The sequence below is a fragment of the Rousettus aegyptiacus genome, unplaced genomic scaffold (genome assembly GCF_014176215.1).
Source record: "Rousettus aegyptiacus isolate mRouAeg1 unplaced genomic scaffold, mRouAeg1.p scaffold_m13_p_2, whole genome shotgun sequence".
Lineage (NCBI taxonomy): Eukaryota > Metazoa > Chordata > Mammalia > Chiroptera > Pteropodidae > Rousettus > Rousettus aegyptiacus.
This window is the reverse complement of record NW_023416295.1, coordinates 148,248,950-148,537,307: the sequence shown is the minus strand read 5'-3', so window position 1 is coordinate 148,537,307 and position 288,358 is coordinate 148,248,950. Positions and strand designations below refer to the sequence as shown.

General features: G+C 34.5%; 1 protein-coding gene, 1 non-coding gene and 1 pseudogene across 13 annotated transcripts; 2 read left to right on the top strand and 1 right to left on the bottom strand.

Annotated features, from left to right (window-relative positions):
• Positions 1-75,601: 75,601 nt before the first annotated feature.
• Positions 75,602-75,720, bottom strand: LOC118614554. Its single transcript, XR_004956122.1, has one exon. It is a non-coding gene; the product is annotated as a 5S ribosomal RNA (ribosomal RNA).
• Positions 75,721-81,811: 6,091 nt separating this feature from the next.
• On the top strand, positions 81,812-272,935 carry PLEKHA5 (pleckstrin homology domain containing A5). Of its 12 annotated transcripts, XM_016140437.2 has the most exons (32): positions 81,812-82,019; positions 82,166-82,245; positions 84,587-84,644; positions 195,541-195,624; positions 196,380-196,500; positions 199,221-199,325; positions 201,656-201,728; positions 207,422-207,522; positions 210,479-210,594; positions 210,835-210,852; positions 214,186-214,653; positions 220,769-221,234; positions 223,809-223,892; positions 226,439-226,558; positions 227,382-227,435; positions 241,309-241,389; positions 245,946-245,981; positions 246,493-246,555; positions 248,187-248,267; positions 248,402-248,551; positions 256,251-256,352; positions 259,202-259,313; positions 260,160-260,206; positions 260,997-261,185; positions 261,987-262,104; positions 262,489-262,607; positions 264,216-264,425; positions 265,391-265,531; positions 265,974-266,098; positions 267,850-267,995; positions 269,361-269,463; positions 271,422-272,935. In XM_016140437.2, the coding sequence occupies exons 1-31, from the start codon at positions 81,928-81,930 to the stop codon at positions 269,453-269,455; spliced, it is 3,855 nt and encodes a 1,284-aa protein (XP_015995923.2). In that variant the 5' UTR covers positions 81,812-81,927; the 3' UTR covers positions 269,456-269,463; positions 271,422-272,935. The 12 variants fall into 12 exon arrangements, with proteins under 12 accessions (XP_015995923.2, XP_015995924.2, XP_036092810.1 ...); XM_016140438.2 differs by lacking the exon at positions 210,835-210,852 and having other exon boundaries at positions 81,813-82,019; XM_036236917.1 differs by lacking the exons at positions 210,835-210,852; positions 245,946-245,981 and having other exon boundaries at positions 81,813-82,019.
• LOC118614036 lies at positions 255,227-255,345 on the top strand (annotated as a pseudogene).
• Positions 272,936-288,358: the final 15,423 nt, after the last annotated feature.

Sequence of the window (288,358 nt, the reverse complement as noted above, 5' to 3'; positions counted from 1 at the left end):
AATGTTTGGTTGCGTAATGATTAAAGCTCAATTTGGTGAAAACTCAAAGATTAAGAGTTATTCTTAGAAAAACAAGTAATCCGCTGCCACGGCTTTAAAACTTCTAATGATTTATACTAAAAGAAAACCTAAGGAAGCACACAGTATGACTTCCAGATCTGAATTTCAAACCATACATACCTGAAATAAGAACCCATGTGCGTTCATCCACAAACGTTATTTCGGCACCGTGACACGTCTTAGGGACTCCTTTCCCGTCAGAGTCAAATCTGTAACTACACTTGACCCTTGAACAAAACGGGTTCCAACTGAAGCGTCTACTTATACGGGGTTTTTTGTTGTTGCTGTTGTTTTGGTTTTGGGGGGTTTTTTTCCTGCAGTAAATACAGACGGCCTTTCCCACCCTCCGGTTTCGTATTCTCAGGTTTCACATCAGAGGATTCGACCATAAAGTGAAAACAGTATTTTCACTTTCCTAACAGCAGATTCCCAACTGCGGATCAACTACCGTTTTCAGTCTGCAGTTAGTTGAATTCATGGATGTGAAGGGCAGCCTACAGAGTCAAAATAAATACGCGGATATTCGACTGCTCAGGGGTGGACACCTGCCTTGTTCAATAGTCCACTGCAATCCCAATCACTACTTGATGCATAGTTCATCAAAATGCAGCCCGCCAAGATAGGGAATATATTCTGGCTACTTAAACATCTTTGTGGAATTTTTCTCAACAAGGAGGAGCAATGCAATTCTACTGCTCCTATGTGCAGGAAATAGATAATAGGAGGATTATTTTAACAAAATATCACTGGGTAATTTTAATATCCAGTAGCCCAGTATGACACAGTTTGGAACAACCAAAGTTCCAACTCATCCTATCTTTTGCAGTCCCAGAATTACTTTTTTAAAAGAAATTTTCTATCTAAAATCAGAAAACTGAGACCTAAAGTAATTAAACCCAGAAATGGCAATTTTGATACAGAGGAAAGAGCAAAATCGTTAGAGACAGCATATAGCATGTTGCCTAAAAAGATGAGATGTGGGAATGCGACCAAGCTAGGGAGAGCAACACAGCGTGATGAAGCATCTGAAAGCGGAGATGTAATGGGAGAATTCCAAAGAAAGTTTTTTCTAATAATTAAAATGGCATCCACCTTTTATGAGTATACGCCAAAAGCCAGGCACTATAATTTTCTCTCTAATTCTTGCAATAATTCTCTAAGGCAGGCCTTAAATACTCTTATTTTTTGATAAGGAAACAAATCTTCGTGAGGTTATATACTATGCTTAAGGTTCCTCAGCTAGTAACTGGCAGAAGTAGGATTTGATATCACATCTGTTTATCTCTAAAAACCAGGGTTGTTCAACCAGCACAACCATGTACAATGCCCATTCTAAAGCCCATCTCTTTACACAAAAATGCGTTTTCCAAAGTCTGGTTAAGTTTTAAACAGCGAAGCTTAGAAACTCTAAGTTCTATACTGAATGTTAACGTTAATTTGAGAAGTTCCAAGCATTTTGCACAGAAAAAAAGACCATATTAACACATTTTCAGAAATATGGCAGAGTAGTTCAGGGAAACTGACAGGAAGACCAAGGTAGCATGTGACAGCTAGATTCAAAATAACCTATTTTGAGCAAAAGTATCAATCTGAGAGAAGAGAGTGTAGAACTACAAATAGTGTCTTCTTTTATAAAGAGTGTGGAGGATATTGGTAATTGTCCTCTAATATTCATTACGCCTTCTTCCTTTTAGTAACAGAACCTCTGAGTTTTAGCTGGTTTTAGCTATTCAGCTAGATACTGTACTTCCCAGTTTCCCTTTGCAGCTAGATTCCAACTTCTGGTTCATATCTGTCAGATTGAAAACAAATCTGGACTTTACTTGAAAGGATTATTGCAAAGGGAAGGGGAGATACTATTGCAATGGGGGAAGAACTATTGTAATAGGGAGAATACTCTGACTGTAAGATCTGCAAGTGTTAGGTAAAAGGGTTTCCTTCCGTACAGAGGAGTAAACAAGGCTAGAAATAAACAAGTGTTGGGAAGTGGAATAAAAAGGCAGCAAGGTTGGACAGTATATTAAAGAATATTTTACCCTGAATCCAGTTTATTTTCTAGGAGCGGCCCTTAAGGAGGGCTGCGTGCTGGCTCAGACTGAAGGCGGGCCAAAGTTCAGGGGCCTAGAAGAGGGTGAAAATCTTAACCAAAGCTTGGTTAATAAGCACTTTGTCCCATCACAAAACAATTTAACTAATCATTTAGGAGGCAAAGAATGAGAATGGGGAGGGATTGTGTCTGGCCTTATACATAAACAAAAGGTGCATCTTAGAGTCTTACCTAAACCATAAGAGTGATTCTTTGCAGTAAGCTATTTCCCAGAACACAAAGGGTGAGGGTGAAGGATTGGGAATTCTTTAACCTCTGCTCTTTTCAGGTAACATAGGGCTCAGATAAAGTCCAACATTGTCAAAATCTTAAATGGGATCTGCTTGCCCTGGTTCTTCTTTCACCTGCTAGTGGTTGGAGCATAGATGTGGCGGTGATGAGGTGCCCTAAGGTCTAACCTAAGTATGGGTCCCTGGATGAGTTTCTGGAATCTAGCCATCTACTTTCCCTGGCCAGTAGGACTAGGAGAAAGAGACATAACCTTTGATCTAGTTTATTTTGAAGTCTGTAAGGGCCACTTAGTATGCTAATGAATACAAATACTAGTCCCTGAAAACAGGAAAGTTTATGTGTGTTTTTGGCATCATAGTCAACCTGTCAAGCATCATCTTCAAATATGAGAGATAATATTAAATGCAGAACTCACTTATAGTGGCAAGTACGCACATCCTTAGAAATCTATTAATGCCTGAAGCATTGAAAGCTCAATTTTGTTCCTATTTTCTGTGTTACACAGGAAATGAATTCTGTTTCAGCTCCTGAAATAAATTTAAAACTTTCCATTCACCTAGCATTGGAATAAAAATTAAAAAAAAAAAAAAAAAGAATACGGTGACCGCACATCCTTATTTCTGAAGAATAATATATGCTAATGTATGTATTTGTGGTATTACTGGGGCATTTAAAAAGCCGCTAAAATAACATAATGGTCCACCATTTGATTCAAATGGCCTTTAAGTCAGTAATGGCCTTTATTGTTGGAAATGTGGACATTGAAAGATATGGAACTTTAACCAGGAGTGTTTAAAAGAACTAATAAACACAAAACTTTAATTGCTTTATGTGAGACATTGTAATACACTTACCAAAGGTCTTTCCTGAAAGTAGCCCCGATGTGGCATACTTTTCTAAAGGAACAGCCACATGCATGGCTATTGTTAGTGGCACAGTTCTTCGAATTCCAAAGATCTTTCCTTTGATATTTAAATTTCTCAAGCAATCTTAATAACTTAAGAGGTGTTGATTAGTCAACGTTCTCTAATGAAAAATAGTTCAATATCAAAACTGCCTAGGAAGGCTGTTCGTTCAATTTAATCTAAACAAAGAATTGGTTAAAAAGTAATCACTGCAGCCTCTTTGATTCACTGGATCATTGAATTAACTATCTCAATTGAGTTCTTAATGATTTTCAAATATGTTTTGGAGAAGTTAACTAACTATCCTAACAAAAAAATGAACCTTTATGGTTTTAATTCTCTGTATTTCATGTTTTTTTATGTGTGATTTTAATATGTTGTGCAATTATTACAAGTCTTTAAGACCCAAAAAAAGACGAGACATACAACCAAATATATGATATCATTTCTTTTGCCTGTTAACCATTTAAAGTTTCAAAAGTCTTTTTTCTCTCTCTCAAACTCCCCCTCTTCCCAGTGGCTTCTGAAATGTTACACTTAGATGGATGAGCTTTCTACTGGGGACATTATCAATTAAGAACTCTCTGCTCCAGTCCTTGCTCTCTGAAATAGTTCAAAAATCTTTTACATACTATAAACAATCTCACTTCCCAAAAGATTTGGTGTTTCTTGCTGGTGCAAAAACATTACTAGAAAAGGTCAACTTTTTTGTATAGCGGTAACAACAAAGGAGAAGGACACTAACAAAGCTGTAAGAAATTCATTAAATTTTTTTCTTCTCCATTTAAGCTTAAAATTTTATGATAACAAACCAAAACAAAAATTTAACTATCATTAGAATGAATTTGCTAATAAATACTTACCTGCTTTTGAAAATCCTTTACAAAGAAGATGAACACAAGCGGTTCCCTATCAGGGTGATTAACATACAGGCTTTTAATTTTTATAAAAGACCAATTTTCACATTCTTACTCTGATGGGCCAATACCAAATGCCACCAGACGAAATCCTATGGAAATGTGAACATAATCTGAGTTAGACATATCCAAGATCTTTCTTAGACATATGATTTTTACACATTCCGGGTTTGGAATGTAATATGAAATGCAATTGGGTAGAAGACAATTTGAAGATCTTTTATGTATGTTGTTCAAAAAGTAAGTTCGCAAAGTCAAATGTCAGTGTAGTGTGCATAATACAATAATTTTGTACATCTATATAACAAAACTGTAGAATTGATCTGCTGTTGTTAACTGCTGTTGTAGGGGAGAAAATTTTTCTCTACTGTTCTAGTTTCTTTTGGCTGGTCTAATAAATTAACATAAGACAGATTAACAGGACAAAAACAAATTTAATATTGTACTTACAGGAGCCTCAAATAAACATGAGAGGCTCTTAGATAATCAGGCACTTGACGCTTATATACCATCCTAACCTAAAAAGAAGGTAAGGACCTGGGGCTTCAAAAAGAAGAAAGACAATTCACAGAAATATGGGAAGATCAAATGTTTGGTAAACAAATGTTTGCCATGCCATGCAGAGACAATGGGACACAGAGAGCACTTTGAACAAACAAGCCCTGCTGAGCTCCCCCTAACCCACCATACCTAACCATACTCTGTCATTGTTTCTGGTGATAGTTCTCTTCCTGAACCAGGCTCTCTATTTAAATTCTTTGAGGCAGTTAAGGAAGAGGTAAAAAGCTCTTCCTGAGTCTTTTGGGCCTTGTCTTCAAGCTCGAAATAATACGTATGCCAAAGAGGCACATTTTGGGACAGCCTATTCTCCTCCCTTTTACTATATCCTCAGCATCTGTTTTAGCAGAGTATGGCATAATAGATACTAAATAAACAATGATTAAATTGAATGAATGGGTTGCCTGTAACAAAAATCACATGTATGGTATCCCTTACTTTAAAATACCTGCTCTTCATAACAACTGGTTCTCAAATGAAGTAAATACAGATTTATTGCTAAATTGTTGAATACATATAAAAGAATGTTTCGACCAAAAGGATATGACTACTCAAATACATCCCACAGGACAAGTTTCCTAATCTCACAGAGATAATTTTCTCCCTGAAAAATGCAACTAATAATGATGAAGATTAAAATTAGATAATGCACATATTGTGCCTAGCATTGTACCAGACATAGTAAATATCCATTAGATGGTAATAATTTTATTTTACTTGAGTGAGAAAGAAAGTTTATTCTATTCAGTGACACTGGTCTGATTCTGAGGGAAAGTAACAAATTTTTATAATATGTGTGACCTTTTCACCTTATGCATAAACTTTTCTTTCTCTCTCTTCATTTTGAGAAGAATGAGATAGAGGAGATCCAGATATCTGGCCAGAAAACATCTGTGTCCTTACACTTGACCTTCCAGAACAGCCCCTCCCTCATCACTACCTCCTACATCACTCTGTGTGTTATTTCTGCACCTTGATCTCCATCTGGTTTGGCCTCTGCATGGAGATATCTGTAGAGCTTCTTTTTCTACCTATTGAGTCTTCTTTCAAGCAAGAAAAAGAAATCACAGTTCTGACCAAAACATTTTTTTCTCAGTATCTAGCGTACATAACAATAAAAGGGACCTGAAACTACCAACTTGACTTACATCCAATAAAATCACCATTTACAAGGTGTTGCATTAAGTTGATTGCTTTTCTTTCTCTAAATACGGACTTAAATTTCTGCTCACAGGAAAAACTGATATTCAGAGAAGCAGCTCATGAAATGATACCAGCAGTGCCTGACTGGGAATGTTAGAGGCAGAGTGGAGAAGAAAACAAAACTTAAAACCAGATTTTTAAGGCATTTTTTATTTTAAAGTAATAATTAATCAAAAACATACTAAATGTCAAGTTTCCTTTGATTATTATTCTCCCAGCTATGAGGCCGCTTTTCATTGTTTCTTGGGATGATCCTGAATAGAGATATTGTACACTCAAGTTAAGGAGAGAAACTGGTTGCTATCAACTCTGACCACAACAGATGTAAAATAGCAGATTCCAATATGCTTTCTGAAGCTTTGACTTTGTTTTTCTGGAAACTATAAAAAGAAATCTTTTTTTGTTGCTGCTATTTTGCTGTGCTTCCATTCGGCCTTGTTTTAAGAGAAAAGCTTTATCCCACAGACCTATTAGCCAAAAAAAAAAAAAAAAAAAAAGGCCTCAGAATCCCAAGACAAAACAATTATTCTGTGGAGGTGCCCTGCCATAGGTTAACATTTGTTCCCTGTTCCTCAAGGAAGTTTTTGAAGAAATTAAGAGGAAGATAATTGGATTAAAAAAGAATCTTAAAGCTCACAGGATCCAATAACCCGAGAAGAACTTTAAAAGAAAAGAAAAAATCAAGCGTTATAAGAAATGGAGTGGTTCTCTTAAAATAAACAAAGGAGGATCTGCCTTAATAAAGATGTGGACGGCTGCCCCTTCTTTTTTAAGCTCAGCTACCAGCAACAAAGAACAGGCCTCGTTTGCACAGCTGTTGCCCTAAGAACTGAATAACAAAAGGCTGAAACTTTAACTTGAATTTGAAAAAAAAAAATTCAACTGACAAAAAAAAAATCACAAACATCAGGGAAGTCAACGAAGAACCAAGGAAGTTTGTGAGATCCGAAAGAAGAATATTCTAAAGAGTAAACTTCCAGTGAGCTTAAAGGAAGCTCACCTTTCTGCTGGATCTCGGAGACTGATAAAAGGGGCGGAGGAAGAGCTCCGGAAGCTCCCATCCTGCACAGCCACCAGAGTGATGATGGCGACAGCTGGGAGAAATCCATTGCCTGGGGCTGTGAGACAAAAAAGGCATCAATTTCCAATGAGTTCTGAAGCTGCAAAGCAATTTGGTTCTCACTATGAAAAGCTGATGCCAATTGAGGGAGAACTTCAAGAAAGCCTTGCCTGATATTTCTTCTAATTTCTGGCTTCTGCTTTAGAATGTGTGGCCTCATGAGGAGAGGGAGGATGGGGGTGAGGAAGAGGAGGTAGTAATTCATTTACATCCCCTTTATTTTAAATATTTTCTTGTCCTTTCTTTTTTAAACAAAAAAGTCTCGGGAAGATAAGCAATATGCTAGTTGGCTTAGGTTATTTATTTATTAACTATCAAGTTCCAAAAAAAGGTTGAGCCATCCACACAATAGAAACTGTGAAAACACAAAAACAATTAGATTATTAAATCAGGAGTCAAAGAACAAAATGTCAGGCCCTAATGCGGGGAAAGAAGGGTCAGGGAGAGAGAAAAATTGTACCAGAAACTATAACAACAGTCTTATGCTTTTGCCATGACAGCTGTGAGATGTAGAACTGAAATTAAAGTTCAATCGCATTGAATTCACTTTATTTTTTTATTCACTTTCCAGCTGCAATAAGAAATACTGAAGGAGTTTCAGATACAATTCTAATAACATGTATTAAAGGAACATTCATGGCAATACCTCCTATGCACTAGGTTCCCTTGAAGAGTCTTAGAGTTTAATGCAAAAGAGAAACATAAATAATCCTAATACAATATGATTGATTTGGTTGCATTTCTTTCCATGTATACTGTGGTAGAGGCTTTGTGAGGCTAGAAAAAGAAGCTCTTAATTTGGTTGGGAAAGAGAGGAAAAGAGTAATACTTCATAGGAGTGACATAAGGGCTGGGACTTAAAAGAAGACCAGTTTTTCAGATGGAAAAGAGAGAGGGGGACATTCCCAAAGGAAACCAGGCATGCAGAAAGACAGAGGAAGAAAGACCACGGTGTATTTAGGAAAATTTCACCATCAAGGGGTGAGTGATGAAGTAGGAAAGGTAGTTTGGAACCTTGAAAAACTATAGGGAAGACATTAAAGATCTTTTAAACAGGGAGGTTAAACTATCCTATTTGAATTTTAAAAGACAACTGTGTGTTGCAATTTGGAGAACAGTCAAGAGTATGGGTAAAATTAAAATAAGGAGAAGACCTGATTAGTCAGGGTTTTCCAGAGAGACAGAGCCAATAGGATATGTGTGGATATATAGAAAGAGATGTAGTATAAGGGATTATGGAGGATGGAAAGTCTAAAATCTGCAGGAAAGACTGGCAGGCTAGAGAACCAGGAGTGATAGTGCTACAGTTCTAGCCTGAAGGGTATCAGGCATGGTGAAGGCTTTTAATATGAAAGTAGAGGCCAAAACAGGAAAAATGAAAAATCAGTGGCATACAAAACAAGAAGCGAAAGAAAATGTCATAAACAAAACTACAATATCCTCAAGTAGAGAAGAGAAACTATTATATCCATGAAATAAGAACAAGATGCTTTTTTAAAAGTAATACTTAGAGAAGAAGCACTGTGAATTACAAGAGTATAGAAATAAAAATGTTAATAAAAGTGTTGGAATTCAAAGTTGAAATTGTCCGAAAAAAAATAAAACTACTGATAAGTGAAAAACACAAAAAGAAGTTGAGGAAAAGAAAATCAGCAAGGAAGTTCAAGATTCAAGGGACAGAAGTTCCAGAATGAGAGAACAGAGAAAATAGATAAGAGGACATTTTCAAAGAGAAAACACCAAGAACTGAAAGAGGTAAATTTTTAGGTTGTAGGCGCCTAGGAGCTCAGTGCAATAAAACACACATTCACATACCAAGGCATATTATAGAAACACTTCAGAATACTGGGGATAAAAACGTCCTAAAAGCTTCCAGAGAGAAAAGGCAAATCACATACAAAGTGATCAGGAACAAAAATGATATTGGCTATTCAATGATTCTGGAATCACAAGGCAGTCAAAAATAAGAAATAAAATGATTTTCAACTTAGAATTCTAATCCATTCAAATTATCAATCAGGTATAATAGTAGAATAAAGACATTTTGGGATGAGCCAAGTCTTAGAGGTTTTCTCTTTTAAATGCTTTCTCAGGAAGCTACCAGAGCAAGTAGTTCCCAAAGCAATATCAGCATCACTCAGATACTTGTTTAGAAATGAAAATCGTGGAACCTTAGCCCAGACTTGCTGAAGCAGAAATCACAAAAAGCAAAATCCCAGAAAGGGAAACCAAAGATAAAAGAGACTACTGTATTGATTATTTTGAGCACTTGAAACACAGCAAATGCAAGGAGAGGCTAAACAAGTTAAAATGGGTCTTTCCTTTAGAAAAGGGATGGAGGTTAAAGAGGTAAGAGAGGAGACTTTTGTTTTTGTTATAAGCCCTATAATATTTGACCTTTTAAATTATTCCTGCATTAGTTTGGTAAGAGAAAATCGAGTTAAAAAAATAAATTGACTTCAATATAGGAGTCAAAAATTATTAAATGTTTCTAAATTTTTCTTGACAGGCAATTTCTACCTTACTCTGTTTTCTGACACTCAAAGAAAGACTCTTGTTCAAAGGGACAAACAAGAGGAAGGACTCATGTTCAAAGGGACAAACAAGAGGAAGTCACTGGAGATGCTTTATCCTCATTCTCCCATTAGATTTTAGTGACATGTTTTTCCTATGAGTATTTCTACAGAAACATCTTTTCTCAATTATTTAGAAGTTTCTAGTATGTATAAGGTCACCATGCCTTTGCTTGTGTTTTAATATCCACAAACATGAGCTTTTTTGGTATCATACTTGCATTTATTCAATCATTCATTCATTCAGAAGCAAATATTAGTGAGGCTTTACTATGTGCCAGATACTCAGTATTGAGTTTCTTACAACTATTTTTCCTCTATGCTTGGTTTCCACGCTTAAATGTTAAGATGTTTTAGGATTCTTTATAATCACTGCCTTTTTATGTATTAATTAGAAAGGCAACCCTCAGAGATATAATAATTAATTAAAAGCAGGATAAACTAGATTAAGAAAAGAAAAACTTTAAGATTTACTTTCTAAATTTAGATTAGGTCAGCTTAAATTTTTCTCTTACCTAACTTGTCAGTGGTCTCTTGTCACAAAGAAAAATGTCAACATATCTAAAATGGTTATCTACCTCCTACTAATGGTTTATAAGAAAACAGATTTGTGCATTTCCTCTAAAAAAAAGTACACTTACAGGGTAGAATAGTATTTAGAAGTACTCATCTAATATCTTCATTCCATTTCATCCCACCCCTCACCTCAAGTCCAGGCACTTTAACATAAAGCCACCATTGTCCAAAGGGGTAGTTATTGTGGCAGAACTCGGGTACAAATTTTAAATCTTTCGGCATAACCAGTGTAATATTATATACTTGTTAATTTAAGTTATAACTCAAGTTTCAGATAGTTGCCAGTTTTAACTGAATGCACTAATGCAGGTGGGGCCTCTGGGAGGTAATTATCAAGAGTGGATCCTCCACAATGGAATTAGTGTCCTCATAAGGAGAGGAAAAAAAAGCCAGGCCCTTCTCTGTTCTCCATCATGTGACGTCTGTCTACAAGCCAGGAAGAGGGTACTCGCCAGACACCAAATCTTGCTGATGCCTTGATCTTGGACTTGCCAGAACTGTGAGAAATAAATATTTGTTGTTTACCATCCAGTCTATGGTATTTTTGTTACAGCAGCCCAAACTGACCAAAAGATTACTCGAATCAGGAATTGACAACCCAGGAATGGTCAGCTGGCATGCAATTCAGGGAACTCACACTCCAGATACAGGTAATATGAATATATGACTTCTGTTAGCCTCATTTCCATCAATACTAGAAGCTATTCTAATTAATACAGTTGACTTGAATCACATGGATTTGATCTATGTGGGTCTACATATATGTGAATTTTTTTTCTCAGTAAACATATTGGACAACTTTTTGGAGATTTGCAATAATTTGGAAAAAAGTCACTGATAAACCTTAAGATTTTCTTAATAACATTTTCTTTTCTCTAGCTTACTTTATTTAAAGAATATAGTATATTATACATATAACATATGAAATATGTATTAATTGACTTTATGGTATTGATAAGGCTCTAGTCAACAGTAGGCTATTAGTCGTTAAGTTTCGGGGAGTCAAAATTATATGCAGATTTTTTTTTACTGTGTTGGGGTCAGTACCTCTAAACCCTGTGTTGTGCAAGGATCAACTATATAATAAATGTTGGAAATAGGGTCTCATTGTGAAAATGAGTGGAATTCAGGATATGTTGTTTAATTAATAGAATATGAAAATCCATCCAAGCTTATAATCTGTACTTTTAAATATGATGCCTGACGCTTGACCCACAATTGAACCTATGTCCAATCAGTGAGTCAGAGGACTTCTGCTTGCCTGATGCCAACTCTAAGGGCACAAGATTCTGCCTCTGGATATTGTTTCATTTGCTTCAAGTAAACATTTCATGTGAAGAGGCAGTTGGAGCACTCCAAAAGAACAGAGACCAGGGATTTCATCAATCTTAAGTAAGAGTTTGCATAAATATTTTTTGAGCCTGCTTGCTAACAAATGTTTTTTTAAATAAGGTCTGTGTTTGTGGCACAATTTATGGAGAGCAAGTCAATTCTGTATTGGTTGCTATTATTTACTAAAATAATCTAAGATTGTACAAGACAAACTGGCTTAGGTTTACAACAACCCCCAAAAAGGTACAGAGTTAGCTGACACTGTGATGACCCTTGAAGAAGTTCTGTAGTTAGGACAAGAGATGGGTGCAGCATGAGGAAGCTTGGATCACATAGTGAGAGATGAGTAGGAACATAAGCATCTCAATGGGAGATACTATAGACTAGTGACTACATCTGGAAACCATAGATGATGACCTCGGCAAATGACAAGAACAACTACTGCCCAAGGCTCAGATATTTTGTCCTACTTTGGAGCCACGAGGCTACTTTAAATGCAATCAGAGAATTGCCTGTGTTAAAAGTTGAAGTGACTGAGTTTGCTAGGAATTGACTAAAATGGTTACTGCCATCAGGAAGAATAGGGTCTTTAAATAGATAATAAATTGGAATTTAGAAAATAATCTAAAATTTTGCCTTTCTTCCACATTAAAGTTCCAGATTTTGAGAAATCTGCTCTCTATATTGTCACATAAAAAAGAACAATTCTGGATCTCTCAATTTCTCTCTCTAAGACATTTTATTTTAAGGCTTGACACCTCTGTTACACTTTCTCCTCCGGTAGCTCTTCAGGAGTAACCCATTGTCCCCTTAGACTCTTCTTAGTGATCCAAAAATCTGCTCCAAACTCTAAGAAAGGGCTATTCATGTCTTGCTAAAACGTCTACTCAAATTAAGGACAAAAGAAAGGCAGTATTTTATGTATGTATGTATGTATGTATGTATGTATGTATGTATGTGTCTTAGTTAGCTTGACTTCTGTAACAAATACCACAGAAACAAACACTTATTTTCCACAGTTCTAGAAGCTGGAGTGTCCAAAATCAAGTGCCAGCAGATTCAGTGTCTGGCCAGAGGCTGCTTCCTTCTCACTCTCCTCACATGGCAAAGAGAGGGAGATCACCTCTCTTACGTCTCTTTCATAAGGGCACTAATCTGATTTATCAGGGCTTCACCCTTGTGACCTAATTACTCCCAAAGCCCCACTTCCAAATACCATCACACTGAGGATTAGTACTTTAACATCCAAACTGTGGGATGGGGTGGGGGACACAAACATTCAATCTATGTTACTAAAGGAAGGGAAGCGGTGGTGAGGAAAAATTATGTTGAATTCACCCCCAGGAATTTTACTTCCTAAAAGAAGCAGATAGAATCATCTCGCATTCAGCAAACACCTGATTATAAGCCAGGTATTGTGTTAGAAAAGCACTGGTTTCATCAAAATGAATAAAATATTTTCTGACATCTAGTAAGGACACAGACAATACAATGTGCTAAATGCTGTGATGGGGTTAAGTACAGAGCCAATATTGGGGAATGGAGGGAGCCCAGCTCTCATTGGGGGAGTCTGATAAGCCTTCCTGCAGAGATGACATTCAAACTGGGTCTTAAATTTCACCAGTTGAGAATGGCCTTTCTACTTAACAAAAATGAATGACAAAGAATGGAGTGCTGAAGAATGGTGACAAGTCTAGGGGCTAGAGAGTATATGGATGGACTATCAAGGTGCTAGAAAAGTAAAGTGTGGTCAGATCGTGAAGTCTCATGATTGCTTTTCTAAAGAGATTGGCTTTTATGAGGTTGACCAGGCCATCTAGGGGGTCTACAGGTTCTAAAGTGGTGTCCTGATAGGAGGACAGGATGGGTCAAAAGGCCAAATCTCTAGACCCTTCCACCCTCCCCCCCCCCCCACTTTATATCTTCCATGTCTGTTTTATATTTTTAATTTAAAAGTAGGACCCAGCTGTTATTTTTAAGTTTTAAAATTACTCATATAAGCAATTGAAAGTCATAAAAGATCTTTAATTGGGGAAGTTAAGTGATCATATTTACATTTCAGAAAGTTAATTCTGGCTGCAGGATGGGAAGAAAGATTAGAGGAGGTATAAAAGGCAGAAAAGTAATTAGGCTGCGAAAATAGCTCAAACAAGGAATGACAAGGGGTCCAAAGGAAGGTAGTGATAGTAGGAGTATGAACAGAAGTAGGAAGAGGGAACAGATTCTAAAGACATTTTAGAAAGTGAAGGAACAGCCGTTTTCAACTCTTACTACACAGCTAGTAGGTTTTGACAGTGTTTGGGCACAGCAGGCAGGAAACCCTGTATACACTTTACCCTTCCATTGGTAGATTGGTATCATATTAGTTGCTTCACTTTACTGTATTGTCACAGGGAGGTGAGATAAAGGGCCCCTTACAAAATTCCAACATTCTAAGCTGTTGAGGGTAATAAGGTTCGTTGATAGATGTGATTTTGGGAAAAATTTCACTAAACCTAGAAGGTTCCAGATGAACATAGAAAAAGTCGCAAATATACGATGTTCATTTGACTTATCAATTCCAGAAGACCGTATGGTATTTCGTTGTCTTTCTTCTCTCTTTCATTTTCTACAGGTAACATTTTTTTTCCAACTCTAAAATAGAAAATTTTTAAAAATGCATTTAGTAGTGAATGAAGTAAGCCATAGATATGGTTCATTTTGTTGTTTTTGTTATGCCGTGCTGTTTGTCACAGTGTTATGTGATATGATGCTTCGCCAAGACCTATCCTTACCTTGGACTGGCCATATAAGGAGGCACAGTATTGTGATTTAAGACATGACGATGAGATGCTTAATCCTTATTTCCAATTATAGTTATTTAGTATACATCTACTTTGCAAAAGGTAGGTACCATAGAATGCAACATGGATGTGGTTTTAGTCCAGTAAAGCTTTCAGTCAGCAGGGAAAACATTAAACAACTAACTGCACACAGTTATTTGACCACTATCATAGTAACAATATTGAAGATGAAAAAAATTGCTGCATGAGAGTCTAGAACAGGGGACCTCACCTAGCCTTCACTTCCACAAGGAAGTGACTTTTGACTGGCAAGTTGAAGGACAAGCTGCCTTTTCTGCTAACAAATGAGGAAGAGAAATTCAGGAAGGGTAGACAGTGGAAAGCAGGAGGATGGGCACTGAACAGCAGGAAATGCTTTTAACTGTTGCTGGAGGGCAGAAATCAACAGGGAAAATGGCTAGATGAATTAGGGAAGTGCGTGCACATACAGATTTGTAGGCATTTTTTTTTTTTTTTTTTGTTCAGGTTTGGTTTTTACCTAGAGGCCAAAGGGAAAACCTTGTATAGAATTTAAAGAGAGTAAAATTATCAGACATATTTTTAAAGACTACCTGGACTTATTGGTGAAAAATAGATTGGAATGGGACCAAAGTGGATTTAGGGAGACCATGTAAGTAGTTCTTATCAAAACATTTATCAAATATCTCAGTTGCAGACTCTGACGCCAACAACTTGAGTTTCAGGGATAATTCTAATCAGAGTAGATTGCATATAGAACTAGCCTTCGACACTAAACAACAGAGTGTAAAATGTATCTTGCTGTTAAGTTTAATGCCCTTCGTCTTGCATGGCCCTTGCTACTAGGCCACAGGCTCCCAGACTGCGCTGAACTAAGCGGGGCCATGTGCCAGATGCTGTTTCTGGGCTGTTGGATTTTTTCCCTCCATCCTTTGCTACACAGGAGCCTTTTCCTAGAACCTTCTCTGACCCCTGCCTAGCTTCACTAGTAGCTAAATTCTGCAGATCACCACGAACTGGACTGGCCTCTTAGGGATAGCGCTGTCTTCTCAAGTAGAGCTTTTCTCTACTAGCTGCTCTACCCCAGCTGTTGATTCCCTCACTGGTTTCAGCTTTGTCCTAGGTTAGGGTCCTCGCCTGCTCCCTCTCCTTCCCTCTCCCAAAATGCCTCTGTGGTAAGGCTACCAGAATTATAAAAATAAGCTACAATAAATAACTTACAGTGGTGAGATATCTACCTAGAAGATCTTCCCTTTAGCAAAAGAGAGCTTTCATATTTCTTATTCTTATGAGATAGCAAGGTTAAAATTTATTTTTTCTAACAATTCCATTAAAAGTTTCAGTGTGGTTGAGGCACTGATGCACATGATTAGGAAAAGAATGAGGATCATGTTTTATGGTAATAAATAACATAAACTTTGCAAGCTCAATTTTTTTTCTCGAAAGTGTTTAATTGTTTAGGTTTGTTTGCTTTTAACTGACCTGCACCCCTAACTCCCATATTTGTCTTGACTTCCTGCAGTAAAAATGATACATCTCAGTAAAGAGAGATAGCAGGGTGTGAAAAGAAGTGTTACGAGTCAAGGAGCTACTGGCATTTAATCTGTAGCAGGTGTGCTGTTAAATTTAATAAGTATTTCTGAATATTCAGTGATTTTTTTTCCTTCCTTTATGAAGAGGCCTCTGAGCACATGAGCAATATTTAAATCAATAAACAAAATATAATCCTGTCAGGATACAGCAAATAATTCTCTACTTTTATACTTTCTGTACCCCTGAAAAAAATAACTTAGAGGAACAATTTTTCCCTAAGCTTTCTGGAATACATTTCTTTCTCTTGTTTTCTTTTTTCATTTTTCAGTCCAGGCAAAATAAGATTTTCCATAAAAATTAACTAGTATCTCATTTCCTGAGGCTGAAATCTGAAGAACATTGATAAGTTTCAAGATAACATCTTTTTAAAATCTGCATTTGTGGTTCTTCTTTAAACACCTGTTTCTAAAAATAGAATTCTCAGTGTGACCAGAACAAATGAGGCCAGGGTGAAAAATGTTTCTGCCAAGTTGTGAGACTGATGTGAATTAAAATAGCTGAAACGTAAGTCCATGTTATTGTAATCTGAAGTGTTAAAGCGTGCCCTTCATCTAAGAAATGCAAAATATTTTCAAAACAAGCATCATGTGACACTCAGCAGATTGGGTTATATTATTTCAGCTCTCTGGTGGAGGTAATCTGTTCTGCGGAGACTCTGGGATATTTTGCTAAAATACTGATCCTTTATTTCTTAATGCAGCTCAGAATTCTCAATTTCTTAATGTACTAGTTTTACATTTTATTATTAATCTGTTTGCTGTCAAAATTTGTAAAGAATCTTGCTATCTTTTAAGATAGAAAGGATAGGAAAAAGACAAAGAATGAATAAGTTTCAGGTATTATAATTTAATAGCTTTTTATGTTGTTTTGGTATTTCTAATCATGAGATTAACTTGTCTACTTCGGTAGTTAGTATCCTGTCCTCAAATTTGGAAACTTTTTTTATCTTTTCTCCCATATATTCTTGTAGCACATATTTCATAATCTTTAGATTAGTGTAATTTTTCTGCCATGATGAAAACATCAAAGAGCTTCAGACATTTGAGCTGCCCGTTGGAAATTGCAACTCCCAGCTCCACCTAAGCAGAAATAAATAAGCCCGAAAAAGAAAGGTAAGTATAAGCTTCAAAGAGATCCAATAGCAAAGCCTCTGTGGGAATTATGGAAGAACAATGTTATTTCTGCTCACTAGATATGTGAGCACAGTGGAAGGAGGACCAAAATCTGAGGCGAGACAAAAACAGTTCAGAGGCTTTGACTTATATCAAAATTGGTCAGGAGGGAACTGAATGTTCCTTTCAAATAATTTCCAAGAGAGCTTCTTACCTAACAATACACCCTCCATTCAGTTCATCTTTTGTCTTCTACTCCTTTTATTTCCTTTGGGGTGTTTTGTTTTGTTTTGTTTTGTTTTGTTTTGTTTTGTTTTGTTTTGTTTACATAGATGCTTAGCTTTTGCCTCTCATAATTTCTCAAACTCCAACTCAGTGACTTTTTTTATTCTTTGTATTTAATAGGTTATTCCTAGCCACCTGATGTCTTCTAGCTATATTTTCAATACCAATACCAGTAGTAGGATTCTAGGTATGGTCACTTCTTTTTAATTTAGTCTTCCATCCATCACCATCTCCCTCTGTTATTCTAAATGGCTCAGACCTCTGACTCACCCTCCACTGAATACTGCTTACCTTCACCAAGAAAAAAGACAACCCATCTCTGAAAGAGGGAGGGATCGAAAGTTCTCCGTTGGCTCAATTTCTGTGAATTCATAATCCAAAAATAAATGACAAATGAAAGTTGAATGTTTATCTCATAAATACTGTAGAACAAAGATGAGAAAAGGCAATATGCATGTCTGTTTTGAGAGAGAAATATGTGTATATGTGTTTAATTATCTTTATGATTAAAAGAAAAACACCTATCTTGCATTGGACAGAAATATCTTTAATTTATTTAACCAAAAGAAGATAATGTTTTTGTGAGGCTTGAAAATTTTCAACTTAAAGGGGCACTTTTAAAGAAAAAGAACACGAAATTACAAATATAAGATTAGGAACAAAAGTGAATGTATGTTTGGGAAGAGAAAATAAATCATAACAAAATGCAATTTAAGAATAGATAAATACATTAAGCATCATATAATACAGAAGAATATATTTTATTAATTAATTATTTTATAAACCTATCCAAGGCCAGATTAATATTTTATATTAACTAGTTGGACAAATGATTAAATACATAGGAATTTGTGAACAAAACTAATATAACTGTGAATCAGCCAAAATGGCTACAAATAAGAAGGCATTTCATTTTGATACTACATACTAGCTTAAGTTTTTTTAAATTGCAAAGTTATTAATTTAACAAATATTTAGAACTTGTAGCATGGTAAGACAGAGAGCCATAATTCAAATAATAAAACAAATAGATATTTATTGCATCAATAAACTGTGATTAGTGTTATAAAGGAAATGTTAGGGGAATATAATAATAGGAAGATCCAACCTTGTTCTGAGGGGGTGTGGGGTGGGGAGAGAGAAGAATTCCCTGACGAAATGACATTTGACTTGGGCCTGAAGTTTGAAGAATTATAAACAAGGTTAAGAGGTGGAAACTAACATTGCATGGCGGGCATGGTATATGAGAAGATCTTCAGAAAACTAGGAGCATAATCCCTCAAAGGATAAAAAAAAGTTTATGTGGGTGGAGCATAGTAACAGTAAGCAAGGTGTTGAGTATCACAGGATGAAGCTAAAAATTCAGCAGAGGCCAGATTATGCAGAGCCTTCCAGGATATTAGGCAATAAATCACAAAAGGGTTTTAAGGAAGAAAGAGTCAGATTTAATCTTTTAAAAAAATAATTACGAGCTAGGAAGGAGACAGGAAAAGTTGGAAGAAGTAATACTTCTATAAGTACATCATTTTTATACTTTGACTTTTGAACCATATTAATGTTGTAATATTCATAAAATTCTAATGAATATATTTTATTCGTGAAAGGGAATACAAACTAAAGCAAATGAACCTTATTGTATTCCCAAAGTGTAACATAAATGCACTTGAGGTAAGGGAGTCAGGGTGAATGTCAAGAAGGGCTATTCAAATAACTTTTGAACAAAGAGTTTAATACTCTACTTTCATTCTTAAGAAAAAAAAATGTGTAAGCAAATATCGAATGTATAATTGTAATAGGTTTATTATAAAAACAAAGAGAGAGGTTAAAAAAGATAAGTGATCTATGTGAGTATATGTATGTACATACCTGTGTGTATACATACATATTTCTCAGCGTGGTCTGCTGAGAAAGCCTAGAAGTAGTCACGCCCCTGCAATAGTAATGAAGAGAATTAATGCCTAAATTTTGGTTTCTAAACATATTTTCTACTAAAAGGAATCGAAGCACCTTGGAGAAATGGTTGATTCCAGCCCGGGGCAGATAAAGTATAAGAGCCTTAAACATCTTGTGCCACCATAAGAAAAAAATTCAAAACTGGTGGGAATGTCAAAAACAAACAAACAAACAAACAGTAGCAACAACAACAACAAGAGGTTCTTATCTGACCACATCTGGGATAATTTCAGGAAAAAATAATTATGTTAATAGATTAAATCCTATGAAAAGAAATAAGAATCCATAAATTCACACTAACATATAAAGAAAATGATTTTCAATTAAAAGAAAAAAATAGAAAAGTTAAAGTGGAGAAGCCTTTAACCAAGTGATCAAAGTTAACATCATCAGTATGAAGACAAATCAAAATGATGTGCCTCATGATACAATGCACTGAGAAGCAAATGACACCATTTTGTGGAAGTCCTGCCAAAAATGTATAACTTCAAACTAATCATGAGGAAACATCAGACAAACCCAGAAAGAGAAACACATTACTAAAATAACTGGTCTGTATTCTTCAAATGTCAGATATGAAAAACAAAAGCAGACCGAAGACCTTTTCCAGATTAAATGAGACAGAAGAGATGTGACAACTAAGAGCAACATGTGATCCCGGATTGAATACTGGACCCCAATTTTTTCTATTCTTTCTTTCCTTAATATTTTCATTTAAAATTAAGAACTTCAGCTCCTCAAAAGATATTGTTAAGAGAATAAAAGAACGAGCAACACATTGGAAGAAAATATTTGCAAGTCACATATGTCATAAAGAACTTGCATCCAGATTGTGTAAAAAAAACTCCCAAAACTCATCAATAAGAAAACAATCCAGCTGACTTTTTAAAGAGGGTAAATGATTTGAACTCGCACTTCATGAAAGAATAAATATGGATGGCAGATAAACACATGAAAAGACATTCATCACTAGTTATTAGAGAAATGCCAATTAAAACCATAATGAGATATCAGCAGATATCTATTAGAATGGCTAAAATTGAAGAGTATAAAAAGTGTTAGGACAGATGTGGAGCAACTGGAGGTCTCATACACTACTATTGGAAATAAAGTGGACCAACGACTTTGGAAGACTGTTTGGCAGTTTCTTAAAATGTTAAATGTGCACTTGCCATGTGACCCAGCCATTCCTCTCCGTGGTATTTCCCTAAGAGAAATATAAGCATATGTTTCAAAGATTTGTACTTGAATGTTCATGAACGTTTCATTCGTAACAGCCAACCATTTCCAAGAAAATATAGTCCAAGTCACATAATTTCTAGCTTTAATTATTATAATATCCCCCAGAAATCTACTAAATATTTATCCTACCCCCCTCCAGTTCATATGTTGAAATCTTAACCCCCAATGTGATAGTACTTGGAGGTAGGGCCTTTAGGGGTTAACTGGGTCATGAGACTGGAGTCCTCTTGAATGGGATTAGAAGTGTCATAAAAGGGACCCCAGAGAGCTCTCTCTCCCTCTCTCTGACATTTGAGAACAAAGAGAGACAGACGGTCAACACCCTGCAACCTGGAAGAGAGCCCACCAGAACCAGACCACGCTGGGACCCTCAGGCTTCCAATCTCCCATACTGTGAGAAATACATTTCTGCTGTTTATAAGCCAGTCTAAGAAACTTTGTTATTGCATCCCAAACTGGCTAAGACACCCCTTAGCTGGTTTCCCTACTTCTTCTCACTCCCTAGCTCCAACAGTGAATTCCCAAAATAGCAGCCAGATGATGTTTTAAGCTCTACATATTTAAATTATGTGACCTGTCTGCCCCACCCACCTACCTGTCTATCTGACTTCCTCTCCTACCACTCACTTTCGTATTATTCAGGTCCAGCGGCACGATCTCCTTGCTTTTCTTCACACTCATTCCTCAGATTTTACAATTACTGTTTTCTCTTCCCGGACACTCATTGCCCAAATATTCACACAAACAGCTCCTTGACTTCTTTCAAGTCTCTGCTCAGATGCCATCTTCTCACTGAGGATTCTCTTGGATAATTCTATATAAACAGCTGGCTCCTAACCGCCACCACCACCATTCCTCTCACTCTTCCCAATTTATGTTTCCTTGTAGTATTCCTCACCATCCGAAATATTGTATGTGGTACCTCTTTAGTTATTGTGTCTATGTTCTTACCACCACTAGAATATAAGCTCCATAAGAACAAGGACTTCGCTTCATTCACTGCTATATATTCCAGCAAATAGAACAGTTCCCAGTAGGTAGACATTCAATATATTCTTATTGATTGGATGTATTAATATTGTAATTGCATTATCTTTGATGTTTGTTTGACATCTATAGATTGGTGAAGATTTCCTGACATGTTAGAGATAATTTTAAACAAACGACTTTACATTAAATTTACTTTGTTTCATATTTTTATGTGCTTTGCTTTAAAGTGGCTTCTCATTGTCCATTCTTTCCCTCCCTCATCACTACCCCTATCGTTTCATTTAACTTTAAATGTGACAATACTCTGCAGATAATATCTAAAGTGTTATGCTATTTTCTTTACTTCATTTCTCAACATTTTTACTACCTTGGGAAGGGAAGAAGGATAAGATCTGGTGTTAAAAATGTATAGTAGGCATTTTCCTAGTGGTTTGAGAAGGAAAAACCAAATTTTAAAGATAGTGGAAAGAAAGAAAGATAAGAAAAATGGCTCTTCCCGGCAGCACTATTTTTTAACCCTGATTCTTTGGTTACTCAAATAGTACAGTGCATTCTATAACTGCTAATCTTACAGCATCCTTCTATGTTATCATGATGTTTGAGAGGCATAATTTGATCACCTGCAGTTTATCGTTAGGAATGCATAGCAATTATCACAATGTATAATTGAATTAATAGAGCAGGCATTTGTCCAAAGTTGTTTAGTCTCCAGTCTCTGATTGTATACTACTAGTCATTCATGGTACTTAACTAGCACAATATAAGCTTCCTGCTGTGATGCCATTTTTCACCCTATCCTGCTGAGATGACTTAGTTGTTTACAGAAAGAAAACTGCCTCAGGACTGGCAGAGATTCTCTGCCGATTAAAAAAAAAAATCATAATATGACCAACGTGAAAGATGCGAGATAACCTAAAAAGAACCAAAGAATCAAACATACGAATAAATTTTGAGAAAATATTTAACGAGCTTTTAGGAGCATAAAAGAGGCAAATCTAAGAAATTACAAAGGGAGGACTATTTGGTCCTCCAATAGGAAGTGGACAAAGAGGAAAGGAAATGAGGAATGCTAAATGTCAAAAAGACTCACAGTTGGATAATTATTTCCTTAACTTGGAATAGACAAGGTTGATATTAAATAGATACTGCTGACAGAAATGATTAAACTGATAGATATCTTTTATATCAAGCCTTACTGTAGGTGGGGATGTTTCTCCAGCTCATTTTCAGTCTTCTCTGCCTTTGATTAACCTCACCTAATTGCCATATACCTCTATGCTGTATTTCATCCCTAAATACCTAAAAATGAAAGTCTGTTTTACTCGTTATTGCTTCCCGAAGTGGGTCATAACTCTGAATATTCCAAGACTACAAAATGGAGTGTCAGGCCCCAACAAATGTTTGCCACAGGTGTTTTTAATCCTAAAAATATTATCATTTCACACAAAACACAGTATACTACTCTTGTACTCATAGATTATCCTGCAAGATATACGACCCTAATCCAGAGTACCAGAAGGAAAGCTCGCTCCTTCTTCCCTCTGATGTTCTTCTCTCTTCCTACACAGACTTAATGAAGACATCTGCCTGACAACACTCGGCTTGTCAAATTAGAAAAAAAAAAAAAAAAAAAGCCCAATTTTCCTTGTCATCTGCAAAAAGAAGAAACCAAAAAAGAATGTCAGAAATATATGCTTTATCTTGCCCTCAGCGCATTCCTTGGTAATTATAAGAACGATGAATGCTTAATGGTTTTACAGTTCTCTTCATTTTGATGCTCCCTCTTGAAAAATGAATCTTTACTACTATGAGCGGCATGCATAAAAACTACTATGAGAGAAACTGCTGAAGAGAAAAGAGGATAGTAAAAATATCTGGCTTCTTTAGCTATTCAAATGCTTGATTCACTGGGCAGAAAACTCTACCTGTTAGACGGGAGGAAGGAAGTTAAATAGAAAAATAGGAAATAGTTTTTCTAAAGGGCCTAAAATCAATTCCAAGTTTCTACAGATAACTAGACCTGCAGATTACATGTGTCGAATACATATGTAATGACACACTCATAGCCATTCTACATGTAGCCTCTCTTGTCTTTATCCCATTCAAATTTATCATCTATCTATTCTTCTTTTTCACATTTCAAGAGCAGCCCTACCTATAATGTAAAAAACAGAAACCATCTCTTATGCCCACTTGGGAATTGCTTATTTGTGTATATTATTGTAAATTCTTATTGGGCAGACATATTTAGATACATGTTATTTAAAATTATTTCCTGTGATAACTAAGTATGTAATGAATATTATTTGATTGATTCATAAAGTTGCCTTTAGACTCTGCTTCCTTGTGAAATTTCAACTGATCAGAAACAGTCTAAAATACTTGTTTCTACCTGGACAATGTTCCTTATTGGCTTCTCAATCCATTTACCTTCCCCTGATTTACTTTTAGGGAACTACTCTCCTTCATTGTATGTGGCCATGGTGAAAGGGCAATTGTCTATCGTCAGAGGCCAAGGTACCTAGGTCCTTTTTCTGGTAGAAGTGTGACAAATTCAGCCAACCAGGTTTTCTCTCCTGGGACTGTGAATCTTGAGTGAATGATGCAAGAATGAAGAAAATATTGTAGAGATTATTTTATTTCAGTGTCAGCAAAAGAGAAGAGATGTATTTATGAGATGCCTTTTGCCATGGGATAGTGGCTGCCCTTACTGATTCTTGGTTCTCTAAAGCTCTCTTTGCTCCTCTTTGTTCCCAAGCATGGCCTCCTAGCCTGTTATCCCTACGTACACAGCACCACATCCATCCCTGTGCCTGCTGCCAGAGTCTTAAATTCCCTTTTGTTTAAGGTAACAACAATCAGTTAGTATTAATCATAATTGAGATAATTGATAGAATACCCTAGAGATAAAAGTGAGTCTTCACAAGATAATTTGCAAACTATTTCTGATTTCAATGGAGTTACATGTGAAAGGAAAATTCGATGGGCTATTTCTCTGCTACATGAAGAAATAGACCACACGGCTAGTAAAGAAACGTATTTTTAAACTATTTTACCTTTTAAATGCTTTCAAGATGCTCTGGGAAAATGGGAGCCAATTTTTAAGAGAAAAGGGGATAGTTATTGATGTGAGAGACTATTCCTCCACTTTAGTACAGTTAGTGAGAAGGATGCTAACAGGTAAAATCAGAGGTTTAAAACTTGACATATTGTGAAACCTAATATGTCAGGAAAGCACTCTGGAGTCAGACAACCTCAGGTTCCAGTTTGAGCTCAGCTCAGCGATTTTCTAGATGTGTGACCTCAGAGAATTATCTAATCCCTTAAAACATCAGTACAGTAGTTCACTCCTACTCACAGTTTCTCTTTCTGAGGTTTTAGTTACCCACAGTCAATCCAGGTCCAAAAATATTAAATGGAAAATTCCAGAAATAAACAATTCATAAGTTCTAAACTGTGGGCAGTTCTGAGTAGGGTGGTGAAATCTCACACCGTCCCACTGCATCCCTCCCAGAGCGTGACTCATCCACTTGTTCAGCATCTTCATGCTGTATGTGCTCCCCACCAGCTAGTCACTTAGTAAGGAGGATGTATGATTCTATTATCTTCAGATTACAGGTACAGAAAAGAAAGCAGAGACAGGTAAAGCATTTATCTATGACATCACTACACGTAAAGGAATAGGATCAGTCATAAAATAGATATCTCTCCTGTCAGATAAGAACACTAGCATCCCATCCCAGCTGGAACCTGCCTTTTTATGAATCCTTAGTACCAACTGATAAAAGGCTGGAAAGACAGGGTCCCATTAAGAAAAATAAAAATGTTTATGACCAGCTTTGAATTTAGGTAAGAAAAACTGGATTCAAAATTCTGCAAATGGCTTAAATACAAACACCTTCTTCTGACGCTTAAAATAAATCAAAATAAAATCCCCGTCTATTTTTTTTAGAGCAGTTTTTGATTCACGGAAATATTAAAGGAAGGGTACTGAGATTTCCCACATACCAGTGCATATGCATAGCCTCCCTCAATATCAACGTTCTCACCAAAGTGGTACACTTGGCACAACTGATTAACCTACATTGACACATCATAAACACCCGAAGTCCATAATTTACATTAGTGTTCTCTCATGGTGTTTATACATTCTATGGGTTTAGACAATGTATATTGACATGTATCTTTCATTGTAGTATCACAGAGTATTTCCACTGCCCTAAATATTCTGTGTACTCAGACTTTTTATTCCACACCATGCCCCAAACCCCTGGCAAACCCCTGATCGTTTTACTGTATCCATAGTTTTGCCTTTTACAGGATGTTGTATAGTTGGAATTACACAAGAGGTAATCTTTTTAAATTGGCTTCTTTCACTTAAAATATGTATTTAAGTTTCCTCCCTGTCTTTTCATGGCTTGATAGCTGCTGTCTTTTTAGTGCTGAATACTATTCCATTGTCTGGATGGACCATAGTTCATTTACCCATTCACTTACTGAAGTTTTGGCGATTATGAATACGGCTGCTATAAATATCCACGTATAGGTTTTGTATGGACATATCTTTCCCACTCTTTTAAGTAAACACCAAGGAGCAAAATTGCTAGGTTTTATGGTAAGAGTAGATTTAGTTTTGTAAGAAACCACCAAACTGTTTTCCAAAGTGGCTGTCCCATTTTGCATTCTCACCAGGAACGAATGAGAGTCCTTGTTGCTCCACATCCTCACCTGTATTTGGTGTTGTATGTGTTTTGGATTTTGGCCATTCTACTAGGTGTTTAGTGATATCTCATTGTTGCTTTAATTTGCTTTTCCCTAATGACATATGATATGGAGCATCTTGTCATATGCTTATTTGCCATCTGAATATCTTCTTCATGAGGTCTCTGTTTAGGTCTTTTGCCCATGTTTTAATCTGTTTATTTTCTTGTTGAATTTTAATAGTTCTTTGTATATTTTGAGTAACAGTCCTTTATTAGACGTATGTTTTGCAAGTATTTTCTCCCAGCCCATGGTCTATCTTTTCATTCTCTTAACAGTGTTCTTCACAGAACAGTAGTTTTTAATTTTGATGAAATCCAACTTACCAATTATTTCTGGTGTTGTATCTAAAAAGATATCACATACATAAGGTCATCTAGGTTTTCTCCTGTGTAGTCTTCTATGAGTTTACAATTTTTCATTTTACTTTTAGGTCTATGATCCATTTCAAGTTAATTCTTATAAAAAGTGTTAAGATCCGTGTCTAAATTAATTGCTGTTGTTCTTATTGTTGTTTTTGCAAGTGGATGTCCAGTTGTTCCAGCACCACTTGTTGAAAAGACTCTGTTCCATTGTATTGCCTTTGCTCCTTTATCAAAGATCAGCTGGCTATATTTATGTGGGTCTATTTCTGGGCTCTCTATTTGTTCTATCAATCTGTTTCTGTATTCTTTCACCAATACCATGCTGTTTGATCATTGTAACTATATAGTAAGTCTTAAAGTTGGATAATATCTTTCCTCTGACTTTGTTCTTCTCCTTCAATATTCTGTTGGCTAGTTTCATTCTTTTGTCTACATATAAACTTTAGAATCAGTTTACTGATATCCACAAAATAGCTTGCTGGGATATTGGTTGGGATTATATTGAATCTCTAGATCGAGTAGAGAGAAACTGACATCTTGGCAATATTGAGTTTTCCCACCCATGGACATGGAATACTTTTCCATTTCTTTAATTTTTTTTTATTTCATTCATCAGAGTTTTGTGATTTTTCTCACAGTTCTTGTACATATTTTGTTATTTTATACTTCTTTTGGGAGTGCTAATGTAAATGGTATTGTGTTTTTAATTTCAAATTCCACTATTTATTGCTGATATATAGAAAAGCAATCAACTTTTATATATTAATCTTTTATCCTGCAACACTGCTATAATCACATTAGATTCTTTTGCTAATTCTTTTGAATTTTCTATGTAAAGAATGTCATCTGTAAATTAAAACAGTTTTATTTTCTTCTTCCCAGTCTGTATATCTTTTATTTCCTTTTCTTGAATGGTTGCATTAAGAAAAACTTTCAGTACAATATTGATGAGAAGGAACATCATTGCCTTCTACCTGGTTTTACCAGGAAAGCTTCAGGTTTCTCGCTATTAAATATGGTATTATCTATAAGTTTTTTGTAGATATTCTAAAGTTGAAAACATTCCACTCTTCCTACTTTTCCAAGAGTTTTTATCATGAATAGATGTTGGATTTTGTCAAATGCTTTTCCTGCATCTAGTGATAAAATAATGTATTTTTTCTCTTTCAGTCTGTCGATATAATGAATTATATTAATTGAGTTTTCAAAGTTGAACTAGCATTGCATACCTGGGATAAATTATACTAAGTCATGGTATATAATCCTTTTGTAGTGTTGGACTCAATTTACTAGTATTTTGTTGAGGATATTTGCATCTATGTTCATGACAAATATTTGTCTGTAGTTTTCTTTATTTGTAATGTCTTTTATGATTTTGGTAAGTGGGTAATGGTGGCCTCATAAAATTAATTATGACATACTCTCTGCTTAAATATTCTGGAAGACATTATAGAGAATTGGTATAATTTCTTCCTCAAATATTTGGTAGAATTTACCAGTGAACCCATCTGAGACTGGTGCTTACTGTTTGGAAGGTTATTAATTTTTTAATTCCATTTCTTTAATAAATATTGGTTTATTCAAATTGCCTATTTCTTCTGTAAATTTTGGCAAATTGTTATTTTTACACAAATTGGTCCACTTCATCTAAGTCATCAAATTTGTGGGCAAAGAGATGTTCATTGTATTTCTTTATTATCTATGAAATGTTCATAAGATTCGTATTAATGTTCCCTCTTTCATTTTTAATATCAGTAATTTCTGTTCTCTTTTTTCCTAGATCGTTTGATTATAGTCTTATTGATTTTATTGATCCTTTCAAAGCGGCAGCTTTGGTTTCATTGATTTTCCCTTATTGATTTCCTGTTTTCAATTTCATTGAATTTATGCTCTAGTTACTTTTTTTCTTCTGCTTATTTTGTATTTAATTTGCTTATCTTTTTATGGTTATCTAACACAGAAGCTTCAATGATTGATTTTACAGCTTTCTTCTACCTAATATATGCATTTAATGCTATAAATTTCTTTCTAAACAGTGCTTTTCACTGCATCCCACAAATTTTGATAAGTTGTATTATCATTTTTATTTAGTTTAAAATACTTTTTAAATTTTCTTGAGATTTCTTCTGTGACTAATGTGTTCTTTAGAAGTGTGTTGTTTAATTTCCACATACTTTAGGATCTTCTAGTTATCTTTATGTTATTGATTTCTAGTTTAATTCCATTGTGGTCTGAGAGAAGAAATTGTATAATTTCTAATCTTTAAATTACTTAAGATTTATTTTATGGCCCAGAATGTGGTGTATCTTGATAATGGTTCATGGAAGCTTGTGAAAAATGTGTATTTTTTTACTAGATAAAGTAGTCAGCAGATGTTCATTTAATCCAGTTGATTGATGGTGTCTTCCATTTTTACAGCCTCCTTTTTCCTTTTTTCTCTAAATGGTCCACACAAAATAATTAAATAGTGTTATTTCCTCTCTTAAAAAAGGTTTTGTATTTTCTCCTATCTGTGCTTTGCTTGGTGCACCACTGTTTAGAAGGTATTTCTCCACCCCAATTAAAAGGTAAAAGATTCAATGCACCAGAAAGGTATAACAATTCTAAATACATGTATTTAACAAAACAGTATCAAAATATGTAGACCAAAACCATATTAGAACTACAAGATATATTCAAATCCACAATAAAACAGAAAGATTTTAATACAACTCTTACAAACTGATAGGATAAGGAAACAAGAAATCAATAAGAATACAGAAGTTTCCAAAAGCATGATAGCAAAACCAACCTTTTCTAATCTTATTGCAAAATAGAATATTTGCAAAAATTGACCTCAAAAAGATATCTGAGATAGGAAATTAAACCAAAAAATTAAAAATGAAGAAAATATTAAGGTAAGAGCAAGGTCTCCAGCAAATATTCTTGTGTGTGTGTGTGTGTGTGTGTGTTTGTGTGTGTGTGTGTGTTGTTGTTGTTGTTTTAATACCCCTTTATAAAAATTATTCATAGCTCACAGGTCCAAACAAAAACAATCCACAGACCAAATTCATTTGAGAGCTGTGTTTTCTTGACTCTGCATTGGCTCACACAGGCATTAAAATGATCTTAAGAGAATATTATGAAAAATTTCATGCCAATAATCTTAAAAATTTAGATGACATGAACAAAAACATGATTTACCACAACTAACACAAGAATAGAAAATCAAAATTGTTTTATTAAAGAAACTGAATTTTCAATTTAATTTCTGCCCACAGAGAAAACCAACAGGGCCAGATGGCTTTACTGGTGAGTTCTACCAAACATTTAAACAGACTTTTCTACAGAACAGTAAACGAGGGACTCTTTCTCATAAATTTTGAGGAATCTTCATAACCTTGATGTCAAAACATGACAAAAACATTATGAGAAAGAAAAATTCCAAGCCAATATCACCCATTAACACAGATTTAAAAATCCTAAATAAACTATTAACAAATCAAATTTACCAAAATATAAAAATTTGGGTTTATTTTAGGAATGCAAAACAGGTTAAACATACCAAAAAAATAAATAAATGTAAATTTATCACCTTAATAGAATAAAGAGAAAAATGATGAGGCCATCTTAATAATTGGGATATGGTTGAATAAAATTCATCATCTATTTATAATAAAAATTTTTAGCGAATCAAGAAGAAAAAGCAATTTATTTTTAACAAAATATCAACTGAAAATACATAACAAACTTTAAGCTTAGCGATGAAATGATGAAAGTTTTCCTACTGAGACTTGGAACAAGACAAGTATGTCTGCTGTCACCACTCCCATTCAAAATTGAATCGAAGGTCCCAGCCAGCACAGAAAGGAAACACAGCTAATACAGAGGAAGAAAAAAAGGAAAAGAAAAAAATAGAAGAGGAAAACATTAAAAAGAAAGAAATAAGAAATAAAACTTTGACTATTCACAAATCATATGTGTGTGTTCATAGAAATTCCAAAAGAGAAATATAAATTGGTACACCCAATGTGGGAAAAAATATGGGGGTTCCTCAGAAAAAAAAATTATAAATGGAACTACCATATGATTCAGTAAATCCACTTTCATTTCTGAAGGAAATGAAATCATTATCTCAAAGAGATGTTTGCACTTCAGGTTTACTGCAGAATTATTCACAATAGCTAAAATATGGAAACAACCGAAGTGTCTGTAAACTGATGAATGGATAAAGAAGATGAAAAATACATTTATATTATATTCATTATATTATACATGCATATATATAATTCAGCCATTAAAAAAGAAGGAAATCCTACCATTTCCAACAATATGCATGAAAGTTGAAGGCATTATTCTAAGCAAAATAAGTCAGATAGAAACAGAGAATAGACTGGTGATTGCCAGGGGCAGGAGAAAATAGGTAAAGGTGGTCAAAGGGTAGAAACTTCTAGTTATAAGATGAATAAGTTCTGGAGGTACATTGTATGGCATCACGACTATAGTTAACAATACTGTATTTATATTTAAAAGTTGCTAAGAGAGTAAATCTTACATGTTTTCAACATGCACAGACACACATAAATTAATTACACGAAACGATGGATGTGTTAACTAACCTTGTGGTAATCATTACATACACATATCAAGTTATCACATCATATACCTTAAATTCACAAAATGTTATGCTTCAATTATATATCAGTAAAGCTGGGGGGAAAAGAAATTTCGAAAGAATTACAGACAATTAGCTTTCACAGGAGAGTGCAGCAAGGTTGTTACATAAAAATACACAAAGCATTCCTTTTTCTCACCTAGGTCATAAAGACTATTCCTCTATTTTCTTCTAGAAGTTACAGATGCACTAAAGTTACAGATTCATTTCTTTATAACAGCAATTAATAGTTGGAGAATAAGAATTTTGAATGACCCCATTTATAACAAAACTGAAAATATTAAATTATCAAATCTAACAAAATATATACAGGACCTCTATGCTGAAAAAATATAAAACATTACTAAGAGACATTAAAGAAGACCAAATTAAATGGAGAGACAAACACTGTTAATGAGTTTGAAGACTCAATATAAAGATGTCAATTTTCTTCAAAATGTGCTATGAATTCGATGCTTCCAAGGTAAAATCCAAACCTATTTTTAAATGTTTTATGCATACGTTTACATATATTTTGTGTATGTGTATTGTTTTGTTGTTTTATGGCATTCAAAAAGCTGATTCTGGAAAATAAATTAAAATTTAATGAGCCAGCCTGATTCCAAAGTGGAAATATATGGAAATGCAATGGACTAAGAGTGGTGAGTGCACTCTTGAAGAAGTTCATAGTGAGATTACCTACTCTACAGGACATTGATACTTCCCTTAAAGTATAATTAAGACAATATGGTAATATTGAAAAGACAGACAAAATAATGGGGTAAAAACAAGATTCCAGGAAGAGATCTATGCATATACAGATTCCTGAATAACTAAGATGACCCTTGAAAGGGAAAAGCATAATTTTACAATAAATGTTACTGAGCATATTGGCTCTCCTGGGGAGGTAGGACTGACCTTGAACCTAGTTATACACCATTCAAAAGCACTAGCTCCAGGTGGTTTAAAAATTTAAATGTAAAAACAAAATGCCAAAACTTCTAGAAGATGAGGTAGGAGAATATCTTTATGACCTAAAGTAGGAAAGATTTTGTAAACAAGACAACAAAAGCATAATCATAAGAGAAAGATTTACACATTTTACTGTATTAAGTTTATCAAGACACCAATATGAGAATATAAAGTAAGTCACAGAGTGGGAGAGAATATTTTGACACATATGAACAATCCAGAAATAATAATAATAATAGTAATAATAAATGCTGATAACGATACAGGAAAATGGGCAAGAGATTGAATACAAGAACATATGAAAAGCACTCAATTCATGGGGTAGTATAAAGCTGGGGGAAATGTAAACTAATACTAAATGAGATAACAGTATTGTAACAAAAGAAATATCTATTTGGTCTCTGTCTCCAGTTCCCTGCACTGGAGTTCCTAAAATCCTTTTAATTTCTGAGTGATAGGACTGTCTTTTTGTATGCTAATGAGATGACTGGTGACTGGGGTACCTAGATGACTTCACGGAGGGGCTGATCCCCAGGAAAATCAAAGCACGATTAGAGAGTTAGAAATTTCAGCCCTTACCCTACAATCACCCCTCTCTCTGACCCCCCAGGGAGGGGAGACTGGAGATTGAGCTCATCACCAATTGTCCGATGATTTAATCAAGCAGGCTTATGTAATGAAGCCTTAAAAAAAAACAATTACAACTTTAAACAAGTCGGTTCAGATAGCTTCCAGTTTAGTGAACGCACGGAGGTGCTAAAAGGGTGACGCACCAGAGAGGGCATGGAAGCTCCACAACCCCTCCCCTTCCCTTGCGCTATGTACTAACTGTTCACTTGTATCCTTTAAAATAAACTGATGATACTAAATAGCTTCCCTGGGTTCTGTGATCCAATAGAGCAAATTATTAAACCTGAGCAGGGGGTTGTGAGAACTCTCAATTTTTAGCCACGTCAGACAGAAGTGTGGATCACCTGGGACCCACTGCTTGCAAGTGGCATCTAAAGTGGAGGCAGTCTTGTGGGACTGAGCCCTTAAACTATAGGGTCTACACTAACTCTAGGTAGTTAGTGTCAGGCTTTAATTAAATTGTATGACATCCAATTGGTGTCCACAGAGAATTAGAGAATTTCTTATTGTGGAAAAACAACACATTTTGTTTCAGAAATGCTGTGAGTAGAAAGAGTTTTCCTTTAATTATGAACTCATCAGTTTGGCTGAAATTTAAAAGACCGATAATACCAATCATTGAGACAAGTATAGAGCAGCAGGAACTCTCATTCGCTGCTGTTTGGCAAGCACATTAGTGCAACCCCCTTAGAAAAGAGATTGACACTACCTGTAGAGTTGAATACAAGGACACGCTGGGACCCAGAGAGCGCAGAAATGTGTGCACGCATGCGCAAACAAGCATGTAGAAGAGCATTCTTAACAGTATTATTCTTGCCTCAAACTGGAAGCACCTCAAAGCACATTAAGAATAAAATGAATAAATAAACTTTAGGTATCCTTATACAATGAAAGATTGTAAAAGAGTGAAAACCGATGCTACAATCAAAACCTAGATAAATTTCACAAATATGCTGAGCAAAAGAAGCCAGTCATGAAAACATTCATGGTGTATGATTCCATTTACAGTAAATTTAAGACAGACAAACTATAGTTTGGGGATTGGAAACTATAAAGCAAGCAAGGAAGTGATTTGTAATAGTCAGAAGAGAGAGAGGACATGAGAGGGGCTCTGGAATTACTGGCAAGATTCTATTTCTGGATCTGAGTGGCGTTACATGTGGGTTTACTTTGTAATAAATTCATTAGGCCACATATTTTTGTTTTATACATTCCGTATATGTTTTTTTTCAAATTGTATCTTTCGAAATTTAATTAATTTAGTAATAACTATTTTTAGTGGTTCTGTTTTAAAATTCAGATATAATTGACATATAACATTGTATCAGTTTTTGGAAACATAATAATTTGATATATATTGAGAGATGAATACTACGATAAGTTCAGTTAACATCCATTACGTCACATAGTTTTAATTTTTTTCTCATGATGAGAACTTTTAAGATCTCTTCTCTTAGTGAATTTCAACCAAACATGTAATACAGTATTATTAACTATAGTCACCATGTTATACATTACATCTCCAGGACTTATCTTATAACTGGAAGTTTGTACCTTTGACCCCTTTCACTCATTTTGCCCAAACCCCCCTCTAGCAACCAACAATCTGTTCGCTGTATCTATGACTCATGAAAGAGTTTTTTGTTTTGTTTTTGTTTTTGTTTTTTTAGGTTTTACATATAAGCGAGACCATACAGTATTTGTCTTTCTCTGACTGACTCATTCCACTTAGCATAATGTCTTTGAGATCCATCCACATTGTCACAAATGGCAAGATTGTTTGGTATGTGTTCTAAATCAAAAAATTTTAAAACTTGGTCCCTCTCAGTGCCTTTACTCTGTCTCTCTCTCACTGCCCCTCTCACTGTCCCTCTCACTCTGACTCTGAGAAGAGACCACACTCTGTGGAGTGTTACGCCTTTTCTGATAAAATTTCCTTTTGATTCTCAAAAAAAAAAATTTTTTTTTTTTAAATTTAAAGAAAACTTTCACAGGAATCTATTGGTGGTGTCCAATGGCCTGTTAAATTCAGCTCTGGCCTTTGTATTGTGCCTTCAGTAATCTATTAAGGCCCAACACAGCAATTCTTACTGATATTGTCATCTCACTGATTTAAATAAGGGACTTACAAGACTTCTTTCTGTGAAAAGTGGTATGCAAGAATAATCAGAAGAGAAAAAATAGCAACCATTCCAAGCTACATGTAGCTTTAAATGCTCCTAGTAGAAAAAAAAAATTCTCTTATGCTGCTCTATCTATGGACTTTCTAGGACCTCCATTAAAGTGTTCTGTTTTCCATAGAATAACTGTCAATATGCACACATATTTAAAACAAATGAGAGCCAGCAACAAAGATTTTCACCCCTTGGGCTGCCATCACAGGAGGGGTGAATTATCTGTTACCATGTAGTAGCCCTGTCCTCGCAGGCATTTAATATACTAACTTTGGCAAACTGCACCTCCCTTGTCATTTCAATTAAGTTATTAAAATTAAAATAGAAATGCTTGAAGCTAAGACATTTTGGTAGAAGTTCTTTAAGGGCTCAGAAATCTGTGCCCTGACTTATTCTCAAGATGCTTTCCCCATTTTTTTTAACTCAAAGAAAAATTCTAAAGGTTCACAACTGTATTATTGTAGCTTCATTTATTTCCACAATTTCAATTCCACCAGATTAAAATTTAATCTCTCAATATTAAAAAAAAATCTCTATTTGATATAAGAAAATAAAAATTTACAATTAAAAATCCTCTTTCCTGGACTTCACCCTCCCCCAAGCAAACCTCAACTTTTCCTTCACCAAAATCTCATCTATATGTATCTACAGACAAGAACACAAACTAGAGCAGAAGAAATCAAACCGGAATTCTCATGTGCTCAGTCTAATTAAGCTAAAAGCCACTTATTTTATAAAGTCAACCACCTTTCTCATGCTAGAGCATACTGGCTCCTTGAATAAAGGTCAGTGGTCAAGGCTGGAAGAAAAAACATATTTCTTACAGCAGATAAAACAACCAAAAAGTTACAGGTTAAATATTAGAGAAATCTCTTAGTGAAGGTATTTTTCAGGCTAGCACCAAGTCCCAAGGGAAATGACTTGAAGTGACATTGTTTGAGACATTTAAATTATAGTGGATAAAATTCTCAAACCCACCACAAAAAAACAGTCTTTGTAGAACTCATGAGAATATCACTGGTATTTATAATAGTCCTTTTCTAGGAGGAAGTAAGCCTAGAACACAGACCTGTTGAACAAATGTTATTTCAAGTGGAGTGTGCCTGTATTGTAATTTAGTTTCTTCTTTGGAGAAGAGCGTGGAGGTGTAGTTAACCAAAAATTAATATAGGTTTTTTTTCAAGCAGTGTATTTCTTTATAAACCTACCTAATTATGTGATTTTTTTCCCCTCAAGAACCATAAATTTCAATACTTGTTTTCTTTTAACTTTTTAAATGTTATCTACCCCCAAGACTTTAAACCCCTTTTCTCTAACACATCACCATGTAACAGAGAAGAAAAATTCTGAACTAACAGAGCTTTGAATTTTAAATGCTTAAATTTAATTCCACTTTTTCCAAGTAAATGGAACGTAATGTTGATCCTCCCTGGTAAGGCTTTCCCACTGCAGGGCTGACCCAGCACAGTCCTAATTAAGCATAAAGAGTTCCATGAGTATTATAAATCACTTGTTTGGAATCAGCCCTTACAAATTTAGAAACTCTCCCTTCTTGAGGGGCTTCATTTAAAAGTACAATTGCCATATTCTATAAGCCTATTGATTTTTCTTCATTGTTGAAACGAAGACTGTAAACAAAATTACATATTTACTTATTTCATTTTCTGATACCTTTGCTCCAAGAGCTTCACACTTCTGTCCCACGGGTCTGAGAGGCTACTATTTCCAGAGCTGGTCCATGGAGAGGACTGATAAATGACCAGACAAAATTTTGATTAATGCTTCATAATTAGGAGTTGCCTGTACTTCAAGAGCTTTTTATAAGTCCACAGTTCTGACCCCACAACCTTCTTTTCCCTTTGGTAATTGTCGAAGTTTGACAGCCACTGTGTATGCTGCCTATAACATATGGCTAATTGAATCTGAGTTGGGAAAAGAATGACCAGACTCCTAATTATGAACCTCTCCACAGATCTGAAGCCTGAATAAATAAGAAACAAGGAAAATGCTGCTGAGCCGGAAAACACATTATACAGTGATTGTAGCAGGATGTAAGTATTCCCAGAAATGCCTGAATATCACTTTTTGGTTTGCTCTTTCTGTCTTTTAATCACAGAAGACAGATATAGATTAAGCAGAGTTTTGCTTTTATCTGTGTGATTTTTGCAAGTCTGGACACTGAACACCTGATGTACAGTCTCCTGAAATTCACATAATCTTATATTTGGACTCTTTGCATTTCTAATAAGGCAGACGCTAGATTTTCATCTTGTAGATTCTTCTCCATCCTCACCACTTCAGTAATGAAGATACATGTACATATTTTAAAATGTGTGCTTCGATTCTAAATGAATTTTTTTACAGCAGCTAACTTAATGATAACATACTTCCTTTGAATAGCTTCCCTGGAGTAAGGGGTAGGGCAGTAAATGAAACACACCAAGAATATTCATTAATCAAATATGTTTGCTGAACACATAACTAACAGTGCAAGGCATAGTATTAGGTATCAATAGGATATACAGATGATAAGACACAGTTTTTCATTTTTTTTTCAGTACTTATAAGCACTGAAAGCAAGATTAGCAAGATGAATAATAGGCATATAATGTGAGATAGAGCGTGACATATATATATATATATACACACATATATAAACATATATATACACATATTTGTTAGTTGATTGATGTCCCATTCTAAACTATAAATGAATGAAACCTAGCACAATGACACATAGTAAGTGTTTAACAAATATTAATTGTGAATTAGCAAAGGAAAAAAAGACTATGATATACATTTATATTGGATATAGAGAGAAGTTACTTGTGATTGTGGGATTCTAGGAAAGCTTTTTAAATAAACTTAATTTTCATTTTAATTCTTTGATGGATAAGGTTAGAGTGATGGGGGTCACTCCACTGAGTTGGCTCAAGCATGGGCAAAAAAGTAAGATATAGGATTATATTTGGGTGGCACAATTGATCTAGTTTGAGAAAGTCATATATAATACTTGACATTTTGCAACATGTCATAAATTTTATAAAGATACATGAAAAATTGTTATGTGAGATAGACCTGGAAAGGTATATTGGGAACAGATCTCAGATAACCTTCATTATAGGCTAATGATTATGACAAAAAGCAGAAATCCATCAATGTCTGTGGGTTAATTCAATCTTAACTATTCATAACAGGAAATGTTCTCTTTTTTGAAATCTCTCAAGAACCTGTGTTCTGAAATTAACATATTACGGTGGAAAAGATAAAGTATTGTTCTCCCCTGATCTCATTTTCAGGATCAACCTGGAAGGTGGTAGACGTAGATAACTCCATTGAGAATAAACATATATGGTAGAAACTTAACTCCTTCTCCTGCTTTTTTTTTTCTTGGCGACTAGCCAGCTATAATTAAAAATAATTCAGAAATTTAATTTGAGGGATGATATCTACAGTGTCTTTATCTATTACTTGTATTTTAATAATATACTAAATATAATTAAATATCTCATTTAAAGGCTAGGTAGTGCTGAGAATGCAGTTTCTTTGCAATTTTGTGGCAAAGATTGCCAATTGCTTACATTAACAGCTGTTCTTTTCTAATTGTATATTAACATCATAAAACCCATTATTTTTCACATGAAACATGGCCACCTAGAGACTTCCAAGAATAAACTATAAATTTTTATCCTCCCTTGCTAGCATAATTATGTGAATAATTTCTAGCCAATGAGATGTAAGCAAAAGAATTGTATGCAACCTCTGGGAAGAGAGGAAATGTAACTTTTTTATTCTCTTCTTCATCTTGCTATCTGAAAGGTGGACTTAATGGCTGAAGCTCGATCAGCCATCTTGGGACAGGAAGTGGCCTAGAAATAGAAATAGAGCTAGGGAGAAGGCACTGGATTTCTGAAGATTATGGAGATACCACACCACTTTAGGTTGCTCTTCTACAAACTTCATTTATATGTACAAAAAAAATTCAATATGATTTAAGCTGCTATTATCCATGGTTTTTTAAATCACTTAAAATTGAATCTAAACTTGAGTAATTTAAAATTTAAGGAATAATAGAAAGTATTAAATAACGCATCTTATGGTAGATTAGATTGTTAGGAAATATTCACTCTTCCCCTTTCCATGGGAGATATACATTTCCATATCCCACTGATGGTCAATTTGGCCACGTGACTTGCTTTGACCCATAAGATGGCACCACATATGAGATGAGCAAAGACTTGAACTAGGCCTGTGTGATGGGGCTTGCCCTCTTGCACTTCTTTTCATTGCCATGAGAAAAATTTCCCTTGGATAAACACTACCTTTTTAACCCAGGCCCCAGAATGAATACTCATGAAAGGGGCCTAAGCCCAACCCTAAACCAGAGGTCAGAGCAGCTGAATTCCTGCTGACACACAGATGGGTACATACAAAATAAAAGCTTGTTGTTTTATGCTGCTGGATTTTATGATTGTTTGTCACCTAATATTAATTGACTAATGCATATTTTCTGCAGACTCTGTTCGAATTTGTCAGAATTTTATGCACAGAGATCTGTAATTTATGATTTTTAACCACCAAAAAAGTGATTATTACAGTTCATTATAGAATTAGACTGGCAGATCACCAACATTTTAGTACCAATAAAGTGACTTAAAGAGATGAATCTTTAATTCCTATTTATACTATAATATGCCCTATGTAATTAAGGTCAGAATTGAGTTATATGGAATGGTAAGTTCTTTCTATGCTCATTGATTTTTATCATGTGACAATTTCAAATAGAACTCATAAACCCAGTTTGTCTAGAAATGTGACAGTAGAATAACCAACTGCCTTTGCTGTGACCACCAGAGCATTTGAAGGTTTCCTCTTGTGTTTATAAACTAGGAAACAAGAATCTCCTCACACCATTTGTTCCTGATTTCCCTCATTTTTAGCAACTGACATGACAATCATTCTTGTTGAAGATATTAATAACTACTTTACTGCAGGTAATGACAATAAAAGAGTTGCAAATTATTGCAAGCTAGGCAAATCTTCTCTAGAGAGCATTCATAGTTTTATTACTCTGTAAAAATTTCCAGCCCCCAGAATTCAGTGTGGATTTTTTTTCTCCTTGAAAGCTATTTGCTCAGACATCTGAAGAGACTGTCCTATCCTGGTTTTCCTAAATAAAACTCTTCTTTATTCATTCAGCTCTCCTTTTAGTTCTCCCCAACCACTGCACATATATGAACAGATATTTTTCTCTACCGTCCAGCTTTATCAATAGTAGCTCTAGACACTTAGCTGTGGACCCACAGAGCTAAATTTTCCACATACCTCTCCCTGAGTTCATTCTTTGTTATCTATGTGTTTGACTTCTTGGGTTTTACTGTAGTCTTTGACTTGTCACAACAAATTGGTTGGATTCCTCCTTCCAAAACTTCACTTCACCAAGCTCCTTCCCTTAACTATAATAAATCCCTTGTTCCACTAATACTTATAACAGCTCTGATTTCCTGACTGAACTCATTTGTTTTTATGGCATTTGCTTTCCACTATGTTCTGTTCTCCTGCCAGAAACCCACTAATCACTGCTGCCAATCAAACAGGTAGGCCTTCAGAGCTCCAGTGCCTAGAAAGGCATATAATAGCAGAAAAAGAGGACCCCTTTTTGGATTTTGTGTTTCAGTAGCCTATTTGAGCTGTTAATGCTCAAAATACTACAATTAAGTTGTTTGAATCTATTTAATAAATGAAACTGCTATATTTTTGGTATTTTATTTGTTTGGTTGCTTGTTGTTTATTTGTTTATTTGTTTAGGTCTAAGGACGTCATGAAAAATTGACACACTAAGGACACTATGAACCGAGACAAGTGGGTAACCTGAGTAGACTAGTAAGGACTCATGACATAGGAACAACTTAGGAGAAAACATAAAAAGTAAGAGCCCCTCGCCTAGGCCTCTATCACAAGAATCCCTGGTGGAGGGAGGTGGGAGAATCGGAACCCAGTGCTCTTTTGCTAGAACCAAGCTCCTTTGAGACAGCAAAACTCTCAGATGAGTTTGTGGACTATTAGAGCGAAGGAGACTTAAGCCTTATATTTCTGAGCAGTACCCAAAAATTGACAAGGAAGCATCTTAACAGCTTCCACATAGCTTTATAAATCCCAGAATGATATGGGAGCAGCAATATGATGCTCAATAACTCTAAAATATGTGAATGTAGCTAAGAGCCCTGGTGGACCTGAAGGCTTCATTCATATAGAAATAAAAAATACATGCATGATGAGGTACATGGACAGGATGGGGCAATGGGTATCTCAGACATGCATGTGTGATCTAATGTCCTTTTTAGCCCTAAGGGCTTAGACCTAAGTGAGCCCTGCAGTCTTAAATGCAATTCATGGAAAAGTGAAATAGAGGTATAAGGAAACTGACCATATTAACCATACTTAAGTGCTGCAGGATTGAGTGTTCAAACAAAAATTAAATCGAGTTATTGAAAAATAACGTACATTCCTTACATGTAACTTTGATCTGTGGCCTGGGATTTAGAACACCTCTATGAACATATAAAATAGAAGTAATTTCGCAACTCTTAGGGCACTGTTATTTTAAGAAGCTCTGTTTTCTTTTTAAAGAAACATATCCTGTCTAAACATCGTGAAGAAAATTTTTGATACTCCTGACACAGAAGGACTGTGGCTCAAACCTAAATCCGCTTAAAATCCATCATGTCCACTGTGATACATTTTATAAATGTTGGAACTAGAAGTAGATACTAAGAATATTTGTGTAGTGGTTTTCAAACATTTTTAAGTTCAAAAACTATTTCCCAGATAGAATACTCTAAGTAGAATGTTATTAGAGACCTCCAGGGATAAAAATGGTATTATAGTAGCAAAATTTTATTCTTAACTCAAATTTATAATATACACTGATTATTAAAAAAAGAAAAAAAACAGTGAAAACAGTAAAGCTATTTTACAAGTGCAAAGATATTAAAAATTAAAGGTTACTGGTGTTAGTTGTAGCCTTAAATCAGGCACATGATCTTAAATCAGACATGATGCTCGGTTTTCTCCATTTCTGTTGCCCTATTCACAAGATAAATAGGTGGTGATGGTAATAATTCTCTAATAGTTTATCTTGTTATTTCAGATTATTCTTCAGTGCTCTATCTATTGCAATGTAAAATAAAAATACATAAATAAAAATAAATAAAAACAAAAATCCGGAACTAGTGGCTTAAAAAAATCAAAACAATTCCTTAAGACCAGAATTTAGGAAGAATTTGTATGGTTGAAACTTCTACTCCATGTGGCATTAATTGGAGTCATTTTTCAATGATACTTGGCTGACAGATGCTTGGTCTGGAATGACCAAAATGACTTCATCAGATACTTTGGCAGGCACAGCTGGTAGGTAGGCTCAGCTGGGCCCTTCTTCCTCTTTGTGTAGACTCAGGGCCTCTCCATGTGGTCATTGAAGCAGGGAAATCAAACTTTTTGCATGGTAGCTAAGGTCTCCAAGAGTGAACATTCCAAGAGGCCTTTTCAGAAGCTATAAGTCTTCTTGAGACTTATCTTCAGAAGTTCAGAATATTCTTTCCAACATATTCAATTGATTCTGCAAGCCATTAGGCCTTGCCCAATTTCAAGGGGAGTGAGGAATGGACTCTACTTTTCAATGGGGGAATGGCATGTACATGCATACAAGAAGTTGAAGGAATTGATGGTAGCCCTCTTAGAGACAAGCTACCATCCATATTCAGGGAAAACAATAAAGACTTTTGAAAGTAAAGTACCCTTTCAATATTTAATAAGTAACCATATCTACAAACATTTCTTAATTGGGAAATATTCAGTGTGAAGAAACTCAATGAACAGATTCTTTAGAATGTCATTGTTTGGTGGAAAAATAATTTTCAAACATATATAATTAAATTATGACATATTCAGTGGTAGCTTTTTTAAAATCCCAGAGACCTAAGGAAACATGTTGTTAGATATTTCCTTAAATTCTAAAAATAATTAGATTTCTATTGTTTTGTATGTTGAGTCTAAACTGTTTTTATTTCTTTACTAATGCTTTTGTCTATTGCTGTAATTCACTGAGATCTTGAATTGCTAAACAAACATTAACTTGTTCAGGTTCTAGAATTTACTACCCACATTATTATGAATAATCCTGAAAATCCTGCAATTGAAAATATAAGCTTTAGTAAAATTAAGATTTTTAAGTTATTATCTCTAACACTATATGCAAAAATGCTAGAATCTTCTTAATAGCTAATGTTCATCTTATACAACACATGATGACTAATTAAGTAAAATTTGGCAACATTTTTAATGCTTTTTTTTCTCTTACCACTGCTCTTACTCAGTCACTGAAAACATTCCTACATGAGTAATATTTGAAAACTGATTTTAACATCATTTCTTTCTGGCTTCTATGAGTGATGTGCTTAAGTAATAGATCTTTACATCTGCATGCCAGTACATACCATAAATTAAGCAAAAATGAGAGATCCATAGTATTTGCAATATTATCAGTTAAATGGTAAAGAATTAATAGAATCTCAGCTTCTTAACTAATACAAGCTCATATACATTCTTAAATATTCTCTAAAATATGTTATCAGATAATGTTACTGACTTGTTCCCATACTTGTTCTATGTTATATCAATTGTTTATTGCTGTATAACAAAATACTCCAAAGGTCAGTTGCTTTAAAAGATAACTTATTATTTTTTACAAGTCTACTAGTCTTGCCTGGTGTTACTGTAGTTGCATTGATCAGGTGACTTGCTGGGGGCCAGAAGCTCTAAAATGATCTTCTTGGGCCTTGGCGCTAGGTGTTAGCTAAGCCACTCTTCCTGAATGGTTTCTCCTCATTCAGCAGTGTAGCCTCTTTACATGGTAGTCAGAGCGTTTCAAAAGGGAGGTGCTCTGGCTCCAAGGCTTCAGAAGTCTAGTTTCTGAACAATATAATTTCAGGAATATTCTAGTAGTCAAAGCAAGTCAGGAGGCAAGCTCAGATTCAAGGAGTAGGATTTTATAATCCATTTCTTGATGGGAGGAGCTTACAATATTGATGAAAGAATCTAAAATTCATACATTTACATTCACAAACTGTTTCAAAATGATGTTGTAGCTTGTCATAGAACATAAAAATATTTTGTAAAATTTTAATGTGTATATCAAATTGAAGACTTGAGCATTCTTATTGCCATAAAATCAAATCCCAATGATAAATAATGGTAAAAAAAAATAGTACTTTTAAGTTTTTAAGTTATCCTTTCTTTACTGACACTTTAATCTGTAGCTGTAATTCACTGAGAGACCTTGAATTGCCAAACAAATATGAACTTACATCATAGAGACTTTAAAGATAATTTTTTGCATGTCACTTTCATTTGTATACTGCTGTGAGTTTGGTCGATAACATCTGATGATGCATTTAGTAGTTTATAGTATGACTTGTTTTATTCTGAGACTAATCAATACAGCCTGTCATTCCTAAAATGTGATCCCTATTGGTATTATTATTTCCATCTTCACATTTGCTTTTTAAATGTCCTGCTTTTAACCAGTAATCTATTTTTGGTTGCAGGGGTAATTATTCTACTTCACCTAAAATACGTACGTGTGTGTGTGTGTGTGTGTGTGTGTGTGTGTGTGTAATAAAATTAAGCACAAAACTTCCAAAATGTGTTAATAACTTTATCACAAATACCAGTTAATAAGCATTTAAACACGTTGCTGTATGCATTCTCGAGAAAAGAGGTAGAAAGTCACTTAGGACAATACCACTGATGATTGATTACATGGTGAGTGGAAGCAGGCCAGGAACACATGTATGTGTCTGGCTTGTCATTTCTTTGGTGGCAGACTCTGTATTCACTTGTATAGTTTCCCATGAGAGACTTGTGCCTGAATTTGCAGGAAATTTGCAGAATTTTTTAGAATCGTATTCTTAGCCAATGATATTTATAAGGCAGTCAAATACGAGCGCAGGAAGCTTTCTTTATTCCAGGGTTAACACACAAAAAAGAAGTTGATGTGATGGTGTGTGGGTGATCTCAAATATGCTAAAATTTAACACCCTTTGTACTGATTGAATTTTTTAATAGTCCAAAAAATGTCTTTTAAATGTGAAATTTGAATCAAATGTTCTTAGTATGCCTGTAGCAGTATGACAAATTAGTAATTTGGTCAAAATCTCTTTCAAAAGTAAACAAGATAGCCTAAAGGAGTTAAGAATCTTGCCTAAAAGGATGGGGCAAAAATCCAGGTCCTGAGGCTCCCAGTTATCATCTTACTAGACTATCATCCGTTAGCTCTCCAATTTTTGCCCAACATTGGTTCTTATGTCATTTGACCTCAAATGTCTAAAAAAAAGTTTGGAGAAAGAAGAGGAAAAATCTTTTTAGAAACAAACAATAACACCATAATGCACAGAGCTAAAAATGACATTGAAAAGTTATTCTTTTTTCTATCAAGTTTGTATATATGCATATAATGTAGCAGATCACAAAGATGAGGTACCACCATTAAAATTTCCCTTGAGCAAAGAAAAAGTCAACCTTCCTCTTAGTTTCCATTTGCTCTAAGTTCTTAAAGTAAATACAATAGGAGTAAATAAAATAAAGTAAATAAAATACCAAACTGTTTCTTGATTTAACTTCTTAGATACAATACCATGTAGATGTTATCAAGATCTAATTTGCCCAATTTTCAAAAAAGACAATCTTCTACTCCCTCAAAACTATAGAATTATTACTATCCAGGGCACGACTTGAAAACTTTATGCCAAAAACTAAAGGAAAAGCAATATTTAGTGTTGAGTAGATTTTAGGAAATTAGGTACTATAAATGTTTCAATATTTCTGTAGGGCAATTTGCCAATAAGTATTAAAAATTCTTTTTAAAATTTTGCAGTTTTTTGACTGAGCAGTTTTACTTCTGGCAATTTAACTTAAAGAAATAATTTTCTTATGTATATAAATCTCTCTATAAACATGGTAATCATAGTATGTTTTTTAAACATCATCAAATTAGCAATCACCTGAAATCATCTAAACGTCCAAGAAAATAAAATTGGTTAAATAAACTGTATTGTTTCCATACATGAGCCAATAGTCTATACTGACTAAATTCTTAGTATTTGGAGTGATACAAGCCTGGGTTCAAGTCACATACTACCTGTCAGAAAATGACAAGTTTATAAAAATTTTCTAAGCCTCAGCTTTCTCATGTTAAAATAAACTTGGTGAGTTATTGTCAGTATTAAATAAGTATTTAAAATATATCTAGCAGAGAAAAAGGAACCCTCATACATTGCTGGTGGGACTGCAAATTCGTACAGCCACTATGAAAAACAGTACGGAGGTTCCTCAAAAAACTAAGTATTGATTTACCATATAATCCAGCAATCCCTCTACTAGGTATTTACCCCAAAGACTTGAAAACCTATATCCAAAAAGACATTTGCACACCGATGTTCATGGCAGCGTTATTCACAGTGGCCAGGACATGGAAGCAACTGAAGTGTCCTACCATAGATGATTGGCTAAAGAAGCTGTGGTACATATATCCAATAGAATATTACTCAGCCATAAGAAGAGATACCATTTGCGACAACATGAATAGACAACATGCTAAGCGAAATAAGCCAGACAGAAAAAGTCGAAAATCACATGATATCACTTACATGTGGGATATAATCCTAAAAGCAACAAATGAGCAGGACAAACAGAGACTCGCAGACATAGACTACAGACTAGTGGTTACCAGAGGGTAGGGCGTGAGGGGGGAGGGAGGATGTAGAAAGGGTAAAGGGGGTCAAATAGAGTAGAGTAAGGGGAGGGTGAAGTGGGTAAAGGGGATCTATTGGTGGTAAACACACAATAGAATATAAGGATGTCAAATTATAATGTACACCTGAAAATTATATAATTGTATTAACCAATGTTACCCCAATAAACTTAATAAAAAATATACATCTAGCTTTAGTACATAGCAAGTGCTCAGTCGTTCTTAGCAAACTAACATTGTTGTTTTAATTGAATTGTTTGGGAGTTATTAAACATATTTTTACAAAAGAATTGAGTCTTATTGAGACTAAGAGTTATAAAATAGTATATATGATGATGTAAAATCTGTGTACACATTCATTATTGCAATGGAAAAAAACACTAGAGGATAATCATCAAAATATTAGAAAAAAATTACTACCTCTAAATGTTCAAATTCTGGGTGATTTTAATTTTTTCCCTTTATATATAATCCAAACTTTCTACAATAACTTACTATTAAAAAAAAAAAAACCTTTATATCAGCTTGCTACTAAAAAACAAACAAACAAAAAAACCCCACTATTAAAAAAGCCCTTAACCAGCTTGCTCACTGAGTTATCTCAGTTCTGTTTTTACATGAGGGGAAAGCAGACCTCAGGCTGAGAGAGTCTGTTGTTGAATGGGACTTCTCTCTATCACTCCTGGTGAAAGCTTCCAACCTTAGTGTAAAACAAGCTTCAGTTCTTTTTTACTTTTTATTACCCTTTAATTCAGTAGGCAAACAACTAGTTTCGATACACAGAAACCTGAAATTATAATACATTTTTTAAAAATGCAAATAGTCAACTAATCTCTAAGAGTATAAGCCCCTAGTTTTTTTTCTACTTTATTAAGAAACACATGTTGCTTGCCTGCTACTATGGTGAGAAGATGGGATGTTAGAGCTCAGAAAGAAATATTGTTCTTACCATGAAAAGGCCCATAATTTTAAAGAAATAATATTTGTATAGCAGTTTACAATTTACAAAGCACTTTGCATACCCGTGTTTAATTCTCATAACAACGTAGAAGGGGGTAGGATAGTATTATTATAGTATATTATTATAGCGATGATTGATTTATGATTTAAGAGGCATAAGTAATTTATTCAATTACTGGTAACAGATTCTAGACCTCTTTATATCAAGCCTGCTGTTCTTTCCACTAAACTGCCACTAAATATATTAGTTAGTAGGTATATAAGTATGTTACATGTATATAAGTCTCTGCTCTGTTTTGAACCTGCTCAAAGAGCCCCTTCTATCTGGTTCACATATCAGGACATATAAATTTACTACTGTGAGTTGTTAAAGACATTGTCTTCTAAATCCTTGTCTATTATATCGAATGCCATATAAGTTTTTGTGTTTTGTTGTGGTTGTTGTTGTTTTAGAATTTAGTACTAGAGAAAGCTTGACTTTCCTAGAGGAAATGGTGTATTTCCTCCTATCTCATAGTAAGATTTATGTAATTAATCATACCTGCCTTGTTGATTTGACTTCCCAAGAAACTCACAGCTGAATTTGAACTCAGTATGTGAGTAATAGTAGATATCCACTAAATATTTGGTGGATAAATGAAAGAATGAATTATTGGATGAATGAGTAAAGCATTGACCCTAATGATTTGCATGTTTGTATTATTTTTCCTCAGTCATTCTATTTCTGTTTATATGGTTTTATTATTTTATTATACATATTCTTATTGTAATCAGCCTCAAATCCTTTGCAGAATGAGCCAGGAAATAAATAAATCAATGGACAAATGTCTACTGTACATACTGAATATTTAGGTCTTTACTCAAGACTTCTAATGCAGGATTCAACACTTCTTAGAAATAGGACAGTCCCTGATTGTACCTAGAGATTCACTCATAATGCTCCCATGAGGCAGTAAATCAGGATATAATTTGATGAGAAGAAAGAGGTGCCCTTATCAGCGGATGCTAAAGACATTAAAAGCTTATACACATTTTCAAGGCCCATTTACTGTATCTCTCAGTCTCCCAAAGCAAAGATGCGGATTTGCCCTTCAACCCTTTACAACCATATGCCTCAAGATATCTTTGATGTCTTTCTTCCTTCTCTTTCTTTTCCTATATATAAACATTTTGACCTAATTTCACCTGTGTAAAAATTGTAATAAAAAGTGTTTGAGTGACAATGAAGAATTACTTGTTTAGGTCCCAGATCTTTCCAGACACCCACCCACCCCTTTTAGAATAACCATGCATATACACATCGGATTATGTGCAACATGGTTTTATGACATTGTCAATATCTACAAGAGTTCACAGTCTTGGCGTTTATAATACTAATGCGGGAGATGCAAAGGGAGATATTTCCATAGGGATAAGGTATTTAGGAGAAGTGATAGGAAGACTTCCTGGGGGAATAGCCATCTGAGCTTATTTTGAAAGATGGTAGAACTTAGCAAAGTTGAGTTGGGCAGGGCAAGCATAAAGGTGCACCTCAGAAAGAGTGTATTGTATGCAGCTGGTACCCACCAGATCAGACGTACAGATTTCTAAACTGTTAAAACCGCTAATCACCATTTCTTTAGCCCATGAGTCCTACTTGAAGACTGGTAGCCTGAGCTTCAAGGGATCTCCAGGTAGTGATTTAAGTCCCCAGTGGGCACAAAGCAGGAGACAACGTACTTGGACTTGTGTATTAGATAACTGGCTGTCAATGTAAGACTGTTGAAGAAAATGAAACTAGAAATAGGAATGATTGAAAGACTTTTTCAGAATTTTACATCAGAGTACTTGAAGACCTGAATCAAGTCAGTGGTGATAGACATAGAGAGGTGCAGATAAATTCAAGAAAGTTTAGAAATTAAAATCGATGGAACTTGCAAATGCAGAGAGCAAGAAAAAAGGAGTAGTCCCAAATGATTCCCAAGCCTCTGGCATGGGTTACTACAAGGCTGTTAGTGTCACCAACTGAGAGAAATCATAGGTGACAATATGGAGTTCGGTTTTAGACTGATGGCCATCAAGCTATACAACTCAGAGGTTTACAGAAGTAATGAACAGATATAGTAGCAGAAATTGCTGCTGATAGAACTATCCAGGGAGGAGGTGGAAGAATGAGAATAAGAAGACTACTGGGTTTTGTGAGGCTACCAATATTTATTGGTTGGGTAGAAAATAGGAGTCCATGATGGCAATGGAGATTGGTAAAGGAATATAAGGAAAACTGAGAGACAAAAAGCTTCAAGAAGAAAGGCTTCATTGTCATAGTGAAATGCAGCTAAAGATCCAGTGAGATAAAGACAGAAAAGCTTCCTCGATTTTTGCAGTTAAGAGGTCAGTGGTAGTCTAGAAAAATAGCTTCAGAAAATAGAATGTTGGTCGTCAAGGGCTGGAGGGAGGGGGAAATGAGAAGTTGCTGTTCGGTAGATATAGTTTCAGTCCTGCAAGATGAAAAGTTCTACCACCTGCTGCACAGCAATGTGCATATAGTTAACAATATTGTGCTATACACTTAAAATTTTATAGATTTCATTAGATTTTTTTTCACATAAAAAAGGAAAAAAATTACAATAAACTAGAATAAAACAATAATAAAATAGTGACATTTTTAAAAGAAAAGAAAAAAAAATAGTCTCACTTTCATTGTGATGATGGAAGCCAGATTGAAATGGACCAAAGCAAGGGAATTGAAGACGTGGACAGCAAATGGAAAGGACCTTTTGGAGAACAATGCATGAGAAGTGATGATACGAGACTGGGTGGCAAAGAGTGAGTGGAGGCTTGGCTGTCTCTGGACTAGATATTCCATATTTTCATGCAATCTAAACCCAACATATGCAAATTGGCTCTGCTAGTAACAATAGTTTCCTAATTGTCCCTAGTGATGATGCTGTGAAGCTTTTCAAATTGCTTTCAGCACATCCTTGATTGCTCCATTTACTGTCCTAGTCCACTCTGTTAACTCGATTACCATCTAACTCCTTTCATGCGCCCTACCCAAAGAGTTTATGCCTGATCATTGTGGCCTAGATTGTTAAGGAGTGGTACATTCCAGGGCCTTCTTCTGGAGATGAAGTTTTCTGATTTGTCAAGTGGTGCTAATGGCATTTCTGGGTAGTCATATTTATAATGATATACTGTTCTTTTAGGTATTTTATTAACACCAATATTTGTTAAAGATTTGAGGGCCCAAAGGTTTTTTTTTAACTTTGATAAAAAGTTGTAAAATGTATATTGATAGTTTGTGAATTACATTCTTTGAAATTCACAGGTAGTTCTTCAGAGTTAAAAGTGATGTAGGGTATGTCAATTACATCTCAATTTTAAAAATAAATTTTGTTTAAAAAGGTGATATAAAGATGAGAAGATTAATTCTAATGTGTGACTCATTTAATTCAGCAGCGCAAACAGAAATACAAAAATATTTCCTAAAATTTTTGGAATGAAAATTGCTTGTAGGATTTGTCTTATAAATTATTTATTTAATTAATTCAAATACTCATCCAAACATTTATTGAGTGCCTAATGCTGGCCATAGGTATGCACAATGTTGTAAGGAATTAGCTGCCTAACTTTGCTTAAGAATGTCTCAGAGGCATTGGAGATAGCTGTGCTTGATCTGAGATTTGAAGGGTGAGTGGAAGTTTATCTGGTAGACCACTGGTAAAGGGCATTCTTTAACGAGGAAAGAGCTCTGTGCAAGGTGAAGAGAATGGTTCAGGCAAAAGTGTAGAAAGAAGAATAAAATTAGAAGGCTATTGCAGTCACTAGTTTAGGGAGGATAGGACTACTTTGTAACAGGAGCTAGACAGATTAAAATAGTGTAGTCTCTGATCTTCCTTAAGAAGCTTGTGGTCTAGTAAAGAAAAAAAAAAGACATGTCAATGCTTCTGTAAGAGGCCATGCAAAAGAAAGGAAAAGGGGACAAGTAGGTATTGTGAGAGAAAACAGTCTTTTCCTTTGATGTGCGCTGTTATGAGCTGAATTATGTCCCCCTCAAAATTCATACATGAGAGTCCTGACTCCCAGGACCTCAGCATGTGAACTTATTTGGAAATAGGACCATTACAATGTTATTAGTTAAATTAAAATGAGTTTATACTGGAGTAGGGTAGGCTCCTAATCCAACATGACTTTACAAAAAGGGGAACTTTGGAGACAGACCCACATACAGGGAGAATTTCATGTGAAGATGAAGGCAGAGATTGAGGTGATGTTTCTAAAGCCAAGGAGCAACAAAGATTGACAGAAAACTACCAGAAACTACAGAAGAAGCATGAAACAGAGTCTTCCTCACAGACCTCAGAGGGAACCAACCCTATTAATACCTAGATCTTGAATTTCTACCCTCAAAAACTGAGTGGATAAATTTCTGTTGTTTAAGCTACCTAGTCTATACTACTTTGTTATAGCAGCTCTAGCAAACCAGTACACATGCCATAAATGGCTTTATTTTGTCAAGTCAACTCAAATCCATAAAAGGTGCTACAAATGCAGTTAGAAGTCCACGAAGGGACCTCTAGCCAGAATATTTTACCAAATACCCTAAAGTTTAAGAAAGAACAACGACCAATAACCAAATATTTTCTGTCTTAGAAAGTTAATGAGTTGTAAATCAATAGACTCATTTTTCTAATGCTTCAAAATCTTATTCTTCTATTTCCTATGGCCATTCACAAAATCTATAATTTGTGATAACTCACTTGGGTCCTTTCTGCTCTTCTTCTGATTATATAAACCATTTATTTTTCATCTGTAGATTCAGTCCCATACCAGGCTCTGAAATTAGAGATATTCCTAGTCAGAGAAAATTTAATAATAGTGGATTAATCATCTAATCATCTTGGACAATGATCAAGCATTGTTCTAATAAATAGGCTCTGCTTGTGTTCTTTATGCCCAACCCCAGTTTTGGGGCCTGTCCCCAAACATCAGGTCACATTGGGCCTCCTAGAAAACCATTAAGTCTCTCTGACTAAGACTGAATTTCATGACTTTCCCAGTGGCCCCTCCCCTGATAATCTGTGCCAACTTAGTGGGTCTAGCCTGTCTCTGGATTCTTGCTTTCTCTGCTCTGGCCTGTCTAGCCACTGATTAAGCTCTCACCTAGTTTTCTTTTTACTAAACAGTGGAGATTTTATTTTCTAGTATTAAAAGTATAACAAACTCTTGACCATTTGGCAAAGCTATCAGTATAAGTTAAGATATGCTATAATAGCAAACAACCCCAAATTTCAGCAGCTTAAACCAACCAAGATTTTTTCTTCTTGCCTTTGTTACATGTTCATTAAGAGTCATCTGGGGCATCTGCTCTTCAATCCTCTACTCCACTTTCTGTTCTCTTTATTCTGAGACCCAGACTGACAAATAGACACTATCTGGAATATCATCAAGAATTGTGGTCAAAAGAAAGAGAGCTTTGAGGAGTCTGTTTTTATATGTAAATGCTCATGCATAGAAGTGACTCACATTACTTCCACAAAACTCATTGACTAGAAAGTTCAATATTGACTATGCCATGAAGGAGAGGATATTGATAAGTAGCACCAACGACTACCACATTTGACATGAATTATTTAGCTTGCGTGTTATTTAGGTCTCTTTTTTCTTGTCCACAGACTTCTAAATAAAAATAACATAACAGACTGATTGGGGGGAAAATGACGTAGATGATAGAGGCTTTGTTCATTCCTCTTGTGACCACATCAAAGTTGTGACGAAAACATGAAGCAAACAGCAAGCAGAGTCACTTGGGGTATAGATAAACAGAAGCATTACAACTAGAGAGAGAAATAAGAAATCTCCCTGCAATGGTCAAAGGTAGGAGGGGGAGAAGAGTGAGGCTGCCCGGTCCCAAGCGGCTGAGTAGGACAGAGGCTGTGGCAGCTGCAGTGGGCAGCTGCAAATGCCTCTTAAGCGACCAGGTCTGCAAGTGGACTTCTGCGGTGACAGACCTGCTCACTCTGAGCACCACTACCAGGTGAGATGCTCAGGGGATGCCAGGGACTTACATGGGGACACTGAGTTGTTGGAGCAAAGGCCGGAGGCAATGCTTTCTTCCAGGCAGAAGTGCTAGTGATATCCTCCGTTGAGCCCTCCCCACCCCCAGTGTGTGGATGCAGCATCAGCATAGCTGAGATTTCATCAAACTAGATAATAGAGATCACTCCGCCCAGAGGTTTCCCTGAAACTCTGCCTCCCCCATCTGGCAGCCCCACCTAAGCCACATCTAGCTATACCCTCAGGGACTTTGGGGCTCCTAGCTGAGCCAACTCTAAGACTCACACTGGTGGCAGCTGGCCTCAGTATCTGGCATGGTCTTTTGAAGCAACTATATATATATACATGGCACATCGTCAGTGGATTGCTTGCTGAATCTTAACAGGTGGCCCTGGAGGGGCACAAGCTGAAGCTAATCTTGGCCTGCAGCTGAACTCCATTCAAGATTGTGCCACTGGACACCTACCTACTACACAAAGCCATGCTAGAAAGACCGGGATGGGGGTAGGGGGAAGAGGGGTAGTAGACAGGGTAAAGGGGGTTAAATATGTGGCGACAGAAAGAAATCTAACTATGGAAGGTGAATACGTGTGTGTGTGTACACACACACACACACACACACACACACACACACACACACACATATATGCCTTACTGTTAAAATGTACAGCTGAAACCATGTCACCATAATACATACATACATACATACATACATAAGACTGGGAGGCTTAGGAACTTGGCTTAGTACATAAAAAGAGACACAGAAAGGCAGTCAAAATGAAAAGACAAAAAACAGACAATATCTTAGAGAACAGAACAGAGATCTAGAAATAATGGAGTCAGCAATCTAACAGATGCAGAATTGAAAACACTGATTATAAAGATGCTTGATGAACTTAGGGGAAGTGAGAACTTTATCAAAGAGATTTAAAAAAAAAACATAAAAAAGGAAACCAGTCAGAAATGAAAAACACATTATCTGAGGTAAAGAAGAGGAGTGAACCACCAATATAGAGGATGGAGAAGCCCAGGACACCAATCAGAAGAGCAAGAAAAAAGAACCAAGACTACAATAATAATTTAAGTAGCCAATGGGACAAAATTAAATATAAAAATAAATAAATATGTCATTGTGTCATAGGGAACAAGAAGTTGAAGAGCTATTTGAAGAAATAATGATGGAAAACTGCCCTAGTCTGGTGAAGGAAATAGACATAAAACCCCAGGAAGCTCAGAGAATCCCAAAAAAGATGAATTCAAAGAGGCCCACACCAAGATGTATAATAACCGGAATGCCAGAGTTAAATACAAAGAGAGAATCTTAAAAGCAGCAAGAGAAAAGCAGTTAGTTACAAGGGCTTGGCACAAAATATTCAACATGATGAAAACCCAGGATCTACAACCAAGAATATTTATCCTGCAAAGCTATCTTTTAGAGTTGAAGGACAAATAAAGAACTTCCTAGACAAAAATAAGCTAAAGGAATTTATCAACACCAAGCCACTAGTACTGGAAATATCGAAAGGGCTTCTTTAAGAAGAAAAAACATGTATCAAAAACAGGAATAGAAAAATGATAACAACTACATTCCTATCAACAAGTACCTCAAATGGAAAAGAATTAAGTGCTCCAAGCAAAAGATAGAGTGGCTGAATGGATAAGAAAACAAGACCCCTACATATGCTGCCTACAAGAGACTCACTTCAGATTAAAAGACATAATTATACCTAATAATTATAAGATATGGTCTTGATGGACCTAGAGGGTATTGCATAATTATACCTAATAATTATAAGATATGGTCTTGATGGACCTAGAGGGTATTGCATTGAATAAAGTAAATCAGATAGAGAAAGATATATATCACATGATTTCACATACATGTGGAACCTAAAGAACAAAATAAACAACAACAACAAAAATGAAACAAACTCATAGATAGAATATTTTGAGGGATACTAGATGAAGGGAGGTTGGGGACGGTGAAAAAGGGCAAAGGGGTTAAGAAGTACAAATGCATAGTTACAAAACAGACAAGGAGACATAAAGTATAGCATAAGGAAAATAGATAACAATGTTGTAATAAATATGTAAGGAGGAAAAGGGGTACTAGATTTAGTGGGGTGATCACCTTGTGAGTTATATAGATTTCTAATCACTATGCTGTACAACTGAAACTAATATATGCCAACTATAACTAAAAAAACTCATTGAATTGTACAATGTAAATATGAGCAACTAATTGTCTATTATATTTGAATAAAGCCAGAAAAAAAGATTTTAAAAAATAATATAACAGCTACATACTGCGTGGATGGTGCTAAACTTGAAAGATATTCTGAGAATAAATATTCTGCTATCAAATAAAATTCATGGGGATATATGTTTATGTCTTGAATATTTACTTAATGTTATTTAACATATTTAAATCAGCAATATTTTAAAGAGAAAAATCTGTTTAATTTTACTAAATCTAGAGTTTTTCTAATTTAATTAACCTTTTTTATGCTTAGTTAAAACATTATCAATTTGAGGAAAACACTTAGAACATTGCCATATTATCTCTTTTAGTTGAATTGAAACCCTATAGAATGAGAAATAGGGTGCAATTGAGTTGTTTATTCATTAATTTTTTAAAAGATATATGGAAGATTAAAATTGTTAATTTTTATAATCTATGAACTCTGATTACACGTTACTTATTTCCTTAGATAATTCAGACTTCTTAGTGACTACGTTTTTGAAAAGCCAAAAATGTTTAATTGTATAATGAATGAATTCCTACAAATTTAAATATTAAATTGCTAATAATTTTTTGAAAGTTGTTCGTTATAAAAGTGTAATCAATGGAGATGAAAATTTTCAATGAGTTTCAACTTGAAAAATTTATTTCCTCCTTGCTTTTCCTTTATAACCCTATTTTAATTCTGGAATCAACTTTAAAGGATAGCTTTTTAGAAGAGCATATTATAGATTAACTGCATTTCGTTAAACCATATTATTAGGTATAATTATTAGGTATAATTTTGATTGTGAATTACTGTGACTTCACTTAAGATAAAGGCTACATTTGGATAGAAAAGTCTTCACTTAAAATAAAAATAATAATAATCTTTGAAACTATCATTTTTTTTTGCATATCAAAAAAAAAGTTGACTTTTTAAATTACAAAGTTATATAAAATCCCTTAGGCCATTCACTTGGGGGTGGGGAAGTAATTCAGTATTCATGTAAGACAAACACTGTTTTTATTGCCCTATTGTTCGTGGACTTTTTTTCTTAAATATAATAGCATACTTATAAATCTCTGCTCCTCCTTAGTTCTTTTTCTTTCTATTTGGAAAAGATTAGGTTACATTTTCTTAGCAAATTACAAATTTTCATTGTTAGACATCTGTTTTTCCACATCCATTCTTCTATTTCAGAGTATTATTTTCCTCCAATATTTGTATTCCTTTCTTATTTTCCCAGTAAACATTCATTCAGTGACTTTAATTCTGTTTCACGTTTGCTAAGAAAGGCACATTTCCATTACAGTACCTCTGTTCTCACTATTTTTTTTTTGAAAAACAAATATTTCCCATAAAAGTCTTCCTTCTGCACTGCCCTACACACACACACACACACACACACACACACACACACACACACACACACCCAGCAGCCACCAACAACAACTGCAACAAAAACAGCAACAAAAAAACCCGATCTTCTAGGCTGAACACATTCAGTTGCCTCCAGTATCTAAGCAGGTTGAGAGCAGAACATGGCCCATGTTTACTAGCAGTAGTTAAATTGATAGGCTGCTGATTTAAAACAGACCTAACCAGTGTTTCTGGAAAAATGAAACAATGCTTCTGTAATTAACTGAAGGAAGTTGTTACACCCTAAACTTCATAAGACAGGTAAAGGGTAGATAAAATCCATTGACTTATTTCTTATTCTAGACAAGGGGTGCTATTGAATTACTGCTGATTTCCAGTTTAGTGGACAAAATAAGTTTTCCTCGAATTATAAAACAATGCAACATGATAAGGCTAATGTGATACTTGAGAGGCAAGCTAATACTACAGCCTTCTCTTCACCTCTGTTAAATGTGGCAAATTAAAACACTCCTTGTGGGGGCCCAGCATTGCCGTGACTTTAATGTGGAATTCAATATGAAGAAGTCCATTTGGTTCTTGAATTAAAGCTTTATTGGTAAGAATGATGATGTTTAAACATTTCATCTATCCTATTCTTTTACTTTATTTCTCAATTTATTCAGCATCCAGAAAGAGAAGGGCATACTATTTGATGGACCTTCAAGAAGACTCCCAAATGTGGTTAAATGTCTGCTAATATTGAGAAATAAAGCAAAAAAAGTGGAATTAGAGTGGAGAAATATATATTTATACACACACACACACACACAAATGAGAGGGTTTTGATAAATACGGTCAAGACAGGTGGCTTAGGGCCTTAGACATGAGTGTATTGGTGGTACATATTGACCTCAGTGGTTTGTAGAGGCTTATATTAGCCACATTGATTTAACAGATGGGCATATGTCTATACCCACTACAGCCTGAGAGCAAAGTCTTGAGTTTTTGTTCACATAGAATGTTAACTACAGTTTATGGCAGCTTTGTCCAGAGATGACCAACTGTTTCTAATAGAGGCAGGGGTTTCGGGGGGCTCTACTTATGTGTAGCTTCCAGCAAACACCTCTTGGACCTCTTGGATCCAAGATGAAAGTAAAGGGACCACTGAGTCTTGCAAAAGTTGCAGGACTCACCAATGTTAGTCTTATAAACAAATGTGCCAGTCAGATGGGTTGTAGCAAGCAAGGATAATGGCAATCCCAGGATGCAGACTGCTACAATTTATTATATAGATGCAGCTTTCCTTCTGCAGCCCGAAAACAAAAACAAAAAAAACAAACAAACAAAAAATCATCCAACTAAGGAGAAAGAGCCTCAGTGCATAGATCTTTGAGATTTTAAAGGGAGCGAAAATTTTGCTGTTTTTACCTTGTTTCTCAGCCAGGCCTACTACATTAGACAGATGAGTACTTTGTGTGTGTTGAGCACCAAGAAGACTCTAATTTAATCTTTTGCTGCTAATTTAAGAAATCTGCTGCTCCAGAGTTCATTCAGCATTGGAGCTTGGGAGGGAGGGAAATGTAGAGTGCCTGATCTTGACTTCTTGTGGCTTGTTCATGATCTCATGATCTCAAGTTGACTCTGGATGCATTAACTACAGATGAGGGAGAGACTTCTCAGCAGATGAGTTTCTTTGCTCTAAGGAGCTCAGAGGTGAACTGGAAATATGTTGTTTTGAATATACGGTATGGGAAAAAAAGAAACCTCAAATAAGACCAGGTGGCCAAACTGCCATCATTGCAAATTTCTGAATTTTGCATAGTCTCACATGTCAATCGCAAATAAAAGTGGCAAAAGGCAAAGGCGGATTTTTAACCCTAGCCATGCTACTTGCATAAAGCCAAAGATAACTTCTTTCTGGGAGACTTCTCCCTGTACATATTTGAGAGTGAAGATTTCAGACAGTCGGAATTTTTTCAGGTAAGAGAATGTCTTATTGGCTATAATAGGAACCAAGAGTCAGGAGTCCTGCCTTTGTTTCTTGCAATATTTTTTTTAAATCCTTGATTTATAGTATCTATTTATAAGACTAAGAGTAGTAGTGTTATCGTCAAGAAAATTTGAACAATGGCAGGTAGAATATTTGTACAGTATCTAGAATTCTAATCTGAACTCTTCCAAGATGAGAACCATAATTTTTAAAAAGAATTTGGAGTATATTTTTTATATGCGCCCTTTTTATAAACAGGCCCTTTTTATATGGTATAGTTTATTTGTTTCTGATAGTATTATTTCCCCCTTTCTCTTTGCTTTTTCTTCTTGCACTTTAAATTCCATTTTAATATCAGCTCAGGGAAACACTGTGTACAGAAAAAACTGACTGTTGTTAGACAAAGCAAATGTAGTACAGAACGATTTTACTACCATAACACCTTTTCTTTTTAAAAGAAGGAAATGAATGTAATGTAAATGCCACATATTTAATAAAACATCACTTTTTTAAAAAAGGCAATTTAGGATCTCAAGGGAATTCATTTAGTTTTACAGAGTACTGCTGTTAGGAATATTATTACACCATTATGTTTCCTTAGAGCTTCTCAATTAACCAGACTACACAGTTTCACAGTTTATGTGTTATCCCAGTCAGCAAAGAAATATTTGTCAACTCTTCTTCAATAGTTGCTTTCTTCATTCCATGACACTGTCAAGTCTCCAGGTGGTAGGCTATAACAGAAAAACTATAGTGACTACAGAAACTCTTCTCATGGCGCTATTAGTCTAGAACCAGCATATTTAAAGCTAATCATCCTGGAGATTCCCTGAGTCCATCTGTACGCTAGATCTAGAATGTAACAGACAATCTCAATTTTAGGGAAAGGAATAGACCTTGAGATAATTCCATTGTTCCTGACCAAGATTAATTTTTACTTCCAAAATGAATCCAGGTAAGCAGAAACCAATTGCCATCCAGAATTGTCACATAAGACCTCATGTAAGCCCAGGTGGAAACACTCGGATAGTCTTAAAACACCATCTCTTTAGAGATTCACTTAAATTGATTCTTGTAATTGAAAATAAGGTGACCTCTTGAGAAAAAAAAAAGTGGATTGGTGAAATAACTTGCCTAAGTTAAAACTCAGGTAGTGTGGCTCTAGAGTCCCTGCTCTAGATGTCTGTGCTATGTAGCTCCCTTCTTATGGCACTGTTCTGTTTCTACCCCTGCAGAGGAGCAGCAGATGAGGCTCCCCTCTGCTGCTGAATTCTGACAAACCAGAGACCCCACTTGCATCCCACTGATATCTAGACTGTTCTTCTGTAGAACTATCACTGCTCTTTCCATTCCTTCATCCCAACTCTGGTCTGAGAGTTGTCACCACATTTACGCCTTCCAGTCATTGCCCAGGAAGGTGTATCTTGTTGGGGTACAAAATAATGGATTTCTACCCTTGCTCTTTTGGTCTCTCAGATGTGTCTATTTGTAATGCAAATTAGACTTCAAAATGGTAAACTTTTCAAGAGCAGGGTTATGTTTTCTTTTTTGCCTTTCCCACCATGACAAGTGAACAGCATGCTTTTTACAATTTTTTATTAGTGTGGATCTAAAATTATTCTCTTTGCATGTTTATGTATATGTCCTTTTTGTATACGTCCTTACACAAGCGTAAAGATGTTATATTTAGTGAAGAAGTAATAGACTTTTGTATTTAAAGCTTCCTCTCTTTACCTTTCAAGTTGCTTTGGAATTGGTCGATATGATTTTGTTACTTTATTGCCAGTTACTAGTACATCAGTGTCACATAGAATTTCGTTTCTTATATTCTTATGAAATGAATTAGATAACAACTTCTCTAGCCTTTCAACATCTTTTCTCTTAATAGGATAAATAGGAGGGATCAAAGCCTCCATCCAAGGGAATGCAGGGAATCCAACCCTGTGTTACGAAGATACTCAGACTTTATGAAGATACTCAGTGAGTTTTCATATGTTTCACAAATCCATCCTGGGTGTTTTGTGTCAATTCTTCTGGGATGCTGCTACATAGTTCTCCACTGATCACGCCTGGCTATAATTCTCCAGATTTCTTAGTATAGGCACAAATTCCTCTCCAGGTTCTCCAAGTATAGACACAAATTCCTCCCAAGAATATAAATGGATTCCCCCTACTTTAAGTTTGGGAAACATAGCTAATACGTTTTAGTATACTTTCCTGAGGCTTGAAGAAGCCGTAAGGGATCTTAATTTTAAAAAAGGAAAATAAGAACATTAACATGAGATGTTCATCTTAAAACTTAGAGTATATTGACATGCCTTTTCACAGGGTATCACCTAGTAGACTCTTTCCTGAGCCCCAGTCAGCTTAATCTCCTCTGGCTAAAAGTTCCCTTTTTGATTTCTTTTCTCTCTCAAGTACCATATCCCTGGCCCATGTCTCAGACTCAGCTATAGGTAGCTCAGTTCATATACATAATCAAAATCTCTTCGGAGAGGCATGTAGCACCCCCCATCCACCCACCCCAAAGATTTCAGCAGGCTTAGGGATCTATTTTTGGATGATGACTTTATCAATGGGTTTTGTAAGAGTAATAATAGATATGTAATTTACAGTTACTCAACTAAAACATATATAATTTATTTTGTTTACAAATACCTAACTCATGAAATATGATTCCTTCGGAAACAAAGGGAGATGATACCCTAAAACAAATTCACTTTCCAACATCAGCCAATGAGTTGCAGGTAGGAATGCTTGGTGGTTTAAAACACTTTATTTCCTCTTTAGCCACCAAACATTTAGAACTATTAGGATCTACAGTCCCAGATTACCTCCACAAACTCTGGTTGGTTTTGTTGGTAAGGGATTGGTTTATGAATCACTTAAGAAATGAACTTAGGAAAAGTACTAATTACACAAAAGGAGGGAATGGATTATGTGGCATTTTGTTGGCAAAAGAGTCACTTTGAAAAAAATCTGTGATCCACTGTCGAAAGGGTAATTTGTGTTTATTCACCCATTGAACTTTGCCCTCTTCAGATGGGTGTGGTAGGTTTAGTCAGAAAAAAAAAAAAAAAAGAAAAAGAAAGCTCCTAGAGGTTCTCCACCTAATTTGGATTTCTGGCTATTTCTACAATACAGAGGTAATATTCAATTACCTTCTCTACTTTCTTTGTGTATTATAAATACTCCAATATTAGGAACTTTAACACCATGTCTGTTAGAGTTGAAGAAGGAGCGGGTATAATAGAGAGAGAGCTAGGTAGACAGACATATGATAAATGATATGTCTGTCTTTGAAAGGTCACCAAATGAAAGCAGAAAGTTTAGATACTGTCTCTGCAAGTTAATCGTATTTTGAATTCTAATAGTTTTTGTGCAACCCATAAATGAACCAACAGTTGACATGAGAAAATTTCTGATAAAACTTGATCACCTAATGTATTTTAAATTTCAACACTAGTGACAAAAGAATAGATTTTTACTGGCAAAGTTAATTTCTTTCTTCTTCTTCTTTTTTTGGCTAAAGAATTAACACTTGGAAGTGTGATCTTTGGAAATACCTTTTGTTTTATACTCATGTACCTAACTCTAAAAGAAAACTATTATTCTATTTTTACCAAAAAGAATTATACAAATGCTATATATGTACACTACTAAGAACCTAAAATCTCAGTTGTGATTATCCCAGAACTTCAAATGAATACTCAGAGACAGCAAAGACATGTCTGAACAGGTAAATCAGCACATAATTAAATGACACCTGTGTCCCAAATAGTGCAATCTTGTAAAGCTCTAACTAGGACTACTTTCTATTGCACAATTTTTAGAGCAGTAATTTTTTTTTTTTAATGTTGCACAAACACGATAAGGACACGAAAGACATTTTTTTCCTCTGGCCACTGAACTTTGATGAGAATGTTATTAGAACCTCATTTCTTACCACACCAATCTCCCACCCTTGACTGTTGCCCAATAAAGACCAGATTTTCCAAATATTATGTTTTAGCTTGCAAAAATCACAAGTCAGCCATTAAAAATCCTGTGCATATGGCAAGGTTTATCTTAATAGTATTTTGAACTGGATATAAACAAGCATATTTAAAATCGTAATATCCAAAGAATCATACCTCAACGGTTTGGTTTTATTTACATGCTCCACATTGTCCATTTTAAGTAATTAACTTTTATTGTCCCCCAAATCCTTTTGGGGTGAACAAATCATTCTTTAAGAACAAAGTTTGTGGGAAAAAAGGGAAACTTTAATTACCCTCTATGGGATATTTTTTTTCTGCTTCAAATGGAACAAAAGTGGTTCTTAGATGTGATTTTACATAATCTCAGTGGCATGTTGAAGTATGGGAGGCAAAAGATATTTATGCTATTACTAAATCTATTGTATATGTGAGCAAACACAAAGATAGAGCTATTATGTTACTATACCATTATTCTAATGTTTTGTCTTTATTTTCGATACCCACAGAATCTCTGGAGAATTTCAAAATGTTCTCTTTATTATAATGTAAGATGAGTTGTTGCTGTTATTGTTTTAAGGTTGTATCTATTTCTCTGCTAAAGAAATATTGTTTTGATAAATGAATTATAATTGTAATCCAAAACTCAACTTAGTAAAAATTTACAGTAAAGTTTTTGGTGGCATCCAAAAGGAGAGATTTGACTGATATGTGAATGTGATTATTTATGAAGTAGAAGCAAAAAATGTATTACATTTATTTTAACTTAAGCAAGACAATTGAGATAAGGTATACAACCATTGCAATTGTCATTTAAGCATGGCAGATCTTTTGTTTTGATCTACCCGCTAGCATCTCCCATTTTCAGGTTAATCTCCAAACATTTTCCCAGAATGATTTCTCAAGGCCACATGTCTCCTGCTTTGAGACAGGATGCTTTGGCTCCCAAAATGTTAAGTCTATTCTCTGGGGTGGCCAGACCTCAGTTGAGGGCAAATCATTCTCAGAATCATTGCTCTGTTCCCATGACCTGGACCTGATTAACCAAATTACAGTGGCAAGCCTAGTATTCCTCCAACCAGTTAGGCAGAAACTTGGGACCTAAGCAAGAGACGAGTCACAAAGGGAAGCAACAAAGTGGAGATAGTTTTTTTTTTTTTTTTTTTTTCAGGCATAAGGACAGAAAACTAACACCAGAAATAAGGGGCAGAATTCTCTAAGCCTGGATGGTGATGGTAAACAACCAGATGAAACAAAAAAACATCATAAATGACAAGCAATTACAGACTCTGCAGTAAGTATATGAGCAAACCTGATATATTAACTAGTTGAAATGTTCCAACTACAGAATCTATGAATCTGACAAAAAAAATAGAATAATAACTAGTGCTTAAATTCCATATTAAAAACCGCCCCTCAGCACAACTCCATCCTGCCTATGCTTTGTTTTCATAACTCATTTTTTCTGTCCCTAGGTCAAATTGGCCACAGTCCATCTTGTTTTAAAAGTTCATCACCCCAGGTCAATCCCACTGGTTAAAATAAGCAATCTTTCCACAACTTGTAAACATAAAACTTGCCTAGAAAGAGCCTGCTTGTCTTTCCTTTGTAAATGTTAATCATTTCCAAGTTAACAGTAGACTGGAAACTCAATTCAGTTTGGTTAGACATGATTTCAACTGACTTTAAAATTTTAAATAATAAAAAAATAAAATCATTAATACCAAAGAGGATAAAGATATTGCCTTATCAATATTCAAAAGAGATATTTACAAGTGCTCCCCAATAAGGCAAGCCACATGTGTTTGATTTAATATTATCATTCTGTTCCATGACTATTTTGGGAACTGCACCCATAGACAATTTAAAGATCAAAGCTTTTGTAATATCATTTTTATATAGTTAAATGAATTAATTAACAAAAAGATATTTATTGCTTGTCTTGAGAATATAATTCTTCCTATCAACAATCAATCAGTTTATTCATTCAATGGTCATTTATTGGGTACTTCCAAGCCCCAGTTAGAGCCTGAAAATTATCATAGACAAGACTAATATGTTCCAACTCATTACAAGAAGAAGGGACCTTTCAGCAGCTGAGAAACCTTTGTTTTCCCACCGTTTTATGAGGATAAGCTGTTTTGAGAAATGGTGGGGCTTAAGATCATGGAGGAAAATGAGATAAGAGAGTACATACCAATGCTAAAGTCTCTACGTGGGGCGGGGGATACACTAGTCACTACTATGTCCTTCTTTCTCTTTGGAAATTTCAATGAAATGAGAATAACGGATGAGACAGTGGCATAGATGGAAATAAAGCAGGGGAAGCCTAGAAGATTCTTACTTTTAGCAATGTGGTAACCATGAGGGCTTTGTTACCCACGTGTGTGTGTGTGTGTGTGTGTGTGTGTGTGTGTGTGTTTATTGTTTGGTTATGGCTCATATTTCCTCCAAGAATAATGTGTTTTCTGTTCATCTTAGGTTATACATTAAAAAATAATAATAAACAGTAAGAATAGTTTGCCTTTAAAGATAGTGTACAAAGTAATATTCATTTCAGGAGGATTATTTTCCTTTGAATAATTCTATCTTTATAGCTTGTACCTCTAGCTCATAGTAAGTAACCATTAGTATAGCAAATGACATTTTTTCTTAGATTTAACATGATTTATAAGCACCTTTTATCAGACAACAATAAGAGGAATGTTTGTGAGATGTTTTATAGTTTACAATCACTTTCACAATCATTGTTTCCTTTAACAGTACTGGCAGGTGACCAGAGCAGGTATAGTTATCTCTGCTTTAAAGAAGCTGAGATGTAGAGACGTTATGAAACTAGTCTAAGGCTTCATCATAAATAGTAAAGAAAGCTAGGATTTAAACCCAAACCAGGTGTCTTTCAGCACAGGTCACACAATCCAGGTTCGATTTTTTCCCCTGCATGCTGTCTCCTACAACATTCTGATCCTGAGTGTATTAATGATGCCATGACTTTTAGTCACCAGCGCTACAGATGTTGATAATATAGGTATTTTATCCCATATTTAGTTAGCATCATACAAGTGATAGGTAATAAATAACAAGTCACTATTACAGTGCATAAAGTAACCTAAAACATAGGATTAAATCATCATGAAAAGAGTATTATAAATGACCAAAAGAGAGACAAGTACCAGATGCCAAACTCTGGAAAATACAAAGACCAATAAAAAACTCAAGAAAGTTGTAAGAGCAACTTCTAATTGTACAGCAAAATTTACTCATAGCCTACATTTATACTATTAATTAAGATTTGTGGCTGATTCATCAGCACTTACCCCTTTTCTGACAATGCGTTCCACCTATAGAGATGGGCCCTGTGACTGCCTTGCCCATGAGGGCTGGCCACTGGCTTAATCTGGACTAATTGGATTCTCCCTCCTGAATTTTGAATGAGGACACAGAAACTCCTGTAAATTAGCTCTGGTTATGGATCAGGTGGATACAGGAAATGAGGGCACTGGATTGGCTAGGCATCCTGTTAGTGTTACCAGACAAAATACAGGTATCCTGTATTTTCATTTACTCAAAGTGGCACTCCCTACATGATATGCCATGTAAAAGTAGAGAGTAGAAAGCTGCTTTGTAAAAAGGGAGTAGAAATATAGAGATAAAGACTATGGTGAATGTGCAGTGGGGGAGGAGATGAGATTGATGGAACGAAAAAATGTACCAAGAGTTGCCTTGGTCACTAAAGACACTTCAGTTATCAGTTCCAGTACCTTGGAAGATCTGACTGCATTTCTTGCCCTTGAGTTCTGTGAGATACCTTGATTCTTTATAAGAAATCTTCCTTTTTCTTAAATAGCTTAGAGGATTTCTGTTTTCTTATATCAAATATGTCCTAAGGCATGTATAATATTGTCACACTTTGAGGAAAAGTTTTTATTATTTCACAAACTTTAAAGAATTCATGGAGTCTATGAGATACATGAATAGAAAACTTGTTTTTTATTTATCAGGAGTATGAAAGCTTGCCTCCCTATAATAAATATTGTGAAAAGTCTGGATCAATGCTTATAAAAAATTCTGTGTTAGGAAACCTGGGATTTACAATAGATCTCCTTGAGTTCCTTAGAATTATCTATCAGTTAAAGAGTAAACTCATTTAATGCACTTCTTACAGACTGCATTCTAAAATGTTGTATCCAAAGTAAAATCCATAAGTGGCTAAATTATGAAGTCTTTAGGTATCACCAGTTTCAATTATGCTATTTTTCCTTTTCCTTTTGCCTCTTTCCTTCACCCTTTCCCTTTCCATATCCTCCCTCTCCTGTTTTTTAACCTCCCTGCCTAAGTTTCTTCTTAGGAAAAGGCCATCAAAAATTTTTTAAAAAATCACTAACATCTCAGTGTAAATTAGTCTAAAGTGCTATTCACACTTGGAGTATTTGCATTTAAAAAAAAAAAGACCTTAAGAGAGGAGCCAACAAAACATTTCTGAGCTTGCTATGAGTAGCAACCCTTCAAAATGTGGAATTTATATTATATAATATTAGTTAATAGATTGGGGACATATGATTATGCTGAATGTTCAAGAAAAACATCTTGGTTTGGTTCAGTCTTCCCAAGTTGGAACAAGGCTGAGGCAGGAGATAACTTTTTCTGGGGTGGCTCTGGGGAAAGGATTCTGTTGGGCTATAAGCCAGGGGCAGTTGTCAATTGAGCAATAGCTCAACTCCCCAAACAGAGCTGACCATGGGCCTAAAGAAAGGGTAAGAAATTATCTAGAATACGCACTTGGTAATATATTTCTAGGTCAGTTTCATGGAGAGGTCAAGTAAGAGCAAATTCTCCTATAAGATTCTTCAACCTAAACAGGACACAGGTAGATAGATCTTTTAATTTTACCCACAAGCTATCAAATTGTTCCTTTTATGCAAAAACTTCTGTCCCCTGCCTGAAACTCTACTAATTGTATGTTCTTTCTGTTAATAAGCAATCTCTTTTTTAGAGTTTCAGGCCAGGTTATCAGTCATTCATGCCTAAATGTGAACTATGAAAGAATCAATAAGTTTCTAGATATATTTTTTGAATGTGAAAATATTCTTGTGGTTAGGGAAGAGGAAAAATTAATTTTGGAATAAGGATCATTTCAAGGGCAGGCAGGCCCAGTTATGACAGGACAGCATTAACAATGCTTATTATCTGAAATACTGGAATTATGAGATAAGAACTGAAAGATAAGCACAAAAAAGAGGCTTTAAAGTCAAGTTTTTTAATTTAAATTTTAATCAACAGTCGATCTATCCACAAAACTGCTCCTAGAAACAGTCCTTTGTGAAAATTGCATCTTTTTCACCAGGTGGGTGTAGAGACAAGAAAAGAAAGAAACAGTGATGCCAAAAAGGGACTTTTAGTTATTGTTGTTTGTTTAGTTTTGTGCTTTGGCAGGTAGGCATGGAAAATTGAGGGGGAGGAAAACTAACATATAATTCTTAACTTGTAAACTTGATCTAACTGCATTGTTACAAAGTTGGTCAAGTAGATGATTATAACGAATGTTATAGAAATTGTGGGTTTCAAAGAATTCACAGAACAGTAGTGAACAAAAACTTTCAGAGTATTTTTTAGAAAAAGAAAGTATGTTCTAATTTTGTTAACCAATGCCACCATAAAATAAATAAATAATAAAAAGAAACTATATTCTGTCTATAGAACATAGGTTTTTTGTGATTATATTAGTGGTTGTCGTCTTTAAAGAGAAGTAATTTTATCACAATCTTTATCATCAAACACTAATAGATAAAAATGGCAGTTTCCAAACTATTTGTCTTGGAAATCTGGGGCATAGAGCAGGTATGGCAACTAGAAATCAAAGTGTGTGTGTGTGTGTGTGTGTGTGTGTGTGTGTGTGTGTGTACACACACACATACATGTGTATATTTTTTCTTCCAGTCAATAGACACTAAAAGTGTAACAATGACCAATGGCATCTTTTGAAAAGAAAAAAATATTTATATATATATATATATATATATAGAGAGAGAGAGAGAGAGAGAGAGAGAGAGAGAGAGAGACCCACTAAGGTATTTACATAGTATTTATACACAGGCAAAAAGACAAAAACAATAACATCTCTCCTAATGGAGGCAACAACTCAATCAAAAATAAAAAAAGATAGAAAATGTGATTTTAGAGTAAAAGAATGGCTAGGTCCAACGCAATAGCCTTTTTCAGGCAGCACACTTCTATGATTTATCCTTACTAGTAGTGATTGCATTCAGTATTGCTCTAAAGGAATTGTCCTTTTAGAAATCATTTTATTATTCTTAAATTTTATTATAAGCTTTTCCCCAGACATAATTATAATTAACATTTTCTTACAATCCTCTAGACCTTTTTCTCTGCATATTTTTTCCTCATAAAACTAAGATTTAAAAATGACACCAGAATCTTCATTTTATGTTTTTCAGCTTTTTGAAGTATCATTGACAAATAAAAAAAATTTTTTTTTGATGAGAACATCTAAGTTCTACTCCGAGCAAATTCCAATTATACAATAGAGTGTTATCAACTATAGTCACTATGTTATACATTAGATCCTTGGAACTTATCACCTTATAACTGAAAGTTTGTACCGTTTTACCAATCTCTCCCTATTTCTCCCACTCCCCAGCCCCGGGCAAGCACTTTCTTACTCTGTATCTATGAGTTCGACTTTTTTCAATATTATTTTTGTATATGTCTTTCCGGCTTCTTTAATTTCATGTTAATCCTTGAAAGCTGCCTTTTCACTTTACAAAATATAATGATTAAACAAACAATTTTTTACCTATATAGTTACAAATGTAAAATAAATCACTCAGTGAAGTTCTGAATGAACCCCTTGTCCTAGGCATTTTTAGGGATAAGGTCTGGTAGATCAACCCCTATGAGAATGCTCTCGATAAAGTGCTCCTAATTTTTCTATCTGGGCATTTTAAAACAGAGTCTCTGGTGAATGGTGACACTAAATATATACTAAATAACGAGTACAGTGGCCAAAAGTCAACGATTTAGTTTAAATGAATTTTTTCAAAGAGCATCCATTCAGTAACACGCCCACTCCTTTATCATGCACAATTACACCTAAATATCCATAGTGTAGTTACAGAATACTGGTGTTCTGAGTCCAAATTGGCTTCTCTTTGTTGTAATTTAGCTGAGATCCACTTTTTCATGAATAAAATAAATCTATCTCTAAATTTAGTAAGTTTACAGTGCTTATCAAGGCTATTAGAGTCAATTTCTACATTAGTTGAAGATTAGATCATATGACCTGTAAGATGTCTTTCAACTATAAAGGGGATATTTCAATTCATCCAAGTTTATGATGGATATTTAGTTTAGTTTATTATGTAGTTTTATATATGAAATTCAATTATTATTATTTTTCCTATGGTAAAACATAAGTTGCTACCCTTCTCTAGGTATTTAAGAAAGCATAGATTTTCATAGCTTAATATGGGTAGAACTTAACATTTTGTTTTATTATAAAACTATAATATGCTCAATAAGTAAATATTGGAAAACACAACTAAATACAAACAGAAAAACTAATTACAGAAGGCAGTTAATCACTGCTAACATTTGGGTGTATGTCCTTCTCTGTTTTCCTAGTTACAAACAGATATTTTCTAACAACAAAAAAATCACACTATTTTAAACCTTGCTTTTTTACTTATTACATATTATAAACATTTCCCATGATAAAAATCTTCTAAAACCACATTTTAATGGCCATTTCTTAACAACATAGATATACCAAAATGTGCCTAACAAAACCCAAACGTTTTGTCATTTATGAGAAAAAAATGATCACTGTGATGAACAGCTCTATGTGTATAACTTAGTCATTGTTGTCTTAAGATAAATTCTAAGAAGTGTTATTTCTGGGCCAAAGAGTACCGGAAGGAAGCAAGGAAGGAAGGAAGGAAGGAAGGAAGGAAGGAAGGAAGGAAGGAAGGAAGGAAAGGAGAGTGAGAGGGAAGGAGAGGAGGGAGGAGGGAGGGAGACACGTTTTGTCTTGCATGGCCAAGTTGCCCTCCAGAAAATTAACACTTGTTTGACCCTTACTAGGAGTATATGAGAGTTCTACCTTCCACACAACCTCTATAGAAAATAGATTTTTTTTTTTTTCCTGAAGGCTTTTTTCTGCACCCAGAGTTAAGTAGTACTTAAGGAAAGGGATTGTCTTATGTTTGTTCGCTCAGTTCTTCATGTAGTGTCTACCACATAGTCTGTGTTGAAGAAATATTTATTAACTTAAAGAATGGATGAATAAACATATGCTATTTTAAGCTAAACAGAAAGTGAATATAAAGAAATAATAGAATGCAGAGGGGGGAAAAAAAAAAAACTAAAGAAAGAATCAGGTTAGCTCTGTTCCTAACCAGTTTTATCACCATAGGCAAATAATTTAACCTGTCTGACCTCTTTTCAGGATTAACTCCATGGGCATGCAGCCTGTGAAGTCACATAGGGCCCAGCGATCAGAGGCATCCTATGATTGGTTTAATGCTCTACTGTCTCCATCTTAAATGTATAATAATTTTGAATAAGGTGCCCAACATTTTCATTTTGCTCTGGGCCCTGCAAATTATTTGTAGTCCTACCTCTACTACCTCATCTGCAAAACAAGATTTAAAAAAAGAAGGCCCATTGAAGCCATACCAATTCTGATTCAACAAGTTTTTCCTGAATGCTATACAAGAGACTACTATTTAGGTACATAAATACCTTGGAACAATTTCGAGGGCCATTCTAATTGCTTGATGAAGATTCTTCTTTCTGTGTATCTCTCAGTCCTTTTCTCTGACCCATCTCTATCAGTGGTCTCTTTCAGCCTCTCCCTTCTGATTCTGCTTCATAATTGCATTGGATTATATTTACTCTTGCAACACTGCAATCATTAACCTTTAAGTGTGATGGGATTAGAAAAAAGAAAGTTACTTCTGATGATAAATTCTTCTGGTTTGAAAAGAAAGACTTATCAAACATAGTTTTCTGTAATGAGGGCACTGAGCATAAAAAAAAGAAAGACTTTGAAAAATCAATTTGAGCTTCCTAAGCATTGACTCACAGATAAATAGAATCATGGTATAATATGGTTCTACCCTCCCTCCCTTCCTTTCTTCCTTTCTCCCTTTCTCTCTTTCTCTCTTTCTCTCTTTCCTTTAACTGTTTCTAAAAGCAGCTCATCTCCATTCCCAAATGAAGTATAATTCCATAGAGGGCAGTTCTCATACACAACTATTTCAGAAAGGAACAAATGTTGCTCCAGTTTTATTTTTGAGTAATCATTTTGAAAATAAGTGATGGACGACGGAGGAAAAAAATCACAGAAAGCTACCCAGAGATGGGAACAGTATGCAAATTACACTAATTTAAATTACCTTTCTTCTGTACTCTAGAAAAGTGCCATTTTTATTTTAAAACATTTATAACCATTTCAAGATGTTATTTGTTCAACACACGTAATGAAATGTGGTGGGTAGACATTCCGCCATTTTACAAAGTGATAGAAAGTAAAAATAACCTGCATCAAAGTTACACAGAGCTTACATCTCCAAGTCTAATACTTTTCCCTGTATCTTAAAATGTGTAATAAGAAAACACTACCAAGTAGTGAACTGGTATACTTTGAAAGGTTTTATCTTTTCTAAAATGTTTATTCTTTAGACTTTATTATATGTAGAACAAACTAGGTGATATAAACCTTGACAACTTCGTTTTGCCCCTAATAAGTAGGGCTTTTCAACAGAACATGTGTTTGGGAGAATTTTGATAACGTTGGCAGGGTTGATATTCTGAGCATCTCCCTGAGAGCTAGGTAGATAGAACATAATCACAACACAACATATGTCCATCAGTGCACAGTTGGCAAAAGTATCTATTTTGGTTCAAGTTTTCTGTCAGTTTTGCTTTTTGTTTGCAATTATGTGATAACATATTGGCAATGTGTAGTCTATGAAGACAAATAAGTAGTATGGATATTTGGAAGGTCAACTAACTTTTGACTATTATAGTTCAAATTAAGATGTCAAAGAAATTAATAGTCTAATTACCAGAGTGCGTTAAAGCAGCTTTTGTCAGGGCCTGCCTTACTCTCAGGAAATAACAAGGTAAGCAATGAGAACATCTGGTTTATCTAAAAAAATAATTACGAGTTATTGAAGCATGAGGAAAATTTTATGTATTTAATTTTGATGTGTATGCGAAGATTCATTTATTCATTCATTCAAAATTTTGGACACCTGACATGTACTAGGCATTGTGTTAGTGCTGGTTAGATAGACATGACATATCAGATAAGATCAGGTTTAGCTAAGAGTAGCAGAAGACCACCCCCTCCCCCAAAATAATAGCATTAGCTTAATCAAGATAGAATTTAATTTCTCCTTCACTTGTAAGTCTGAAAGAAGCAGTTCAGAGTTATTATGTTCGTGCCACTGCCTGAAGTCCTTAGGGACCCAGACTACATTCAAGTGTCTGCTCTGCCATCCCTAGGGTGTAGCCTTTGTCTTCTTCATCCAAAATGGAATACAGTCATCCGATCCATATTCCAAAAAGCAGGTTAAAGAAGAGAGAAAGAAGCAGAATTAAATGTTTGCCAACCATATTTTAAGAAGACTTCCCATAATCTGCCATACATTTCTCAGTTTACATCCAATTTATCAGCAGCCAATTTGAGGGCTTAAATCTAGGTAAAAGGGTGCCTAGGAAATATGTCTTTAGTTCAGTCATCCATGTATTTAACAAAAAGTCAGCAATAATCTAATAGAAGAGAAGAGATGTCAGGGATAAACAACTGATTTCTGCCACATATGACCTCTTATACCTAATACACCTAACAGAGCTGCAGGAGTGAGGAAGGAGAGCAGATTCAACTTCAGGTATAATTTACCAATTTCAAGAAATCTTTGTAGAGGTAATGTTAATTAACAACATAACTTAGGTACCACTTCAGGAAGTTTTTCCTAGCCACCTCTCCTCACAAGCACAAGATTGGATCCCCTTTTTATAAGCTTTTCTCTTCCATCTTGTGCAGTATCTATCATACCATTTATTACAGATCTAATACTTCCCTGCTTATCTCTTCCCCACTCCCTCCTACCCCAACTTAACTGAAATTTCTTGAGGGCCCAAACCTGAATTTGTTTTTCTTTGTATTCCTAGTATCCCCAGCCTAGTATATGATGCATATTAGATTTTTGAAAAGTGTCTACTATTTGAATTGGATGTACAAATAAACTGCAGATAAAGGATCTCTAATGAAATATAATAAAGGTAGTTGTGGTGGAGTAAGTTTAGAGAATTTCTACATCTTTCAAAAGGATTAGTAGCAATTTTTTTGCTTATGAACACGAGATTCTTTTATTTTTATCAACATTTAGAATATCATCTGATTTTTTAAGCATGTTAAATATTGCTGACAAACAGAATTGCATTTAGTCAGTGATGAATGTTAGGACAATTATAAAAATTTTTAAATCACCCTTTTACTAAAATTGCCCCCAAAAAACTTTCTTAAACTACTAGTAAAAATCATAAATAGCTAATTCTACTTCCTCTATACAAATTGTAACATTGGGCTCAGAATGACACAGTTGGAAATAGAATGACAGACATGACTATAAACTGTCGTTTCCTAGATTTATACCCTTACCCAATACCACTGAAGGGGTAGGCCTTCAGTGGACAAGGCTTTCACCGAAATGGGTTCTATAGCTCAGTCTCTTTCCTTCCCTCCATTAACCATACACAACCTTAAAAAGAAATTTAATCTTATATGATTTATTTTTTAGCCTTTAAAAAATTTTAAGCCTATGTATTTCCTATTGTAATTATTCATAACTTTTTAAAATTTTCTTTGGTCAAATGTGCATATTTTTCAGATGAGAAATTCAACTAATGAGACAATTCTAAATTTCCAACAGCTTGGTTTTATGAAAAATATGTTCAAAAAAGAAGTTAGTTAAAAAGCCTCCAGTTTTTTTTTTCTCTAGCACTGTATCCTGTTATTTAATTTAATTAATTCATTTATTTTAGGTGAGGCAACTCTTGGTTGACCTCACAGATTGCAAGGACCTTGTCAGCTTACAATCTCTTATTTTTTATTTATTGTTTTATGCCCACAGCACCTGGTCTTCTTAGGTGGTCTCCCATCCAAGTACTAACCAGGCCCAACCCTGCTTAGCTTCCGAGATCAGATGGGATCAGGCTTGTTCAGGGTGGCAAGGCCGTAGACTACATCCTGTTATTTTATGATTTATTCAATTACTAAACATTTGTTGACTAATAACTACATATAAGGCAGTGTCTATGATAATATAAAAATCTGCATTTGCATTACATTTTCATTAATTTAGGCCACATGATATTTACAATTAATATAATTCTATATGTAACTGAAACATAAACGATGAATTAGAAACATAAAATAATTGTTAAAAATAAAATATATACACATGTATGTATATAATGTTTCATAAAAAAAGACGAATTGTCAGATGAGAAAACTTTTCTTGCTTTAAGCAATTAGTAGCTCAAAATATTAAAGAAAAAAATGATCTGTTCAGAGAGTACTGGTGAAATGTGTAAAACACTAACGATGAATGGGAAAATGGTTTTTGTTTGAGTTTTCATTTTTCCCTTAGACTCAGTCATAAGATCTAATAGCCTTTATCACTCATAGCTATATATATCATTAATGATTATAAACTTATTTGCTTTTATTCCCCTAGTTCATCCAACTATAGTATTTGATTTTCTAAGTACTACATATTATTTTTATCAATATTTTTCTAAGGAGAATTTATATTTAAAAGAAGCTTCCATAGATCCCTTTAACGAATCGAATATAATATTGAATCCTTTCTGTCCTTCAATTTCTCACTCAATATAACTACAAATTTTAGTATTTTAAAAACCAGGTAGACACTCTGTAGAAAGCAGCTATTTCATACACTGTTATGCTGCTCTTGGGCCCACGCCATTTTTTTCTCCTCTATGTGGAATAGTCTATAAAAAGCTAAAGAGAATGTTAAATCTAAGAAAGGATAGAAACATGACTCACTGGCAAGTTGCAGCAATACAAACAGAAATAAGAATCAAATACGAGTGCTTTATAAAATATAGGGCACTATGTAAATCTAAGTACTATTATTCATTCATATAAATAACATTTATTGAATGCTAAGAGATAAAGATAAATAAAATGTTTTCATTTAGGGAGTTTAGGGAGGAGAAAGAGATGTAGACTATAATTACAATTTGGTAGAGATGATATGGGATTACAGTGGAAGGAAAAATAGATTGGCCTAGAGGAATCAGGGAATGTTTCTGAGCAGAAGTTACTTTTAAACTAAGAATTTAAACTTAGGTAGAGATTTGTTAAGTAACCAGGGAAGATGGTATTCTAGGCAGAAAGAGTAGCATGCACAGAGACTTGAAAGACCCTGATTTGTTCAGAGAACAGTAGGCCATTCCACACGACAAATACATGGGCGGACAGGGCTTAGATCAAGAAAGACCTTGAATGCCAAGTAATAGGCTTTGGATTTTAACCTCTAAGTTTTTTGAGCCATGAGAGGATTTTATGCAAGAAAGAAACATAATCAGATTTGTGTTTTTAAAAAGATCCGTTCCAGTAGCAGTGATAAATGTTCATATTAGGAGATGGGAAATAAGGAAGAGAAATAATTTTGGGACATATTTAAAGGATAATTAATAAAATTTATTAACCAACAAATTGTGTGGACACCACCCACCTTCCCCTTTCCACGAAGTCAAAACTCCACACATAATTTAAGTTGGCCTTGGCTCTCGCATATTAGGATTCCCAAGCACGGATCAAAAACACTGTTTTCAATCCATGATTAGCTGAATTTGCAGATGGGAAACCCAGGGAAACAAAGGCCAACCTAATATTTATTGAAAAAAAAATCCGCATATAAGTGAACCTACACAGTTCAAAGCCATGTTGTTCAAGGGTCAACTATATTATTACACGGAGCAGTATTAGCTTATATAATAATCACATGTTAGAGTATATAAAAATCACCAAACACGTAATAGCTATATTATATATCTTTGCACGGCCCATTTTCTTGTTTCGAATTTGTTAATAATGTCTGTTACAGAGCCCTTTGTACAAGTTAAGTATGATATTGCATGTGTAAGAATGTTGTAAATTGGTCTTTCAAACTTTTCTATTTACAAATCATCTATGTAGCGGAAAATCCCAAACAGTTCTATATAGCAGGCATTTTACTTGTGCCTGTCCACTGTGACAAAACATCCCTAACTTCAGCTATTGGAGTGCTCACCCCATAAAAGCAGAGGGCTTTAGAGGGGAAAAGAATCATATGTAATGTCTTAAATAAACCAGTGCTGTTACTTTAGAGATGAAGATCCAGAGGTTTGAATTGGGAACAGAGGTTAAATGATTTGTTCAAAGTCATACAGCTAATTAACGGCAAGGCCAGATATGACTGAATGTCACCCCACTCTATGAAGCCTTCTGCCCCTACATTATAACATACTTCTTTTTTTAATTCTCTACTCTTTGAACTTTAGTCTTTCTCTTTTACAGCAAAGAACAAAGTAGATGATTAAAGCTTTGCTGATCAGGGCAAAGGAAGAGGTATTTAATTTGAGCAAGTCTAGGTGTTCAGATCTAAAATCCTTGAAGACATTTTTGAACTATCTCCTTCCCTTTTATCCTCAAGCCACCAGGCAGATGCCAATTTAGTCTAGAACCCCAGCTATAGTAGAGGGATAAGCCGGCAGCAGGGTAACTAGTGCCACTACATATTTCTTTCAATGATCCCCATTCATAATTGAAGAGCTCTCCAAAACATCAATATTAGAAGACTGTAGTTTGAGACAGGCCTTGAGTGGTTCACATACAGGCTTGGAAAAACAACTGTTATGGAAGGCTTATTTCTATGACAAGAACAGAGATGCTACTACTTCCCACACTATACTTAAGTATTTATATCGCCATCTCCTTTTTCTAAGGTTCTCAGAGCAGGCCAAATCTTTCAGTCCCTATCACAGGGAAGAATGGCTGGCATGCAGTTGGTATCCTGTATATGGTTGTTGAATGAATGAGTGAAATAATCTATCCAGTACTCTCTTATTAGTTTACTCCTTAACAGAAAAAAAAATTCTCTAATAAATTGACTTCCATATATTTTTTGTCCCTATCTTAGACCCTCAATCTCCATTCTTCTGCCTAGACTTCCACTAAGCTAATTCCACTAAGCTAACTTTGCCTTTCCTTATAACTTTTCATGATATATAACACTCTATAGTTGACTCGTTAAAGGAACTGTTTACCATACTCTTTATTTTGTGAACTGATAACGTAACAAAATATATAATATAACACAAATATATTTGGGAAGAAAATCTAATCCAAATCAGAAAACTTTGTCGGTAGATTTTAACAAACATTAACATATATGCATAAGACACATTTCTTTATAGAAAAAGGAATATTTTTCTCTTAAGAGTCTCTTCTTCCATTTTCTAGAGCTCACGCTTTTTTCACTACCGTTAAAAGGGGGGAGGAACTGATTCGCTGATTAGATGTCAACGTGTTCTGTTTCTTTTTTCATATTTTAAGAAACTTTCTTTTGAGTTTTTCTTGTTACCATGTGCATTTTTGTTATATTTGAACTGGAAGCTCTTAAGAACAAGGATTGTCCTCTATATATGAATAGAGTGATATTTATTTTTAATGCTCTGTAGTTTTTTTAATCCTTTTCCTTTTTCCAGAGAAGCTACAATAATCATAGGCTAAAGCTCAAAAAGCAGATCATGATATAAGAAATCGAAGAATCTCATAGGATGAAAAAATTAAAAAATACAATAAAAAGCAGAGGTTAGATATGAGTTTAGGTCTGTCAGTTATTGAAGAAGTATAGGGTGATAAAAAAGGGATATGTTATTTGGAAATAACTCTGTTGGGAGGTCAAGGAATGGGAAGAAAATGAAATTCAATAACCATTCTAGTACTGACTCAAAGTTGGGGATGATTGGGTGATGGAGAACACAGGATTCCTGACCTTCCACAGTGAAGTGGACACACATGTCCACATAACTGGAAGGTAAAGCAGATCAGAATAAGGCAGTAAGGTTATAGAGAAAAGGCATTACAGAAAAATTTTAAGAAAAATACAATTTTCCTCATTAAAAGCGAAAATTTTCCAGAGTGCCTGACAATATAATGTATGAAGCTGTTTTTATCAGCTCCTGGAAACCACGAGGACTATTCTTTCTCTAAATCAGAAGCATGCCTCATTTTGCATACATGTTGCTAAATTTTTTACTTACTGCTTTTTCCAAATTTTGGGACATATTATAGAATTGTACTTAAGATTTTAGTTGACCCTTTAAGCACAGTGTATGCAATTTCTTAAGATACGTGTTTTTATTAAGTGAATCTCTATCACTTTTTGAAATATTCCTTATACTAATGAATCTTATAAAATCAGATTCACAGCTAAAAAGAATATACAAAAAAAAAATATGGCCAATGTAAAGACTTCTCAGCAATACAGTCAAAAAATTAAACATTATAGCTGGACTATGAGGTACTAGATTTCTAAGAGTATTATGATATTTAAAAGATTTGCTTTAGATTTTTAAAATTCATAACCGTCACATAATATACTTGATAGGTCTTGATTTTCTTGCTGTTATAGCCAGTGACCAGTGATGATAATGTGAAACATTTCCTGCTAGTTATTCATTGATTAAAAAAAAAAGTCATTTTTTTCAGAGACTGGGCAGGAGATAAGATGTCAAGAAGTAATAAGTAGTGAAATGAAAGAGGAGAATGCAAAAGAACCGAGGAGAGAAAACATTAAAGTGACGTTATTTTTTTCCCCTGTGTATGCAGATAGATAGGAAAATTATAGCAGTAATTGCAGACTCCTTTTCACCAAAGACAGAATGGCCTTGGAGAATTAGAGTAGGAGAGAAAAAGTCCATAAAACTGCATTCTCATCCAGACCCCACCTGACTTGCTGGCTATGGCTTTGGCCAAGGTCGTTTACCCTTTCTATGCCTTAGTTTCCTTAAATATTGAAAAAGGTTATTTGCCTCTTTGAGCTACTGTGAAGTTGAATGAGATAAATGCTTCAGAGGCACCCAAAATTGGAGAAAGGTGCTGTAAGAATACCACATACAGTAGTAATATTATTATTGAACTGTGTATCCTGTTGGAATGAGTCATGTTACTGCAAAGATGCATAAGCAATTCCAAGTGTGGCTGAGGACCAGACACAATGGCAAGAAGCAAGTACTCTTAAGTGGTGTTAAGGAAGATTTCAGCTGCAGTCAAATCTGACCTTCTCTTGTTCTAAGAACAAAAAAAAGGTGGAAAGGGTGGGGATCAGGGTAAACAAGACTTTTAAATTAAGCATAACTATATGGTTATACAAATAGACTTTTAAAATACTAGAGCCAGTTTGGATCCAGGATTTGCCACTTGCTACTAAAACCTCGGTTTTCCCATCTGGAAAATGGGGATTATAATCTGTAATTATAGCGTCTATAGGATTGTTGTGGGGATTTAAAACGTACACCATTTCGAGGACTTTATAAAGTTAGCTATTATGTAATTTAGGGAAGATAGGGGAAAGCAGAAATGCAGATTGACGATAAGTAAATCTTTTAAAAGATGTAAGAGAAAAGGCAAGATTTTATTTTATAAAACATCATACGATTTAAGGGGCCTAGGAAGAGGAAAATTTATTTTGTCAAGTCTGAATTCATTCATTTTTCACCGGTCCACGGTAACGAGTGAAACCTTTTGGTATCTGGCGCACAAAAACAAGCAGGAAAAGCCCTCCGTGTGTTTTAATAAAAACAGTTTTTATTTTAAAGATATATAAATATATATACACACACACATTTGAAAAAATCTCTCGGCTATCCAATGGATCTTATAAAACAAAGCTCAGATGCTGTGTTTTTGTTGTTTGAAAGAGCAAGCAGTCAGGGGTGCGGGGATTACGTGCCCCTTGAATCGCGCTCTGAGCTGGAAAGCCTTGGGGCAAAGCCCTAGGGTCAGAGCGTGTTTTTTATCGATCCCGGAACCTTCGCGGGAGCGCGGGGGGAGGTGGGGCGGGAGCGCCGGAGGGGCGCGAGGGAGGGGTCTGCTCGTAGGGCGCAGCGCCGCTCGCCCATCCCCCCAGCGCGCGGCTGGGCGGCCGGCCGGCGGCCGCGGAGGATTTAGAGGGGCGGCGACGCGGGCCGGACCCAGCCGGGGCGGCGGGGCAGGCGCCGCCCGAGGGGGTAGGGCGCGCGCGGGGGCGCGCCGGGCCGGGGAAGCGCGCTCCGGCCGCGCTCGCTCCGCGCTCCCTTAGCTCCCTTCGCTCGCTCGCTCCCTCCTCCCGCGGCGGCAGTAGGAGAAGGCGGCGGCGACGGCTGGGGATCAGACATGGCGGCGGATCTGAACCTGGAGTGGATCTGCTCCCTGCCCCGATCCTGGACTTACGGGATCACCAGGGGCGGCCGAGTCTTCTTCATCAAGTAAAGAGCCGGGGACGGCGCGGGGGCCCGAAGGTTGGGAGGCTGGCAAGAGGGGGAGAGCGAGCCGGTCTGTGCCGCTCAGCCCCCTCGGTTCCTCCGGCGCTCCCGCTCACGCTCGGTCTCTGCCCCTTCTCTCACCCCTGCAGCGAGGAGGCGAAGAGCACCACCTGGCTGCACCCCGTCACCGGCGAGGCCGTGGTCACCGGACACCGGCGGCACAGCACAGGTAACGCGGAGCCCGGCCGGGCCCGAGCGGAGTTGGGCTCCGTCGGGAGGAGGCGGCAGAACCCGGGCCGCCAGCCTTCCGGCAACCTGCCCCGAACCGCCGTCCCCGGGAGGCGGCGAGGTGGGGCGGAGGTCGGCGAGGGTGGCCGCAGGTATAAAGAACACGGGGTGCCCGCCGCCGGAGTTCTCTCGAGTCTCTGGACCTTTCTCTTGTCTGCAGCCTTTCATCACCACTTGGAGACGGCGCCCTCTTCCAGCGTCCGCTCCCCCATCTCAACCTGGACACCCCCCATGCGCCTGGGGTGGCCGAATCCCCTCTCCCAGGAAATCTGGAATTCTGAGTTTTTCTTCCTGCAACCACTCCCGAATCCTCCTCCTACCTCTCCTCCAAGCATCCTCTTCTTTCGCCCCCACCTCTTTTCAACCTTTAGGAGTCCTTTCCTACTCCCTCCCCTCCCTGCAGCCCGGGACCCTGCCAGTGGTCCGCCAGGATTCGGTATTCACGTCCTCTCCCTCCTCCCAGGAGAGCTGCCCCCTGCTGTGCAGCTTCCTCCTCCTCCTAGGTGGAATTTGTGGGTTGGAGGTTGATTGAGGAGGAGAAGAGTTTGGGGGCGAGGGGTGGGGGTGCTGCGATCCTCTCTGACCGTGAACAGCTCTGGAAATGCTGGGCGCTTTTCCTCCTGTTTCGGGAGGAGCAGCCGGAGCCGAAGCAGGCATTTGCAGCTGCAGTTACTGGCCAGCCGAATTCAGAGTCCCCGGCAGCAGTGCTGAGGTTGCACAGACCGCCAGGAGGCGGTGGGCATGCAAGGGGGTGTCCCATGTGTGGGCATTTGTGCACTAATAGTGGAGGTCGGCGGGGAAGCACATCTCTCCGGTGCCTTTGGTAGCTAGTTTAAATGCTAAATGTGAGTTGAGCTGGAGAATGGCTGGTTGTAGCTTCACTGCTGGTCTGGCTTTCTTTTGTCATTCTTTGTTTACATTCGTGAAAGTTGTTTGTCTTTGAAATGTAACATGTGTTCTCTTACTGGCCTGCCTCTATTTCTGGTGCTTGGAAAGGTTTGAGAACAGTCGAGGTCGAAGGTGAGGCCGGCTTCAGCAGTCCTTTAGAGCTGCCCTCTAAGATAGTACTTTAACTCAGATTCTGTAAGTCTCTTAAAGTTGCCGAGATATTGAATAAACTTGCCTTTTCTTTTCAATTGTGGAGTTCACTGAAATGAGTAATGTCTCCAAATTTGCAAAAAGGTGGAGGAGGAAAGAGAATGTTGCTGTAGCAAACATGAGGTTACGTTTTTAAGCCATTTCTGACTAATAACACTGTCATTTCTTAACTCCCCAGAGAAGTCTTGATTTCAATATACCTTTCAATATTTTACATATATATTTCAACTTTGCCGGCCTCTTTGCCTTATGGATAATAAATTTATTTCAGAAGACAGTATGGTATTTAAATTATTTAGCCTCATTGTCTTCTGGAATTGTTTCTTGCTTTGGCTATGTGTAAACTTATATCCCATTTACCCCCACAGACTTGATAACATTCACACTACAGAAAAATTTTATTCTCTTGTATGATTTCACATTAATTTTTTTTAAAAAAACATACTTATGATTTTTTTTGCTTTGGTTTACTTTGATTTGACTCTGGTTTTGTATACACATCAATGGTTTTTTTATTTCAGAGAAGTATTATGATTAACTCCAAGCCATTAGTCATTTGTAAGTAATACGGAGCACATAAAGTTACCTTGACTAACCTGAATTATTCCTAGGTTTATTACTTGACATTTCACATCTCTTAAAGTCAAGTCTATAGAAATACTTCAAGTATGTGATGTCAGATTTATTTTCCCCTGATTAAGTACTCAGAAAGTTCTTTTTCATCATTGACACTTTCTGGATGCATTCATTCATGTAGCAGAAAGGTATAGTCTTAAATAGATGCAGTATCCGTAAGAAGCAGCAGGTGTTGCCTTTTATGCAATTTTTTGTGTTTGTGTTTTTTTCGGTTTTTCGGTTTTTGGCCAACTGTTCATGAGAATTTTACCTAAGATTAGAAGGCTTCCCTTTGTATTTTGGATGCCAGAGTGTAGCTCCTTTCCACTCTAATTATCTAAATGTGTATAGTCATGTCACATCATCTCTAATATTGTGAGACTTTTCTGGAGGTTTTCAATTTGAATTGTTATTTTCCCAAAATGATATATCTACTATGAGTTTTATTTGGTTAGAAACCTACTTATAAATGAAAATAGCTGATCATGAAACATGAGTGATTAAAATGACTGGAATTTATTTTGTTATCCCACAGAAGTAACACTAATTGTGAAATATGTGTGTTTTAGATTTGCCTACTGGCTGGGAAGAAGCATATACTTTTGAAGGTGCAAGATACTATATAAAGTGAGTTTTTTCCTTATGTTCTTTTCCTTAGTAATTCTAATGTGATTAGTTTATGTCCAGATAAGATCATGATTTTTTAAGATTTATCATAAAATGTTAACTTTAATTTTTATATACAGTTGGAATTTTGAGAGTAAAGATGACACGTCATTTGCCTGGACATTCGTTGATTAGAAATTAGATCATTTATGGCCACAATTACATTTTTGGTCCTTCTGTATATATTCCTGGTGATAGAGCATTATAATAATTTGTCTTTGCCATCTTTTTTTCCTTCTAAGTGAATTTTGTTTGTTTTTTGACCAGAGCTGTTAGTTAATAAGTAGCAAAAGTGATGTAAAGCTAGTTACAGTTTGATAAATAATGACAGAGCTGAAAGTAAAAACAAATAAATACTGAATATTTCACAAACATGTTAGAGCATTATTTGTAATTTGCTTCAGTTTACTTAAAATATCTATCTATGTCTTAAAAATATATCCAAATGTTTTACTGACGTTTGTGATTGAATACAAAAGGCTTTCAGTGGAGCATGCAGAGGAGAGATGATCAGTCCTAACCTTTAAACTAATTCTATAAAATGTGGACCTAATTTCTAGTCACAGTTAATTTGGTAGTATTTGGAGACAAATACAATGCTTGAGGTGAACATTATGTAGGAAAAATTTTTTTATCTCTCAAGGGAAAATAAAGGTGGCTTTATCTTCCTTTTAAATTAGAAACTTGTTTACTTAAGAGCTTGTTTCTGTTTAAAAAATTTTTGCTTAATTTTAAGGAATGGAAGCTTGAAAGGGAATGCTTAAATACAAGATTTGGTTGAGATGTTAATAGTTTATTAATAACAACAGATCCATAACTAAAGGTACCTTATTCTATCAGGCCCGTAAGGTATTTTACTAAGCGGCATTTTTAAGATCATGTCATATTTCACTAAATTATAATTACTTGTGTGGCTTTAACTTTTTTTTTAGAATGACATTTACATAATATTTCAAGGTTTATAGGTATTAGGAATGCTTGCTTTTGGATGTTAGAGCAGAAGTAAGATATAGGAATGGAGTAATTTTATGATGTGGTCCTTTGGAAAATTTTCTTACATCTTTTATTTGGAGATTATACATTACTAGATGACCTAAAAAATAAAAGCACGAGTAATGTTCAGAGTCACCAAGTATTATTTCTGGTCATTATTTTCATCTTGAATTAAAGTAAATTTTTATGGCAATGAAAAGGGATGCTTCTTCTTTTGGATGTAGTATCGATATTTCTGAAGAAAGATGGGTTCATTTATTTTTATCCAATGTGTTTAACTACTGTACATTAAGCCTTGCTGTTCTTAACAAGAACAGGAGTAACACAACAATTCTCAGTAATATTTTAATTTCTGTGAATGTGTGTATTTTTAGATGAATGTTTATTTGACAGTATGAAATGTTATTCTGTGTGGGCTGAATATGTATGTTTTAATTTAGAACTAAGCTATTAGAGAGCTGAGTTTTTTGTTTTACTAGCCATTTTGATTAGATTTCTTTTATGTTGACTTAAACAAATTAGAATCTTATGAGTGTCATGCTTAAGTAAGTCTCAGAAAAATGTGGACAATATTAAGAAAGCCGTAATTTTACTTTACTCAAGACATTTTTAAACTAGTGGTTTTAATCATTTAGTGTTAATAAACAGCCAATAATTGTCTCAAAGTAACAATAAATAACTTAGATTATGAAATTGAGCATGGTATAGAAACATGTCACTCATTATACTTCTTTCATGTAAAATAACCATTAACAAATATATGACTTGTTGAATTGGTAGATGCTACTGCTTTTCCTTTCTGAGTTTTATAGCAAAAGACTAATTTCTTTTGAGATTAGTTAAATCCCTAATGTAAGTTGTAATTTCCTAGAAACTTTTTACTTAATTGTGTTGTTATGAGCAATTAGGAATGCCTCGTCATTCTAATAGGACAGTACTTTTAAACTTTATAGTTTGCCAAGTGCTTTCACATATATTACCCTGTCTGAATCTCATTTTAATCTCGAAAGTAGTCAGAAGAATTACTGATTCCATACACCACATAATAAAACAACAGAAACATGCCTTTGGAACTTATGGTCTGCAAAGACAGCAAGATGAGAAACAGCAGGAACATGAACTATATTTAGAACGTTTGGAGTAGAAAAAAGGATAGGAGTCTGAAGTAGGAAAGCGATTATTATTGGTGAATATTTTTCATTGGTGGTTTTTTTCTTAGGTGAAGAAAGGTTATTCATCAAATTATAAGAAAAGGAGGTAATACAGTAAGCAGAGTGGATTTTATTCACACGGGAAAAAGGAAGATAGGCTAGTAAAAGACACAACAACCTTTTGCTTATTCCTAAACCTGTGTTTCTTGGCAGCTTCGTTAGCAAGAAGGGAGACCTAAAGAACTTGAGTTGTTTCTACTTTAGTTCTCAAGTGAGGTACATTTAACTTTCAAATTATTTCTCTCCTGAATTAATGTTGGTTGTTGTTCAAATAACAGATTGCCAAAAAAGAATTATCTGTGGATAATATTTTGGTATTTGATTGGATCAGTGTGAGCGGTAAGGAAAAGAGCGACCAAGTGGAGAAAAGTCAGAAGAGCTGGACAGTGGTCTTAACCTCTTGAAAGCTCTGGAGCTCAGTCTTCACATCTTTGAATTGGGCTGGCTGGAAGAGCAACTTCTAAATTCCATCCCAGTTTTTAGTTTCTTTGAATTTTATGCTTTTCTGGGAATTTACAATATTCTAGGAAATAATGAACTCACCGTGCTAAGAAGAGATGATGTGGGAAACAGAGAAGGCTACCTAGCTTTCCTATCTTGCTTAACTATTTTAGTATTTCTCTTTCAACTTCGTACAGATCATAGATAAGTATGAAGTATGCCATGACAGAGTTGTGTGTGCTTGCTTCCCTTCCCTTTTTTTCTCCTTTCTTTCATGACATTTTGTACTTCTTCCCCACAGAGGTGCATGGAAACTGGTAATAGTGCTAATGTCAACAGAGGACCTGACTAGAGTAAGAGTTGTGCGCATATGAGTTGGATGATCAGTTTACTTTATACACTTTTTGAAATTATTTTTTTAATAAAAGTTTGTAGTTATAACAGGCTATATAATATAGAGAATGCATATTACTCCTGAGTCCATTTGGCCAAAAAATGTTAACATTTGAAACTAATATTTGAAAATTAATTACATGTCTTAAAAATTTAATACTTCATTTTTTCTGAGGAAAGTTTTTCTGTGTACCTTTAGCTAGCCTGCATCTAAATAATCTTATTATATGTGTGCAAATACAGGTACACAGAGTTTGAATTTGATTGAGTTTCCATATTGCTTTTAAAACTTAGTTTATGCTGTTTCTTTAGGAAGAATATGAAAATTATCAATGAATTTTATAATTTATAAAATGTAGCTTTAAATATTCAAATAACTTAGCCCATAAAGTACAGAAAATAATTTAACATGTTTGAAAGTTATAAAGCTTTCTGCTTACTCCTTTGAAATACCACTTAATGACTCTGTAATGACAGGTCATGGTAGCTTAGAATGGATGTGTCATTGACTATTCCTTTGTGATTCAAAGGTTTAAGATGGTTAACTTAAAGTGCCAAGTAAATCTTAAAACAATGCTCTCTGAATAGTGAGCAACTTTGTTCTGATTATTTAAAGGTCATTATTTTTTGGTGGGGTTTGGGATCAAAAATTCATTGCAGGATAATAAAATAATATGTAAATTTCAAGGTTATTTTCATAATGTTTTTTTCTTGACTTAAAATTTTAAGTTGTGAAAATTGAACTTTTTCTTAGATATGCAAATAGAACAATGTTTGATTTGACTAATGAAGTTTTATTTCAATACCTGCGATAGCTGGATCTAATGCGCTGAGAATTTCAAACTAACGCACAGTAGAATTCTTATATGAAGTAGCCATTTAAGGTTGCAAATGAGAAAAAAATTTGTTTCTTATAGAGTATCACAATCCAAAATATAAATAAAGATAGGGAATATAATCTAATTGCCACAAGAATGTTAGAGTATAATACTATATATTTAATATTTTAAATTGTTTGATATACTGTAATATTATAATTGGATTTTGATAACTAAAGCAATAACTGTATAATGCTTTAGAACAATTCATGGACATATTTCTTTTTCATATTCATAATAGTTTGGAGCGTAATATGTAACCCTTACCATTGTGAAGCACTTTATGCTAATTCAGTAAGCACAACACAACTGTGAACAACCTTCAAGGAGTTTGTAGTATAAAGACATGTATTAAAAGAAGGAGATGGTGTGGGAAACATGAACTGACTTAGTGCTAGGAATTTCAGCTTAGCATTAAACTAATTTCATAGTGGTTTTTTTTTTACCTTTCTGGATGATGAAACTGAAACTTAAAGAGGCTAAGGACCTATTTATTGTAGGTCATATACCTTCACTATTAGTCATTAGCATTCAAATTAAAGTGTCTGGACTAAAATCCTTCTATACCTAAAAATACAGGACAATATAAACAGGTCCCGCAGTAGCTTAGGACTAGAGGTAGTCTTTCATAGAAACAAGTGCAGTGGTTAGGTTAGTAGGTCAGTCTATAGATAAACATTTGTTTAACTTTATAAAAACCTGTGGACCAGTATTATAGTAACGGAGTCTTGGAATTTGGTCATTCCTTTAACATTCAATCTGGAGTGCGTTTGTAGTAAATGCCAGCCAGGCACTATTCTAGGAGCATAGAAATTCAAATTCAATGGGGACTACACAGCAGGAATCCTGCCTTCTGCGAGCCTACAGTCTAGTAGGATAAACAGACGTTAAAACAAAAAAATGGAAGAAACATGTAATTTTAAAATGGCATTTTCATAGAGGAAAAGAAGAGTGTTCTGTGGTTGATTAGGAAAGTTAACATGAATAACAGTGATTCAGTGATAAAATGCATTTAGAGTTTCAAGACTGGGATGCCAGGACATCCACCCACAGTGAATTTTATTGTGGATTCCCATTATCCTCCTTTTTCAGCCCCAAGACCACTGCTCAAGACCAGGCCTGCCCAGTGTCCTCCCCTTATAGTTCCTGTGTATAGCTTAATGCCTGGCATGCAGTCACCCTCTGAGTAAGCAGTGCCCATGATGATGATATGATGCTGGCTTCTAGTTTTGAAGGAGTAATTGGAATAGAACAAGAGTCTCCACAACTCAAGTGGTTGCATTTTGAGAACATTTTCTGGATTTCTCAAAAGATTTTCCCCCTAATCTGGATAGACCCCTATGTCCACTTTATTTTATTCTTAAAGCTGGTGTATGTTTAGGAACGAGGAAGAAATGAAGAGTAGAAAGAAACTGGTTGGAAGAGTCAGAATAGGAGGCCCTGGAGACTACCTGGGTATAGACATCCCTGTCTACCCACCTCTATCTGGCCTACGAAAGACAAAGAGTTTCTTAGCATTTATTGACAAATGCTGCTCTCCTGTAGCTTTTTCATTTTTCTATAACAGATATGTATTAGGGTTAATGGAAAAGTTACTTGTACATATGTGTTTGTATAAATTGGAATTAATAGTGTAAACAAATGATACTAGTTGTCAAATGGTGTCATGAGAAATCAGAGGAGAAAGTGGCAAATTAGGTTGTGCTGTCCTAGAAAGACTTGAAGGAAGAGGTAAGAATTGAGCTAGGCCTGGGGGTTATGGATGGAATTCAGATGGGTTGACATAAATGAATAGTAAGATAAATTCATAGAGGTGGGGATAACGTATTATATAATGTGTATGATGAATGGTGACAACTTCCGTGCTGTTAAGTGATATCAGAAAATGCTTGGATAGTGGAGGTAAAACTAGGAATGCTGTTCGGAGCTATATTGTCTAGTTTTTGAATGTCAGACTGTACTTTTTATTTTCTAGGCAAGCCATTGCAGTTGTCTTTTGGTGCAGCATTAATAGTGTCAAGTGAAAGTTTTAAAGGAAATTTTAATTTAGGCAGCATGTATTAGAAGGGGTCAAGCCTAGAATCAGGGCAACCAATTCTGGGTCTGTGGCTGTAACGTGGTAGGTAGATTGAACCAAGTTGTTAGCAGTAGGAATGGAAAAGAAAGCCTCCATTGATCAAAGATATTAAAGAGGAGATGACAGGCCTTAGAAATCTTGCTGAGCTAGGAGGCTGACAGAGAGAGGTCAAAAGCCACTCAGAGCTGTTCTGTCTGAGTGGCTACAAGAATGATTGGTACCCTTGACCAGAATAAGGGAGTAGGTCCTGGTGGAGGAGTTATTGATAGTTTGATTTTTGAGCTCCTTATTTTGAGAGGACATAGCATTTTAGGTGGCTAAAATCTGGCCTTTCCATAGGACTCACAACATTATCTTCTATTTCTCCCTATAAGCAGGAAACACAACCTCTTCCCCGCAAAAAGTCCTATTTCAGCTACCTAATTGACTATCCAACCTGGGAATGTCATATTCATCCATCCAATTATTCATTCAGCAGATACTTATTATTTATTGTGTACCAAGTGATTTAGGATTTGTGAGGGAAACAGGCATGGACCTTGTTCTTAAGGAGCTTATAGTTAAATTAGTAGGAGAGACAGTAATAAAACAATCACAACTATATCATTGTAGACTGTCATAAATACCGCGAAGTAATATACATCATGCTTATTGAGAGGGCTTGGTCCAATATGGAGATTACTGGGAGAAGTTTTCTCACAAACAAAAAATAAGCCTGCCTCTGAAAGTTTAGCTGTGAATCAGAGCAGAGCAGTGTGTAGTCAGTCTCCTGAAAGATGAATAACTAGCTTCTTGGGCTTGATATTGGACCATAAGCTGAGTGAGAGGGTTGCCATATCTAAAGAAAGATTTGGAATGGGATCAGTTTGATGTGTAAAAGAAAAACTGCAGCATAGTCTACTATCTAGTGAGTAATAGAGAGCATGGCTTAACCAACGGATTTTGATTATTATTTCAGTCCCAGTGGCGAGGTCATCCAATCAGTTGTTCACTGACGCATTTGTGTCTCAACTCTCTTCACCATATTTTGAACTCAAAATTGTGTCTTGGTGATTGGGATTCATCACTGAACAAAAATAGACTGAAAAACTCTACCCTTCTGGGGAGTGGGATTGTGGGGGAGAGAATGTCAGACAAACTAAACATAATAAGTAAACTTTATAGTATGTAAGAATATGTAAATACTATAAGAAAAAAATAGAGCAAGGTAGGATGATCAGGAAAAGAGTGATGAGGAATGAGTGTGGGAGAAAAAAGGAGTTAAAATCAGAGAAGTAATGGGTTGGACTGTGTGGCAGCCTCATTGGTTGATGTAAGTGGCTGTTACTCAGGGAGACCGGGAGCCATTGCAGGTCTGAGCAGAAGGAGGAGATGCGTGATCCTTTGAAAGGATCGTTGACTGGATTTCAACTAGATTTTTAAGACTAGATTTTGGAGAGCTAACAGAGCCCCTCAGAGGAAGTTTGGTTGCCCATCATATTCTCTCCTTCTCCTTCTCAACACTTAACAGGATTATGATTAGGTATTTAATTGTATATTTACCGTGTTTCTTTTAAGCTACCAGTAACTTCCAGTTACTGTTGATTTAATAACAGTTTTTCAGGGGGAAAAGAGAGAGGGATATTAAATAAACCCCTTGGTCTTTATTTCAGAAACAATATATTTTAAAAGTATTTGTTAGAATTAAGGCAACATTTTGTTTTCATATGTATTTTCCTGCACTCCATATGTTAGGTAAGTTCATGAAAAGTAGTCTTGTTCATTGTTGTATTTTTAGTCCCTCAACCTAAGCCTTTCTCAGTAGTTTCTCAGTAAACACTTCTTGATTGAATGAATTTTGATGACAGTCAACTTAATTTCATGCTGTTCGGAAACTTAATAATTTGACTCTTTATGAAATTTAAATATTCACCATGTGACATTCATCCAACCCAATATGAGTTAGTAAACCAGCTATTTATCAAGTCTGGTTTATGTGATTCTCCTCTGAGAGACAGATTAGCTCTGCTCAGAAACCTGATTAGAGCACCAGATCCGTGATAAAGCCGAGATAGTGCACAGACCTGTGAGACATTTGGAGACAGCTGAAACCCAGGCCTTGCGGTTGACCATGCTGTTTCCATTTAGAAACTTTCGCGGTTCAGACTGCTGTGGATTCCAGAGAACAAGGGAGATTTAAATTAGTATTGAAGCCTATACTATTGTGAATAGTATGGGTAAAGCAAATGTAGACCAAATCAGAAGATACTGAAAGCAATGGGTCCTATAGAAACCTGAACGAAATAGAAGGTAGTCCTCAAGTACAGATGATAGAAATTTCTTTCAGAGCCACTTGTGGAACTCCTTGGCCACTTAGGAGTAGCCTCTAAGCTATTTGGGAGTTATTCTCTCAAGCGGACAGTAACAGAAACAACCAAGAGAAGCCCCTCTGGACTATTGATATTGTCACTATTCTTCGGGGAATCTTTTTCCTTACCTTGCAGAAGGAATGGTTGAAGATATATGGAGGATGGTTTAGGCCTCAGAATGAGGAGAGACTGTTGAATTCCAAGGAAGAAGCAGTAGAAACCAATCCTATGCTGGCTTTCATGAGCAAGAGAGATCGAGGAAACCAAGGCTATAGAACTTCACTGTGATCAAAAACTTCACCCTTCTGTGGTTGGCCAGGGCTTCTCTCTGGTTCTTCTGAAATTACTGGCCACTTCAGAGAGTAATTCCCAAACAGTGTCAGTGCTTGAGTAGTGCTTCCAAAACTTGCTTGCTACATGCTTCTCATGCTTCTCTTCTCCTATCCCTTCCAAATAACTTAGATTTGTTACACATATTATTTCTTCCCATAGGCAGGGTCTTAAAAGAATTTGCCTCTGAGATGAAAAATAGTTTGTCTTCATATTGAATCAGTTCCAGCAGGTTTTGCTGACCTTGGTCAAAGGTGCATGTAATACCCATTTTATCAAATATTTATTATAAAACTGTTCAACCTAAGATTTAAAACTCAGTGAAATAGGACAGGATAGCGGAGTCTGGGAAAGAATAACCCCATGCACAGTGATTAAGGGAAAGCAACATGTTAAACTCGGTGTCAGTTTTTCCTCTGTTGAAAATTCACCCGTTGTACTACATTTATTTTGAAAAATTTGTTCCATCATAGAATATAGATGCATTCTAATAAAGATGGTATTTTTTAAAATTCGGTAAAGAAATATCAGAACTTCAAATCAAACGATAAATCTGTCAACTAAATAATACGTCTATATTTAGTATGCGTGCTTTTTTTCCCAACCTCTTCTATAATGTTAAATGTTTTTTTCTGATTATAAAATTAATGCATTTCTATTACAGAATATTTGGAAAATACTGAAGAGCGTAAAGAAGGAAAATATAAAAACCACCCATTCCTGTTATGTAGAGAGAATTTGTGTTCTAATAGTAATTTATATTACTGTTTCAGTATTGCATAATTATATGCATATTTTTTAAGATTTTGGTCTTATTGCTAATACTGTGTTGAATACTATTTCATTAAATTTATATTGCATGTCCTCACGTCACTATATATTCAGTAGGTTTTTTAATAACTGATGTTCTGTCTTATGAATATATAATAGTTTAATCATTCCTTTATTTTTGGATGGCTATGTCATTTCTAGCTTTCTGCTGTAAAAAAAAATTCTTATATCTGCATCTGTTTCTTAGACTTGGAATTATTGGGAAAGGATATGAGCTTTTAGAAAGGTTCATTATTTCACATTTTGCTAAATTCTGTACAGATTTATATTCTTTCCTGCAATATATGAGGGTATATGAAAGTACCACCTTTTCTCCATACCTGTAATAAATATTCTTGATTGGACTGGTGAAATTTAAAGGTAACTGACCGAGAATCTGTGTGGATTATAATTAATAATTCAGATGGTTGGGAACAGCGATTAGGTTTTTCAGTTTTCTGCTGCCACATAACCAACTTTCCCAAAACGTAATGGCTTTAAATAACAGTTTATGATTCCTCACCTTTCTTTTGGTGGGCTTAGCTAGGCTGTTCTGTTCCATGTGGTATAATTGAGGTTTCTCATGCAGGTATATTCAGCTGGAACTGGGCTGTGGCTGGGATAGCAAGTGTTTCTCTCCTTGTGTCCTCTTACCACCTAGTAGTCTCTTTAGAGTTTCTTTATAACATGGCAGCTGGGTTCTAAGAAGGAACATCCCAAGAGGACAAGCCCCAGTGTGCTAGAGCTTATAAAATCTCTGCTTGTATCCTGCTTGCTGATGTCCTGTTAGCCAAAGTAAGTCATGTGGCCAAGATGAAAATTAAAAGTCAGGGAAGACTATACAAGCCTGTGAATACCAGAAGATGGGGTTTATTGTAGAACTTTTATGTAATGGACCGCCAGAGATGATAAATAAAGTTCAGCTAGCACTCCAACTCTAATTAATTAGCAGTAGCACTTTGGAGCACTGTATTCAGAAGATTTGGAGACCAACTTCTGAATCAGTAAGAAAGCATATTGTGATAACTCAGTGATGTTTGCAATGGCTTAGGTAAGGATGTGGTTGTATTTAATACCCTTAATTTACTATCTACAAATTTAAATCATTAAGCCATAAACCTAAAAAACAGAAGCAATTCATGAGCTTGTATGTAAGCCCAAGTAGTTTAAAAACATTTGAATACTTGAGTAAATAGAATCTTAAGCTTTGTTCATCCTGGTTTCACACTGACAGTTATTACAGTTAGTAATATAAAGGTTTCGGCAATTGGTATCTTATGCTGTATTTGTTTGCAAAATACCATATTATACCATAACTGATCTTTTCCGTGGCTGAGTGAAGAATTTGTAGCAGAATTCATCGATGAGGATCAAGTGTCTGTACTAGTGATCAAGACACTATTGCCCAAGGTCATATGTGTGGATGGATGGTTGGATGGATGGATCACATCACCATGTATCTGTGTGTATGTTTGAGCGTGTGATTTTTTTTTAAGTGCTTAACTGAGTTCTCAATGTGACCTTTGGATGAATTTATGTGATTTAACCAGTAATTAATGACAATTTAAGTTAGATACTCTAGCCCTCTGCATTCTAAGGGAAAGTTATAGGAAAATGTTACTGTTGCTCCTGGTGTTCGTATATATACACATACACATATATATATAATTTTTACAAAAATGATCTTGTCCTATATGTACTATTCTTGGATTTCCTTTTACTTAATAAACATCTAAAGTCTTTTCATATTAGTAGACGTCAACACCATATCAATAGCTGCAAAATATGCTTTAATAATTTAATTTTACTCCTATTTTTGGACATTTTGTTGTTTTCATTTTTGCAATTTCTAAAAGTGTTGTAGTTGAATATACACATAAACTTTGTGGTCATGTGTAAATATTTTTATAAAATAGTCATTAGATATGGAATTGCGGAGTTAGGCTGTATGTGTATTTTAGCTTTAGAGTAATACAATAAAATTCTGCTAAACTATAAATGGAGTCCAAAAATATTGAAATAATTAAAATACATAATTATAAGATTAATTAAGTAGTATTTTTCAGTAAGTCCATGGAATCACAAAAAAATAGAAAAGCGATTGAAAGTGACATGTTGTGAAAAGCTGACTGCATAATGAATCAGGAAGTCCCAAATAATTACAGTGCATTCACTCCCTAAACTCCTTTGGGAGTTGGAGTTGGGCCAGCCATTTGACAGTCACAGTTAGATTAATTTGTGGTTTTGCTCTGTGGTTTATAGTTAGGCCAGCTGTTGGCCAAAAAATCTTTACCATTTTATCCTTGGATCACGGAGCAGATAAGATTATTTTCTTCTTTATCCTTTCCAGCACTTGGTATTACCAAGACTTAAGTGTTGGACAAAACTATCTAACAGACAAAATGGTATCTTATTTGACTTTATGTATTCCTGGTTTTGGCCATGGTTGACATCTTTTCCTTTATTCGTTGCCTGTTTAAATCTCTTTTGAGAATTGCCGCTTTCATGTATTTTCTCTATTTCTCTCTTGTTATTATTAATGATTTACGTTGTATATTTTATTTGTATTTTTGATGTCTGGGCCAATTAGCTTAGTAGGGATCTCCAAAATATTTTGGTTGTGTACCCCTATAAGTAAATCGTTTTTAATTATGCAGTCTTATTACGTGTATATTTATTAATTATATGCATTGACACAATCCATGTCGTATATTATTAGTAAAACTTTTTTCCCCTTATATTGTAATTTAAAAATAAGTGTGTATAGGGGTGCTAACCTAACCGCAGCCAATAGGAAGGTTTAGTGTACATCTACGTAGGAAACCAGGAGTTTTCAACAATATGAGTTAGACCCTTTATAGGCCAGTTAGATTTACCAAGAGGAACGTGCTGTCCGTTCTGCGATCACAGTGTGCATATTTGTAAGCCTGTGTGCACTGATTACTGTAGTGAAGTGGAAAGTAGCCATGGGTCAGACCTTGGCTCTGTTACCTGTGTTAACTTTGAGAAAATTGTTTAATTCCGTTATGTACTAGTTTTTACATATGTGAATGGAAAGGGTAATTCTTGACTATTTTATAGGCTAACGATGTTATGAGCTAATTTATGTCAACAAAGTTTGTAAAACATGGTATAGCTAGGAGATGCCTGGGTATTTGTTTTACAAGTTCATATATTGGGTATATAAGAGAATGTGTTTCAGTGTCATGCTGGAAAAGAGCTTAAAATTTATGGCCTACTGATGTTAAGTCATCTTTTGGATTTTCAACCTCTCAAACGTAGGAACTGTTACACATAATAAGCAGTAAGTATTGGTGATGATGTGTGCACTTAATAATATACATATTTGGTTTTTAAATGTTTTCTATTTACGGACGCCCTGTGACTTAGGAATTAGAAATCAGTTTGTGAAATGCCCAGTGGCACTAAGGAAGACTTTCTTTTAAAAAGTAAAGTTGTTACTGTCCAAGGCTGCAGATAAAAGGCAGGACCTAGTTTAAATATATTCTGTAGGGCAGTAAAGAATTCAAGGCATTGTAACATTAGGGACTCTTACATAGGCAGGTAAAACTGAATTATAAGGAAGGCATTATATGATATAGCGTACCCAGGAGTGACTGTGAAAAGGCAGTTTTGAATATGTGTTGCTGTTTTTTTAAAATATATTTTACAGTTTTTTAAATGAATGAACTTAACTGTAAATTATTATTGTCTGTAGAAGAGGTGGATGGAGGTACAAGTAAAAGAACTGAGCCCCTTATTAATAAAAAGAGAATAAGAAAATTGGGATTACAACTGTGTAAATATGTAGGTTTGAAATATCTAGAATCTGTTAATACTCAGGCTCTGCAAGGATGCTGGAAAACAGGTAATTCGAGGCATGCACTGCTGGCTGGTGCAGGCCAAACCCATGACCAGTAGTGGCTTGAGTAGGCTGGGACTAAGAACTGTGGGCGATGGGCCAAGCAAGGTCACATTCCTTCTGAACGCTTTCCTCTCCTTCCCTCTCATTGATTCTCAGAACATCCCTACAGGGGGTAGAAATTAGGATAGGCCTAGTCTGGTTCAAGTCACTAAACCTTTTATGCCTACCCAGATGAGTGGAAAGGGAAGGTAGCATGTATACTTATTATAACTACGTTCAAACACTTAAACTCTTGGAGGAGGTGGGAGACAGTGTGCAAAAAAATGAAATTCTTTTGAATTTGGAAAAATAGATGTTTCTCTGAAATAGTTCACACTGAGTAATTCTGTATTTCGGAAAAGAATGATGAAAGGACAAGGAAATCAACTAACTTTTTTCTTATACAAAGGAATCCCAGGTCCGTTTTGAACATTTATTTACCGAAAAATCCAAAATTTTATAATAGGTCAGCCCGCCATTGTTTTATATGAATGATTTTCAGTCCAGCTTCTGTTCTTTCTCAGCAGAGCTGCAGAAGAAACTCTAAATTGAAAATAAGCAGTATTATTGGTAGGAGAAATAATATCCTGGGATGGGATTCTAAATCTTTTCCGTATATAACAGTTCCTGCTTGGCCTGCTGTTAAAGCCTCATTGCAGAAGACTCTGAAATTAAGACATTTCACAATTTTGGGTTTTAATTCCTCAAAAACATTAAAGGAGAAATGTAATAGATTATCTGAGCTGAATAGATATGATTAGTTAATCTTACTGCTGCATAACAAACCATCCAAAGATGCAGTGGCTTAAAATAAGAACTGTTATTGCACACACATCTTTGGATTTGCTGGGCAATTCCTCTATAGTTTCTGTTAGGTTTACTCTTGTCTGAGGTCAGCTGTAGATCAGATAGGAGACTTTGCTCAGCTTGGCTGGTCTAGAATGGTATTATCTGGAATGGTTGGAATGACTCAGTCTCTTTTACATGATCTCAGTCTCCATTAGGCTTACCCAGGCTTGCTTTTGTGGTGAAGGCAGGTGTCCAAGCAAGTAAATAGAAGTGCTCTATGTCTCTTGAGGCCTGGGCTCAGACTTTGGACAACATTGCTTTCATTGCTTTCTGTTGACCAAAGAAAGTCATAAGGCCAGCTCAGATTCAAGGAGTAGATAAATAGACTGTATCTTTTAAGAAAGAGTTGGAAACTTGTAAAGACTGTGAATACATGGAGTGATGATGAAAGGTTTTTCTAAGTTGTTATAGCATACGTACTTCCCAAATTATAGATCCCTACTGAAGTTATGGTTCTTCTGTCTCAAATATGGGATTACACTTGATCACTGTCACATTACTATCTTATATTCTTTCACTTACATAGAAAGTTAAGTGGACGTGTGTGAGATTCTTTTCTTTATTAATAGTTCCTAAATTCTATAGAGTTATTTTTTTCCTTTTGGTGATGTATTTAATTGGCTTAGTATCTCATTGGGGCTTTGTCAGTTTAAAGTTCAGAATGGGCTCTGGCGTTTCTGCTATGGGAGATGAAGATACTGTAGGTTTGGTGTGTTCCTGAGAAGGCTTTCAAGTACAGGCATACCTCGTTTAATTGTGCTTTGCTTTATTATACTTAACAAGTGTTGGGTTTTTTTTTACAAATTTAAGGCAAGACCTTCCACCAGCAGAAAAGATTATGACTCACTTTATTGTGCTACTTGCTTTATTGCAGGGGTCTAGAAGCAGATCTGCAGTCCCTGTGTCTTGGCCACACCCAGAAACCATTGACTATCATGTTACCATGTTTTATTTTCCTCATAACACTTATACTGGCTCACATTCTTGTTCATTTACTTTTGTCATTTGTCTCATGCCCCTGGGACATAAACTTCACAAGAGTAGGTACATCCTTAGACCTGTTCATTTCTGAATTCTCAGAGCTTAGAATAGTGCCTTCATCTTAGGAGATGCTCAAGAGATAATTGTTGAATATTTGTAATAAAAATCTTGTGGTAAATAAGTCAGCAATATGTTAAAATACAGTATTACATGCTGTGTCTCTGGTACATTGTAAACCTTTGTTGAATATGGAATCTTTATGGAGGGTCATAGGTAGTGGGAGCTCAGAGAAAATGCATAATTGGAGCCACAAAGGGTTTTTCCAGATGAATACAATGAAAGACAGATGAGCCCAAGAGTTCAGGGTATGATAAGTTTGTTGAAATGTTAGACCGTTGGACTTCAGGCTGGGAAGGAGGGAAGTGGAGCTAGAAGAAATCTAATGGATCGTGACACATTCTCCCAAGGCCAGAGAGAATCCACAGAGAGAGAGTAGTTAAACATGCACGTTGTGAGGTTGAGGACTGTGTTGGTGCAGTGTGATCACTGAAGTAGTGATTTCAGATGTGCCCTGTTTATCTCTGTGACAGTGTCTTGGGATTAAGGGAATGAATTTCAGGTGGTTAAAGAGAATAAACAGCTGCTGTTTGAGAAAGTACAGCAGAACGTCTGTTGTCCTCAGGGAAAAGTCTGTAACAGCTGGGATATTGGGGTAATGCTTTGAGAAGAAGTCGAGGATGTAGGGGAGTTTGCTAATGATGGAGCATCACTTCCATCGGTACTTTCCTTTACGAGATAGAAGTGAAATAGAGGGCAGGTCAGGGATAGACAGAGCAAAGCCTCATGGGGCTCATGCTGGGTCAAGGGATGAATTGAGAAATGGAATAGACATAGTATGAACTTGGGCATTGATAGCCTTGATAAACTTAGGTTTAGTAGAATCTTAAGAGAAAAGTGACCCTGAGACCAACAGCCAAAGGTATAGTGGTCTACCTAGGAATTTCTGGCCTGTGTAAAGAGGGTTTAGGTAGATGTTGTGAATACTTGGGAGTTTACATACTGAACAGATAAATACCCATTTATTGCTTGGGTATTTTCACTGTAAGTTTTTCAAAATATTTTTAAGTATTTTTTTTTTAATTAGAAATGACATTTTCTAAATGTAAACAATTTCAAAATGTGAAACATTAATAATATATGCAAATGCTAAAGGACAGTGATTTAATTTATTTATGTAGTGCTATATATCAACTACTAAGTCAGATCTGAAATCCAAGGATCAGGATTTTCAGATAATTTTTTTATGTTTTGGTTAAAGTTTTTTACATTGGTATTAATAGATACTTTAAATGTAAATATTTATTGTCTTATGTCTTTTTGCTGTTCATCACTTTGAGTTTAAACTGTGTGATGAACCAGAGAAAAATTTCATAATCTTTAAACCACGAAGTCGCATATTAGACAACAAAGTAGGAATGGCAGCAAAGGAAGATTTTTACATATTCCTGGAACCACCTGGAAATAATTTGACTTTAAGCTCATAAATAGGGACTCTGTACCATGAAGAATAATTAATAGTAATTACTTTCTTGTCTTTAACCCTTTAGTCATACTTGTTCCAGTGAAAGGAGCGAGGCAGGTTAAAAGAATTTATGTAATTTAAACTGTGCAGTACAGATGAGTTTATTTTATGGAATTAATAATAGTCAAATCTCTGGAATTGAAATATTTCACTACTACTTACATCTGATCTAAGACTTTTTAAACCTTTTTTGAGTATGTTTATTTCGTTATGAAAAATTTAATACATGCCAAATGAATTTAACATTTGCCAGACATAAAGAAAAATAAGGTGAATAACCACTGCACACGATACTCAGCTTTAGATATAGAATGTGTATCAGACCTTTGAAACCCCCTCTTACCCCTCTTCGATCCCATTCTCTGCCTCTTCCCCTGACAGCCACCATCTTTTATTTTGTGTTTATAACATTCTTACGATTTTCTGGACGTTTTACCACATATGTCTGAGTTCTTATAAAATGCATGGTTTAATTTCCCCTACCTTTTTTAGCTTTACAAAGGTGAAGTCATTTCATATGTAATTTGCTTATTTTGTTAAACATAATTGTGAGGTTCATCCAAAATTGGTGTAGTTTATTTTTCTTAACTGTGGTATTTCAGTGTATGATTATAATACAATTTAACCATTTCCCATTGGTGGACATTTGTTTTCTATTTTATTTTATGGCTAGTATGTGAACATTGTATGTCTCCTCATGCACATTTGTAAGGGTTTCTCTAGAAAAATAACTAGACGTATAATTGAGGTTGTAAGGTATGCGAGTTTCAACTTTATTGAATAAAACTAAATTATTTCCCAAAGTGGTGGTACTATTACAATTCCTCCAGCAGGATATGAGTTCTTGTTGTTGGTCTGTGTCTTTGCCAGCACTTCATCTTGCCTAACTTTTACATTTTCCCAATATGGTGATTGTCAAATATTTTCTTATTTTGGCTTTTACTTTGAATTTCCCAGATTAATGAAACTAAGCATCTTTTATTAGGTTCATTGTATATTTAAATTTCTTCCTTTGTGAAATGTCTATTTATATCTTTTGTCCACTTTTCTTGGTGTCTTTTTTCTTATGATTTTTAGGAATTTTGGGGTGCTTATTATAGATAATCTTTTGCAAATTTACTCCAAGTTTGTAGCTTGCCTTCACTTTCTTTAAGGCATCTTTTGATGAATATAATTCTTTTTTTCTTTTTTTGATGAATACAATTTTTAATTTTAACATAATTATCTATTAATTTTCTTCTGTAAGTTATGACTTCTTTTTTTTCCTTTCCAGTCCTTTTATCTTTTCCTTGCATTTCTTTATGTGGCTGGCTAGTCTTTATCTGAAATGTCATTGTCGCCTACTGAGAAGACAAGTGCTATGTAAAATAACTTAGGTGTGATTTTACACTATCAGCTGTTTTACCTGGCAAGAATGAAATCCAACAGTTCTAAACCTGTTCTGATCATGAGATTAAATAAACGCAATTTTATTAGATGGTTCTGAATAATGAATCCAACTCTCTCTAGTAAGAGAGTCTCTGCCATGAATGAAGGAAAGCAGGATTCTTTCCAAAGTCCCCTAAACCTTGATTTTTCTTCAGGTTCCATTTGTGTGTTGTTAGTCTTTAGTCAGACATCTGCTTGATCTAGTGCAGTTTGGGGACCTGTCAATTTTTAAATAATCTTTAGAATCATTAGTATCAGGACTTTAAATGTGACCTACTTAGAATCAAATTGGAATCAAGTATGCAAAAGGTAATAATTTAAGGGTATGAATCATAGTCTTGGGCATGAAAAATTAAACTTTATCTAAAATTTGTTGTTGCTATATACTCGATTGCCAAGGCCTTCATTTAGGTGACAATTCTATCAGTTATAGAATTACTTTCTCATAATCAGACATACGGGAAGGATAATGATGCTTTTTGGCTTCTGTGGAACTTAGCATAGTAACACCTTACTGACCCAAATGCAGATGCTCCTAGACTTTCGATGGGGCAGCGTCTCGATAAACTCATCTTAAATCAAAAATATCATAAGTTGAAAATGGATTTAATACACTCGACATCAAACATCATAGTTTAGCCTAGCCTACCTTGAATGTTCTCAGAACACTTACATTTGCTTACAGTTGGGCCAAGTCATCTAACATAAAGCTTATTTTATAATAAAGTATTGAATGTCTCATGTAATTTATTATGTATATCACTTTTGCACCATTGTAATGTCAGAAAATCAGTTGGAAGTTGAACTGTTTTAAGTTGGGTACCATCTGTGTACTAATATCCTCTGAAATAACTCAACATGGCTCTCTGAAAATAACTCATCCCTGATTGAAAATATTGTTTATCTTCGGAGACATTCCCAAAAAGTATACATGGAACAAAAGGTTCTTTTCTCAGTATTAATTTATATAGGCAGAGCCACATGTACAGAGAAGTTAATTTTTTAATTCTACATATTAATTTTGATTGCTTTTTGAGGTAATTATATTAATAAATAGTCTCCATTTTATAATCTTGCTTTTTGAGGTTCTCTCTATCAGTTATTATCTTTCAAAGTTAGTATTGCAGTGACCTCCTTTGGAGCATGTTCTTTAATTGGCAGAGGATCAAAAAGTTTAGATAGGAGCATTTCCTTGCTTTGTATTTTGCCTTTAGGGCATGAACCAAGCCAGTTATTACATCTTCAGTGAAACAGAAGAGGAAATAATTAGAGATTTTTATAGAGCAGTTTGAAAAGTTGGCTTTTTACTTTAGAAAGTTGGTTATATGGAGCTTCTCAGGTAAAAACATGTATATTGGTGAAACTATATATGACACTGAATTTTTGTTTTAGTTTCGATAAGAAAGTACACAAAAATTCACTATGCCATTTAGAGTAAATGTTTATGGGATCCAAAATGATAACACTGCTGTTAGCCCCTTACTGTGATCTTCTTATTCTACTTGCCACTTCCAAGACTTTCTTTTTTCTACCTTTATTGAGATATACCAAGACTTTTTGTTACAACAGAGCCTCCCAGGAGTAATTTTTTCATTATACCTTCTCATATATGTTTGGTATGAACTCTGATTAGAAATTATGGTTTTGTTTTCCTCTTTCTACAGAACATGAAAAAAGAAATCATGCATTTATAAATATTTGAGCCTCTAATAAACAGTGACTCTGTATTAGGAGTACAGTGATAAACCAGACAGACTTGGCCCTTATACTGTGTGTGTTATAGTTCAAACATAAAACTCCTTACATTAATTTTAAAATTACAAGGAAAAGATTATAATTTTTCAAGTAAATTTATATTTTAATTGAATGAGAAAAGATGAAATTAACTAAATACTCTATGTTACATAATCTGTCAAGGTACCAGGATGCAAAGATGAAATAGGCAAACAAATTGCATGCTAGCAGTGGTTTTTTGTTTCTTCATAGTAAACTTTTGAATGTCTCCTTTTTGATTTCTTGTGGGTCTAGTTTTCCATTGACTTTAAAGTTCTCATTAAAAAAAAAAAAAAAGAACTAGTGTCTAAAGTAGCTATAATAAAGACATTCACTTGCTAAAGTATTGCTTCACCTCCATTTGAACATACCTCTGCCTCCCTGATTTCTTTGGCCATAGTAATAATCCTACATAGTTTTTGAAGGGTAGAGAATAGGTCTATTTGCAGTTATGATTCAGAAGCATAAACTGACCCCATACTCTATGGGCTTACTTTATTATTGACTTAATTATCTTACCACAGCAGAAAAGGTTATGATTTTGACTTGCCCATTCTTATATATTTTAAGTCACTGGTAAGTGATCAGGCATCTCTATCATCATCTATGCCTTTAAATGACATCAAATTAGAATTAACCCTGAGTAATTCAACTGATGTTGTACAACTTGGAGTACAGACCAGACAATACATTACTGAATCTACCATTTCAAGTATTTTCTACTGTGCCCCTTAACTTTCATTGGGCCCAAATGGAAATCCTCAGCCTCTCACTATCATAAAAAGGGTTTGTTATTATTTCATAATACAAATTAAAACACAGCTGGGAATGAAGTAGTCAGCCCAGTCTCAGACATTAGCTTCCCTCTGTTTATTTCCTCCTGTTTGGATTCCGAGAAGCAAACAGCTGTGCATTCTATTTTATTCTCTATTCCTTTACTTAAAATCTGGATCTCAAAAGAAAACAGGGCATTTAGACCTAGAAAAATACCTTAACTCTAATTAAAACAATTTTTTAGTTGAAACAGTGATAATATCCATAGCATTAAATTTTCATTTAGAAATAGCCACAATTTCATCACCCATTTTCATAGAATTGTAGCCATAATCTACATACCTTTTTTTCACTAGATGGTTGTCACACATTTTTTTAACACATCTACAGAGTGATAATTTTAACCTTTGGATAGTATTCCATTGTATTTCATTTAAAACTCTATAATTTAGTTAGTTCCAAAATAGCATTACTTTCAGTAATAATCAATTTTAAGCTTTTTTTTTCCTGGACATTGTACTGATTATTAGTATTCTCATAAAGCCATTTATACTGTGCAAGTTAGCATTGGTCAGAATGATCAGTTTAAAGAAATTCAGTTATGAGTAAAGGCAAACTTTCATTTGAACCGTTGAAATTACTACCCAAAGTATTTGGAATATTTCCTAATCTCAGATCTAGGCAAGGGATATGTCAAAGGCCTTAGTTCATTTTTTATGTATGTCTATGACTGCATGTTCATACATAGCAATTTACGTGTAATTGGCAATAGTAAGCTGTTTATTATAGCAAGATGATGTGGCTCCTTCAGATGACAGTCTGTCTAGTGAAATTGAAGTGATCTTAAGGTAGAGCATAGTTGACTTCTGTGATTTGTGTAGTGATAAACTCCTATATCTCTCTCATCTTAGTTAGCATATTGTTATGTATCTATCATTCATGGACTTATTTTTACTCTGTTAAATCTATTTTTATTATGTGTGAAGTAAATAACATTTTATAATGTAGTGGTTTCTTCTAAATTTATTGTAAGGCATCGAGATATATCAAATTCTAGTGTTCTTAATTTTTTAAAGTCCTTGTTATGGGACGCTGATAATCACTTCTTCCACATTTCTGTATCATCATCATCATTAACCTTATAGCATGATTTTATAGGCTTGGATTATAATTCTTTGAAACCAAAGAATTTTTAACTATAGTTTTTATATCACAGCAAAATAGGGCATAACAGTATATTAAGTGACAAAAACCTTTTTTTCTGAATATAAAAGAAATACATGCTCCTATTGGAAAATTGAGAAAATTACACCCAAAAAAATATACTCTGCCACTTCTTTGAATAAACTATTGACATATATTCTTTCAGTTTTCTTTACACACATAAGAAGATTGGGATCATAGTATATATACACTTTCATAACTTGATTCATTTAATTTATCTGGAATATTTTCTGTTAAGTAGCCATCTCCATCTTTCTAGCAGTTATTAAAATTGCCGATGATCAGTGCAGGCAGTATAAAGGAAAAGATAAAAGAGGCCTGAAAAAGTTCCTCAACAGTCCTCCTACCCTTTCTGTCGCCTTCTATTCCTAACCACTGGTGATGATTTCTTACTTTTTAATGACTACACTTATGTATGTATAGATATATCATAATATATTCCATAAATTTCCCATTTTCAATGGTTATTCTAATACTTTTTGTTATTAAAATCTATGAAAAAAATCCTTAAACATAAGTTTCTTAAGGCCTTTTTTCCTGAAGATAAGTTTTCACAGTTACAGAATTAATGGGTCAACACATGAATTTTAAACTTTTGATTCCTTATAGTGAGGTCTTTTAAAATTGAACTTTAATTGGGAGAGCACAAAAGCCTTATAATCTTAATGTCCTAAGACATATATTTTTTTGCTACTTGAAAGTTTTATGAATAAACACTAAAATAAAAATAAGAGAATCTTGCATTTATAAAAGAAAACAGTAAGGTTTTTATTTTCATTTGAATCAAAGGATTTATTACAGAAACCATTCTTTTAGTGAAATGTCTGGCACTCAGTTTTTCAGAAAAACCTATTTAAGCTCTTAAAAGTTCAAGTTCCTTATTAGAAGGGATATATTATTTTATAATAGAAATGTTCAAAACATTCCCTGAAGAGAGTAGGAAATCTTAAGTATTTTTGCGGAATTTTTTCTTTCAAGTTTCAACTTATTTTTTTAAGGGCAGAAAAAAGCAGCTTTGCTTAGTTGCTCATAGTTTGAGTCAATCGTTGGTTTTTCACTGGAAAAACACTTCAGCAAATGTCATAAAACTTCATCTGAAATGGCCAAAATATGTATCTGTCTTTCCTAAGACTAAAGTGTTGTTACCTCATTTGCAAGAAAATCCTTTATGTATTGAGTTAACAGATTTAATAGTTAGCTATCTCATATAACACACAGTCAACACCTCTCTCCAATTCTGTGATGCTAATGTGCACCCAAGGTTGAGAACTATTTTTAAACTCTCAGATTTAACAGATAGGATCTCTCTGAAAGAAAAAGTTGACTTTTATAAATTAAAATGGAACCTTTACTTTTTTAAAGAGTGTTGGCCACTCTTGCTTCTTTAGGATTAGCAGGTTTTGAGATATTGATATGTTGAGAATGTGCCAGTAAAACAATTTCTAGGAGCAAAAACTTTCTGGCATTGAAAGAAGAGAATTTACTATAACATATGTGCTTTTGGAAATTAACCAAGATTGAGTGTGTGGGTGCCAGCTTCAAAACAGAACCCAGAATGTTCTTTCCTTCAGGGCAAAGGGAAGAAATATAATCTTGATAATTTAAATTAGATATCCCTTTTTTAAAACGAAATGAGTATGTTTTTCTGAGGTCATAAGTAGTCTTTTTTTTGTTTGTTTGTTTCCATAGTATAGATTTACACCCACTCACTTAAGTAAATGTCCAGGAAAAAAACCCAACAAAACCATTAGTCATCTAATATAAATCAGAGATCTTTTAACTTCTGAAAAACAATTGAACTGTGATGCAATCATTTTTGGGAAAATGCAGGAAGTTCTCAATTAGGTTTTATTACTTTTTATTTATCTTGAAATACAAGTTTGTTTTAAGATAGAATGGAATTATTATATATTTACCTTAGTTTAGACAGTTTTTTCTTTATTATAGAACTTAAGTACTGAATGAGAGAAACACGTTGCTATTCAATTTTAATTTTATTCCCACTGGAAATTTTTCAACAGTAAATGCCTTTATTCAACAAATTACTCTCTGAGCTGTTACTATGTGCTAGGCAAGCTCTGAATCTTTTTTTTTCCCTGCTAGCTTCTTAGTTGGTGATTTTAAAATGACCACTAATTTATTGCGCTATCCTTTCATAAGAAGTATGTTTTTTCTACTTAATTTTGACTATTCTTCCATGTAAGTGTTATATAGAACATTTTGGGGGAAAATGTTTTGAGGCAAGTAGACAAAGAAAAGGGGTTATTGATGGGTAAAACCGATTTTTCTTGCATGTGAAATTGCTGGACATAATTCATCCCTTCAGTTCATTTTTATGAAGACTTTTTTTTGAGGAGGGGGATGCTTTAAGATGTAAAAGAAACAAAATTATAAGGAAGGCTTTCTAGATATACTTTTTAGTCCAGCCACTTAATTTAAGCATCTTAATATATTCCTTGTCAGATTGCTTTGTGAATTTAACTAAACAAAGTGCTTAAACATTTCATTTTGTAAGAATGTGGACCTTAGAAAAAAATTGGATAGAAATATCATTCCAAGTATTATATTAGCAAGGTAGTGATGAAATAATACTCAAAATTATGGGGGAAATGAAAACAAAACAGTGTAATTAGACAAGGGTCAACATTTATAATTAGTTTGGGAAAATGCAGTAGGCTTTTTTTCATTATCTTCTAGTGTTTCCCATTTTACTCTATCATTTCATCCCAGCATTTTTCAAGTAACAGTAAGTTGCTATTACATTAGCTTTTTAAAAATATTATTTGAACATTAATTATAAGAATAACAACATGTCTTTCCAAACTTAATTTTTACTCATAAGTCAGAAGAAAATAAGTTTAGTTTTCTATGTGAGTTATACCTATACAATTTTTGCTTTATCTTTTAAAAGAATAACATTATATAAATACTGTTCTTCATTTTTATTTTTCTGGTTGAGAATGTTCTATGTATGAAAAAGGAAAAGAAGGCATTTTGTTAAGAATCTTTTTATAGAGAAAATAGCCCATTTCTGTGTTTTAAAATTTACATTAAAGCATTGAATTTACATACTCAATTTAAGCTTGACTTTCGTGTATCCTAGTGCTTAATAACATAAAAGGGAATCAACTAAAAGTTGTCTAAAATATCAAAAGTAATTTCTTTAAAAAATATATATATATATATTTACCACTGTCTCAATTTTTTCATTTCTTAAACTTTTACTGTTATATATATGTGTGTGTGTATATGTGTGTGTGTGTGTGTGTGTGCGCGCGTGTGTGTGTATATATATAGTTACTACATCTGTCATTTCTTTGGTCCTTTGGAGGATAATTAATAAAAGCAGTTCACAGCCATGAGTCAATTCAGACTTTATATAAATCATTTGTTTAGAACTTGCAGTACATTTTCCCATAGAAACAGTGTCGTGTAGGTAAATCTGTTCTTAAACCAGCCAACTCATGTATAGTACTGACAGTATGGAAAACTTAAAATCATTTGCAGTATTTCTTTGGACAAATACATCCCTCCACTGTAATCTTGTAAGGAATCTCTTTTGCCTTCCCCTTTGCCTTCCTTTTTAGTGTGGCAGTCTTCTCTAGCCCTGAGCTTCTGCGGGTAGGTAGCTCTTGTGACGGTAGGTAGCTCTTGTGACGTAGTGAAGGGCCTCTAGTGGAAGTGTTGTTCTGGGTATGTAGAAGCTGGAGAGAAGAGCTATGTGAATATGAATAGACCTGGGTTTCCTATTTGGAAACTTCATAGTCTTAAAATAGGTAATTGGCTGACTCTTTTGCTTCCAAAAATCAGCCAGCATGTCTTCTTTTTTCACTGTTCCCTCAGTTCAACGAGTGTGTCTTTTCTTTCTAGCTCACTTCCAATAGGGACATAGTCTCACTTCTTTTGTCTGCCTTCCCATAAGCAGTGTCACAGCCCATGTGGTGGTTTCTTGGGTGTGAATGTGTGTGTATATGCTGTATTAATTCCTCTTTCTTTCTAATTGCTAGGAATATGAGAGATAAAAACGTTACAGTTCACCTCTTTTCCCTAGCCCAATCACCTCCCTCCATCCTAGCTGTTTCCTGTTTTATTTGTAGACCATGTTCTATCGATTGGATTTTAAAAAGCTGTAGTGCATCTTCTCTAGAGATATTATCACTGATATTGATGTTAGGGTTTAGGGAGCAAAGAGCAAAAGGACATTTCACAGTTGAGAGGAAATGGATTTAGAGGCTGCGTATGTAAATAATAATCATATTGCTCATGACGCACTATGGGGTGCAGAGTGGGCCATAGGTTTTACTCTTCACCTTCTCTCGCCTTTTGAATTCCTTGCATTCGAAGCCAGGCAGAATGGAAGAGGAGGTGGGTGAGGAGAACAGACTGGGGAAAGAGAAAGAGGAGGAAAGTAGAGCACCAAGAGAGAAATTTAATCTTAAAACAAATTTGCGATATAGTAATAACTGCTTCTTTTTTAATACATTAAATAAAGTTTAGAAGTGAGTCTAATAACTATGGTAATTTTGAAGTTGCGGTGAGTGTAAATATTTCAAGATAATCTGCAATGACTATAATATGGTATAAAATCTGAATTCTACTGGTGATAAAAATCAGAGGTACTGCTAATACAAGTGTGGCTTATCTGCATTCATAATTGGAGGAAATGTTAAATTTAGAGATCAATGAAAGTGAAGGATTTTTTTTCCCCATCTAACATAATGGATTTTCTGAATTCCGTCCCCAGATCCCTATATTCCTTCCGATTGTTCTGGGCAGAATTTGTATGTAGGGAGAAAGGAAAACAGAGGCTATCTTCATCTAAAATTTGTAGCCCCTTTGCAATGAAATAAATTATACCTGTAAATGCAGTAAAGATTGTCATATATATTAGATTATTAAGGAATTTTTAGGCTTGCATCAGAAGCTGTTTTGTATACCAGCAGACATCTCTGAGATACCTACTAAGCCAGGCACTGATCTCTAGGTACTTTTATATACTTTATCTGATTTTAGATATTTTCTCTGATTTATGGGTGACATTTTACTTGTGTGCCTTTTTAAAAAGGCATGTTAAATGTTTGGGAAATAAAGCGCAATTCAAAATAAAATACAGGAAAAAACCAGCAATAAGTTAGCTTTATTAAGAAAAAAACAAAAGGAGGCTGTTTTCTATACTGGGACAGGTCAATTTTCTTTTTTAAGGAACTTAAGCAACCTTACAGAAGAATCAGATGAATGTTAAATTGGCCTAGGACAAGTCATTTAATTTCCATGCCTCTCAATTTCCCCATACACAAATTGATGGCAGTTAACTATTCTGCCTTCTCAGAGGGTTGTTGTCAGGACTAATGAATAAGATAATGAAAGTAAGTGCTTTTTAAACTGCAAAGCACCTTACAAATATAAGATGGTATCGTTTTTAGTCCTGGTGTCGGTGGTGGAAAGTAACTCACAAAATTCAAAAGAGGTATGGCCAGCACAGCTAAATCTATGACAAATTTTACAGTGGCATGGGACTCTGGCCTGGTGTAGTGTCCTCATTTTATGCAGGAAAAAAAAAAAAAAACCTAATACTTATTTAATACCTGTTAAGTATTAGAAACATTGCTGGGTCTTTTTATATATTATCTCTTTCAATACTCAGTATAATTTTGTAAAGGTAGGTAGGTATCATAGGCTCCTACCCCCTTTTTCATGCCTAAGACATAAAAAAGTAGCTTGATCAACATCATAACTAGTTAACTAGGAACCAGAATTCATATCCATTTATAGTAGATCTTTCTGCCATACTGTCTCAGTGGAGGTTATGTATGTCTCCAAATGTTGTATCTGCCGTTTATTGCTAAAGAGTTTGTGTTCTCTGGAAAACCGTGGCTGACTTCTTGTTCAGGTTTTCTGTTCTCAGTTTTTCAGTGTGAGCTATTCGCCCACCTGCTCTTTTCTGCTGTCTTGGGAAAAATAAAATAACTGCCATTTGGGACTGTTAGAAATTTCTAATTTCTGACTGTGACCTGGGTCTTCAGTAATACTCAGTGGCCCTTTAAATGGTTCCTAATCACCTCTGTTTCTATCCCTTTTCTCTAGAGAAGAGTGAGGCTGCCTGATGAAAACTTTCTTCAACTTTTGTCTTCCACCTCCCAAACTGAAATACAGTTTTGTCCCATCTCTGTTTCTGTTCTCTCAGTTTTAAAGAAATGACCATTATTTGTTCTTCCAAGAGAAATCTTCCTCCACTTCTGCTGTTAATCCTGAATCCACCCCAGTCTTTTTAGGATGTTGCTTAAACAGTTGCCCTTTTTACCTTCTGTTTCATTTCTTCAAATCAGAAAACTTGCTCAAACCTCCCCCTTTCTGAAAAGGTTTTTCTTAATATGCTTTCATTCTTGATACTCCCCGCCCCGCCCCCTTCTCTCCAAATTATTTTTTAATAGTCATATTCGTTAGTTTCTTTTCAGTTTGGCAGTTGTGTTCTCCTTCCTTGACATCATTTCCCACTCTTTAAAACCCCCTTTTTTTGCCTGACTCAGCATTGTTCTCATTAGAGTCTCCTTATACTTCTGTGTGTATGAGCCAGTCTGCTGAGAAGGCTTATCTTCAGCCAGTATTGCTCATATCCTCCGTATGCCTTCTAGATACAGCCACTCTCCCATAGTGATCTTGTTCTCTCACTATAACATCCATAGTCACAGTTGATAGTTCCTAAAATTTTATGTCCAGCTGTCTCCTCTTCTCAGCTTCAAATCCATTTTTCTATTTCTGCCTGTTGGTGTTACAGACAGTGTAAATCAAAGGTTTGCAAAGTAAACACATTCTAAACCTTTTCCCATCTCAATGCTTTTTTCCCCTCTACTTTTCAAAAACAGCAACCAACCAGTTTTCCCTGCCCCTCTCCACCCCCCGCCAAACAAAAACAGCCTTGCTCTGTCCTCCAATGAAGACCCACTCAAATTGTGCAAGACATCTTAAAAGTTCCAGTTTTGGAGTTGCTGAAAATTCTTCTCTTGATGGGGTGAGATGATGTTCCCAATAATGAATGTGTTGCAGGTCTTCTGAAAAGTGTTGTGTAAGGTTTGGTTTTCTTATTTTACATTCCGTAAATGGCTTCATAGGGGACGTACACTGTATCACACTATTTAGGTTAAGCTTCCACACATAGACCATTATACTGGTTCATGCCTGATGCTCAGCAAATGTTTTTGTTTTAGTTAGAAACCTAAGATAAAAGCATCTCCCTCCTTTGTTTAACCCTAGTTTCCTTTCATTTCACATAGTACATTTAAGATCAAATGAATCTTGTTTCTGGATAGGAATTTTTTATGTTAGCATCTTAGACATCATTTTTACAGATCTTTGGACAATGTTTATAGTTCTCCCACATCCTCAATCAGTTTTAAATTGGCAGTGATAAAATCTTTGACATGCAGAGATGAGGTCTGAAATATGGAGTAAAGAAAAGAGTCTAAACTAGAAACCTGTAATACCTGTTAAGCCTGTGTTGTAACCGAGACTGGGCAGATTCTCTGTAGGATCCACTTTAGCAACTTTTTCTCTAAGTTGTTTATAATGTCTTATCCTTTAAAACTTCTATATGTTTTGGTCAAATTGTTCAAACAGAAACCACATTATGGTTAACTTACTGTTGTACTTATTAGTTATTATAAAGATTTTTCAGTTGGTCAATTTGATTTAGGAAGTAGTTATGAAATGTGAAACTACCAAATACTGCATATTTACCAAATGTCCTATAATACCTATTTTACTGTTTAAAAACCTAAGATCTAACTTTTTTGAAGCTCTACCTATATTTAAGCTAAATAGTTAAAACCAATGTACTTAGTAGATAACAAAGCTATTTTTAGAATAAAGATGCTTGTTTAAGATGCTTGATTAAATAGACTTTGGAATCAGAAAAAACCTAGGTTTAAATTTCTGCTTTAACTGTGTCAGGTGTGTCCTTCACCAAATCATTTAACCTCTCTAAATCACAGTTTCCTCACCTGTAACATGGGGATGATAACATCTAATCTATAGGATGGTTGTCAGGGCTAGGAAGCATAAAGCATAGTATATATAGTAAAGAGTAAGTATTAGTAAGCGATAGCTATTTTTCCATTCCTTTACATTGAATCAAAGTAAAAGATAGACACTTTCCTTTTAATAGAATTTATTGTGAAAGTATGAACAATTAGGTCTCTTAAAATATATATATACTTAAACTCTTTCATGTGTTTTATGACATGGTGGAATTTTTAGAAATCTGCTTAACCTAATTAAAAGAAGCAGAGAATGCAAATAGCATTTATTTAACAAGGCATACCATGTTCCAGGTCTTTGTACTTTTACAAATATTAATTCACTATTTCCTCATAGCAATGAAGTAGATATTATTATTTGTGACATTTTACAGAAGGACACTGAGGCAAAAAGAGTTCATTGGCTGCCCAAGGGCACATGGGTAAGTGGTGAACTTGGAATCTGGCTCCAGAGTCTTTGTTGTTTTGTACTGTGCAGCCTCTCCTAAGGTTCTGTTTTTCTATAAATTGTGTGTGGACTTTAGAAAAGTAGTAGCAGTTCTTTCCTAAAGCCAAACATAAAAAAAGTCCCAGATTAAAGTGGGGTTAAAGAAAGTTTAAACTAAATTTAACATGACTTAATTTTATCTAGCTTATTCTAGGTAACATAGGCCTCATTGAAATAGTGCAGTTACACAAAACACATCATGGTACTAAATGTCTTGTACCTAATGTTTTATTTGTCAGTGGTAAAAGTCAACAGTGTTACTTCATTACCTGTGCTTTTGCCTCTCTTTCGTTTGAGTGTCTGGCTATCTTTTCCTGGGTAGGATCTTTGTTTCTGTACTCAGCTTTCACACGTTATTGATTATCACCTCTAAATGGTCTGCCACATCCCAGATTTGCCCTTGTATACTTCAGCTGACTAGTGGCTGTGATCCAGGAACTTGTCTCCCTGGCAGCTACGCAAAGGCTGTCAGCCGTCCAGGATAAGTTCCAGATCAGGATTTCTCTAGTCTCTGCAGTTTACTAGTTAAGTATCAGGTTTTCATGTTGGCAGCTATTATATGTAGATCATGATAAACTGAACTTTAAAAAAAGAAGTTCCTTTTTTTTTTTTTTGAAAGTAGTAGTGATCATGGCAACAAATTTAGTTTTTCCTAATTATTTGGACCACCTGACCTTTGATTTGTCTGTCACTTCTTATTAATGTATAGTCCACTTTATATTTTGTTTAAATTGAATTAACGGATTTATCAAATAAGCCATTGGCTTTAAAACTTCTCTTCGATAATCTTTCCATGACCCAAAAATAAAGTGAAAGAAGTCGTTAGCATATATTTACCCAGACATGTAATACCTGCTGCCTGTGAATACACAGTGACTAATACACACCCAAATCCTAACTTTCCCACCTCATTGCTTACCCAATCTTTGTATCTGTTTAAGATTGTGCAGTCTATACTTTGCATGTAGATTAGTGATGAAAGCAATCTCCAGGGTAACCTTGGAGCAGTAATCTGATCTCAGATTCTTCTGGAAACCTAGAGCTAAAAAGAGTGTCTTTCAAAATGGAACTGAATGTAGCTTGCTTACTTATAAGATGGATAGTAGCAGCAAATGCTGTAACTTGATTTAGGAAGCTATACAGAAAGAAGTCTTGATTTTGGTGTTGGCATCCTGCTTATGTAAGACTCCAAGTCTCCTGAGGCCTTTTATTTTGCTTTGGAAACATGGCTATGAGCAGATTCAATCTTGATGCTGAGATATATGTATATATATGCGTGTGTATATATTTATATATATATATTTTTGGTAGTTCCTAGCTATGCTTATAGCTTTAGGTGTTAAAATACTATCTTTTCCTTGTTGGTTTGACCTCTTAGTTACTCCACAGTTTTTCGTTTCATTTTTTTCTATTCATTTTATACATTCAATCAACCAAAAGATATTTAGCCTCTACTTTGCACTAGGTGATGTGTTCTTTACTAGGGTCACTGTGGTGAGCAAATACAGATGCCCTCATGGAGTCTTCATTTTAGTGAGGGAGGTGGTCACTAAACCAGTTGTCACACAAATCAGTGTAAAATTACAACTATAATAGAGAAGGAGAGGCACACTGTGTCACAAAACCTAGTCTGTGGAGAGTTGACCGAATTGAGATGCAGATCCACAGGATAAATGGGAGGTACCTAGGCAAAGAAGGAAAGGCCACAGTCCTTATAGGCATAGGGAATAGTTTGCCTAAAAGCTGCCTGGAGGGAGGAAGCTTGGAGGGGTTGCAAAATTCAAGGAAGGCCTGTGTGCCTGGAGTGTGTAGACCAAGTCTGGGGCAGGCTGAGGTGGGAGAGGTAGGGTGGGGTCATACAGCAGGACTTTGAAGGCCATGTTAAAGATTTTCATGTTTATTCTCAGCAGAAGGGTGCCACGATCACATTTCTGTTCCTAAAATCTCATCCTGTGAAGAGATTAGAGAGGCCTGAATGGATGTGGGAAAATTAGTTAGGAGGCCATTGCAAATGTTATCTTAATGACTTAACATATGTAAAAATAGTGCCCTTATTTTACCATATATGTGCTTCATATATGGGATTTGCATGGTGGAAGCTTGTCTTATCATCTGCCTTGGAAAGGACCTTAGATTTCCTTGGAAGTAAGTGAAGGTGAAGGTTTCTTGAGACTCTCCAGCTATCTGACCACTTGGTCTAATGATCAGCTGTCAGTCTTAGAGAATAAGTTCAGGTGAATTGAGGTCCAATACTCTTTTGTATCTGATGATTTCATTGGCTTAATTTATTTTTCTGTTAAGTATGAGACTCATGATGGTAGCAGTGGTGGCATTGGCAGTGGTAATAGCAGCAGCAGCAGGAGTGATATAGTAGCAATGTAGCAAATGCGTGCTTATGTGTCTGACACTGTCCTGAGTGCTCTGCATACATACATCCATTTATTTCTTATACAGCCCCATAAGGTGTTGGAACTTTTATTTTCTCTACTTAAGAGATGAGGATGAGGCCCAGAGAGATTTATCAAGTTGCAGAGCAGAGGTTGACCTCAGGCAGTTTACTTCAGAAATCATAGTTCTTAACCATTCCTTCAAGTGGCAAAAGATCAGAAGTGGCAGGTTAGAGCCCAGCATCATACTCCAGAATATATCACAGAAGTAGGACTCCTGCCCAGGCACGCTGATGTCAAAGCTCGTGTGATATTTCCCAGTGAATTATAGGCATCAAGAGAATCATTTCCATGAGGTCCAAGAAGGTCAGGTTGCAAATGTCTACAACTAATTCGCTTTACAGAGTGACGATCCATTTTTTTTTTCTCATGTTTTTACACGTCATTTTACAACATTGAGAACACTATATATAGTTTTGGAATTAACACTGTTCCATTGTAGAGGTGCTCTGTAATTACCTAAGCTTCTTTTAATTTTAGAAAATAAAGTATTTTATGTTGAGAATAATTAAAAGTGTATGCTACTTACCAGAATAGTGACAATGGAAAATAAAATAGCAAGTGTCGTCAAGGAAGTAGAGCCGCTGGCACTCTAATATACTGCTAGTAGCATCTGCTGTAGCTGAGCATATGTATATCCTATGACTCGGTAATTCCTCTCTTAAGTAAGTACTCAACAGATATGGATATATATTCACCAGAAGACATACAAAATTGTCGGCATAGCTCTATAATAATAGCAAAAAACTTCCCAAAGGCCCATTAGTAGTAAGTAAATTGTGGCATAGTCACACAGTGACACACTGTACAGCAATGAGAATACAACAGCATGCAACAGTAGGGTTAATATAAAGATAAGTTTTGATGCATGTCTTTTCAGACTTAAAAATATTTATATGAATATATAGATTTATTTAAAAAGTAGAACTGCTGGTATTCTGCTATACTAGTTAGGGCAAGCCAAGCTACTGAATAGAAGCCCAAATGGAATGGCATAAACACAGCAGAAGCTCATTTTTCTCACACGCAGCAGCCCAGAGTACATGTTCCAGGTCGGGATTGGGATAGGGGACTATTTCCACTTCTTTTAGTCTTTCAGGAACTGGGGCCAACGTTGACACTGCCATCTTCAACATGTAGCTAGCTCTAAAGTTACCCCTCTGCTCACATTCTGTTACAGAGAACATAATCACAAGGCACACCAAACTGAGTGTGTCAGGAGGAAGGCTGGGGGTCGAAATGTAGTTTGTTTGTGTGCCCAGAAAGAATGTACTTTGATAGTAGTCTTGCTGTGCACATTATTTTTTGCTGTTTTGTAATCTTTTTTCCCTCCCCCTCCCCACACTAGTACATTGTGACAATCTTTTCATGTCAGTGAATATAGATCTCTTTCTGTTTTTTATTGGCAGTAGATTATTGCATTGAACAGGTGGGATGAATCATAATTTAATGTGATTGTGTTGGTGATTTTGTTTTGTTTTTGGTTTTGTTTGCTCTTCACATTGCTAGAGTGAATATTTTTAATAAGAAAATTGTTCTCATAGGGTTAGTTATTAGAAATAGAATTTGATGGGTCAAAAGGAATAAGCCCATTTTTAAGGTTTTGATACATATTCTTATATTGGTCTCCAGATTAATTGCCCACAGTGTCCATTTTTGTTCACTATGTTAGTCATTTTCTTATTGATATTAAATAAGTTTTTAATTTGAACTGTCATTTTTTATTGTCAGAGAAGTATCGTTCCGTTGTAGTGAAATCTATTAGTTTTTCCTTTTCCGATTTCTGTTCTTAGTGTCATACTTGGATTTACCCTTAAATTATAAAAATATCTGTATTTCCTCTAACATGTTTATCTTTTTATTCTTCATATTTACATTTTTAGTTCATCTGGAAATGATTTTGCATGTAAAATCTAATTTATTTGCCACATGGCTGGTTAGTTGTCCTAGTGGCATTAGTTACTGTTTTGTTTTGTTTTTTAATATCTAGGAATGTGTGGACATGTATAAAAATATTACAAAATATTTTTAAATACCCTTATAATTAATGATTAGAATGGAGTATGATGGAAAGTACCAGCTCTCTGGGCTGTTTGAAGTAGAGAACGACATAGCCATAACAGAAAGCAGCATCATTAAGCATTAAATACTATATCATGGCAAGGTGAAGTTCCATTTATTGGTAGACTTTTAGATTTGGAAAACCCTGTCCATACTACTAGCTGGTCCCCAGTTATATAGATTTACCATCTGATTTAGCTGAGGCTCTATTGGGTGCTATTTCCAGTGCTCTTTGTGTGCCATCTCACACCAAGTCATGGAGGCAGTGAATATACCTGATAGGCTGAATGCTGATTGAAGATAAAATAGATTCTTTTTAGTGGAAATTGAAAATATTATAACTTTAGAGACTTTTTCAAATAAGCACTTTATATCATTTTCATTTATTAAACATGTCTATTAAAGTTACTGTTAAAATTAACTTAAGTCCTTGAGCCTCACTAGATATTAACATAATTTTCTCCCTGTTTATATAACACGCTTTGAGCAAGTCTGTATATGTGCAGCAATTGTAAGGTCTCTGAAAAGAGAAATAGGAAACCTTGCTTGCTTGCTTGCTGTACTTTGCTTAATCAGCAGTCATGCTCATAACTTGTATTCACCAGAAAGAAAAACAAAACTTGGGTGTTGGACTGGTAACTCAAGGGTCCACTGGAACCACCTGACTTAGGCTCCCAGGCTCACAGTGTTTGTTAAGGCTCCATGGCTTACAAAGACAGAAACCAAGTCTAACTTCATTTGGTAAAATAAAGCAGTTATTTGGTAAAATTGATTATTGTCATTGTCATCATCCTTCTGTACAGCATCCGTGATAGTATGCCTTTCTGGTCATTGAAAATTCTGTATTTCACTGTAGGCAATGTTACCTTTCTAGTCTAAAAGTATAATACAATTAATTAGTAGAGAGACTACTACTTCATGATAGTTCATACTAGTTGAAAACTTCTATTTGGTGTTCCCATACCACCCAGCCCCTGGAGGAATTCTTGATTACTTTTTCCATTAAAGCCCTGTGTTTTGACTAGCAACAACCTTCAGATTGGCTTCAGGATGTAAACTTTTTCAGATAAACAGAAAAAAACATCTTCTGGCTGCCATTTTGCTTCATTACTTTTGAAGTATTGTCCTTGGCTGACTTAATGGTTTTTAAGATTTACTTTTCATTGAAATTATGTATTTGGATTCCAACAGTCGGGGGGAAAAATATTCTGTTTTATGTGTAAATAGGCTATTCTACTACAAAATAAACTTCAGAGTTTCTGCAGCTAAAGTGAGTTATGCCTTATTTATGCCATAGATGAAACAAATCACTTGTGGCAAGTTCATTTGTGAAAACCAGAAGACTTTGAATTGAAGGCAGTTTATTGCAGTGATTTACAAAGAAATAGCTATCCGGCAATCCTTTTGGGTGGGAGAAGTAAAAATTTGATACCAATATCTTTGTCTTTGTTTGAATATGTAGTAAATTTACTTAAAATTCTGCATCTTCCCATGCATTCCCCTTCCTCCATACACACACCTGCAAGCACACATATGTACACATTCTAATTTTCATAATGCTTTGTTACAACCACATCAATAAGAAAGAGCTCTTCAATTGGGGGAAAGTATAATAGAAGTGGGTAATACCAAATTTTGAGATTTTTAATAAGAATATGTTAATATTCAGAAACACAGTTAAAGGTGAATGATAGTCAACTTGTAAATCAGTGTAAAAACTTGTAAATCATCAAGGCAGCTTGATGAAGTGGAAAGAGTTGGCCTTTGAATCCCAGACCTGATTCTAGCCACATAACCTTTTTGAGTCTCTTGTTTCATTTTCTGTAAGGTAGATTAACAGCTGTCATATAAGATTAAAGTAATATATTTTAAATTCCTGGCACATAGTAGATATGTAAATAACAAGATACAAGTTATTATTTTAAAATAATTTATCAAAGATAAAAGAAATTGATGAATTAATTTATTTAGTAATGGGTTTAGAACTTGGTAATGTTATACAGCTAGTTTAGACCCAGGTGGCTAACTTAACATCACTTTTTAGTTTATTTTTGAATGTAAGTAAAGCTCTACTCATTGCTATTTAAAGATTATGAAGTTGAAAAAAAGATGGTTGTAAACCAGAGCCACCACAGATGAATGAAGTTAGTGTCACTTTTGCCTAGCTGGTGTCCAGTGCTGCTACGCTGAAGGGAATTGGAGCCCTCTCTCCCTGTCCAGCACTGGGAGGGCCTCCAGTATCCTCTGGCCGTCACCCATCCAGTTTACAGTGATTTGCTTGAGAGTTCTGAGTTGGCCACCTCTGTCTACCTGTGGTAGATTTAGGTTTCACATTGCCTTCTGAGGCACTTTGATTGCAAGATTCACCAGCGGTTTAATACTGGCTTTTCTAGGGACAGAACAAACAATTACATTGAATCTAAGACAAATCCAATTTCATAGACATTAAAAAGTGAAACAAAATGTTTAAATCCAGGCAGTGTATAATTTGAAGAACCCATTAGTAAATCTTTTCTGTAACCTTGTACAGTTAAGGTCTTCCCAAACCTTGTCTTCCATATCCTACAGAACCATGGCTCCCAGAAAAGGATCTGGGTGCAAACCAGGAGGAGGATTTAACTGGGCCACAGTCTGTTGGACAGCTTAGACTGAACACCTTTCTAGGCCATTACTGGTAACTTGCAGCTCTTTTTCTTCTTCACATAACTCTTTGTCCTTTTTTTTTTTTTTTTAAGACTTTTTTTTTTCTTTTAAACCAATTTTAGGCTCATAGCAAAATTAAGAGGAAGGTACAAAGATTTTTCCATATAGCTCTCACCCCCGTACATGCATAGCCTTCCCTATTATCAGCATTACTCCATCATAGTCCACTCTCCTTTATAAACTATTTGTCATTTTCTTCTCATTCCTCAGTGGTGTGAAGAAATGGATTTTAAGTTCTATATGTAGAAAAAAGGCAATGTGTAAAAGAAATTAATATTTTATTAGTATTTACTATGCATTGTTAATTGTCTTCTGTCTGTTCTAGAGCTGCCTAGCAACCTCTAGCCCAGAGTAACCATTTTAAGAAGTAGGCTACATATAAACCCTGCATTAAAATATGAAACGAGATCAGGAAGAAACCTGATCCCAGTGTCATGAACTCCCTTTCTTGCCTATTTTCATTTATTGATAAAATTTAAGTGTATAACTTTCCCTGTATGACCAAAAAAAAAAAAAAAAAGCCTTATGGCTTATCTGGAGTATTTCTTTTTCCCCCTTAAATTAAAAAAATAAACTCTGTACCATATATATACTTGGGTACTGAAGTTTCTGCAAGTATTTCATTTCTAAATGGGAGTTGAAAGTATAATAATTGTATGTGGAGACTTGTGAGGTAGCAATTCAGAAGATTTTACATGACAGCATTTTTATCTTTGTCATTGGCTTTAGCTTAATTAAATTGTAGGAAACTCAGGTCAGAAATTGAATAATCACACTCCTTTATTAAGGTTTGTTCTTAACCTCTGAAGTGGAAAATGAGAAGATGGATAGCCTATCTGACTTGTTGGTGTAGGTGGCAAGGTGTATATTTACAGAGGCTAATTTTAAACCTGGCCTTGAAGATAGTAAACAAATAATTTAATAGCTTTCTTTGTGTTTTAAGTTTTGATTTTTTAATTGTATATATTTATAAAGCCCCTTTTAAATCCTGTTAATGCATATCGGTAAATTTCTGCACAAAATATGATTGAAGTCTCCCTATAATGATTTTACAAGTAATTTTATCATCCTTCTTGAGTCCACGTAATTTTTTGATACTGGCTGTCTTTCCTTATGTACTTCAGTAAAAAGTGAGCAGCCTGCCTGGATGGGAGGGTAAGTTGAATTACTTGTGGCACAGGGATGACTGTGCCACAGCCCATATGCTGTACAAAACCACAGTTGGAAAATCCTCATTAGTAATTATAGTCTGTTACTGTTGCTGATTTCTGATGTCTTTTGGTGTTTGGCTAATTAGATAATTGCAAGAAGTTCATAAAATCTTAATAAAGTGAAAATTTTTTCCGCAATTTGAGATGTAAAATTAGAACAGCTAGAATATAGATTTTCCCTCTAACCTTTTTGTTTCTGCTAGAGAAAAGCAGCTTTACTTACAGTTTGAGGACTATGATGCCAACTTATGACTGAAAAGACTAAGATTATTAAGAAATTGATTGACGGAATGAGTATTTAATTTCTGTCACAAGACTTTGATAAAAGGTTTGGGAAACATGGAAATCAGCTCCATCTGCCTCTGGGAGGATTTTAGTGTTTTCTTTTAATAAGAATCAAGAGACACTATATATTACCTATTCCTTCTAACAACAGCCTATAAGAATAGTATGGATTTAGCCTAAAAAAAGTATAGATTTACCCTGTTTAAGAAAGCTTGATTAGCTATTCTAAGTCTTATGTGAATTTATTTATTTTTATATGTTTATTTATATAGCCAGAATTATTTTTAAAAAGAACAGAAGAGGAAGACTCCTACGATCTGATTTCAGGAGTCACTATAAAGCCACAGTAATCAAGACTGTGGCATCAGAAAAAAAATGGATCAAAGAAAAAACAATGTTGGGACAAAATAGAATCTAGAAATAGACCCATACAAGTATGATAGTCTTTTTAGCAAGTGGTGCTAGGACAGTTGGACATTCATGTGTTAAAAAAAAGAGAACTTTGACCTGTTTTATACTTTATATTGTTGACATAAGAAACGTCCAAACTTGTAGAGAATTTTTATGAGTTAATTTGAGCCAAACTGACAACATGTGCCAGGCAGCAAGATCTCAAATGCTCCTGAGTAGAATAATAGTTTTGCAGATTCTTTTATGTATTTGAAACTAAGGAGGGAATGTACATGGAGGTGGGAGAAAACGAGGTGGAGATTGAATTACAGGTGGGTTAATACTACTCTGTGCTCTCTTGAGGGTTAATACCGCCTTCCAGGAGTATTACTTTTGGTATTGCAAAGGTGTGTTAACAGAGATGCACAAGAACAATGGACAGGCCTCGCTTAAGGCAAAGATAAACCTTTTACTGAAAAGTTATATACCAGGGCTATGACTGCCCACCATGATCTGCCCAGTTAGGAATTTATGATCAGATTACCCTTTGAGGTTAATTTCCATAGAACCCCTTTTATTTCATACACAATATAAAAAAGTAGACCATAGACTGAAATTCAAAATGATAAAACTTATAGAAGAAAACATAGGAGATAATCTTTGTGATCTTGGGTTAGGCAGATTTCTTAGAAATGACATAAAAGGCATAATTTACAAAAAGAAAAAGTTGGTAAATTGAACATAAAAATTAAAAACTTTTGCTTGTGAGAGACTGTTAACGGGGAGAAAAGACAAGCTGCTGACTGGTTCTATATCTAACAAAGAAATGGTATCCAAATAACATAAAAAGCTCTAAATCTCAATGATAAGGAGACAAACTATCCAGTGGGCAAACGATTTGAAGTCTCTTCACCAAGAAAGAAGATACTCAAATTAGTAATAAATACATAAAAAAAAAAAAGGCTCAACATAAGTAGTGTTTTGGAAAATGAAAATTAAAACCACAGTTAAGTACCACTGCATTAAAACCACATTTAAATATGTATTAAAACAGTCAAGGTAATTATTCCCTTTATTAAGTGCTTACCTTGTGCCAGTGATAGTTTTCTGTGCCATATATATTTAAACTCAATTGAACTTTGTAGCAAACCTATAAGAATACAACCGTTATTATCCAGATTTTCTGGTGACAGATTTGAAGCATAAATAAATTGGCCATAGTCATACAACTAGTAAATGACAAAGCAGGAAACTAGTATATAGAATTCCATGAACATTATATTACCCTACCATATTCAGTGAGTCATGTACTGTTGCGTTACATTAGTGGTGGTGATCTGTTCCCCTTGTGCCAGGGGTACATGTTGCACTTGGACAGTAGAATTGGGGGGTGGGGTGTGTGTGTGCGTGTGTGTTTTTAAGAAAACTACTCCTGATTTTCCTTTCTTATATACATATTCATGTGCACACAGAATTTTGCCATCCGTTTATAGGAAAATACTGTTTTATTTTCTTTTGTTGCTGGTTTTCAACCCTTTGCCCATCCATCAGTATAGCAAGGCAAGGATCCTCAGAGAAAGAAGGATATATGCTACTTTTTTGGAGCCGGCCACAGAAGAGCATGGAGATGCCACTTCTAGCTGGGACCAGTGCCCCACCCCCCAAAAGTGGTGGCATAGTGCTAGTGCTTTTGTTAGCAACAAGACTTTAAAAGATACACAAGTCACTCACCATTTGAGGCTGTCACTGTCCCACTAACTCCTTTGGCTCCTTGGAACAGGAGGCAGAGAACAGCCTGGGGGGTGGCCTAAAGTGTCATGTTTGATTTATAGTAGTTAACCTTATCATTAAAGAAGGCACCATATATTTTTATCGTCTCAGGCTTTGAGTTTGGCCAGGTCTCATTGGGATCCAGTTCATGATAGCAGTACTGAAAAGGTCGAGCTACCACCCTGTGCCCACAGCAGCCATTAAAAATCAAATAGTTAAGCTTCAAGTGTGAATTTTTTACCTTTCAGTTCTCATAAACTGAAGCTACTGTTGCTAGGCAATGATTTTCCGCCTACATAAAATTTGTGTTTGAGACAATTTTTTTCTTAAACACAGTTTTTAAAACTATAAAATGAATAAGCGTAGGCATCGTGGCCCTGAAATAACTCTTCAAATGGGAGAAAGGTGATTTGTTTTTGATAATTTCATAAGTGGAAATATAAAAACTTGATCACAAATTTCAGTTGATTTTATGGGTGGGAATGTATAAACTCATACAAGTCTGATCTGATTTGTATATATAGCTCTTTTAAAACAAGAGTTGAACAATTAAAATTAAAATAATATGAGTGCCAGTAAGTGGCATGATATTTATTATTCCAGCAGCAAGAAGCTTTTAACAGCAGTAGGCTCTTAAGTAGGTTTATTTTTTATTCTTGCTAAATCACTCAAAATGATTATCAGAAAGTCACATTGAAGGTGGTAAGTTAGTGCTTTGAATATATTTGGTATATGTGTATGTTTCCCAAGTTCCTAATAGCAAATGTCTAAGGACTTAAAAAAAAATCAAAGCATCTAAGAAACTGCATATTACTATGATAATGTTGTTATGAACTAATTTTTTAAACTTATTTGTGATTATATATGTATATATATTTTTTACTTCAAAACAGTCAAGTTACGTCCTACTGTAGGTGTTTCTTGGGCCTAACAAAAAAATTGAAACCTCTTAGATTTATGAGATTTATACCTGGCAGCAGTCTTGAGGACTATTCTGCCAAACCTTTTCATTTTATTGGTTAAGTAGCTGATGGTCTTAAAGCTGAGGTAACACCTGTGGGTTATTAAGCTTAATGTGGCAGAGCTGAGACCAGAATTAGATGGCCTTGGCTTCTTGGCCTTTTACCTGTATGATGCTGTGTCTTTGTCAGCTTCCATGCCAGAGTGTCGGTTGGTTGTATTTCTGTTGTTCTTTACAATAGATATTTGCATGTAAAAACAAATCTACATGTAATCATCTCTGTTGGACTCAGGAGTAATTCTTAACAAGCAATTCAAATAGCAAGGAATCTACAGCCAGTTTTCAGAATCATTTTTGTAATGAGAGAAATCGTGTCACATAACCTTGAATACGTACCATTTAAAAATATTCCCAGTAAGAAAATAAAGAGCAAGTGAGTAGAAAATGCGGGTAAATGATGGGAACGACAAAAATCGTTTCACTCTAAGGGAAGTACAAATAGCCAGTACAAAAAAAATGCCAGCTGGAATGAGATATCTTATTCACTTTTATCTATCAGATTGGCAAAGATTTAAGGGTCGTAATACCTCGTATTAGTGAAGGCAAAGGGTAATAGTCACTCTCTTTTACAACTGATGGGACTGTAAACTGATGAAAATAGTCAAATATAAAATGGTCAGACCCTTTGACCTGTCAATTCTCTAACTGAAGTTTTGTCCTACAAATACATTAATATAAGGGTGAATTTTTATACAGTTTATAATGTACAAGGATGGTTATTGAAGTTTTGTTTTTATATATGCACAAATAGCAAAAACTGGTAACTGGTTTTGTACCATATACAAGAATAAAATCAAAATGTATTAAAGAATTAAATGTAAGACCCAAAACCATAAAACTTCTAGAAGAAAACACAGTAAACTCTCTGATATTGCTACTCTTAGTTTCTTTTCAGATATATCTCCTCAGGCAAAGGAAACAAAAAATAAACACATGGGACTACATCAAACTAAAAAGTTTTTGGACAGCAAAGGAAACCATAAGCAAAATGAAAAGACAACCTACTGAATGGAAGAAGATATTTGCTTGTGATACATCTAATAAGGGGTTAATATCCAAGATATGTAAACAACTCATACAACTCAACAACAAAAACCAAACAATTCAATTAAAAAATGTGCAGAAGACCTGAATAAACATTTCTCCAAAGAGGAAGTACAGATAGCCAATAGACATGAAAAGATACTCTCAAGGTCACTAATCATCAGAGAAATACAAATTAAAATCACAATGAGATAGCACCTCACAGGTGTCAGAATGGCCATCATCAATAACTCAAAGAATGGCAAGTGTTGGTGAGGATGTGGAGAAAAGAGAACCATCATACACTGTTGGTGGGATTGCAAATTGGTAGAACCTTGTGGAAAACAGTCTGGAGGTTCCTGAAAAAGTTAAAAATGGGTCTTCCTTTTGACCCAGAAATTGCACTTCTGGGCATTTAGCCAAAGAAAACCAGAATAATTATTCTTAAAGATCTCTGCACTCCTATGTTCATGGCAGTGCTATTCACAATAGCCAAGATAGGAAAGTAAACTAAATGCCCATCAAAAGACAACTGAATAAAGAAGTTAAGGTTCAAATATACAATGGAATATTACTCACCCATTAAAAAAAAAATGAAACTCCACCATTTGCAATTACATGGATGGACCTAGATGCTATTATGCTGAGTGAAGCAAGTCAGACAAAGAAAGATAAATAACTATATGATTTCACTTTTATGCAGAATCTAAGGAACACAAAGAAAAACTAATTGAAAACATTCTCACAGATATAGAGGTCAATCTGGTGATGGCCAGAGGGGAAGGGTTTGGCCTGGGAGAAAGGAATGAGGGGTTAAAGAAATACAAATTAGTGGTTGATAGATGATCATGGGTTTGGGGAACTTGGCATAGGGAATGGAGTCATCAGCAATGTAATGGCTAGGTGGAGAGCCAGAGAGAAGGTAGAGTAATCAGGGGGATCATTTCATAAACTATATAAATGTCTAACCAATGTACTGTATACTTGAAACTAATAATAAAATAAAATGCTAAAAAAAGGCCCCTGGTAATTGGTCAAGTATCTTTTAATAATAAGCAAGTTATATAAACTATAGAATAGTAAAAAAATATATATGTAGTAGTACATCTGTATATGCTTAAGTCCAAGACTTAGAGGAAAAAAAGCAAATTTTAGAGCACTTTGTATACCGCTAAAGATATGCGTATTTATGCTTTTTTACATAAAAATTTTGTTAGGATACAAATAAGAGTGTTAATCATAGACTTTGGGTTTCTTTGGGTTTTGATGAGGAATATTGAGGATGGAATGATAGAGACTTTCACTTTAAATCCTGTATTTTGTGAAAAAATATAAACATACATATGGACATGTTTTTTAAAAATTTTAAAACAGCTATATTGTAAAAATGTATTTGCTAAATAACTGTGAGGAAATCTTGCCTTATTTTGAAATCATTTTTAAAAACTTGTTCTTATTTCTTTATAATTTCACTTAAAGAAAAAGCGTATTTAGTTCTAAGATTCAATTAAAATCATTGAGATTCAATGAGCAAACTTTCAAAACCAGTAGTATCTCATTCTATCTCGTACCCTACACCCTAGTCTTCATTCAGAAAGATATCTAAAAAGTGCGTATATCAAAAGCTATAGAGGTAATCATATTCTTTGTAATTCCATTTCTGGGTTTAGATGTTAAGGAAATAATTAAAAATTTTTTTATAATAGTTGAAAATGAATGTAATACCTATGTCCAGCAATTGACTCCTGTTGATTAAGCCATGAGGTAACAATATGGAATAGCATGTGGCCTTGAAAAATATTGAACACAGATACTGTGAAGGTACTTGTAAAAAGTTAACAAAAGTGCATACAAAATAGGGCCAGTGGTTACAATAATGCTTTTTGAATGCATTTGAGTACCAGACAGGCATTGTAGAAACAAGGTTTTCTGTATTATCCCTAATCCTCACAAAAACCTAGTAAAGTTGATGTTACCTGTATTGGATAGTAAATGAAAGTAAAGATGAGGAGAGTTAACAATTGTCTTATAGATCAACTTTTTGAAACCACAGTGTCAAAGTCCTTCAGCTCCCATTCCAACCCATTAATATACTCAGCTTTGAGCCGCCCCTCAGGAAGAAGTTCTATGCTTATCTTTTGCCGGTAATGCTTAAATAATTAATAATAATGATTTTAAAGAACTCCTGGAACCAGATTGAACTTTGCGATGCCAAGTGGTGGTTCCCTCCATATCTCATTTCCGTCTTATAGTTTAGAATAATTAGACCTGGGCTGATTTATATACTTTTGTAATGGTAATTTATAAGTATATTTGTAATTCTAAGGATAGTTAATGATAAATGATCTCCCTGCTCAAAAAATGCTTGAATTGTCTTTCTGATTTTAGGAACGTTTACTGTCGTCGTTAATTTTCTGTGATTTGACAAATTGCATACCTTTGTGAGTTAACTCTCGAGGTATAGGCCCTGGCCTTGAAAGTGTGCAAATCGTTCATTGTGGCAGTTGAGCCTCTGGTAGTGTCATGTTGGTGCTGCAGCATACAGCCTTCATAGCTCCTAGTGTCCCATGGTATCATTTCAGGGGTATTGAGTGTCCCGTTCCAACCTAGCCCCAGACCTCAGGGCCTGAACTACCCCCAACTCCCCACCCACCTCTCGCAGTCTTTTTGGTCCTTTACTCCATTGAATGCTGCCCAGGTGTTATCATTCTCTTTGTGTATTGTGACATGAAAAAGTTGAGAAGGCAAACCATATATTTATAAAAATGTTACACAAAAATTAGTTTGATTTTTATCTATACATTGCATTTTCTTCAGAACTCATTCTTCAAGAGAATGCAGCAGAGATAACTAAAACATAATCCTGTCATTCATTGAAGTCAGTGGCTTATTCGGGGAGTGTTGAACACTAGGACAGCAGACTCTATAGAAAAACAAGGAAATCGAGACCTGGGGAGACAGATTACGAGAGTGGGGCCTTTACATGAAGTGGAACATAGTAGAATGCTCGACCACATTTTCTAAGTGGGTAGTTCATTTTATTCTTACTTTTCATGATTGCAGTTACAAAATCCATGTAATGAAATACATTGCAGTGATGTACAAAGGTAGTATGCTAACAGCCAGTAGCATTTGGAACCTGCTCACTTTTGTCTGGTAAGATGGTTACAGGTTTTTTCTGGTTGATGTAGATTTATCCTGGAGAAGAAAGTGGTAGAACTTAGCCCTTCTCAGTCACCACAGCAGCATTTTCATCTGCCTCACTGGGGTTAGTTTCCTCATGTCTGTTGAGGAGGTATGGGTTAAAATGTGGTGATACCTGTTAATTTCTTTAAAAAAGGAAATGAAAATAAAAAAGAAGCAGAATTATTTATAGTGAGTAGTGAGTGGTAGTACATGTTAGTTTAATTAGTTGAAATGTAGAAATTCATATATATATTAATTTACTTGGTTTATTCTTTTTGGGAGTAGAAACCAGATACTTAGAAGAAAGAAGGTAAAATCTTTAGGTTATTTTAATTGCAGGCTCACATTGCCTCTCAGAATTTCTTATGATTCTTAAGACTAATGGTTACATTATGTTTTAAAGAAAGCTCTTTAATTCCTTAGCACTGTGAAATCAGTTTTTTGGGGTACAGTTTTTTTAAAATGTGAAATTGACTTGTATATAACTATTCTAGAATGATTTTCCATTATATATATATTTTTTATCTCGTTACTGTTAAAGGCCTTATGCATTATTGTTAAGGCCCCTGTTTTATAATATTATTTCTATTGAAACAGAAACAATTGTAATGCACTGTAATTGGAATTTTGTAAATTCATGTGTAATGCTAAAGACTGGAGGGGGGACCAGGAAAACAATTGGAATTACAAAACAATGACATGTTAGTTAAATATAGATTTTTAGAATACATGTGTAGGCTTTCTCTGGTGTATGGAAGAAGATGGGCTTGTCACAGAAGTAATAGTAAAGTTAATTTCAGAGTGGTTGAAATTCAGACTTTTATTTGTAACAGAATAGTAATATTGTGTGTGTGTGTGTGTGTGTGTGTGTGTGTGCAATTAATAAAAAATAAGTAAAATATATGAAATAGAATGAGGTAGAATGTAACTTGATAAATATATATGAAACTGGCATTTATTTAAGCAAGTCTTTCGGAGCCTCTCTCTTCCCCCATATAGTTAATGTTATACTTAATTTTATGTTTTGTATCAGACTACAGTATGACAGTGATTTTTTTTTTTCAGAGTATGGAAGGGCCAGAGGTAGTAAGCAAATCTAAAACTGTCAGCTTTGAGGTTTATTATGTGTGTCTGCTATTTGAGTCCAAAAGGGTTTAACAGCTGAATAAAAACTTTAAATCACCGTTGGGATTTAAATTTTTATTCTGATAGACTAGGTCATCTGACAGTAATCAAGGGCATTTTCATTCTCAACACTGTTCTGCAGGCCCAGCAGAAAGCTCCTCTTATCAGCCCTGGAGGGGAGTCATGCTTAAGGATGAGGCACACTAAACCTGGAGTGCTTCACACAGAAATAATAAAACACAGCAAGATTTGTTTTGTAGACTAATCCAGAAAGTGAGTTTTAAATTGGCAACAAGCAGATAGGGAACAATTTTGCCAGATACTGAAGATTAAAGATATTTAGAATGTATGTTGTGTTATTACTTTTGATGTGCAAAATAATTTTACACCTGAAAGCTTATTTAAGAATATCACCAATATGAGGACTGATCATTTGGAGGAGAAATTTTGACAATGATCATTGCATTTATATTTTTCAAAGACCCATGCAATACAATGATGATTTAATGAATTTTTAAAATCAAATGGTTAATTATAGATGCAATATACGTATTTTTAATATAGATCTTTGAAATACAGTGTGTTCTTTTAAGGAAAAGAAGGATACCTCAGGCTGTGCTTCTTAATCACTGTGCTCTTCATAAAACATCAACAACATTCAAACTTGGGCTCACTAGAGACCAACCAAGTTGGACCCCTTTGACCTGGGGCTGGGGATCTAATTTTAAAGAATTTTGCAGATGATTACAGTGCACAGTCAGAGCTCCAAACCATAGTTATAAAGTTTTGTACATTTCACATGGAAAGGCAGATAGTTGAAAGAAATCATCTAATTATCTTGTAATATTTGTAAAAAGAAAAAAATAAATTTTAGTTCTTTTAATATTCTGGAAAATGTCAAATTAAGGCGACCTGAAATAAACATAATAAAATAGAAAATAGTAGAACATTTCATAGCCACAGATCAATTTTGGCATGAATTTTGGCATGAATAATTAGACTTGAATTAGGCTTAGGTTATCAAGCAACTTAAGTTTTAGCACTAAGCTAAGTTTAAGAGAGAAGCATATGAGTGATGAGGTAGACCAATAGTACTGTGTTGTCTTTTAAAGATATTTGAAATTTCTGGCACAGTAATTTCATAGTAATGAAGTATAGGCTTAAGGTACGACTAACAATATAAAAACATGATACTGAAAACCGTTAATGGCTATAGTGATTATTATTTTGATATTTTAAAAAGTTGTGTAAAGAAAAGATTAGTACATTAATCGAAGATAATAAAAGTAAGATAATTAGAAAAATGTCACTGAAAACCTGAGAGAAGTGTAATGGTGTTAGTCATTTTAGAAACTAATTTTAATTAAGGATAAATGTTGTTTGTATTTTAGTACCAGTGGTTGGGGAATGGATGGTAAACAAAAATATATTTTTGCTGATTGTTACTCAACTACCAGTCAGATGTGACTCATTTCATTCGTTACTTAATCAAAAATAAAACTGAGAACTGTATGTTTAGGTCTGGAGGAGTCAGAGATGATTATTACATAGTCTTTGCTCTCAGGAAACCTGTAATTCTGTAGGTAAATAAGACACATACCAGTAACAACAAGAACAGCATGTTAACCTTTTTCGTTGAGACAGTAATAGGAAAAAGTATTTGATGGGAAAGCCATCGTTAGAAGGACTAACTCATCCACACAGCTAGTCCTTATCGTCGGTTGTTAAAGTCACCTTATCTAAGTGGATATAGTGAATCTGTGCTTGAGAAAATATGTTGAGTTGGATCTGGTAGTAGGGGAATGGCTCAGGAAAGAGATGTAAAAAAGATGGTAAAAGGAGGTACTGGTTTATGGTGATCTAGTAACAGGGATTGGGATCTGTTTGCTGGGATAAGAGGCATAGTTTAGCACTGTGGAGTGGATCACAAGATCAACCTTCTGGGGGAGGGAAGGTAATGATTAAACACAAGTAGACTGAGATTGAGGAAGGAAGCCACTTCTTGAAGGGAAATGCAGTAAAAATCAAGAATCAATATTTCAGGGTCACATCCCCAGTGGTGGGGAGGGGGGAGGAATTGATATGTTTCATCCTTGAAGCAACCCTCTAAGGAAGATACTGTTATTTATTCCACTCTTATTTTCAGATAAGAAAACTTAGACCAGGGAAATGAAATAATTGCTCTAGATCACAAAGTTAGGAGGTGGTAGAGCTAGGATTTGAACCTAGGATGTCTGACATAGGAGACAACAATGGTATACCACCTCCTCCTGTAGCCTAACTGGGTCTTTGGTATCTGAAGCCAAATGGCGCTGGGCAAAGCTGGGACTGATGAGTGGTATAAGCCAAATTCTACAAGGCTTTGCGACTGGTATGCTATTTTGTAGGGGGAGGTACAGTTTTTTTTTTTTATAGATGTGGGTGTAATTTTTGATAGCTGTACATTCCAGGTGAATATTGTGGTTAACAAAGGATGTGGAAGTGAGATAATGGCAGAATATGGGCCAGGAGTGTATGCCTGGATAGGTCTTGTGTGTGCGAAGTATTCAGTGGTGGAAGGTGGGATCCTTTCAAGATCCCTAAAGGATTCCTAAAGTCAGTTCCCTAAAGGAACTTGGGTTTTATTTGATTATATACTGGAGAGATATTGAAAGCTTTTGAGTGGGACATTATGCGTTAGAATTGATAATAGAAAGTGAGTTAGAATAATCTTTTTATCCAAGTGATTTGTTCCTGCTTCATGCTGGCCACAGTGGATGTAGAAAGTAGAAGATATAAGATGTAATGATTGGAAGGTTGATAGAATGAGGAAAGAGATGAGGTAAATAGTTTATAACAACAGTAACTGGAAGATCTCATCAGAAGTGAGGGTGGGAGAAATTAATGGAACCCAGGGGTCCCTAGTATTCCTGTTTTAGATTGAAGGCAGTGATGCAGGAGGCAGGCATGGACCTGAGTGATGCTGAGGTCAGATAAATTCAAGTCTAAAGTTTATCTAGCTTGTGACCTCAGGCAAGTTGACTTGATCTCTGTTTAAGTCTCAGCTTCCTTCTGCTAAATAGGATTAATAATAATGCCTACCTTAGTAATGTGAAGAGTAACTGAATTTAGCTCAGTGTATCAGTTTTCTTTTGCTGGTGTAAAATTTACCACAAACGTGCCTTAAAACAACAACAGTTTATTACCTTGTAGTTCTGTAGGTCAGAAGTCCATCACAAAACTCTGGCCAAAGTCACCATGTTGTCAGGGCTGTATTCCTTCCCTGAGGCTCTAAGGTGGACTAACCTACCCATCCTTCCTTCCTTCCTTCCTTCTCTTCCTTCCCTTCCTTCCCTTCGTTCTCTTTCTTCCCTTCCTTCCCTTCCTTTCCTTCCTTTCCTTCCTTCCTCTTTTCTAGCATGTAGAGGCTACCCATATTCCTTGGTTTGTGGTCAACTTTCTTCGTCTTCAGAGCCCACAATGTTGCATCTCTCCAGCCCGTCTTCATAGTCACACATCATTCTAACTCTTCTGCCCCACTCATCTACTTTTAAAGACTTGTCTGGGCCACCCATATAACCCAGAACAATCTCTTCATTTTCTCTCCCCATCTTAACCATATCTGCAAAGTCCCTTTTGCCATGTAAGGTCGTAAGGTAATATAGTCATAGATTCAGATATTAGGCATGGACTTCTCTGGGTAGACAAATGAGGTAGGTGGGTATTCCGCCTACCTCCCACAGTGCCATGTTGCCTGGAATATTAGTGATTTCTAATATTGTTAGCATTGCCATCATAATCATTACTGTTAATGATAGGATTACTCATCTCTACCATTTTAGTTATAACATTAGTGTCACAGTATTGCTGGAAATTGTATTTCTGAACATTCATGGCTCTACCGGGTCTGTTTGGCAAGAGATGTTAATCTGATAATATAAGTATAAGTTATTTACCAACATTTAACTTTAAATGACATATTATTCTTCAGAAGTACTCAGGAAAAGAAAGAGATGAACTATTATGTTTTGCAAAGATTTTTCTTCCAGATAAGAACATAAAGAGTCAAATCCATTTTATCATTAGAATATAGTTATTCCATTTTATGATTAATGAATTATAAATAAGAGGACTGCTAACATTTTCTTTCTTAAGTTATTTCTGAAATGTCTGGTTGAGGAGATTATGTATTACATAGTTTGCTTTATAATTTATGGTTTAAGTTGTTTTTTAACAGCAAATTTATAAAAGGCAGCAAATTTTTAAAAATTGTTGGATTGCTACTATTTTTTAAAACCTTCATATTTATATACCAATTAAATCCCTGAAAATTAACTCAGACAGGAGTTAACATGTGTCCCTAAAATCTCAAGTTTTTTGTTTGGCCAGATGAGGGCACTTTTTCTTTACATTTCTAGAGTTTGAGCTGTGAAGCAGATTTGTTTTTCCTCATCCAAGCTGTTACTCAATTTCTATCATTATTACCAGTGAGAGAAATAGTATTGACATTTTTAATGTTTTAGTTGTGTTGCATTATTACAGGTTGATCTTTCTCCAGAAGGAAAAGCTTCAGTTTTTTGCATAGGTTTTATATATGGAAACTTTAAAACAAATGACAAAATTTTTGTGGAACAAGATAGTTTTAGGAAAACAAATATATATGATTTGTACTTTTGCTTATAATTAATAATAGGCATTGAAATTCACTTTTAACCAAATTCGAGAACTCTCAATTTATCCATAGCAAGATGAAGAGGCATTGACTAGACTCTTCTCTCTTCATCATCAGATTTCTAACACCTGCTTTACACTGAATCTTTCGCTTTGCATTGCCATCAAAATCATTCAGAATGGAGAAGAAATAAAATATCAAATATATTTTTTCTTAAAACAAACAAACAATAAATAAATATAAGGACTGCATTCTGATACCTGTAAGTGAAATGTCAGAAATGTGGCATGTTTGTATTTTTTATTTGTTGTGGTGGCTGTTGAGGGCTAGATTGAGTGGACTAAGGTTCCTAAGGTAATGTGTAATGATATCAAAAACAATATAGACCACAGCTACTTGGTGTTGATGTGAATGATGTGAGAAGGACACCAAAGACGGATGATGTTGAGGTTTATTTTAATGGATTTACAAATAATAAAACTCTTGTCATTTCACCATAGATAAATAAAATTTACGACTTCTTTTTTGAAAGCTAAGTTTCTAAATAGCAGTGAAACAATTGTTGCTTATTAAAGTTTATAAAAACATTAATGAAAGTAAATGTCGTCACAATTGGATTGATTCAAAGGAGATTAACAGTGGGGAAAACCAGCAAGGATTAGTCCAGAGGGCGAGTTTAAAATTGTAGACAATTTTAGGAGTTGTGAGAAGGAGTGAATTATTTAAAAATATGTGGAGTAGGTTAAAGCAAGCTATCTATCAATTGACTGGAAGGGGTGTCAGCTTGGCGAAGCCAGTAAACCTTATAGTGTCCTTTATTAATGCCAGAGAGCAACTAATCACTGCCATCATAACCCCTCTTATAAGCTCCATTGTGCATCAAATGCTTTTCACTTACTCTTGTCAACAAACCTCTGAGACAGGTATTATTATTTCCATTTTAAAGATGAGGAAATTTAGGCTCAGAGACATTAAGTAATGTGTTCACTGTCACAGAAACTAGTAAGTAATAAATTCTCAGACCAAAATTCAGGTCATAAGGATTAAAGATGCATACTTAAATATGAGCATGTAGTGCACAGTTAGGAGGAGTATCTCCAAAGAGCTTTGGATGAAAAAAAGGATTGAGTTGTTCTCGGTCATTTTTGTCTGTCTCAAAGGCCATCTGGTGGTATGTCAAGGAGTAGCAGCTGGAATGTTTGATGCCTGTAATGGAAGATTTGTTAAGGCCTCAACGGCAAGCACATCTGGTCCTACTGATGGACTGTTATTATTAGTCCCTTAAAGAGGAATAAGAGTTTCATAGTGTTTAACATCTACCATTGTTATTTTTTAAACCCAGAAGTTACTAAGAAAACGGGAAAAAGAAAGTAGTGATTTTTGACTTTAATTCTGTTTCCTGGCTTTTTGTATTTTATAAATTTTTGTAGCAGTCTTGATGCCTAGACCATATCAAGACACAAGTCTGAATAATAAGCCAAACAGATCTTTTTTGCTGTCAGTGCTTTTTAGTATAGTAAATATTTTAAACCAGGAAAATAATAGATCTTTAATAACAATTAAATTTTTCTGTCTGTTTCATTAAGCATTCATTGGGAGCCTTCTTTGTGCCGGCTACTCTGCTTGGCATATTGGATACAGATATAAGACACAACTGTGCCCTTGCCTAGTGTAAGCTCAGAGAGTAAACCAACCATTACACAGAAATGGGATAAGTACTTTGGCAGTGGGCAGGGTGCTGGAAGGCACATACCCCAACCTGGTGAGCGGGGTGGTTGGGAAGGTTTCACAGAAGGTGTAACCTCTTGAGCTGAAATCCTGAAGCAGGTGTGATGAGATGGTTTCTCAGATACTGAGAGGAAGGAAGAGCTGTTTTTGTTGAAGAGAGAATCTTTGTTTTGAAGAGTTTGAGTGTTACCTGGGTTTTGAGGTATATATTTAGTTTTTAGAAATGGGGAAGTATTTTTTAAAGCGTTTTTCTTTTTTGGGGGGGGCCTGGAGATGATTACTTGAGAGTCATTTGGATAGAAGTGCTAGATAACATAGAATACGATTAAAAAAAAAAAGAGGGGAGAAAACTGAGTAATATCTTAAAAAGTTTAAGAGGTAGAACCTGGCTAATGTAGTTCCTGGAAGTCTAAGTTAGAAAACAGTATTTCAAGAAGAGAGGATTGTATAGTTAGTGGAAGGGAAATGCAGTGCTTATAAGTAGTGGAGGCTGAGTAAGGTACTGGATTTGGTTAGGATATCGCTTAAATATGAGCATGTTAGTGCAATATTAGATTTCAGGTGACATTTTAGAAATGTACCTATTCTTCTCTTAACCTATTTTATACTCATTCCTAACTTTGGGAGAGGGCATCCAGGGACCTCCTTGAAATTGTGGACATGCCTAGATGACGTCCATTTATTTTGTTCCCTGCCCATCATCCTCTCTTTCTTCTGAGAATCTGAGCTATATTTTCCTTAGAGAACAACTCCTTTCTCACTCTCAGGCCTGGTCTTAGGGGTATTTGTTGCAGACCTGACCCTAACGATTGATCGGGAGAGGGTACATGATGTAAGTGAGACACTATCCTGGGCCTCTCCCCTCTGGAGAAAGAAAAATTCTCTCGAGCTTGAAACTGGAAAGGTGTAAAAACGAAAGCTGTCCTTAAGGGGCTAGTCTCTCTAAGACAGAGAAAAGGAGGAGGCAGAAGAAAGGAAGAGAGGTAGGAGGCTGAAACAGACACATATCTTTATCACATGAGTTTAGTCTCTTAAATATATTCCTGGAGTTCTGAGTTATTTAAGCCAATACATTCCCTTCTTTTGCTTAAGCTATTTTGGATTGGGTTTTCTGTCATTGATGGCTGTAAGAGTCTCAGTCCCCTGAAGAATGCCTAAGTATTTATAAGTTTAAAGGTATACAAATGATTTAGGGGTTTACAGGTGGGTAGGGGCCCACTGAACTGAATTAAATGCCTCTGCTTTATTTCAACATTTTTAACAAGATTTACCCCATAAATCTAGATCAAGTATTATCATTAGCTAATAGTCATCTTGAAAAATTTGATCTTTATTACAGATATACTTATAACATTTATTGTAGTTGAGATATTTTTATTAATGTCTTTTAGATTAATCAAGAGTTAACCCCTTTATCTCCTTCAATTTCTTTCAGCAAGGATATCCTTTTTGAAATGTTGGGATTCTGTCTTATTACCTGTCACTATAGGCTTATAAATACTCTTGCTAACCATAAATCTTAGATCTATGAATCAAATCATAAACCATGAAATCAATATAATTTGTCAAAGGCCCTATAAAATGCAGATATGAAGTTATCCCTGACTCTGGCTAAGTAACTTGAAAAAAGGAAAATGGTTTTGTTAATTTTGTCATTAAGGAATTAGCTTCCAATTCAATAGTCACAGATATTTAAAAATATAAATGAATAACTATTTGCCAGAAGGTAACATTAAAAGTAATAGGGCAATTTTAATGTGCTGCTATGATGATAAGGTTTCAGAGGGCATTGCGACATCTGCAGTCACTTAATAGGTTTGAGTTAGTGAGGCTGGCCATATAGAGGAGATTCTTTATGAGCAGTGCACCTGCAGTAGATGTAGCTACAACAGGTACACAATGATGCTTGGTTCAGTTAATAAAAAAGACAGTTGGATCATAAGCACCTATGGGTAGGTAGCTGAGAATGTGCCTGATTTAATATACTAAATCTATTGTTTTCTATAGAAACAGATGTTTCTTAAAAGAATAACGCCAACTAATTTCCTAGTAGGTAGTTGGATAAAAGGCATAAGCAAAAAGTTTAGATTGAAGATAAGTGTCAGTCTACACTGCTTGTGCTCTGGTCATAAGTTCCTTGAAACTGACCTGACGTTTTCAGCCTCTGTGCTTTGCTTTATTCCCTTTGTAGAGTACCATTTGTAAATTAGTGTCCATCCTTGAAATCTTGTATGCTAATAACTAAGTTCACGCTCCAGGAAGGCTCTTTTGGGCATTGTAGTCAAACTTAATCTCTTCTCATTATTTAACAAACATCCCCCCTTCCTTTTATCCTCCATTTGTATAGAATTTTAATTTTATTCCTACTGTGTACATGCTTTAGGCTTTAAGTGCTAGGTCAAAGAACAGTATGCCATGCGTGCCCTCTGGTGGTTAAAAGAGACATTGCAACAAATAATTATAAAGATGTTACCAGCTCTAGCATCATCCATTTCTTTCATTCCCACTGCATTTATTGGTTCACGCATTTATCAAGCATGTAATGAGCATCTTCTGACAGTTCTTACCTTACTCTAAAGATGCCTTGGCTGGTGTAGTAGCATTTTGGCCTTCAGTTACAGTAGTTAGCATATGCAAGGTCTTACAAATGGAATTCCAAAAGCATGCTTTTGATATGTCTAAATACTTCTTGGACTCCATATTTGCATAGCAAAATGTTTTCCTATCTGAATCTAACATTTCTAGGTCTCCTGAACTTCAAATTGGTGGTACATATGATGGATGAGAACTGAGGAAATATGGTATCTTATTTCTCTTGCTGCCTGACAAATTACTTCAAAATTAGGCAGCTTAAAACAATAAACATTTAATATATCAGAGTTTCTGTAAGTTGGGAATTGTGGTAATGATTTAGCCTGGGTGGTTCTGGCTCAGAGTCTCTCAGAAGATTGCAGTAAAGATATTGGTCAGGGCTGCAGTCATCTGAAAGCTTGACAAGGGCTGGGGGATCTGCTTAATCATGTTGATCCTGGTGGGCAGAATGCCACAATTCTTCAGGTCACTGTGCTTGGCTTCACCCAGTGTGAGTGATTGAGGAGAGAACAAAATGGAAACCACAGTGTTTTCAGTGACCAGGCCTTAGAACAAGCTTTTTGTCATCTGTGCATTATCCTATTGGTTATAAAAATGGATCTGTTTTGCATGCAAGTGAGTTACATAAAGGGCTTGAATACCATGAGGCGGGACTCATTGGGGGCCACCTTGTACTCTGGCCACCAGGTACTGTAATCCTATGTTTGTAAGCATTTGTCAATGAATTTGGGCCCATATGAAGACGACAAAAGTAAAGCTTCAAATGGAAGTACTCTGGAGTGAAATAGGGAGTTGAAGAATTAGACTAACTCATCCTCACTTTAATTTTCATTCTTCATTCCCTTGAGAGAATGTCGGTAAGTTCTCAGTGCTCTCAAGCTGATGCTTTTAAATACTGCACTTACAGAAGCAGAAAAAGAATGGTAATAGAAATGAGTTTTATGAGAACATACTTCTATGAAAGTGAGACTGGAACATATTAATTTTTTTTTAAATGTGATCTATTTCAATTTAATTTTTGTTCTACTCTGGTGAGAAATATTTCTGCAGAGAGAATGCTTAGGAATTGATGGCTGACCAAGCTTCACAGAAACTACTGTTTGTTTTTCAAAGATTCCTTGTCAAATTATTTTCATATTTTTCTTCAAGCGGTGAGCACTATTTTTGGTCTATAGCCTGTAAGAACACTGATTATCTCATCAAGATAATGATGAAAAATGGGGGAAAATGCAGTTGATCGGGTCGTAAGGGGAGTGTGGCCACTTCATGCACATGTAGGTTTAAACATTGTTAGGTTATTAAGAACAAATACGAGTAGAGCTGAGAGTCAGGTGTCAGACTGGAATTTTATTTTTATTATTAAGAACATCAGACTTTGCAATAATATTAGAAAGGAGAATTAAAATTGCCTCTCCTCTCTTCTGTCTTCCCCCCAAATTATTTTCCTCCTTTATTTTCCATCCTATCTCAGTACATTTTTTCATAAATAAAATCTATTTTCAGGTTGGTATGTTCATTTTGAAAATATAACAGTGATACTTTCAGTATTGTGAATATATGAGAAAGAAAAATATCAGAGGATATTTACAATTTAAAAGATTAAAATTTTATCGATCTGTTTTTCATATAATAGTTTCAATACAATTTTAGAGGCAAATCATATTAGGAATGATTTTCCTGACTCTACATTCCGGTAATGGCCAACCTAGAGTAAATGTTTCCATGGAATAACTGTAACAGCCTGTTTGAAGACTTATTTTGCAAATTTGACTTATGAAATTAATATAGTAATAAGTTCGTAATCCCCAAAGGCAAAAGGATAGATTTTATGTGCAAAGGCATTGTGTATACTCAGTGGTAATAAGATAAATTTAGAAGAAAATACTTTTACTGAACAAATATTTATTGGACTTCTATTATATACCAAGGCCTCTCTCTGATGGCTTCTGGGTCACAGTGATAAACAAAACAGGCACTGACATTGAATTTTGCAGCTGCCAACATAGAGGCAAGATGGACATTAGAATGATAATCACATCGGTAAATATATGAGCATATTTTAAAATATTTAAAATATGAGAAAGATGAGTAGGGGGTGTTAGTTGGCCAGGAAAGAGCCTTCTAGGCTGCAGAGACCCACAGGGTCTGAAAGCCTCCAGAGTTAATGGATGATTGAGATGGAGGCCTCCCAGGCTAGCTGTGGCTGGAGACCGGGGACAGCGGGGTGGGGTAGTACACACAATGCAGGACCTTGTAGCCCAATTAAGGTTTTGTTATTTTATGTCAGGTGCTATGGGAAACTGTCGAAGGTTTTAAATAGAGGAATAACATTTTATATATTATACTGGCTGTCAGAGAATTAAATGATGTGAGACAGTAAAAAAGTTGGCTAGTTAAGAAGCTATTACATTTCTCCAAGTGAGAAAAGGTGGAGGATGAATTAAGGGAGTATTAGCAGAGGTAGAGTTTAGTAGACTAGTTGGAGAGAGATTTTAGAGGTAGACTGCATAGGATTTGTTGGATTACATGGGGGGAATAATTTTCAGCTTTGTGGTACAGCTGGGTGGAAGTTCCATATTTGAAATGATTTGTTCTTTTAGGAAGTAAAGCAAGGCGGGAAATTGGGAAGAATTGTGGATTGAAGACTCTGGAGATCCAGAGATTAGTTTTTTGGTGGGGAAGTTTGAGATGGGTGTGGGAAAGCTGAGTGGAGATTGTAGGTAGGCAGCTGGGTATACTAGTCTGGAACTCGGGAGTGGTTTGGAGAAATAAATATGGTAATGTGAACAAATTCATATGATATAGGCCAAGAAACAGACTAGTACATATTCTTAATTCTTCTTTGGACCAATGATAGGACTAGGATTAGGGTGACATAACTGTGCTAAAATTGTGTTGACTTGAAAAATAACTGCTTTTTGAGTAATTAATAAAAATCAGGAATGTTGCTCAGAAAAAGACCTTTTGTAAAGATCTAGAACTTTCCTTTTATTAAGGCTTTTTGTGATTTAACAGGGCAGCACCCCACCCTCACCCTCTTTGATCTCATTCTAGAAGAATTTGATTCCTTGCTTTTCTGTGCTATTCCAAAGACATCAGTCCATTTTCTCATTAAATGTTGAGATCTGGTTACAACATGTTGATTCCCCATTTCTGCCTTGTAGCATGCTTTTTGGAAATTATTAAATCAATCGAGTCTCATTCTTAGTCTCATTTTTTCCGTAGACTTCTTAAGCCTCATTGTGCCTTTTTGATAGGAAACCATCAGTGTACGCTGCCACCATCATCCTGACCTTCTTTTGTTTGTTCTCATTTGGGAGTAATCTTGAAATCTTCCCTCATCTTATTAGACAGTTTTAGGAAATGATTAGCTATATTTACTGGTATTCATATTTTCAGGGGTTGAAATACTGGTTTCAAGCTAAGAAAGTTCCTTATAGATAATCCTTTCCCTTGAAGCATTAAAAATAAGTAAATGAATTATCAGTTGATTGGATGAGTATTTCTGTTTTGATTCTTTTAAAATTCTCAAAATGCTTTTTCCTTAAAATTCGTTCTTGATTTATTAATTGATTGCAAAGTCAGTACGAGACGCTATTGAAGAAAGAGCTGGGAGATACTTCCTGCACTCAAGCTACTGCCTACATCTGCACTCCTTGTCATAAAAAGCGGAGAGCTTTTTAAAATCTGAAAGTCTCCGTAGTAGAGAATATAATTGTTGCTGGGACATCATAGAGTTGAAAATCAGTCTTATAAGCCTAGCATATCTAATTATTTCTGGCATGTTGGAGACATGGAGATGATTCATTTAGTCAGAAATTCGTGATCTCATGGTCTTTTCAAGTTTTCTGTATGATCTTCCCTCTTCTTGCTTGCCTTATTCTGCAAGACAACCACTAAGTACATTTTAAGAGAGGTGTGCCCATGGAGAAGGGACTTCCCTCTTCTCATCCTTCAGTATGGACAGGACTGAGATTAGGAAAAAAAACAGCTGGGCCGGAGCTAGTTTCCACAGACTAACGTGAAAACAAAATGAGCAGTGAAGACTAACGTGAAAACAAAATGAGCAGTGAAGCCCAGGTATTTAAAAGACAGGCAGAAGAGAAGTCGGAAAGAAAGAATGAAATGGCCAAGAACTGAGAGAATACCATGATTCATTAGGTTTCTAGGATATTAATTACTGATTTTAAACTTTTTGACTGTGATCCACCGTAAGAAATACATATTATTGTATGAGCCATTGTTCACATACATAACACATTTCTTTATATAAAAATAAAATGAAAAAATACCTTCCCCTTACTATTTGTACCTTCTCTTCTGTTTAATTACTTAAAAGTGCTTGTAGCAAGCACCCCATTAACTGCTTTTTGTTATCCTCTAATGGGTTAGACCAGGATTCGAAAATACTGCCCTATGCAACTGTGAGATTTACATCGGCAAGAATGGAGGTGAAATAAGGATTGTTTTTATGCGTATAACTGTTGTTGTAGGTCATGTGTTAATGTGTAGAAATCAAACTGTCTTGATAACCTACTACACAGCTGTCCTCAGAGCAAACGTCAAGTTAATGTTGAGTGCTGTTGAACAAACTGCATAGCGGTCATCACTGCCATGCAGCTTAATTAGTTGTCGCTAGTAGCAGTCTCATCCCCTAAACCCATTTTATGGCAAGACATGAGATTATTGTTTATCAGCTGCAGTTGTCACTAACCAAAATATTTACTTATGTGAAATAAGCTAAACTGTAATGTAATCAGATAAGGAGTATCCACTGTGGCCTCAGGTCACTCAAAATTCAGTACAGTAATCATTTTTCAATAGTCACAGTTCCTGTGGGGCAGGAGTTCTGGAGCTGCTTGGTTGTTGGGCATTCTGGCTCAGAGTGTCTTATGAGGTGGTAGTTCAGTTTTGGCTGGGGCTTCAGTCTCTCAAAGCTTGAAAGCTGAGGCTGAAGGAACACGTGGCAGGCCAGTTGGGACTAACTGGTTGGTTTCCATCCATGGGGGCCTCTCCTCAGGATTATGTGACCCTCGTGATATGGCAGCTGACTTTGTGCAGAGTGGGTGATCTAAGAGACCAGGACAGAAATTGCAATGGAGGAACTATGCAAGGGTGTGGCTAGCAGGAGGTGAGGCTCCTTGGGACCTATCTTACAGAGTGGCTACCATATGTTAGAAGGATATCTTCATTAATAATTGCCTTAATTTTAATGAAGGAAAAGTAAAGTAAATTCTTATTTTTCACTCTTATAAAGCATTTAATTTGCAGAGAAGTTCTAGCATTTCTACTTTTCACAGGAAATTTGGAGAGAATTCAAAGATATAAAAATAATAAATTTTAGAAAATGAGATTTATGAGGAAATGCCGAATGATTAAGCAAGTTCTATTTAGTAAAGTATAGAATTATGAAAAATTACTTAAATGTTGGGAAGAACCTAAATGAAGTTAATAAGAAAAAATTTACTTTTAATAAAATTAGTAATACCAATCATTAATAAGTGAAATGGCCTATTAACTAATAGGTCAGAGACATGTGTTACTCAACATTTAAAGAGTAGGTAGAAGACTGTCATACTAATTTCAGTTAATTGATTAAAAATTGGCACCAGTGGCCTACAGACCAAATTCATCCTGCTGCCTGTTTTTATAAATAAAGTTTTATTGGAATACATCCACACTCATTTGTTTATTTATCGTCCGTGACTGCTTCCTTATTACAAAAATGGCAGAAGCAGTAGTGTGACAAACCCTGGTCCACTGAGTCTAAAATATTTATTAACTTTGAAAGATAAGTTTGTTGAATCCTGTTCTAGACTTTAGACTTTTGAATAAAAGATTTCAGAGTGTTGATGAAATGCATAAATCCTAAGACAGTAGCATGTAAATGAACCTTTAAACATAAAAGAGGGTGAAGTATTAATAGGGGTTATAACTTTTTTAGAAGAAAAGTCTTAATAAGTAGAAGGACAGGATATATACTAAGATTCACAATAAAAATGCATCATTAGGCAGGACTTTGTTAAGATAATTTATGAGCTTTGAATAGAGCCCATGTGGGAAAACATGAAGCAACATTTGAAAAGCAAGTGTGAACTCCATGTCGACTGAATTAGGTTATTGGAAAAAAGCAATTTAAAAATTTTAATCAGTTTTTTACTCTAAATTGGAGGTTAGGAATTTTATTATTTACTACTTTGAAATCTATTCTGGTTTTTGGTTAGAGTTTTGATTTAAAAAGAGAGAGAAAGAGAAAGAGAGAGAAAGAAATTATAGTCGAGAATATGCCTCTGAGTAATATCGTTTTTTCTCCATCTACGGCAGAATGACTTGAAGAGATACAGATATCTGCTAGTCTTATAATAAGCAGCAGACAAATATAAATGTGAAGCACAGAGTTCAGGGTGTGGCGTGGTAAGGGCGAGGACAAGGAGCCAGGCATTCATGCAACCAGAATAGGACATCCCAGGTGAAGTATCTTTCTCATAGTGCCACCAGCATGTATTTTCCTACCAGATTGGTTTCGTGGTCATTATTAAAATCTTTTCTAAACTAGTAAAAAGACCTTATACCAAACATAATTTAAGATCATGGTATGAAGAGAAACAATTACGAGGTGAAGTTATTTTACTGCTTTAATTTAAGGAAATGATAACAGCTGCCATTTATTGGGCACTTACACTGTTCCAGACAATGATAGGCACATTTCAAAAAGTAGCTCATTTAATGCTCACAGTAACTAGGGTAAGAAATAGTGTCATTTTCACTGGACATGTGAGTAAACTGAACCCGAGAGCGTTCACGCTGCCCAGAGTTAGCAACAGGGCTAGGACTTGAGTGTGCGGACATCTCACTCCAGCTCTCTCCACATCACACCACGAGCCTGTAAACCCGTCAACTTTTCTTAACTCTTTTTATTTTCCTTTCTGTTTTTTTCCCGTCTTCCCACCCCTTCTTCCTTTTCTCATTTCCTTTTTTTTGTTGTTAATTACATAACTAATGCATGCTTGTCAAAATAATTTATATAGCACAGGAGAATATAAAGGAAAAAAATGAAAGTAGCCTTAATCTATACTATTAACATTTACTGTTCTCTTATCTTCCTCTTTTGCTCAAGAAAACATACATATAAGAGATATTTTCCATGACAGAATATACAGTTATCCCTTATTATTTTTAACAGCTGCATGACGTGGTCTACAGTACAGATGTACTTTAATTTGTGCAGCCATTCCTATTGATTATTCTCAACTTTTGGCATTGTGATTTCTTTGTTTGTTGCTGTTTATATAATTTTGCCTAATGAGCATCTGGTGTTTGCCTTTTCCTACACTCATTGAGATGAGATGACCGAAATAGATCTGTCAATTTAGAAAAAAAATTTAAAAGCCATAGTTACATTCTTTCAGTGACCTTGAATGGTATTTTATTGAGTCTACTTCTGTATCCTTGTGATGCTTTGTTCAGCTCCTCGAAAAGTCTGTCTCCTTCTTTGCTCAGTTATCAGTAGATTCTATTGTATATGCCAAAACTGATTTAAAGTTTTTTAGGGAGCCTCTCTTTCAATTAGATGTTTTAAATTACCACATAAAGGTGATTTTAGAGTCGATTGCTCCTAGGTCATTAGACTGTAAAATTGTATATATTTTTAAGTATATCTAGTAAAAAAGTTTGAACCACAAACCGTTGTGGAATAGTTTATCAAAAAGTATTACTATAACCTAATTCCTCATCTCATTTTAGTAATTTATTGAAGTATATAGTTTACTGTCTTTTTGAGATATTGGTTAATTATGCTTTTTATATAGCAGTGATGCCTATTTCAAAAAATGGGGGAGTTTTTTATTCTTTATTTTGAAAACTAACTTCTAAAATGCAACAGGACTTAGTGTGTAGAGTGCCTACTGGCATATAGTAGAGATATATAAAGAGATGATGGATGTATAGGAGCCAGGAAGGAGACGAAGATATTAAGGAAGTTGTTGGTTAGTGCAACAATGTTTAATGATTATAGTAGAATATAAAAAATAAAAGTTATCATGTCTAGCTAGCAAGGGTGTCTTATAAGGCAAGAAGAAAACTTACCCTGTCTGCCCTTCATTTTAGAATAGAAAACTCTTATGTGGCCGAGTAGAAAAAACATGGACTCTTTCTAATCCAGTCCCTCAGTGTTCTAGCAGTGAAACCCTGGTCACCTTTCCTCATCATATATAATATAAATAGTAAAATCTATCTGACAGCATTCCTGTGCACATAAAAGGTCAGTCATCTATCCATAATACCTGGAATAAGTCTTAATGAATGATATTTGGTACTGTGTTGCTGCTGAAGCTGTTGCCCTGGTTTATGAGTTTTTAGCTTTTTTTTCTCTTTTCCCTCCCTTTCTCCCCATCCCCCCCCCCCCCCCCCCCCCCACACACACACACGACACCATAGCTTAAGAGTAGTGATTTTGGGGTGGGTTCATTATTGAGTGAGAAAATAAGCAAATGGGCCTTTGGGATTCCAAAATTAATTGATGATGTTGCATTAAAAATTTTGAATCCTTGCTTGTTGGCTGCAGTAGAGCAAGAATTTAGTTACGTCCTGAGAGCCAACTTGTCTTATTACCTTTAGTGAATATACCTTCTGCCAGCTGGACCTCCTCCCCTGCCCTTCTGTAGAGATGGCTGTCTTCTCTTCTGACTCCACATTGCACTTCCAATGTTAAGAACCTCTTGTCCTGATCTTACTCATTCTCTTGGCAGCATTCAGCTTTTCCCCTTGTCTTCATATGCTTCTGGGATTTGTGCTGCTTTTCTGGCCACTCCTTTGCTAGCTTTTTTTTTTTTTTTTTTTTTTTTTCCTTTCCTACTAAAGCCATCCTTGTCCCCCTGCCATTTCTTCAAATATGCCAGTCATACTTATTTTGGAAGATCTTATTTATTTCTGCCTCAGGGCCTGACCTTTCCTTCCGCCTGGCTCTTTGTGCACATCTGATCTTTTGAATGAGATTTACCCCGACCCCCATTTAATTCCATCACCCTAGCTACACTCCCAACTCCTCATTTATTCATTATGCTTGTATTTGTATTTTCTGATTATAGTGTGAACTTTATCAGGGCAAGGAACTGTTTTGTTGTTGTTGTTGCTTTACACCTAGCATAGGTCCTGGCACAGTAGGCACTATTGATTGATGAAGGTACAGTGTCTATCCTGTGTTTTCTTTTAGGTCACCTTATTCACTACCAACGTTCTTTGCATACCTTTGCCATTCACTCATAAATCTATATCTCTAGCCTAGACATCTTTCCATTTCTGTTCTCAGTGACCTCTCCACTTAGCGTTTATTGGACACAGAAAAACAGTTTCAGCCGTCCTCAATTTTGATCTTTCCTTTATTCACCCCCCCCCCAACTATCAGTCTATCAATAGGCCCTGTTGACTCTTCTTCCTCCTTCCAAAAAGTATTCTAGATCTGCCTACTTCTCTCTGTCTGCCATACCTCCCATCTATACCACCATTGTCTCTTATCTGAACAATTGAAATAGCCTTACAATTTTCCTCTTCTACTCTTGACTCTATAATCCATTCTCCACACTGTAGCCAGAGGCATCATCTTAAATGGACAAATGTCAATCAGAAGGTCACATCACAGCCTGCCTTCCAGTGGCTTAGGATAAAATCCAGAGTCCCTTCTCTGGTTTATAAATCCAACCTTCTTAAACCTCAACTGCTTTCCCCTCCCTCCAACATAATCCAGTCTTGGGGGCCTTCTTTCTTTTTAGATATGCCAACCTTAGACTAACTGTCCACTGTATATGGATTTCTTTCCCTGCTTCTCTGTCATTATTTGGGCCATTGCTAAAATGTTGTACTTTTCTTTACCATCCATTCTCTCAGTCACTTAGCCTTATCTTAGTTCTTGACATAACCCTTTCCCACTGTGGTATATGTTCTTTGTAAATTGCATTCCCACTCACCCACCGCCCCATGAGAATGTAAGTTCCATGAGCACGTAGACCTTTTTACCACTGTATCCTTGGTAGAAAAGTGTCTGGTACAGAGGCGTTATTCAGTAAATATTTGTGAAATGAATAAATGAATGAGCAAAGGGTACAGATTATTTTTTTTTTAGTTGTAGATTTCTGTAATACTCAAGATTATATTTTTACCGGCTGATTAAGAATATCCTTAGACAGAATGCAAAGAAATTGACTATTTTGATTTTGGGGAAAGGGGTACTAAGAAATTCTTATTTTTCTGTCTCTTAATGAGAAGCAAAAAATAGTTCTGCCCAATTCTCATTTTTCCTTTTCATTTACACAGTAAAATGTTTTAAAAATATTTTTCTCTTATAATATTTTTATTCAGAAGTAAAATTGTTTTGTGTGTGCTTTTGTTTTTCTAGTAAACCATGAGAGGTTTTCTTAGACTTAAGCATTGTCTATAGCAAGAGACAGCTTGGATGCCAAAATAATGTGTAATTAGAGCTGTTCATTATCTTGTCACATGCTAAGTAGATGATAAGGGTTTATTGCTAAAGTAAAAGTCACTGGGATATTTAAGTTTATTTTATGAAAATATGTTGTAAAATTAAAATTTTTTCTATCCACTGGTAACAAATTACTATTCAGAATTTATTTATTCCTTTGCCCAAGATTCTTGCAAATATATGCCCAAGATTTTGTAGGTACTTTTCCTGTTACCATTTCTTTTTCATTGTATACTTCCTGGTACTTACTTTCTTACAATATACTGGAAAAAAATCCTAATTTTATTTTTCAGATTGAATGTTTTTAAAAATCAAATGCTTCTACTTTTTTTTCCTTTGTTTTTTAAATGCCCTCTGAAGATCTCTGTGTGAGAAAGCAAAAATATATAAATAGGGATCTTTTACCAACAAGACATGTCATGCTAATTAAGTAATTCGTGACTGTTACTGTGTCATTGGTTTGTCCCAAAGAAGGAAATGGTGGCAGTGATGGCACTGCCTATTTCTTACTTGTGGTTTATTTCTCATCTTCAAGATCCTTTTGCTTGGGACCTAAGGGTGGAAGTTGAGGTTGACTGTAGACAGGGTATGATGGATTTTTTAAAGAAGATGGAAATGTTCTAAAACTGGATGTGGTCATGTTTGCACAGCCTATAAATGTATTTAAAGCTTTGAATTGTGCACTGAAACCATATATGGGTTTTCTGAATACAAACTGACCTTGAATAAAACTAAACAAAAACTGGATTAATCCCCTTTGCTTGGGTCTTTACATCTTACTTTAAATTCTTCTCTTCACAATTATTCTCCCCACCTCTTTCCATATTTCCTTAGCTATTAAAACCTTTTCTAGCAATTCTGCCTCCTTCATAAAGCCTTTTACCCTTTAGATCTCATTTAGACCATGGGTTTTGAGTCCAAAATCTGGATCCAATTCCAGCACTAATTATCTGTGTGATACTGGGTAAGCTTCTGAGCCTCAGTCTCCAAATCTGTAAAATAGGTAGCATAGTAATAAGATTTGTTACATCGGGTGTCGTGAATATTAAATGAAACCATGTACTTGAAAACCTATAAGTGTTAGCTATTCTTTATTGCTATTTTTTTAAACAGTCTTTAACAGTTGAGGCAGTATAGCAAGGTGGTGGTGAAGACTGAGACACTGGAATCATAGCACATCTCTACCGCTTTCCATCTCTGTGAACTTGGGTAAGACACTTAGCAAAGCTCTTTGCCTCATTTTTTCATCTTTATTAGCGATTTTAACTAAAAGTTACCATTTAATATAAGGTTGTCACAAGGATAAATGATACAATCCATAAAAAGTTTTTAACACAATGCCTGACAAAAGTAAGAATGCAATAAATATTTGTTATTAAGTTTTTCTTTAGGCCTCATTCCCAACTTCAGCCTTTTGGAAGCTGATTTTTGACCTCAGAATACTTAAAACAGTTTTCACAAGGGTTATAGTGGCATCCAGTGGACAAATCCATTGGCCTTTTTCAGTCATCACTCTACTTAACCATTCTGTCCTTGAGAGTTTGGCCATTTCCTTGAAGTTTCTTTCCTTGGTTTCCTTGATATCACTCTTGATGAGTGGTTCTGACATTCCGATGATCTCCCTTCTCAGGTTCGTTACCTGGCTTCTCTCTGCCATAGAAGCTGGCATCCTCCATCATCTCATTTGCTTCTCTCCTCCTTTAAATTTCTTCTTTGGCCCTGATATTTTTCTTTTTCTTTCTTTCTTTTTTTTTTTTTTTAACACCAGATATGTATTTCCTTCAACCTACAGTAGATATTACCAGGTGAGTGTCAGGAGCCTACAGTCCACCTGTTTGAAACTGAGCCATTCTCTCTCCTTTTCTGTTGCCTCTGTGCTGAACTCACACTCTCTGAAATGTAACCCTGCCACTTGCCTTTTACATCGGTATTTTCTGGCTTGTATTTTCCAGTTGCCCCACCCAAGACCCTTGCAGTTGTGTTCGATTTTTCTATTTGTTTGGCCCTTCCATCCAATCCAGCACCATATCCTCTTGAATCTGCCTTTAAAATCTGTCTAATTTGTTATTTCCTCTCCAGTGGCTCCCATGTTGCATTACTTTTGAAACTCCTTCTAATCCTTACATTGCTGATCAGTCTCCCAGTCATTAATCTCCCTCCTCTCCATCCATTTTCTACAAGTTACCATCAGCATTATATTTAAAAGCAAATAGGACGATGTCATTGCACCATTTAAAAATATGTAGTGTCTCTGAAATACTTGCAATGATAAATTCGATAGTTCACGTATTCAGTAAATTCTAAGATTACTTAATCCTCAAATATTTCCTGATCTGTGGATCATGAAAATTAACCATATTTATATCATACTTCCTTTCTAATTCTCATAACATTATGTTTCAGTTATTTATTTGTCCATCTCACCCTGTAAACTAGTGAGTAACTAATGCAGTGGCTCTTAACCAAAGGAACCTAAAAATTATGTAGGGAGCATCTTCATGATGTTTTGCCCCACCGAATGGCCAGATCGAAAGATTTCTGGACCCTGAACACATGTGCTTGAGTATTTTTTTTAGTCGCCCAAATGATTCTATGGTAAAATACAACACATTAAATTATAGTGTAAGAATCATGTATTTATTTCCATTCTCCCTCCTCCTATACCTTCCCTTTGGTTAGGTATCTAATGAATGGCATCCATCCTTATGGGTATACATGCAGCAGATTGCACTAGAACTGTGTAAACTCAGAAATTACTTGTCATAGAAATAGGTTGTATCTTTCATTGAATTTTTACAAGTTAATTCTTATTAGAGTAGCATTTAGGAAATATCATATTTTGTAGGTAGAGAGGGTAAGCAGCTAAAAGAATGAGCAATGAGAGAATTTTTTAAAAAGTGGGCCTCTAATTAAGCTCAAAGGATAAATGTAATTACAAGACAACCTCAATTTTAAACCAGAATGCTGTAGTTGAGTGTATAGGAGAGGAAATTCGGGTTAAAGAGTAATTAAGTAATATGGAAGAATTCAAAACATGAGCTAGAAAGGAGACATACTACGCCGTCGTGCTCATGTACTGTGCTCTTTTTCTTCATTTGTATCTGTCTTTCCAAAGTTGACTTTTTTATTCTGCTTAACACGTGATCCTAACTTTGATTATCCAGGATGTAAAATGCTTCTTGCCATCTGCTTCCAGATTCCCTCCCAGAGTAATTAGCTTCGCTTTTCTCTCTTCTCAGTATTGACACCCTTTACTTTCCAGTATTCACACTACCAGTGTCACAAGTTCTCTGGTGCCCATATCAGTTCCCAGGTTCTCTGCTATCCTCCTCCTCAGCCTCCAACATGGTTGTTTCCTCTTTCTTCCCTCTCCTTCCTGGTCCAGGTTGTCAGTATTCATCTAGGCATTTCAAAAAGTCTACCCCCTCACAAAAACTTTTCTAAATTCCCCTCATCAGACTGCTTTCTCACTTCCCTCTAGACTCTCCAGAACACTACACCTCTCTCTTGCTATGATAATCATATTAATTATATGTACTTGCCTCATCATCTCTAAGCTCTTTGAAAGACAGAGATAGACCTCCTTGTTTTTCTTTCCACTGTGCATTGCCTTGTATCATGCCTCATATATATATATACATATATATATATTTAATACGTATTTATAGATCAGAATGAGACTTGTTTTCAGTGAAGGAATTTTCTTTTCTCATTCAGGGATCGTAGAGCTTTCCTTGAGTACTATAGGTAATCTCTTTCTACAGAGTCCTCACTCTGACACATACAGTACACAGAACGTTATTAGACTTAACAATACATAAAACGTGCATATTTATACTTTTTGATACATTTATGACTTGCTGTTTGCTTTTATTGTGCCCTCCTTTTCCTGAGCTTTTTGTTGTTTGTTTAGAGATAGAACACTTACGTAGCAGACCTTGCAGTTTTACCTACGTAATGCTCATTGGCAATAAAAATGCATTACTTTGGTAGAGTGGTAAAGAAAACAGTATTAGTAGTTTACTTTGAACTTAACTTTTTCCCCCTAGAAAGATATTGGAATTAGATGTGATTCTGTAAATGGTTCTCTGTGGTGTTTGAAAAAATTTCTTTAACATTTTTTTTTTTATTACCTCTGAACTTTTAAATGATCTTGTCCCACTGTCTTTATTTCTTATGCCCTCTTGCTTTCCCGGGCCTTCCAAATTAATTTGTAGGGGGAAAGGCAAGGCTGCTGTTCACCGAAAATCATTAATTAGCATATGAGCCCATTTCAAGATGCCGTCAGTGGTTTTTTGTTCTCCGAAGCTTGGTGTTTGTCAAGTATATGAACACTTCCTATTTTTGCTTGTCTGCCCGAGGTGAAAGTGGGAAGTGGGTATGCAAGAATTGTCTGGTTGGTTTTGGTGGGGCTGTGTCTGTTCTGCTGGATTTCTGTTTCTGGAAGATTGAAGTGGTCACAGTGAACAGAGGATATGCTGCTTGACCATATTTCTGTCATACAAAACTATATGGCTTTTGCAGCAGCATACTCAACAAACCAGGCAAATTAGTTATTTGATGACATAAACATATATATGTAAACTATTTGGTTGAGGTGTGTGTATGTCTATGTGGCATTTTTGTAAAAATTGTTCTCGAAAATGCAGAAAAAATTTTTTAATCCTGTTTATAGCTTTAACAATATTTGGGTGAGGTTTGTTATATAAGCACATACTCTTATTATATAACATCTGTAGATGAGAAAAATCCTACTGCTATAGTTTGAAGATAGCAAACATTCTTACTAACAATACTAAACATTTCAATTTCTAATATTTACTAATATTTCTAAAGGAGAAATTAAAATACTACTAAAGAGTTTGCAGATTATTTTATTTGGTGAGCAGGGAAGAGAACAGAATAAGGGGTTAAAAATAAAATTTGAATGACTTATGGTTTGCTTAATTTATCAGTGGTCCAATTTACTTTTTGGGACAATTTCCAGTTCATGAGCATTTTTGGAATACTTACATTGACACAGTTAACAAAATAGTGAAATCTAAGGACTCGTTTTAATAAAATGTAGAAATAATAATTTCCAGTCACATCAAATTAAATGAACCATAGAAATCATGAAGTTAAAAATAAATCCGTTATCATTTGGTGGTTTCGTTTAGTTTATTGCAGGTAAAGATCTTCGATTGAGTTTGCAGCTCTTTGAGTTTGTTCGGAAGTAGGCCATCGCATGCCGAGATGAAATATCAAGTCATTTAAATTAGATCCGAGCATGCTCATATGAAGTACTTACTCTCTTGGAGACTGCAGTGTAGTTCAGTTTTATTCTAGTGGAAAGAGCAGAAAAGAGATCACAGTGCACCCTTTTGTCATCATTCTGTCAGAGAGCATGTAATTTAATTTGTCTTTGGAAAGCGGCAGCCTAAGACAGAGAAGAATGCAGGTTTTTAGCAAAAGGCTATTTGGTGAGTTAATTAGCTGTTTTATTCTTCTTTGTAATCCTTAGCAGGCTATGTATGTCTTTACTTATAGCTGCTGCTTGTTTTATACTAAGCTGAAGCTTTATGTAGCAAGTAACTTGGCTGAGTTTGAGAGAAAATTGCTTCTGCTGTCCAAATCTTTCTTTTGAAGTATTTTCAGTACATTTTTTGAGGTGACAAGTTTGTAAACTGCTGTGATACTCCTTTGTGTTCTTCACAAATTTCATTTGCTCACTGCTGCTGAATAATGCTTGGCTGTATTGTGTGCTAAGGGAGTTCAGAATTTGTTTTGTTTGGACAGTTTAAGCATTTTTTTGTCTTGTATTTTAATGAAGTTACAGTTTTTACTTTTACATTTCTATACTGAATCTAAATAGTAGTAGGTAATTTAGTATGAGAGCAAGAATTCTGTAAGAAAATGAGAAAGGTATGTTGGTCATATGTACTATTGTTAAAAAGGTGGTTAAAAATAAGTTGGCTTTGTAATATAATTGATCATTTTAAATACTCTGAAATAAAATGAGATTGACATTTGTACAGTGATTGAGTATTCATATTTATAATTCATTCTATTTTTAGTTATTGAATTAGCTCCGGAAGTGTTTGGAGCACAATAATAATTGCTGTTTTGGGCTCTTCTTATTTCCCTTGAGCTCATATTATGGTGATTGCTAGGAAGATAATCTTATTTAAATGTTTTGTGATTATTTTTATTACTCAAAGTGTTCATGTTTTACCATGAAATTAAAGGGGAAGATTTTGTGCATTTTTTCCATATTACATTCTCATAATATCAAGTAATAGTTAAAATCTATACATTCTTATTTTATAATGAACATAGTTTTGATTATATTTGTAATAAATAAACTTGGCAACCAAATATTCAGGGTATTCTCTTGGAAATTAAAATTGCATACTCTGCTTGAGATAAATCATATTTTTAGAGATTTGAAGGAAGTGCATAAAATTACCATATTTATTTCCTTGGGGGAAATAGTGTTTGTTATTAAACATGAATGTTGGGTAGGGAATTAGAGGTATAGAAAGTGCTTTAAAGAGTTCTAGAAAAATGATGGGGCGGGGGTCAGGGGGTGGGGTGTGGAAAGAATAGGAAGAGAATACTAAAAGCTTAGTGCCTTCAAATGCCAGGCAATTATGTGATGCTTTCCTGAAATATCTTTATTTTGTGAACTGCCCCCACTATGCCATTTTCCAGGATTGGCACATGTGAAGGAGGTGGGTGTATACTTAAACTTGTGTACTCGTGAAAAAGGATGGTTAGCAGTTAGAGATGAGGACTAGGTGACAAGACTCAAATCTTTTCCCACTTCTAAATACTGACTCATTTACATGACCTTGGGCAGCATGCCTACCCTGTTTATTTCCACTTACTTTTAATATACTTTACTGTGGTAATAGGAAGATCATTTAAGGTTTCTAAAGTAATAAGATTATTTCTTGCACTGTTAGAATGATTCATGAGGGCCATTAGTCATTTATAGATAGCTACTGTAGGGAAAAAATTTGCTTTTATAGAATTCTATCAACTGCTTCCTTTTTTGAATTAAAAATATTTCAGATGTGTAACTTCTCTGTGGTCTTTGAAACTAATTTACTAGAAACACATATTCCATTTATATTATGTAATTAGAAGATGACAGATTTTAACTTTTCTCATATTCTAGACTATAGATAATCATGAAATTTTGGCAAAATTATATTTTACACTAGTTTCTTATGATTTAGTTCCATTTACCTTTAATCATAGATCTTCATAGATCTTTCATAGAAGGTAAATGGACAGCAGTATTGTACTATAATTGTGTAATGTGATAAATGTAGCTACAATGGCAGTCATATTATATGTAAGTATATCAAAGAACACACTCAGCTTAAATTTACCAATGTTAGATGTCAAATATATTCAATTGAAAAGATAATCAGTGGACAATCTGTTGAAGAAAAATACTGAAAAATACTGGAAAAATGAAAGGAGGTGAATTTGAAAAAAAAAATACTGATGGCAAAGATTTCTTTGCCAGGTTTATAAAAATTAAGCATACACCTGTATATTTTGTTCATTTTTAAATCATTAAGTTTGTCAGCTCATTTTTTTAACTTAACATCTGCCAATTAAGGAGCATTTATTTCCCAACTTTTATGAAGTTTAATGTTTAAAGATCCTAAAGTTTTATTTGAAAATGGGGTCTGTGGTCATGTAAGTTTGGGGACTAATGTGTCATAAAGGCTTGTTTATAGAAGTTCTTAGCCTTTAACATCTTGTTCAGAACTTAATTCTAGAACTTCATTTTCTCTGAAATATGGTTGGTTTACTTTTGAAAAGAAAACAATACATGATTTTAACCATTAGCAAATATTTTAATAATGCTGAATATGAATTCTTACATTGAAATATCTGGATAAGTGAAGGAAGAATTATGAGTTTGCTTATATCATCTAGAAAATTGCCTCAGTTCTTTTGTCATTTTGTATTTAGAAGAACAATCTTGGAATTACAGTGCAAATGGGATAAAAAAGAGTATGATTAGATTTAGTAATAGTAAGAATGATATAGGCTAAAATTAGTTTTGAAAGCCCCAAAGTATATACGTGCAGGCAATAAATATTTTATGAAGAATTTGAGGAACAATAAGACTATGTAAAGTTCTTGATGTTTTTCCAAAGTTCCCATTCATTCTTTTAAAGTTACTCTTCGGTTACTCCTGTGGAGAAACAAATTAATTTTTAAACTGTGGTTTGTAATGGGAAATAAGTGATCACTTATTTGTAATCTGGTAGACCTGGATTCTCATCTAGCTTTTGCCACTTGTGACCATAGGCAAGAACCTTTATTTCTCCATTCTCCGTGTTTTCAGTGGGGAAATTAGAGTCACTTTATTTCCAGAGCACTAAGCAAAGAGAACGGGAAGCCATATCACTTGAAACCCAGACTCTCTAATGTCTTATAATTCTGGGCTTTTAAGAGCAAAAATCACGAGTAGAGGGTTCATTTATGGTCGCGGCCGTGTCGATTGGTCATTTCTTATACAAGCTTCAGCAATCTGATTTATTCAGCTCCTGGCAGCATCCTCTCTGGGTCTACGTGACTAGGGCCAGGTGGTCTTGAACAGAACGAGTTCTGTAAGACATCTTGGGATTGTAAGGCATCTTGGGATTGTGATTCAGTGATGTTATCTTAAGATCAAAGAGAAGAGAACAGAATGTATGTATGCTTAACAGGCTACATACATTCTTCTGTTATCTTAAGCAGAGTATACCTTCTGAAACTTGCTTTATAGGCAGGCCTGTAGGCCTCAGGACATAAATGCTTTCCACTTAAGAAAGGCTATTCAATAATTTTAACTAAAAGTCAAATTTTAATATGTTTAGTCTGTTAGGATTTGCTGTCTGTGTCCATAGTAAACAGAAATATCTGTATATACCATTTAGATTTATGAGAATTGAATTTTATATAAAGAATTTAGCTTATTAGTTACAAAAGAGGTGTTCAGTAAATGTTTGTCTCCTTAATTTCCTTTCTAAACAAAATTTTACCTATTATTCTATTTGAAATACCAGACTCAGAGAAGTATACTGATTTATAAATAATATATGTGAAATCACTTTATAATAATATTTTAAGCCAGAATGTACAAATAATAATGTATTGAAAGACTTAATTGCTTAGCTAATTTTTATAAATAAAGTAATTGCTAAATACCTGTATGTTCCATCTGTGTTTGCCTGAGTAGACAAAGTAATGGATATTTTGGCTAAAGAAATACCTCAAATTTGTTTTTATTACTACACAAACAATTTTAAATAAAATTAGTGAAGTACAAGCTCTTAACGTTAGTGGAAATACAACAGTGCCTTGCACATAATTGGCACTCACCAAATATTGAATTAAATTTTTTCTTTTTATGTTTTTTAATTTATATCAAAACTATTTAAGGGCTGGTATTTGTTTCTTTGTTCTCAACTTTGTGAAGATTGCTATTCTTTAAAAACAAAACCCTTTTTCACGCCATTACTGTTTAAGAAACACACCTAAATTATATAATCTCTAGAAATAAGCTGATAATGTGAATTGACAGGGACATGAACATTTGATGAAATCTGGCCCAGGTTTGCCTTTATATAGCAAGATTGTTCAACTATCAGACACCGAATGGGTACATGGATTGGCACTAGAAAAACACCTCACATATTGTGTCCATGGCTATTTTATATTAGCTTCTCTCTAGGACATTTCTTCTAACACTAGCTTTTTGGCAAATTTAAGGTAAGTTAGCTAACTCAATATAAAAGTATTTTAATATGAGATCTCGGGTGTAAGTAATTTAAGATAGCTACCTCAAAAGTTTATGCAGTAGTTCTCCCCTTATCCACAAAGAACACCAGTGGATGCCTGAAACCATGGATAGTACCAAACACTGTTTTTTTTTTTTCCTATCCATATGCACCATTGATAAAATTTAATTTATAAATTTGGCACAGTGAGAGATTAACATCAATAACTAATAATAGAACAATTATAACAATATATTGTAATAAGTTACGTGAATGTTGTCTTTCTCGCAAAATATCTTATTTACTATACCCATCCTTTTGCTGAAAAGAGGCACTTTATGGTTTCTATTTGGTGTATCTAAATTGCCAGCTTTCCTGCTCTTGCGCTTTGGGTCATCATTAAGGTTACTTGAACACAACAAGCGCAGCGATACCTTGACAAGCGATCTGATAGCTTGTCTGCTGTTTAGCACACATCAGTGAGTTTGAGGGGTTTTTTTCCAGTTCAGATGAACTATGATGTAATTTTTTCTGTCTGTCAGTATATTTTGGATATAAGCAACATTTTCCTTGGAGCTGTACTTTTTCCTTAAGAATAAATCTTTGAAATTATAGTTTAAGTCACTGAGAAAGTATAATTTGTCTACTAAAAGTGATTTTATAAGTATTTGAGAAACATATCTTTCCTTTGAGGACAAGTTGCTTATGGCAAGAAAGGGAGAATTACAGTGGTTAACATCTAACCAGCACAATCCATCTGGGATATGGATAACTTAATGTTAGAAAATAATGCAAAAAATCATTCTTACATATACAAGTAAACATTGTAGGACAGAGGATGTGAATATTGGGAAACTTAATTAGCATGTCTATTTCCTGGTTGGTCAGCAACCTCATTTTCACTACCTTTACTCCACTTCCTTATACAGTTAATAAGGAAGCAAGAATTTTTTCATAATCAAAGAGTTGATCTGTTTATAGTTTTTAACAGTGACGTTTGATAGTTACAGTTGTAATTCTAGGCATTAACAGGAAGCTTTAGCACACTGAATGTCTTCTAGGGCTGCTGGAGGCAGACTGCTGTATACTTTTTCTTTTTTAATACCTAAAATGATAAACTAATATTGTAAAAATATCACAAAGAATATGAATGAGAATACCCATATATTTACTGTTTAGCATAAGATAAAATTGCCAATATATTTAAAAACTTGTACTTCATATGAACCATATATTACTATATTGTACATTTCAATTATTTATCTAGTTCCCCCTTTAATGTTAGATTTATATCATATATTTTAAGTAATTTTAAGAGAAAATAATATGCTTTTCAGGTTTTTTTCTTCTACAAACTACATTTTTTTTTTTTTGTCATAACCAGTTTGAATCTGGGGGAATTTTTTTTTTGTATCCTAGACCAATGGAAGCTGTTATGATCTTTATTAAATAGTTAAGATTGTATCTTTTAGTATTATTTAGGGATATTGTGAGGCCTGGGGGGCGGGCAGGAATATAGCTGAAGGAGCAGTTTTGATACCTAAATCAACTAACCTGTGAATATAAAGAAGATAGTGGAAAGTTGCCCTTTGACATTTCGTTCTTGGGCTTTATGAGATTAGTCCCCATGTCCCACAGTACGTAGTTTAATGTCCTAATCTCTGGAACCTAGAGGATTACACTATGTGGCAAGATTTTGCAGCCATGATTAAATTAAGGACCTTGAGATGGGGAGAATATTCTTGATCCTGGGGGCGGGGACTAAATACATTCATAAGTGTCTCTGTAAGTACAAATGGGCAGAGAAAGATTTCAGGCACAAGAGAAAGCATTATGACCCCATAGGCAGAGCCACATGCCAAGGAATGACAGCAGCCATCAGAAGCTGGAAGAGGCAAGGAACTGATGTTCCTCTAGATTCTCCAGAGAGATTATGGCCCTGCCAACACCTTGATCTGGATCCAGCAACACTAATTTTAACCTGACTTGTGGCCTCCAGGACTGTAAGAGAACAGATTTCTATTGTTTTAAGTTACCAGTGTTGTGGTAATTTGTTACAGTAATCATAGGAAACCAATACAACCCCACAGTGCTGAGTGTGAGGTCACTCACCTTCCACCTTTGTCATGTCAATCTTTACAACCCCTTGTCAGGCTACACAGTTCCTTCTGTTAGACCTATCCCACTATCAGAGTGTGTACTGATAGCCTCATTGCAGAGAAAGACTTATACCAGGTACAGGGATGTGGACATTATTAATCCTATTTAACTGTGAGGCTTTGAGAAATCTCTGTGTAAACATACCTGCCTTGTTCTAAAAAAGGATTTAAGACAACTTATTTACATATTTGAAACAACTTAGGGAGAGAACATTAATTTAAAACAAGAAAGATGAGGCATAGAAGAGTAATGAAGTCAGGAGAGTCTGTAAATAAATCACTTTCCCTGTAGAGGCCTTGAATTCCTGACCTCAGAAACAGGCTTATCTATTATTTTTACAGTCCATGTGAGGATTAGGTTGAAAATTATAAAACGGTGCTTACATACTAAGTTTATAACTGTCACTACCATGTTATATTCCATTAGTGCTTGATAATAAATTTTTGGAAGAGTTGGAGTTCTTTTTTTCCCTTAATAAATATAATACAAAAATTTTCGTAAATCCCATATCTAGAATATATTTTTTAAAAACTCCTACAACTCAACAGTAAAAAGACATATAACTAATTTAAAAATGAACAAAAAATCTGAAGAAACACTTTGCTAACAAAGATTAAGTACCTGAAAGGACACAAAATATCATTAGCAAATGCATACTGAGCTATCGCTTCAAACCCACTAGGATGGCTGTAATCAAAAAGATGGGCAGTAACACATGTTGGCAATGATTTGGGAACATTCCAGCTCTCCTCCGTTGCTGGCGGGAGTATAAAATAATACAGCTGCTTTGGAAAACAGTTTCATATCAAAAAAGTTAAACACAGAATTACCAAATAACCTAGCAGTTCTAGGTATATACCCAAGAGGTTTAAAAAATATATGTACACAAAACATGTATATAAATGTTCACAACATTATTCATAATAGCCAAAAAATGGAAACAACTCAAATGACAATTCATAAATGGATGAATAAAATGTAATATGTTCATATAATGGAATATTCCTTGGTGGCAAAGAAATATATTGAAGGTTTTGCTAAGGGGCTGAGGAGAGGAGATAATGAGCAGTGACTGCTTAGTGGATACAGATTTTGGGTTATGAAAATGTAAAATCGATTGTGGTGATGGTTGCATAATTTTGTGAATACGCTAAAAACCATTGTATTGTACACTAAATGGTTGAATTCTAGGGTTTGTGAATCAACAAAGCTATTATTTTAAAAAGTAATACTAGATCATTATGAAGAAATTGGAAAATACAGAAAACTATAAACAAGACCATAAAAAACTACTGGTAATGTCACCAACCAGAAAAACCAAGAACACGGTTTTTATTTTTTTTTATTTTTTATTTTTTTTTGCATATTGCCTTCTCTTTTCCCCCCTTTATTTATACCCCATGCATACATATTTTCTTTTATAATTGAATCATACAAATTTACAATATTATAATTCTGCATTTTCAATTGATAGTTTATTTTGAGCATTTTCAAAAAGATTTTAAAAATTTTATTGTAAAAGTTATACATGCTTATTGTAAAAAAATGTTAAAACACAAGAACAAAAAAAAAGGAGAAATTAATCCTTCGTGATCTGCCTGTTTTAATGTTGATATTTTAGTAATTCTTGTGTTAGTTTTAACCTAATGCTGTTGAATATTAACTGTCTTGAGTTCAATGACTTTTTCGTATCTAATTTATAGATTTGTTTATTTTTTCTAATTTTCTAATGTCTGTTAGCTGAGTCTGTCTTTCAGTTACTTTCTTTTTCATTTTATTTTAAAGCACCAGAGTTACTGAGTAGTGAAGTAGAGAAAATAATTGAAACTGTCATGTCGAGTTCAAGAAAATAGATGAAATTGGTGATTTCATGCTTCTTTCTGATGCAAGGATTATAAAGGTTTAAATATGGGACAGCCATTAACCAAAATCAAAAGGGAAAGAATTTAAGATTGACTTTATAAAAATATAAAGCATCTATTAAAATGTTACTTTTAAGTAAATGTGTTGAAAAGTAGGTTTTGAAAATTTAATCTGTATGTTTGTGTTTCATTTTAATCTTAAATATTTATAACTTGAAATGTTGCATGACCCATTGTTCATAAATTCACCAGTTATTTCATATAATCTTCACAACAATCTATGGGAAAGGTGGTATTATCCTCATTTCAGGAATAGGAAAATATGTTGAGAGTGATTCTTTGTTTTAAGTTATAGACCTTGTAAGTTAGGTAGCAGAGCCAGGATTTAAACCCATATCAGTGTAATTCCAGAATTCTTCTCTAAGTTGAAGAACTCCTTATTGTCCTATTCTCTGTGCTAGATTCTGGTGAGCCTCAGACAGCTCTGATCCATCCAGAAGGTTTCAAAAGAGATAATTCTCATCAAATAGTTACATAAACATGGGAACATTTACATAGCCCAAACTCAAGTGACCCAGATCTCCAAAGATGGGTGTCTTATCCCTCTGGGGCAAGGGCTGAGGATGGGGAGAAGTGTGCACAGTGTGAGTGGCTTCCCAGAGCAGGCGACGTCTGTGTGGGATTTTGCAGGATGATTTGTTAAGCAGAAAAGCAGGGGTGGATATCACTGTAAAACTGAGTGAACAGCAAGACCAAAGGCTTGTAGTTATCTTCAAGGAACAGTTATTTTAGTGCTGCTAGGGTATTCGGTGTGAGGTGCTTGGGGACAGAAAGCCCAGGCAGATAATGAAAGCAGATTATAGTAGTATTATTTATTGTGCACCATGCCAAAAGCATAGCCAATCCTGTAAGTATTGGTGGGCTATTTTTAAGGGTTTAAATAAGGGAGCAGAACAGGACAAATCTGCTTATTAGGAGAGTAAACCTGCTGCAATGTAGAGGTTAATTGAAGGGGTAGAAGATTGAGCATGGATTCCTTAATGTTTGGAATGGTATGATTGAAAATGGGACATGAATTTTCAACTATGGCAGCAGAAAGAGAAGGTAGATGCAATGGAAGTCAGAGGCACAATCTTAGGATTTGATAAGCAGCATTAGGGGATGGCAAATGGGAGGGGAAGGACTACTCTCCAGCATATGGATTATATTTGAGATGAGATATTTAGGAGATAAACAGGTTTAATTGGGAATAAAGAGCTTTGGACATTTTGAATTTGAAATATGGATAGGATATTCCTTTTGTTGAGAAAGTGGAAATTAGAGATAAATCCTTGTAGAACAAGAAGAAAATCAAGGCAAGAAATATAGGTTAGAATGTATAGGTTTAAGTAAAATACCAATATTTTTAATGAATAATAACAGGAGTTATTAGGTAAGAAGTAAATTAAATCACTTAAGGATGGAAAGTGTAAATGAGAGAAAACTGAAGATAAAACCTTAAAGGAAACCAGATGTCCAGGTGATGGGCAGAGGAAACCTAGAGGAAATGGTTAGCATGAGATAACCAGAGAAGTGAGATTAGGAAAACCAAGAGAAAGGAGCAGAACTGTGTCCAATGCTGTACATGAGTCCTGTAAAATGAGGACTAAGGAGCATCCTTTGACTTTTGTTAGGAAGTATCAGCGACCATCACTGAGGGAGTGTGGAGGAAGGAAGTAATTTTACAGTTAGTAGAGGAGCAAAGGAGGTGGGAGGGAGTGCAACCAACTAGTCTTTTGACCAAAAAAGAAAAAGAGAAATTCATTGACAGGATGCATCAAAGAATGGAAATAACTAGAGTGTGTTTTTCATCTGGTATGTAGAAACCCAGTAGAGAGGAGAATGAAGACGCAGGAAAGAAAAAGAACCAATTGCTAGAACAAGGTCCCAGGGAAATTGGGAAGAAAACATCAGAAATAAAGAATGGAGGGTATGGACCTCAACTTTTGAAAACTTGAAGGAAGAAATAAGAACGGACATAACTACAGTTCATGTTTGAACTGTAGGGCAGCAGAATTTTACTTGGAGGCATGGGAGGGATTGGATAGTTGGCTTAAAGAAAGTGACCACAATTTTAAAATAACTATTGAAGGGAGAATGAAAGCAAACTTTAAAAGTTGCCTGCCAAGTGGTATTAAGAACCCATCTGAAGCTGGAAACTAGCAGTTGTTTATCACATCAGTCTGTGTGGGTAGGTGCTGGCTTTCATTTAAAAGCAAGCATATTTTTTCCCTCCAGAATTATTTCCTTACTAAAAACTATTCTTTTGCAATACTTGGAACCCCTGTCATTTTAAGTTTGTTTAGATTTGCCAGAGTTTTATTTTATGTGAAATATAAAAATATGTTTCGAGTTATAAATAATACAGAAGCCAAAACAGAATCCAGACATTGAGTAACTGTTGAGTGTTTAGTGCTCTCTAGCATGCAGAGATAACCAAGGAAATACGGACTCTTCACATGTTAACGTTTGAGATTTTAGCCATGTGTGTCAGCTGAAATTTTAGCCGTGTGTGTGTGTGTGTGTGTGTGTGTGTGTGTGTGTGTGTGTGTTGCATATCAGTAGTGGGTAACATCCACTCCACTTCACGTTGACATTTTAAAAAATCTAAAAGCATTTTTGTATTTGAAACTATATATTCCTGTTCTGAAAAATGTCATAATAAGCCATATAAAAGACCCAGTCCTAATCCCTGAGACCTCCTTAAAAATTTATTCAGCAAGTTTAAAGAAATATGTTCCAATCAATTTAGTACTGAAGACTTAAGTTCATCTAACAGGTCTTCTCCTTATAGCTCATGCTGGGTGTTGGTTTTCTGACTAAATTTGTATTTCCAAAGGTAAAATAAGTCATTCCTGAGTTTATAAATTAGATGTATTAGAAAAGGTTATGTAATATAGAATTTGGTATAAATTAGATTTATTTATATTGTTTTTTTCCCCTGGAAAACTTCCAAAACGGTAAAACAACATGATTTACTACTCTGAGCCATTGTCTATTTTTGATTGCAGCCCACTCTTTCTCAAAAAGAGATGGGGTATGTGTAGGTTTTCTTGTCATTTATGCAGCAAGTATCCTACCATGTGCTTCATAAACACCTGCCTACTCTATGTCAGGCCCTGTTCTATGCTAGGGAGATGGTCATAAATGAGAATAGAGAATAAGGCCTTTGGAATGTAATTTACTCCTAGAAAGGTAAAGAAAGCTTGACTAAAGTTGTAGATTACCCAGAATTGCAAACTACATTTAGGGCACCAAGGGGTTAACAGAAGGCTAAACATACATGGAATGAAATATATGTAAAGAGGTTGGCGTTAAGACACATTAGTGCTCACACTTTTAGTTGTACTGGTTGCTATCATACCTATTATGGGAAGATGGGGACTGAAATCAGAATCTTGGAGACGTTTAAGAGACATGAATAAAAGTATAGCACATGAAGAAAGTCAGAAGGTCAGTGCAGAGAGCCTGGGTGGGAACTCAGGAGAATTCAGTGTCATGGAAGCCAAGGATGTAAAGATTTCCAGTTGTCAAAAGCTGCGTAGGCATCAAAGGGATGAGAAAGAAACAGACCATTGATGTAGCAATTATGAGAATATCGATTGACCTTTGAGAAAGCAGTTTTAGTAGCATGATTAGTACAAACTCTAGACAAGTTTGGTAGAAGTAGGAAGATGGAAGAACTGAGGGAATGGTGCTTTTACTCAGCAGTAAAAGAAATAAGCCACAGAAAGATATAAATGGATATTAAATGCATATTGCTAAATGAAAGGAGCCAGTCTAAAAAGTCTGCCTACTATATGATCCCCACAGACATTCTGGAAGGGCAAAAGTAGTAACAGTAAAAAGATGAGGGGTTTGAATAATGAAGCATAGGGAATTTTTAGTGTGGTGAAGCTATTCTATATGATATTGTGATTGTGGTTACATGAAATTGCATTTTTCAGAACCCATTGAACTTTATATCATGAAGAGTGAAACTGGACTGTATACAGATTTTAAAATCATTTAGGAGGTCAAGGGATCCAAGCATGAAATGCAGATTGTGACAAAAGAATCTATTACAAATTTATGATATAACCTTACATGAGGAGATGGGGCCAAAAGATTCTGACCCAAGTAACTTTAGAAATAAGTGGAGTCTGTAAGACTAAATAGACAAAAGGCATTATACCCAAATGCTTTATTCCAGTAAAGTCATCAGAAACAGGGAAATTCTGAGAAACTGTCATAGCTCAGAGGAGTCTTATCCTAATTTTGGTTCTTAAATCTGAAATGTTGCTGAGTGTCTTCTCCCCACAACCTTTGGATCTTGGGGATAAAGATCTCTGCTTTTGTCTCTGAGATTTTATTTCCAAGTGTTGACACACTGTTCTTCTGACATTCCACCTGGTGGATAGTGATCATAAAATGCCTTGAGATATGAGAAACTTAATCAATTTCAGAGTTGTTAAAATATTTTTTAAAAAGTTCTTCTTAGAATACATGAAATAGAGTACTCTTAGCATGTTTGTATAATTGTTCTTATTATGAGATGGTAGACTCCCGCTTTTGAACACCAACAACTCATCTGGGAAATCTGAGACTCCATCTGCAGATTTAATAGTTGCTAATTTTTTTATACAAGGTTTAATTTGGCATTTCTCAAAGCATGGTACACATGTCACTGGTTGTATATAAAATGATTTTTAGGTATGTTCTGAGCCAAGTTAAGCCAATTTGAGCATTTGCCTTTATTTATTTTGGTAAGTACCTATAGTCTCGGACCATTATAGCTGTGACCCATATTTTCCTCCACCTGCATTGCCCCCAGTTATGTTAGTGCATGAAAGCAAGTCAAGATTGAATTCTGCCACACACACTATCAGTAAGTAGGTACAGAAACAGTCATTTAGCCTATTCCTGTAATAATAGTAAAGTCACTACTATGCATCCTTTTTAGGTATCATACCCACCATCTTAACATGAAAGAATTACTCCCTGTGACAATATTCTGACAAGGAGAATCAGCTAAGTTAATAGGTTCAAGTAGCAGAATCGTTCACTGAGAGGAACAAAGTTCTATACTGGGCCACTGCTCCAGTATAGATGTTTGGCTGCTGGGTTAGCCAAATTTTTGTTTCCTATTTATTCAGGGACATTCTAACCATCTATATACTTTTGAATATCACTCATTTCATCATTAAAAAAATATTCCCAATGTCCTTTATGCTAATGAACCCTTCAATACAGATTTAGGTAGTAATATTTGAAGTACTTGTGTGATGATCTCTTAGTTGCCCTGAACAGGGAGAACCGACAGGATATTTAATGTAATTAACCAACTACCTTTCAGTCTACTCTTTGTATTGAAGAACTTTAAACCTAATGACAGTGTTACAAGGTAGTACGTGAATAACATTTTCTTGTTCTAATAGTTATTACATGTTAGAAAAATACAACTAGTGGATAAAACTAGTTGGTTTTACAGATATCGTTTAGGATGAGGCTATTTTAAGTTGCTTTTATAAAATAAAGTAACTCAAAAATACTGTTACTGTATAGTACATGTGATGCTCAGATAATGGCAGAATCTCCAATATGTCCAGGAATGATCGAAGTAGAGAGCTCTGGTTTAAACGAATGTCTTTTCTGGGCAGTATTCTGTTAACTCTTTTTCTGACTTGCCCAGATTATCGGTGGACGGTGATGTATTTGGTAGATAAGCAATAGTGTCATTTGAAATTTTTTAAAAAATTTGTTGCAGATAAACTTAAATGCCCTTTGGCTATAGAGTTTTATGAAATATCCCTAAATATGAGTTAACATGGAATTTTAGTCAATATACCTCATCGCCTTTTTCCACTTAAAGCATTTTCAATAATTTTCAGTCGGTATTCTAATATAAAATTAATATGACAATACTTCAGAAGTATATAACTTTAAATATATGTGTACATTCTAAAAGAATGTCATTAACTTGTGAAATATCTATGCTTTATATTTTGTAAATACTAGAACCTGTCACAATTGGGTTTACCTCTCCTTCAGCCACAGTGGGGCAGCAATTTTAGGACAATAAAGGACAGACATTGGTGCAAATGGTATTTGCATTCTGTTTATTCCCCACTATATGAAGTGTGCCAAGCAATATCTGGCTGTACTGGTAATTACAGTCTGCATCCCTAATGATGAGGATATCAATATCAAATATTTTAGGGCCCCAGAACTGCTTGTGTTTGCTCCATCTTTGTGGAGAGATGCTGCTTGCCTCAGAGCCCCAGAAGTCTGCAGCTCCTTTCATTACTCCCCTTAAGGCAGAAATTCTGGAACATTGCAAGAACTTGCTTACTACACTTAAATTCTAGACAAAGATGAAGTTTTAATTACAGAATTTGTGGGGTTTAATACAAAATTGGAAGTGTTGCTTGTTTTTTTCACTTCTTAATATCCACCTCCTGGGAAGGACCACTGCTGGGAAGGATCCTTGTAGAACCTTGCTTTAAAACAACAGCAGTAGTAAACAATCTGTCTTCTTGAGAAGTAAAACAGTCTCATAAGGTGATGTCCTGGGGTACTAAACTTCCAAGGAATTTCTGCAAGGATTTCCGTAACTTTAAACAATTAGGGTCTCAGATTTAGATTAGAATGTTTTTTACCTTTCTCTCGAGCAGATTGGGATGGCAATCCATCTGTACTTTGAGGATTAATCTGAGTTTCAGTATGTAAAGTCACACTTTAAATCTTCTTAAAATGCTGGGTATAATGAAGAAGATACCAGATTATATTCAGTCAGAGGAAGAATTATAGAATACCGTATTAAAGCAAGTTGAGATACTACTGACCAGGGTTGGTTAAATTCCATGCACATCTTTCTTCAGGTCTTTACATCATATTACAGCTTTATCACTTATTTCTTAATTGCTATCAAATTCATGTAGCACAAAATTAGTCATTTTTAAGGTACAGTTTAGTGGCATCTAGTACATTCAGAGTGGTGGGCAACCATCACCTCTTCTAGTTACAAAACATTTTCATCACCCCAGAAGTAAACCATGTGCTCGTTAAACATTCACTCCCTATTTCTAACTTCCCCACAGCCCCTTGCAACCACTAGTCTACTTTTTGTCTATATGGATTTACCTATTCTTGGTATTTTTTATAAATGGAATCATGCAATATGTGACTTTTGTGTCTGCCTTCTTTCATTTAGCATAATGGTTTTGAGGTTCATCCATGTTGTATGTATCAGTACTTCATTCTCTTTTATGGCTGAATAATATTCCATTGCTCTATGAGCTACATTTTGTTCATTCACCCCATTAATGGACATTTGGGTTGTTTCCGCCTTTTGGCTATTGTGAAAAGTGCTGCTAGGAATATTTGTGACAAGTATTTGTTTCAACACCTGTTTTCAATTCTTTGCCTATATACTTAGGAATTGAATTACTTCATTCTGTGTTTAACTTTTGAGGACCTGCTAAACCGTTTTCCATAGTGGCTGCAATTTTACATTCTTGCCAACACGCAATTTTATGCTGGGATCCTGAACTGACTCTGGACCTTCCAGATTAAATTCTGAACAATCAGGATTTTTTGTTGTTGTTAGTAGCATTAGTGCTTATTGTTTTATGATTTTTTTCAAAGGAAGCCTATGGAACTGATTCATTTATCTATTCCTTTCTTGTTTTGTCTTATTTTTAATATGTAAGTAATACTTTTGAAATATTTGGCCAACATAGGAATCAGAGAAAATAGATAAACAGATTATTTAGAATAGGAGAACATTCCTGAGTAGCACTTTTCAAGATGTTTTTTATTTGATTGACAGTAATTTTTACTGCATAAGGAAGTGGATTTAATTTTTCCAGTTTCCAGTTGGGTACATCTTTTGTTTCTTTTTCTGTTACGCAGAACTTAAAGTTTGGACAGCTTAATCTTCCTTTTGTTTGTTGCTCGTTGTTAATGTTTTCCAGTCAGTTAATACACTGAACTGTTTTTTTCTCTGCTAAATTACATTCTGAATGGCTTAAATATGGTTTATTAATTTGTCACAGAATGTGATGGACCACTAATGGTGCCTAACACACTGCTGTCCACCCCTCCCTCCAGCTTCTTCCTGTTGGACAGACTCCAGATTTTGTCCTAGTAGTTTTTCTTCCATGTGCTCTGGGAAGGTGAGCCTCCAAAGTCCCAGGGGGAAGATAATAATTATTCTTAGGAAGGCAGTCCTATTACCTACACCAGAGATTGGTTTAAGCCAAACAACTTCTGTGAAAGTTTTCTACATTGTCTTTAAAAACAAGACCTACAATGGGAATCCATTTAGGTCTTGTGACACTTTGAGCTGCAGTAGCAATCATGGAGAATACTAAGATTCCAACTTAGTGCTTTTATTTGTAGTGGCGACACTTAATAAAAGCCCTATTTTATAGTAACTAAAACTGTTTTGTGGGAAAATCAACTTTCTCAAGGGCAATTGTGAAAAATCCCAACACTCACCAACCCACTGTGTGACTTGTAGTACTGCTGATAAACCTTTGATCAGAACCATTCTCTCCCTAGTAGCTCTCCATGGCCTGCTAGATAACACCCAGGCTCCTGTGTCTATTGTGTTTACAGGATCCAGCCCTGCTCTTCACCTTCCATTCTAAACTGTTTCATTATAACCAAGCCAAACTAGCCATCTCATTTTTATTATATTTTTTCACGTTGACCCTTCTGTTTTCTGCTCTCCACATCCTACCCATGGGATTCATGCTCAAAGCCCATTTACGTTCATCTTTGCTGTTTAGAGCCACATGTCTTTTGGAACAGTGATAGTTATTGCTTAACGAGCACTAATCATGTATCAAATACTGTTGTAAGGCATTTAATGTTTTCATACATTTAATCCTCATAACAGTTCTAAGACCTGATCCAGGATTCTGACCTAAGCAGTCTGGTTCCAAATCTATTTATGTCGTAAGCATTTCATATTCTTAATTATTTTTAGTTTTGAGCTTATTTGCATACAACTAGTTTAGGCATTTCTTTTTCTTTTTTAAATTCTCCCACAGGGTTTAGCGTATCGCTTCAATAAATATTTGTTGAATTAATTTAAAAATCTGTTAATAGTAGTCAAGGAAATTAAATCTCGACCTGGGTTTGTTCTTTTTAACACTAGGCAGCAATATGTGTAACATTTCCCATACATTCCTATAACAGTATTTTTCTTAAAAAAAAAAAAAAAAAGGAAAAAGTTTTGGACTAAGGAATTTGTACAAATGAAATATAAAAACAGTCAAAAAATTATGCTTCCAGTGCCACCAGTGTGAATGTAGAAGTCAAAACTAGTTTTGTTTTGTTTTTTTTAAATGAATACCCATAGCTCAATAAAACTTGCCCTTGGCAGGCAAATGGTCTTGGTTGTAGTTGTTGCCACAAAACCTCCTGATTATGTTGTGTAATACAATGAGAAAAAGACAACTTATTAGTTGATTACTTTCTCAGGACCCTCCATTGAGTCAGTTGTAGAGATGAAAGTATCTCTTAGGTCCCAAGGCTATGTATCTCAATCATGAGTTTCCATGATGTATTCTGTCCAGTTCTGTGTTAGTAAAACTTTTAAAAACTTGCATGTTTTCTTGCTTCCTTGCAAGAGAGTAAGCAGGAGTTTCTAATTGAATAAATCAGTCAATACACAAAGCAACCATTGTAGTAGTTTCTTTGAGGCCTGTTTTTTGATGAAATGAAACTGGTAACACTGTCAAATGTTTGAATCTATTCCTGCATCCAAAACAGACTATATGTATCTTCCAGGCAGATGGTACACGTGTAGAATTGACTTAGTACCTGAATAAAAATGTTATATTGGTAAATCACTCTCTGTAAAAAAGCAATTAGATCTTATAATTTCTTTAAGAATGAAAATCAGTCTGTATACAAAGAGTATAAGTCACAAATTATCACTCAGAAATGTATATTCATCCAGAGTTTGAAATTAGAACTCACACAAGGGAACTAGAGTTAAATTTCTGTTTTGTTTCCTTACTCATATAATTTGGTCATTGATTTACTTTTCATATTTTATCCACATGTTGTAGAGTCTGAATTTCTTTATTGTGCTCAAATTTAAAACATCATCTTTCACAAGTGCCATTGACCCTTGAACAACACGGTTTGAACTGTACTGGTCCACTTATTCACAGATTTTTTTCAATAAATACACATTGTAAATGTATCTTGCTCATGATTTTCTTAACATTTTTTTCTGTAGCTTTATTCTAGGAATGCAGAATATAATACATGTGTCATACAAAATGTATAATGTATGTGTTAATTGACTGTTTGTGTTATTGTTGTAAAGCTTCTCGTCAACAGTAGTTAAATTTTAGGGGACTCAAAATTTATAGGTGGATCTTCTCCTATGCCTCTAAACCTCCATGTTGTTCAAGGGTCAACTGTACTTGCAAGTTTAATTTTATATTAACTACCATTGTACATTTAAGTACAAAATTAGCAAATTTAAGGTTTCCATATTACATTTATTGTACATTTACTCTTTGACTTTAAATTTTTCTAGAACTGTAACAGTTAAGGTTAAATGTAGTTAAAGAGTCCAGAGCCTATTAAAAGATTCACTACTAAGAATACTTTTTTTCCTATCAAATGAAATTACCTTCAAGCGTCCAGAGAGAGTTCCAATACTTAAAAGAGATATAAATATGACTAGATGTTTCACCTAGAGCTCAAAAGTTGAGATTTTATATAATAATAGGGAAAGGGAAGAAAGACGATAATTTTAATGCCTGCATCATTGTTGCCTCTCACCTGGGATTAATGAATTTATTAGAATTAGTCCTCTCTCCATGAGTATCTACTCTTTATTTATTGTGCAGAAGAGTTTATATACATTCCTGCTGGCAGACTGTTTGAGGTGTAAGTATGTATGACTGCAGTTTTGTTCGTCACACTAATTATTCCTGATTTATAGTACTGGAACTGCCTGAGTAGGGGTTGGGGAAAATCTCTCTGAGGAAATAATACTTGGGCTAGACCCTAAATTGTATAAATTGGTGAGATACACAAGTTATGACAAAGTTTAGAAGAAGGAAGTCATGGCTACCAATCTCAAAAAAAAAAAAAAAAAAGAAAGAAAGAAAGAAAAAGAAGAGGAAGAAGAAATAAAGAGAATATAAAATGGCTAAGTCAGTCTCTTATTAAACTGGCCTTAGAGGACTGGTTCTGAGAAACTGTATATCTTAAAATTAGGGTGTTCTGAATCCTGTTAGCAAGCAAGTATAAGTTAGTAGCTGCCACTCCTGGGGAAGAAGATTCTAGTGGTATGAAGGACTTTTCATTATAATTGGTCCCTTCCTACACAGGCTTATGGATTAATTTGATACCTAAGTCATGCAACTCTTTCAATTACTTTTTCTGAGAGTTTGCTGCGTTATAAAATTTTAGCTGTAATAGAACACCATGATGGCATGGAACAACTCTTGAACATTTCTTAGGTAGTAAAATTGAGAATATCTGAATTGTTACATCAGTGTCAAGAGAAGATGACTAACAGTGTTTAGAAGAAGTTGGCCCAACACTCACATTTTCTTCCTTGATAGCATAGTTTGTTTTATACTGAATTTCAGTTGATGTCATGGTTAGTGCACTAAGTATATTTATATTTAGAATTTGTCTTAGATTATCATTAGGTATGTGTGTTTAATTTATAAGTTGATTTATTCTTTACCTGATTACTACTTTTAAAAAGAAGATAATGAGTGTGTGAGAGGCCATAGTTTCAAATTATTTTAAATTTACTTTTGTAATGAATGCCGCCTTGGTGTTTATCTTTAAATCATGAAGCCATAGTATGTGATATACCAGGTAAGTGAATTTGGAAATTTGGGACAAAAGAAAAAGAACATTATTGGTATTCTTACTTTACCTCTGTGTAACTTTGTGGTTAAATATTGTTATAATAAGAAATCTACTTGATCTTTGTCCCTGGTTTCTGGCACAGAGCTCCTCAAAACTTTGGAATTTCCCGAGTGATAGAAGTGTCTTTTTCGATCATTCATGAGTGACTTAGAGTGGGGACCCTAGATAGCCTCAGGATGGAGCTGGTCACCAGAAAGATCCAACTGATTACAGAATTAGAACTTTTAGCCCTACTCACCTTTGGGGTGGCAGGCTGCAGATTAAGCACTATAAAAACTCTTAGACCAGATTCAGTGAGCTTCCAGGGTGATGAATGCATGTACTTGCTTGGAGTCGGTGCATCCCAATTCCACGGGGACAGAAACTCCTGTGCTCAGGACCCTTCTGGACTCTGCTCTATGTATCTTTTCATCTGGCTATTCATTTGTATTTATAATTTCCTTTTTAATAAATTGGTAGACATAATAAAATGTTCTCTTCATTCTGGGAGCCCCTCTAGCAAATTAATCAAACCCAAAGAGAGAGTCATAGGAACCTCCAGTTAATAGTCTGTGGGTTAGAAGCACAGACAAGAACTTGGAATTAGCTCCTGGCATGTCTAAAGTGGAAGCGCTCTTGTGAGACTGAGCTTTTTACCTGCGAGTCCTGACTTTCATCTCCAGGTAGATGGTGTCAGAATTGAGTTAATTATTGGTAGTATTAGAAAAAACACACTTTGGAAATATGTACTTGTGCTCTTCTTGTACTAGTATTTTTCTGCTCTGAAAGAATTGTATTAGATGACCTGGGAGATAAAAAGTCAGTAATCAGCTGATGCAGTATTTCAGTGGTTTGTGTTATTCAGCACTATTAGACACTGTATAGAAAAGATGATTGGTAGGAGATCTGTGTCTTACCTATTAAAAGAACTTCTAGTTTGGGTATTAGTGATAAGTAAATTGGCACCAAATTAGGGAGACAAATTATTGGGCGCTGGATTGAGTCCTTTGGACTAAAGCCTGTTTTGCAAAGTCAACACTTGGGAACCAGGTCACATAAGTCAAGGTCAAAGGGGATGCATTTTGAAGAAGTCAAGAGGTTTAAATGCCACCGAGAAGTGAAGTAACAGTAAGAACAGAAAAATGATATCACAACTAAATTCTTAGACATTGTCACAAACGTGTTTGTGGGGTGCACTGAAACACATTATTTTTGACAAATGCTTTGGAGACCCTCATTGAACTTTTTTTCTTTTGGCTTTTTCTGTAGAGCATAGAGATACATGAGAAGAGAGAATCATGATTAAGATTTAGGATCTCTACTGATCTGACAAAGTAGTAGAGCATCTATTCACAGTCTGCCTCACTTTCCTAAAAAGTCTTTTGGGCAGAGTTCAGAAAGCTAAAACTAGCCATCTCCGACATTTGAGAAAAAGGGCAGAATTTTATAAGGCACTTGTGAGAATTGCCCAGTTGGTATGCATTGTCCCTAAAGGAATAGTTTCTGTTAATTGGATGCCTCTTATAGGTGTAAATTTTAGGTTGTATCTTAAATTTGTGCTTTTACGACTACCACCTCTAACCAAATCTCTTGAAATAGTAAGGTCGGCTGTCATTTACTTTGTTAATAAGCCTTTTCCAGATTCCCCCAGGCATTTTGCCGCTTCCTCTTCTGTGCTCTGCAAATCAGGTTATGTTATAATGATCTGTTTACAGGTCTCTCTTACTGGCTAAACTGTCAGTTTCTAGGCTGTTGAGGCTTTGAGAGGAGGGTCCTTATCTTATTCTTTTTTGTGTCCATTGCCTGATGACAGTGCTTGCCCTGTAGAAGTCCTATAATCCGTTGATGGATGATAAAGGGGCCTGAGCTTCCCAGGTCCTAGAGAAACAGTACAGGGTGCTGGTAACTTCATCAACCAAATATTTAGTCAACTTGTTAATTATCAGTATTTTCTGGTAATCTTCACAGTCTCTTGACAGATCTCTGCTGCTTCATTGTTATATTTTTTTCTGACAGTAGCTTCCTTCTTGTGCGTTTTAGAGGGATTTTGTTATAAACTATTGTGATGGTGTGGTGAGAGCAGTTGAAGACTATTATGTAATAGAAGGTCGAATTGATTTGGGGTAGAGATAGTAAGCATACTACATTTTAACCTTCATATACTCTGTTTATAGGTTGTTAAGATTCACGTCATTTGAATGGGGCTGTCCTTTGCTTTTAGAACTGTGGAAACAGTTATTTTGACATTTTCAAGAATGGATTTTTGGTTTTCTTTTTGTGAGGAGTTTAAACAACATAATTGAGAATAGCAAAACCTTCACTTTGGAAAAAAATTGGAAAGATCATGAATCACTGCTTTTCTAAAACATGCAAACCCTTCTGATTATAACAAACTTTGTTGGCTTGCTTGTCTATATTTCAAACTACATGATGAAACAATTTTATTTTCTCAACTTGAAATGCTTAAAAAAATTTTTTTATAGCAGTTTCATATGAAAGGCATGTTTTTAACACCAGTTATGTTACATGCCAGATTGGTTGTAAGAAAACTTACATTGAGATATCTGACCATTTTTATGTCATTAACATTCTAATAAGATATTTAAAATATGTTTTATAAAATGGTTTGTCCGTACTCTGTTTAGAATCACCATTTTGGATGAAGGGCATGAAATGCAGAAGTATAGTCAGTGATTAAATATGAGTTAACATTTAATTAAGTACATGTGGTAGGTAGTGTTCCAATTGCTTACATGGTTTTTCTCATATAATTCATATGAAAATCCCATGAGGATTAAATTATCTTTATTTTTCATATAAGGAGATTGAGACATGGAGAGGCTAAATAACTTGCATATGGTCAGAGAACTATTAAGAGCTGGGCTTAAACTCAGATCATCGGGCTCTAGAACATACGTCCTTGTGACCAGTTTAGCTAGACCGCCTTTTGTGAGAACAGGCATATGAAGAAAGGCTCAACCTTACTTGGAATTAAAACACATACACACAATTAGAACTGTGTGATGGTATGTATTTTCTATTAGATTTGCAAAGAGGAAAAATAATTATCCATACCCAATATATTGGGAAAAGAGAAATCAAATTTAGATTTTCGGTTCAAATCTAAATTGTTTCCTCATTTGAAAGACAAAGCATGTAAATGATTGAGAACACACATGCTTTGACCTATTCATTCCACTTCTAAATTATCCTACAGACCTAAACACAGAAAAATACAAAGACTTCTGGACAGTTATATGCATTAAGTACTTATCTTAACACGAAAAAATTAAAAATTAAGTGTCCAGTAGGAAACAGGTTTAGATAATTGTGATGAACAGCCATCAAAAAAAGAAAAGTTAGGAATATAATTTTTGACATGGAAAGCTGTTCATGACATATTGTTGAATGAAAAAAATGTGTTGCAACACAACGTGTGTGTGTGTGTGTGTATGTGGGTGTATATAGTTTGATTTCTTTATGTTGAATAAATATTTATGTAAACAAACCGATATAAAAGGATGTAACCAAAATGTTAATAATAGCTGTTATCTTTACTGCTACATGGTACAACTTCTTGATCAAATGTGTGGGCAGGTTTGAATCCTGCTCAGTCATTTATCACTGTGACCCTGGGCAAGTTCCCTAACTATTCTGTGCCTCAGTTTCTTCAGTAAAATGAAAGTAATTACATAACTTATATCATTGGGTTCCAAGGCTCAAGTGAGTTCATAAAGTGTTTGACATAGTAAGTGATCAATAAATCTGAGTAGCTGTTGTTATTTCTGAGTGGTGGAAATCTAGGCAGTTTCAGCTTTCTTGATACCTTTTATTGGTTGAGTTTTTGAAATAAGTACGTATCAACTTTGGAAACAAAAGATTTTTAAAGGAGTCCTTTAAATTGGTATGCTTACAGTTTTAACAGGAAGTACTTACTTATTTGAGCTAAGATGACTTAAGTTTCTCACTGAACGTTTTCTTCAAGAGCTGTTTGCAAACATGTATGCTGGATTTTACCCTGTGTATGCTATATGCCAAATTTAAGGGAATTGAAATCACATTTTTACTCTTATGGCTGGAAGGCATGCAAAATCACAACAAATTCTTCCTGAGGAAGCCTTAATTTGGGTCTGCAATGACATGTTAGTGTGTGACGTCAGTCCGGTGTCAGACTTGCCGAGTTGCCGGCAGGCCAGCCTGACAGCTACAGTGCATTTCCTTAGTGCTTAGTCGACTCAGTGCTCATTTGGGAGCAGCTCAAAGACAAAGGAGTTGAGTCTGGTTTTTTTTTTTTTTTCATTCCAATATTCTTGCTGCCTGTAATTGAATGTCTGTTTACGACTGTGATTTTGGTGAAGGTTGGTGAGTACTTCTTGCTGCTTTTATGTATTAATAATAAATAGCTAATGGCTAAATGAGCAATAGTTCTTTTTTCTCAGTTAATGATCTTGTAAGTAATTTTTATAGCCCTAGTGCCAGGCACTGTGCCTAGTGCAAAGGATTTACATATTATAAATGTTTCTATAATTGAAGTATTGTATTGTTTTAGAAATGTAAATACATCATTAGGTTTTCAAAATGACTTTGGCATTTTCAAGATGTAATCTTCTTAGTCTCATCTTAACTTTAAGCTACATAAATGCATAGTAGTTGCAAATTGCCTGAAGATTTTCATTACAAGTATTTGATTTGTCTTGATTATTTTTTAACTTATTCAGAGGAGAAACTTGATCTTCGGAAAGAGAACTAAATGAATAATTCTCAAGTGCCTATGGAGATGCTATACAATATCATTACATCATGCTTTTATTAAAAAGTATATTAATACTAGTTTAACAGTTTGTTGAAGCTGCTGACACTTATTTAATTCTTTAATTATTTAGGCTGTTTCAGTAATGTGAATCAAAATAGGAATTCTCATTAAAATTTAAAGAACAGTATAATGATAGATTATTGTAGACAGTATTTTGGCATTTAAAGAAATAAGAAAGTTACTACTGCTATTGATTGTTAAGGTTGGTCAACACGCCTTTAAAAAATTTACATATTAACAATATTTATGTCTCTTTGAATTGCACTATCGTAAATTTATTTAGTTGTTTTTAAAGCATTAATTTAAGAAGCAGGTTATATTAAATAAGATTTTTTTTATGTAGCTATTTATAACTTTTGCCTCCATTTTGAGTGGATAAATGCTATTTAATTTTATACTGTGTATATGGTACAAACTGTGGCCTTTAAAGTCTTTTACATCTTCCCATTTGGGGCATAATTCTTTTCTTGCAGGTTCAGTAGCAACCTTGTGATTTCAAGGTCTTTTAAAGGAATTTTCAAAGTTTTCTCTTAAAGAACAGGTATTTTCTGCTTTTTAAGTCTAGTTGAGGAAAAAGCAATATGGAAATACTTAATAAATATGTTAAATATTTTCACATCAGTTTTTAAAAAACATTTTATTTATTTTTTAAGCATTTTATTTCTTCCCCTCCTCCTCCCTCCCCTCTGGTAACCACATCAGTTTTTTTGAAGCAGTTAAGGAATAAGGCTTGTTATATATATTTTGTACATGAATAAGATGGTTATGTATTGAAAAAGGTGATCTAAATCGGCATTTTATATGAAAATGTGCAAAGAAAACACATTTGAGGAATTAACAATAACTGCCTCATATTATGATTCCTTGTACATTATACTTCTGTATTTAGAAGCATAGAAATAGAGAAGTAGGGTTTCAAGTTCATTTTATTTAACTTGGCGGCCTTAATTCGAGATCCAGTTTTTTTCTTAGGTTGCAGAATTTTCAGCTTCCGGATGAAAATTATGCCCAAAGCTAGAAAATTTAAGAATATGGTGAACTCGAGGCTATTTTTATTCCCTTTAAAAATTTACCTTGAAACCACTTAAAATATTTTATCATGGTTTTATTAGCCCATGTTTTAAACAATCAGTAAATCACTGTAATAATGATGAATTGGAATATATTCACTATACATTTTAAACAAGGGTGTTTTTGAGGCATTATGACATCAGAGGTCACTGGCCTAAATACCACTAAAGTTCAAGTGAGGAGAAGAAGCTACTTAAACGTTTTTGTGCAGCAGGAAATTAAATCTGGCAAAAAAAAAAAAAAAAAAAGAGGAGGGGATGAGCAGAGCTTCATGAGGATAACCTGAAATTGACATAAAGGTTTTACTGAAGTCTAAAGCATTAGATGATAAAGTACTTGTCTGTTTTCTAAGACTTTGAGGAACTATTTTCCCCAGTAAAACTTGAGGGAAAAGTAAAATTGCGCTGTTTATTCTTCAAGTTTGGAATTTAGTAAACTCAGATGGCATACCATTCTTTGAGCCATTTTTAATTCAAACTATATTTTTGTTTCCTAGTGGTAGATAGTACAAAACCTTGTACATATTAAATGCTTAATAAGTATTTGAGCATAAATAAATGAATTGATTAAGCAAGTTAAATGAATGTCATTTATCTTGATCTTTGTACTAGAGAGATTTTGTCTTCACTCTTAATGATGAAAACCTGCTAGCTATCTAACCAACTAATAGCATGCCGTAGCCTTGAACTACATTAGAAGAAATGTGTCTCTGAAATATAATACTGCAGTGGCCATTGGATTTCACTGCTGGCTTTACTCACTGTATCTGTGTTCTGCTATAGAAAGTGGGCCTTATTCTGCTATTCTGGGTCAGATTTCTATCTCCTATCTCTTCTGTAAGTGAGAAATTTCTCAGTGCATGGGGATAATGATTTGCTGACTAAACTGAGCCTTAATTAAGTGCTGTTTGCATCACATAAGTACATTACTATGTGGATCTTTTCAGAGTTATAAAAATTACATTATTTTGATGTGACCGGAATGGAGCAAATACATTATTTCAAAACGTATCTAACAAATTTTAAACACATAAATATACTGTTAGTCAAAGCCTAGATTTAAGTCCTGTTTCTGTGTCCCTGCCCTTCAGTCTATGGTGAACTATAGTCACATCTGACTACTACTGATCCTGAAGCTCAGTTCAGATGGCAGCCACTTCTAAGTTGCTCCTCCCCTCTCTAAGCAAGATCAGTCCCTAGTCCAATCTCTCCTATCAATTTGATCATCAGAAAGAATGTTTCCTCTACTTTAAAAATGATTGGATCTTTTTGAAATTGTGTGGTCATTTATGTGTAGGTTAGAATTAGGTTAACTTTTTTCAAGTAATATATAACCATACATAAAAGAGAAGATGCTTAAATTTTACCTTTTCTAATTTGTTTGCTTCTTTCCCAGTGGTAAAGTGAACTTCCATTTAATACGTTACAATAAAACATTAATAATGAGCATTCATTAGGGAGTGTTAGAGTTATCTGAACTAATGAAATTCTAAGTTTTATATATATATATATTTTTTTTTTAAGTGTCACATTATTGCTTTTATTCCAAGATTGTTTCTAATTGCTGACATGTTTCCTAGTTGGGATTCTGCTTAGTTTTATTTAAAAACCCCAATAGGCTTTTGTTATTAATAATTTTTATACAGATGACTAATTTTTCAGATAAATCATATCCTGTGATTATTTTCATTCTGTTATGTGGTTTTACAAGTGCTTTTTGCATAGATCATTCAACAGAAACTATAAACATTATCAGGTCTCTTATTAAATTATCTTTGCAAACCATTGTATTTCACACTATAGATAGGGCAAAGAGCAAACGTTTAAAGCAAAGAAGTGACAATTTTACTTTTCAAGAAATCTCACTCTGCTACAACATTCAGGTTTAGCTAATATTTGGTGAGGTTTTTATTACGTACAAGTAATGCACCTTGGTGCAACTAGGTATTTTATCCTTTACGAAAACCCTATGGAGTAGGATTTTTTGTTAATATTGTTTCGGTTCCTATTTTACAGAAGGAGTTGAGTCTCAAATGAGCAGTATGGTCTAAATGGTAATGAGCTTGGTTACAATGAGATGAGCTAGGATGCTTTTAGAACATAGGAGTCTGAACAAAAGCAGTGATAGAGATTTTAGCTGTCTACTCTCACAGGCTGATTTCTGAGTTGCAAGCAGAAATGTCATCCGATTCTTGAATTCTTGCAGAAAATTACATTGGTGGATTACAAATTACTTTGGTGGTTGTGTGTATTCTAATAATCATAAGGTTTTAATCATAAGGTGCCCAGTTAAACTGCCCATTTAAAAGTTCAAAATCACTCAGGTGACAATAAGTGAAAGATTTATCTAAATTATTTTAGGCATTTTTGCTTATAATGTATTTTATCAAGTAATCTAAAATGTAACTGCTATAACACTTAGGGTGGATAACAGTTATGAATGTGATAGGTACATTTTGTTTGTGCTAGCATGATGTTAATTGAATTTTCCTGTTACTTCCAAAATTACTTAGAATCTATTAAAAGGTGTTTATTTGTAGATTCTAAATGTGTATGTTGGTTTTATTTAAGAAGGTTTTTTTCATAAGATGATTGGGAAATTATAAATAACCAAAAACTAAAACAGATGAATTTGTATGTGAGCTCCATAGTTTGAATTTTTTATTTTTTTCTTTATTCTTCCTAATTTATAATAATGCTTTTAGCTTTGTACTTGTAGTATTATATCATACTCATATTTTCCTCCTGGGAAAAGCAAGATTTTCAGTTCCTCATGGGTGCTTTTATAAAACCCATGCTTTACAATGTCATTATATGTACTTAAAATTCTTTGGTACCCATAATAAGGGAAATGTGAAATAACATTTATAAATATGTTGTGGTAATTTTGTCTGAGCAACTGATTAAGAGTAGAAAATGATGGCAAAGCCTTAGAGGATGGGAAGATTGAGAAGTGATATTGAGTTTAAAATTAAATCAGAATCTAGAAAGGTTTCATTACTGTGCTTCAGATAGAAGTAGGCTTGAGGTGTTCTATCCAGTGAAGTGGAAGGAGAGAAGAGAGGAGCATTGAGGGAGGCTGCATGTTCGTGGCTGGTGGGAGAAGGGAAAAGACCTCTAAGGAAAGTATAGTGGTTTGTTTTGTTTTGTTTTGTTCTAGTTTTGATTTTGTACAATTGAACAGAAACATAGGACAAGATACAGGGGAGAACTGGTATTGAAATGTCTTGTTAGCTGTGATAAGAGCCAAGAAGGTATAGGCCGGTGAAAGGTGGGGTTCTGAAAAGGATACACCTTGGGCCTTGGAGTCACCTCTTCCTCACTGTGTCCCCTGGTGCCCTCTGACAACTTTGTAAACGCTGCGAGCCTCAGTTTACCCATTCGTAAAGTGAAAATAATAGTACCTCAAAGGGTCTGTATGAGAATTGATTGTCAAGTTTCAAGTACAGTATGTGACAACTGAGTATGTAAGCAGCACTGAGTATGACACTCAAGTGGTAGTTACTAAAGCGATGATTTTAAAATTTATTACTGGGAGTGAGGATCAGTTAGGTGCTCACACCTGATGAATTTTCTTTTCCCACAGAAAACCTGAGATTATTCATTCTCCAAATGACGAGAAGAGAAAGGGTAGAAGTTAAGGGGTTAAGAGAATTTGTAAATGGTGGGTAAATGAATCACTGAGGTTTGGGCAGGATGTCTGGAAGCATTTAGTTCTAAGTTAAAGGCAAATGGCATTTAGAACTAACTGTGGGGAAAGGAAATATATACTTTTCATGTTTTACAAAAAAATTACAATCTTTTAGGTTTCTAACTAAGTGGTTATTTCTTCATATAACTTAAGGCTCAAGAATTCCATCTCTCTCAAAAAAAAGGCAGAGTACTTTTAGTGTTTTTCTTTTGTTCTCAAGACATTGCCTTTAATTGTAGGCACAATTTTCCATGCCAACATATTTTCAGTTTAAAAATAAATTGCAGAAACAGTCATTGTGGTAGTCAGATTTCAACATACAGTCTTCTCCTTTATCTGTATAAAACTTCAATGAACTTTACATTTAACAGTATTAAATATTACTTGACCTCCACAGAACCAATTGATTTAATAAATAATAATTAGGTCATTGCTACAAATATGGGTTTTTTTTTAACGTAATTTGAGACTTTTAAGTCTTAAAGTGATAAGACTTTATGATTTCTATTGATAAAAGCTCTTCAACTTTAAAAACAAGCCGGAGTGTAATTGTCTGCTAAGATAATGAAACCAAGGCCAAATTGAGAATGCATAGTCTTCTCTTCAGTTCGGGTAGAAGGATACTGAAAACAAAAGTTGTAAGTACACATTTGAGCTGTTGGCTGTATAGTTTTCTACCTAACTTTGAGAAATCCAATAGCTTCCATAGTTGCCATACTCTTTTGCCTTACTGCAGTCTGACAATATTGTGGTTACATGGCTGTTTTATGGCTTGGGTCTTTGTAGAAGTCCACCCCGTGATATTGGCCGGCTTTGTTACCAGGGTTGCCAGAAGAGTTGCCAAACCACTATGATACCCTATTTTTCTTTACAAAATTAAATCCTTCTTTCTGTCTCAAAGGAAATACATGGTTCAGAGTAATCATACAAATGGTTTGCATCTGAGCTTAATAAGAGGCAACCAAAATCTCTTCTGTGGGACAGAATTTTCTAAAATACATATTTTTTATGCATAGTGGATAAATTTTCAACCTCATTGCCATGGTTACACATATAAAACATTATGTCATAAAACTTTATATAACATCACTCAGAAGAATTATATTGGCTGATATTGACAATTTAGCAATTTCAATGTGTTTCTTAAGTTAGAAAATAGAATGAATTTTGTATTGAAGCAGTCACTGAAGTTACCCATGAAATAAAAGTGTTTTTAAAACACACACACACACAAACAAGTACTCCCACTGGAGAGAATGGGCAGTACTAAGAAGTAGCCAGTACGTAGTTATTAATTGACCAAAATATTATTTTAAAGTTTGAGAGTAGAAATAAAACCTGAGAAGTTCTTTAAATTCAGATCAAATCACTTTCTTTACCATCACAAATTGGTAAAACCATTTACCTCCTTTACCAAATAGAATGCAGAAATCTAGTTTTGAATATGCTAGTGCAAGTATTTTCTAGAAATGTGAGTTTCTTTCTCTAAGAAAAATGAGGTGTTTTATCAGTCATTAGCCTGTCCTTTCCTCATCTTCCTTGCCATCAGAATGTAACCTTACTTTATTCCTCACTTTCCTCTAGGTGGGCTGCCGACAACGTTGAGACTCTTGATTGGTGTAAATTTATTCATTAATGATTGAGTTAGACATAGACGCTCATATCTTTGGAAAAAAATGTCATTAACCAGTAAATTTTTGGGAAACATCTTGAAAAGACATATCTAAAGAAAGACTTTCCTTTCAGTTCCAGACCTTGTGGTCTGCATCTGATATTTCTAGCTTACAGCAGCTAGCTTGTGACTGTGAGGATGCCTAACCAAATAGGACAAGCTGCTTAATTGGTGCTGCCATATTATGTAATTGTGAATAATCGTATCTCCTTGAAATCATAATGTTCTTTAAATCAGAAATAGCTAGCTTCTTTCTATACATAGCTTCAAAGCATATAATATGTACTGCTGATAAAGCCAACATTACTCTAATTTTTCATTTTAATTTTTAAATTTAGTACTTAGTACTATATTTTTTGTGAAAATCAAACAGATCTCAGTGTTTTAAAGAACTTAAGAGGGCATTTTACCTGTATGTAAGTATCAGATAAAGATATATGGTTTTTTGCACTCAACAAATGTTGCATAGGTTGAGGCCTATTAAACAGCAAGAATTTTAAAACCAGATTTCATTTGTCAGCCCATAGTTGTATTGAATACTTTCATTTTTTTCCTTGTGTAGTTTGAAATAACACTCCATTAAGAATGAAATAGTTGCTTCAGTATTACTGACTTTTATCATTTTATGAGAAATTTAAAACACCATAATAGCAAACATCTTTTTTCCTCTTTCTAAACCCATAATCTTATTAGGGTTTATACTTGAAATGTGCATTTTGGACATTTTATGCATCTATTTTGGAGGTGGGTGTCTTTCCTTCTGTAGAGATGTCATTGATATCCTTCTTTGTAAGTCAGCTGAGGGAAAGCTAAGCAATGTGGACCGAACAAAAAAATGTCTTGTTCCAGCGACCCTGGAAGAGGACGGAAATACAACTTCCCGTCTTCAGAATGCTGCCATAGGATTTATTTGTTATATAAAAGCACCTGCTACTAGACTTGATTCAAACCTGGGAAGTTGCTCTGTTTCCATAAATAGCTTATAGGAGCTGTGTAGTTTATCACCTTTCCCTTTTTATGTATCCTCCCAGAAAGCTCAGAACTGCTTAAAAGTAGCACAGCTTAGCCTAGCTTTTTGGTATAGCTACCTACATGATTCACTATTGGTTCACAAATATGTAAGATTTGAAAAGGAGTTGGGAAGACTAATGAATTTCTATTCTAGCTCCAATAGACATGTCATTTTTAATTTGTTGATTATGTAATTTGATAAGAATATGCCATTTTATACACTGATTTATTCATCTTAAGGGCTTTTAAAACCAGATTAATATTGAATGAAATAATTCCATGGAGGCTTTAAATAAGCAGGTCTTTTATTTGATTTTCTAGTTATCATAAATGGTGATAAGTAGTAAAGAGGGCATTATGCCAACGAATAAGCAGCTATTTGTCAATTTTTTGATATCTTTTCTAAAAATGGCATTGAGTCAATCCTTTTATCTGGGCCTTTGATACATTATAATCCTCAAATTGAGCTAGTGCATATATATGACCTATCGTTTAATCCCGATTTCAGGAATAACTGAGTTCATTTTTTTTTGTCACTATTTAAGAAACCTTCTCGCATTCTGTCTTTGCTAGTGTAAAAACACAGCTAATCTTCTTTGGAGCTTTTATATCACAGTTGCTTCTCTTCTCTATCTTTGTGACGTATTAGGAACGGGTATTTTTACCAGAAACATGAAAAGCAAGAGAGAGCACAGCTTTATTTTTTTACAGTCTGTAATGAATAGTGGAATAACTTGAGTTTTAAACAATTTCTTGGGTAGGTGCTAATTTAAACTTTTAATTTAAACACTTGACCGAACGGTAACATAATGATAACATATGATGAAAGCCTTTAATTCATAATAAAAATAAATAATTATCGAGGGCTTACTATGTTCCAGGACATGTTTATATTGTTCACTCTTAATCCTCATAAACATCTCCACTAGAAAGTAAGTTCCATGAGGGCAAGGATTTATTTTGTTTTGTTTTAGTCACTGCTATCCCCAGTAGTTCTGAAAAACTTAAACAACTACCTGTAACATAGCTACTGTTTTTAAATTGAGGAAATTGAGGCATAGAGGGATAAAGCTTGCCTAAGATCACATAGCTAATCTGATTCCAGAACCTGTACTCTCAACTTCCATTATATCCTGCAGCCTCTGTTGTCTCTAGAGAAAGAATAACTGTCACTTATTCATAGAGTTAATTGTTAGAGGTCTGTGATAGTCTAGTGCAGGGTTTCCCTCTTTAAGCACTATTGACATTTTGACCTGGATATTTCTTTTATGTCAAAGGCTTTCTCGTTTATTGTAAAATATTCAGCAGCATCCTGGCCTGTGCCTACTACATACCAGTAACAACTTCCCAGTTGTGAACAACACTCAAACATGTTGCCAGACATTTCCACATATCCCCTGGGAGATAAAAATCACTCCTCTGATTTTGAAAACCACTTATCTAAACTTATACAATAAAATATCAGAGAAGCCTGGAAGTACGAGTAGGTAAACACCTAGCATCACCTTCAGAAATGTTTGGGCTTCTTGCTGTGCCACAGTGAGTTCAGAGACAAGGTGGGAAGTAATTTGTTCTGTGACCATAAGTATGGTTGTATCAGAACCTGAATTTTGTCCCTCCTTTATAAGTATTCCTCTAAAAACACAAACTTATATAACATCATATCTTTCTAGTTTTCCCTTTTCATTTATGAATAGCATAAAATCCCTGGCAAGGATTTTAAAAGTGATACCTTTTCTTTCAAAGCTTCAAATGCATTTCTAGTAGAGGAGAGAGATGTTAGTTCCTAATTTAGTAGCATAGTCGGTTTTGCTCTAACACAATACATATGTTCCTAAAAATCACCTCACTCTGCAAAATGGGGCAGTGAAACTTGGGGCTTCTGTGAAAAAAAAAATGGATTTAGGAACATACCACTAAAAAATTTTACTGGTGACACAGACACCAGTAAAATAGTAAGTGGTTACACAGTTTCACACATGTGAAATGGTCAGTTTAGGATATACAAAAATACTTCAAATACACTTTGTCTTGAAAAAGGCCTGCAGTTTGCTTGTGGAAATGGATATTGGAATGGTTTCAGCTTGTGAGTTATTGGCAAGTGTTGGAAGTAGGGATATCTGAAATTAGAAAGTTGTATCATTACATGTGGGTGGGTGAGTGTGTTTCATAAAACAGGCAATTAACTCAAGTAGCTGGTAGATGTTTGCAGGTGTGTACATGTGCAATTTGTGTATTCTTGTGTGGCTGGAATTCTATTGGGTACAGTTTTGTGCATTCTCCGAGAGTTTCTCACAGACAAGATCAAGCATAAACGTGTGTAATTTATGTGATGCTCAAATTGATCTCTAATATATGAATCACATTGGACCACTACTACACAAGGGTTATAACAAAACTAATGATACTCTTGATCTATATTTTGAGACCCTTCAAAAAAAAAAATTGTGAACTACTAAAAGGATGGCAAGTGTAGGATGAAAACATATGCTTTGTAAATAATGCCGGGGACAAACTTTGGAAGACTTGAGGAAAGGCTGGGAATCACTGTCTTCCCCGCCCCTCCGCATGGGTCCTGAGCAGTCACTCTTTGGAGCTAAGGACAGTGACCATGACTTGATACTTAATAGTGGGTCAGCCACCTCCCATAGTACCCAGTTGCTATATGTATTAAAGAATTAATGTATTATATAGTAAAAGAATTCTATACATTAACAGATGCCTTTGTGGATTTTTTTTCCTAAAGATTCATTTGGATTTCATTTACATTTATTATCATGTATTGGCTCTCAGTATTTAACTCATATTTTTAATTTCTGTGAACGATGTAGAAATTATGTTTCTCTTTTACCAGTACAGTACTTAAAATGCAACAGACTATAAAAACGAAGTATAAATACCAACATAATAAAAAGAAATGATGTGGAAATTAAAAAATATATTTAAAATAAATTTTTAGGTATGTAAAGACGAACATAAAAATTTTTATAAGAGCAGTGAGGATGGACAGTCTTTTCAGATAGTGGAAAATTACCACATTTCAGTAGTTCCGAGACTGGAATTGATATTTTGGTATGTCATACTTTTTAATTTATTTTAATACATTTTTGACAAAATGATTAGACAACATCACTTGAATTTTTCTGTTTGATGAGTATGTTTTATAGGAGATGACAATGTTTTTATTCTATTTGCCTGGAAAAAAATCTTATTTTTCTGAATTTGATTTTTATAGAAACCTAGTAATCGTGAGTGATTATCACTTAAAATACATCACTGTACAGATTTTGGGATTTCACATTTTAGCATTGTACTATGTGTGTTTTTTAAAACTAGTGACCAAGAGCCAGATTTTAGTATTATATAAGTCAGAACGAATGGATAAACATTTTAGAGAACTTCTTTGTTTACTTTATATTAACAATTAGGTAAATGTAGTAGGAAAGGGTTTTTTTCCCCTTTAAAAATAGTAAAAAAATCTTTCGCGTTAGAATGTCCTTGTAGATTTTATATGAATTTTTATGGCAGTTTAATATCATAACATGAAATAAAATACTTTGAAGAAGTAAAAGAAGAATATAAATATATTCATATTTCACATTGGTTTTACCCACCAATCTTTTAACTAAGATGAAATGCTAAGACTTTAATCTAGTTAGTTTTACTTTAAGACATTATGCATCCTTGTCTAATGTGGGTACTCAAGTCTAACTAGTGTTCAGGAAGTCAGTGTAGTCTCTTAGCTCACTAACCATCACCGAGCCATGTCGTTATATTTTAGAGCTCTTGAAATATTAAGATCACATTCTACTGTAGTTCTCCCAGGTACAATGATATAGCAGAGGAAAATAATGCAGTATCTAGGAGGTTGGTTTTCTTTTTGCAATACTGTTTTTTTATAAAAAGGATTTCATATATTTCTGTTCTATCTACTACTCAACCAACTCTAGCTTTTTAATGCTGCTTCTCAAAGAAAGACTTACCAAAAATAAAGTAAAGCTATCCTCCATTTTTTTTTTTTTATTAAGATATCTAGTCCCCATCACAGGTTCCTTCTTCTTACAGTGTTTTATTCCTTTCAAACACCAGAATGTGTCAGAATTTACATGTCTTGACACATTCATATTATTCATCACATTGGGGTACTTCAGTATTTTCCACTTATCTCCAGAGGCTATACTTTCTTAGATATTCTGTTATCAGTTTATTGCTTATTATGTAAGCTCATATCCTACATGAGACCTTAGTTTCCACTATTGTACTTTTTTAAATTAGCAGGTAAGAATGTCGCCTGCATACTTTTTACATAGTGAAAATACCACCCCAAATAAATATTTAAAACCCACCAAATCTTAACACCTGTAGAATGTGTATGTATAAAGACAAACTACCACAAAAAGCTGATAACTTAGTAGTCCTGTGGGTTTAGACTGAAGAAACAATATTAAAGGAATAATACAAAAACATTATATTTCATCAATCATTTTACTATCACAGTTGTCAGTATGTAATTTTTAAAAAACTGTACCCGAACCTTTTATATGGTTTTAGTTTTATTTAATGGCTAGAATTTCAAGTACTGAGTTACCAATAAAAATAATATTAATATAAGTTAGGATTTGGAAAAAGAACCTAAGTAAAGTTTGCCAGAAAGTTTGTGGCTGGTGGTTATAGGCTTCCCACAATCCAGAGCACTTCTAATAATCTTTTAAGATTAACAAAGCAATAGTCAGGACATCTTAAATTTTCTCTTTAATGAAAATAAATTTTCTTAGGTCAGGCACACCAATAATAGGTTGTTTTATGGTATAAAACCCAATGGGAAAGTATTAATTTTCAAATAATAATGTGTTATTTAACATATCAGTGTATATTGCATATTAGTTTGGGCATCTAGTGTGTTTGGCTTAGCAAGATAAATAGTTTCAGATTTTTTCCTACTCATTTAAAGAAGATCATAGGAAACCTAATAGTCTTAATACTCAGCCTTGAAAAAATGGTATTTCTTATGCAAAAATCTTATTCTCCAAAAAAATAGTCATCCTTTAATTCCAAGCCAATTTTTTTTTTAGTAAAACAAGTAGATTTTTCTTTGTTTCGGTTGTCATTTGTACATTTCCTTTAAAGATTTTGTTTTCTCCCCATTCCATTTTTCTGTAGCATATTTTCCTCAAGTATCATGGATCAATCTCATTACATTATTTATATAAAGATTCTTTTATAAAACAAAAACATAAATTATTGCTTTTCCAGTAGTACTGTCTATTTTTTTAACGTACTGGTGCCCATATAGAGTACTGTTAGGGTATGGAGTTTTTTTATATGTGAATTTAGTATTGGGTGCCTAAATTGAGATACAAAATAATGTTAGGTGGGTAGGTACTCATACTTATTTTTGCAGCCCACCTATCAGATGTAAAATACAATGATCAGGGAGCCAAATCAACTTACCTCTACTTCTGAAACAAAAAATAATTGAGGTGAGACCGGAGGAGTGAGTTTATCTGTATTATAAAACTGTAAGTAGCATTTACACACATGTATACACAGTTGAAATTTAGAAGTTTCAACACTTGGAGATTTGAATTTCATCTTCTTTATTCACTAATTTTAATGTTATAATAAAGAAATGGCTATTGGCTACTAGACTCTTAGAAAAATGTTTGTGATGGGAGTATATACGTTTTCTCTTTTTCTCTTTCTCAGCCATAATGAAAGGAAAGTGACCTGTAAACATCCAGTCACAGGACAGCCATCACAGGACAATTGTATTTTTGTAGTGAATGAACAGTAAGTAAAGAGTTTCATGGAATCCCTCTGTTCAAAATAGACTTAGCATTGAGATTGCTTTTATCCATATTTAAGACAAAAAATTAATGGCTTTCTTATATGGACATTTACAGTCAAGCATGATAACAGAATGATGTCTATTTACTATGTGTAGTATAGAGAAATGATTTAAAAAATTTTTTTAATGAGGAATGTAATTTCAAAGGCTATTTTTACAGTAGTTCCAACAGAGATAGGAAGCTCAAGAGCCTCAGGTTTAAAGGTCAGAAACTGTATATTTGGTCAGATTGTTAAACTAATTTGAGCCCAGTTTCTTATCCTTAAATCAAAGATAGTGGTAATTACCATTTCTCAAGATTTTTATAAGCATCAAATGAAATATGTGTGAAAATATTTTATATGTTATAAATTTGTTCACAAATAGTTTTTGATATCATTATTATTTTCAATATTGTAATAGCTAATTTTGTCACTACATTTTTAAAGTTCCCAATTAGATGACCAAGTAGAATATTTGTAATAACAATTATTAAAATGAACATGCTAATAACGTACGTTATGATTAGGAAAGGTGTTAGTTATGTTTAAAGTAGCTGTAGATATTAAGCTTTAACTATAGAACTTATTAAGCTCTAACTAGTATCAGACTATTTTGAAAAAGTAGGCCACCAGCATTGTGAACCTTAGAGAAGCTTTATTTTAAAGCAGTTTACATAAACAGCAAGTTCTAGCATTCTAACATATTATATTTTCAGGACTGTTCCAACTATGACATCTGAAGAAAAGAAGGAACGACCTATAAGTATGATAAACGAAGCTTCTAACTATAACATGACTTCAGATTATGCAGTACATCCAATGAGCCCTGTAGGAAGAGTAAGTTATTTTGCTCACTGTTACTGATAGCTGATATAATTGGTAGTCACTATCTTGCTATTACTCTGAATAGCCTTTAGAATTATAGAATAATCATTCCATTTTTTTATTACATGATCCTAATTACGTTCAGGGTAATTGACGTAAGAAGCAATGGCTTGGAATATAAAGTAATAAGATTATATTTTAATAACAACTTACATTTTTAAAAATATAGAGTTCAGATTTTGAATAATTTCACAAATATAATAAAATAATGGCCTAGAAATTCTATTTTCCAACTACTAAGTATGCCTAGATTGATTCGATTTATGCTATTTAAAAATAAATGTAAAATCCCTTACTATGAAAGGGAAACTCTATACCAGTATGCTTGATGACTATGAAGTATTTCAAATCCACTATATAAAAAGTGCCATAACCATATGTATGGAAATAGAAGTGGGTGATTTTCTTTAGCAATGACAATGTTAATTATTTAATCTGTGATCCTAGAGTTGTATGTTTACTTTAAAACTTGTTGTTATTGCTTCTTGTACTTTAAAACATGTTATTTTAAATTTAGAATTTTAATATAAAAATTTCTTCAAACTCTTGGAAAATTTGCTTCTAAATCTGAATAAATAAATAATTGCCTTAAAGGTAATGCTAATTTCCTAAATTAATGAATATTAAGAGAATCAAAGGATAATAAAGAATAATCTTTTATTTACTTAAAAAACAACATATTTAAAAAACCAGTATTTTATGATAGTAAAACAATTGTAATAGTAAATTATGGTTATTGTAAAGAAATGGTCACTAGACAGTTATCTACTTTAAATGCTTGTTAAGGTTTTAGAAATGAAATTTTGTAAATATAAGTGAATATAAATTTTCAAATAACAACTTTTAATTCTCATATGACATAAAACACTAGTAGGATAACTATATTATAAGCTTCATTAATGTATTTTAATTAAAATCTAGAAAAATGATAGGTGGATTAAGGTCCACTAAGTCATTGTCTGGAAAGAAAATTGGATCTGTGCCCCATACTTGACACCAAAAATTTTCCAGATAGATGAGGTGCTGAAATGTTAAAACTAAAGTACCACAAAAACAATGGAAGATTTAGAAAGAAAGAAACAGAGAAACTGAGAATGTAGATGGGCTTTCTAAATATGACCTCAAACCCAGAAGTCAAATTGAGAAATACAAGCATAGAAAATTATCATGCATGCATAATATCTACAATTCATGTAACAATTAAAGAATAATTCCTTTGTAATTAAATAAGTGTAGAGCATCAGTAAGAAAAAGGCTTATAACCCAGTTTTTAAATGGGCAAATATGGAAAATCACTTTCCAGGAATAAAAAAGTGGAATTTTACTCTTAAAATATATGAAAAAGATTCTCAAATTCATTTGTAACATGAAAAATGCTAGTTAAAACTAGAAAAGGACATCATTTTTCACTTCTCTGATTTACAAAGACTGAAAAGCTTTATAACATAGGCGAAAGTGTGAGTAAGTAAGCATTCTTTTTATGTAGTTTGCTCCAAAAAATAGTAGAACTGAAGAGAGCGAATATTGTAGATGATGTCATTTGAGGAGGAAAAAAAAAAATCTGCAACCAAAAAACAGTTATTTTAGATGGATGGACACACAGATAACACAGTGATACTAGTTGCCTCACTGCGTTGTGAGCAGGGATTGTTTTGGGTGCTGGTGCCCAGGAATGAGAGAGAAGTAGAATGTTCCTTGTTTTATATTTAGGGTGTTTGTTTGTTTGTTTGTTTGTTTGTTTGTTTGTTTGTTTGTTTGTTTGTTTTTAGTGCCATTTGAGTTGTGTATTGTGTTTAAGCATTATCTGTTCAAAAGTAAATTAAAATTTGTCAGAAACATGCTTTAGGAAAAATGTGGTTGATATCGGGCGTTAGCGTTTAATTATGTACTAAACACAAAACAAAATTCTAATGAAATATGCTAGATTTCCAAAGATTCTAGGTAAGTCAAAAAACAAGATGACTTGATGCTATTTACTTTTATAGAGAAATTAAAATTCAGCTTCTTTTTTTCTTGTTTTCTACTACCATTTCTGCCAAATATAGCAGTATCTTAAAAGATCGTATATCCTTATGTGTACTTTTAAGAATACAGTAAACACCATCTGTCTGGTATCATTCAAGTTCAGAGTTGTCCATAAAGAAAATACTACATGACATTAAGCAGATCCTTCCACTCTTATTTTGACTTGATGTGATATGTTTGTTTATATTTTATATCTAAGTGTTTCTCTTGTGACTTGATGCTAACTTTCATATTTAAAACAACACTGTTAAACGCAGATATAAAGGGAAAATTTCTGTTATTTGTTTATTTTTAAAGCTGTGTTAATAATTTTTACTCAAGGTTCATTCAATTTATATAACATGGGACAAAATACTGAGACACCCAGTGCCTTTTTAAAAATTGTATGTTCAGATTTTAAAGGAGAGATTGTAAAACAAAACGTGTGATTCTTCTGTAATATCCTGGGGGAAGAAGTCTTTGCGCACAGTTCTTAAACTTGAAAGAGCTAAACCAACAAAAGCAGAATTACAATAATTCATCTGAAAAGATTAGGTCCTGAAAGTTTCAGAGTAATCTGAAAAGAGATTAAAATTATGAAGATGAAATGTAAACTCAAATATCTAGTTATTAATACCACATTGTCTATTGTGCTTTTTTCTATTTAGACCTCACGGGCTTCAAAAAAAGTTCATAATTTTGGAAAGAGATCAAATTCAATTAAAAGGAATCCTAATGCACCTGTGGTTAGACGAGGTTGGCTTTATAAGCAGGTATTTTTTTTTTTCCTATTTGGTTTGAAAAAAAGACAGAATCAAAGGGAATTTTTCATCCAAGTGTACCTAAGATTTATTATATTATATGAAATAAAGGAGGAACTGTAGTCATCCAGGTTCTTGACTTCTTATTACCACTAAAGAATATTAGGGGAACGGTGAAGAAAGGAAAGGTAATGGGTGTTACTTAGAACAGACTGTGTGTTATATTTATTTCTAGATTTGAAATATGTTGTATGAAATGTAGGAATAACATGCTAAAATTATCCAGGCAGAAATATTTTTTAAATGGAAAAAACCATTCAGAAGTATTATTCATTTTTCTATTCTTTTAAAAATTGTTAGAGAAATGGACAATTATATACTCCTCTGCCTTAATTTATAGACAAATCTGATCATAATATGAGATTTTCTGATTTTTTTTAGATTTTTGTTTTTATGCTCTCAAGACTACTTTCTTTAATATGTATGCTGTTTTTTTTTTTTAATTCCTTTTGCTTTTGTTTATTTGCTCAAGCATGATTCACTTTCAGACACGCTTATAAGTTGGGAGTTATATTGTTCTGTTGTCTAGGAAACCTGATAACTGAGCTTTTTTGGAACTTTGTCATTAATTTTGGAATTAGTAAGAGTGCATGCACATTGGGTTTTATGACATCTATTTTGACTGCTTGGAGGCTTTCGTTTTTAGTTTTTCATTTGTGGTTAGGTTTCAGATAAGTAACCACCAGATAACTGAGATGATATATTTGGCATTCAAGACCTTTATCTTTGTTCTGTTTCCCCGATTCTACATGTATACAGATGATGCAGAACAAGCTAAATAATAGTTATTTGATGATAGTGCATATTTCTTCTGTCAAATACTACTGATTGCTTTTGGATGACCTAATAATTATATGCATTAAAATTCATAATGAATTCGATTTGAAACATTCATTAAACATTGTTCCACGTGAAAGCTGAGTAGCAGCTAAACTAATGTATTGGAAGAGGACTATCTTAAAATCCAGAGAATTCAGGCAAATTAGTTTTGCCAATTTCTCACTAAGTTAATTGGTTATGTAACTTGTATACCAACTTTTCATTTTTATTTAAAGATATTATATTTTAACTGTATGAGATTTAAACTTATTAAAACTAAAAGATTTTTTAAACTAGTCTTTCTAGTAAGACAAAATTATGTTCAAATAACTCAGTGCAGTATTGTACCTAATAGAGTTTATGAAACTCCTTATTTAAAATGATTCTAATTGTTTCTTGATCCCTTGGTTAATTTATTACTGCAAAAGTTACCAACCAATTTCCCTACCATGAGTGCTTATTTTTTTAATAGGTGTGACTTAACAGAATATTTGTTTGCAGAGCTGCTTAAAAATCTAAGCTTTTAAAAATTATCTGTACTATGGAAAGAATATAATTAGGAAATTAAAAATACCATATACCAATTTTTTGTTTATTTTTTGTTTTGGTCCTTTCCTTGGCATAGCTGTCAGTTTTAAGTACAGTATTTTACTCTGAGAGATTTTCATCCATGTATTTTTTTGTGGTTTTTAAGTGGTTATTAGATAATGGTCACAACTAGAAGAAAATTAAGAACTATTGCTCAATGAACATCCAAACTGGCCTTTTTTTTTTTTTTTTTCTGGTATTCATGTTTCATTTTCTCTTGCAGTTTTGCTTGATTGCCTGTGGGAAATGTGGAAAGATAGTTTTTATTAAAATTGTAATTTTGTTCGAGCTTGGTATTTTTATGAATTAAATTACTTAGAAAGAGCTGCCAAATAGGCCCTCTTTTCTGCAGGACGAGCAAAACCCAGACTGTATATGTCAGAAGAAAAAATATTTATGAATGTATTTGTATGCTAAGTTTCCTTTAGCACAGTCATTTAAAATCACATTACCTTTGGAATAATTTTAATCCACATATTTTTCTTCATGTTGAAGATTAACATATTTATTAAATTTGGTTTACCAGAATCACATACTGCTTCATGGTTATATTATCCTCATGCTAGCATACATGTTTGTTTAGAAGAGTGAATTTCACATTACTTACTAATATGAAATCAAATCAGATTGCTTCAACAATATTCCTTTGACATGATAGTATTACTCTTTGGAGACCATTGTACTTGGGAATATCTTAATATGATGTAAGTCCATAGAAAACTATGCCAAAATTTTGATTGGCTTTTGAAATTTCTGTGTAGCATATATCAAACATACCTCATTTAAAAAATTTATTTTACATAAATGCACCTGAAATGAATTCTAACTTTCTGAAATGAAAAAAAAATTTTTTTTAATGTGCTGATTTAATGCAGGACAGTACTGGCATGAAGCTATGGAAGAAACGCTGGTTCGTGCTTTCTGATCTTTGTCTTTTTTATTACAGAGGTGAGTTTACCATAAACTATGTTTTATAATTGCAATACAATATATGTTAAGTATCGGATCCCTCTTTAAAGAAAGAATGTCACAATTCTTTTTGTATTTTATTATTAACAAATAGCAAGAAAAATCTTTTCTTCATTGACATAATACTGAGAAATTGAGTTATGACCGTGTTTTAAGCAAATTAGTCTGAATTTTGGTCTAGTTTCTATAATCTAAATGTTAGTCTGATTAGTTTTGTGTAAAGAATATATGAATCTTCATGCTAGAATTTTATCCTTGAATTCAGTGCCTGATAGATTTTTTTTTAAATCATGTGTTTGATGGGATTATTTTTGTGTCAGCTTTGTTAAATCTAGCTGTAGGTCCACTGAGCACCCAGTTTTCCTCAGCAAACAATTTTAGACTATCAAAGCCTACTGGTATGTATTGGCACATTTTAAAAATTACAAATAAATATGTTTATTATGATCCCCTCTGGCCTCCCCCCAACACACACACACACACACACACACACACACACACACACACACACACACTTTTTTTAAAAAAACATTGACACCTTCCCTGAAACATGGCACAAGTTGTGGAAGTGGTACATACCAGGCTATCAATGTTGGTGGAGAAGAAATAAAGGTATTATTATATGAAGTAGCAGTTTTCACTTATCCCATATGGATATCATAAACTCCTTTTTATATATATTTTAGGTTAGTAAGTTATTAATACGATTTTAACTTAGATCTGTGCTCATGTGCTATATAAATCTGTTAGATACTACAAAGTTGCCACCTAATAATGAAGGGCGTACATAGGCTATGATTTCCATAGAACTCTGCTTCAGCTGTAATATAAAATCATGAATCTAGACAATCACTTCTTCCCCACTTTAAAGTCTGTTTGGAAGCTGTTACTAAGGAATTAGATCGTCAGCACATAATTAACAATTTATAACTTTAATAACTATATCACAAGATTTTAGAACCATTTAACAGTTTCAAATTTTACTTTATGTGATTACACCAAAAAAAAAAAGTATGGCAGAATTTTTCACTCATCTACCAAAGCAATAGTAATACATGTTAACCTTTAAAATTTAAATCACTCGAATTATATTTCTTATTTTCCCCCAACTGCAAACTGTGGTTGAGAAGTACTGCTGAGTCAGAATTGACCAAACCTATAAAATTTCATTTTGTCAGAGAGATGTTGGTCAGGCTGCAATTATGGTATTATCTTTAGTTAAGTGCCAAGCTTACTCTACAATTTTCCTTAAAGGTTTTCCCACTGTTTCAGAAAAGTCAGGAGTTGTAACTCAGGCATTATTCCTAAGCTTATAAATTTTTTTCAGTATATTTATAGACCATTTAGAGCCTTAAAAGAGAATAAGAAAATATTTGTTACTTCTCATATAAAAATTTCTTGATGTTAATTTGCAACAAAAACAACACTGAATTCCTTATAATTTGCTATTGTTCACAGAAAGGTGCTCCTCATTACTTTTATTAAAATAGGAAAACTTTTCACCTGAAAAAGTAAAGTTCAGAAGCTATGTTGAGTATGAGATTTCATACTGTTATTAACCCTACACATTTTACGTTCAGTATATTTATTAATTTTAGTACGATTCTCCAGATAGGAATGGTAGAAAAAGAATATAGGAAGGAAAGAAATACCATTTAACTCACTTCTATCCTTATATGATTGGAAAGAAGTATATGATATTATATACTTTCACTATTTTATCAGAAGGAAATGTCCATTTTTAAATAAAAACTATTAGATTTTATTGAGAGGATTGTAATAGTTTGCATTTATATGCTGAGCAAGTAGCATAGGTGAATTTTTTCATCTCTTCCTCACAGCTCCCCAACGAGGTGGAGAATCTTACTATCCCCATTCACACAGAAGGAAACTAAGGGACAACAAGGTCATTCTGGTTGCCTGGGGTCTCACAACTAATTAGCGTCAGAGCCAGGATGTGCACCCAGGCACTTCTCTCAACCACAAGTTTTGGTCCATCCAGATCTCCTCTTCTCCTGAATGCCGAATACAGCAGCCCCACTTCTTTTGCATCTCTTAAAGAATCTAGTAGACTAATATACAGAGTGTGCTGTCAGTATTTTTTAACAGATATGAAAAATAAGACAAAGACAATAAGTGATCTGCTATTTTTTTTACAATAGGTTGGCAACCCATACTAGATGGAAGCCCAAGTTCTCCCTGTTCTGTACAATATAACAGGCAGATCGTGAACCCACTGTGATAAATCACATAGATTGTTCTTTTCTGTACTGTTAATGAAACTTACCATGGAACTTAATTCCTTCAATAAATCTTTACTGAGCAGGAATACCTGCTTCATTTCAGCTGCTGTCAAAACAGCAGTGAGAAAAAGTTTTTACGAAGCTTATATTCTAGAGAGGTCAGAGAGACAGTAAATAAACTCAAATAAGTAAACAAGACCATGATAAGTGATTTTAAGAAAATATGCTCATAATACAGAGGGCAACCATTGGAGAAAGGTCTCCCTGGATTGATACTCTGAGCACATATTTTAATTAGCAAGATCTAAATTACAAGGAAGAGCTAGGGTAAGCAAGTTTTCCATGCAGGAGGAGCAATAGTGCAAAGGCTATAAAGTAGGAAAGTGTTTGGAATGTTGAAGGAACAAAGAGAAACCAGTATGCTGAGCTGAGGGACTAGCAGTAGGGAAATGAGGTGATGAACGGGAGAAATGGAGATGGCACCAGTATAGGACTCTATTGGAGTCTGGGTTCTGCTGTGGGTTGTAAGGAAACAATTGGTGTTTTTAAGAACAAGAGTGATATGCTTTGGTTTACAATTTGAAGAACTCACTCAAGCTGCTATTAGAGAGTGGGTTAAAAAGGAGAAGGAAGAAAGTAGAGACTGTTAAAGAGTTATTGTGTAGAAATGATAGTGGCTTAGACCAAGGTGGTAGCTAGCAGTGCACTCTTTTGACATGCCAGACATCTTATTAGGTAAGAGGATGCAGAGATGGACAATATAAACCCCTCTCCTTATGGAACACAGTGATAACCTGAGTCTGAGAAAGAATGTCATAGTGTTCAGTTATATTGAATGAGTGTTGACCAGGCCTGTACAAGGAAGGGATTGGGAAAGAAGGGTGGTCTAGGCAAAGGTCTTAGCTTGTACTAAGCATGAGTGAATGTGGCATATTTAAAAAATTACACATTGGGCTTATATTGTTGGAATGAAGGTTATACCTAAAAGAACTAGCAGGAGTAAAGACTAAAAAAGTAGATCAAGGCACAACAGGTATTTGATTGCCATCCTAATTAATTTAAACTCCATCCTAATGCAAGAATAATAACAGGATCAAGTGTATGTTTTTCTAAAAATTACCCTAGCACTTGAACTAGAAGAGACTAACAAAGTATTGAAAGATTTTAGGTAAGGAATGATGATAATAATATTTAGTCTGTAATTTTATATGTATTTTTTGTCTTGTTCTCAAACATCATTAAAGCTGAAGTAGAAAAGGAGAATTTAAAATGTCACTTGAATCAAATAAAATGATGAGATTCTTATGGTTCCTGTCCCAGGTTGTTTTGTGTTCTCCAGGAAGCAAGCTCTATGATGGAGATTAATTGGGGAGTGTTCTTGGGGCCACTACCAGTGACAAGGAAAAGAAGGATGTAGGATGGGGCAGAGGGAGAACAACTTCTCCCTCCTGTTATGCAGTCTGAAAAAGGCCCAGCTGACCCCCATAGTGTTTGTCCATTCTGTAAACATTACTCACTACCTGCCCTTTGCTTGGCAGTATGTGAAGCCCTCTGGGTGATAGAAAATAAGAGTTACTTAGGTCAGGCTTGATAGAGAACTAAACAGAAGAACTTTTTGATTAGGAACCTTTGAAGAATCTAGCAAAGAAAGAACTCTTAGAATGGTCGTTTGGCAGAAGATGAAGATTTTGTATGCATTGTTTTTAACTTTTTATAATAATGGCAATATTTATTGAACACTTGATTTGTTTGGGGCTGAGTGCATTATTGAGTTCCTTGTGTCTATTAACCCACTTAACCCTTATAACAATCTTTTGAGATTTTATAGTTGATGAAACTGAGATGTACAGCATCAGTAAGTTGCCAGAGATCTCACAGCGACTTAGTATCTGGCTGGGAAACAGTCCATGATGATACAGTGATGTCACCCTATGCTATACTGCTTCCGCATATTCGGAAATAACTTGAAGAAAGTCAATTTTTCCAATTAAGTGACAAAGAAGAATGTATTATTTGATAATGATTTTTTTTAGTAAAGATGACTTCATGAGCTGTTTCTAATTATATGCTTTATATAAACAAAATTGAATTTAAAATAAGAATGTGATTCATTCTTTCAAATTGTCATATTCTCTATAATTGACAACTGCTTCCTACTTTTTTTTTCCTTTTAGACTAAATGTACACTTTTGTTCATTCTTTTTTATATTTATGGACTATACCTGAAAGAGCTCAGTACACTAAAAACAAAATTTCATTCCTTTATTATGAGAAAGGCTATCAAAATTACATCTATTTAATATACCTTTTTTGCTTTGGAAGTTTATCATATATTCTAGAAATAGGGGCAAAATAAATAAAATCCCTTGCTAACATTATGATAATAATAATAAAAACGGCAAACATAATAAAAATAATTCTCATTTACAGTTTTTCTCCTTGGTGAGTTCATCAGCTTAATGCTCAGCTTTGTTAACTTGTCTTATGGGTCTCTAATAGTAAACTATGTATTTCAAGTTTTATAAACATCTCTGCCCCAAACAGCAATTCAATAATGTGAATCTATACTATGCCAAGATTATTGTTTTATCATTTTCCTCAGTTTATTTTATGTGCTTGCCTTATAGTTCCGTAATTTATTCCCATAACTTTATTATGTGTCAGAATGATTGGTTAAAGCAGATCTTTAGTTTTATATTTTTAAAAGCATATTTTTTTTTATAGCATAGCTTAAAATATATATTTACAGATATGTTCATTTATTCATCTACTCCTCTTGGAACTTACATTCTAGTGGGGAGAGAAAGATGATAAATAAATAACTAAAATATATAATATATCAAAGGTATTGGGGATGGAGGAAAGAGTAGTAAAGTTCCAGAAAGAGAAGAGAGGGCTCTGCGATGGCTAAGAGTGGAAATAGTTTAAAATAGGGTAAAGGAAGACCTCATTGGTGAGCCAAGACTAAAGGTCGTGAGCAAGTGAGCCATCTGCGCATTTGTCTGGGCTTAAAATTGTTGGGCATTTAAACCTTAATATAAATGTAGGTAGATTAATTTTGTAAAGTTTCTGTGTTATTTATATGCATATATATTTTCAGTAAATCACATGTCAGAGGGCTTTGTAAAATGCAGTATATATGCCAAACAAATGTATGCTGTTTTTTATGTCTAGTTGACATTTTTCTGACATGTGGAACCAATTTTGATTTGTTTAGGATAAGGAAGCTTGTCGAAGGTGAAGAGGAATATATACTTCTTTATTCAATATTTTCCTTTAAAACCTTATAAAGAGCTATCTAAACAATACATGTATACAGTTTGTTTACCTATAAGAATCTTTAGATTTAGTCAAAATAAATTTTGAGAAAATGTTTTGTACTTCATGAAAACATTTTAAATTCTAATCAGATGTTCAATTACTTCTTAGATGAGAAAGAAGAGGGTATCTTGGGAAGCATACTACTACCTAGTTTTCAGATAGCTATGCTTACCTCTGAGGATCACATTAATCGTAAATATGCTTTTAAGGTAAGGAAATAGTCATACTTTTTTATTCTGTTTTTGAATCTTGCCTCAGTTTAAAAGTAGATTATTATAACGATATTTCACTTAGTCATTTTTATATTTTAAATGAGTAAGAGCATGTCCCTTTAATTAGGAAGCACATGCTCAAATATTGAAAGACCAAATGTCTCTATGTCTGTACTTTCATATGGTTTAAGATAAAGCAAATACATTAAAATTCTAATTATTGGTAAATAGAGCTGTAGGTATCCTGGTGATCAATTTACTGTTTTTTAAAGGTTACTGCATACAGAATTTTTTTCATAATAACTTTTAACAATATGTGTATATTTGTAATCTTATAGAATATTTGCAAAGATTTTGCGGGGTCTAAGTACATTATGAACATCAGGTACTTTTGAGAGAATATTGAAGTTAAGATGTAAATGTTATTAATTCAAAGCAGACCTGAACATCTACCACTCCCCTGACTAACGGTACCCCAGCCATCTCTGTGATATGCTAGTTTGTGGAACACCCTCAAGTTAGAGGCCACTTTAAGGCTGAGTTGGCTATTATGTGTTCTCGAAAACCATGCTTCATTCTTTGCTTTAGGATGTGTGGCTGAAGTAAACTTCAGAGGTCACCTATTTTTTTTTTAAGTCAGTTTTAAATTAAGAACTCTGAAGGGTTTAATGTAAATTTTTTATTTAAAGGAAAGGGAGGGGAGAGAATAAGGCTAATATGTTGTTATTTGACAATGAAAATGTTTATACCATTATCAAACCGATTTTATCTTTAATTCCCACCCACTTTTAAAGAATACTCAGGACTGCATCTAATTTACAACTTTGCTAATTAACATGTTACATTTCTAGCTATGGAGGAAAAAAGAGCAGGAAAGGTTATCAGGGTGGTAGGGGTGATGGATGGGCTCAATGTGAGGGTAACATCTGAATAAAGACCTGGGTATGGGAGGGGAATAGCTTCACATTGCAATAAATTTTGTTAACATTGTGAACCAGAAAAATGATTAAACATGTTAAGATGTTATATGAGAAAATTTAATACAGGTAACTAAAATAATAACTTTATAAAGTATAGATATAGAGCTGTGTAATACACTTATTTAGTCATGTATTTAAATTTTTTTTGTTTGCTCATCAATTTGGCAGATGTTTCTTGAATTTGTATTACTAGTAAGGCATTTTACTGGGTTCTGAGACTCTTAAAAAACAATACTGGAATGTTAAAATAGCAATAAAACAACCATGCATATTAAGTACATTTTCTCTGTAATTATTGATTTAATTTTATCTGTTACAAGGATACTAATTTTTGTTTCAAATTCTCTCTTCTTTAATGTTGTTTCCCCTGAATTTACGAGCCAATTTTACTACCAAATCTGTTGACATTGATGCTACTGTTTTTCACAATGGTGAGTAGAAATTCATAGACATTGTTGAACGCAATTGTGGAACATAAAGCTACATAGGGAAGTTTACCATCATCTAGTAAATATTTCCATTTGACAGATGGCAATTCGAGTGTGGTTTGTTAGTATCTGAGTCATGGCTACAACTGAATCTTCTTAGCAACAGCCATTGTTCCTTCCATTGATCACAAATATGGGAAGTGGTCTTTATTTATTTCTCCAAACACCACTTAGTGAGTTGAATGACACTTTTATTCATTTTAACATATGGTTTTAATCATTTTAACAACATGTAGCATTTAAGCTGTTTCTTTTGAGTTGTTTTGATAGATAGCTTTATGTCTTTTATGTGTTAAGTGAGATTTGTTGGTTTTATAGTTATTTTGGTCACTGTTTGTTTATTGAATTTATGTCCTGATTCTTTATGAAAAAAAATTTGAAGAAACAAATTTAATATTGTAGATAAAGCAGATAGTTAAGATCTGGGAGAAAACTGTATGGCTCCAGATTTATTCTTCTCACTTTTATATTTAGCAGAGCGACAACATACTTAGTACTCTTCTCTTTACCTCATTCTGAAATAGTCTTTTTTATTTTTCCTAGTCTTTCACTGTCTAATAGGAAACTGCCACAGGCATTTTTATTTTTATTTTATTAAATTTATTGGGGTAACATTGGTTAATAAAATTATGTAGGTTTCAAGTATACATTTCTATAATACATTATCTGTATATTGCATTGAGTGTTCGCCACCAAATGTCAGATCTCCTAGCATCACCATGTGTTTGACCCCCTTAACCCTCTTTTACCTCCCACTTGACATTTTTTTTTTCCACCTAGACATTCTTAAGTGGAAATTAAGAATATATCCTCAGCCTTTCGCCCCCTACTATTTTGATGCAGCTACTAATGCTGTCCATCTTTGCCAGGTCAGCCTGTGGGTTAACCTGAAGACCCAGTGCTCACACCTTGGGTAGCAGTCTCATCAGCCCTTCTTCATTTTGTTTTCCTCTGTTTCTCTGAAATAGAGACAGATCGAACCACCATAAAGAACATACTTCCCACTTAAACAGGTGTCTGTAAGGATTAGGTAAAGGCTTTTTAGTAGCAGCACCTTTTGAGGACTAAAGAATGACTAACAGAAGGGGCGAAGACTATATAACTTATACATTTCAATTACTTTTGTTTCCGGTTGCTCTGGAACATTCTTGAATAAAGTGGTATGAATTATAGTAAATGGAAATTGCTAGGGATTTGTACATTGAACATGCACGCCTAAGTGCTTCATTTTTTACCTCCCTTCCTTCCCATTCACTTTTTTAAAATTTTAAAGAAAACTTGTAAAGAGAAAAAATTTAATATTTATATATTTTTCAAGATTGAATTTTTTTTTTCAAGTCATTCATTGCTATATCCGTATATAAAACAAGCCTACTTTTTTGAAATTAGATAGTAATGATCTGTGCAGAGACACACTTAACTTCTTTCTTCTTCTTTTACAGATTCCATATTCCTATTTAAAATGACCGTGTTATTTTCAATCAGGCAGCACATCCAAACATGCGGACCTATTATTTCTGCACTGATACAGGAAAGGAGATGGAATTGTGGATGAAAGCCATGTTAGATGCTGCCCTGGTACAGACAGAACCTGTGAAAAGGTAAAGGCTTGTAAGGAAAATAATGGTGATTTCCACTTACATTTTATTCCATGCCTTTCAAGTATATCATTATCATAGTACATATCATTTTAGTAGTCATGACATGATACACTTTTAGTTAGTTTAAAATACTACCTGCATTTTTGTTCCACCTTTCCTCTCTATTCATTTTCACCTATCAGTGTACTGAGGTGAATCCAGAATCCTAACATTCAAACTGAATATTCTTTCTTCTTACAGAATTACGTTTAATTTCCGGTAAGTACATTTTTAATTGTTTTCTTAAAACTACACAAGATAGTGTTTTTTAAGGTCCTAAATCTTAAAAGAATTTATATTTATGAAGTTAATTTTATTGAATTTTTTTAGTATATCGTATGTTTTTGAAGTTTAATAAATCAGAATAAAATGTTGTGATAAGTTTTATTTCTTCATCATTTCTTGGTTAATTATGATTGTTTTATGATGAATGTTTCCAAAAAATAGTTCTTTGAGCATTTAGATTATTTCTAAATATATCTACTTCTTGAATTCTACCCTCTTACTTTTGAAACTCTAGTATTCGATTCGTTGATAAATATGTACTGTTAAATTTGATCTATATGATTTTTTCCCACTTGAACATATGAATCATTTTAATATTCAGCTATACTAAGAACTAGTAAGAACTGTTTCTAAAACTATGTAAATAGCTGCTGAATAATGTACTTTAAAAATATTTTATGTAGTTCTATAATTTGAAGATTTATGATAGTTAATTTTTTTTTCTAATCAGCAGTAATTGAGCACATGTCTTATATCAGGGAGATGCTAACTTGCAAGTCTGGCTTTTTTTTTTTTTTTTTTTTTTGGTCTCAGGAAACTAGGGGATTATTAAAAATGTAAGTCTTCAGTCTTTTTTTAGTGTACACATAAAGTCTTATGACTTACTGATTAAAAGGCTTAAGTTGATGCTATTTATTTCTGTTTATTTTTTAAAATGTCAAGTCCAAAGCAACTTAAGCAATCACGAGTCACTAACTGAGCTTGAAGAAAGTATGGAGAAAGAAGAAGGCTCAGGATTGAAGTCTAAGACACCTATTTTCAAGAAAAACAAACAAAAAAGAAAGAGACAATACAGACCACTTCAACCATATATATATATATATTCTAGATTGAAAGCTAATAAAAGGAAAAAATGGTCTTGGAATTCCATGTGTGAAAATGGCTTGAATGGATATAACAATGAGGTGATGAGAGAGAGAGAGAGAGAGAGAGAGAGAGAATGATTGAAAAGAATTAATTAAAGATCTTAAAGTAATTTTAACTTCAGAGTAAAATTTTTAGGGAATTAGTTAGAATACAGATATCAATATAATAATTAAAATATTTGATTTCTCGATTTCTGTATTGTATGTTGTACTTATCTCAGAATTTCAACTTATATTTTCTTTTCTTGTACTTTCTACTCTAAAAACTAGTAGTTACTCATAATTTAGAATGATAAAGATAACAGTCAATTTTTTGGTTTAACTTCTGACAACCTATCAGTTGATAATGTGTCTATAACAATTTTTAGCCAGTTGTGTTGATGTCATTTTCTCAGCCAGGAATTACTGAATACCACCTCTCTGCCCAGACTGGTGTCAGCCACGATTATTATTCTGTAGAAATTACTTCTTTTATTTTACTTCCAGCTATTGCATTTTTATCCTGCCCTATTAATCCTGACTATTCAAATTGAATGTACCTAATTATTGTAGTATTTCATTTCATAAATATAGGAAGATTTTCTTTGCTTGTTTTTAGAATTATGGGCTCTCTTTCCTATATGGCCAGAATACATATAAATATTTGTCAAGGCATATCACCTAAGAAATAAAATATCTAGTTTTTAACTAGTTAGTTCATTTCTTCTGAATTTATAAAGTCTTTAACCTATGAACTACAATAAAATAATTCCCTAGTATGCAAATCATTATTGGCATAAAACAGTCTAATATACATTCTCTGAATAATTTCCATCCCCGGGCTCACTGTTTTCATTTTCTATATTTCCATATGTCTTCTGCAGTAACTTAAATGTCACTTTTAAAAATTAGATCACAGGTTTTATATTATGTTATTTTAGCATACATTTCTGAATTGGTTTTATTCCACTTAGAGAAAAGTCAATGTATCATTTTTTAATTACATTTACTAAGTGATAAGTTTTTGGAAAAAATAAAGAGAAAAAAAGGCAATGCAGACCTAATTTAAAATACAGCTTTAGATAGACTAGAAGTAACTAAAAAATCTTTCAGATATTTCGTATTCCTCTTCCCTTTCCAAATTTAGCTATGATAAATGCACTTTTGAGTGTAAATCTTCTCTCTCTGACTTTCATCTTTCAAGGGAAAGGAGCTCCATAGCATATCTTTGCACACTTTCCCAATATCTAATATTGCTCACAATCTAGACACTATACTAAATATATGGATAGTTTATAACTACTCCAAGAAAAAGTCACATTTCATTTTTTTCTCACTGATCTTATTCCAAACTATCTATAGCTATAGATATATGGATTATGTATTTTCTATACATCACTGAAACTGGCAGCAATGATACACTTAAGATCCAAAAGGAACATTATGTATTGAAATTTGCTCAGTCTCTGAGAGGCTTCACAGCATGGCTTGATTATGGCATTCATGCAGGTTCAGACACTCACCTTGGTCTTGTCAGAACCTGGAAGTGATTGGTGTCAAGGCTTCTCATCAGAAATACCTAGATACAGCAACCACAGTTGTGAGCAGTAAAACTGTGCAGTGATCCAGACACACACACTGTTAAGCAGCACATTCTTCCGATGAGAGATTGACATGAGATGCCAGATTCTAATCTAAGATTGCTTGATGAGATGGAGTGAGAATGGTAATAAAGTCTGTGGCAATGACTGATTTACTCATCCGGACTCACATCATCCTGTAACCTTGGTGCTATAATCATTCATATTTACCATAAAGGAGGTTGAAGCACAGTAAATTCATATACTTTGTCCAAAGACAGATACAGCTAAGTCAGTCTGGAAGCTGAATACATGCATTCTGGCTCCAGGAGCTCTTGGCCAAAACTCAGATCCTCTTGAATACAAACAGTCATAAGGTTCAGATCTTTGATAGCACCAGACTAATTTTCTAGTGCAGCCATTTCTACAAACCAGATTCATGTTTGTCTCATGATGCGTTAGCCTCCCTGGCTGGAAGCCATTTTGTTTATTTCAAATGACTAGGTGCTATGGTCCTTTTAAGTGTGAATTTTGTGGTTCCACCGTCATAGGACAATCTTTTTTGCTTTATTTACAGATTTCTAATAGTGAGGATGCTCATCATTTTTTACCCAATGCTTTACATACTGTATGGTATTTTTTACCCTTTCTATTCAGACATTCTGGTGTTGTGCTTGAATTTGTATACCACAACATTGGGGATTTGTGCAGGCTTATTCTCTGTGACCCTTTCACTTTTTTTTGTAAAGTCAGAGGTAATCGTACATGTTTCCTAGATTAAATCCCAGAAATAACATGCATCATTTCATCCGATTTACTTTGATTTTCTTCTCTGATTTCAGAGTGGACAAGATTACATCGGAAAATGCACCAGCTAAGGAAATCAATAACTTTCCCAACCATAGAGTGCTAATTAAACCAGAGGTCCAGAATAACCAGAAAAACAAGGAAATAAGCAAAAATGAAGAAAAAAAGGCATTAGAAGCTGAAAAATATGGATTTCAGAAGGATGGTCAAGAAAGACCTTTAACAAAAATTAATAGCGTAAAGTTGAATTCTCTGCCATCTGAATATGATAATGGGTCAACATGCTTGGCTCAAACTGGACACTACAGGCCAGTCGGTGTGAATAGTTCAGAGAACAAAACAGTTAATGTTAGCCTGGCAGATCTTAGAGGTGGAAATCACCCAAATATAGGACCCGTACACACAGAGGCTGATCGAGTTATACAGAGAACCAATTCAATGCAACAATTGGAACAGTGGATTAAAATTCAGAAGGGGAGGGGTCATGAAGAGGAAACCAGGGGGTAAGTGTCTTGTTACATGTTGTGAGCGCAGGTTTCTTTCATGCTTTGTTAATGGAAATTGGTTTCTGAGATGCCAATTTAAAGTAATCTAAATTGCGATTTATATATTATAGTTTCATTACTATATCTTTTTTTCATAGTAATCAAATATAATTTTTTTTTCTCTGTCACCAGTTGTTCTGTCACTCAGCTTCACTAATAATGGCCAGGAGTCCGTCATTTTTCCTTAGCCCAGGGCAAGAAAAGGCTTAGGTTGTAGGTAGAGATCTTGTTTGTTTGTGATGAGGAAGACCTATCCCTACCCCTTTCTTTCCTTCTTCTCTCCCTCCCTCCTCACCTCCCTGGTCTGTCTTCTATAAGTAAGTTCTGCAGCTTCATGCAATGCAAAGATCTCCTGAGACAAGTATTTGGAGACAGTACAGGCTTAGGTTCTCTAGTTCTTTTTCTCAGTCCCTGGCTTTCGTAACTCATGATGCTTGTAACTAGGTATTATGTTTATTCATCTAAGCATGTATTCATTTATGTGCACACATTTATTTTTTATTGTGTAACTACTTTCTGCTAATCATGGGGCCGGAAAGTAAAATAATGAAAAGATGTAGTCCACATTTCTCACAGAGGTTCTTATCTAGTAGAAGAGAAAGTTAAACAAGTATAGGATAGTGTGACAAATATAGTGAAGGAAGAACAGAATGCTGTAAGAACATGTTTTGAGGACAACCAACACAGATCTATGTGTTCAGGAAAACCTTTTTGGAGGAAGTGAATACACTCGAGATATAAAGGATGGTATGCTTATCTTGGTTTAGATATGCAGAACTGCAGAGTTAATAGAGAACAGGGAAAGGAATCCAAGGACATCCAGTATGACTTAGGTACAACTGATGTGATGCTGGATGAGAAAGAGGCTAGAGAGAAAAGCTAGAAGAGATGTATTGAGAATGATGTTTCACTCTGGCTGTAGAATCTGGAGAATGAATTGGAGAAAGTTCAAAAATTATTGGAGTATGTAAAATGAGGAGAAGAAAAGAATTCATTTAAGATAGAATTGACAAATCTAGTTGAATGCTTGGATATGTTTGATTCCAAACTAGTCTCAGTCAGATATAGTCGTCTAGTTTGAGTGATCGGGGGAAATCAAGAGCTGTCTGGTGCCTTTTATTGTATAGGAAAGATTTGAGAAGGGACAACATAATGAATGATTGGAAAAGCTAAATGTGAGGTGCCAGTAGTCTGTATCTCCGATGAGAGATCTGGGCTTGAATAAGTTTGCAGCATCCTCATTATATCACAAGTATTTAAAGGTAAGGATGAGAGTAGATAAATTCATTTAGCGATAGGCTGGATAAAATAAAATTCTAAGGGAAAACTTGAAAGAACATTTATATTTAAGAAAAAAAGGAATTGGGACGGGGGCGGAGAATGCAAAGGAGACCAAAATAAAAGCCAAAGGAAATGGAGGAAAAGCTGCTTATGAATGAGAAAAAAGATGTTCTGTCATTAGGAGTTTGACATGCAAATTTTAAAAAGTTCTTTAATTCACTAGTGTACATACATAAAAGTGAACTGAAAGGTTATTGTAACTCTTACCTTTCAGTAATAGAAAACCAGAAAACAATGATGTGAATAATGTTTTGATTAAATAAAGATTTAACTTAATAACAAAACTTCTAAGGAATAGGAGAGCTCTTCCACCTTGCTCAGTTGTCAGCCAGCCTCTTTCAGCAGTGCAGCTCAAAAGCCTGGGTCCACTCTGCTTCATCTTTTATTATCTCATTCTCCTGTGTTGTGTTGTTCAATTCTGTATTCTCTTCTCCATCCTCAGTGCTCACTTTTCAAATTTTCCTAAGGATAATTTTGAGAAATATTTGCTATTTCAAAAATAAAATTTCATTAGACAGAAGAGAAGCCAAAATGAAAGGGTCTTTGGAAATACTTATTAAAGTAGTAATTATTTTCAGAGAAACGATAATAAAAATTCCAGCCAGAAGATTGCTGGATCTATACCCAGCACGTTAGATTTCACTTCCTAATGGATCCCTTTTATTAAAGTAAAATCATACTTTACTAAGGTTGGAAGTATATATATAGTTAAAGGGATTCAACAAATAGTGAAAGTTTTAAATCGTTGTGCCTAAATATTAGTTTCCAAGCACCTTTAGGTCCCGTGATGGGTGTAATTAACACACATAAAGGCTTTCTGGGACTTTTCCTTTTGAACACAGACCTGCAGCATCTGAAGGCTGGTCTTAGGTTGTTTTTGAGCTCAAGGCTTCTCTGTGTTGCTCCACTAATTCTGAGTTCACTGGCTAGAGTTCAGTTTGGATCATTGAAATATATCATCTACATTATTATATAAACCTCATACTGAAAAAAATAGTTGTGGTGTTTTATAATGAACTAATTTTTATTGGTGGAAAGAAACATAATGGCAATTCATGGTATAATTCATTTTGTAAAACTTCATGAAAGACTTGCTTTTATTATTAAAGTTCTGATTTCTAGAAAGAAAAGAGTAGACCCCTGCATCTGTAACCAGAGCTTTAAAGTTTCTTTGTGAGTGACAGGCACTGTTAAGATGCATGGTGCCTTAAGCCATTGTTCTGCATGGCAGAATCACAGGGACTGGGTTTTCATGGTGCTTGACAGGCAGCTGCTGGTGAATGGAGCGCTAAACCTGATAAAGCAGCTTACAGTGTTCATTTCTTAAGCTTTCACTTAAAAGTAAATCACACTTTTGGTTAATTTAAATTTCTTTGCAGAAGACCACTGAAGGAAACTAGTTTTGGGGGGTAGTGGGAGTGGGAGGGCAGGTCTCAAAATGCTAGAAAGTATATGGGATAAAAATAAACTTACTTGATAAATAAGCTAATTTTCAATTAAAATTCCCCAAAAGTGTTTCCAAGGATGGCAGGAAGAGCTTTTTAAACTTTGTAGTCATTAATTAATCAAGCTTAGTAGAAAAACAGCCTGTGTTAATGATCATAGGATGAGTTTACAATTCAAGTTCAATATAGATCTCCACAACAGGGTCCTGCTCACTTATTTCCAAACGAGATATAAAGTTAATATTGTTTATATTTCCAGTATTTGCTCTTGTGATATAGTTCAGTGCCTAATCCAGAGCCTTTTGCATATCGAGGTCAGTTATTTCTTAGATTTATGAATGATCAAATAAACCAAGGTGTATGTTGGAGTAAATTGCTTTAGTACTAGGGCAGAATTTTTTAGATGGAATCAACTTCCCCTGGCTGACAAACTTTCTGAGCAAATACCATGGGATTGCCAGCTCTGATCTTATTCCACTTCTGGCTTTCATGTTAACAGAAAAGATGGGGATAGGGAGGGAGATCAAGCCGACAACAAATGGGAAACATACATGGAAGGAAAGCAGCAAAGAATTGAACTCTGTGCTGGCTTTATCAGAGTACTTTTCTCCATGACTTCAGCCTCAAAGTAATCAAATAAGTGGCCTCTCTGCAGTGGTTCTTGTCTAGAAGGGGTTCGTTCAATCTGGAGCAAGTGTGTTTTGAGTAGAGGCCCTTAAAAGCTGAAGGACAACCAGCATGATGATGGAAATTTAGTTTTTAGGTGGAAGGTTTAAAGGAATCGAAAGTATTTTGAATATAGACTAAGATGTGGGATTTTAGAGCTATAACATAATATCATGATCAGATCATCTTCTAGATGATAAAAATCCCAAAAAGTGTCAGTTGGCCAGGTTTTCATAGCATGTGAAGAACTTTAGATTATGCCCTTTCTGATTTGCGAGTATTTTTTTAATTAAATCATTATGATAGAAAAGGTTTTTTCTTTAATAATTTCCATACTTTTGCAAAATTTTAAAAATGGATTACTTTTGCATTAAATCTAAAAGTCTGGGAATCATCGGCATGAGGAAGAGTGCTGCTGCTTAAGGAAGAGGCCTGCACTCTAGTCCTCGCTGCCACTAACTCTTGCATAATCGCTTAGTCTTTTCCCACCCTGTCCTCTCCACCTCTCCTCCTTCCCTCCCCCAAAAAACTTCTCTCCCCCTTGCCTTTCTCTCTCTCTTTCTCCCTCTCTCTCACACACACACATACACACATTTTCTTAGTCCCAGAATATATAAATAATTCATCTAAAGTCTCCATATTTAGTAGAAAAGGAAGAAACAAAACTTGGCTCTCCTGAGTTTCGATCAGCTGCTTTTTCCTATTTTGTCCTGTATTCCTATATTTTTCACAGCCTTAACCCCTCTTTGAGCGTTTTAAACCAGGAGTCCCCAACCCCCAGGCCACAGACGAGTACTGGGGTGAGCAACAGATGAGCGAGAGAAGCTTCATCTGCATTTGCAGCTGCTCCACTTCAGCTCATCAGGCATAGAAGCACTGGCGTCTAGTACCATAAAGGTTGGGGACCACTGCTTTAAACCACAAAAAAAGATGTAATTAATATGAGACTTTCTCTGGATTGTGGAATGGCAACACAATTTTACTTCCCCAGTAGACAAATTATGTGAGGGTTTTTATTACTACCATGCCTCATAGCCCAGGATACATATCCCAATACATTACACCTTATCACAGTGAAATCTTTGTTATTGACAACAAGTCTTTGGGTCAAAAAAGAGCTCTGACATTCAGGTTATCAACCAAGGATTCCCAGATTTTTAAAGAATATGGTCACGTAATTTATACATCAAATTATTAGATGTGGGATCCCTTCTTGTCCATGTAATAACCAATGTGTTTGACATTTTAACACCCAATAGGCAGCAAAATATTGTGTAATTATGCATGTACAATTCCAAAATATACTCTGGTGAAAATACAGTAAGCAAGGGAGAGGTCAGGAAATCTGAGTTTATGGGTTTCCAATTCTCACGTGTTCAGTTCATTGAATTACATTTGACATTAGGGTATAAATTTTTGCCAGTGGAGGTGGAAGTATAATTGAATACTTGTAAATTTTCTTAGATCTTCTTAAATTTTCTTAAATCTAGATTTTATTATGGTTATTATGAAAAAGTTGCGTTTGCATTTAGAATTTAAATTGTAATTATATCTTTACCTACCTCTAATGATAATGGGGAAACAAATGCTAAATTCATTTCAAATTTTAACTGGCTTTTAAAATTTTTTACATATAATGAATCTGACCTAGCATGAGATAAGCACAAGGATTTTTTGTTATATTTAGTGGAGCGTTTTTATGCATCTGTCTTTTTTTTTTATTGTAAACTGAAATTTTATTCTTTCATTTTAGAAAACTGAAATGATCTGTGCTTAGTAATATGCTATTATGTATCCATAATTCAAAAAATTTTTAAGAACTTTATTTTAGATGCTTAATGCACATGAGGAATTTTTAGATTGCTTTTAAAAGCCCCTCTCAAAATGCTGATCCATTCATGAGATAGAAGATTAATTTCTATGCCAGAAGCATTTTAAAATTCTTAAAATTTGCAATTTTATATCTGAAATGTTGTCTTTAAATTTCGAGCTTTAGCGTCAAGTCATTCTTATTTTTCAAGTTAAGAAATAAGTTCAAGGGAACTTATTTCTCCAAACCACAAATATACCAATGTACTTCTTCCCATAAATTGTCATGCTTTCTGAAGGAAGTGGTACAGTGGAGTAGTCACAGAGAACTGCAGTCGTTCACTTCCTGTATTCATGCCCTGTGGACATAACTCAAAGCCTTCAGTGTTCCATCTACACAGAGATGCTGTTTAACTGTTCTTGTGAAATACATGAAAATGAGATCCTATGAGTTTGTTTATATGAAAACAAATGGGATATGGAGACAGACTTGGGATTTGATCTTAAATATTCTTAGTTCTAAAAGAGGTATAATAAATAGTTTTTCCTCTTTAAACGAAACTGTACATTGTATGTAATTAATGCTCTTTTATGTAAGTGACATAGATGCTCTTTACTCCATCAAATTGAGTTTCATAAAAAGATTAAAATCTGTTTAGTAATAATTTATGCCTTGTATAATTTTTAATATTTTGATCTTTAAAAAAAATTCCTAATGTATATTTTACTTATCAGAAGGAAAAAGGTATGATTTAGAATCCAGAAAGTACCTCTTCTTCATTTTTACATTTATTTCAATTCTTTCATTTTAGAGTAATTTCTTATCAAACGTTACCAAGAAATATGCCAAGCCACAGAGCCCAGATTGTGGCCCGCTATCCCGAAGGTTATAGAACACTCCCAAGAAACAGCAAGACCAGGCCTGAAAGCATCTGCAGTGTAGCCCCTTCCACTCATGATAAAACAGTAGGACCTGGAGCAGAAGAGAAACGAAGATCAATGAGAGATGACACGATGTGGCAGCTGTACGAATGGCAGCAGCGTCAGTTTTATAATAAACAGAGCACCCTCCCTCGGCACGGTACACTGACCAGTCCTAAAACCATGGTTAATATTTCTGACCAGACAATGCACTCTATTCCCACATCACCTTCCCATGGGTCAATAGCTGCTTATCAGGGATACTCCCCTCAACGCACCTACAGATCAGAAGTGTCTTCACCAATTCAGAGAGGAGATGTGACAATAGACCGCAGGCACAGGACCCATCACCCTAAGGTAAAATGTCTGCTAATCTTGTGTTTACTGCTTTGTGGGTGTTATGTTTTATTTCTAGTGCATTCTTTTAAATCTGAGAGACAAGAAAATAGGGAGGAGAGGTAAACGAGGCAGCTCTTTTTTTGTTTTAAAAATTAAAAGTATTCTGCAGTGCCCCGATCTCATGTATAAAACCTAAGCTTGCAACGCTTCCTCTCTCAGGAGCACAGGAACAGTTCTTTTGAGCAGATGCATTATGCATTCTTCTGTGCCTGATAGCATATCTGTCTCATTGGCTTTCCATGTAGGTTAAGACCACATGCATTTTTATTGGCTCTTCACTCACTTGCAAATTCTACACCTGTCCTTTTTAGCATACCTGCAGTCTTGTATCAGGCTCATCCTGTTCTTTGCTAAAATAAAAGTGCCAGCCTCATCTTCTAACCACCTGAATATATGGCATATTGAAATATCTCCTTAGATACCAGATTTAATAGGCTAACAATATTTACTGGCATATACACTTTTAAAAACTGAAGATACAGGTAGAGATCATGTTTTAATTTATGCCTTGGTTTAAGCATTGCTTAGTAAATTTATTGAAAGTAAATTCAAAGTGCTTTGTATCAATCAGCTTTTCATAATGCCAAAGTTATTTCAATCAGATAGTTCTATTTATATGCAGCCAGTTCTCTAACATCTATTCGGAAATGAAAGGGAATTTTTCTGTCATTTTCTTTTTAACTGCAAACAATTTCTAGTTTTATACCATTTAAAAATGTACCTTTTCTTATCCTTATGGCAGGTAGAATCCTTCAGTTATATAGTTGTGTAAAGCGTTTACTTGATTTTTCTATAAATAAACATTACCTAGAAATTAATAAGTCAATCAAGAATTTTCTTTTGGAGAAAGCTTTAGTTTGCCTCACACTCCTCCCACCCCTCAAAAAAAACTTACTTTGAACTTCAGTGTAACAAAGTTCAGTGTTTTGTCACTTTGTACATCCAAAGGCTAATTCATATTTGATAAAAATAGTAACAATATACAAGAGAAATCTGATCAAATACAACTTAGTGTATGGCTGTATTTGTTCTCATGGTTATTAGTATTTTTCATAGTCTAGGCTAAAATTTATCTCTGTTTCAACAGTAAATATGAGATGAATATGCACTATCTAGTTCCCAGTTAACTCATCCTCCCGAACTTCCCCAAAATTGCCAAATTTTTCTTTCAAACTGTTTTATCACCTTTCTTGATGTGATTAGTAGTTCTCAAAGTATTGTCCATGGACCTCTAGAGTGAGATGTCCTTCAGGGGGTCCCCATAATTCTTTCAGGGAGTCTAGTCTGTAAGTGAGCTCGAAACTATTTTTATAATAATAATAAGGATTATTTTTTGTGTTACCATTTTCTAACAATGTGAATGAGATGGTGGGTAAAAGTACTTGCACCTTAGCATAAATCAAGGGAGTGGCTCCAAACTATGCTAGAGGTCATTATATGCTTCATTGCCACATACTTGCAATAAAAGTAAAGGCAGTTCCACTTAATTCCTTTGAAGAAACAGTAATGGATTATTTTATCTTCTTAATATTCTATGTGATGAAATGGGAAATATACTTCAAGCATCTCGATTGCATACCACAGTACTAATGGTAGTCTCCCAGAAAAACACTTGTATGATTATTTGAGTTGCAAGCCGAACTAGCTGCTTTTTTCATGAAACACCATTTTTACTTGAAAGAACGAATGACAGAAAAACTGTAGTTGTTCAGACTTGGTATTTGACAGATGCTTCTCAAAGTGAAATGTTAGCCTATCACTTCAAGAAAAATAACTGACAGTTTTTGTCACTGATGACAACATTAGAGCCTTCAAGCAAAAATTAGAAGTTTGGAAATCTTTTATCTGCCACTGTGAGCTTGACAGTTTTCCCAGTGCTTAAAGATCAGTGGTGGCATTAACAAATGTATATATTGATATGTGTTAACATTGTGAACATACGTATAACTCATGAAACTAGTATTTTTCACCTGACCAATGTTTGATATTACGAAATCATTTAAAGTGCAAATAGGCTAATAGATATTAATGTAACAGTATGAAAAATTTATTGATATAGTTTCAGATTCCACTTGGTAACTAACCTTCAAGAAAATGCCATGTTTTGAACTTTAATGCAGTATCAAAGATGAATATCTACAGTGATCCAAAAAAGCTGTTAAAGTTCTCTTTCCTTTTCAATATACATATTGAGGGTGGATTTTCTTCGTGTACTTCCACTAAAAGAGATCCAATAGATTGACTACAGAAGCAGAAATGAAAATCAAGTCAGACATTAAAGAGATTTGCAAAACTGTAAAACAATACTACTCTAGCCACTAAATTCCCTTTTTAAGAATATAAAGAGGTCCTGAGACCCAATAAGGTTGAGAACCACAGGGCCAGACTGTAGAAAATTACTCTGTGCATCAGTTTCCTTATTCCAGTCAAGAAATTTTAGTATCTATCTTCTTTCATAAACACTAACAATGATTTTTAAATGATATTTTACAGTATAACTTTAATATAAATTCCGTGCCTTTATTTCCCTAGCATGTTTATGTGCCTGACAGGAGGTCAATGCCAGCTGGCCTAACCTTACAGTCTGTTAGTCCTCAGAGTCTCCAAGGCAAAACGGTGAGTACGATATCTTTATTTACCACATCATGTTTTATTTATGTGCTACACATAATAGCACATATCTGACATAGCTTTTAGGTTTGAATTTTCAGAGCGGTACCTCCCAAGGAAAAACCATTACTATTTTTGTGGAAGAGATGCTCATGAGAAGAATTTGGAATCATGTAGCCATTTCAGAGTTTTATTGGATACTGCTCCCTAAATGTCTGACTGCCTAAATGTAAGATTATATTCTCAAGGTTTATTGTATAACCTGGGTGGGTTTCTTCATTGGATGTTAATTCCCTCATCCTTAAAACAGAAATTAGTGGAACATATTCAGCAAGCAGCCATGTGTAGTCAAACTCCAAGCCTATTAAGATGTTTTTCCTATGGATTTTTAGATAGATTAACTACTTTAGAGTGGAAAAGAAACTGATTTACATATTTATGCAGAGGAGACTATAAAAATACCATTATCGGTTTCATTGTCAATGTTCAAATTGGAAAGGAGTTATATTACCAGGACACCATTATTTTTCAAATGAAGGTGTAAAGATGACTTTTCATCACTTCATTTTGTTTTAGTGGCATTCTTTTGTCAGAGGAACTATGCTTTAATATCATTAGGTAGTTTCACTTTCTGTGAAGATGTGATTTGAAGACCTATATAGTTGCTCCTTATTTAAAATACTCCCTGCAGTAATAAAAAATAATTCATCTTACATGTATTTTGCAAACATTCTTTTATTTCATCTTTAGTCTTTTACACGCTTAGATATAAGGCAGATTTCCTGGCTTTAACCTACTTCCAGTTTATTTATTAAAGCTTATAAAAATTGCTTCTTGACTAAAACTAAAATTTTAAATGTTGGAATTTAAAAATTTTAGATTGTTGATCTGGCAAAGAAACAAACATTGGTCATAAGATAAGGCTAAATATTGTACTATGAAATTTTTTCTTCTTCCTTGCTCCCTCTGGTGGATATTTAGGATAAAATTTATTTAACACCTACTTTTGAGGGGTCAAATGTACTTTATTTTGCTTCAAATTTCAAATATCTTATAAACTTATTGGAATTTTCATCCTTTTGAAAATGTCTGTCTTTTTAATTCCATAAATAATAAACCAGAGTTTAAAGATTTCTTCATTTGATACACTCGGGGTCTTAAAATATCTAAATTCCTTACTGTACCCTTCCTTCTCCCTGGCTAGACATCAAGAGCTTAATACAATGATCATGAGACATAGACTGTCCCACAGTGACGAGGTTATAAGATGCGGATGGCATCAGATCACACACAAGTCACTATTTTTCTGTTAAAAAATTTATCATACACACATTCTTTGACTATTTAAGAGTCTTGTCTCACCTATATAGATACTCAGTTTTACCTAAAAAATACAGTAGTTAACTCTGATTTACTTCTAACATTTTTTTCTCACCCAAAGGCCAAAGATTTTAATGTAATTTCAAATAACAATTAAAAATGATTTCTGATCCTAAAAAAAATTAAATGAAAATAAAAGAGCAACAGCAAATGAGCAGAACAGGAGAGCTAGTGTAATGCTATGGTGCAGGCGAAACAAATCAATCTCAGGAATGGTTTTTGGCCTCGAAGTTTTTAAGAGCATGCCGTAGCCCTTAGATCTTCTAACTAGAGTCTCCCTCTGGCCTGTCTGCAGTTTTTAATCATGACAAAGCTCAGAAAAACACCAAATAATATTTTATAGCCTATAAGCCAACAACAATACTCCACTGCATTGCTAAGAGAAAAATAATTTATTAGATTGGCCTGTTAAAGATTTTATCTACCTTTGAAATTTTCTTCCCCTTTGGGATCATGGTAACTAATAGGGAACCAAAAGGTTCTCTGCTTTCCTCAGAATGTGGAAGGAAGTTTATACACCCGTGGAAACGTTCTGTGTTTTAAATAGACTTTTCTTTTTTTTTTTTTCTTTTTAACATATAAAGTCAAATCTGATCTTTTGGTCACATAAAATATCCTATGAGAGTACTAACAGTGGCATTTAAAAATATAACTGGAAAGCAATAGATCCCAAGCACCAAGTTTAATGATAAAAAGATATCACCCAAATTTTACATGAATCTTAATTCTTTTTATTTACCTTCTGTTCTATAAAATAGAGTGTTGGACCTGCTAGTATTGTTCTGTTGGTATAAAAGTCTTAGGTGTCATTTTCAAACATCTTATTAAAATACCTTTTAATAATCTTTTACTACATTTTATGTATAAACCTTTGTAATTTTTTTGGCATTGTGATTTTTTTTTATATTTAACATTTAAATTTTTCTCATGAGTTCTGAGAAAATGCCTTAATATACTGTTGTTTTGCTGTCTCTTTTAAAGTAACACTGTTCCTTCTATTTCTCTAGATATCTATGCATTTATGTAGGACCTATCATCATAGTGCTTAGGCACTATGTTTGATGTCAACCATAAGAGGAAACTTGCCAAGAAATCTTGGTTTAATATCTGTCACTTAAGACAACAATTAATCTGTTTTCCACTGTTTGGATTCTTAAATTGTACTCCTTCAGCCAGAGGAGCTTACGCTGCTGCTAATAAAGCTGAGACGGCAGCAAGCTGAACTGAGTAGTATCCGGGAGCATACGTTAGCACAGCTCATGCAGCTAAAGCTTGAGGCCCACAGCCCAAAGGTCAGCTATGAAGAGATTTGTCTGTGTCATCTGCCATTGTCACTTACTTTGAGCCGCTCATTAATCAGTTTGATCAGTGCCATTAGTGTTGAGCATGAGCCCATACCATCATTGCGACAGCATTGGAATCTCCTATTAACCCTTTGAGAATTCACTTGTTTATACATTATTAAAGGAAAATATGGGTAGGATGCATTTCTTCTTAGCCTTCCACCTACCTACTCACCTGTCAACTTTTGGTCGTGAGGAGGAAAATGCATATAGACTTCAAAATATTGTCATCTACCAAATCCTGTAACTTTTACACATCTGGTAAAACAAATTGAAAAGTCCTATAATTTCTCCTAAAGTAGTAAGCTGAAAATTGATTATAGTTCTAATAATACTGTCTTAGTATGTCAAATATTAATTTTAAGATATTGCTTCTGTCCTTGATTAAAAAGAATGAATGCATGTAAACATTTCTCAAAGGGTTAAATAGCCTCAGATTTTATAAGTAGCCAAAGAAGTAGTACTATATTGCAGAAAAAGAATTAATCTATAAAACTTCTAACATTTGAGTCTACTGAAGCCCTTGAAAGGATTTTTCTGCTTAATATTTTGGCTTATTATGTGCATGTCTACTTAATGTCTTATAAAACGAAGTATAATTTGATAATTTGATATGTCATATGAACCATTTACAGGGGAGCATGTGTGTGAAAGTTGTCACATATTGTGGTATAATGAATGAACTACCTGTTTTTCTTATTTCAAAATTGACCTTTTCATGAATTCTGCACCTCTTTCTCTATTCCTTTGTTTCTTGATTGATGCCTACTAGAATGAAATTCTTTCACATCATCTTCAAAGGAACACCATATATTTGGATCATCAGGTGGGATTTGTAGAATTTTCTTAACATATAATTTCTTACCATAACACATAATAGAACTCCTTAAATGTAGTACAGTTTTTCAGGCTACTCAGATATTTCAGTCATTTTGAGTTAATAGCATGACTTTTATAAGTCACAGAATAAGAAATCCCTAACCAGGTAAATTCAGGAATACCATAAGCAGGTAGAAAGAAAGTTGTAGAGGTAAGGGGGGATACAAATGCTAGGTCACCTAGAAGTGAGAGTCTGAATTCTCTAGATTTCCTGCTTATCCCAATAAAACTATTCATTGAGGCTTATCTCAGCTTGGAGTTGACCTCTTTTAAGAAATAGGCACCAGGCTGTGAATGCCTTATTGGAAGGCCAGGAGGGCTCTGTATTCCCAAAGGAGAGGTTAAAGATGGGTGAAATGTGTCACAAAGATAATTTTTAATTGTATGTCCTTATTCCTTGTTTATTGTCTCTCCGTTTATTTGGTCTTTGCTAAGCTACATAGAGTCAGTTTTATGGTGACCTACATTTTCTAGCATTACCGCAGTGGTGGCAACAATTGTGATTGGTTAAGGCATATGTTCAAAAATGTGAATGACAGTTTGTGAACAAGGACTGACATTGCCATATTTTAGGTTTTATGAAGCTATTAATATTTCATTTTGTTGAGAATTTTTGATATGTTCTTCAACATAGAATTTCTTCCAGTGAATGCACTTTTTCACATAAATTAAGCTAAAACTTGTTTTAGCTTGTTTTAAACTGTTTAAACTTGAATATTTTTATCAAATTAAAGAGTTGACTGGAAAATGTTATAAGACAAATGTTTGCATATTTATATTTGCCTATTTGAAACAAAATAATGTACCGCTTTAAATTATTTCTATTTAAAGAGGGATTTTACATTAGGATAACCCTTTAAAAGATGTTAAATCATTTTTCTTTTAATTTCTTTAAAAAATATGTTAGTTTATATAAAATTTATTTATTTTCCCACAAAATGATTTCTTCATGATTTTGCCTATTGGAATGCTTTAAAAATCAGCATTTCATGAATTCAAATTCAGATCTTCATTCCAGAGACTGGTGCTATTGAAATTTAACCCCAGTAAATATCATACACATTGAAAGCAATCTAATAAAGACCCATTAGCCAATAAAATAGTAAAATAAGTCTTCCCTCAAAATTCCACACTGCCAGAAGACTACTAAGATACATGGAAAATAACTTTCTTAAAAGCTCCTTTGTCCGTAAGGCCTAGAGATAGTTCTAGAAAACAATGGGATATTATTAAAATTAAATTTGAAAAAATTACATAAACATGAATCCGAAGTTATCTAGAATCTCTGGGAATAATAGTGGTTACTGTAATTTATTATTCATCTCAATAATCAGAACTGGAATTGCAGAGACATAGAACTTTAGAAAGGAAAGCTAAATATATCGAAAATACAATTATTTGCTAAGATGCTTCTCAGCTTGCTTTCCCAGGTCAAGCTCAGTTCCTTCCCTTTACCTAAGTGGCCCAGATCATGATTGAGGTTTATATTCTCATCATTCCTCTCTAAACATGCTTTGCTAAGCCTTTCTTATTGCACCATGTTAGTTCCTAGAGGTGGCTTCTAAAAATCTCAACTTTTTATTTATTCTCTCTATTTTCTTAATCTCAGCAGAGTATTTCCAATAGTTTACCTTTTTCCTATGTTAGAGTCTGAAATGAAGTTATATCATTTCAACTTTTAAATTTTGTGATAATGAAAAGAATTACAAAATTTGATTGCTTGCATCCTGATTTGCTTTTAAATAACACTATTTATGAAGGCAAAAATTGGGCCATTTTTAGATAATAATTAGACAACATATAAAAACATGGTGGGGGGGGGGGGTCGGGCTTTGCCCAGAAACTCAGATATGCCTAAATATATATATATCTTTAAGGTTTCCTAAAGAAACTCTCTCTTTAAATCAAAAAATATTGTGGTTTCCAATAATTACATTTAATATAAATAAAATATTTACTTTTGAACTGATTTATATTTTACAGCAGTAGTAAAGTTAGTAAGTTATATAAAAATAGTTCTTGATAATTTTGTTTTTAACGAGTTTTTATTTAGCTCAAACATTTCCAGCTTTTAATCTTGTTACTGCCAGTAACCTATTTTAGATTACCAGGTGTTTTGATCTTAAAAGTATTATTGATTGCCTGGGTTTGTAAATTGATTGATCAGTTTTATATAACTACAAATTGAGAAATAGATTTTAAAATCTTAAAGTCAAAGGAAAAGGCTCTCGTCACACTTTATACTATTTATTATACCAGATGAACTACTACTAATTGATACTCACTTTCAACACTTTTTATCAGCTTGCTCTAATACATCATCAGAATAGCCTAAGGCCAGCAGCAAAGTGTAGTCTTCCTCCTGCATCTTGTCAGGTACCATAGTCATCAAAAGAAAATTTTTATTTGATTTAAATTCTCTTAATCCTTATCACTATTCATGAAAAATAAACCTAAGGGTAGTCTCTGAGTTGCTTCAGAGGTAAATTCATTTCTGATATTACTGGACTACCTATAAGAAAAAAAAGAAAATACCTTATCTGAAATTCTGAGGATTTACATGTTATATAGTAAATCCAAAAATCTTGATTTCTGGTGCCTATAACTTGAACAATATAGTTTGGTTTCTAATTATCACCCTTATGAAGATGGGTCATGTACTGAAGTGTTTTTGTTTTTTTTTTTTTTTTTTAATAACAAAACCTGTACAAATTACATGGTAGAATTTTCTTCTGCATTTTTTTTTCATTTTCATTCTCTTAAACAACTTGTTTATGCTTTTATAGCTCAGCCAGTAGATTTGTTCAAAGCCTTCATTTGTTAAGACTGTCATAGGTATATTTGTCATTTTTGTGAATTTCAAGATAATATAGTTCCAAAGTATAACCTGTGAACATACAATAATCCCAACTGTATACTTTATGTACCCATCCAGATTCTTACAAAATAAATAAATAATACATCAGTAACTCATTTTCTTCTCATTCAGCTTAGTTATCACTGAATATTAGAGGAACTTTTGGTTATAGTAAATGAAACTTGCAGATACCCTCCTAAAATATATGTATGAAATGGATTTAACATTTATTAGCTTTTTTCTTGTTTATTCCTCTGCCTAACAGAATACAGAAGCGGGGGGAGGGAGGGTGGGGGAACCATAAGTAAGATTTGCACTGGCTCTGTACCTCCCAGGGAGTTGGAAGTATATTCGAGATTATCATCACTTATAATGGTATCTCCTCTGAACAAAGGGAGTGTCCTGTTGCAGTTCTTTGAAAATGAGGGAAAAGAGAATATCTTGATATATTTTCTTCTTTTTTCCAAATAGAGTAGATTAGGAGTTTTAGAAGTAGATGGCCTGAGGAACAAGCATTTGATGATTAGAAGTTCCTGATGTTTCCACAGAGCCAAATGTAAATCATTCGTTTGAAACCAAAGTAACAGGTTTCCATAGAAACTTATTGTAGTCAACAGTTAGATATTCAGCTGTAAGACACAGAAAGGGCCTGCTGGCTGTTTTGATTCCTTTACTCTTGCTGGTTATTAGGTGTTTTTAGCAGTACCACTGGTGGTTAAATTCCCAGTCCAGGGCATAAAGGCTGTATTTAGCCCAAGACTATACCTAAAAACTGAACTAACAGTTTCAAACACCCTAACAATATTAAGGAAAACATCTCTTAGAAAATGTGTTCAGAGTGCCCAGCCAGAATCTTAGGAATATATATATATATATATATATATATATATATATATATATATATATATATATATATATCTTCTATGGCGGTCTAACATTTGGAATAGGGACTTCAAGTTTCTTAATCTTGTCACTTGGCAAAGAGTTCCACCAGTGTCTAGTTCTCAGCTCTGGCAGCCTGGAGCAGGGCTGGTTGTTCTAAGCAAGGGACATGAAGTTGGGGTTTCAGAAACCAGACCAGGAGCTAAAGAGAGGTACTTATAAAGTCTTCTCCATGGACGAAGCAGTGAAACGGAAGCTGGTGCTTTTTTGATTAGTCGTGAAGGGAAGATTGATGAGAATGGGGAAATTAGAATGTGATCCCAACCCCTCCATCTGTTTTCCTCGCTCCCGTTTTAGTTCTTTCCTCCATTTGTTTCTTCTCCATTTTTCTAACCTTCCCTATTAGTGATTGAAGAGCAGTTATGAGGGACTTTAGATGATGTTCCCTTTTCCTTCTTCTTAAAACCTTCTTTCCAGCTTTCCATGTTAGGGAATGATAACAAAACAAGATGCTAAGAGATGCAGGTGGAGATGAACAGGGGATCAAGAAATTTGGAGCAAGCTTCACAGCCTTTTATGAGCATGCTGCCCCCTTGTGGGTAGACTAAACATATACCAATCCTCTTCTCTGTCCCCCAACCAACACTTTATGATTAATTATACCACTCCACCAGCCAGCCGTCCTCTTTAAGAATACCTACTGCAGTAAATTGAGTTTAACTTCTACACTTCTACAGATCTGAGCTTCACCTTCACTGGTACTGTAACAGGTATTTTTTTTTCCGTCATTTGAATATAAAATTGTAATATTGAATGTGTTTTCACAAATTACCCTTAAAATTACGACATTCTGCCTTTACTCCTCTTCCTTTGAGAGTCAGTGTAGTTAATTGCATCAGAACCATCTGTATGAGAATGGGAAAAGAAAGGACATACCACAATTGGCCACACTTATGTTGGGGATTGCCTGTGCCCAATGTACTCATAAATTCTTTGGGAAAAGAATATCCCTCTGCTTCCATAATTTAATGAAATTCATTCACCTTTACCCAGCTGGAGCTATTTTCCCCCAGCTAGAACATACTTAAGTCATTTCTGAACATAGCATCAAATTGTATATTCTGTTAACCTAAAATAAACTACCAAAGTGAGAGGAAACGTTCATTTGAGATTAAAAAGAATTGCAATCCAGGGGCATAGATTCAGGCAAAACCCCAAATTATGTCTCGGTTATAGGATAAAGGCAATGGGGGTTTTTATGAGAAAGGGAAAGGAAATAATTACATGAATAGAAGGAAGGAATTTCTATTGGTGCTAATAAGCTAAATTATTCTTTAGCTATACAAGGTGGCACAGTTTCTAAAGAATGTCCTTAATTTTCAGTCCTCGTAGTCAGGATGTCTGCTTTTCTTTTAGCTTTACAAATGGTCGTTTAGAATACAGTGTTATTTTGCCCAATTCAAACATTCCAAAGCTTTAGGGAGCAAGATGTGCAAGATCTTTCCTCTGGAATGACAGCTCCAACTCCATTTTTAAATGACTTTGTTTATATCAGCTTTCTCAATTCTTAAACATCAAAAGCTAAAGGATCTTATCCTTAAATTTGTATGGAAGAGCTGGGAGTTTCTCATAACAAACCAATTTGCTATAGTACTATAAAAGAAAAATAACAGCTTAAACATACCTATTGTGTTCTTTGCTGTATGAAAATGTTTAAGGTTTGCAAGAGTCAATAGCTAAATCCTTCTGTTATTTGTGCATTTTTAAAGTATCAAATTCTTCAGAGAGGGTAAGAAAATCACTTTTAATACTAACTACTAAGACATCTTGAAGAGTAAGCTAACCTAATTTGTAAGTTTTATAGTAGCATTCAGATTTTATGATGTGATTCTTTTTATAAATATTAATATTTTATGAACTGTACACTAAAATTACTAGTGACTTTTGGAAGAAGTCCGATATTCTATCATTGATGGCTGTGGACATTCCTCATCAGTATGCTTTTTATATGCTTTCAAGAAACCACAATGAAAAAACTATGCAGACAGGAACTCTTGACTACTTTAAACATACTTATGCCAAGGGAAATGCAAAAAGGAACAATTAGCTGGGTGTATGTAATTGGTACTGAAACCATTCAAGGTAAAAATCCAAGAGTACTTTTTGCATTTTGTTCTTTGTGTTTGTGAAAGACAGCTTCCCTATAAGGGAAGAAATGCTAACAAGATGATTGAAAAGATTCTTGATGGCTTTCATTGTTCGTGTCAATTCAGCAACCTCATTCTACTGAACTGTTAAGCAAGATCCCATTTTCTCTAATATTTCAAGGGGTCCTGGAGCTTGTATTTTTAAGGATGATTGAGAGCTACAAGAGGTAACGTTTCTAGGGAATATAGAATAGGCATTTAGAAAAAAAAAAACTAAGGAAACTAGAAAATTAAATGTGTTATTTAACACTTGCTAACCCAAACTAGTCACATGGTACAGAATATCTGTATTTTCTCATGTCTCTCTTTCACACCCCATTCCTCCTTTTTCTTTTTCTCTCTCCCCCTTCCTCTCCATATTTGATCATATAAGTAGTGGGGAGAAGGGGCTGACACCCAAAAAGTTCTTAAGCAGAATATAACATAATGACAGAACTCTAAGACTAAATAAATAGACAATGGGTAAATTAGAATTTAGAACATGGACTTAATATTTGTGTTTCAGTACTCTGATCTCTTGGCTTGTCTAATGCTTACAATTTATTTTCATGGTTCTCCTGTTTCTTACCAGTAATTATTCTGTCTCTTTTTGCTATTTTCACCCATCTCAACCCTAACTGGAGAAGTTCCCTTTTCTTGGTGTTCTCCGAGAGCATTCATCTATTCATTATTTTACTAGTTGTCTCTTTGTTTCTTGTTCTTCATCTCTTGCGCTTGGGTTTCTCCCAGAAAACAGAACCTCTGATGTGAGCTTCTTTGATGTGGGCTTGTTTGCAGAAAGTTCACACAGGAGTAAAGAGAGTGAGCAAGGAAGGAGAGAATATATTATCAACTGCAATAGGCAACTTGGGCTTCATCTCACTGATTCTTATTGACAAATGTAGAAACACTGTAGAATTACCCAGCTGAACAATAGAAGAGGGAGGCATTTGTACTGGCTCCTAATCTCCATTGACCAAGGGCTGCCCCTTGAGACTAACTCTCCACCACATTGGCATTATACATACATGAACATCTAGTAGGTTGATATACACAAAGTGGTTGATAGGCTAATAGGATGTGGATAGGGACACAAAAGATGTCTGAAACCCCTCTCTCAGCAGTTTTAGTTATGTATTTAGTTGCCTATGGAGATCTCCCTTTGGAAGTTCTGCCTTCGGTATATCCCTCAACATGTCCAAAATTAAGGTCATCTTATCTCTCAATTCCCTGACCAAAAAACTGAAAACAAAAATGCTTCAAAATACTGGTCATGTTCCGCCTCATTGTTGTAACAAACATTTCTTGAACATATCGTCCTTGGAGAAGAGCTCACTGGTCTTTGAGAAGGATTCAAGACCTTTGCCTTAGCTGTTTGCTTAGATCTAGAACTTTGACTAGTTTAAGCCCTCGAGGAAAAGAGAAAAGTGAGACCCAGTTTCCTCCTCCGGCTTTCACAGTTCGATTGCCTGGTGGATGAAAAAAACAAATGGCAACCTGGAAGGACCCACAGTGTGACTGACAGTCCTTGGCATCCTGCCTGCCGATCTAGCAATCCAAGGGTCGAAGATCTGCAAAGTGCTTAGTCAGGATAATACACACCACCATGACACCTTTTATATACTTAGCCCCTTGTTACCGTTTAGTCGTCAAATCTTAGTAGTTCAAAAAGCACCTGCCACATTTTGTCTTTCATCTAACTCAAGAAATTTCACAAACTTCCTGTCAACTACAAAATAAGGTTGGTCTCTTTTTGGTTTGTCATTCAGGCCTTCATTCCACCACCACTGCTCCCCAGCCGTGAAATACTTCCTCCCCTGTAAGCCCTGTTCTCTGTGCACCTGTCCAGTACTTGTTCGTCCTGATAGCTTAAGTATCCCTTTACAGTTTTCAAAGCAGTCATATTACAATATCCCACTTGACTTCCATGGCCTTTGCAGCATGTGGGCTAGTTACCTTTATCTTCATTTACTCAGTTTTAATGACTTGCCCAGAGTCACAAAGCTAGGATGAATACCTTGTGATAATGAATTTTATCTCCTGACCCCCCTTTTTAAAATCAGTTTTGACTTCCTTTAAAACTAATGGCATTGTTCTTAGAGTAGTCCTGTTTTGGGTTAATGGTCTTTGTTACTGAGAACTATCAGCTCCTGGTTACATATTTATTTTCTTATAAGATAGGAAAATAAAAACAAAAATTCCCCACCCCTCCTAAAATGCCTAATATTTATACTGTTCTATTTTGTATTTACAAAAGCAAATAATTTTGTAGCCTAATTACTATAGCTCTTAACTTCTATCGTATTTTTGCTTTTTTTTTTTTTTTTTCAGAAAGTACATTCAGCAAAGATTTATGGAGCTCAGTGTAAAGCAGGATGTTAGTGCTTACGAAGTAAGAATTCTTAAATGATTTTCAAAGCCCAGGAAGGAAATAAAGTTGAGCATAAATGCCAAAAACATTTCTAGGATTGACCTAAGGGTATGATTATGTAGTTCATACATAAGCTGATAAATCTTTGAATTAATGGCAGGAATTCTGCTACTTAGTACCAGTTATAACCCAGTAAGAATACAGTTGCTATTAATAAAACACAGATCCTTGTATCTAGAAGATATTATTTTGAGTGAAAGCTCAACTATATTTTAGAGTAGATTTACCCATGTCCAGAACAAATATTTCATTTTACTAACAAATGTAAAATACTCAATCTTGGAATGTTTCGCCCCTTTTAAAATTGTATTGCTAAAGTATTTGCAAAGAGAAAACTGTGACCATTTCAAATGTTATATTCACAATAAAACATTTTTATAAAATGAATTTTAAGTTATTTTAATATTTCTAGTTGCCTATGAATGCCAGGAAAAGAGATGGTAGCATCAGGTAATTATATATTACCTAAAGTTAGAGGAACAGTGTTTAAGAGTCCTTAAACAAGGAAAATAGATTAAGCCACTGAAGTAAAAATCAGATCTATAAAATTTGTCCTGTAGCAAAAAGGATTTTGCTTTTCCAAAAATACTTTAAAGACCTTTAGATTAAAAAAAGGTGATGGCTCACTATGTAAATTGTTAAGTAAATTATTTAGAAATACATTAGCCTACACCTTCAGTTTCCTTCAAAATATAACAGGTATACATACATATATGTATGCATATATATGTACGTATGTATGTCAAAATGATGACTTTAAAAATTCAGCAATTTAAATGAGATTGCGAGTATAAAGAGTACCCTCTTTTTGTTCTGTTGTATTTAGGGCATTTTCATAATGTTTCTCAATAAATGGACCTTATCAATATTCCTGAATCTAGTACTTACTACATCAGCCATTTAAGAAAATTTTTTTTCTCTTTTAAGAGAACGTCAGATACTATTAACTCCTATGTTAGTGTCCCAATTTGTTGTTACCTTTTTTAGAGATCTAACTTTCTCTTTTGAAGAAAACAAGGGTACATTATATAGTCTACATAAAGTACCATAGATTCTTCTGAATGTATAACAATTGTATTTTTCCAAAATTTTACTTTTAGAAAACATATAGCATGGGCAGTCTATTCTGATTGCTTTAAAATTTTCAAATAGACCTCAGTACTTTGTTCCATCAGCTATTAAGAAACCTATTTACATTCTTCTATTTAAAAAGTCACTTCAGATTTCTCTGTTTCCTATTAAACAATGAGTAGTTTCAAAAGATAGTCATACCCTTCAATCTCAGGTTCTGGGACTTTCAGAATTGCCTCCAGTGCGAGTGGAAGGGATTTCCATTGTCATTATCTAAGTGACCTATTTATAAAGACCCCTGCATTCCTCAAAGCTTCACCCTAAGCATGTCAAATTCTTTAGCATTTCAGTTTTGCCACACATCTTAAGAGTTTATTGATGTAGACATAGGAGGACATTCTTGAGAAATGGATTTTTCAGTGATTAGGCTATCGTGGTTTTTCACTATTGTTAAAACAGATTCCCAACTTAAAAATTCTTTTCTCAAGATATCATTAAGAATTGAGGAAAAGCCCATTTTCCATGTAAATGGAAAATGACAGCACAGAAATGGGTCTTCTCGTTGGTTATCAGTGAAGGACAAAAGCTCTATAGTGTAGATAGAAATCATCCAGCCTGCTTGCTCAAAGAAAAGGAGGAAGCTGTCAGCACAGATTCAGACTCAAGGAAACTCAGTTGCAAGGCAGTTAATAGTAAAATTTATTTCCTTAGTTACACTAGCCACATTTCAAAGGCTAAAGAGCCAAGTGTAGCTGGTGGCTACAATATTGGACTACACAAGTATAAAACATTCCTGTTCTCACAGAAAGTTCTTTTGTACAATGCTATTCTAGATGATTTATTATATAAACTTTTTAAAAGAGCAATTAAGCCACTAAACCACTTCTTATACTTAAAGGAGGATTGGAAAATTAATCTTTTTCAAAGATGAATTATATGAGTGATCTCTTGGCTCTGCTCACTGCTAATCTCTTTCTCCTTCCGGCCTTTCCCACTAAAAAATTATTCAGGCGCATTTATCATATGAGTTATAATATCCTGTTCCTTCTACATTTGTAGCTGGTCTGATTTCCCTAGTGATAGAGACTTTGGAACCAATGTTTAAAAGTTGCTAGAATAATGGAGCAACTGGCAATTGAAAATTGTATTCCTGGTTAACACCTAGGATCCCCCTTGATTTCTGCTGAGTCTGCTAATATTATGTAATAAGAAGATTCAGTTTATTTTTAAGGGAGTTAAGCCTCTTAATATCTCATACAATAAGAATATTTTAACCTAGATGCGATACTTGTATTTAGATAATTAGTGAAATTTTTCATCTTTTGATAGCTGTGCAGATATCGTGACCAGCATTTTGTACTGACCCGTTAGGGCCTTAAAAAATTTCTTACTGGTGATGGGTGAATTAGTCCTCAGTTACTCAAATTAGTGCCAGGATGGGAACACGGTTCTCAAGCCTGATATCCTGTCAGAACTGCCCACAGATCTTCAGAAAGAGAAAAAAGTGTGCAGTACGCAAGGTCCATTTTTTCCTGGTCCCAGCCAGCTTTGAGAACTACTGAGATAAAAATCACAAGGGACACCAAAGGAAAAAAAAAAGTCTAGTTTTTCTGAAACATAAACACTATCTTTGTGCTTTCTAACCGCTTTTATGTATAGCACATACAGAAAGTGGCAATATTTGTACAGCTTTGAAAGAGTAAGCGCTGTGAGAACAGTTCTCTAGATGAACGCCTCGCTGCACTGGAGGACTCCAATGGTTTCTTCTACCATAACTCCCAGCCTTGAACATGATACGAACACATGATGCTAGAATTTTTCTTAGCCTCTTTATGTCACCAAAGGGCTTTTGCCAGAGGATAATAATTCCATTAATTTAGTTTATTTCATGTTTATGTATTTTTATCCTTGACTCCTCGATAAAGATTTGTTTGTTTGTAATTAGAAAAGCAACATCTCAGAAAATTTGCGAAATCTAGAGACATATACAGGAAGAAAAAAATAATCCACACCACAAAGTAATTGCTGCTAACATTTCATTCATTTGTTGTACTAAATTGTCAGCTTCCAGAGATGCCTTCTAATTTGAATATTCTAGGATTCACTATATTATGCTTTAAATTTTTCACAGTGAAAAATAGTTAATTCTAGAAGTAATCTCTGAGACACTACAGTTTGTGTTATTTTTAAATATTATTTTTGCTTTTAGTTTTTCTGTTCCTAAGCTAATTTCTTCTTGCAAAGATCCCTTCTCAGTGACTTAATATTTCATGATCTTTGACATGTAAATTAAACCGGCATTTTTAAATCACACACATGGCTTGCATATGTATATATACACACATATATACACATACACACATTTACCGTAAATAAATCAGGCCTGATTATTCTGCGTTAATCATTATTTCTTCTCCCTTTTTAAATACATTTTTAAGTAAATTCCTCAAGCCTAGAGTAGGAGCATAAGTCATTAATCTGTACCATATTGAAGCTCCACTTAAAGATGTGAGCCATATTGACAGCACTAACCATTTAACACAATGGCCCATTAGTGGTGCCAGATTTCCAAGAGTCAGTGGGAAATTTCAGTTTGACCTTGAGTATCCTCTGCTTTTGGATAGTATCTGATATTCATTATTTCTTAAACATTCATGCTCCCGAACTTCACCCTCTTTCCCAATAATCTCTGAGTCAGGTACTGTTATAATTTCAATGGCAAGCTGTTGAAAAGTAGTATAGATGAGATTGCTTTAAAAATTAAAATTAAATACTGAAAATGAATAGAACCTTAAGCTACTTGAATTATACAAAGTGTGTATCAGTGTAGTCAGGTGGTTAAGCCAAAACGAAAAAGCAGTTATACTTTATTCCATGATCAACATTTCATTAAAATAAAATCATTAGCATTCCCTTAAAACATAGAGGGCACTTTAAAATATAAAGAAGTCTTTCATTTCTGTAATTTATGTTTTCTGTGAAAAAATTTATATCTGTAATTATCTATTTACAAGTTACTTTCCAATACCATAAAAAATTTATTCTGTACTGCATATCAACATGTTCGTTTCCCATCTACATGAGATGTCACCTACAAATACCTTGGTCCCTTGCTGGATAACACTGGAGGGAAAAAAAATTTTGAGATTAACTGATGTGTAGATTTGAGTTTGATGCATAGAAGTTCCAGTTTAATACGTGGATGCATAGATTTTAAATTAAATTATTTAGCTCAAATAAAACTTTGTAAAAGTCGATTAAACCAGGAACAGAAAGTTTCTCGTTTGACAGCCAAAACAGTTTTTATTGACATGAAACATCAGTAAGTAGTCTGAAAATAAAATTGTCTAGATTCAGTTTTCAAGATTTTTTACTTCTATTATATGCTTATGAATCTTAAGATTAGTAAACTTTTGTTGTAGATTTTGCGAAATCAGTAAAGTAGCATTTGTTAATCATGATAGAATGCTTATTTTCTATAATAGAGGGTGAAAATTATGTAAACTAAATGTCACAAATCACAATTATAAATAGACGTCTCTGCTTAACAAATGGTATAAACTCTGTTGGCCTTTCACTCTGTATATATATCATGATGATTGTCTTTTGAATGCTTTACCTCTGAGGTCCAGAGCCTGCTAAAACAAATATTTTTTTTAGAGGCAGTAATTAAGTACAACAGAGCTGGAAATGTGAACCATGATTTCAGCCTTTTTAGGAGCTAGGGAGATACACTGAGTCTTTGCTAAGTAAATTTTAGTTTGCATATCCTTGAAATAATTCTACAGATGGTGTGACACTGTGATAAAATTCAAAATAAAGTATATAAGTGTCTATCAAGATTAATTTTAATGTCTGATTATCTAAGTGATAGAATATATTGATTATATTCTAAAATTTTAATATTCGTATTTCTGATTAATCTTATAAAGATTTCTGATTAATCTTATGAAGAATTGAATATCATTTTAAGCTCTTTTACTGATCAAGTAATCAGTAAACTGGTAAATCTGCTTTTACATTTATAGGCTATATCGCTCTTCAGTTTTATCCTTTGAATCATGCTTTATCATCTATTCTAGTATATGTAGGAATGTTCATTAATTGACTATATTGATAATATTTATAAAGTAAAACCTAGTTGCAGCATTATTGCAATTAGTAAGCTTTTTTGTAACCTTTTTTTTATAAGCTTTTTAAATAACCTTTATTACAGCATTTAATACTTGTTCGAAATGGTTTATATAAGTTAGATCTGTACAACTTTGGGGTAAAATGTAAACTGCACTATTAGGAAGATATTAAAGTAGAGGCTATATTTACAGTGTCGTCTTTCAAATCTAGCTGTGCTGTAAACTGATGTTTGCTGTATGCTCCTCCTGATTTGAAATAGATGAAAGAAAATGAACCTATTATCAACATGGTTCACACAATGATTGAGAACTCGGCGCTAAGACCCCAACTGTACCAGCAAGTAAGGTCTTGGACAGTGAATGATACTGCTTTATCATCTGCAAAATCCCTCAGTGACAGTTTTGGTTTATCCTCAGAGTTACTCATAACATTAGTGTTTTTCTTATTTCATTTTTTGTTTATGTCTATTTGGAAAAAAATGCAATTCATCCATGCTTTTCAAGATGCTGCAGTATTCTTAGCATGGCTTTGCTGAACATTTTGCTGTTGAATATTAAGTGTGCCATTTTCCTGAAGTTTTTGTGTAGAGTATTTGATTGATATGTACTTGGAGGTCTGCAGTGCATTTGCAAAATTTTACTAGATTGCCATTGATTTTGACTAACTCTAAAAGCATTATAAGGAATATTTAGAGAAAACTCAAAAAAAAATTTTTTCCCTTTCAAGGGGCACCACCCATAATCTCCCCTCAATGTTTTAGGACTAGATTAGATCTGTTTGGGAGTTCTTTAAATCTGATTTCTGTACTCTGGTATGGTAAAACCTAAAGGTGGCCATGTCTTATCGGGAGGCTCTTCTCCCTGTATTTTTATCATACTTACGCAGTTAGCCAAGATAGTCATATCTTACCCCCACTCTTTTCCTTAACTCAAAATATGTGCCATAGAGTTAGCTGGCTTTAATTTAGGGCCTTGGTAATCTGCAGATCTGCAAAAGAAGTCATTTTATACATTCTATCCAATTTTTTTGTATTTCATGGTCTAAATGTTCTTAGCTGTGTTTTGCAACATCAGCTTCTTCCACTTCAACACTCTCAAATTACTGTGGCCTATGACCTGTTAGAATTACTTAAATCATACAGAAGAAGAAAATTAACTAACATGAAAAATGAATATATGCTTTGATTAAAATATGTAAAATACCTGGTTTTTAAAAAAGCACCTTGATCTCACACTGGCTTTAAAGGCCTCTGGTTTGCTTTATTCACCTTGGGGTCTGCATTGTGGTCTTTTAACTGTGAGAGTGAAACAGTCGGTGGGAAGGTAACTCATTTCTAAGCATATTTTTCATTTGAAAGAAAGAGATGAAGTATTAAATATTTAAAGTTAAACAGCTTTACTTTTCAAAAAAAAAAAAAAAAAAAGGAATCTTTCCATTCTTTAAAATCACCAGATTATAGGACCTTGACACTCAACTCCAAAATATCACACCAAGAACCTTAGCACTTGTTCTAGAATTGATACCTTTTTCAATGTCTGAAGCTATCACTTTATTATTTTATATAGTGTTAAATTGACAGGAGAGCAAAGGTATTTTAAAAGTTGTAATAGGTTGTGTTTTTATTTTTCACACTGCATATTTTCGATCGGACTGCTAGTCTCGAAGTTCTGTTTTCTTTGTTTTTTCCTTTTTATATTGATCACTAATGAGGATGATGCTGCAGACGTCATTGCTGATTGAAATTACTGCTGCACTAAAATCTCTTAATTGGTGTTTTTCAGATGTGGAGGGATATCTGAAACTGGTCTTTTACAGTATCATTGATTAGATTAGATTTATATGAATATTTTTCATATTAATACTTGAAAGAAAAAAATTGAAATTATTCAAAACAGAAAGATCTAGATGTCTGATGTCAGCAGCCATGCATGGGCATGAGATGGGCAGCCAGTTGCTAGGTAATTAGTGCTGTCTCAGTGCTGTTAAGTCTAGTGAGTCTTCAGACGATCCTTTTTTTTAATCAGCCACTGGCAGCATACTTAATTGTCTTAGGGCATCGTTGATGTTTAAAAGTGACAGATGTGTTTCTTAAGCTGTTTATAAATTTGCATAAATTGGAATTAGATCGTATTTTTTCTCAAGGTTTCCCTTATCATGTTATTATTATCCAAAGATCTTTATGAAAGTTTATAATGTACATTGTTACAGTTTTGTTTTTCTGACATTGCATTACAATGAAGTGTTAATAGGCCTCTGAAACTTAGTCAAAACTATAGTGACAATATAATGCCTTATGACCCATTTTGAATCACAGCCTTTCAAGTTTTCTATCAGAAGAACCTTTATATTTACATTTCCTTAGAAGAATGGAGGACACCTGAGAAATTACATAGGCAGTAATTATCTTAAAGTCAAGTAAATAGTACCTAAAACTGAATCAAAACAAATGCTAAATAGCTGAAAATCAAGTTGAAAAATTCCTCTGCATGTACTAATCATTCTTCTGCCTCTTATTACATTTTTGTGTCAGAGATTTTATAATATAATTAATATCAATGAAATTAATCACCTGATAATTGTTTTAAAAGATATATACACCCGGTGAGCATTTTCAAGTTCTCATAGATTATAATGTCTAATTTTACCAAATTTTCCTCCAAAATCCTCCTGGAGTTTGTGTCTGTATGTATGTGTATATATATTTCACATACTAAAGGGGTAGATACAATAGAAAGTTTAATTTTAAATGGCAAGAGTAATTTTACTTGATGCCAAAACAGTTTTTTAAAAAATTATTAGATGCCTTATGAAAAAGTTCTGATTTTCTAAATGGAGTACAGCACATATCTGTATGAAGATGGTAAAGTTTGCATGATGTACTTGTGTAAAGCTTGAGCACTACTCAAGCTCATATAATTACTACAGAGCCCTTTCCATTTGCTTTGCTAGTGTTATGGAGATACTTCAGACTCAGAACTTTTTTATTTTTGCTAAAGATGAATTTGAAAAATGATCGAAAGTGTTGCCATGCAACATTATTTGATGCAGAACTTGAGTTAATCAGAATATTTATGAGATTATATATTTTTCTTATAGAAGGAGTTTTATATTGAAGATGAATAGCAAACTTCTTCAATTGTAGGTCGCAATTGTTTTTATGTTTTTTAAGAAAAGCCTTAGTAATGAAAAATAGGTCATGCTTAGAAGTTAATTATTTAAAGAATAATCTTGTTTTCATATACTTTTCTTCTGACATGTAAAAGCAGTGTATAGTGGAAGGTTAATTATTTTAAGATTTTTATTGAATAACCTGATAAAAGGTTTTAGTACATTTTTTCAGTGGTACTAAAAATATAGGTAGAAAAATATTTTAATTTTTATGTCTATAAGAATGTATCGCTCTAAAATTATAACAATACAGAACACATTTTTCTTTTTTATAATCTGCCAACTAATATGAAAATGAATATGTAATAAGATTCTCTAAATAGTACTAGACTTATCAGGGTCATCACTTCCTAAGGTCTACAAATGTCTAATCACTATGTTGTATACCTGAAACAAATAGGATATTGTATGTCAGCTGTTGCTGAAAAATTAAAAAAAAATACATATTTTAAAAAGTAAATGAAATTGAAATATCAAAGAAAAAAAGATTCCCTATATAAAAAATAGTATACCAATATCCTAAATACTTATTGTGGATTATTAGGTTTTCATTTAAAATTATTAGTCTTTTATCTGTTGACTCTGAGATATAGGATACAATTCATGTTTTAATCTGGATATACCACTGCATTTCATGGCTCAGTAAAGCTGTTTTGCATTTAACTTTAAATATTAAATAAGCAAAGTATATTTGGACATTTGGTAGCTAAAGACTTTACATCTTATAAATGAGAAAATTTTTGTCATCTTACATTTTTATGAATCTAAAGATTGTAAAACTTTTCATTACTTTTTTTTTAGATTGCAGCATAAATTCTTTTCTTGGATCTAGGTGCTTTAATTTTGAATAATTGACACTTCTCAGGATGTTCAGTGATCTTTATTTTAAAATAGCACACAAGTATTCTGACGTTTGTTATTAAATTCATTTTTCATGTGATGTTCATTTCTGTAGAGTTTTGTGGTTAATAATCACTGTGCATACCCTTAAATAGTCACAGGTTCATTTGCATGAGGTATACGTGAAAGTTGTGTCTTGAAATGAAACACTTAAATCCAGGATTTATTATTGTATGTTTGGAATGCTTACATTTTTAACCTACTGATTCCCACATTTCTAGAGCCATTCAAAATTACCTACTGTTTAAATTGTGCCTCCTTCTAGAGATATAACTGTCGAGCAGTTTTTTAAAGAGAGTATGTAATAAGTAGCTATAATTTATACATTCTTATACATTTGTATGTGTATATATGAAATCTGATTTTCCAGTCTAGAATGTAGTTGGGATATATTTCTCCCATCCCGACTTTGAGAAAAAATGTGCCATTTGGTAAATATACAGTGAGCCCCAATTAAATTTTTCCTACTATGTATTTGTTATTATCTAGTAGTCAGTATATTAAGTCAAAAGACAAGAGAGATGGTGAAATATTGCCTGCAGAGGCTATGATGTGATCTGTAGCGACTGGGATGGCTATTGAAATCTTGGTAAGCACACTCAGAAATGAGGATTTGTTTGACCAAAAATGAACTGAAAAAAATGATGTTTATACTAAATAATAATTCCTTACGGTATAATAAAACAACTGGTGTCAACAAACACGTATAAAAGCTTTTTATGGAATTTGACTATCCATAGTTTATAACATAGGCTTTCAGTTTTATGAGGTTTTGAATGATTTTCCTCTTTTCAATTAAACCCATCCTTTTCCTCCATTATCTTTTAGTTCTTAAGACAGAAGAACAAGATAAGTCTATATTGTGTATGTGTGTTTATATATTATGTATCTGTATACAATATGTTAATAGATTTTGTTAGTAAAATTGTACTAAGATGTGTTGGCATTTCGGTGTACACATACACAGTTGTGTGATTATGTGTATACTCTGAAGGACGGTTTTGATTGTTGAAATATGCCTGATTTGAATATTTGATTCAATACAGTTCTTATAATTTTATTTGTCAATTTTTCATTAAAATAACATGTCTTACAAATGGAAAGATGTAAAGTGCTATGTAATTTTGTTTGACCAGCTTACTATTTTGTTTGACAAGCTTAAGTTAACATCATTCTTAATGTATCTTGCGTATTGTATCACTGTTAAATATTTTTCTGCTTTTGTAATGATCTGTGTTTGAATTAAACTTCTAAAATTATAAAAATCATTAAAACCTCATTTTTGTTATATAAATCCAAAATATTAACTATAGGCTAAATAATTATATTTTGAAATATTAATTTTAAAGTAGCTGTTTGACATTTTTCCTTATAGCTATCACAAGATGAATGCAGAGGCACATTATACAAATACAGACCTGAAGAAGTAGATATCGATGTAAGTATTAATATGCTATGTATTGACAGGACTCTGTCTTACTCTCTGCCGAGCACTAAAGAAGCCTGACAAAAATGCCTCTTCCTCCCCTTCCTTTTTCACTTAGATTCCATTAAATGCACACTCAATTTATTCTCTGTCGTTCTTCACCCCCATAGTTAACAGTTGACTGTATTAAGAATCGCTTAAATGAAAGTAAAAGACTTTCATGAAAAGTTGTCTTTTAGAGAAAGTGTTAGCCTCTAGAAATTCTGAAATTCTGTCATTAATTCCTTTTAAAATTAAATTTAGTTTTTAAATCCTATTTTAGATTGCTGACTTACTACACAGTTTTACTTATTTATATGTCATCCTTACCTCATTTCCCCTGGTTTTATTCCATTTGTTCCTCTTTGTTATTTCAGTGTGCACTAGTCCCCCCTTATACATGGTTTCGCTTTCTACAGTTTCAGTTACTCACAGTCGGCTCCTGTCCAAAAATGTTCAATGGAAAATGGAAAATTCCAGAAATAAACAATTCATAAGTTTTAAATTCCATGCTGATCTGAGTATCATGATGAAATTTCATGCCTTCCCGCTCTATCCCACCTGGGATGTCAATCACACTGTGGGTGCTTCCTGCCTATTGTTCACTTAGTAGCCATCTAGGTTATGAGATCGATTATCAGGGTATCACAGTAACCCTTATTTTATTTACTAATGGCCCCAAAGAGCAAGAGTACTAATGCAGGTAATTTGGGTATGCCAAAGAGATACCACAAAGTGTATGTATGTATGTATAATTAAAAACAGTATATATTGGGTTTGGTGCTGTCTGTGGTTTCAGGCATCCATTGGGCATCTTGGAGCAATTTGCCCCACAGATAAGGGGGGACTACTGTATTCCATTTGATGTAGCTTGAGTTTCATTGTCTAACAAAGATAAGGTCGTTACTTTAATAGATAAAAAGACAAAGAAAGTGAAATGTCATGTTTCTTGCTTTCTTGTTACGCAGTAAATAAAGCTTGGAACATATTTATGATTTGTCCAGGGCTTTTATTTTCAGATATGTGGAGAACTGGTTTATTGTATTGAAATTTTGTTAGAGTCCTCTATTATATTGTCATAATTTAAAACTTGGGGTAGTACCAAGAGTAAAATTATTGAAAGTGATTTTTCTCCACTAGCAATATTTTTATTTGTATTACAATTAGAAGCAATCTTTTGTTTATACTCTTTTCTAAAAACATAATTTAAAAAAATGTAAAATAGAATCCAGTTGGTATTTTAATTAAGTGCTACATATATCATTTAACCTATTCAGCTTTTCATAGGGGGAAAAAATCTTAACCACATTGAAATGATTTGTTAAAAGCATATGAGACTGCTAAGAATTTTTTGAATTAGGTAGGTTAAATAGTATGATTGAAATGGTTTTTCATTTTACATGCATGTTTTTTAAGCATTCCGTCCTTATAAGATCTATTTAAACTTTTATATTACTCAATGAAGTAAAGATTGACCTAATTAGGTATTCTAAATGTGTTTTCTTGTTTTAACCACCTCCAGTTACAGGGATGATGACTGCCTACCTTCAATTACAGGAAAAATAATAAATTGCTAATAAAAGACATCTTCTCTTATCACCTAGGCCAAGTTAAGCCGTCTATGTGAGCAAGATAAAGTGGTGCATGCTCTAGAAGAGAAACTTCAGCAGCTCCACAAGGAGAAAGTAGGACAATTATGTTTAATATCTACAATTGATGTTACTTTATATGATTATTATCAAGACACTGATAACTAAAGTAAAAGAGAATTAATTTGATGATGCAGAACATTAAATGTAATTATTTTTTATTGTAATAGTATACGCTTGAGCAAGCTTTGCTGTCAGCCAGCCAAGAGATAGAAATGAACGCAGATAACCCAGCAGCCATTCAGACCGTGGTGTTACAGAGGGATGATTTACAAAATGGACTGCTTAGTACATGTCGAGAGCTCTCTCGAGCCACTGCGGTGAGTACATATTTTGTTCATAGTAAGAATCACTGAAATATGCAGTTCTCTTTTTCTTCTTTCTATTTAATTTATATTTGTATTTAATTGGACTGTTTTTAAGATTGTTCTCTATTATAACAAGAAATTAATTTGCTATTAACAATATCAAAAATAAAGGATGATCTGTTTCTCTAGGCATTTTGTTTTTTGTGAAATAGTTTTATAAAAGAAATAAATACTCTTGTTTATGTGTCATGAAAAATTCTTAAGATATGTTATAATTTATCACACTGAGAAAATATTTTGTGGATTTTAGGGGAATTAGAATAATTTGGGGAAGGTGGTAGTTAGATTCACTTAACCAACCACTTCATAAATGGTACCTGTGAAATGCTTTTAAGAAGCCATCAACATTCCATTTCATAGCTGCAGTGTGATCTAAGTATAGATGATAGGTTCGAATAAGAAATATGATTAGCAGAACCTTTTAAACCATAGTTATGTCACTTTATGAAAGGTATCTTGGGATTACCAAGTCTAAAAGTCTTACTCAGAGTTTATAAATTAAGTGTTTTATAAATTTGAACAGTCTGCTTTAGGTCCTATGATGTAGTCATCTCTAAACATAGTAAGAACACCTGCCCAACAGCCTTTTGAAAGAGAAATCCCTGCAAAAGCCACCTGTTAAAGAAAGCTGCTCACACACCCTCGCCTGTACCTTCAATGGGCTCTTTAGGGAGCAGCTACCTTTTAAGAAAGTCTATAGCTTAAGTAAGAGAGTTCTTTTCAAGCTGGCAGTATACCGGAATCTCAACATGGCTTCAGTTCTGAGCACTAAAATAACACTCCAAACATAAGCTATTTTTAAAGGAATATGTGATAGTTTTAGATAAATCAAAACTTAGATTTTGTGATTCTTAAATACCTTATGTTTAAATATCCCTTTTCTTGGTTTAAAATGACCTCATTTAGTCCCTTAATTACATTGTAATGTTTATAAGTTTTTAACAATATTTAATATCCTTTTGTCATCTCCTAGAAATCACAACCAGATCTTGTTCATCTTTTTAGCTCTAGCGTTTAGTACTACAGGATGTGCACTAAAAATTTGATGAATGATTGAACTGAATGATGCAGATCTAACCATAGTCCTGAAGTCTTAGATCTACATGGATTTTTATAATGTAGTCATAAAGAAAATATATGCATCTGAACTGCTGTTTACAAAGAAGTAGTCAGTTAATTAGTGATATGTGGGATTTGAATAGGAAGAAAGAGGACATAAGAGATGGTCCATACAAGACAAAATGGCTTGAAACACAGCACAGAGATGACAGTATAGGAAACGTTTCTGGAGAATCAGGAAGTAGAACTGACTGGTTGGCTGGCTGGCTGGCTGGCTGGCTGGCTGGTTTAGGGGATTAGGAATATGAAATTAAAAAGTGAAAATGGCATTAAGCTGTCGGTGCCAACCTAATGAAAAACTCAGTAGCCCTGTGACAACCTGGGTCAAATCAAAATTTAGTTGGAAACTATTTTATGATTGGTGTCTGTTTTAGAAATTCTAGGGTTGTAAAATGTTCATTGGGTTTAATAACTTAAATCTCATTTGTAGGCTTAGAATTTACTCCATCCCAAGGTTAACTCCAGCTTTTTGATGGATGTTTACTAGAAATGTTTTAATAGAAATTAATCATTTTCGAGTATCCCATTTTCTAGTTGGTATTCTATATAATCACTTTTCTGTGTTTTTTTTTCCTTGTCTTCAGCATTATTTAGTGATCATTACAAACCCTCAATATGTTCTTCTAAGACATGTCTTACTACATAGAATACAAGCTATGTTATTTGTGCCGTTACGTAAACTTATTTATATTTGCATCTTAAGGCTACAAGCAATACATAACATCACACTGGGCATACAGCGGGCACTCAGTTGTTGCTGATTACATTTAAATTTGAATTAACATTTGTACCAGCAGAATCTCAAAGGAATCCTCTGATTCTTTCACAGTTGATGCAGGGCCTTGGTTCAAATCCAAATTCTGAGGTATAAAAGATTCGATAACATAAGGGGTATAACGTTAAGGCATCCATACATCAAAGCTTTTATTTTAGAAAACATTTTTGCATCTGGTTGGCCACTAAGGTACATAAAACTAGATTGACACAAGGTAAAGCAGTCTTCCTTTTATGTTTTACGTAATTCTTGAAACTATATCTCCTCTTCATAAAGAGCCACCCAACACACACGTTTTAAGCACATAGTGCCTTTGTGTTCTCTCCGTGCCTCTGCGTTGTTTTAAGCCTGATTAGTAAGGCAGATTAGCAATCAGTTACCCCTTGAAATTTTCAGTGGGTCCCTGTCTTAGTTTGGGTTCTCAAAGTAGAGCTTGAGATGAGAAACTGGGTTCCGAAGGTTTATTTGGGAGATGATTCCAGGAAGCAGAAGTAAGGGAGGGTGTAGAGTGAGACAAGGAGGGAGAAAGGCCAGTAAAAGTTTCACTACTGACTTTGGTTACCACTGTGGGCAACAGGAGTTTGATCCCACTGTGGACTCTGAGAAAATAGCAGATTGCTTCAGAATTTCCCACCGAAAGTCTGGGAGGCTGGAGTATCTATTACTCATTCATTGAGGTTGCCCCTGGGTCCTTCATTCATCCATACTTCCAAACTGCATTAGCGAGCTTATCATGAGACACTTGGCATGCGTGGAGCTCTACCATAGGTCCTTGAAATCAGGTGGGCAAAGGCAGTGTGGGGTGGAGCTCCATAAACGTCTGTTATAGTTTCCTCTTTTGGGGGAATTTACATTAGGCCTTATCTCTAAATGTAAGGGATATATTCTTATGTTTTTTTCAGCTCCACAAGTGCTTTTATTCTTCCCAACAACTCAAGAAGACAGATGAAGCAGATATACACATATTGTAGATGAGAATTTATAACTCATCCAATAATAGCAGAAAAATATATTTGTATATCTGTGTTTTTCACATATATTGTCTGGTTTAATCCTTAAGAAAATGCTGTGCAAAATAAATGTAATTATTATCTCCATTTTATTTTCATTTTTATTACCTCTCCTGTACAGATGAAGAAACCGAGATTCATGGAGGTTAAATAACTTGCCAGGGTGACATAACGAATAACAAACAGAGTCAACACCTAAATCAAGGACTTAGTTCTAGGGCTTCTGTACTTTATAGTCCATTTCACCATGTGGTCACGTGTACTTTCTTGGAATCAAATATATATTACTAAAAATCTAAAATTGGAATTTCAACCACTAGAAAGCAGGTATAAAGGCTCCCAATCATCCTGAATCATGCTAGTAGATGGCTTCTGCATTTATCCATAATAGCCATGAAAAATAATACCAATATGAAATAACAGTAATAATCATGAATATTTCTGGAGCAGTTATTGGGTGTAGGGTTTCATTATAAGTGCTTTACATGCACTTATCCACATAATAACCCCTTGATGTGTTTAAAGAACTACCGAGAATCATGGTTACAACAAAGTATAATTTTTTACAGTAGATCTGTCAGCATCCATGAATTATCATGGAATATGCTTTGGAAAATTTTAAAGTGGTTTTTGAATACCCTAGTTATTTCATGCTTACAAAATTACATCTTCCCAAAAAGAGGCAACCAGATGTGATATTCCTCCTGATGCTCTGCAATAGGAAGTACCCAACAACACTTAAGAGATATTTTTACCCCTAAAAAAATCAAATCTGAATCTCAACAAGCCTCCATATCTAACTACAGGTTTATAGGAAATACAGGCAACAGAAGATGATGCAATACCATAGGAATTTAGTTAGCAAAATCTAGAGTAACAGAAATCATACAAAACAAGTGACCCATTCTCCTCTACAAATAAGTAGCAAATGAATGGGGGGAAAGTGTTGTCACAATTAAAAATATTTCTTAAAAGATTACGTATTGATGAATAAAAAAATAATTTCTCTTATTTTTCATTTTGGTTTCTTTAGAAACACATATTGATGTATTTATAAATGAAATGATAATGATGCTTGGTGTTTGCTTAAAATAATGCCACAGAGATAGAACATGGGTGCTATAGATGAAAACCAGATTGGCCACGTATCGATAACTGTCGAATTCGGTTGATAATTTCAGGAGATGGAATATAGTTTTGTTTCAAAGAGATAACAGAAGAAACTAAAAATACAAGTTAAAGATCATAAGTAGCCAAAAATTTTAAAATATATATAGCCAAAAAGTAGAATTACTGTAATGGTTACCATAAACTGGAAATCTAAAACATGGGTAACTCTATAGCCATGGCTGATTTAGTTGATCCTAACTTTATACGGTTTGGATTTGGTTACTCTTAAAAATTTTTTTAGGTTTAGAAAAGCCAGTATAATCATTATTAGTTAATAAAGTTAGGTATGTAATGTGCTTCATAAATAGTGATTTTTATTTGGTATGTAGTTATATAAGACAAGCATAAAATCAGAAAAGACAAATACCCTTTTTGAAAAACGATTTAAGTAAGTAAGCCCATTTTCAAAACCTGTGCCAGAAAAATCTCTATATCCTGAAGGTAACAATGAAATCAGATTAACCTTATTTTTGATTCATCTCAAAAATCAACTGCTTCTAATACCTAGCTGACAGAACTGTTATGGTTGGATGGTAGTAGCCAAAATATTAACATTTTTGTGTATGCCTACTTCTCAAAATATAATAGTAAACTTAAATATTACAGTGCTTTTTAACTCTCCAAGATTTAGTAGTGAACATTAATCTGTAATATTTAAAACTGAAAAGAGTTGTTTGAAGTTTATCTTAAATTAATAAAAAATCATACTACATCTGTACTGTTGCCCCTTCTCCATTTTGAAACTGAAAATCTGTCAATTACCATATCTTAAATTAAGATTCAAACACTAATCAAGAGGCAAACCAGAAGTAAACCAGTCTCTATTAGCTCTAAACATAATATAGTAATAATTATTTACTTATTTAAGTATAGTGTATAACTATTCCTTCTGGGCTGTGAGTTATAAATTGCCATTGATTCTGGATAAGAAAAAGGAAAGTTATTATTACATTAAAAATTTGGAAATGAATCATTAGTTCTAATCCTTTCTTAACTGTTATAACTCTGTAGTTAGGTATTAAAATCCTCACTGATCTTTTCGGTACTGTGAGATTTCACTGCATCTGAATGTTGCATACCTATTTCGAAGTTTGTCTGTTTTCCCCCACAGTGGCCAAGTCTTGTCTCAGGACAGAGCGTAGAGATGTAACCACTATTAAAATTTCTTTGTTCCATGTCGTAAATATAGACTCATTTTTTTAAAAGTTTCCTGTCATTCCTATAATGATCTCACATATTTTTTTAACCTTTGTTAGAGTATAACATGCTCTGGAGGAGAGTACACAGATTAAGTACACAGATGTGGCTGACATTCATATCAAGACACTGAATTTTACGAGCATGCCAGAGGCTCCCCTCCAAGTGACTGCCTTCTCCCAAAAACACCACTACCTGACTTAAAACTATATATTAGCTTTGCCTGTTTTTGACTTTTATGAAAATGTAATCATATACTCTTTGGTTTCTTTTAATGTTGTGAGGTTCATCCATGTGGTTGCAGATTGCAAGAATTCATTGTTTTTACTTATGGCATAAACTCTCCACAATGATTTTAATATTGTACTTGTATAATCCACTAAATTCTTTAATGAAATACTCATCCAAGCGTTGAGAGGAAACTGATGTTATGCCAGTCCTGCCCCTTTTCTTGCCATCCTATGTTGACTTGTGTTCTGCCTACCCATAATCATGTTTGAGGAGCAGAGAAGTAAAGGCAGAAATGGGGTGGCCCAGCAGGATTAGTGAGACTTAGGACAAATGACCCAGTGCGATGGCAGGACTTTCCAGGCTGGGAAAATAAAAAGTGTATTGATTCTTCACCCCTAAAATATTGGTGAAGTAATCTCTTGCTCTCAATCTCTGTTTCTCCTATGTTTCTGTAAGAAAAACAAAGATTCCCACCATCTGAAAATGTTCTTATATTTAGATGCCTCTACAGATAGATCCTTTGGGCCCACCTTAACTCTGGCTTTTCTACGAGAGGTTAGGTGTTAGTTTGGCAGTGCTATCTTCCTTAATTGCTAGGCTGCCATTGGGTCTTGTTATCCTCATTTTACCCTACCTGAAGCCTTCAAAGGCCACAATCTAAATTTGCAGTTTTTGTGATGTACACAGGTTAGAAGATGGATAGAAACAATTTTTACTAAAGGAGATTAATATCCTTAATTATCCAAGTAAACACACTTTGCTGAATCCAAGTAAGGATTCTACTATTTACACAATATAAATGAGATAAAGATCATAACGCTTTATCACTTTGCTTTTTCAAAATTTAATTAATTGTGAAATCTCCTCAATAGACTCTTTAAACTATCTATATAATACAGAGACGATTTTTAAAAACCTCCAGTAGTTTATCTCTGCTTTTTTAAAAATATAATTCATTGTAAATCTTGAGGAGAATCTTAAATTTTAAAAGCAGTTATACCAAGTGGCAAAATTTTAACACTTTAATTTTTTAAATTATGTACCTTGAGCAATTTTTTCATTGCATAAGTTTTTAAAAGTGATTTTAAACTAGTTGCAGAATATACAAAATAAAATAACTGTTTAGTCTACGGCCATGCCACCCTGAACGTGTCCTATCTTGTCTGATTTCAAAAGCTAAGCAAGGTCGGGCCTGGTTAGTACTTGGATGGGAGACCACCTGGGAAGACCAGGTGCTATAGGCATTTTAAAAAATAACAACAACTCATTAAAAGAGAACCTCTAAGAACTTTTGAGGTATTGCTGTCTGTTTGTTTGTTTGTGCTAATGATTTTAAGTAACCTTTCTTCTGCACTACTACCCTCTTTCCTTATCCCCAGACTATTGCTGTTGTTAAACTGACATTTCCCCATGGAGCTTGTTCAGAGCAATGGAAGGCAAGAAATTCCTGGTCATGGGAGGTTGTTATATAAGAGTTGCTAATTCATTTTACAAAAGAATTCAGTAAATACTTGTTGGTTGTGTTACATGTGCCAGCACCACAAAAAATACTGGTGATGAAATAGTAATCAAATATAGTCTCTGCCCTTAGTTTATCAATTTATTGACTTCATACCACTCTCTAAAATAGTCTGAAGAGTAAGTACAGCCCATAGAAAAGTACCTATACCCCAGCAGAATAGCATTCCTGAAGCAAAATATAATGACAATATATTTTTGCGCACTTGTTCAATAGATAACAGGTGGTTAAAGGGTAAGTATGAAAAAATTCTGAGTGTAGGGTTTCAGAGATGATGTGTTTTCTCAACAGAAAAGTATAAGTGGGTAGTCTGTATTGACTCTCAATGAGCAAGATTCACTGACTAGTTAGCTGAATTAGGTTTATTACATTACTGTAAATTTACCTAAGTAAAGCCATGTCAGGCTTCTGGTGTTATTGAAAATCCCACATGCTAAAATGCAACCTATTTAGTGTTTTTATTCATGGAGAAATTTTTATCGGGGCATACAAGAAAATGCTTCAAACAATAAAGGAAAACGAATTAGAGAAGTTTTTATTTTGCTCAATATAAACCACATAATAATTGAGGTGATAATGGCATAAAAGTACATTTTCTCAATAAAAGTAAGTAAAGCTTTTTGATTTTAGGAACTGGAACGAGCATGGAGAGAATATGATAAGTTAGAATATGATGTAACCATTACCAGGAACCAGATGCAAGAGCAACTAGATCGCCTTGGTGAAGTTCAGGTACTAAAGTGTAATTTCACATTGTTTAAACGGGTTTTGACTGGTGCTGTACAACCAACCTTGTTAGATTCATGTATGCCCTTAACAGTTTTATATTATTGGCTATATAAGACCTGGTTTTGAATCCTTTAAATAATAAGAAACCTATTGCTTCACAAAGTAGCCCATCTCTCATTGTTTAAAAGCTCTTTATTCTGTTGGATACATGGTATGAGCCCCGTAGTGTTCTGTGCTCTTAGCTAACTATATGTCACTTGGTACTGAGGTATTGAATTATATGGATTTTCCAAATATGTATATTTTATCGTTTTCAAAATGTATTTTAATTCATGCTATATTAAATGCCTCTTTATTATATTATATTTAGTCTATTATCTTAATGGATATATTATTAGAATAAAGAATCCAGTTTTGTAAACAGGCAGATCCGAGATCAATTTCCAGTGTTTTCTTATCTTAAAGTGTTGCTGTGAAAAATGGAGATAATATGTTTAAGGAAATTTGTAAAGTTACTTCATGCTGTGGCCCTATGTAAATTTGATCATTTGCATTAGAAGCCCAGTGGACTCAATAAACAAATTAATACAACATATAAAAAGCTAATAAAGTTGTCTCATAGAAAACCAACTGTCCTCTGGCTGTGTTGTCCAATATAGAAGGCACTAATGCACTTAAAAATGTTGCTGGTGTAACTGAGGAACTGAATTTTTTATTGTATTTCATTTTAATTATCTAAATTTAAGTGTTAACATATCGTCATGACTAAAGTCAAACTAAGATACAATAGAAAGAAAACTATAAGATGTAAACAAAGGCTCAGCAAACTTTCTGTAAAAAGCAGATATTGATATTTTTTATGACCACTTATTTTCTGTACAAAGATATCGAATATTTTAGATGGTGCAAGTATATACATACACTCTGTCACGGAATCTCAGGTGCTATTGGCCTTTGTATAACACCTTAAAAATGTAAAAATCCATTCTTAGTTTTCAGGCCAGAGCACTCTACCAACCCTGATTTAACCTAACAAAAAATATTCATCGTGACATAAGAGAAGACTTGAATAAAAGGGAAAGTATAATCATATACCGTGTTCATCAATGGCCCAATTTAACACTATCACAATGAAAAGTCTTCATATAAGCTCAGTTCTATTTCAACCAAATTACCAGAACTTTCTGAAAAAAATTAACAAAATAATTCAGATATATTAAGACCACAAGAAGTTGAATTTTTTAAAAAAAATAAATAAATAACTTGAAGGCACACTCTGTAAGAAGTAGCATTGCATGTGTGACCTCAGACCAGTTATGTAACAACACTGTGCCTCAGTTTACACAGCCGTATATTGAAAATAATAGTACCAGCCACTACTGGCTTATTGTAATGATTAAATGTGTTGATATTTTTGAAGCACTTAGAAAAGTATCAAGCACATAAAATATATAGTTTGTTATATAAGTGAACAATGAAGACAACATAGACAATCTTAAAAGATGATATACCGGGAAGAATTATCTTGAACACTAAAATTCAATGAGTTATTATCTAGATTTGCAAAGAATTTTTTTTTAGGTTTTTTTAGAGAAACAGTACATTAGCAAAATGGACAAAGAACATAGGTAGTTTTAATTCATAAAAAAGTAAAACATTGCTAACAAGTGTTTGAATATTGTTTAAAGTCACTATTAACTAGAGAAAGGCAAGATAGAACAAAAATGAGATTTTTAATTACTGCAGGAGTAATACATAGTCTATATAGAATATACAAGTGTCCGATTTTTATAGTTGATATTCTCTCCCTGTAAGTCTTTTATCAGTGTTCACCTCTCTGGGCTGTTGTCATGTTGGGTGTGTGTTAGTATTTCCATTTACTTTGATACTTTCATCCTATGGCTCAGAAAAGTGAATACCTAAGGTCGTGCAGTGCCTTTTTGAGGCAGCGTTGGTGCATAGACCTTATGTGTATAGACTTTGAAAAGATATTTCTACTTCTCAGAGTGCTTTTGTCCTGCTAATAAAATACTGATCGTATTCTAATATCTACATGTAGTTGTCAGAAACCGATAGTCAATGAAAAAGATTTTTTTCTAGCTAATGTGATGACTTTATACTTTGTTGCCTATTTTTTTTTTTATAAATTTACATTCCTAAAAATTATATTTGTTGATATCTAAGTATCAGAGTCATAGAAGTTCTATTACAATCTTACTGAAAACTGATATGGTCTTATTTTGGTTTCAGTTAGAGTATTTAGCTTGAGTGCATGAAATGGGATATTAGAAGTAAGAAAATGGATATAACTTAGAATAAAATAAAAATGGCAATGATAAATTTAGATTCCAAAATTGAAAATTAGTCCTGCAAATATATTTAACTCTGTGAGTCAAAACTCTTCTAAATATATTTTGTCTTTTTCTTTTCTTTTTTTGGCATGTCTCTTTATGTTCTAGAACTTGGAAATTAGTATACTTTCCGTTTCTTTTTTCCCCCCTAAAAGATTTTTTTTTAATTTGGGTTTTGTAAGTTTGTATTTTGTTCTGTTTTCTTTTTGTTTTGGTTTTCTATTTTTTGTCCCTTCTGTTCAGTATTCCTTCCTGGCATTTTAAATAACACAAGGCAAAGCTTATTGAGAAGATGTGAAATAGTACACCCGAGGCTGAAAAATTATTTTTTTCTCTCTGTTTTATCTTTTATCATTGCCACTGAAGTTCAGAAATTTTGAGAATATATTAAATATTTTCAAAACTTAATCCACTGCAATTCTGGGTTTTTAAATATATAATTAGTGGAATTTATAACTTTAGTGACTGTTTTTCCTATTTGTGGTCTATTTTTACTAATAGACTGAATCAGCAGGAATTCAGCGTGCACAAATTCAGAAAGAACTCTGGAGAATTCAAGATGTCATGGAAGGATTGAGTAAGCACAAACAGCAAAGAGGCACTACAGAAACAGGTAAGGCAACTTTTTAAATTTTATTCTGCAGTAATTGACCATAATATTATATCTAAAATGGAATGACACACAAAATTGGGTTACTTTTAGTATTTTAATGGATTTTTGACATCAGAAAACAGGTACTCTTCTTTTTAGCATTGAATTGGTACACAAGTTTAATAAAGTAAAAAGCAAAAGTTATGCCAACTTCACTCAAAAATAAATCATGGTTTTATATGTATTATAGTTATAAGCATACATATAGAGTTTTGGTTTTAGGAGATTTTTCCCCCTAAAACAAAAAATGGAATCATAGTATACCTATTTTCAACCATTTTGTCTTTATTCCCCTTAACTATAATACAGTGATAGCTGTTTTAAGAATTCATTGTATAGATGAACTATAATTTATTTATCCACTCTGTGTTGATGAACATATTTACAGGTTTGGGGACTTGTTTGGGTTTGTTTTGTTTTGTTTTCCCTGTCATAGCCATTCTATAATGAATATTATTGTATATGTAACTAAACACACATGGTAGTACTTAATGGATTCCAAGAAGTGGGAAATGAACACATGTTTTGCATTTTGATAGACACAGTCAAGTTGTCCTCCTAAAAGACTACATCAAAATGTACTCACACCGATAAATGTTTGACAAAACCCATTTCCCTATACTCTTACTTAAAGTAGTTATTTTAATTTATATTTTTTAATGTAATTGGGTTCAGATTCTGAAAACAATAAATGAGGGATTAAAAACTGAAAACTTTATTTAAAATAAGTGAAATTAAATTATTCCTTTTTTTCTGTAGATTTAGAAAGATATATTTAGTATAAGTTGTGTTTTATTTTTTTAATAGGTATGGCAGTATCAAAGTCTTTCTCAACAGTTAAGTCCAAAAATGAGGTAAGTTTGGATTGTTTTTCCAACGATAAATTGTTTTAAATATTTAAAACATGAATTAGAGTTGTCTTCTCTACTCATAACAAAATGTTTTCTAACTATATTTAAGTTATTGTTTTAATCTTGCGATTTTACTGGTTCAGTAATTTGGTACTTCTAACAAATGTGATTTTTTTTTTCCCTTTTCTTAATACAAAAAAAAATTTAAAAATTTGAATTCTTTTTTAATCTGTGTTAGAACATTAACATTGTCATGCTTTTTCTAATGTAAATTATTTGAATATTATTGTTTTTTATATTTGGTAAAAATTTGTGGGATAATTAAGTTGGTTGTGTATCATGCATACCATAAAGAAGTTACAACTGCAAAGAGATACTGTCAATCTAATTGAAAGCATTTGTGGTCTTGAATTTTATATAAAATCCAATCAAAAAAAAATGTTTTTCCCCCTAAAAATTGAAAAAAAATAAAAAATCGCCAGTAAGAGTTTCAAATTAATTTTTTTCTCCTATTCTTAAAATGGAATACAGTAGTTTCATACGTCTATTTTGATGTTGAGCTTCAGAGTAAAGCTAACCTGTGTGCTGCAAAAAATGTTAGATACAACCTTACTTAAAACCCAGTTATTGGCCATTAAACATTTTTAGTTTTACTTTTCAATATGAGACTTTTGGCTTGGCAGTGTCCCTTTATGTTAAAGCTAATTTAAGGTTAACTTACCATTGCAAAGAATTTAGATATCCTTAATTCAATATGCTTATCTAAATAAGGTGACTATTCTACAATCTTTAGGAAGAGGAAGTAGTCCCACCTCGTCCTCCACTTCCTCGGTCCTATGACTTTACAGAGCAGCCTCCCATAATCCCCCCTCTGCCCAGTGATAGCAGCTCCTTGCTCTGTTATAGCAGGGGCCCAGTCCATCTGCCTGAAGAAAAGAAGATTCATCAAGTTCAAGGATATACAAGAAATGGATCTCACTGTGTAAGTGGCTGTAATAGCCACAGAATAGTCAATCATACGTGCCCTCTCATTTTTGAAAGTGAATTTATTTTACATTCAGACTTGCTTTTATTATAACATCACTTTTAGCCAGCGCTTTTTGTTAATCATGTTATCATTTTGTTTTTCCTGTTTTGGTTTTACCATTCTCACTTTTTAATATTTTCACAATTTTAATAATCTTTCATAATTTCATATTTTCCATAAATGTTATCATTAAATGGTTTTTAAGTATTTTAAGTATACCATTTCAGGATATCAGAGGCAAAATGAAATCTTTAGATCAGAAAGAAGCAAGAAAAAGTAAGATAGTTCTAGGAATGATAATAGGTTGGGATGTGATCAGTTCATTCTAGGAAAACTTAGAGAATATGATCTTTGCCAAAGAGACATACTCATGAAAACTGGAAATAATAGTTTGGGGCAAAACAGATAATGTAAAATGTAATAAGCAAGGGAGAATAGGGTTAAAAGGAATGGGGCTGAGTTAATATTATATAATTATTTTTAGACCTCAGTTATACTATGAGAAAAATATCCTAATGACTTTGTCCCTAAGAGGAATAACCTTAATTTTGAAACCAAAGCATTTACTGGTTTAAAATACTTCAAATGCTTTTTTTTCTACCTTAGTTGTAACATATATCGTAATTGTATTATCCCCAAGTTAGCTGACTGAGGCTTTTAATTTTTGGAGCTTGATTTGAGTCTTTAGAGGTAAACATTTTAAAAGAAACTTTTAGCAATTTTTTTTTTTTTGTAATTACATATCTTCCTTTCAAGGGTCCAGATTATAGACTCTACAAGAGTGAACCAGAGTTAACAACAGTGGCAGAAGTTGATGAATCTAATGGAGAAGAAAAAACAGAACCTGTTTCAGAAATGGAAACTTCAGTTAAAGGTCAGCATTTGGGATATATTTTAACTCTGTGTCTAAACTGAATAAGTTCAGTTTACATGTTAACCCAGTACATTTACCTTCTTTTCTTTACAGGGTTGTGGTGGGGATATATGATCTATTAAGTATGTTAAATTTTATAATTAATTTTTTAACATCATCTGTTAATCTGTAGACCTTTATTTCTAAATCTAACCCTAAATTTGTCTGGTAGTATCATTGTCTGGCTCAGGTGGAATGCCTAATCGAAGGTACTTCATTTTCCTTTGCTCTTTTTAAAGAAGAAATTTGCATTTGCATTTTAAAGTCTCAGAAATCGAATATGTCAAAAGAAGCAATGTTGTGTGAGAGATGGTCTCTCAAACTTATTGCTCTTTTAATTTCTAGGTTCCCACTTTCCTGTTGGAGTAGTCCCTCCAAGAACAAAATCACCAACACCCGAATCTTCAACAATAGCCTCATATGTAACCTTAAGGAAAACTAAGAAGATAATGGATTCAAGAACGGTATGCATTTCTAGAAGGACTCTCAAACCTATTTATTTATTTTTTGTATATGTTTCCATTTTTAGTGTTTTATCAAAAAAAATTACATTCTCTATGAAAAACTTGTTATCTTTTTAAAAAATTATATTCAGGGAATTAGCACCTCAGAGAACAGACCCACTTAATACATAATTTAGGTTTCCTTCGATCAGCCTTGACCGCGCGGGGCTTCATCTACACTTTGTGGAACCTATTCTCAGATAGTGTTGTGGGATTCTTGAACAGAGAGACAGGACACGGAGGCTGTAAACAGGAAGCAGCATTTATTGATACTGGCACCAGCTCAGCAGATTCTTATCCAAAAGCTAAGTTCCAATTGTAATATGGAGGACAGTTTTATGCAATCTTGTACTTCTGCATTCTTACACAGTTACAGATAAGGCGAACATTGATTGGCTGCCAAACTATAAGGAAACCGGCTTAATCATTTAAGCAGGTTTTCGAACTGCCATGTCAGTCAGGGAGGGGATGAGGGGGCACAGTCAGGAACTAACTTGTTCAAGCAGGATGTGGCCAGGCAGGATCAGGCTGCCACAATAGCTTCCTTGCATTACATCTCTTGACATTTCGAAGATTGCCCTTAATGAGAGTGATAGACGTGTCCTGTGCTTACCCACATTAATGGATTCCCAAGCTAGCCTGAATTTGCATGGCCCTTCAGCTATGGTAGACTTGGAGTTTGCCAAACGTGTGGTTACTCCAGGAAGAGTGAATTGGGTTTGGGAAATAAATCCTGTATTTCTCACTTTCATCTGAGATCCATTTAATTCAAACTGGCTCTAAACCAGTCTAATCTTAACTCTTTAGGGTACTTACCTCTCTTTGTACTAAATAGTCTTAGAATTTTGAGCTGCAAAAAAACTTACACAGTTCATACCAGAGAACACAAAGAAACATATGGATTCTATTCTATAATCTGTAACTCCTAGAATATATTTAATCGTTAAAAGTTCTATTATATAAAAGAAGCTAAAATTTTCTTATGACTAATTAAGGAATTATTTATTTTGGATCTTATACCAATATTGTGTTACATTTTTAGTGAGAAAATAAGAATTGGTTGTTTAATGTGACTTTTTTTTTTAACCTTCAGTATAAACCATGAAAATGAGCTGTGTATACAATTTTTTCAAATATAACCCTCTGATTTATGGAAAATATGTAACTCAAAAACATGACATTTTCATTAAAATAGATCACTGATATTTAGAAGCTGTGTTCCCTTTTTGTCCTAATTTGAATTTTAATACAATTTCCTATTTCAGAGCCATGGGGTAGGATCATTCCAGAGCTACCATACCTTTGTGTATTTTTTTTTTTTTAATTCCCTCATTAGTTTCTCTTCTCTCTCTCCTCCCTCCCCTCTTTCTCTTTCCATCATTGACCATGTATCACCAGTTACCAGTTAAGGATAAAATAGCCTTTCTGGTGTTATCTAAATGATATTCAAAACCTCCACTTATGATTCTGAAGACAAAAGAAATGCATTTTTATGACATTTTTTATTTCAACATACTTTCAGAAGTTATTCAGTGTCTTTGTGTTTATACATTTATCTTTAATTTAAAGGAGAGACCAAGAAGTGCAGTGGAACAGCTCTGTCTAGCTGAAAGTACTCGACCTAGGATGACAGTGGAAGAACAAATGGAAAGAATAAGGAGACATCAACAAGCATGCTTAAGGGAAAAGAAAAAAGGATTAAATGTTATTGGTGCTTTAGACCAGTCACCCTTACAAAGTCCTTCAAGTTTAAAGGATAATCCATTCAGGATTACCCAGGTATATCAATTGTATTTAATCATTCTTGTGAGAAAAATCTAAAATCACTTGAATTTTAGAATCATAGTTAAATATTTTGTGGGTTTTCAGATAACTACTAGATGAATAGTTATTTTATATTGTTTAACTTTTATAATAATAAGTAAGCTAAGACAGCTTAGGAAAATGAAAATTGCCCCTTTCCCCCTTTGTGGACTTAATCTCCTCTACTGTAAATCAGGTAATGATTCATCCTTCCCTATCTACTTCACAGAAATACTGAAAAGATAAAAGTGCTTTTAGCAAATGTAAAATGCCTTGCAGGCTACCAAGATAGTCCCTAATTCCCCTCCCAATAATATGTGTATTACTCTGTTCTAATTTAACATGACCTAAATTGTAGCAGGAGAGAGCTTCTAAATAAAAGTTCTTCTATTCATCACATCTCAGCTTCAGCCTTATAAAGTGACACCATTGTATTTCTTATTATTGTTACCCCAATTCATGCAGAACCAACTAGCAGACCTTTTCAGTAGCTACATTCTGGTCTATCCCTATTAATAGACATGAGTCAACTGAAAGTACTTCCTTGTCTTCACAGAAATTCCCTTTCATCTAACCAAGAGCAGGCATTGCTAATGTTGATTCCATTGATTAACAGTTGAATTTACTTCACATTCTACAGATTATGAAATGAACAATTTAAAATAGATGAGGATTTTAAAAAGTGCATGAAATAGTATCACATGTTAATATGCTATATACAATATATAATTAATGTATATAAATATACTGATATATATAGTGTGTGTGTGTGTGTGTATACACGTGTGTGTGTATCCTCTGTTGATTTTCATAGGCAAACTTCCTTGTCAGTAAAGATCTAGTTTTTTTTTTTTTTTTTTTTTTTTTTTTTCAAAATTAACGGGTGCCATCTAAATAGCATTATAGTATGAATCTAAGAATGCTGTCTATCTTTTGGACAGACTCGAAGGAAAGATGACAACATTAAGGAACTAGACCCTGTCATTAGAGAAAATGACGTAAAGCCAAACCATGAAACTCCTGTGGCAGAAATTGTTCGAATAAAAGAAGCTGAACCTCAAAATACGGATTTCAGCAAAGAGGTAGAGAGATTATTTAGGACAGATATTCTAAAGGGGTAGATTTTTGAAGATTAGATCAAGTGGTAATGTTTCATTCTGTCATGAAAGCCAAAGATCTAAGTGAAATGATCAATTTTAGATAATTTGATTGATTAAAAACTTTTTAAATAAAAGACCAATCAAGGCTGGAATTAATTACCGTTAACCCAATTAGAGAATCTTACATCCCAAAACAACTAGCTAATAGCAGTGTGCTTCATCCCTTTGGCTAAATAATTTTTTATCTCAATAGTGAAGAATGTTAATATTTTTAGTATACTTGAATCAAAATTTATATTTCATAGACACTTGACAGGGTATGATTTTTTAATAAACTTTTATTCGAGAATCATTTTAGATTGTCTAATAAATATTAAATGTGGCGTGAAAGCTTTGAAAGAAAATTTTTCTTCTTATTCTTTAGTTAAAAAAAACTGAAAATGGTTTTTATGAAACACATTTCAAACCTGAGCCAAATGGAGTAAATTCTGAGGAAGTGATGGATAAAGAAAGAAACAAAGAAAAAATGCCTGAGGCTGTTCCATGCAGGTAATCATTAAGAAAACAAATAATCAAAAGAATCATTCAGAGATTTGTGTAACTGCTTAAAAAGGGTGAACTTTGGAGTCAAAAAGTCCTGGATCTCAGTCGCAGTATAGCTACTTTGGAATTGCAGGTCTTAAGCAAGTTACAAAACTTTGTTACACTGCAGGTTTCTCTCTTGTAAAAATGGGGATATTGATAGTATCTGTCTCACAAGTGTGTTTTAAGGATTAAATAAGAAGATAATGTATAGCACCTAACACTGTGCTTAGTTAGTACCTGTGAAGTATTCAGTAAATACTTTTTTTAAATGCCAAAGGCACATAAGCTGTAGCAAAGTAAGCACCTCAGGATTGCCTGCATAATAATATACTTTAATCTGAAGTCTAAGTTGTCCGATAAGTGTTCAAGAAATTACAGTGATTTGCTATTTATTTTTTAGCTGTGTTTGTTATCTAGCCTTCTTAAGTGTATATCTTCAGTCTCACCTTCCCTTAAAAAATTACCAGTGCTAGAAAAGAGAAATGCTATGATTTAATGTTATTAGAAATGACTTCATCTCTTCAATGAATAGCACGATTGAATTTGAAAAATATTTGGCAATAGCTAATAAAAAAAAAATCTGTGAATTTTTGTTAATAGGCATAGATTGTAACACATCCAAATTGTTAAAACTATGCATTCATAATGATCCAACAACAACAACAAAATAATTCGTTGGCCAATTTGGGGGATGTTAAGGAATTGACTTATTATTCTAAAACTTGGTACATACAGGGAAAGAATCAAATATTTATTTTGCCTTTCCCAAACAGTAGCCAAAGAGTTAGTGAGGAAATATTTTCCTATTTAGAATAATTTCACTCAATTATGAATGAGAAACTTAGACTCTTACTGCTTTCCTAACCCTAAGGAAATAATGGATTTGAATAATATCCCTCAGTAGCCACTAAAGCTGTTAGGTGAAAAAATCTAACAGGGAACTTTCAATGAATGGATCAAGCTGATAACCCCAGAACTCATTCATCATTTTTAACATCATGGAAAGTGGCAGCGTGTTAATTAATGCAATAGTGCATGACACCACCTAATTAAATATTACTTGCCCTCCTTCCCCCAAAACTTATATCTGACCAAACCTCAAAATCATAGCAGTTTATTAAAGATTGGAGGGATACAATCATCGAAATCTAGAATATGGTAAACTGTGCAGGACAGATAAACCAGATTCTTCACAGATAAGTGACAGAGACTTATAGGGGTATGTGGGGTGGGGTGTTTTAGATTAAAGTAGAGTTTAAGACACTTGTCGGGCAAATATACTGTATAGACTTTGGATCCCAATTCAAATATAACAAATGATATTATGAGGCAACCAGGTAAATTTGAACACTGATTGGATATTTGGTGGATGTTGTAGATACAAACTAAAGTAATTACAGATTAAATGATATATCTGGAATCTGCTTTAAAAATAATTTAGGGGTTTAGATGAAACAAGATTGGCAAAATGTAGATAATTTTTGAAGCTTGGGGTATAGGTTTCATATTATAAAATTTCATAATATTTTTTATGTTTGTAATTTTCATAAGAAAGCAAGAAAAAGAAGAGATCAATTGCAACCAGAATGGTAGATGTAAAATATAGATGATGGCATCTTTTCTATATGGTTAAATTATTATAAAATTATTTATAATAGTAAATTGGAAGAAAAATTAATAGCGTTCTCTAATAATTTTTAAAATGTCACTATTAGCCCTCAAGATGAAACACAGATCACAAATCATAAATCAGAAGGCCACTCTGAAGAAGATACAAAGGACAGTATTCATGAGCAGGAAGAAAGTGTCGTTTCTTTTGAACTAACTCCTGAGGCTTCTAGAGGGAACCAAACAATGGCAGGTAGATATTACACATTTCATAAATTTCTCACTAGTGCGTCCTCTGAACCTCTGAATTTTTTTCCCATGCAATGATTCTAGCAAGAAAGCCACATAAGTATTTTGACTACAATTTAACCTTTCGCCTTCCCACAAGCACCTTCAGGAGGGACACAACTGGGAAAAGGAGGAAAGGGTGACCCTCTGCCGACCCAACCAGATCCACGCAGATGCTGTTGTGGCTTGGGATCAGTTCATTCATTTTTGCTTTTGGTTTTACTTTTAATCTTAATACAGACCATAAATTTTTTCTAAAAGAATATCCTTCATTACTTGGAAAATTTACCCGTTTCTCTGAGGCTGGATTCTCAGTGTTCACGAACCCACCACTTTGGGAACTGTGGAAGACTGAGGATCTAAACTGTTAGAACACATTTGTTTGTTCTCACTCCTATAATAGTAATGGATTATAATCTACATCTGGGGTTTTCTCTAATAATATAAGATTGTCATCTATAGCATGTTAAAAATTAAAATTTTCTGTGTTATTCTTTGCTATTTTTTGACTCTTCATGTATCTTTTTTTCTTTATTTTTCTTTAGGATTTTTGGTGAGGGATGGGTATAGGGGGATCATACTACTAGTGCATTTAATCAGCTTTGTTTCTCAAAAATCATTCCTAGCAATCCTTCCTCCCATCCCACCCCATTCCCCAATCATTTTTCAGAAGGATAACTACAATGATGGTCATTTATTCAGGATTGTTCTTAGGTAGAGCATTGTCTGCGTCATATATAGATATATATCTGTATATATGTATATACATATGTATATAGCATGCAAATTTATATCATCATGTCCCCTTATAACCAATATTAAGCAGTCTTTTCCTTTGTCTCTTTTATAAGGTGGTATACACAGGAATTCTCACTTTTTTTTTAAATTGTCACTGACAACTTTCAATTATTGTGGCAGGCCTCAGTCAAAGTGGTGTGTAGGTATATCAAAAGCACAACATCTGTAGTGTTTAGTTGCATGGAACTAAAAAGGCTTTTAAGAGTGAGACCCAACAAGAGTAATTCACTGAAAGACACCTGAAAATTAACTTCAATACAAAAACGACAACAGCAACAACAAACAAAAGAATTTTTCTTCAAATTTTGTTAAGGTATAATTAACATATAACATTGTATAAATTTAAGGTATACAAGGGAAAAGAATGCTTAAACAGTCTTCAAAGAGTTCCCAGATTACTAAAGAACAACCCAAATACAACTAATTCCTTCTCAAAACATGTTCTTATTGTGCAGGGTCACAGCATTAGATCTCCTTCCCCAAATGTGTCTTAAAGATTTTTATCTTCGCCTATTTTCTTGGTATGTTTTAGTGAAAAGTCTGTCCTCGTCGCCTGAGTCCTCGGCATCACCGGTTCCATCCACTCAGCCGCAGCTCACAGAAGGATCACATTTCATGTGTGTGTAGTCTCAGAAGTATGTTTCCCTTTGCATTTGCACTTTACCTATAGAATTTCTGACTGGAATTTTATTCATTTGTTGGTTTAGTGAATAAAAACAGATTAATTTTGGACTGCGGGTTATGGATAGTTGGCAGATCTAGTAAGTAGGCCATGTATTTGAACCATGAGCAGTAACTCACATTTCCAACATTCGTCCTTCCAGTGATTTGCTACGTGACAGCATTTTCTCTGTCTCTTATTTCATCATCTGTAAAAACAGCAAAAGTTGGAGGGTACGGCCTGTGCCAAGACAAGCCTCACAGTGTTTTGCAGCTGTGTTCCCACTTAATGTTCCTTTCCATAGTCGGATCCGAGAATTCTGTTTAAGTCATTACATGTTGATTGAGTAATGTTTTTTATAGTTAGTGTGACATATCAACCGCTTTGGGAGTTTGCTAATTATTTTAAAGGACAAAGAAATGTTTATGGTATGGCTAGATAGATGGAATATTTTAATCTTTAATATCTGTCAAATTACTTCTAAATATAATATTAAGTCAGGGAGACAGCTACTAAAATAGCCATGGATTGGGACGAGGAGGAAAAAGCCTTTCTTGAATAATGTTCTTTAGACCACAGTTTCAGAGCTGAGAACAATATCCTATGATCTTACTTTAAAATTTTATACAATTGCAAAATTCTACCTGCACTTTTGTATATGACACACTTTTTTCTCTCACAGTATCTACGAGAGCTAGTAATGTTTCGTGCTTTAGGGCCACCATCAATTTCTGTTATACGATTAAAAGCAGAGAAAAAACCTAGAGACTTTATGAGTATTGTTACTAACACATTCTCTAATTTTTAGATTCTCAAATTAAGTGCAAGTACTAACCTGACTACATTTATTCAGTAGTGCTTTTTTTCTAAAATCTACTTCCATCCATACCTTTTTGTAGCAGCTATAATCTGCCCTTCCGTTCATCCAGAAGGATTTATGTTTAACTGTCTTATCATATTTTAACTTATTTAAGATTATGTCAACCTGGAGCCTAGAAGAGGGCTTTGTTTGCTGTCAGTTGGGTATCTATGCAGGACTGACATCCTTTTTGGAATTACAAACAACCTATTTGTTATAGTCTTACCTGTGTCTTGCCTCTGTCACTCATATATTTAAACTTTTAACTTAATACGTTCAGAAATGACATTTGCCATTAGTGACAGAATAACAGCAGACGTAGGAATAATAAACACTGTGCTCATTTGATTCCTGTGCAAAGAGTTGATCAATGGCCTCTATCTATCTTAGTAGAGAAATATACATTAAAAGCCACTCTCCTTATCTTTTAGTTCAATAAACAGGTTACGATTCATTGTACATAGACCATTCCGATAATAAAGAATGTTCTCAGTTAAAACTTGAGTACGTTTCCAGATTCCTTAAGTTGTTATTTTGTTCTGTTTTACTTTTATTCCAAGAGCCAGTGGCATTGCATACTAGAATTAGGTATAGTTATTGCCAGATAGTTTCCAGTCTTGTGGCTTGCAGCCACCACAACCTAGTAATAACACTCAAACTTATTTTATATCTTCCTATTTTTCGTATGTCATCTTTCTAAACTAGTAATTTTGACAAAACTTAGGAAAGTTTTACAAATGACACTACTGTGTAGGTAGCTTAATATATTCTTATATATTATAGTGAAGTTATGCACATCTTTGCTCATCTTGTTGATCTTTCAGATTTAACCACAAATTTGAGTACATTTTTCTTCTGAATTGCTGTTTAATTGTATTATGTTTCTTTGCTTTGTGAATTAAGCTTATGGAAATGAAGAGAAAAATGTCTTTTAATTGTATTATGTTTTAGGATTTTCATGGCCATGCTTGTCAGTTGTATTTGTTACAGAATGTCACCCTTAGTTACTTTAGGAAATGGTCGGTCATTAACTTGCAGTTGTCAAAGTAAATTTCCGTCTCTTTACTTTTCAGCTATACTGACTTCTGTTGAAACCTTTCAAACCTAAGGACATGACCTTCAGCAATGTGAGAAGATATTGTACAGTATATTTTAAATCTATGAAATTCATAGTTCTGATGCTTTTGGCCACAGAGCATCACTTTATCACTTCTGGAAAATGTTTATTCCAAAACAGCTTTAATGGCTCATACGTACACTCTGTAATCTCCAGGTTATTATTCTGACACCAGCTTGCTGCTATGATTTCAGAGCACATAAGTAAAGGTGCTTTTTCCTGTGCGATCTCAGCCAGAGCTTACATAGTTGCTGATATCCAGATTTTGATGTTTCTGAAGTCTAGGTGGAGTTATATTTTTTCTTTTCAGTACATCAATTTAGTTATTTCCAATGAAGCTTGTTTTTCTTTTTTTTCCTCTTTGTTCCCATTTCAGCTACTGCAATGCTTTGTTTCACACATGATTTGTAAAAATTTTATATATATATATATATTTAAAAATATGCCATTTTATTATTGCTAAGTGAAGTATGTCCCGTTTTCTGCTATAATTATTTCTCAGTCAGATTGCAATGTCAGCAGTTACTGCCACACTCTTGTCAGCTTAAACACAAATGTTATCGCTTACTTTTTCTTGAAAAACAATTTAAAATGTAGGTATTTTGAAGTACTGGGCTTATACTTCATTGGAATAGATGTGTACAGCAATAAGCAGGTTTTCAAATCCAGTACTTAGTTTGTGTACAAATGTAATTATGTTCATTGTGTATATATTATACAATGAGCACATGTAATGTAAGTATTAAAGGCTACTTACTATTGTTTAAATGCAAATGTTCATATCTCATTTCTTTTTTATCATGTTAAATAAATGTTGATGTTCTTATATCACTTGTGTTAAAATTTTTGCTCTTTCCATCTAAAATGGAAATTCTGAGGCCCACGAGACTTCTTGAAGTTAAAAAAAAAAAGGATCTGTTAATCTTAGCATCATAGACAACATCATAAAAGGACCTTTTCTGTCATCTAGTTAAACCCTCCCATTTCAAAGTTAAGGAACTTGAAGCCCAGAGAGATAAATTAATTTGGCCACAATCACATTTCATTTAATGACAGAATTTGGACAGGACTATAGTTTTCCTGACTTTTCCTCTCAAGGCCATAAGCTCAACACTACTAGGCAAATTTAGTGTTATGAAGTCTTCTACACCTGTTTCTGTTTGTTTCCAAATTGTAGAAGCTAGTTTCAAGCATCTGCAGTCTCGCTCTACTCAGTGGATTGGACCTCGAGAGGGCGTGTAGGGTAGAGGGTCATTTCTCCGACATGAGTAACCAGAAACCATTTCATCATAAGTAGGACCCTCAGAGATCATTTTCACTTACAATTCATTCTTTGCAGATGTTCACGCTCTTCAGAATCAATTACGTTTTCTTTCCTCTATAACCTTTTGTCCATGCTATATATATTGTTCCCAAGGTACAAGGAAATTTGATGCTTTTGGATTCCTATATAAAATGGCTAAAACTAAATTGGTACTGGTCAGTCTTCCTTTTTTTTCATGCTGTATTAAAAGGACTTAGATTTCATTCAAAATGCAGATGTATAAAAATTCATCTTACTCCCAAACAAACACACAAAAAGAAGTACACATGGGTACAGTCTGTGTTATAAAAGGTGAGTGAAAAGAGGCTAAAATGGAAGGAGAGTGTTTAGCTGTCTGTATCCATTTAAACATGTTTACACATATGACCTTTATCTGAAGATGTGACATAAAAGTCTTCTCAAAGGAAATAGTCAGCAGATTATTATTTCCCTTTATTGTTGCAGATCTTTTGCCACTGTATTGGGGGGACAGTTCTTTGGTTTTGGCGTTTTTCTTTGTTTGAGTATTGTGTTTGTGGTGTATGTTTTGGCTTGGTTTTATTAAGCACATTTTTTAAACTATTTCAAGAAAGAAAACTGTCCCATACTGGGATACCTGGCTCCCTGGAGTTTGGAAGAAACAGTATAAAGTAGTTGTAACTCTTGTCAACATTTCAAAAAGCCACATGAAAACCCTGTGTACAGGCGAGAAGTCAGCACAGGGACTTGTTACAGGATATAGTAAAAGGGACTAATAGTTGCTAAAATGTTTAAACTAGATCAATACCTTCTCACCTAAAGCTCACCCCCTCTTATTGGAGAGGTACTCAGAGAACCCAGGACATAGGGATGCTCATGGTTAAGAAAAGTAAATACTCCAAGTGGGGGGATCTGTCACAAGAGCAACCTCTCAGGCTTGGGCACAAGCACCAAAGTTTAGCACATGCCCTGTTGGGTTGATACTCAGTCATCATATTCAAGTCCCCACAGCTTACTTGCCTCCAGTTTATAGAAAGTCGATGGTCAAACTCCTCTGGTGGTCAAAAATTAACCATAAACAAGTGATCTACAGACTTTTTTGCTTGCATATCCACCCTCCCCCCAGTTTTTTTCTTTTCATTTTTTGAACCTCTATTAATTTTTAAAACTTTTATTAAGGTGACATTGGTTAATGAAATCCAGTAAGTTTCAGGTGTGCAACTCAACAATAGAGCACATATATATTGCACTGTGTGTTCACTGCCCATAGTTAGATTTTTCTCTGTCACCACATATTTGACCCCTTTAACCCCCTCCTTACCTCCCTGCTCCCTCCACCCTCTGGTAACCACTAGTCTATTGTCCATGTCCGTGAGTCAGTTTGTTTATCCTGTTTGTTTATTGCTTTTAGGTTTATAGCACACATATAAGTGATATCATATGGTTTTCAACTTTTTCTCTCTGTCTTATTTTGGTTATCATGATTATCCCCAGGTCTATTCATGTTATCGCAATGGCAGTATTTCATCTCTTATGGCTGAGTAAGATTCCACTGTATATATGTACCTCAGCTTCTTTGTCAAATCCAATTAAATCCAATTAAAAATATCCAAAAAGTATTTTTAAACATACACTTCTTTGCACGTTTTAAATTTGACATCTACAACTTTTCATAAGTTAAAATAATTGAAAAGGGTGCAATTTTTTAGCATTTTGTAAATATTGACTTTAAAACTTAAAAGCTTATTTTTATTTTTTTTATGATGGTTACCAAAATCTAGTAAGCTTCAAATGTACAATTTAACAGTAAGGCACATTTACATTGCATTGAGTGTTCCCCTACAAATTAAAACATGCAACAGAATCTAAATACTGCTTTGATACTTTCATCCATATTTTAAAAATGCAAACAAGTTTTTTAATAGGAAATTTTATTTCTCTCCTTAAACTGATATTTCCATTTTACTTCCCCAATCATACTTGATCACAACAGTTTATGATTTGTCAAATTTAGGTATTTCTTATTCCATCCATCTCTGTGAAATCTTGTTACTGGGCCATTGCAGTTATTTGCTTTCTCACCATCCTAGAAGATTTTACACCCTGAGGTCCAAGAGCAAGATTCAGAGAGGTAACTTTTTCATGTGTAAAGGAAAAGGAGCTAATGTGAAAGGGGATCCTTGACCTCAGGAAGCTTGGGGGCGGGGAAGGGGGGCGGTGGACCGGTGGAGAATCTGTTCTAGGCAGCAGTTCATATTGAAGGTAACAATCTAGATACTGCATCCAATGAAATTGTCCTAGCCCTGTATTGCCCTGGAAATGCTTCTGTGTACTGATTTAAAGACTGCTGCCCTAGAGTAGCCATTAAAATATTCGTAAGTTTATTGATGTATGCATACTTATCACTTTAATCATATAAAGGCTTTATAGAGATTTAACACATGGCAGAGGAACTCACTATTGAACAAGTTTGAACAAGTGTATGAATATATAAGGAATAAATCGATTCACTTAATGCAGAAACAAATTACTTCTTGCTATACTAAAGTAATTTGGAGCTTTCCCAGAATTCTCAGAAAAAAATGGATGACATCTTTCATCTGTAGGCTGAAAATTAATCTTTGAAGTGTGTGGCTTGTATTGGTAAAGTGGAAACAAAGTATTTTAAGTTTAACTTTTAAATTTAACTTAAAAATTTTTTTTATGGTGACATTGCTTAACGAAATCCAATAAGTTTCAGCTGTACATTATAACAGTAAGGCATATATATATTTACACTGTGTTCATTTCCTATAGTTAGATTTCTTTCTGTCACTACATATTTGACCCCCTTTACCCCATCTACTTCCCCCACCCCCAAGTTTAATTTTAAAATAATTTACAGTGAAAAGTTAACCTAAGACATAAGGTAAAAGACTGGGTCAGAGGCAAGGGGGGAATACAGCAAGACTGTTTCATGTAATTCAAGCCAAGAACATATAAGTATAGAACTCCCGAATTATGTTCCTCACAAGCTACTGGAAAATCCCTTCTGTTCCCTCTTAAGCAGGTTCAGAAAAGCCTATCCAGTCTACTTGAGTGAGGACTCACCATTCCAGTGGCTTCCTAGGAAGGGGTTCATTCTCAATTCTCCCAGTGCTGGGAAACAGTATAACAGAATGGGGGAAGGGACCCTCCATCACCTCTGTTACTAGGAAACCTGAGCCCCCTGCAGACCCTTGTTACTGATCTGGGCCTTTTTGTGTACTGGTTGGAAACAGACTCGCACTAGATTGCCTGGGTTCAAACCCAGCTCTGCCACTTAATTAGCTATGTGCTCTTAGACCAAGGTACTTATCTTCTCTATGAGTAATTTTTTCTAGATATCAAAAATTGGTCAACTAATTATTATTACACTCTAAGGCTGTCATGAGGACTAAGTGAATTAATGTGTTAATGTTCTGAATAGTGCCTGGCACTGTGTAAATGCTCCCATTAGCTGTTACTAAGGGCTAACTTTAGCTTCTAAATTGATGAGGGCACTGTTAATTACCTTGTTTGAGCAGTGTTTGTTTTCAAACTAGATCACAGTATAGTAGCATTGAAATCACTAAGAGGCTTCTTAAAATACAAATAACTGAGCCCCATACCTGGAGTTTCTAATTCCATCATTCTGGAGTGTGTTGCAAAAAATCGAATTCTAATTCTAACAAGTTCCCAGGTGATACTAACGATGCTCTGGGGACCACACCACTGGCACATAATAAGACTGTTGAAATTTTGCTTCATTTATGTGTAATGGTATAAAATTAGGGTAAATTCAAGAGTTTCATTCACAAAGGTATGCACTAAGTGTAGAAAACTGACAATGCAACAACTCAAAAGATGTTTCACCCTGAGGCCCGAAGGGTTGAGGGGCGGAGTTACTTGAGAGGAGCCCTTACTCTCTCTTCAAGAAACAAAGCCACCCTTAGTGTAGGCAGCCCTTCAGGGAGTGAGCCGGAAAGTATTCTAAAGACACTGTCTTAACACTCCACTTTTTGCTGAGGCTCTCACTAGCTGAACCCAGTGGGCTTCAGAGGTCACAGGAGTTGTGTTGGGTGTGGCCGGGAACTCTTGGGGGTTTCAAAGACCTTTTCAGGAGATCCTTGAAGTTAAAACCATTTTCATAACACTAAGGTGTTATTTGCCTTTTTCACTTTCATTCTCTCAATGGAGACCAGTGGAGTTGCCAAAGGCTGTCTGGCCTCTGGTACTTCAGCAGATTGAATGCTGAAGCAGACAATAAAGAGATTTACAAAAACGGAAAGCAGTGTTTTTTATTAAAAAGTATGGTATTTATTTTAACGTGGTGGGTTTAATGTTATTTTAGATGAATGAGTAAATAACATTTCTTAGCTTCAGTTTCTACTATAGTAAATACCAATGGATAGTCGGTAAGCATGTAAGAATCCTGAGACCTAAAAGTTTGAGAAGCTCCCTGCGTAGAGTCCGTACAACTCAGCCTTCTGTTACAAGGCACAGCTAAAAAATACGAGATCCAGTGGGACAATTAGAAGATATCATCATCCTATTTTCCCCAAGGAAAGAATGCTGCTTGCTGATAACTGCTTGCAAAAAATCATGGCATCTCCTTTAATTGAAAGCCCCAGGCTCTGAATGCCATCCAGAGCCTGTAGGCTTCTCTTGGGCCCTGGGGGCTGTGAATGTTCATGGAAAATGCTTCAGAAAGGCAGTGTCCAGACATGCAAAGGTCTAGAAAGGCTGTGTCAGCTTCCACAAATACTTTTGGATCCCCTCGATCCCCAAGTGTATTTGGATTTTGAAGTTGGTCTTTGTGCCCAATTCAAACTTCCCTATTCTCATTAGCCCAGGTAACTACAAAAACATCAATTAAAAATGGGTAAGTGAAGACATGTTATTATGTCAAAATGGAATAGCACCCGTGAAAAAATCCGTCATCCATTCAAATTTGAAATATGTGATTTATATGGAGACATTTGTGTTATTTATAAGAAATTGCTGTTTTCTACTTCTTATGTCTACCTAACATAAGAAAATAAATAACTCATTCCTTTGTATTTGAAGTAGCAACTAAAGCTGTCCAGAAACTTGTTCAGGATGTACCCTAAATAGCAGATGCTCAAAGATCCCCAGCTCTTTTTTTTTTTTTTTTTAAAGAAATAACATATCTAAGTTATTACCAACTGTGCTGGGGTTGTGGAGGCATCTGGAAACTGCCAGAGGGCAGGCCTGAGACAGAGCTCATGCCTGCCATATCCTACTGGGAAGTGACAGGGACATAAATGGAGTCGCTAGTGATTCAACAAATCGGCCCCTCGCCATATCCCCCAAGAGTGCCGCCAAACAGAGATGAGGGAAAGCAACTGATTCCAGTATGATCAGTAGTCTAACTTGAAATTTAAAAAGAAATGCAAGCATTCAACAAACATACAAACAAATGCTTATCTGTGGCAAAGACATGGAAATTAAAACAATGAGATACAGTTTTTTAACCCATCATTTTGAAAATGGTGCAAAAAAAGTGATAATGCAATATGGCATTGTGGACTTCAAAATTGGTTAAAAGGTAAACAACACAATATTATGTCAATTATATCTCAGTGAAGCTGGGAAAAAAGAAGATAGATCTCAAGCGTTCTTACACACACACACACACACACACACACACACACACACACACACACCAGAAAATAAAACGCACAAAGGGACAGAAGGACACTCTGGGAAGTTTTGGATATCTATTACCTTGATCGTGGTGATAGTATCGTGGGTATTTGCATATGTCTAAACTCATCAAATTGTGCATATTAAAGTATGTGCAGTTCTTCATATCTCAAAAGATGGTTCCTCAGTATATCTACTTCTTAAAAAGTGATAATATCCAGAGTTAGCAGGTATAGAGAAAGGGGTATATTCATATGAGGTTGATGGGAGTGTCAAATGATAAAACCTTTCAAAAGCATTAAGAACTCATGTTTTTTGATCAGCAATTCTACTTCTAGGAATGTATCTTAAAGAAATAATCCAGTGAATCTTCTGTAATTTATTTAGTTACTACTTTAAGGGGTCCATTTATCTCATGCCATAAGAAGTCCCAACAGTGGGAGCCCAGGGCTGGTTGGAGACTCAGATGCTCCCATCTTACTCTACCTAGGAGGTGTTATCAACTGCTTCCATTTCTGTCTCATTTGCCAGAACTAAACGACACGGCCACTGTCTGGGTAAGCAAGGGTTTATCTTTCCAGCTTTTGAAATAGAGGAGGGCAGTGAGAAGGAGGTTGAAGTCAGTGTCGTGTGAGCCAAACTGCAAAAAATAGCCCACAGCCTACATGTCCACTTGTAGGAAATTGATTAAATAGAGAATGTTCATGGTATGTGTGTGTGTGTGTGTGTGTGCATGCGTGTATGTGTTTTTTATGTTAAGTATATATTTAACGAAAAGAGTAGATTATAAAATAATATGTTTCACAGGATCCCGCTTTGCTGAAAATACATGTGTATACTATACATTCACAGAAAAAGCTGATACACATGATAATGTTAACTCTAGATCTTTAAAGATTTCTACATTCTCTTAAAAAGTAACATATCTCAAGAAATAAATTTTTGACAAGCAATCATGTCTTAATTTTAGAATAAAAAACATTTTTTAAAATAAGCATTCATTTTTAAGTTCTCATTAGACCTGAAACAGGAGATTAGTCAATTAAAATTAACTTGATAAGAGGCCTCCTGCCCCCGCAGAGACCTTCATATCTTGGCCATAAAACTTCCAAGATTGATTCAAAATCAAGTATAAGGAGAAAATCATAAATAAGTCATTTTGGAAAATATAGTTATTTGCAGTCTGTTACATTCCACCTCTTTTTCTAAGAGGACAAACTCCAGCATATTCTCAATCGTCTGACCGAAGCTCGGTCAGTGAAGCCAAGTGAGAATTGTTTCAGGATTTGGTTGGGCTCAAAATCATGAAGAACCTGGTTCTGAAGAAAGACTGATCTGCATGCCAGTAAGAAGTCCTGGGTGAGTATGCTAAGTAAAAAGTTATTTGCATTGGTCAGGTAGAATTTTATATTATAAATGTGTCATCTCCAAGGAAATCTCAGGAACAGCAAAATAAAATATGGGGCTCTCCTAGGAGTTGAAGTGGTTTCCTTTGGCTACTGATGGGATGGTTCGTAAGTAACGTAAGACATGGTAATAAACAATTTGCAGTTACATTTCAAAATCAAATCTAGCCCTATTTTCAAAATTAATAGTATAAATCTATCTTGTCCAAAAATCCTAAACTTTTACCTTAGTGCTATCTGGACCAAAACGTTCAGGAAAACTCAAAGGAGGGCTGTAATTGCTTACAAAGTGACAGTAATTGATTCTCATAAGATTCCTGTGGGCAAACCATAGGAAAATCAGAGTATAAAAAGTAGATCAAAATGAAGCTAAGAGAATAATGAAGGTCAAGGGCACTCAAGAACAGAGTTCACTTAGCTTCATAAAATGGTGAGACCTAAAAACTATACTATTTACAATCAAATTTTAAAATGTGCCTGACTATCCATGTTTTCTAAACTATCTGCATTTCTTAAACCTAGCTGATCGACAGAATCATTTGGGGATTTTGTTTTGTTTATCATCCCAAATTTACGATTCATTAAGTCTGGAGTATATCCAAAGAAGCTGCATTTTTTTAACGATTACATTTTTTAGATAAACTATGAGTAAGCTGTAATTTACTTAAAATAAAACAGACTATTTTAAATGTATAGTTTGGTAAATTTTTTTGGCAAATATATTATACCCATGTTACCTCTACCACAATCAAGGTATAGACCATTTCCATATGATGAGACCTCCAAATCTTGGCCATAAGACTTTCTAGATCTATCGAAAACTAAATAAAAATAGAAAACCATAAACCCAAAAATATGATATCAATTACTGAGAGTCATTTTCAAAGCTCCAACTAAAATTGTGGTTATGGATTATCTCTCCTTTTGGTTCACTCAGGTTTTTCTTAGTAAATTTTGAAATTTTGATATTAGTTACATGTATATTTAGGATTGCTATCTTCCCAATGAATCAACTTTTTTGTGATTACAAAACGTCACTTTTTAACTTTACTTTGATATTAATATAGCAGCTTTAGCTTTTTTTATGATTAGCGTTTGCCTGGTATATCTTTTTCTACTCTTTTTATCCTATATGTATCTATATTTAAATGCATTTCTTATAGATAGCACAATAATTGGGCCTTGCTTTTTTATTCAATCTGACAATCTGTCTCTTAATCAGATTGTTTTGACTATTAGCATTTAATGTAATTGTCAATATGCTTGAGTTTAAATTGCCATCTTGCTATTTGTTTTCTGTCGTCCCATCTGTTCTTCAGTCCTCTTTTCTTTTTTTCTTCTTTTGAATTGAGTGCTGTCTCTGCTTGAGATTTTTCTCCCTTTACCTCTGTGAGAGAGGGGGCGTGGGAGGGAGGGGAGTAGAGCTTGCCTTATTTGTTTCCCTTCTCTCAGGGATCACAGTCTTGTACTGCCTGTTGTCCAGTGTCTGAAAACAGATTTCATATATTTTGTCCAGTTTTCCAGTTGTTTACAGAGGGAAGGTATATTCAGTCTTAGCCACCTCATCATGGTGCAAAATTAAATTCTGGAATACATATTGTAAAAATATCTAAAGTAGGCCCAAGATGGAGTCACTCATGCTATACCCCAAGTCAGCAAACCAAAACTTAACCACATTTCTATGCTCAGCTCTCCCAGAAAAAGAAGGCCTAGGTCAACCAATCAGCATTTGCCTGCTCAGACATTACCTAACTCACCACTCGAGTTCCCCTTTACCCCATATAAAGAAAGTAGTTCTGCTTTAATCTATCAGCAAGTGCCTAGTATAACTTGTTCCTCTTCGCTTTGGTCCATAAAAATTTCTCACCTTGTACAGCTCTTCATAGCTCCTTTCTGCCTGCTAGATTGGATGCTGTCTGATTCATGAATGCCTGAATAAAAGCCTACTAGATTAGTCAATGGTGGGAAAAATTTTTTAAGTGTTTAAATTTAAGTTTACATTTAGAATTAATTACAAAAAAATATACCTGTTCATCAGGAAAAGACTTCCAGAACCTATTTCTCTTTTTATTCATTCAGTCAAGTTTTATTGAATACCTATTGCGTGCCAGGCACTCTGCATGGCTCTTAGAGGTACAATTATGAGCAAAAATGGGTTTGGCCTCTGCAAACTTCCAGTTTGGGGAAGGAGGAACTAACATGAATTCAATCATATGATTATGTGTTCTGGTAAGTGCTATAAAAGACAGAATGCTGTGTTATGAAAGCTTATAAGGGATGTGATCTAGCAGGTGTGGTGATGGTAGAGAAAACTTTCTCAAGGAAGTAAATTTGATGAGCTGAGATCTGAAGAATGAGTAGGAGTTAATTAATAGAAGAGGAAGAAGCAAAAAGCTTAAGATAAGGCTTTGGAGGTAGAAGGAGCCCGAAATCAAGTCAGGCCTGATTTCAATTTTTAGCCTTAAAGCAGTGGAAAACTTCTGAGGTATTTGAAGTAGGAGATTGAAATGATCAAATTTGCCTTTTGAACAGGTAACTGTCATTTTTGATTACCCTTACAATGAGAAGATTCCATCGTACTGAAAATAAATGGACTAGGACAACATGTTTCAGCAGGAAAACATCACACTAATACGAGATTAAGTGGGGTGGGGTGTGGAACAAATGTCAGAAGGATGTATACAATATGATTTCATCTATATGAAGCATTAAAATATTCAATGAAATGCACACACAAACACATGTTAATATTGTAAAAGTATAAAGATATGTGAGGGAATTATAAGTACCAAAGTCAGGAGGATAGTAGATACCTATATTTGTAATAATTACAGCCAGAATGAAGAAAGAGTATTACAAGAGGGACACAATCATATGTATTTTTATTTCTCATATATATGAGTTGGAAACATGAATATACATTATTCCCTATTCCTTTTGTATATCTGAAATACTTTTTAAATACCACTTTACAATATGAAGAATGGATTGGGAAAATCAAGAATAAATAAGGAATAAAAATAATAAATGACATGAAGAGGCGTTTAGGAAATCATGACAGCAGTGTACTTAGACTGGTGAAGTGATAACAAGGTGGGAAACTAGCTATGTTTGAGTAATATTTATGTTTGAGAAAATCAACAGAATCAGCATATGCTCACATCTGATCAATATGGCTTTCCTATTTATTTTATCTTGTAATACTTTCTTAATTATATTTTTGCTTTTATCCTCACTGTCACTATTATTTCCCACCCTCCAAACTGAAGGCAGATTTATCTCTTATTTTCAATCTACTTTCTCTATGTCATCATATCACTGCTCTATTTGTTGTCCCGGCCCGCGGGACAGTCAACAGAGGTCCTAGGACTGAAGGAGAAGGGGGACAAGAGGCGCAAAGAATGGAGACAAGATCGGCTTTCTGATCAAGTCTCGTTTATTGTAAGTAGGGGGGTTACATATATAGGGGCAGGTTTAAGGGAGGGAACATGTAGCGTTAGGCGGGAGTTACCTAATCACAAGACGTCTTAACTTCTTAACTTTATCTATCTTGGTAACATGAGCAAAGCGCTAGCTGTTTTGAAAGGATTATACTATTGTCTCCAGTTCCTGGAACCTTAGTCCCCCGGGCAATGTCAGGAAGGACATTTATCTTTACAGGTCTGAGTCGTTCCTATATTCAGGCGAGGGGCTTCCTCTGACTTTGGGGAGCCTGGCTCCCAACAATTTGTAAACCATAATGATGGCCCTATTAAAACAAATGGTTGTAAACTGCTTGTTATTAAGTTGTCATATAATATTACTTTTCTATACATCAATAACAATCAATACTTCATGTGGTCTATCAGCTCATGCCAAACACTCCCCTATGCATATCAATTAAATGTATACATATTTAGTAAATTTAATCTTCACAATAACTTGGTAAAGGAGGCACTATTATTTTCATCATTTTACAGATGAAAAAACTGAGGTACAGAGAAGTTAAGGACTTGCTAAGGTTTTACAGCTGGTGAGTAGTAGATCCAAGATTAAAAATCAAACAGGGTTGGCCAGATATGGAGAAATTGGAACCCTCATACATTGTTGGTGGCTTTGTAAAGTGGTGCAGCCATTACAGGCTGGTCCTTCAACAAGCTAAACGTGACCCAATAATTCTACTACTAGGTATATACCCAAAAGAATTGAGAACAGATGTTCAAACAAAAAGCTGTACACAAATGTTCATAGCAGCACTATTCACAAAGCCAAAAGATGAAAGCAATCCAATGTCCATCAATTATGAATGGATAAACAAATTGTGGTCTATCCATACAGCAGAATATGATTCAGCCATGAAAGAAATGAAGTGCCGATACATGCTGTGGCAGGGACGAATCTCAAAACATGCTAAGCGAAAGAAACCAGATATGAAAGGCCAAATATCATATGATTCCACTGATATAAAATATTTACAATAAATAGGCAAATTCACAGACAGAAAAAGCAGATTAGTAACTGCCAGGGGCTGGGAAATAGGGAAAATGAGAAATGACTACTTAACAAGTATGAGATTTCCTTTAAGGGTGATGGAAAGTTTTTGTTGGTTTGTTTTTGATGAAAACGTTTTGTAACTGGATAGTGGCGATATTTACACACTAGATAGTTGCTAATGTACTTAATAACACTGAATAGCACACTTTAAAATGGGAAATTTTATGTTACCTGTATTTTACATAAAAGAAATCACGGAAGGCGTCGAGTCTGTGCACTTAATTACAACAATCTTCTGGCTACCTATCGCCTCATATCTTGCTGCTTGCTCATGCTTCATGGAATGTGGAGCTCCAAACCGACCACAAAGATACACTGTTCCCTCTGCTTGGGACACTCCCTGCAGGCACTCACTCACATTCTTTCCCTTTTTCTAAGAAACTCCTCCTTACCCTTGATGCAGCTTAGACCTTAGTACTTCTAGAAGACTTTCTCAACTGAATCATTCCTGTTGGGATGAAAACCCCTCTCCTGTGCCCTCACAGCTTTAGCTTCTCCCCCATCGTAGCACTTAGTAACCTTGCGAAGTCAGCAACTTTATCACCATTGTAGCCCCACGCTTAGCAGAGCGCTTCGCTCGTAGCAAATATTTGCTGAATGAATAAGTGTGTGATAAACGTTTGCTGTTTTTAATAATCAAATTTGATTATCTCTCTTTTCCCCAGGGTTACAGGAATGTGGAATTGGGCCTATAGGGAAAGAGAATAATAGGAAATGCATTAATTTCGTAAAAGCAACACATTCATATGGCAATGTAAGACCCACCACGCTCTTCACCCCCACGTAGAGCTTTTTTTTTTTTTTTAATTTTTTTTTTAACACCCACAGCACCTGGTATTCCAAGGTGGTCTCCCATCCAAGGACTAACCAGACCTGACCCCTGCTTACTTTCGAGATCAGATGAGATTGAGATAAGATGAGATTGGGCACGTTCAGGGTGGCATGGCCGTAGACTCGTGTACAGCATTTTGCTCAGAGCCATCAGGATAATCAATCTTGTCTTTTCCAATCCTCCCAGCAAGAAGGTTGAAAGGGAAGTACCAAGCCGATCCCCTTCGCGATGTGCCTGGCTGGTTTCTTTTCCTTACCGTCATTGATTGAAAACAGACTTTGAGACTTAGTGTTGGCAGAATACTAAGAATGACCCCCCAGCGAACCTTGCTCCTGTGTCTCCCCTCCCCTTTGAGCGTGGGCGGAAACCGTGATTATGATGAGCCATCACTCCTATGATTAGGTTACATTACATGGAAAAGATTATCCGGGTGGGCCTAATCTCTCTGATGAGCCCCTTACAATCATGGAGATTTCTCTGCTGAGTAGCAGAAGGAGAGGTCAGAGAGCTAAGGTTTGAAGTACTCTATACCACACTATTGCTGTTTTGAAGATGGACAGGGCCACATAAGAAGGAATTCAAGTGGCCTCCAGGAGCAGAGAGCAGCCTCTGATTGACAGCCAGCAGGAAAATGGGGCCCTTAGTCCCATAGCTGCAAGGACCTGAATTCTGCCAATAACCTGAATGAGCTTGAAACAGAGCCTTCCTCACAGCTTCCAAGAGCCCAGCTGAGCTGATACTTGGATTTTGGCCTTGTGAGACCTGAAGCAGAGAGCCCAGTCGAGGCCTCCAAGACGGCTCACCTACAGAACTGTGAGCTAGTAAATGAGATTACTGTTAAGCCACTAGATTTACTAATACTAGTAATAGAATGTTGATGCATAGCTCAAACTTCAGTATTTAAGTTTTGGTGGGGAACTTATTGACTAATCAGTTACCTATTGAATTCACTATACAATTGTACAAAGGAGAACGCTTTCTTCCCTTACAACTCTAAAAAGGGCAGAGAGAGAAAGGGTACGTTCCCAAGTTTAGATGATTCTAACCTCGGAAAACAAGTAGGACCCTTTGCCCCAGAGGCAGGATGCCTGTTCGCTGCGCTGCTGCTCCCAGCAGCACTGTTCACGCTGCTTACACTCAATACGTTCTTCTATTTCCTCTCACCTTCTGAGTCGTACTGTGGGTATTCGATCCTTTCACCCTATGCTTTTAGGGCCCTGAAATTAATCAGAGGACACCCCCGAGAAATTCTGCAGCACGTGGAGACAGGTATTTCATTCAGCACCTGACAGCAAACCTTATTTGGGTCAGCTTGTCTTTATTGCCTAGTGCCTTTTAATTAAGAGATTAACCAAATTTTGAGCTATTACTGTGACATTAATAATAGATTTTTCACTGGGATTACAGTGGGAGCTCACAACTCAGCACCAGCTCATGTCATTATATTCCAGTGACAGTGTTTATCTGTCCAAAAACCATGAACTCAAATGATGATCACAATCTGTTTACAGCAGTGGTAACACTGACATTAAACATGTGTCTTAAATGATGCTAATGTGAATTAATTTCAAAAAACCTCCTCTGAGGTTTTTGTTCCTGGCACTGTACTACCTATTATACAGACTGTAAGACACAGTTATAGCACAAAAGGATGCTCTGTTAGTACTGCAGGGACAACCACAACTTCACCTCTTTTCAATGGAACCCACTCTAGTAGAATGACAATGATCCCTGCATTTCTCTTGTCCTACCAGGGACCAGCTCTTCAGCAAGGATAGTGGCACAAACCAGACTGTGGTTCCTGCTGATAGCTTCCCCAACTCTCTGCCATCCTCACACAAACTGCTCCCAGAGTTTCCTCATCTGATTGTAAAAAATGTTGGAAAATTACCCAGTCCTGTGCCTGGCCCTAAGGAGGCTCTCAAAAAATGTTAGTTCCTTTTTCCTTCTTCCCATCCTACTAAGGGCTGTAAAGGAGGGGACGTGTGTTCAGGAAGTCCAACTACCATTCAGTAGACTAAAATTAGACCTAATGAAAGGGAAACTGGACATAAGAAAAGAATGCCTCTTTGTATAGAAACATAGCTTTTGAGTTGTTTGTTAACAATATTAGGTTCAATGGAACTGGAATGATTAAAGAGTCAAACCTCAAGTCAGGCCAGAAGACAATGTGGTTTCTTTAGAGAGAGGGCCATTAAAAGATGCTTTCTCTACCAAATTCTTATTTTCGCTCTAGAGATTTCATACCACCTAAAACATTTTGCCTTTGCTAGCTGTTTCTGCTGTCTGCTACGTTTTGCCTATAAAGATGACAAACAAATTTTACGTTAATGAAGCCCAGTCTTGCTGGACGGGAAGGCTTTCTCATTGGAAGCCTACATAGTTGCTCTGAAACTGTGCTGGAGAATAATAGGGGTCATAACATGGCCTTAAAACTCCATGAATATATATCTCAATTAAATCAATCAGTCAATCTGATTTTCACTGGTTCCCAGTGGTGATTCCCTTTTGTAACAAGGAAACAGGCTAATTAATGTGGAAACAGATTTGGAAATTCGGGAAGAAATAAAAGGATTTTTTTTCTTTTTTCTTTTTTTACCCCTAGTATTTAATTTATGTGAAATAATGGCATTTAAATAATCTATGCCAGTTTACTCAGCTTGTTGGACCCTGGTGCCAATGAGGCCAGGGGCTTGCCCCCAAAGGGCCAGGAGATTCGAACAGAGGCAAATTTTCTTCCATTATCAATACCCCTTATCCTGCTTTGCCATCACAAAAATGAATTCTGTAAGTTCCCAAGGGTTTTTAAGGAGGCAGTGTAGACAGAGCCTTTTCAACACTCCTGGGCAAAGTGTGTCTGTATATGTTTTTAATGTATCAGTAGCATCATCTTTATATTCAAGGGATTGCTCTACCTTAAAAAATAAACTTGAGAAACTTAAATTAAGTGAATAATGTTGAAGCTCATATTCAAAGCTAACATGCCTCTTGACAAAGGAGACTTGGACACGCAAGAGCCTGACATTTGTAAGAGCTTTAGATCCTGATTTCCTTCTAGGTCACAGGTCTCTCTTCCCTTGCCAACCTCATACATAATGCAATGGCATCCGCTTTTGGTGAAAGCGTGATTGATTTCTTCTCTTTCAAAAGCAATCATGAGAATGAAGCAATTA

Excerpts from the sequence above, each read along its gene's own strand:
- PLEKHA5 (XM_016140437.2), top strand. The coding sequence starts at position 81,928 with ATGGCGGCGGATCTGAACCTGGAGTGGATCTGCTCCCTGCCCCGATCC. Across the intron at positions 199,326-201,655 it reads GAGGTTGGCTTTATAAGCAG|GACAGTACTGGCATGAAGCT; the intron begins GTATTTTTTTTT and ends GATTTAATGCAG. Across the intron at positions 264,426-265,390 it reads ATCCATTCAGGATTACCCAG|ACTCGAAGGAAAGATGACAA; the intron begins GTATATCAATTG and ends TCTTTTGGACAG.